General features: G+C 36.4%; 1 protein-coding gene, 1 long non-coding RNA gene and 2 pseudogenes across 8 annotated transcripts; 2 read left to right on the forward strand and 2 right to left on the reverse strand.

Moving 5' to 3' along the window:
• Positions 1 to 1,552: 1,552 nt before the first annotated feature.
• On the reverse strand, positions 1,553 to 125,275 carry G2E3 (G2/M-phase specific E3 ubiquitin protein ligase). Of its 6 annotated transcripts, XM_077127039.1 has the most exons (17): positions 125,144 to 125,268; positions 85,326 to 85,419; positions 84,629 to 84,696; positions 62,391 to 62,431; positions 42,810 to 42,907; positions 40,134 to 40,235; positions 27,799 to 27,923; positions 26,614 to 26,779; positions 24,967 to 25,073; positions 24,203 to 24,319; positions 21,600 to 21,724; positions 21,378 to 21,510; positions 18,961 to 19,268; positions 16,758 to 16,939; positions 12,993 to 13,165; positions 2,584 to 2,774; positions 1,553 to 1,823 (listed from the first exon to the last, which is right to left on the reverse strand). In XM_077127039.1, the coding sequence occupies exons 3-17, from the start codon at positions 84,673 to 84,675 to the stop codon at positions 1,567 to 1,569; spliced, it is 2,172 nt and encodes a 723-aa protein (XP_076983154.1). In that variant the 5' UTR covers positions 84,676 to 84,696; positions 85,326 to 85,419; positions 125,144 to 125,268; the 3' UTR covers positions 1,553 to 1,566. The 6 variants fall into 6 exon arrangements, with proteins under 6 accessions (XP_076983154.1, XP_076983153.1, XP_076983156.1 ...); XM_077127038.1 differs by having other exon boundaries at positions 84,629 to 85,419; XM_077127041.1 differs by lacking the exons at positions 84,629 to 84,696; positions 85,326 to 85,419 and having other exon boundaries at positions 125,144 to 125,275.
• On the forward strand, positions 47,893 to 48,459 carry LOC143656471 (group XIIA secretory phospholipase A2 pseudogene; annotated as a pseudogene).
• A 4,106-nt stretch (positions 125,276 to 129,381) lies between the features above and the next one.
• On the forward strand, positions 129,382 to 186,851 carry LOC143654843 (uncharacterized). 2 transcript variants are annotated; one of them, XR_013161994.1, is made up of 3 exons: positions 129,382 to 129,572; positions 131,292 to 131,381; positions 186,653 to 186,851. It is a non-coding gene; the product is annotated as an uncharacterized LOC143654843 (long non-coding RNA). The 2 variants fall into 2 exon arrangements; XR_013161993.1 differs by lacking the exon at positions 186,653 to 186,851 and adding an exon at positions 145,495 to 145,929.
• On the reverse strand, positions 155,612 to 157,491 carry LOC143656473 (ralA-binding protein 1 pseudogene; annotated as a pseudogene).
• Positions 186,852 to 285,014: the final 98,163 nt, after the last annotated feature.

Genomic DNA, 285,014 nt, shown 5'->3' on the forward strand with positions numbered 1-285,014 from the left:
AACTTGGAAAAGATACAAGGAGACAAGAAGTTTACATTAAGATTAGGTTGTTCAGTTCTCATTTGGTATTAAGTTAATATGACTTATATCAAAACACTCCTGTCTTTTTTCTTTAAAAATATCAATAATATTAGGATGTTTCCTGAGGAAGATGATTAGAATATGATGAAAGCTGATACCTGTTTTGTATGGTTAAAACAAAGCATTTTACCTCCCAAATCTCCAAATTTGATGATTCATTTTGGCATTTTGGTCAAAAACTGTATGTAGCTTCATCTCATTTATTGATAATAGATTAGAGATATTAGATTTTTCCAATTTATTCTTTTGCAAGAGTAAAACATGGGGACATGTAATGGGGGGCTACATATCTTCAAATTGTTATTACAGGATTTTTTTGGTTACTTTTAGGTATTCTTTGACTTTTTGTAGCATTAATAAAGTTAAAAATAAAGGAAATGTAAGTATTTTATTAAAGAATTCAGAGAGGAAATACAAGTATTTTATTAGAGTTTTTAGGAGGATATACACAAACATACTCTGTGTGGTGAGATCAGAGTGTATTTTTCATTATTTGTTTTTTTAACTTCATTTCTATTTTTCTTATATAACAATAGATCTTTCAAGAGCAAACAAAATAACTGTATATTGCCCTGGTGCCAGGTTATCTATCATATAACCACTTAGATGATAAATAACAGATGATAAATAACTGTCAAATAGCCACACCTACAACATGGCAATCTACAGAGATCATTCATATACCTAAAATGATTGGGGGTCAGACATAGTGTAGTTTAATACCACAACTGGGAAACCAAAAAAAAAAAAAAAAAAAAAAAAAATTAAAGCCAAGGCTTTAAAGAAGACACACTTAATTAGGCATTTTCAAATACATTTTATATCCAACTTTAAGCCTATGGAATGCCCATAAATTCCAGAATATTGTGCAATTCTGCTTTGCATATAATAATACTTCCCATTAGGCATAACCTAATTGCAGTGTGGGTCTGTTTTAATATAAACCAGTAATATTTATACATTTTTAACAACTTAGTGGCCATTCCAGAAAAGCATACATAAACATAAATCCCAGAAAATATACACCTCTGATTTATATAAGAGGGATTATCCAATTAGCTTTTTTATATAATGCTTTAAGATAAAGAAAATAAGAAATCATTTGAAAATTGCATAAAAAGAGAAAAACCATTGTGGCATTTTTCAGCTAACAATTTGCAAAAATAGTGAGTAAAACAGCTTTTTTCTTATATATAATACTAGCATACTTGAGGAAGGTATGTAGTCATTGTGTAAGTATTTATATTGAAGTTTGTGAAGGATGTATATTAGACAATGAAAAAAAAATCACCAGTTTTGGTTAATACACTTTAACAAAAATTATTTTTTAGCTTAAACAGCCAAATTTTTATGTTCATAAAAATTTTATTGGGCCAAGAAAAACTGACAAGTTTGTTCAATAGTGATGGACAGATTTCTGAAACAAAAGAAAGGATCAATAGCAGCTTTAAAAGACACATCTTTTCAAATGTTCAAAGAAACATTTTAATGTCCTGCATAATGAGAAATTTCTTCCTTTTCTAGTCTTAGAGTGTTTCTTATGGCAAAGTCCATATTTTCTTGAAATTCTTTATATGTATTAGTTATTGGAAGAGCTAAACAATTACTACACTTGTTTCCAATAGGAAAATCCATATGCAGGCACTCAATTGAAGGAGTGGGCTTAAATCCAGTAGGTGGAATGGAACTGCAACCAGTTGCAAAAATAAGAATGTCTTCCATTGTTGTTGCAGATTTACCATCTGAAAAATTTACCAAAAGAAAAAATAAAAATGAATCCATATTATATATTGCTACACCATAGACTCTACCCCAACTAAACTAATTGGAGGCAGAACCTCCAATATTCATCTTTGGCACTAAGTCAAGTGTAGCAATAGGCCACTGCACACTGATAAATGTTTAATTTCAAAATAAAAGGACCATTAAAATCATTTAGTCCAACTATCTGCATATTTGTAAGCTTTCTCTGATATAAAATTCCCATATAGTCCAAATCATTCAATAGGTTTATAAATTTCACCTTTTGGGAATATGATTATACAAAGAACAATTTAAATCACTTCTAGATTATCGGTATTTGATAAACTTATTCAACAAATGCAGAGAGTAAAACCAAATGGTGTAAAAGAAAAGATTAGCCAAACAAAATAATGCAGAATTGTCACAGCCTGAACCAATGGATGAATAATTCCATTTAACTTAAAATTGAAAGTGATATAACAGATAATTAGATCTAAAACTGTTTTCTGCTGTGGCAGTCACTCATATATTTAAAGTTTTCTAGGAAGAATGCCTTTCACCTCAAACTATCTAGAGGAAAACAAATTACAAAATTTAACTTGAATCTGTAATCTTTCTGATCACTTTCAACTCAGCTACATAAACTTGTTTTGAAATAAGTTTTCTTTTATAAATTTCCAGTTAGTAGGTAAAGTATTTTCTTAAAATTAAAATAAATATCCTGACACAAACACAAATAAAGATTTAATATCCACATACCCTCAATAGTTTGCAAATAACTGTTCCAAAATCCCAAAACTTGTACGTCAGATAATGTGTGGACTGTAAAAAGATCACTAAGAGTTTTTGCAGAAAGATTCTCAGGTTTATGACAGAGGACACTACAAAATGCTTCTGGAGAAGTCTGAATTTTCTCCAAAACACCAAGAGTTTTCAGACCCTGCTTAAAACTTAAGAGAAGAAAAATAATGAGCCAACATTCAAACATGTTTGATTTTACAAGGTGGAATTAACATTTCCAGCTAACATTTTTCAAAATAGCTAGTATTAAAAAACAACACAAAACTAACCAACCAAACTATCATATGTGCTTAGATGCGAGAAAAATATCTCTATAAAGTATATATGACATAATACTTTCAAATCTACAACAAGCAAATATCTTAATATAAAATGAATATTTTATGACCTTGCCTACATTATTTGGTTTTATAGGGTAATTTTAAAATTAAGCTAACAATTTTTTATTGAGAACTAAACATTTGAAACCCTTTGTACTTCAAAGTTAGTTATTATGAAAATGAGGTTTCCTAGAAATTTGTAAAGGAAAGAGAGAGAAATCGTAGCCACATAATAGAGACAAAACAACACAGGAAATTATTTTTACTATATATGACAGAGGACAAATTTCTCTAAAATACAAAGAAGACAAATTCTTTTTCTAAAGTATCAGGAATCCAATAGAAAAAAATGAGCAAAAAAAATACAACTGCCTAATTCACAAAAGAAATAATAGGTTAAGTGCAGGCCACAGTGGCTCAGCAGGCAAGAATGCTTGCCTGCCATGTTAGAGGACCTGGGTTCGATTCCTGGTGCCAGCCCATGTAAAAATAAAAAAAGAAGAATAAAAAAAAAAGAGATAACAGGTAACAAATTGTTTAAAAGTACACATTCTTGCTAATAAGCAATGACCAAATAAACTGTTTTGCCTATCAGACTGCCAAATATGAGAAAAACTAAGAATTTCAACTACTGGCTGTACCCTCATCTGTGCTCAGGATTTCCTACCAATCTTCTTAGTTACCTTGCTACACTGATCTTCTCCCCTTTCCACTCGTTGGTTCTTTTTCATGAGCACTTAGAAGTATTTATCTTTCCCATCCTTGAATAAGAGAAAACAAACTTCACTCAACCCTATCACTATATCCAGCCACCAAATTTATCTCTTTTCCTCTGTAGACAACCACTTGAAAAACTTACCTTCATCCACTAGTCCCATTTCTTTATTTCTTACTAAATTCTCCTCTACTCCTATCCACATCTCAGGAAAAATTGCCCTGAATGCATGAATGATCTATTTATCACTAAATCTAAAAGTCCTTATTTTGCTAGAATTTTCAGTAACATTCCACTGTCTATAATCTCCCTTTTGAAATAATATTGGAATTTCTTGCAGTAGTCTCCTGGTTTCCTTCCTTATTTTTCTGGCCTTTTTCATTCTCTGTTACCGTTTTCTTTTTTATTTACCTTGCCTTCAATGCTGCTGTCTGTCCCTCCTGGATCTGTCCAAGGCCATCTTCTCTTTTTCCTTTATATACATAACTTTGACAATTTCATCCCTTCTCATGGCTTCATTCAGTGCATGCTCATCACTACAAAATCTATCATCTTCAGCCCAGGAACATATCCAACAGACTGCTGGGCACCATATGGAGGATTTCTAAGCACCCAAAGTTATTGAACCTACAGTCACAGTAAATGGATCCATCATCTATCAAACTGCTGTAATGAGAAATCTGAAACTCATCCTTAACTCTTCTCTCCATCATTCATAATTACTATGAATTTCCTTTTCTAAACTCTCCTTTATCTGCTTATTTCTCCCTATATTCCTGCTACTCCCTAAAAGGATGCACATGCAGAGGGATGACTGACCAGAAGCATACATTTCTAAGTCCATTTCCCATGCTACAGCCACAGAGATATGCTGGAAATAAAATCTAATATTGCCATTCACCCTGTAATGGGTTGAACGATGGCCCAAGTCCATGTCGTGTTGACACCCCCAAAAAATGTCCATGGCCTACTCCATGGAAACTGTGAATGTGACCTTATTTTGAAAAAGGATCTTTGTAGATTTATAACTAAGTTATAGATTTTGAGATGAGAACATCCTACCAAAATTATCTTGATAGGCCCTAAATCTAATGATAAGTGTCTTAAAATTGCCCAGAGCTTCTTTCACATATACCCCAAATGGGTTGGCTTAAACAACAGGAATTTATTGGCTCACAGTTCTAAAGCTAGAAGAAGTAAAAAATCAAGATATTGGCAAGACTTGCTTTCTCCCTGAAAACTGTATCCTGGTTCTGGCTGATAGCAAACCTTGGGGTTCCTTCATTTTTATTTCTGCCTCCTGTTACACATCTAGTTTCTGTGACTTCCTGGTTTTCTAAGGCCTCCAGTAATCCACATTAAGACCTACCCTCATTCATTTGGGCCACACCATAATTAAAAATAGTATCTTCAAGATATTACAATAGGTTCACACGCACAGATATGTGGATCAAGAACATGTCCATGTTGGGGTACAAAATTCAATCTACTACAAGAATCCTTATAAGAGATATACATGGCTAAGAAAGACAGAAAAGCCAGATGAAGACAGAGAAAGAGATTGGAGTTATGCAAACACAAGCCAAAGAATGCGGAGTCACCAGAAGCTAGAAAAGGGAGTGCAGCTCTGTTGACATCTTGATTCCAGACTGCTAGTCTCCAGAATTGTGAAACAATACATTTCTGTTGTTTTAAGCCCAGTTTGTAGTGATTTGTTAAGGTAGTCACAGGAAGCTAATGCACATTTCTGTTTAAAATATTCTACTATCATCACAGATTTAACAATTTATTTTATTCTGTTGATTTTTGCTTTATGTAGTATTTTGAGCCCATGTTGTTGGTGACTGTTAATCTTCCTGGAGAATCTGTTTTTTACAAAACTATTAGGGTATTTTTAGGATTATAATCTTAATTACATTACATAATTTTTTTTTTTTTGCTTTCAAGTAATTTTTAAAATCCAATTTAAGTGATACTAGTTCCCACTAAGTCTGGCATCCCTGCAAGATGAAGACAATCTTGCTGGAACAAGAGTGATCATGGGGCATACTGGAACAGTGAGTGAGCCCTAAGGGGACCACGGCTATGCAGGTGGCCAAGGAGGATGTGCCCTCTACCCTCATAGGAAGAAGAGTTCTTTTTTTTTTTTATTTTTTTTTAAACATAACAACAAACAAACACGAACATTCTTACCATATGATCATTCCGTTCTTGGTATATAATCAATAACTCACCATATCATCACAGTTGTATTTTTATCACCATGATCATTTCTTAGAACATTTGCATCAATTCAGAAAAAGAAAAAGAAATAAGAAAAAAATTCATACATACCATATCCCTTACCCCACCTTCCAATTGACTGCTTGTATTTCCATCTACCCAATACATTTTACTAGCATTTCAATCTACTACATTTATTTTAACATTTGCTCCCCCTATTACTTATTTTTAATCCATATGTTTTACTTATCTGTCCATACCATAGATAAAAGGGGCATCAGACACAGGTTTTCACAATCACACAGTCACATTGAGAAAGCTGTATCATTATACAATCATCTTCAAGAAACATGGCTACTGGAACACAGCTCTACATTTTCAGGCACTTCTCTCCAGCCTAGAAGAAGTCTTCTTGGACCTTTCCTAGGGACCATGTAGAGCTAAGCGGCATGAAACATAAGGCAATGAATGTCCTGATGAGGTTTCCAGTCAGAGCCAGGCTCATAGCTGGCAACCTGGAATAAAAATCCATACTGTGGTGTGGCAGTGTGGCCTGTTCCTGAAAACACTGAAATCACTGTCATGCTTTTTAAGGATCCTCAGGCAGAGGAATGTGAAGACAGAGTGGGCATTTGTCATAGTAAATTTCCTATGGAACAGGAATATCAAGTGACAGGTGTATCATCTGGATAAAACCCACAGCATCGTAGTAACTGCACTCTGACTTGAGTGGAAATGGGCCACTGAGACCATAGGAGACCTGAGAAACCAAGTCTTGCAAGACTTGAGGCTGGTCTGAGTTGGATCAGAATGGGCAGAAGATGTCTTCAGGAGCTGAAAGGGGGAAGTGTGGGCCAAAAGGTCTATAAAAGCTGAGTAGCCAAAGGAGGGTCGAGGGTCCTGGTATGCTGTCGTCATGGCTGCTGCGATCCTCAGTAAAGTCAGAACAGATGTCTCCCTGCCAGTGGTGCCTGGAGCTGGTGAGTCAGACCGTAGTCTGAGGACCTCACCAACTTGTCACCCTTAGCTGGAGTCTCCACAGGTACCGAAGGCCATGATCACCCACTTTTACTTTTTCTTCTCTGCAGATGAACAGATTTAAGGCTGTGTTTTGGCCTCTGAATGCAGTTTTGTTATAATTTCATTCCAGATGTTCTGTGTTTAGACTTATGTCACTTTACAGATGTTTAAATACTTATTCCTTAATTAAGCAGGGTTTTTGAAATGTAGAACAGGCTAACTGGTTGGAGTTTCATTTATTGACATTTTCAATATTCAGTTTTATACTCCAAAATTATATTTCATGTCATTTATGGCTTTGTGATTGTATTTGTTTGGCTTCCTTTCCAACTAAAAGTTTAAGTAGTGTTCCACAGGATATTTTAAAAAGTGGTGACTTTGTTCTGGATGTGAGCTGTTTATTCCCCTGAACTCCATCCCAAAATGGTAATCTTAATTTACCTTTAAAAAGGTAGGCATTAAACTGTACATCTCAAAGCTAGTGTTGTCATTTCTGATACCCAGATGCTATCTAATTGTTACATCACTTCTGGTTTCTCCAACTTTTTTTTGTTTTAATGAAAAAATAATGCTGCACCCATTTTCTGGCTGTCCCTTAATCCTTCCCAACCTAGTTATTTGTTGGAACATATAGAATGGAGGTTCTGCTGGGCCTCATGACCCACCCATCCCATTTCCATTGTTTTAGTACCTTGAGTGATAATCAGAAACTTTTCCCCTAAGACTTATCTGGATTCATTTGCCACTGAATTAGTGGAATGGGGCAGGGGTTGTTTCCCACCTCCTTGGTGCTTGGTGAGACACTCTCTTGGTTGAAGTGCAGGGTGGAACTGATTTTCCTTCCTTCTGTGCTTTTTCTCTACCTCTCTTTCCTTCCCCCCCCCCCCCAGTAAACAATTTTTGAATACCAGGATCTCTTGAGAACCTTAAATAAAGTCAAACAGAAATAAGACAGACAAATATAATCAACCAAAGCAAATAACTGTAACAGTTACAGAAGTGTGGTGAGTACAACTGGTGAATATAATTGCTCAAGAGGGATGGGAATGATTAGATTGATATATCTTCTTCTACAAACATCAGTTTCAGGGAGATCGGGTACATGATGTAGGAATATTATTATTTGTATGAGTAACATGACTATGGGTTTGTTGTTACAACATTAGAATAAAAGAAAAATAAACAATAGTTAAGTAAAAAGATACATAATGGGTGATACTATAAAACAGTAAGAAAAGCAGAACAAATTCTTTTGGAAGAAACCTTTTGTACATACAATACAGCTATGATTTGCCACAGTGTTATTTGTCTCAGAAACAACTTTTCATTAAAATTAAATCTCTATACTATTGAAAAAAATCCAATTTAAGATCCTTTGTCTTTTAACTAAAAAGTCTAAGCCATTTACATTTAATATAATTACCAATCTATTTGGATTAGTTTTCTATCTTACTTTGTGCTTTCTACTCAACATGTTTCTCTGCTTGATTTTTTTCTCTCTCTCTTTATCTGCCCAGTATGAGATTAATTATGCTTTATTTCTCTCTCTAAATCCCAAACTGGTTTGGAAGTTGCATATTTTATTCCTGTTATTTTAGCTTTCCCTTTACAGATGTATACATCATTCAACAAAGTCTAAAGTTAATAAGTACTTCCCATTACTACCCCCACTAATATAAGTCCCTTAAAATAAAAATCCATTAACTTCCCTTTCCATCTTATGTATTAGTATTTCTCTAGTATTTTAATGATTTTAACTTCATAAAAATTAGTTGCTTTTTAATAGCCAATGCTTATTTTTATCTACCCAGGTTTTTTTCATTTCTTTGTTCTCTACTACTTCTATGTGTCTTACTTTTTCCTTCTGGGTTCAATTTCCGCCTTCCTTAGGTATACTCTTCAGTAATCTCTTTTAAAAAGGGGTAAACTCTCTGTCCAAAAATGGCTTCATTTCTTCCTTACTGCTGAATGATGTGACAGGTTCCATGAAGTAAACCTCAGCCATCTGTTTCCAATATTGATGTGACTAAAAAATCTGCTTTCAGTCTAACTGATGTGCATTTTTACAATGTCTTTTAGTTCAGGTTGCAGTTTGCTCACAATGTATGCAGATTTCTTTTCATTCATGCTGCTATGGCTCATCAAGCCTTGTGAATTTCTCAATCATTATTTCCTATAATAATGTCCTGTGCACATTTTCTTATTAAATGTATGTGTGCATGTTCTCATTCTAGCTTTCATAACTCTCATGTTTTCAATTTCTTTCTCTCTTTAGGCTAGGCAAATCCTCCTATTTCTCTTTAAGATCACTACTTATCTTTTCAGCTGCTTAGTGTTTGACACATTATCAAAATTTCATTTCCTTAACCATTTTTTGTTGCTGTTCCTTTTCTCCTGTCCCCCTGTGGGTATACACTGAGTATTTTTTAGAATTCCAGTTTTATTTATAGTGTTTGTGACTTTTTGTATATCTTTAAATAGTTTGTTGTTTAGTAGTTGCTCTGGATATTGCATTATACAAATAACTTCTGATTCACTGGTGTCAACATTTTAGCAGTTTGAGTCAAGTACAAAAAGGTTACCTCCATTAAAGTTCCTTTACCTTCCCCTACTTTTAATGTAATTTCCTAAATTTTCCTCTACATACATTGAAAATGATAATGTTATAATTTTGCTTTGATCACCAAACATAATTTAGAAAACTCAGGAGAAGGAAACATTTTTATTCTTTCCATTGTTCTTCTTTCTTTCTGTTCCAAGATTCTATCTTTTATAATTTGGTTTGTTTTTCAAAACTTCTTAAAGCCATTCTTAAGTATAGGTCTGCTGGTGACAAATCTCTTACTTTTCCTTCATATAATGTCTAGATTTCCTCTTCATTCTGCTGTGTTACTTCTTGTGTCCCGGAGTCTCTAGACTATCTGCCCTCTCTCCACCTTTCAAAATGGGTTTTAAAAATAATGTCGAGTTTATATATAACTGTATATAGCATGAAGAATACAGAGAAAAGTGTATCTATTACCCCTTATCCAGAACTGAACTCCATAATCACTTTTCAATTTTTAAATACCATCAGATTCATTTAACATTTTATGTTTTTTTTTTTTTTCATTTTGTTTTGGCTTTTAAATCCTGTAAAATAATATAGCTTCATCTCTTTCAGTTTGTTGTGTTATCTAAATTCTTGTTATGCTATTCCTTCCAATTCGTGCTTTCTCGGATGTTTCTTTGTGTGTTTTGTCATTTTTTACTGGGAACTCATCTTGTTGAGTATTACTCTATCTTTAGCATTCCCATTAAGCTAGGGTTGTAGAAATTTCCCTACAAAGCAGCTAAGTATTTCCTTTTGCCTGACACTCTATACGTATATTCAATCCTAATATCGATTATTTTATTTCCTTGTTTTGGACTGGGGTCCATACAGAACTCCAAGCCTAATACTGGAACAAGCATAGAATTTTGAATTACATGATAGCTAGGACACTTTGGATTCTGGTTTTCTTGTTATTTCTGGCATCTGCAGGACATGTTCAGATTTATATATGTGATTATGTTTTGCAACATAGCTTTTATTTGTTTACATAAGAGGAGATTACTCTTCCGTTGGCCCTCTTCGTTTTGATCTGCTTAATTTCTATTTATTGTTCAGATTTTAATTTAAGCATCACTTCTATAGGAAAGCTTTTCCTGACTTGTAAACTATTTTTATCTACAAAAACAGAAGAATAGAAATCAAAGATGATGAATCCTCACTCTTAGCAATGAGAAAAATCCATTTGTTGATACATGAGTTATTTGAGGGAAAACATTATGTACATATATATCATTAAGACATTCAAATATTTTACACAACTTGCAAATAAAATCAAATTCTAGTTAAACCAATCACTAAAAATAAGATGAAACAAATGACTACTCTGCTTGTTTGAAAGCATGTATGTCCCCTAGAAAAGCCATGTTTTAATCTAAATCCCATTTATAAAAGCAGAATAATCCCTATTCAAAACTGTATGTTTGAAACTAATCAGATCATCTCCCTGGGGATGTGATTTAATCAAGAGTGCTTGTTAAGCTGGATTAGGTGACAACATGTCTCCACCCATTTGGGTGGGTCTTGATAAGTGTCTCGAGTCCTATAAAAGAGGAAACATTTTGGAGAATGAGAGATTCAGAGAGAACAGAGCAGAAAGACATAGCCACAAGAAGCAGAGTCCATCAGCCAGCAACCTCTGGAGATGAAGGAGGAAAATGCCTCCTGGGGAGCTTCATGAAACAGGAAGCCAGGAGAAGAAGCTAGCAGATGACATCGTGTTCTCCATGTGCCCTTCCAGATGAGAGAGAAACTCTGACTGTGTTTGCCATGTGCCCTTCTCACATGAGAGAGAAACCCTGAACTTCATTGGCCTTCTTGAACCAAGATATCTTTCCCTGGATGCCTTTGATTGGATATTCCTATAGACTTTTTTAATTGGGACATTTTCTCGGCCTTAGCCTAGCAACTTAATAAATTTCCCTTTTTAAGAGTCATTCATTTCTGGTTTATTGCATTCTGGCAGCTAGCAAACTAGAACAACTATAAATGTCCAAACAGAAAATAACTATTCCAAGTGAATTTTAAAACACAATAATTTGACTATACAGTCCTATGACAAACAGAAATGCAAAAATAAATTTAAATCTGTTTTCAGTAATATTTTGTTGCTGATGATAATCTTGGTATTGTTATTTTGTGACTATTTATGAAATGTGGAATAAATTACATGAGTAATTGCTTGATACTCTAAATCTCCCATGTGCTGGAGAGAACTAGGATCTCAACATAGAACAAGGTACAAAGACAGAAAAAATAACTGACACATTAAAATTTTCTTAGTGATGAATCTGAATTAAAAATAACTGACACATTAAAATTTTCTTAGTGATGAATTTGAATTAAAAATATAGTATAAAATCATGACACATTTTATCTTAAAAAACTTAACTGAAACCCAAAACAAAAAACCCTGTATTATTTTACTAGTTCTGGTCCACTGAAAAAGCCTAGGAATGACCAACCTGGCTAAAATGAGCATCCCTAGCAATTAGATTATGGTTTTGATACGCAATTTACTGGTAAAAGAAACAAAGGTTTAAGTCACAGTATACAAAATAAGCCTGAAATACCTTGTCATTACAATTAGCAAGAAAGCTATTAAAGACCACTAATGGATTTATCAAATGACCCCAAAAGAACCAACATAAACAGGCTATTAAACTAGCCAAAGACAGTCCATTTGAACTTCAATTAGGATAATAATTACAATGGTTTTAAACACATTAAGTATATTTAAAACTATGGGATACTGATACTGAAATTTAAAAAAGAATGAATTGATCACTTGAATTATCACTTTTGTGATATGATGTCTGGTACCTGCTTGAAATATGAGAGTCACTAATAAAGCGTACAAGGGTAGGGTATAGATGACCAAGATTCACCACAGGTTGATGATTGTTAAATGTAGATGGTAAGTATATGGGTATTTCATTCTGTCTACTTTCATATATATTTGATATTTCCATTAATTAGGGAAAAAAGATGAATGCAATTAGATATATACGCTTTCAAACATCTTTTAAGGAGTACTGAAGCAAAACCTTTGAAGACCACCATTATAAGCTAAAGAGCACAAGAAATGCTCAGTACCTATTATATTACCCAGTGGATAATAGGTGGTCAATAAATAGTTAAGAAATGGGTTGAGCAGAAGTGGAAATAAACAGTTGGCTCACTGTGGTATGAATTAAAATAATTTTTTCATTTCCCAGTGCCTGCCCAAGCAGAAAATAATAATAATACTTTTTTATTTAGAAAAACAATTATCAACTGAAGTAATGATTATTTTCCACTTATGGATCAAACATTTACACAATTCTGTATAGTAATGTCAGAATACTAATCATCCATTATAGGTTAATTTTAAAGCATTATTTTTAAATAGCACTTAAATTTTACCTGATATAAACATTTATATTTATTATCAAATATATACCATGTTATAAGGCAATCACTTTATACATGTAATTTGAAAGCATTTTTCACAACTTACCTTTCAAAGGGTGCTTGAACTCTCTTAATTACATGGTAGAAAAGTATGTCTTTTACCAACATATATTTATCACTTAGTGTTGTTATAAGTCTTAGACATCCAATAAGGTCTAAATAGTTAGAGCTTTCATTTATGGCTGAGTTTAAGTCAGCCATATTTGTTGCAGTATTTATCTGTAATAAAGAGAAAATACATCCACTTACACATCTCCTGTTGAGTGAGAGTATACATTTCAAATGACATATTACTTTATACTCAATTCTTGAGTATACCAGGGTAGAATGAAAAGCATATCAAGAAATATTTTTCTAGAATAAATGGTTGACAATAGTTCAACAAATATTTTCTACTTCTATAATAGTATTATAAATTTTTCCCTTCAAAAAACCTAGAACATAATGTATGCATGCCGCTTTAATAAAGGAAATTATGTACATAAATGATATTAAAAAGTTATATAGCAGATACTTTCATATGCATTAGCTTATGAACAAAGGTATAGAGGGAGAAAGATAAAAATTGGAGGCAGTCAATAGTCTATTTGAATGGCAAATCTACTATTCTTTCTTTCCAAAGCACACTTCTCCCAGAGATTTACAAGTTTCTCACTCATTTAAGATCTCTGCTGAAATCTCACAAGTTTTTCCTCACTACTCTATTCAAAATATGACCTCCAGGGGTGGGCCACGGTGGCACAGCAAGCAAAGCTCTCATCTGCCAGGCCAGAGACCTGGGTTTGATTTCCGGTGCCTACCCATGCGAAAAAAAAAAAAACACCTCCACACTCTCTCAGACACTAACATTTGGGTTATAATGCCTCATCCTTCCAAATACTCCACTCTGAGTTTTAGCACATGGCCACTTTCCTTGAGGCTAGGTATGGCCATAAGACTAAGATGTGTCCAATACCATGTGAGTGAAAATGATGTATCAAACTTCCCTGCTTTCCACTTCTACTTTCTCCCTTAAAAGCCAGCTTCAAGCATCTGGTTAAAGTCAATACCCTGACTGCAAAACCAGAGGAAGGAATCCAATTTCCTAGAATAAATGGGGCCGTGTCTGTAAAAAGCCATACAATATTTTATACTTTGCAAGGCATGTATATATGGCCTCTGTCATAACTACTCAACTCTACCATTGTAATGTGAAAGGAGTCACAGACATAAAACAAATGGACTGTGTTCCAATAAAACTTTATTTGCAGGGCTGTGCAATGGTGACACAATGGGAGAATTCTTGCCTGCCATGCTAGAGAACTGGTTTTGATTCCTGGGGCCTGCCCATGTCAAAAAACAAAAAAAACAAAAACAAACAACAACTTTATTTGCTAAAAGAGGCAGTGGGCTAGTACTGGCCGATAGGCCATAATTTGTCAAGTCCTACTCTAATATCTAGATTCGTATTTTAAAGAAATGTACATGTCTTTTTTGAGCCACTGTATTTTGGGTCTCTTGGTTATTAGAGGCTTACCCCCTAACATATGTACTCTAACCATTCTCTATCTCCTTCTTCTTATTCTGCTGAATTTATCTTTTCAAAACATTTTACTATCTGATAGTACACTACATATTTATCTTCTGTGTTGCCTCTAAAATATAAATTCCAAGAAGACAGGGATTTTGTTTAGTTTACTACTCTATCTTCAATGATAAAATACGGAGTACATAAATAGTATTTCTTGACTAAATGAGCAAGAATTGGATAAAGTACAGAAACTAGAATATATAAAACTAGAGGGAGAGCTGGAAGCCTTGAATGCTATAATGAAAAGCCTGAACTTTGTTCAACAAGCAATGAAAAGCCATTGAATTCCTGAGGAAGAAAGCAATGTGGTCAAAACTGTACTTTTAGAAGAATCATCCTGAAAGGAGTATTAAGAATAATATAATTGTCCAAGCACAGATATAGTGAAAGTCTGATATAGTAGACATACTAGAAATAAGAAGGAAAGGCTGGAGATAAACCATTCTTAGAGAAAGATGACTTCAAACATAACTGGAAAATGGAGTATGGCAGAATGAAAATGACCCGTTTCCCAAGATGGACTGGAAACAAGAACTCTCTTGAAAGGAAAAAGAAAATCAGGAACCAAAGCAAAGTCTGAGGGAAAAAATTAGTTCTATTTTAAACATGTTGGGCTTAAGACACTTAGATCCTATCTGTATATAAAAGTCTGGAAATAAAGCTCAGGAAATCATTCAGTAAGGCTATGAAAGAAGAAAAGGCTTTACAAGGAACAGTATAAAATGAGGACTCTAAAGACAACACTGGAAAATGCCTACACATCAGGTCTAGGAAGAAGAATCATTAAAGAAGACAGTAGTAGTCAAAAATAGGAGATACAATGTTAAAGAAATTACAGGAGAAAATGGTGACTACAGAAGTCAGAGAAGGTGAGGAATTATAAATCTGTATATATGCAGAGATCTAGATCCCCGGACATGAACTAAAATCTAGCTAAAGTAAAAGTGTGATGGTGGGAAGAGAAGCCTGAATACAAGAAATTAAGAAATTAATACAAAATAAGAAGTGGAGATTTGGGCCAAGTAAATAAAATTGTCATAACACATTATAACAAGTCACTTATATAGTACTTACTTTGTGTCAAACACTATTCTTAATACCTCACATGTACTGAATCATTTCATCTTCAATACAACCCTATGGAGAAAGTACTATTTCAAGCATTTTCATTTTACCAAGGCACAGAGGGGTAAAGAACTTGTTCAAGTCATACATGACACATGAGTAAGTGGAAGGGCTTGGATTAAAATAAAAGCAGCTTGGCTTCAGAATCTTTTGCTTTATCCAGAGCCATTAAAGATATAAGAGAAATGGTTACAGTTGATTACATCTGGTACAGAAGATGACTTGGAGAATAATGCATTCAAAATCAAACACAGGAAATTTGGCTGGAATGGATAGAAAACTCTGTCCTTTGAAATAGAAGGAAAGAGGTAGAGAATAGAGTATGCTATATAGGAGGAAAGTTAAGGGAGGAAAAGTTAAATGGCTTCCATTGTCTCAAATACTACAGTTTAATGACTAAAGGCATAGGAATAGAAGTCAGACTTTGGCTTGAATGCCAACTCTAGGAACTACTACAGTTGTGTGACTACAGGCATATTAGTTAATCTTGTTAAACCTTTGTTCCTGAATAAGCAATATATAGATAAAAATACTTATCTCACTCAGTATCATAACTAAATGCATTTGTACATTTAATGTGTATAGTGTGGGGCCTGTTATATAAAGTTCTCAATAAAGGGTAACTACTTTTAGATGGGAACACTGACTCCCTCACATTTGTTTCTACATGGAAGAAATCCATCCTGATCTTCTTCCACCCATCTCTTATATGTCAAGTCCTTCCACTCTTCAAATCTACCTGCCTGCAGAAATGTGTACTTTCATCTGCTCTCTAGCCTGCAGTAAGAAATCTGCCTCATATTGTTTCTGGAATACTAGATAAATCCATCTAGTTTTGGGGACTTGTTAGCAAGCCTTTATGACCACAAACCTAAGTCATCTTGTCCAACTGGCTTTAACACCATTAAACATTTCATTTGGCTCTCCAGCTGTTTAACGTTACATCTCTGACTTTTACATCTATTTCTTAACTGGTTCCGAACTCTATTAGTAAACAGTAATATGTTAACACTCCTAAAAATAAGAGAGTATTATTATTCTATTGCAGATCAGTCATTCATTTTCAAATATACCTAGAATATAGACTATATTTTAATAAACAGATATGTTTCTTACCCTAATTATAATTTGTGCCACATCAAAGTCTGAAACATCGTCTAAAATTGGCTGGGTATTCTCTGGTCCATAAACAAGGCAGTTAAACAAAGTTTTAGAAAAGAAACCAGGCGAAGGACCACCATGAACCAAAGATATGGCAAGCATTTTGCCAGCTTCATAGTAAAGATTCTCTTTCAGAGCTGTAAATACAGATGAAAATAGATTGAAAACACACTTCTTTTATTATTATACATGATCATTTTTAATGAATACATATACAATAAATTTTAGTTCATTAACTTTTAATAATTATTTATTAAATTTTAATTTATTATAAAAGGAAAAAATCTAAACGTTAGCTAAGTGTAAAATAACTTAATTCTCAGATACTGTTATTATGTGTAAGATAAAGAACTCTCCAAAAATATATAAGTTATTTTTTCTGAGCATAAAACATATCCTATTACAGAAAAAGTGGAAATACAGAAAACCTTACCAAAAAATCATCTGTAATCCTACCATCATGACAAACATTGTAAATATTTTGGTGTACTTGTGCCTGCAATGTGTGTGCATATATATAGATATACACACATATAAAAATTTTTTGACTTCTGCTGTTTTCCATGTAATATAATGTAAACTTTTAATTAGATTAGTCAAAATTATCTCATCTACAATTAATGAATGCATTAGCCTAACTTACAGATGTGCTACAATTTAAACTATTCCTCTACTGCTCCCCATCCTGGCTAACATTTTCAACTCTATAAGACACAATGTTGCAAGCAACATCTATTTATGTATTCCTGTTTTTATATATTTAATTATTTGATTAGCATTGATTCCTAAAATATTAGTGAACCAAAGGATATGATCATTTTTACGGCCTTTGACACATATCATGAAATTATCTTCCAAAAAGGCACAAATTTACTGCCAACACTATACACTATTCTGCCACAACCTCACAGCATTAAATATTTTAAAATTGTCACCTAAAAAATTTTTAGCCACTCTGACAGCTGAAAAAGATATTACATATATTTTCCCTTATTGTTTCAAATAATTATTCAAAAGAAATATATTAATGTAACAATAACAATCCCTGGTATTTTAATAAAATCCCTGTAACAATAACCTTCCAAGTGACATTTTGGTAGTCACATTGTATAAATGAAGAAACTGAAATACAGAAAAGTTAAATGTTAATTGATATAAGGCTACAAAAGTAGATGTATACAAACTTGAATTCAGGTCTTGAGATTTAAATTCATGTGCCCTCCGCTGTACCAAAGTTGCTTTGAGTTAATACTGATTAGTAGGAGAGCATTTTTAAGGGAGTTTAGGATTAAAATGTAAATATTGTACATAGCAAAAATGATCCTTAGTAGTTTCTCAGTTATTTCAGTGATATGTCAAGCAATGGTAAGAAAGTTCTAGGGAATATAAATTAAGGAAGAAATCTAAATAGCATGGAATAAGTTTCCTCACTCTGTTTTGAATTTCCTTTTGCACCAAATATAATATAAGAACTAGTAAAAATATGGAATGCTGAATTATCTATTGTTTTGAGATACTTGTTTAATAACAATGCCTCACCAGTAGTAAAGGTAGAGAAGTACCATATATATAATTGCATGAAAACAAAGTTTTTAAAAGGCAAAAGTATGCTGAAAAATCTGTCACAGATAGATAGGAAAACTATGTTATAAAAACTCATTTTGGCTCAGTGGCTCAGTGGCAGAATTCTCGCCTGCCATGCTGGAGACCCAGGTTTGATTCACAGAGCCTGCCCATGCCAAAAAACAAAAACAAACAAACAAACAAAAACTATTTTGTGAAGAAACTTGCCAACAGCAAATTTCAAATATATGAACAAGAGTTGAAATAATCATCCACCCCATTTGGCCACTCTATTCAAATTAAATTAGATAGTGAATATAAAGTACATTTAAATAAAGTTATATTAGATTATGGAATAATTGGATATTGCTATGGAATGATTGGATATTCCTTAAGAATGTTTTACCTCAAAATAAAACATTAAAACACCACTCCCACACCCATTTTCTGTGATTTTTATCAGTATTTTATTAGCAAAGTGAACATACACACACACCCATATCCACAGGAACTGAGTATCAATTCTAAACAGATAGCTGTTTCTTTTTTTACACATGCTATATTCATTATGTATAATAATAAATAAAATAATTACCTTGATCATTAAGAGATAAGTTCTTTGACAAGGATCCTTCAAACAATGATGAGCTCTCAAGATGCTGCATTAAAAGACTTAGGAACTCTTGCTTTGATCCAGGATGCTCTCTTCCAAAAGTATCATTTTCATTAACATATGTTACTTCAATTGAGTATGCAGGATTAAAGTTTTGATTTCTGAATCCATCTAAGGCACTATTCCAAATACTGGCTTTGTTGATATATAATCTTTTACTTTTTTTTTTAATTTGGAATCCTAACTCTATTAATATAGTTGAAATATCTCTTCTAAATTTGCTGCCTTGCCTATAAAACATGAATTTAAACATTGGTTAAGTACTCTAATGTGCTTTATGTGAAAAAAACAGATATATAGCCAATAAAAAGAAGAGAAAATAGGTTAAAAGGAAGTTCTTCCCCAACTCCTACCCCAAAACAAAATAATGCCTGCCACTGGAACCAAAAACAGTTACTGGATAACCTTAGTTTTAAATTATTGATTCCCTTACCCCAGTCTTCTACCAAGTTAGAATTATCTTAATATCATAAGTATTTCATAAAAATGTTGATAGATGGTTATCTCATGTTACATCAACGAAGTGGATTCAGGTTTAAGAGTCAGAAATTCAAACTCGCACCTTCCTGGCCAATCCTTCCTGACCATAACATATGCTTGACTGCATCTTATCTCATTCATGTTCACTACATCATCCTTAAAGAAATAGAGCAAATGTAATCTCTGTTTATTAGGTGGAAGCACTTTGGTTTTAAGAGATTACACAATGTATTTCTAATCATAAAATAAATAGTAGAATATTAAAAACAGTATTTGCAACTCCTAAGTGGCATTTTTTAACTCTAGATTAGGAATTTTCAAGTGTGGTCCCTAGACCAATAGCAGCAGTAGCAGTCACCGGGAAACTTGTTAGAAATGCAAATTCTTCAGCCCCAGTACAGATCTATAGAATCAGAACCTCTGGGTAAGAGGCTCAGCAATCTGTGTTTTAACAAGATGCCAGATGACTGTATGGATAAGTTCACTTGCTCCCTGCTTCAGTTTCTCCATCTCCACAATTAATTGTGCTAAAAAAATTCCTGTTTTCGGCAATGCCCATGGATTATCTTTCTCTTTCAAGTATAATTTTTTTTCCATCCCAAGACATATACTGCCCCAGTCAGACTTTGCCTTTCCTTTCTTTATGCAATCCCCTATTTATGAACCCACATTGAAGGAAAATAAATTCTTAGGAAGACAGATAATCCCTTCAGATAGATACCTTCTTCTACCAAGTTGATTCCTTGCTCCTGCTCAGACCAGTGGGAATTCCAATGGTATTCTAGAATACCGTCATGTGTCAAAACAGAAGCAAGGAGTCAAGCTCCCCTAGAGTAACACCTCTGGAAATTTAAATATTAAAATAATTTCTTTTTGTGATACTAAAAATGTAATTACATCTATAACAAAATTTTCACTTTTCAAGTTGTATTTTAAAACAGCAATTCTTCATTTTCTGAGTAATACTTAATATTCCACCTCTGTCTGCAAATCTTAGTTATCAAACATTTTCACAAAAGTACTCTTTTCCTTCATCTAAGATTTTTAACTTGATATAATTTTTAACAAGAAAATATTTAATCATGCCACAGCTATTAACATTACTGTTGTTCTTTTCTTCCCTGTTGGGTAAAGCAAAGCTCAAAAAATTCTTTTGCAAAGCTATATAAACCTAAAAATCATAGTTTCTGTTGAATGACTTGACAAAGTAGAAACACATAATTAAAGTCTCATTTAAATGTTCAACTACAAATGACCTCAAGAATAACTTATTTGCTGTCTTATGGAAGTAGTGATGAATTAATGTGATACTTAAATTATGCCTTAAACTTTGTAAGGGAAAAACAGAGTTGACATTTAGACCTTTGATGCTAAGAGTAAATATATTAAATAAACAGGAGATTACAACACCAAGAAATAAATGAGCTCATATATTATTCCTCCCATTTAACAAAGTGACATCATATGCTTGATGTTTTAATTTTCTGTTTTACTATATAAGCAAATAATATTTTAAGTGCATTTTCCAGATTAGTATTTTTCAAACTGCCTTAAAAGCGATCTATAATACAAAGTACATTTTACATCATTATTTAGTACACAATAAAACTAAAATAAATTCCACATATGTTCTTCCTATGTGTAATACAATCTGATATATTGTATTCTATCTGATTTCATTTCCTTTTTTAAATGCTGGTTACACTGATTTCATGATCAAACGTTGGGTTCTGCAGTTTGAAAAACACTCTTCCAGACTACTATATAATCAACTAATATTCTAAGTGCATATAGCTATTTCTTGTCATAATTTTCTCCAAAAAGATATTTATATATGTTTTCCAATACAAAATACACACCTCAGCAGATCTTTACTCTGGGGTCCAGGTGATTGTCTGAGTAATTTAGGTGATGACTCTTCTAACAAACACTCAGTAATACCTAAAGTACTACAATTAGGTAAACTGTGTTTTTTGGCTTTTTTGAATTCCCCTGTAGATTTAAATCCCAATATTAGTATGATAGAAATAAAGGTAGAAAATTTAAAATATGCATCTTTATTCAAAATTACAAAATATTACCTGAATTGTAGACGATACCTCTACATTCCAAACATTCCCAGTTTTGTTCCCATGATCGTAGTGAAGAACAGGCTAAATGTGTTCCACTAGAACCACAACACTGACAGCGCTTTATTTCCCATTTGCTGAGGAAATATGGAAAAGCAGTTTACATTTGGCATTAATCTAATTCTAAATTCCAATCACAAGTAGTACCACAATAGGTCCCATTCTCTGCCATATATATATGCAGCCAACCCTTTTATCAAGGGAAGGAAGATTGATCCTGTATTACTTTTTCCTATTTTTTCCATTCCGTTTATTATATCTACCTCCTCTAAAATATCCCCTAATTTGAAAACCTAAACTAACAACATCAACAAGTACACAAACATGCCAAAAAAGTGTCAAAAAGAGTGTTAAGAGGGAGAAAATAATTTTCCTTTGTATTTGAAGATGATTATGCACACAGAGATTGCTGTCAGCGTGTATGCTAGGGAAGAGTGTTCATTAAATATATTATTTTATCTAAAAAATATTTTTCCCATCAAAGTGATGAGTAGTTCCTAAACAGACTTGTTCAAACACCTCAGCTATTACACAGCACAACAGAATCCAGACTTCCTACCGAGCCCATATTCACATTCTCTCTTATCTGTTCCCACTTCTCATGTTTCTCCACAGTCTTGTGTGTGTCAGTCCATATTCACATTCTCTGTAGGGTATGGATATAGGTTGTTGTGTGGGTATAAGTTCACCCCCTCTTTAAAGGAATGGATATAGACCTCTGAGTGTGGATATGTATGCCATGTGTAACTCCAACAGGTATAGGCACATCACCTCTTTGTGCAAGTATGTTAATATAAATAAGTGTAGGCCCTCTGCATTTGTCTCCCGGTCTTCCCTAGATAGTTCTAACCACTGATGATAAGGCGGTGACAGCCAGCATGAGTGCTTATTATATACCAGGTCCAGTTCTCAGGTTTAAGATGAATAGTTTAATCATAATTTTTGAAGGTAAGAAAAAATACTCTTATCACCATTTTGAAGTAGAGAAAATCAAGGTACAGAGGGGTAAATAACTTGCTCAATTAAGTTCACATTGCTAGTAAGTCTCAGTGAGGCTTCCCAAGGCAGTTTACCTGGATTTAGACCCATGCTCCTCACCACTACTCTATGCTGCCTCTCACAGAAATTTTCTTCCTAACATGGGAAGAAAGAAGATTATAAAGAAAACTTTCTAATAGAAGAGGTCCATGCCCCAGGAGAAAAGGCAAGAAGGGTCAGCAATCTCGACAAGAAGCTGTGATAAAGGAAGGGGTGACCACTGGTATACAAACATGTATTTATATATATAGAATAATTAGGAACTGCCTGAAATGAATTTAGAAAATACTGATATTAATGAGTATATTGTTTCTGTGAACTCTAAAGCGCTTTACTATTTACAAAGCACATGTATATACATTATCACTTACGTGCCTCAACACATTATTAGTACTAACAAATGAATAATCAGGTTAATCAGGTCAAATAATGTGGGCAAAGATAAAATTAAATAACTTCAATTATACTGTAATGAACACAATGAAGAGAGCACTGAGCCCAGAGTACGGAATCGGGAGTGGGAAGTGCTGCCTAAGGAAAACTTCCCAAAGCTAGCAAGACCTCAGATGAATCTTCAAAAGTAAGTAGCTGACCTAGCCATATCACTTTCGAAAAAAACAAGGTCCCTGATATTCTGCTCTGCACTCTAAGTTTCAGCTTACCATGTTAAGTAAGATTATATAATAGAAATGAAAAATTATCGAAATTTCTACATAAATTTCTCAATAAAGCTGTTTTTAACTTTTTACCCTAGATCTTAAAAACAAAACAAAACAAAAATGACCCACTTCTGATTCCTAATACTCAACATAGTACAGAGTACAAAGAAGGCACAAAATGACTGTTGATTAAGATTAGAGCCAATAAATACCGACATTACAAGGGTAACCTTTAAATTCCAAATGCCAAACTCTTTTATCTAGTAGTCCAAATGAAACACTGCTACATTTATCTAATTAATTTACTTTCTAGAGCAGTGCTGGTCTGATAGAAATGTAATACAAAATGCATTTGTACAATAAAGTTTTCTAGAAGCCATATTTAATAAAGTAAAAAAAAAGATGAATTTATTTTAATATATTTTATTCATACCAATATTTCCAAATTATTCTTTTGTTTGGCATGTAATTAATATAAAATTTAATGATATAGTTTAAATTTTTTTCATATTATGTCTTTGGTGTATATTCTACATTTATAGCATCTCTCAGTTTGGAATAGCCACATTCCAAGTATTCACTAGCCACATGTCTTTAGTGGCTACAATATAGACAGCATCTATATAGAGAAAGAGATTACAATGATACTGACTGCATCAATTTCTCAAAGGGGAGATGAGAAATACTTTTTTTAAAATAGATGTAAACATACATTTAATATCCTTCATATTTAATTCTCTCAAGTTAAAACTTCAAAAATATTAAGAGTAATAACTATGTTTCACTGCTAGAAAATCTGCTTTCGCAACTGAAGGTGTAAATAAGGAACTATAAAAGAAACAGAATATCCAGAAATACCTATCAGGTTCATTATATTCTCGCCCTTCTTTGCAACGACATCGTCGCACATCACAACGCTCATGGTGCTGCAAAAGCTCTTGATAAGCATTTTCCTCCAGTTCCCAAGATGCATCTCTAAAATTGAACAAATTTTAAAAATATATTTTGACTTAAAATGTTACATAAAAGGATAATGAATCTAAAAATAAAACATTTCACATTTATGAACAAGGATAAAACCTTTCGTTTTAGGATCAATCATTCCTCTCAAGTTATAACTCCACTAGTGTCATTTTTTATCCTATAGTTAATCATTCTCACAGTGAATTTTCAATGCTAAATGAAAAATTAGGAAAATTTTCTAAAACCTATATTTTCCTAATATTTAATTCCATTTAAAAATTTCAAGTTCAGTATCATTATTTCTTGATTCCTCATTATCTGAGAATTACAAAAATTCTTCTCATACATTTTAAACCATATCTTGGTTCTTAGATAATTTACATACCATTTTAAAGCCTTTAATAATTAAATCAATCAAAATTGTACACATCTGAACTATTTATGAAGAGACTATAAATTAACTAATGAGACACTTAATTCACAGTCTCTGATCTTAAAAAAAAAACATATTCTGGTGAGGAGTGGGTTAGAGGCATTACATTTCTCTCTTTGAAATGGTTACCTGACCATGATTCACTTAATCAGACATACATGATTCATTTGCTATTAACTCCTACGTTTAAAAGAGTCTTTTTGTCAAAATCCTAAAAGTTACTCACTTTTCAGGAATATGAATTCCCATTCTCAACATCTCTTTCTGAAATATATCACTATTATTGCACACTGTGCACCTGAAGAAAAACACTCCTGCATTTATTGCTTGAACCTACCGTGGAAAACAGAAAATCCATTTTTAACAATATTAGATTACTAATTAATTGTATAACTACCAGAACATGTGCTATTTTTCACATAATACATGATAACTTAATTTGTAAGTTATTTTTCGTCCCCAAAGAATAGTAGTATAAAACCCATTCCCCATTGTTAATAGGAAATACAAATGCAGAAACAGTAGGCAGAGGGTACTTAGGAGGTAAAACAAATCTATAAGCCTACTAGAAAGAGTAGCGAGGCCCTCGTAAAAAACTAGCAGCACTCTGTTCATTCAACAAATATTTTATGTTATGCAACAAAGATAGAAACACAAAAGTATATTATGCTGACCTGATAGGCTTAGGGAATAATAATTTGTGGATGATGAAGAAAGAGTTGAATGAATAAAAAGGGGATCCAAGCTCAAGCAACTACTAAGTGACATGCCTACAATGCATACAGGAGGGAATCAACAATCACTGAACTCTCTGAATCTAAGAGATCTTTGAGCAACTGCAGACACATAGTGAAATCTTTGCAGACACATAGTGAATTTCTAATATTCATCTATATTGATCCTGTCACTTTTAACTGAATGATCTTAAATATTAAAGTTCAAGACCTATACAAAAAAAAGAATATAATCAATCAAGGTTTCTACTTTGATTACAGTTAATAGTTTTCAGACTTTCTTGACAGAGGATTTACAACATCATGTACCTTTTAGAAATGCTTTTGTGGACAATTTGTAATAAGTAATAAAATTTCTAAACAATAATAAAAGCCAAACTTTTAAAAACAGTATTGAACTGGGTGCACGGGTAGTTTAGTGGTTAGAATGCTCGTCTTCCATGTGGGAGACTCGGGTTCGATTCCTAGACCACGCACCCCCCAAAAAAAAAAAAAAAAGTATTGAACTTAAGTAAATTTTTTGTTATCTGGCACTATATTAATTATAGCTGTCGGTTAGCCGTACTTTCACATATATAAACTACATACTTGATGTTACTAATAACAGGAATCTTTTCACAATTTCCAAGTATTTCCTGAGTCAATGAAATATTAAATTATGTTTAATGTCATGTGTACTTTGGTACATTCTGTTTATTTGAAAACTAGTCAGCAGGTTTAGTATACAAAGTAACTCTCAAAGAACCAATAATTTAAATTCATTAGATAGTAATCAGTCCTCAGTCAAGACATATGACATGTTCACAGTAGGAAAAATGACACTTGGTCTCTTTTAACATTTAAATATCTTAGCTTATAATTAAATAATCATTTCATGCGTCCTAGTTTTCCATATTAAATACACAATTAGAACTCAGAAATTAAAGGGATTAAATGTTTTATTCATTTTGAAATCTAAACAAAATATTCAAGTAAAAACCACAGAATTTTATAAGTATAAATACACATTAAAAGGCTGTTTCTAAAGCATTATTATAATGCTAACTGTACACTTGTAAGAATGAAAATACAGAAATCAGGTTTTAATTAAATATGCAGCAACAAATTTTAAATCAGAGAGAGTTTCTAAAACATCTTACCTGTAAACAGTCTCTATGAAACCACGCATTCTTACAACAAGGACTTCTTAATATACTGTAAGTTGGAATAGGCTCAATAAATTCCAAGCAAATGGTACATGGTAAGGAGTCTCTATAATTATTAGATGTAATTATTTGAGCAGGTCGATGGTTCCAACAAAATGACCTAAAAATACATATTATTTAAAAAGCATCTAATGAATTACAAAGTACAACTAGGCAGAAGAAATGTAATTCACATATATAAGAGAAAATTCATTCACATCTGTCATAATCTACAATAGGCTAAAGCTTCACAATCTATGATCAAGAAGAACTGAGCTTTAAAAATGTGAACTTTTCTAATGCTGAGATTTACTTCAGTAACTAGTATTATATTGAGAAACCAATGTAATATTCTTAGCCATGGAGTGTATATACCATTGTAGTCAACACTGTTGAAAAGTAAAGAAGGTAGGAACTTAAAAACACTTAAAAATAAATATTTTAACCATGTAACAAGCAGAATGCAAATAATAATAACCTATTGCTCACAAATTAAACACATTTCCATTTGTATTTTCTGAAATGCAGTTTTACTTCATGGTAACAGTTATTACAGAGGTCAAGAACATAAAGACTAAAAGACCACATATGATACTCAAATGCCAAAATTCTTAAAACTTTGATGTTTAAGGTTGGACTCAGGAAACAATATTTTCAGAGGCATTCCTGGGGCATAACATTAACTTTTTAACTTTTTGGATGCAACTAAATTCACATGCTTTTCAATTTACCTGGTAGCATGACCATGTGAAAGAAAAGTGGATGATTAATTCTAAAGACTGATATAAAAACCTAGATCATGTAAGGCGAAAATTTTCATTGAACACAAAAAAACTAACAGACCCATGTTATATCATAGAGCTGAAAGCTGCAGGTGAATATGAATCATTAGGCCCATTCCGGACACGGAAATTATCAAGATTTTGCAGGCAGAAATGCCTAAATAAAGGAAGGAGACTATTTATATGTATCTGTCTATATATGTATGCACCCATATATATTTATGTATGTATAGAGTGGATCTGTATAAATTTAGAGCAGATATGAAAAGAAATTTCACAAGGGAATACATCATTGGGATATCCATTTTCCATTCTTCTTTAACATTCATCTTTCATATTTAGGTGTAAAATAACTCACGCAAAATTGCCAGTAAACTGGAAAATACATTCTCTCTGAAGGCCACATGGGAAATGATAACTTCGCTTACATCGGGGTGCAACACATCCAATTGAAGCACCAGTTTTCCTGCAAATACAGCACTTCTAGAAGAAAATAAAAAAATAGGAGCTATAATACAAAACTTGAATAGTATAAAATGACTAAGGTATAAATCATATTCTTTTGGGGGATCTGAAAAATCTATGATGATGTTATATTGAAGAAATTTTTTGAAAAACATTTTGTATACACAATCTAAAGACACCAAAGATTCACGCCTATAATGATTTCTAATAAAGGAGACATCTCTAATCTAATTACATGGATGGGACAGAAGCTCTTTTCCCTTCCCTTCCAGCCAGCTAAAATATTTGAAAAGAAAGGTTTATAAACATAATTGCTATACATGAAAGTCTTATTCAAATCTCAATGCAAAGAAATGTTCTGGAGACAAAAATTATGACTACATATTTTCTGATTAAAATGAAATGTGGGACCCCACCCTTATCAAGATGGTAGAGTGAGATATTCCAGGGATCTGTTCCCCCGCAGAAGCTGTGAACAACCAGCAATAACTAGCAGAAACATTTTTCGCAAAGCTACAGAAAATATTTAAATGTTTACAGTACCAGAGCAAGTACAAACAAAGAAAAGGCAACTTTACACCAGTAAGATATCCTGAAGCCCTTGCTGAACCCACCCCCATACTCTCACCAGCTTGGAATGGAGCTGGAATGCATTCCCAATACAGATCACTGGTTCTGGTACCAAACAGTACAGAATAACCTTTGTGCACACAGTAGGAGCATGTATGTTTGTGGCCAATCTGTCTTGTGGCAGCCTAAAAATTGAGCCAGAAAACTCACTGCAGGTTTGTTGTTCCAGATGTTGTCCTGTGTGTAGGGGCAGCTCGTAATGGACAGAGTAAAGGTTTACTGGCTGTGGACAACATGTGCCCAGGACCACGAGCCAAACACTGTTTCCTGGGGAGGAGAAGACATTCGGATCTGTGTAAATGAGAGAAGAATTGCTAGGGCCTCATATTAATGCCAGGAAAAGACTCATGTGCAGAAAGATCCAAGGAGGACCCTACACTTTTGCCTTGAATTATTCTTCAAATTCAAAGTACGTCTAAGTTCTGAAAGAGAGCGCTCTCACAGACCAATCAGCAAAAGGAGGTAAGTTGTTTTCTTTTCTTTTAAGCACTTAGCATTCAGGGAATTCTCTATCATTAACACCAGCTGTTTAACAAAGATAAGGAATAAATGCCTGAGTCAAAATTTGGGCAATAACACATTAAAATATCAAAATGTTCAGGTTTCAACAAAAGATTACAAAACATACCAATAAATAGGAAGTGACGGCCAGGCAAAGGAGAAGATTACAGATTAGAATCCACCAATGAAAAGGACCAGATCTGGGACACACCAAAGACTATTAAGAATGGTCCTAAATATGCTCAACAAGATAAAGGAAAACATGGACCAAGAACTAAAGTACATTAGAAAAAGGATAGGTGAACACAAAGAGATTATCGAGAAAGAGGCTGAAATGATGCAATGGAACCAAACAGAGCTGAAGACCACAGTAACAGAAATAAAAAATTCCTTTGATTGGAGCTGGCAGAAAAAAGAATCAATGAACTTGAAGACAGGACAACTGAAATCATTCAGTGTGAGAAACAGAAAGAAGAAAAGTGAACAGAGCCTGAGGAAGCAGTGTGACACCATTAAGCATACCAAAATATTTATGTGGGAATCCCAGAAGGAAAAACAAGGGGGAGAAGGGGAGCAGAGAATATTCAAAGAAGTAATAACCGAAAACTTCCCCAATTTTTTTTTTTTATTATTACTTATAAGACATGTAAAGAGACAGTAGATGTGATGTTGTGGTACTGGCATATGGATAAACATATAGGGAATTGAAATTAGGGAATTGAAGTTAGAGAATTGAAATCCAGAAACAAATCCTTACTTTTAAGGTCAACTGATTTCACAAAGGGCACTGAGACCACCCAATAGGAGAAGAGTCTTTTCAACAAATGGTGCTGAGACAACCCTATCTTCATATGTGAAAGAATGAATTTGAACCAGTATCTCAATGATGTACAAAAATTAACTGATACTGTCCTCAATATAGGTGTTAAAATGATACAACTCTTAGAAGAAAACAGGTGTCTATCTTTATGACCTGGGATTCAGCAACAGTTTCTTAGCTACGATACCAAAAGCACAAGAAATGAAAAAAAAAAATAGACACACTGGACCTCATCAAAATTAATTACTTTTATGAGTCAAAGGGTCGTATCAGGAAAATGAAAAGACTGCCTACAGAATGAGTGGGAATATTTGCAAATGATAAATCTGCTAAAAGGGCTAAACTTCCCAAATTTAATGAAAAACATGAAATGTACACATCCAAGATACATAATGAATTCAAAACAGGATAAACCTAAATATATTATAATCAGACTGTCAACTGTAAAGAGAGAATTCTGAAAGCCCCAAGAGAAGTGCATATCACACGCAAGGCAGCTTCAATAAGATTTTAAATGCCAATTTTGCACAGAAAACCACAGAGGTAAAACAGGCAGTGGGATGACATATTTAAATTGCCAGTTAAGAATTCTATGTCCACTTCAAAATATATTAAGTGGAAAAAAAGCAAGACATAGAACACTATATATATGCCACATTTTGAATACAGAGGATAAATAAAACTGATACACACGCATGTCTGTTTGCACAGGCATAAAATATCTCTGGAAGGATACCTAAAAAACATAATCAAGACTGACTTTAAGGATAAGTTTGGATGGCTAGGGGACAGTGAAGAAGTGGTAATACAAAGTGACTTTTTACTATATATTCTTTTGTACTTTATAAATTTGGAATTATGTGCATACATTATGTATACAAAAATAAATACATTAAAAAAAGAAAAAAGAATTCTACGTCCACCAAGACTGTCTCAAAAACGAAGGAGAGTGACTTCCGGAGAAGATGGCGGCTTAGTAAGACGCGCGGGTCTTAGTTCCTCCTCCAGAACAGCTACTAAAGAAATAGAAACAGTACAGAACAGCTCCCAAAGCCACGACACAGAACAGAAAAACAGCGTACCCCATTCTGGAACGGCTGAACCGGCTAAGAGAATTCACTGCGGTGAGGTCCCCAACAGGTGCGCGCTTCCCCAGGCCGTGGCGGCTGGCGGTCGGAGCCCCTCCCTCCCTCCTTCCCGGGCTGGCTGGGAGTTTTGGATCGGCACTCCCCCAAGCCACGGTAGCCAGCGCCCCCCCCACGCCATGCACGGCTTTCCGGGCAGGCTGGGAGATTTGGATCGGCACTCCCCCAAGCCGCGTCGGCTGGCGACCCTTCTCCACAGCAAGAGTCTTCCAAAGTTAAAGGAGCCACAGCATCTTTTTCTGGTAGGACCCGCAGACAGAAGAGCACCACATACTGGGCAGGATAAGAAAAACAGAGCCCAGAGACTTCACAGGAAAGCCTTTCATCCTGCTGGGTCCCACACCCAGGGAAATCTGATTAAATGCCCAGACACCAGCAAAAAATAACGGATCACACCAGGAAAATTGAAGATATGGCCCCAGTCAAAGGAACAAACCAATAGCTCAAATGAGATACAGGAGCTGAGACAACTAATTCTGAATATACGAACAGAAATGGAAAACCTCTTCAAAAACGAAATCAATAAATTGAGGGAGGACATGAAGAAGGCATGGGATCAACAAAAAGAAAAAATGGAAAGTCTGAAAAAACAAATCACAGAACTTATGGGATTGAAGGACAAAGTAGAAAAGATGGAAACAACAATGGAAACCTACAATGGTAGATTTAAAGAGACAGAGGCTAGAATTAGTGAACTGGAGGATGGAACATCTGAATTCCAAAAAGAAACAGAAGCTATAGGGAAAAGAATGGAACAATTTGAGCAGGGTATCATGGAATTGAATGGTAATATGAAGCGCACAAATATACGTGTTGTGGGTGTCCCAGAAGGAGAAGAGAAGGGAAAAGGAGGAGAAAAACTAATGGAAGAAATTATCACTGAAAATTTCCCAACTCTTATGAAAGACCTAAAATTACAGATCCAAGAAGTGCAGTGCACCCCAAAGAGAATAGACCCAAATAGGCGTTCTCCAAGACAATTACTAGTTAGAATGTCAGAGGTCAAAGAGAAAGAGAGGATCTTGAAAGCAGCAAGAGAAAAACAATCCATCACATACAAGGGAAACCCAATCAGACTATGTGTAGATTTATCAGCAGAAACCATGGAAGCTAGAAGACAGTGGGATGATATATTTAAATTACTAAAGGAGAAAAACTGCCAACCAAGACTTTTATATCCAGCAAAATCGTCCTTCAATAATGAGGGAGAAATCAAAACATTTTCAGATAAAAAGTCACTGAGAGAATTTGTGACCAAGAGACCAGCTCTGCAAGAAATACTAAAGGGAGCACTAGAGTCAGATACAAAAAGACAGAAAAGAGAGGTATGGAGAAGAGTGTAGAAAGAAGGAAAGTCAGATATGATATATATAATACAAAAGGCAAAATGGTAGAGGAAAATATTATCCAAACAGTAATAACACTAAATGTTAATGGACTGAATTCCCCAATCAAAAGACATAGACTGGCAGAATGGATTAAAAAACAGGATCCTTCTATATGCTGTCTATAGGAAACACATCTTAGACCCAAAGATAAACATAGGTTGAAAGTGAAAGGTTGGGAAAAGATATTTCATGCAAATAACAACCAGAAAAGAGCAGGAGTAGCTATACTAATATCCAACAAATTAGACTTCAAATGTAAAACAGTTAAAAGAGACAAAGAAGGACACTATCTACTAATAAAAGGAACAATTAAACAAGAAGACATAACAATCATAAATATTTATGCACCGAACCAGAATGCCCCAAAATACGTGAGGAATACACTGCAATCACTGAAAAGGGAAATTGACACATCTACCATAATAGTTGGAGACTTCAATTCGCCACTCTCATCAATGGACAGAACATCTAGACAGAGGATCAGTAAAGAAATAGAGAATTTGAATATTACTATAAATGAGCTTGACTTAACAGACATTTATAGGGCATTACACCCCACAACAGCAGGATAAACCTTTTTCTCAAGTGCTCATGGATCATTCTCAAAGATAGACCATATGCTGGGTCAAAAACCAAGTCTTAACAAATTTAAAAAGATTGAAATCATACACAACACTTTCTCAGATCATAAAGGAATGAAGTTGGAAATGAATAATAGACGGAGTGCCAGAAAATTCACAAATACGTGGAGGCTCAACAACACACTCTTAAACAACGAGTGGGTGAAGGAAGAAATTACAAGAGAAATTAATAAATATCTCGAGGCGAATGAAAACGAAAACACAACATATCAAAACCTATGGGACACAGCAAAGGCAGTGCTAAGAGGGAAATTTATTGCCCTAAATGCCTATATCAGAAAAGAAGAAAAGGCAAAAATTCAGGAATTAACTGTCCACTTGGAAGAACTGGAGAAAGAACAGCAAACTAACCCGAAAGCAAGCAAAAGGAAAGAAATAACAAAGATTAGAGTAGAAATAAATGAAATTGAAAACATGAAAACAATAGAGAAAATCAATAAGACCAGAAGTTGGTTCTATGAGAAAATCAATAAGATTGATGGGTCCTTATCAAGATTGACAAAAAGAAGAAGAGAGAGGACGCAAATAAATAAAATCAGAAATGGAAGAGGAGACATAACCACTGACCTTGCAAAAATAAAGGAGGTACTAACAGGATACTATGAACAACTTTACGCTAATAAATACAACAATTTAGATGAAATGGACGGGTTCCTGGAAAGACATGAATAACCAACTTTGACTCAAGAAGAAATAGATGACCTCAACAAACCAATCACAAGTAAAGAAATTGAATTAGTCATTCAAAAGCTTCCCAAAAAGAAAAGTCCAGAACCAGACGGCTTCACATGTGAATTCTACCAAACATTCCAGAAAGAATTAGTACCAACTCTGCTCAAACTCTTCAAAAAAATCGAACTGGAGGGAAAGCTACCTAATTCATTCTATGAAGCCAACATCACCCTCATACCAAAACCAGGCAAAGATATTACAAAAAAAGAAAACTACAGACCAATCTCTCTAATGAATATAGATGCAAAAATCCTCAACAAAATTCTAGCAAATCGAATCCAGCAACACATTAAAAGAAGTATATACATCATGACCAAGTAGGATTCATCCCAGCTATGCAAGGATGGTTCAACATAAGAAAATCAATTAATGTAATACACCATATCAACAATCAAAGCAGAAAAATCACATGATCATCTCAATTGATGCAGAGAAGGCATTTGACAAGATTCAACATCCTTTCTTGTTGAAAACACTTCAAAAGACAGGAATACAAGGGAACTTCCTTAAAATGATAGAGGGAATATATGAAAAACCCACAGTTAATGTCATCCTCAATGGGGAAAAATTGAAAACTTTCCCTCTAAGATCAGGAACAAGACAAGGATGTCCATTATCACCACTATTATTCAACATCGTGTTGGAGGTTCTAGCCAGAGCAATTAGACAAGAAAAAGAAATACAAGGCATCAAAATTGGAAAGGAAGAAGTAAAACTATCACTGTTTGCAGACGATATGATACTATACATTGAAAACCCGGAAAAATCCACAACAAAACTACTAGAGCTAATAAATGAGTACAGCAAAGTAGCCGGTTACAAGATCAACATTCAAAAATCTGTAGCATTTCTATACACTAGCAATGAACAAGCTGAGGGGGAAATCAAGAAATGAATTCCATTTACAATTGCAACTAAAAGAATAAAATACCTAGGAATAAATTTAACTAAAGAGACAAAAAACCCATACAAAGAAAACTACAAAAAACTGTTAAAAGAAATCACAGAAGACCTAAATAGATGGAAGGGCATACCGTGTTCATGGATTGGAAGACTAAATATAGTTAAGATGTCAATTCTACCTAAATTGATTTACAGATTCAATGCAATACCAATCAAAATCCCAACAACTTATTTTTCAGAAATAGAAAAACCAATAAGCAAATTTATCTGGAAGGGCAGGGTGCCCCGAATTGCTAAAAGTATCTTGAGGAAAAAAAACAAAGCTGGAGGTCTCACACTGCCGGACTTTAAGGCATATTATGAAGCCACAGTGGTCAAAACAGCATGGTATTGGCATAAAGATAGATATATCGACCAATGGAATCAAATAGAGTGCTCAGTTATAGACCCTCTCATCTATGGACATTTGATCTTTGAGAAGGCAGTCAAGCCAACACCTAGGACAGAACAGTCTCTTCAATAAATGGTGCCTAGAGAACTGGATATCCATATGCAAAAGAATGAAAGAGGACCCGTATCTCACACCCTATACAAAAGTTAACTCAAAATGGATCAAAGATCTAAACATTAGGTCTAAGACCATAAAACAGTTAGAGGAAAATGTAGGGAGATATCTTATGAAACTTACAATTAGAGGCGGTTTTATGGACCTTAAACCTAAAGCAAGAGCACTGAAGAAAGAAATAAATAAATGGGAGCTCCTCAAAATTAAACACTTTTGTGCATCAAAGAACTTCATCAAGAAAGTAGAAAGACAGCCTACACAATGGGAGACAATATTTGGAAATGACGTATCAGATAAAGGTCTAGTATCCAGAATTTATAAAGAGATTGTTCAACTCAACAACAAAAAAGACAGCCAACCCAATTACAAAATGGAAAAAAGACTTGAACAGACACCTCTCAGAAGAGGAAATACAAATAGCCAAAAGACACATGAAGAGATGCTCAATGTCCCTGGCCATTAGAGAAATGCAAATCAAAACCACAATGAGATATCATCTCACACCCACCAGAATGGCCATTATCAACAAAACAAAAAATGACAAGTGCTGGAGAGGATGCGGAGAAAGAGGCACACTTATCCACTGTTGGTGGGAATGTCAAAGGGTGCAACCACTCTAGAAGGCAGTTTGGCGGTTCCTCAAAAAGCTGAATATAGAATTGCCATACGACCCAGCAATACCATTGCTGGGTATCTACTCAGAGGACTTAAGCGCAAAGGCACAAGCGGACATTTGCACACCAATGTTTATAGCAGCGTTATTTACAATTGCAAAGAGATGGAAACAGCCAAAATGTCCATCAACAGACGAGTGGCTAAACAAACTGTGGTATATACATACGATGGAATATTATGCAGCTTTAAGACAGAATAAACTTATGATGCATGTAATAACATGGATGGACCTAGAGAACATTATGCTGAGTGCGACTAGCCAAAAACTAAAGGACAAATACTGTATGGTCCCACTGATGTGAACCGACATTAGAGAATAAACTTGGAATATGTCATTGGTAACAGAGACTATCAGGAGTTAGAAACAGGGTAAGACAATGGGTAATTGGAGATGAAGGGTTACAGACTGTGCAACAGAACTAGATACAAAAACTCAAAAATGGACAGCACAATACTATCTAATTGTAATGTAATTATGTTATAACACTGAATGAAGCTGCATCTGAGCTATAGTTTTTTTTGGTTTGTTTGTGTTTTTTGTTTTTTCCTTTTTTTATTGTTATTATTTTTTTTATTTTTTTCTCTATATTATCATGCTATATCTTTTTGTGTTCTTTTGCTAGTTCTTTTCCTAAATTGATGCAAATGTACTAAGAAATGATGATCACACATCTATGTGATGATATTAAGAATTACTGACTGCATATGTAGAATGGAATGATTTCTAAATGTTGTATAAGTTTTTTTTTAATTAATAAAAAAAAAAATGAGGGAGAGATGAAGACACTCTCAGACAAACAAAAGCTGAGGGAGTTCATCACCACCATATTAGTCCTGCAAGAAATGCTAAAGGGAGTTCTACAGGTCGGAAAGAAAAAGGATACTAGATAATAGATCAAAGCAGCATGAAGAAATAAGGATCTCTGGTTAAAGGTACAATAAGGATAAATATAAACATCAGTACTATTTTATTTTTGATCTGTGACTCCACTTTTAATTCCTACAGGTTCTAAAAGGCAAATGCACAAAATGCTACGATAAACCAATGGTTTTAGACTAATATATAAAGGTTATTTGTGACAAGAACTACATAAAAGGTAGGGAGACAGAGGGGTATAGTAACACAGTTTGTATATAATACTAAAATAAAGTTGGTATTAAACCAAACAAGACTGTTATAGATGGAACAATTTTTAAATTTACAGTAATCACAAAGAAAATAGGAAAGAATATGCAAACTCATAGAGACAAAAAGTAGATTGTCTTTTAGGAAGATTAGGAAGGGCAGCAAGATTAGGAAGGGCAGCAAGGAGGGGGAATAAGGAATAAATTCCATAATGGGTATAGGGTTTCTGTTGAGGATGATATGAAAGTTTTAGTAATGGATAATGGTAAAGTACCACAACATCTTGAATATGATTAATCCTATTGAATGGTATACTTGGGAGTAGGTAAAATGGACAAGTTTATATTGTATACATGTTTCCACAATTGAAAAAAAGAGAGAACTAGAGACAATGCAAATTTAATGTAAGATATGACCATGGACTATGATCCTGGACTCGATCTAATAACATAGAAGAGACTCAAAAGGACACTACTGGGACATATGAAAAAGTTGGAATATAGACTATAAGCTTTATATCAATGTTAAATTTCTTGAAGTTGATAAACTGCACTTAATGTGATTGCCAAGTGAATATTCTTGTTCTTAGGAAATATATATGGAAGTATTAAGAATTAAATATTTGAGGAGCATAATATATAGAAAAGGAAGGGAGGAAAGTTGGTTGAAAAATATGGAAAATGTGGCATAATGTTAAAATTGCTGGATCTGGGTGTCTCAGGGAGTGCAGGAATATGCTGGAGTTCTCTGTGTAGTTTATAATATTTCTGTAACTCTCCTGTAAGTTTGAAGTTTAAAGAAAAGAAAATGAGGACTTGGAAGTTTATAAAATCAAATACACAGAGCAATGCAACGGTGGCCCAGTGGCAGAATTTTCGCCTGCCATGCTAGAGACCTGGGTTCAATTTCTGGAGCTTCCCCATGGCAAAAAAAAAAAAAAAAAAAATCAAATGCACATAAGCACATGAATCAAATAGGAAGTATTCAAGGGGAACAACTGGAAAACAATACTTAAAATCTAATTTATTTTTTAATTTGTTAAAAAAATAACTAAGACTGTTCTCTCCAAATCAAATGAAAAGGTAATAGATACTGTGGTGGGTTACATAAGTGATGCCCAGCAGTACCTGTGAATGTGACCTTATTTGGAAACAGGCTCTTTGCAGATGTATTTAAGGATCTTAAAAAAATATCCTGGATTTAGGGTGTTCTTATAAGAGAAAGGAAAGAGAAATCTGAGATACCGAGACTCAGGGAAGATGACCACATTAAGACTGAAGCAGAGATTAGACTCATGCTGTCATAAGCCAGGAATTTCAAAGGTTGCCAGTGCCCACGATAAGCTAGAAGAGATATGGAATGGATTCCCTTACAGCCTCTAGAAGGAAACAACCCTATCAACAGATTGATTTTAGACTTTTGGAATCCAGAATTGAGAGAGAACAAATTCTGTTGTTTTAAGCCATCCAATTTGTGGTAATGTACGACAGCCCTAGCAAACAAACTGAAATATAACAGTTGTTATAAACAGCAGAATGACTTACGAATTAATTCTAAGTAAAATGTTGAACAGTATTTAAAACGTCTTGGAAACTTTGAGATGGCCATTACTGTAGTCAAGATGCAGGGATTCAGTCTTACTGCTGACTCCTCAAGAACCACAAGGTCATGGAGGAATAGCTGGCCACCTGGGCTCTCAAAGTGAAGTGACAAAAAGAATTCTAGTTTAAGGTCACAGATTATATTCAGTATTCAAGATATTTCTAAAGGTTCACAATGCAGATCTAAGAAAAATAGTTTCAAACCTCAAGGGGACCTTTAGAGGCCAACTTTCATCAAATGCTCACTATCATTTGGAGGTTAAGGAATTCTGATGCTAATATCTTAACATGGTCATTAGATTCATGCTACCGCTAACCTTTTTTCCAAGGTTTTCCCTTGTGTCCTAGAGCCTCCATTTCACTGTCACCTCCCCTACATTTCAGTATCTTCAAAAATAATGCCTCAGCTTCAATGCCACAACAGAAATAAAGGCCACTAACATGCTTCCTTTGGAGAACATCTTGAATGAAGCTGCTTATTTTTCCAGACTCAGCAAAGTGTGGGAGTAGGTCATTGACAGGGGCAGAAAGGAAAAAACAGATCATTATTTTAGTTATCTGTTGTAGTTTGTAGGCTACTACTCTATTTTTTTTTATTTTAAAAACCTGGTTCTTTGAGCCTAATGACATCTACCCTCCCATCACCTTTTAACTTCCTGGTCACTCCTCCACCTCAAGACTCTGACAATGTATCTTAAGCTTTCTCAGTATTTTAACTCTTGTTATCATCCTAAACAACTTCAGCAACAAAGACGGCAAACTTTGTTTGACTTCCTCAATGACAATCTGTCAATGGCCTTCATCTCCTTTCTAGTTAGTGTAAGATTAAATCTGCTCATCACCCAAAACTGCTTTATAATGGAAATCATCAATTTCAGTATCACATTCTCTGAACAGCATTCCCTAATTTCCCAACCTCACATTCTCTAACTCATGAAACTCTTGTAACATACAGAGTACAACTACTGCCCTTTGCTGGCACCTAATATAGCAGTTACCATTTAGAAGATTCACAAATGATAACTGAATGAGCAAGGGGTTGGAGTCTAGAATATCTATGTTGGAGAATAGAGAGGGCACTGACTACAAGCCTATAATGTTATCAAAGGGCCACAAGAGTTGTGGAGATCACAAATCAGCAGTCTCAACCTATCCTTCTTTCCCCAGTATTTGAGATATAAGATGAGGGGAAGAAAAAAAAAAAGATAGTTGGGTTGACTCTGGATGAAGGTTTGCAGAACAGCAGAGGTGAAACATGGTCATAATTCTGATGGTAAGAATAAGTTAAGCGATGGATAAACTGTAATATGGATAAGGAAGAAAAGAAAATCAATACTGCTGCATGTATTATCCGGGGCTAGTTAAGCTTGTTTCCATTTGTAAAAATAAAAAATGTTCTAAAACGATTTTTGACAAAAATAAGCATTGGAACATAACAAGATTTCCTGGTTAATAATTATATTTACAATATATAATATAATGAGCAAAATAATTTACTTACCAGTTTAGAAGCTCTATTCACTTCCTTCCTGATGTCTTCTATTAGAAAACCATAAACTCCTTCTTCTTCTTTACCTCTCTGCCAAATTCCACTTGACATCAACTATGAATATATTCTCAATTAGAAAATAAATTCTAAGAAACTAATGTAGAATAAAAAAAAATACCTATAATATTCCAGTGAAAAAAGTGGACATAAAACCATTCAAATTTTAAGCACCTCTTTATCTTAAATAAGCACCTCAAAGTAAGAGGTTACTCACATACTTTGATTTTGGAAGGCATTGTATATGTTCATACAACCATAGTGCTTTCTAAAAGTATTCCAGGAAGTAACCAAAAAAAGAGAAACAGAAACAGAAAAAGAAAGAACACCTATAATTAAACTTAAAAAAAAAAAAAAAGACACTTGTAAATACTGTTATAATGGAAATAATATTTCAGATTATCACTGATATTTCAAGTAAGGTAAAATCTAGTTGGATACTCCATCAAAAAAAGGTACATTTACAAGGAAACTTACTGAATCATATTTAACATAAATGTTACACTTCATGGGAATCTGATTTTATCTTAATAGTTTAAATATGTTAAGGGTGCACAAATCAAGAAAAAGCATGGGACTGTACATATAAAATCTTGACTTGTAAACCAAGCGTTATTCATAATCTTCTGCAGCTCCAGGCAAATAATTTTATCTCTGACCTTACATGTAAAAATAAGAACAGTGAACTGGACTGTCTTATAAATCACTTTCAGCTCTAACATTCCATACGTTCCGTTCATAATGAAACAGAATCGTCAAGTTGAGGCTGGGGTCAGTAGTTTTTAAAAATATTACTTACTAATAAAATAAGTGAGAATATAAAATAAATTTGATAATATCAACTTAAATAGAATAAATAAATAATAATCCAACAGAGCAAATTTGTGATTGGAGTAGAGGTCTAATTTTAGTGATCATGATATATCCTAAAGAAACATAAAAGTGATACATATTGCCTAATAAATAGTTGTGAAACAATAATCTTCTAATAAAACAGGTCTCTAGTTTCTACTACATAAAAAATAACTCATAAAAAGTAAAAGATTTTCTTTTGTATTGCAAAACATAGTAACCTGCATGCATATTTGGAATGTCAACTTCAGGTTTCCTTAAGTCATGTTACAAACTGATTAGGGTCCTAGACCAGTCTATAAGTCTATGGAACCCATAGGTTTGTACCTGAGGCACAAAACTATAGTTTTAGAGTACTACCAAGGAATGCTTTAGATGGTTTCTTAAGGAAGCATTTTAACAGTTTTAATATGGATGCTGTATGCCCACTAATTTGTTGATAATCCTTCAAAACATAGAGTCTAATTCCCTCCCCTTGATTGCAACCCCTTGACTAGATTTAATATTTCCAACAAATAGACTAAAAATGCAAAAATCACAGTGTATGGTTCTAAAGACTAGGTCATAAGGTTCCACCTTGGTGTCAGTGTTTGTATCTCGCTGTATGGTTAGTTACTCTGGGGGAAACCAGATGCCATGCTGTGAGCAGCCCTACATAGAAGTCCATGAGGTGAGGAACTGGGCTCTCCCACCAACAGCTAGGGGAAACTGCGATCAAAAATCATGTGAGTGGGGGGCGGGCCGCGGTGGCTCAGCGGGCAAGAGTGCTTGCCTGCCGTGCCGGAGGACCCCGGTTCGATTCCCGGCCCCAGCCCATGTAAAAAACAAACAAACAAACAAAATATAATAAAAACAAGAAAGTGTTTAAAAATGTTTCCCTTTCTTCCTCCTTTCCTTCCTTCTCTGTCTTTCCTTCCTTTCCTCCCTCTCTCAAAAAAAAAAAAAAAAAAAAAATCATGTGAGTGGGCCATCTTAGAAGTAGATCCTCTAGCCCAGTCAAGTCTTCAGGTGACTGCACCCTGGCTGACATGAATGCAACCTCATGAGAAACCCTAAAACCAATTCTGAATTCCTGAACCTCAGAAAGTGAGATAATAAAAGTTTATTGTTTCAAACTGTTAAGTTTTAGGATCATTTGTAAAGCAGCAATAGATAACTAATACAGAGGTTAAGAAATAGTATTTGGTATTAATATTACCTTGGCAAACTACAGTAGTATTGGTACAGACTCAGGGAGTTGAGAATTTGGTGGAGCGTAAGGAGGAAGAGGGAACCAATGAGAAGCTAATTCTTAGTCCAATATCACTGTTTCTTCTGCATAACCTCCTTAATTAACCTGTTTCCTTTACAAAAATATTTATTACTTTTTCCAGAACTTTTCTTTCTTGGTTCTCTGTGAAACAAAATACTTTCTTCTGCTCCCTTAATCGTAAAACAAGTGTTTTCTGATTTATTACTAGCAACAAAAGAAGCAAAGTGATTAAAAATAACAATAATAAAAAATAAAAATCTTTCTTCTATATCTAACCTTTTCTATTTTTCACTTAGTTCCTGAAGGGTCAAACAAAACAAATAAGTAATGACAACAGGTCTTTATATACTGAATAATTTCAGAATCTTAGAATTTGATATCTGAAAAACCTCATTCTTTAAATACAGGGAAAATGAGATCCAAAGAATCTAAGTGAATTATCCAGTTCTTGGAACACAGTGTCAGGATCTAATTTTTCCTTAAAAAGAATACCAAACTTCTAGAATTTAACTGTAAATTATACTCACCAAACAATAGTAATGTACAGTGAGATTCCACTTCTCATTAGTTTTCCTTTCTCCATACTTATTAGGGCAGTCATCATTTTTTCGACAGAAAACACAAACTAACAGTGAAAAAGAGTAAACACATAAAACATTAAACAATAAATTTCAAAAAACATATACAACTAATGCTTCTCTCAAATGACATGTTAAATTCTTTCTGAGAGAAAAATCACAATATTATTACTATCACTAACTTCAAGTTTCCAATACATACTTCTAAAACATTAATGTGACTATATTTTTTCACCTATCTTTAATGATAAATTCCAGTGTGTAGCTAAAAGTGGCAACCTGTGGGTGACCACTGAAAAATGCAGAAAACTTCCATTCCTACTAAAGCAATGACTAAGCTGACACAAACAGAATTAACTTTTTCAAAACTCCAAAACCTTACCAAATTTACAACCACCAAGGAAATGTTTAATAAAAGCTGCTAAATATTGTTAAGAGAGTCTTGAGTCTGCCTATCATATCCCACTCTCCCCAACTCAGCCATACAGGCAGCAGCCTATATTCCTGATGAAGCTTGCTGGTCCAAAATAGGGCAATATGGATTTTGTAATCAAGAACTGAGATTGTTCTGTCTCACGGCTCCCTGAGTAATCAGCTAAGAACCCTGCCTTTGTTTTGCCTGAATTTCCTCATCGGTTGGGCAGTAAAGGCTGCCTTTTGTCAAAAGTATTTAAAGGCAAATATATTAGCCACAGCAACACAGGGACAAGGGATAACAGATCAGACAAGCAGCAGACATACTGTAAAGCCTAGGAAGGAAGAAGCTGGGAGGTCACCTCTGGTTGACCTTTAGGATGGGGCAAGCAGAAAGATAAAAAGACCAGATAAAGATCTCATGAGCAAAGAAAACTACAGAGCAATATCCCTATGAATGGATGCAAAAATCTGCAACAAAATATAAACAAATATAATCCAGCAATATAGTAAAAGGATTATACTCGATAACCAAGTGGGATTTATCCCAGGTATGCAAGGTGTTTTAAAAAAACAAAAATCAGCGTAATACACCACATTAATAGAGAGAAATGCCATATCATCATTTCAATTGATGATAGAATTTCACAAAAAAAGAATTTCACAAAATCCAAAACCCTTTTATGATTAAAACATTCAACAAACTAGGAATATAAGGTAACTTCCTCAACATGATAAAGGGCATCTATGAAAACCCCATAGCTACTATCACATTCAGTGGTGAAAGACTAAACACATCCCACCTAAGATCACAGATGTATGCTCTCATCACTTCCATCCTGGAAGTTCTAGCCAGAACAATTACCAAAAAAGAAAAGGGCTCCAAATTGAAAATTAAGTAAAATATCTATATCACATATATAAAAACACCACAGAATACACACAAAAAATGATAGAGCTAAGAATTTCAGGGTATAATATGAACACACAAAAATGAACTGTATTTCTTACACTAGCAGTGAAGAATCTGAAAATGAAACTAAGAAAACAGTTTAACTTACAATAATTTCAAAAAGTATAAAATACTTAGGAATAAATTTAAGAAGGTGCAGATTTGTACAATGAAAACCACAAAACCTTTTAAATGACATTAAAGACATAAATAAATGGAAAGACAGCCATATTCATGGATTAGAAAACTTATTATTGTTAAGATGGCAATACTTCAAAGTGCTCTAGATTCCATGCAATCTCTATTAAAATCTAAATCGCCTTTGTTATAGAAATGAAAAAGTTGATTCTAAAGTTCACATGTAATTGCAAGGAACTTGCAAAGGACAAAACAATCTGAAAAACCAACAGCAAAGTTGAAGGACTCACACTTTCCGATATCAAAACTTATTACAAAGTTACAGTAATCAAAACAGTGCTTATAGCAAAAAACATTGATTTCTATATTTTAAACGGGTGAATTATAGATGAATCACATGGAACGTAGATTATATCACAACAAAACTGTTTAAGAAATACAGATAAAATGTGGTACTGGCAAATGGAGAAACACAAATCAATTGGAAGCAAGAATTGAGAGTCCAAAAATAAACCCATATATCTCTTTAATTGATTTTTGACAAGCATGCCCAAATCATTCAACAGGGAATGAACAGTCTCTCCAAAAATGTTTGGACAACTAGATATTCATGTACAAAAGAATGAAGTTGGACCCTTAACACATGCAAATATTAACTCAAAATGGATCAAAGTTTTAAATGTAAGAGCTGAGACTACAAAATTCTTAGAGGAAAACACGGGAGCAGGGTGGATAAATTTTCATAACCTTGGATTTGGCACTGACTTATTAGATACAACACTGAAAGCATAGCAAGAATGAAAAGACAATCCACAGAATGTGAGAAAATACATGCAAGTTATATATCTGGTAATAGATACAACACTGAAAGCATAGCAAGAATGAAAAGACAATCCACAGAATGTGAGAAAATACATGCAAGTTATATATCTGGTAAGTTAAGGGTGTAGTATCCAGAATATAAAAAGAACTCTTACAGCTCATCAACAAAAAGACAAATAAATAACCCCATTAAAAAACTGGCAAAGGCTCTTAATTGGTATTTCTTCAGAGAATATACACAAATAGCCAAAAGTACATAAGAAGATGCTTGACATCATTAGCTATTAGGGAAATGCAAATTGGAACAGAATGAGTTACCAATTCACACTCAAGAGGATGGCTAAAATTGAAAAGAAAAATAAGTGTTGATAGTGATGTAGATAAAATGGATCCCTCATACATTACTAATGGGAATGTAAAATATGCAGATGGCTGTGGGAAAACAGTTTGGAGGTGCCTTCAAAAGTTAAATATAGAATTACCATATGGCCCAACAATTCCACTCCTGGGTGTATACCCAAAAGAACTGAAAGCAAGTGTTCAAAAATGTGTTCGCAAATATTTATGGCAACAGTACTGACAATAGCCAAGAACTATAAAAAATCCAAATATCCACCAACTGATGAATGGATAAACAAAATGTGAGCTATCCACACACTGGAGTATAATTCAGCCATAAAAAGGAATGTCACAACATGGATGAACCTTGAAAACATTATGCTGAGTGAAAGAACCCAGATACAAATGGCCACCTATTCCATTTAAATGAAACATCCAGAATAGGCAAATCCACAGAAACCGAAAACAGATTTGTGTCTTGGGAGAGGGAGAAAGGGCAGTGATTGCTCAATGGGTATAGGGTTTCCTTTTGGAGTGATGAGAATGCTTTGGAAGAAGATAGTGTTGATAGCTGCCCTTATCAATGTACTAAATACCACTGAACTGAACACTTTAAAACTGTTAAAATGGTGAATTATATGTTATATGTAGTTTACCACAATGAAAAGGCAGAAGTCAGGGAGATCTGAGTTAGAAACTTATCTCCACACTCTAGCTATGGTACCTAGACAGGTTAGGTAGGTCACATAACAATTTATGCCTCTATTTCCTCAACTTAAAAATGAGGATAACATATGATATGCCAAACCCCAACCAAAACCATTCCTGCCAACCCTAAAGAACACCTAGGGCTTAATCTGAGATTCTACGAAGATTCCATGCACTATGATTACTTTCCAGAAACCTACAACCTCTAGATGAGTTCCTAGGCCACTTAAGTCCTGAAACCCAGAAGCACCAGCAGCCTTCCAGAACATCAAGTAGTCCTATACCTCTATCCAATATTATCAACAGCCCTTTCCAATATGAAAAAGTTAGAATGGGCATAGCCCAAATACCCATAAAGATTGGGAGAAAGATCAAAGGAGAAGGTGGAACTATAACAGAGAAGACAGGATTTAACAAATGAGTATCACTGCTGAATTATTCATTATATTGATATTTCTTTTAGTCTCCAATGTCTTAGAGCAGCTAGAAGAAAAAAAAATTAGGGAACTGTAACCCATATCACACTGTGAAATCTGCTCTACAATTAATTATTGCGGTGTGCTTTGAAATTTATTGCTTCTTTGTATATATGTTATTTTTCATAATTAAAAAAATAAACGTTCTCGACCAAAAGGTGGAAGAGAGAAATAAGACAAAATAATATGTCAGTGGCTGACAGATTTCAAACATAGTCAAGAGGTTATCCTAGAAGTTATTCTTATGCATTATATACATATCCCCTTTTTAGTTTATGGCGTATTAGAGTGGCTAGAGGGAAGTACCTGAAACAGTAGAGCTGTGTTCCAGTAACCATTGTTTTTTAAAGATGATTGTATATGATATAGCTTTCACAGTGTGACTGTGTGATTGTGAAAACCTTGTGTCTGATGCTCCTTTTATCTACAATATGGACAGATGAATAAAAAATATGGATAAGAAATAATGGGGAAAAAGGTTAAAATAAATCGAGCAGATTGAAATACTAGTGGCCAATAGTGGTAAGGGGTATGGTACGTACGAGTTCTTTTTTCTTTCTTTTGCTGGAGAGATGCAAATGTTCAAAAAAATAATTGTGGTGATGAATACACAACTATGTGATGATATTGTGAGTCACTGACTGCAACCATGTCAAGAACGTTTGTATGTTTGTTCATTGTTTATTATAAAAATATTTTTAAAAACTTAATTAGAATTAATGGTAACACTGTAATATTCTTGCATAATTGTAACAAAGGCATTATACTAAATCTAAATATCAATAATAGGGGGCCTATAAAGGGTATGGGGTTTTTTTCTTTGGAAGAAATGAGAATGTTCTAATATTAACTGTAGTGGTAAATGCATAACTATATGATTATACCAAGAGCCACTGATTGTACACTTAGGATGGGTTGTATGGTGTGTGGATAAAAGTTAAAAACAAAACAAAAAATAGGAATGATAATGGGTATGAGATGTTTTGGGTTTTCCTTCTATTATTTCTTTTTTTAGAGTAATGAAAACGTTCTAAAATTGACTGTGGTGGAGCTCGGAAGGAGGCATGAACATGGAAGCTGTGGCTGCACTGTAGCCACAGCTCACATTGTTGCCCAGGGTGCCCAGGAGGCTCCGTGAAGGCGCCCCCAGCGCCATGGCTCCAGGAACCGGTGGGGCCTAAGGATGGCTGTGCTTCCCTCTCCTGCTCCTCCTCTTGATGGCCGCTCTTAGTTGCCAAGAGGAGGCCCAGACCACCGACTGGAGAGCAACCCTTAAGACCATCCAGAATGGCATTCGTAAGATAGACATGTTACCTGAAAGCCGCCTAGGACCTCCTTGGAAGTGAGGACGGGTTCTGACAGTACAAGTACATTGACGGATCTAAGCCTTTCCCACATTACTATCATAAACCATCCCCACTAAATGGATGTGGCTCCCCACTGATTGGTATTCACCTTAACACTGGCATGCCCTCCCTGACAAAATGTTGCAACTAACATGATAGGTGCTATAGGACTTGTGGCAATGGCAAGAATGACTGTGATGAGGAGTTTCAGTATTGCCTCTCCAAGATGTGCCGAAATGTGCAGAAAACACTAGGACTAACTCAGTATGTTCAGGCATGTGAAACAACAGTGGAACTCTTATTTGCTAGTCTTATACCCAGACAGCCAAAGAGCAGCTTGCTGGTGTCATTATGAAGGTAAAAAACAATCTCTAAAGATACTGATGGCTGGTTACAGCAGATGAGGACAGGAAAACAATCTCGGACAAAGAACCAATATTTTTACAACAAAAAAGCAGCAGTATTTTGTGAAAGGATTATTTTAAGACTTACTAGTCTTTATATTTTGACTTAAATCCTCGAGATAAAAAAAAATCATAAAGTGAGGGATTGGTGGGGAGGTAATGCCTTCCCTTCCACATACCTTTCCGCGTGATGCTGCCCAACTATGCCAAATTCTCTCAACCCATCCCACGAAGAGGTGTGTGTTAAGAAGGGAGACTTTTTGAAAAGACAATGTCTGCAACTTAGTAATTGCAAAACAGGAGGTCAAATATAAAAGTTCACCGTAATATATACGCAACATTATCAGCATTACCTTCTTTAGAAATATGGGAAAATACTCCCTTAGATATTTGTTTACTAGAAATTCTCAAATACTCACACATTTATACATGGAAGGACCTGACTTTTTTCTTTATAACCCTTTTAGTTTATGAATATGACATACTACTATTAATGACAGGGCTAGTTACACAGACAAATTTTCACGTATGTTTCTCTTGTAAACTTGGAACCCATTAGCTGGTAATCTCTCAGGAGCAAAACCAGGGCATATATGTATTATGTAATATGCATAGAAAATGATGTGAATAAGATTCAGAAGTACAACCACTCCCATTTTATGAACCCATATATATGGCATATGTCATATTTTGCTGTAATTGTTGCCATAACTGGATACAAGATAGATTTAATAAGACAAATGAAAAATTGTTTTACATAATACACTTCAGAGCCCTACATATGGTTATGTTTGTTGTTTATTTCTTACCACTTGGTACAGATTCTGAGATATTTTTAAAATATCCATTATTGGTTTTAGTAAACATTGTTCCAAATGACATTATTTTAATTTTTAACTGTGGAGTAAAAAAGGATGGTTACAACAGGGCAAGATGCCAAAAAATACCATTAAAAGTAAATCTGTAATTTAATCTGACAATTAAAAGATTATTAAATATTAAAAGACAATCATTTAAGAGAAAATTCCAGAAAACTTCAGCTACCCCTGAAAATATACATGAATGGTGAAAACTTTCCAATGCCTTAGAACCCTCATCTATGCTCCTGTTCTGGTTTGCTTACCACTGGTTGTTTGATTTTCCGTAGCCCAGTATCACAGGCCATATATATTCTTTGGCCAAGACCAAAGTTATTAAGACATGGCTTGGAAAGTCAGAGAAGGATAGCACAAGGAGAGATGACTCTTTGTTAAGTCACTTCAAGTAGAATGGGGCAGGAGGGAAAATATGTTCTGGGATAAAGGGCCAGATTCCTAACTTTGAATATATGTCATTACAGGGAACATAATTAATTCCCAGACTGAGATGGTAGCAGCTATTCTGCCAAGGGCTGTGTTCCCTAATAAACAGGTCAAGTGTAGCCCTTGTAGCTAAGGGAGCAAACTTTGCTAAAATTTGAATGTTATGCCTAATTGATGCTTTATTTTAAACTTCTGTAAAAGCTCAGTTTGTAAGTTTTTATCAGTATTTAATATTTATCAACTACAATGTTAAATATATACAATCAGGTAACTTTAAATTTGTACTTAATTCTTCAATTTTCTTACAGCCCTGCTACTGGCATTCTCAAGAAAACAGAGCGTTTGCAAAACATTTGATTTGCGTTCATTGATTATGTAGGAAAGTAGAAACAATTTTTATATGTTCAAAGAAGAATTGATTGTGGTGATAAATACACAATTATGTGATGATAATGTGAGCCACTGATTGTATACTTTAGATGGATTATATGGTATGTGAATATACTTCAATAAAATTATATTACCAAAAAAAAAAGAGAATAACTACTACCTCAAACTATGCTGGAATGAGTAGTAAATAAGACAGTATATCAGTGTTGTTATATAGGTAGAATTGAATAAATGTTACTGATTATAAATATTAATCTTTCTGTCTTCTATTTTTATTTATATATATTCCAAATATGCTAATGAAACAAGTAGAAAATCACTAGCTGAAAAGACTCTGAAGATCGCAAGACATATAGATACATGTAAGATGCAAGGAGCTCGAATATCTAAATACTGCATGAAACAGTATCTGCCCCATCTCCCCCAACCAACTCATGCTGATTCTAACACAGCAAGTAATACAGTTTGTTAAACCAACCAAGAGTTCAGGATTTACTTATTATAGCAGCTAGTATACTAACACATGTAATAAGAATAAATATTGATGGGCAGGCCACCGTGGCTCAGCAGGTAAGAGTGCTTGCCTGCCATGCCCGAGGACCCGGGTTCAATTCCCAGTGCCTGCCCATGTAAAAAAAAAAAAGAAAGATTAAATATTGAGTTGAAAAGGTACTGTATTTGTTAACATGCTGCTTACAAAATAAATTCTAGAACTGGAAAGAAACAGCCTGAGCTGATTTTTTAATATGTTTTGAAATATTCTCAATATATTTCCCATTTTCAAGTTAATGAGAGAAACTACTAACTGAAAGCCGAACTCCCAATTCTTTAGTAAGCATTTGGCTCTCCTTCCTTTCCCACACAAAAACACTACTTCCACATTTACTCAGTAATTGTTCATATTGGTCATAATAGGCCCAAAGACCCACTTTAACGTCTTCAGTCTTGGTGCCTATACCTATTAGCTGTAAGTACCCATGTAGCTTCTTGGGAGAAAGGGAGATGTGTGGAATTAAATGAAACTATAGAAGAGAAGTAGTACCCAGGATGTACCCTGGATGGGAAACATAGCTATACGCCGTGAGACTGCAGATTTCAATTTCTTCTACTCTAACCTTGCTTCCTTTCACCCAGTATAGAGGCCCTGGATGAAAAATGGCTAGAGGTCTAAGGCCTTCATTTTCATAAGCAGATTACTTTTGTTTTTATTTTACTTCATTGTTTATAATTTTAATTTTAAAAATTAATAAAAGTGTTCTATTTAATTACATTTATTTTTACTATTACCTTCTCTTTATGGCAAATGATGCTGCTTTCAATTATAATAATGAAATAAAGTTCCCACTTGAACACATTCATAAAGTAAACAGATTAATCAATACTGGGAAAAATACTAAGTAAATTATAGTACAGATGGAATTTATATCAGGAAAGCACAAAAGAAGTCCACAAATTAAAAGTTTCAGCACTATTAGCATACCTGATAGAAGTCCAGAGGTAGTAACAGGAAGTAGAGAGAGGTTAGCAGCACAAATATCCTTATTCAACACAATGCAGAGTTAACAGATACTCTCTAAATGACAGTCAATTTATAGAGTTTTAAGTATGATACTTAAATTTTAGACATAGAGATCTAAAAAAGAGTAGATGAAGGAGAAGTAGTGGCAGAAGAGTATAATGAAACCAAATTTAAATTCTTCATCTACAATGGTATCAAGTCAATAGACACTTTATAACTAATAAATGCAAAGGCCAACTAAAAGCAAAGGTCAAAAGTGACTGTTTTGGGTAGGGCCACGGTGGCTCAGCAGGCAGAGTTCTAGCCTGCCAAGTCAGAGACCGAGGTTTGATTCCTGGTGCCTGCCCATGCAAAAAAAAGGGACTACTTTGGGGCTTCCAGGAAGATGGTGGATGGAGTGGAATGAGTTCACTCCTGCTCCAAGAAACATGATAGAAGACAGGGAGAAAATCTTCAGGACTGCAGGTCCTGGGGTGTGAGTAGTCTAGGAGGGTCTTTAGGCAGTTTTGGGGGGAGGAGGATCAGGGCAGAGTGAGTGGGTTGGGTGACTGGGATCCCCATCGGGTGGGCTGTGGTGCAGTGGGGAGGTGCAATTGGAGGGAACTGACCCTTCTCAGCTCCAGCCAGCACAGTTGCCGGCTGGGAAAACCTCCCCAAATGGTCACAGTGGGCAGCACTTGTAGGGAGCCCAGAGGCTGGCAATCGTCCACTGCAGGGTGGGAACTCTGGGTCGGGGGAGTGATCACCCTGTCTGGTGCAGGAATAGCTGGCACACAGTCGCGGTGTCTGGCAGGCCCACTAATGCTGCATATCAGCTGATCTCCCAAGCACTGGTCAGCTTCGTGGTTCCCTGACAGAGACCCATGTCAGCTGCCCCTGGCAGAGCAGCCCTCCGCCCTGCCCCGGCAGAGAGCCCCTCTAGCAGAAAAGCCCCCCTGCTGAGCACGTGGACCTCAAGGTGCTCGGGCCAGGAGGGACAGGGCTGAGGGAGGAGACTCGAGCCCACCATTTGTTGGCTAGAGACAGTAAGTACAGGTCAGCTGCAATAGACAGGGAGGGTAGAGAGCTTGAGAGAGGAGGAGCCTCATAGTTACCACCAGCCAGTGAGAAGGGATACATGCAGGCAAGTTAACCTCATCTGCCTAGGTCTTTATTTCTATTTTAAAATTTTTTCATCTTAATATTATTTTTTACTTTCCCCCTTTGAAAACATTTTATTTCTATACATTTTTGTTAGTAATATAACTGTCCTTTTCATTATTTAAAAAAAAATTTATAGATATGTTGTACTCATTTTCTATTTTTTATTTCATATATTATTTTTTATTATTCAATTTATTATTTTTCTTTCACATGGGCAGGCACCAGGAATTGAACCCAGGTTTTCGGCATGGCAGGCAATAATTCTGCCACTGAGCACTGCTCCACCCCATTTCATTTATTTATAGTATTGCTATTACTATTCTCTTAAATTTTCTCTCCCTCTGGTGGGCACCAGGCCTGACTTCACTCACAGTATGTCTAGGGCTATCTCCTTTTGATTCTGGTGCCTACTACTGTCAATGAATATTTTGTTGTGTTTCTTGTTTTTGTGTTTCATATTTTTATTATACTATTATGTTATTATTATTATTATTATTATTATTATTATTATTTTGTGTGTATATGCATAAGCTAGGAGTTCAGGTTAGGTCTCTGCCTGGTAGTCATCCATTCTGCCACTGGAGTACCCATGCACCCTGGCCTACCTTGCTTTGGGGTTAGTTTGCTGTTCTATCTCTAGTTCTTCCAAGTGAACAGGTTAATTTCTGAATTTTTTTTTACATGGGCAGGCATCAGGAATCGAACCCGGGTCCTCTGGCATGGCAGGCAAGCATTCTTGCCTGCTGAGCCACCGTGGCCCTCCAATTCCTGAATTTTTGCTCTTTCTTCTTTTTGATATAGGCATTTAAGGCAATAAATTTCCTTCTCAGCACTGCTTTTACTACATCCCATAAATCTTGATATGTTGTGTTTTCATTTGCCTCAAGATATTTACTGATTTCTCTTATAATTTCTTCCTTGACCCACTAGTAGTTTAAGAGTGTGTTGTTGAAAATGTTCTAAGAAATGATCATGATGATGAATATACAACTATGTGATGATATTGTGAATTACTGATTATATATGTAGAATGGAATGATCATATGGTAAGAATGTATGTGTTTTGCTTATGCTTAAAAAAAATTTTAAATTAATAAAAAAAAATAGTGTGTTGTTGAGCCTCCATATATTTGTGAATTTTCTGGCCCTCTGCCTGTTACTAATCTCCAACTTCATTCCTTTATGATCTAAGAAAGTGTTTTGTATGATTTCAATCTTTCAAAATTTATTGAGACTTGCTTTGTAACTATGCTTGTTTGAAAGGATGTATGTACCCTAGAAAAGCCATGTTTTAATCCCAATCCCATTTTGCAAAGGCAACCATTTCTTCTAATCCCTATTTAGTACTATATATTTGATACTTTAATTAGATTATTTCCCTGGAAATGTGACTCAATCAACAGTGATTGTTAAACTGGATTAGGTGGAGACATGTCTCCACCCATTCCAGGTGGTCTTAATTAGTTTACTGGAATCCTATAAAAGAGGAAACATTTTGGAGAAAGGAGGAAATTCAGAGAGAACAGAGAAGAACAGAGCCATGAGAAAGCCACAGCAGAGAACACCGCAGAACCATGAAGCAGAGAGTCTACCAGCCAGTGACTTTTGGAGATGAAGAAGGAAAATGCCTCCCGGAGAGCTGGAGAGGAAGCTAGCAGATGACACTGTGTTTGCCATGTACCCTTCCAGCTGAGAGAGAAACTCTGACCATGTTTGCCATGTGCTTTTCCACTTGAGAAAGAGAGAAACCCTGAACTTCATCGGACGTCTTGAATCAAGGATCTTTTTCTGGATGCCTTAGGTTGGACATTTCTATAGACTTGCTTTAATTTGGACATTTCCATGGCCTAAAAACTGTTAACTTGCAAGTTATTAAATTTCTATTTTTAAAATTAAAGCTGTTCCATTTCTGGCATATTGCATTCTGGCAGCAAGCAAACTAAAACAGTGACCCAGCATATCCTTCAGAAGGATCCATGAGTACTTGAGAAAAAGATGTATCCTGCTGTTGTGGGGTGTAATGTTCTATAAATGTCTGTTAAGTCTAGTTTGTCTATTGTATTATTCAAATCTGTTTTTTTATTGATCCTGTGTCTAGATGTTCTGTCCACTGATGAGACCTGGGAACTGAAATCTCCAACTATTATGGTAGATGTGTCTATTTCTCTTTCAGTGTTTGCCTTATGTATTTTGGAGCACTTTGGCTCAGTGCATAAATATCTATGATTGTTATGTCTTCTTGTTGAATTATCCTTTTATTAACACATAGTGTCCTCTTAGTCTCTTTTAACTGTTTTACATTTGAAGTCTAATTTGTTGGATAATAGTATAGCTATTCCTGCTCTTTTCTGATTATTGTTCGCATGAAATATCTTTTCCCAGCCTTTAACTTTTCTGGCTTATCTTATAATAGATCCTTAAGTTGAACTGTAACCCCTACATGAAATACGGACCTTGATTTGGCAGAGAGTAATCAACAAAGTGTAAAAGTAAACATTCAACAAAAACTAAGTAAATATAAAATTTTAGAAGTGTGACGGAAACCAACTTGCATAATAATCATATCAAGATAAACGAATGCCCAGAACACAACAGAAAATCACAAAGCACATGAAGATTCAAGCAGAAACGGCCCAGCCAGATATCCAAATCAAAATTCCAGTTGGGACACAGAATGTGGAACTAATCAAGGATATTTATAAAGAAATAAAGGCTATCAGAAAAACATAAAAAGCATAAAGAAGAAAAGAACTGGGAGGTTAAATAGAAAAATGGCAGATCTCACAGAAATAAAAGATACAGTAGACCAAATAAAAAATATACTGGAGACACACAATAGCAGATTCAAAGAAGCAGAAGGAAAAATAAGTGAACAAGAAGACAAAACAATAAAACTAAAGCACACAAAAGAACAAGCAGTAAGAAAGATGGGGAAAATGCAGCTGAATCTTAGGGAAATGATGGACAACAAGAGGCACCAAAAGTATAAAATTATTGGGGTCCTAGAAGGAGAAGAGAAGGGCCAAGTGTTGGGAAAGTTAGTTGAAGATAAAATTGGAGAAAACTTTCCAACCCTTATAAAAGACACGAATTGTGGGGAGCCGTTTATGGCACTGGCAGTGTGCCGGCCATCATCTTGGTGTCTGATGCCATCTATTGACCACCTTGTGGTCCAACACCATCTTGGATACTAACTCAAGTTAAGTTTTTATCTCAAGTAAAGTTTCTATTTTCTCATGTCTGCTCTGTTCTGCCCAGAAATCTGCTGACTAGCCTCGGCTGAGCCACCTTTGCTATTTTAGTTTCTTCGGATTGGCCTAGCCACCATGCAATGCCTATCACCTGCTAAACGTCTGATACAAGGCACTTCCCCCATCCCACTGGATAAATACCCTGGATTTGCCCTCAATAAATTGAGACTTGATCAGAATCCTGTCTTGTCTCCATTCTCTGTGTCTTTTGTCCCATTTGTTCTCGCTCCCTCCCTCAGGTCCAGGTTCGACTGTCCCGCGGGTCGGGTCAACGAATATACATACAAAGAGGCCCAGAGAACTCCAAATAGAATAAATCTGAACAAGCCCACTCCAAGACACATACTAATCAGTCTGTCAGGTGTTGAAGAGAAAAGGAAAGTCCTGAAAGCAGCATGAGAAAAACAATCTACTACATACAAGGGAAAACAAATAAGACTGACTTCAGACTACTTAAGAGGCACAATGGAAGCAAGAAGGCAGTGGTATATGTTTAAGATCCTGAATGAGAAAGACTTTCAACCAAGAATTCTTAATCCAGCCAAGTTATCCTTCAAACTGAGGGAGAGTTTAAAATCTTCAAAGATAAAGAAAGATTGAGAACAAGTCAACAAGAGACCAGTCCTACAAAAAATACTAAAGGGAGCTGTGTAAACTAATAAAAAAAAGACAGGAGAAGGAGGTCTGGAGGAGGGCACAGAATTGAGGAATACAAGTAAAGGTAATATAAAGGAAAAGAGAGAGAGAGAAGGAAAATAATACACAGATCTGACAAATAAAAACTAAAGGACAGAATTAAGAACTGCTCTTACAGTAATTATTTTGAATGTTAATGGACTAAACTTACCAATTAAAAGATACAGACTGATAGAATGGATCAAAAACCATAATCCATCTGTATCTGTTTACAAGAGACATATCTTAGACTCAAGGACACAGTAAGACTGAAAGTGAAAGAATGGAAAAAGATCTTCTATACAAGCCGTAGCCAAAAGAAAGCAGGAGTAGCAATACTAATATCAGACAAAATAGACTTTAAATGTAAAGACATTATAAGAGAGAAAGGACAATACATACCAATAAAAAGGACAATTCACCAGGAAGAAATAACAATCATAAATATGTATGGTCCCAATCAAGGAGCTCCTAAGCACATGAGGCACATATTGGAAAAACTGAAGGAAGCTAAAGACATATCAACAGTAATAGTGGGTAACTTCAAAACACCACTCTCTGTATAGACAGAACAACTACACAGAGGATCAACAAGGAAATAGAGAATCTAAACAATAAGATACATGAATTCAATCTAATATACATATATAGATCATTATATCCCCAAATACCAGGAAACACATTCTTTTCTAGTACATATGGAATGTTCTCCAGGATAAATCATACACTAGAACATAAACTGAGTCTCTATAAATTTAATAAGATTGAAATCATCTTAAGCACTTTCTCTGATCACAATGAAATAAAGTTGGCAATTAATAATGACCAAAGAATCAGAGCTTGTCCAAACATATGGAGATTAAAAACACACTCTTAATCAGTGGGTCAACGAAGAAATTGCAAGAGAAATCAGTATCTGGAAACAAATGATAATGAGACTACAACATATCAAAACTTATAGATGCAGCAAAGGCAGTGCTGAGAGGGAAATTTATTGCCTTAAATGCCTATATTAAAAGACAAGAACAAGAAAACTTGAGGATTTAACTGTTCACCTGGAGAATTTAGAGAAAGAACAGCAAACTAATCCCAAAGCAAATAAAAGAAGAGAAATATAAAGACTAAAGCAGAAATAAACCGCAGAAAAATAAAACAATGGCAAGAATCAACAAAACTACAAGTCGGTTCTGTGAAAAAAATTAATAAAATTGATGGTCCCCTAGCTAGACTAACAAAGAAGAAAAGAGAAAGGATGCAAATAAATAAAATCAGAAATGAGAGGGGGGTTGTTACCACAGATCATGAAGAAGTTTAAATAATCATAAGACAATATTATGAACAACTATATGCCAACAAACTAGATAACTTAGATGAAATGGACAAATTCCTAGAAACACACGAATGACTTGAGGAAAAATAGAAGATCTTAACAAACCACTTACAAATAGATACAATCAGTCACCAAAAATTTTCCAATGACAAAAAAAAGCCTAGGACATGATGGCTTCATAGGAGAATTCTATCAAACTTTTCAAAAAGAACTGACACCAATCCTGCTCAAACTCTTCCAAAAAACTGAAGAAAAAGGAATACTACCTAACTCATTTTATGAAGCTAATATCACTCTAATGCCAAAATTGGATAAAGACGATACAAGAAAATAAAATTACAGACCAATCTTCCTAATGAACATAATGTGAAAATTCTTAACAAAATACAAGCAAATTGTATCCAACGCCACATTAAAAGAATTATACAGCATGATCAAGTGGGGTTCTATCAGGAATGCAAGGGTGGTGCAACAAAGAAAATCAATCAATGTAATAATGGCACATTAACAAACCAAAAGGGAAAAAAATCACATGATCATTATCAACTGATGCTGAAAAAGCATTAGACAAAATACAGCATCCTTTCCTGATAGAAACACTTCAAAAGTAAGGAATCGAAGGAAACCTTCTCAATATCATAAAGGGCATATATGAAAAACCCATAGCCAGCATCATACCTAATGGTGAGAAACAAAGTATTCCCCTTGAGATGGAGGATGAGACAAGGATGCCCACTGCCACTACTATTATTCAACATTGTATTAGAAGTACTAATTGTAACAATTAGCAGGAGAAAGAAATAAAAGGCATCCAAATAGGAAGGGAAGAAGTAAAACTTTCATTATTTGCAGATGACTTGATCCTATACTTAAAAAGCTCTGAGAAATCTACAGTTAAACTACTTGAGCTAATAAATGCAGCAAAGTGGCAGAATACAAGATTAATGTACAAAAATTAGTAAATGTTTCTATATATAAGCAGAAAGATAGCTGTCTCCTCCTATCTGAGGAGACAACTAAAGAAAAAAATTCCATTCAGAATAGCAACCAGGAGAATTAGCCATCTAGAATAAGCCTAACCAGGGATGTCAAGGGCTTATACACAGAAAATTACAAAAAAATTGCTTAAAGAAATAAAAATGACCTAAACAGATGGAAAGACAACCCATGTTCATGGATAGGAAGGTTGAATATGGTCAAGATGTCAATTCCTCAAGGTTGAATATGGTCAAGATGTCAATTTCACCCAAACCTGATCTACAGATTCAATGCAATACCATAAAAATCCCAACTACCTACTTTGAAGACTTGAAAAAACTGGTTATCAAATTTATGTGGAAGGGAAAGAGACCTTGAATAGCTAAAAATATCATAAAAACAAAGACCGAACTGGGAGGTCTATCACTTCCTGACTTTAAAGCTTACTTAAAAGCCACAGTTGTCAAAACAGCATGGTACTGCACAAAGACAGAAGGACTGACCAGTGGAATAGAATTGAGAATGCAGAGATTGACCACAAAATTTACAGAAATTTGATCTGCAATTGGCCCCCAAATCCACTGAACTGGGACAGAACAGTCTTTTTCAATAAATGGGCATGGAGAACTGGATTTCAATAGCCAAAAGAATGAAAGAGAACCCCTACCTTATACCCTATACAAAAATTACTTCAAAATGGCTCGAAGACCTAAATATAAGAGACAATACCATAAAACTTCTTGAAAAAACTGTAGGGGAACATCTTCAATGTCTAGTAATAGGAGATAGCTTCTTAAGCTTTATATCTAAAGCACAAGCTGTGAAAGAAAAAATAGACAAACAAGAACTCCTTAAGATCAAGAGCTTTGGTGCCTCAAAGGACTTTATTAAAAAGTGAAGAGACAGCCAACACAATGGGAGAAAATATTTGGAAACCACATATTGGATAAAGGCTTGATATCTTATGTACATTAAGAAATTATACAGCTCAACAAAAGAGCAAACAACCCAATTATAAAATGGGCAGAGGAAGTAAATAGGCACTTTTCTAAAGAGCAAATGTAGATGGCTAAAAAGCATATGAAGAGCTGCTCATCCTCATTGGCTATACGAGAAATGCTAATTAAGATAACATGAGCTATTACCTCACAAGTTTAAGAATGGCTGCTATTAAACAAACAGGAAACTATAAATGTTGGAGAGGATGTGGAGAAATTGGAAGCACTTATTCACTGTTGGTGGGAATGTAAAATGGTGTAGCCACTGTGGAAATCAGTTTGACGATTCCTCAGAAAACTAAATACTGAGTTGCCCTATGAGCCGGCAATACCAATACAGAAGAGTTGAGTGCAATGACACAAACAGACATTTGCACACTGATATTCACAGAGGCACTATTCACAATTGCCAAGAGATGGAAACAATCTAGGTGCCCATCAACAGAGGACTGGATAAACAAAATGTTGGTATAAACATACAATGGAATATTATGCAGCATTTAGACAAAATGACATCCCAAAACACAAGACAATGTCGAATCTTGAGGACATAATGCTGAGTGAAGTAAGTCAGAAACAAAAGGATACATACTGTATGATTTCATTATTATGACTCTGATAAAGTGCCAGTGTTTTGGAGCAGCTAGAAGGAAAAATCTGAGTTGAGGGCATGGTAGTCCATGACAAACTCTGGGAACTGTTCTGCAGCTGCTTGTTGAATGTGCTCTGAAAATTATTGCTTTTTTTCTTTCTTTTCCTTGTATATATGCATTATATTTTACAAGTAAAAACCAGTTAAAAATAAAACTATAGGCAGTTATAGTAATCGTAGATAAAAATAAATTCCTGAAATAAAAAATTTGAAAATATTAAGTAACATAGCTCACTACTATAGCAAAGAGGATATCTGTAATAATTTTTTATTTGATATTTTGAGAATGTACAGTTTTTCCTTTTTTCTCTCTCTCTTTTTATTTTTTTTTTTTGGCAGGGGCAGGCACCAGGAATCAAAGCTGGGTCTCCAGCATGGCAGGTGAGAATTCTGCCACTGAGCCATCATTGCACCGCCCAACACACACACTTTTGATAGTTAATCAAATGGTATTTAAGATGGTGTTTAATATTTAGAATTCAAGTAAACTAACATCTGTATTTATAGATTTTTTCTTCCTTGCTTTAATTTTAAATTGGTTTAGAAACATGTTGTATAAACAAGCTTTACAATGATTATTTACTTTTTTTAATATGTCTATGGATAAGTTAACTAAGATATCCATTTTAGATGGTTAAGATTTGCATATGTTAATTGTAAAAATATTTGTATCTTATATTTTCCTGAAATCAGGAAAGCATTTAGGGTCATTAGTATAGCAATGCAGATATCTGTAAGAGCGTTCTACTTGATATTTTGAAAACATTCACAGTTTTGACAACTGATCAAATGGTATCTCAGTTAGCTTTTAATACTTAGAAATTTAAGAACTCTGCTATCTGAATATGTAGATTTTTTTCCCGGTTGCCTTGATTTTAAATTGGTTTATGAAACTTACTGTGCAAATACAGGCTCTACAATGATTATATTGATACTTTATTTAAATACACTAATGGTTAAGCTACCTAAGATATCCATTGTTCGTGGTTCTAAGTATATTGTTTTCTTAAAGAAAAAATTTGTAAAAAGTAAATATTTTTTTAAAAGTGATGGCTTTCATCCCAACAGGACCTCCAGAAACAAAACAAACAAAAAGTGTTTTAATAGTATGATACCTACAGCAAATGTGGCAGAGGTAAAAAGTTGGTGGATCCAGGCATCTACATTAGAATTCTCTGTATGAGTTTTATATTATTTTTCAACTGTCCTGAACATTTGAAATAATAACAAAACAAAAAGTTAAAAAATAAGGCACTACTTCTATTCAAGAAGAGATCAAGAGCAGTAAGGGGGAAAGTTTTCCCTTTCATGTTAAATTTTTGTGTATTGTTTGAATAGTTCTCAACAGTATTTTTCCTTTCATAAGAAAAAATAATTTAAAATAAGTGAAAATATCGTATTTATTAAATAAATAAGACTGCTTTATTCAGATATAAACCATATCCTATAAATACATATACAGGAGGCAAATAAAATTTGGCCATTAACAGTCCTCTTACAGCAGATTGCTGAATTGAACACCCAATATTATACTCTAGTGCATAGATATAAAAACTGAGCATGAATCAAATAATTCATTCCTATTGTTTGAGTAGTATTCTAAAAATATTTGTCATAATTAAAAAGTAGGAGTAAGATATATCAATATTTTAAATTGTATTAAATTTTATTAAAAATACTTCAAATATACTTACCAAGGTTCTGTGAGCCACCAGACTTATTTTCATTCATTTTACTAGGAAAAATAAAAACATATCAATATAGCCATCTTCATTTTTTAAACTCTTAAATTATCTACTTTAATTTATTCAATGCATGATTACAAATAAGTCACTTAATCATTTCTTTCTCTAGTACTCAAATTTCCTCACTTTTCACATATTTAAGACCAGTTTTCTTTTTACTACAAGGCTGGTAAAATCTGGGACATTTTTAAATTTGAAGGAAGTATTTTATAATTGTCAAAATGATAAGTGGACAACTGGTATTTAGTGGAAAGGGGCCAGGAAGAGTACGGGACATCCCGCAAGACATTGAACAGGTTTACACAACAAACAATCTAGACCTTCAAATTTCCAGCTGGACATTCAAGTAGGTAAAACAACAACAAAAACTTACACATAACATGAACCTAGAAACTAATCCCATTTTAAAGATAAACATCAAGTCTTAACTTGCTAGTTTAGGTTAAAAATTATTGCTCCAGAACTTGTAATTTTTTGTTCAAAACTTTCCCAAGAATTATTCATTGTTTAGGAAAATCACATCACCAATACCAGTGTCATTCATATTTAAGAAGTCTATACAATAATCTTTCATCAGTCTATATTTGTGGCTGTTGTATTCACAGGGATTCTATATAGAGCTGCAAGCATCTAACTGCCTCATTTTATCTTCTAGTACAGTAGTGCTCAAACATTTACATACTGAAAGACATTTTATGAATGTCTTTTAAAAGACATTTTATATTTTATAAATGTCTTTTACGCTATATATCCTTTATATTTATATATCTTTTATATTTATTCTTGATGTACGTAGTTAGGTTATATTAGTAAGTATTCCAAAATAGTTACAAATGGGAGAGACTGTTTGAGAACCACTAATTAGTGATTTGCCCCTCACCTTACACTTCACTACTTAAACAAATAAAATTAAAATTCATCACTGAAATATAACTTTTTTCCTAACTCTTCTCTAGTGCCAAAAGACTAGAGGAAGAATAATATTTTATTACCACAAAAGTTCATTTTACCAAGTGCATATGAATAGCCTATTTGAAAAGCTGTTATATTAAGTTACATCAAAAGTAGGTGCAGGGAGTACTTGGGCCACGTGCATGGGAGTAAATTGCTTCTTATTCATGCCTGAGACTGAGACTGATCACACTTTCAGCTGCATTAAAGGAGAGTCCTCCATGAAAATGTTACCTTTTCTAGACTGATAAAGAACCTGAGTGTGGAATTTGATGAAAGCATCATCAGAACAAAGGCTGAAAACCATTGAGCCCAGAAGCAAGTGACCAGCAGATGCCAGCCATATGATTACCCAGCTGACAGGTGTTTCTAACATATTGGCCTTTCTTGAACAAAGGAGAGAATTCTGCTGTTGGAGTCATTCCAGAGAAGAGGAAACTGTAAGCCAAGAAATCATTCCAGGACTGGTTCCAAGATGGCGGCTTAGTAAGGTACATGCGTCTTAGTTCCTCCTCCTCCAAAGCAACTACTAGGTGAACTGAAACAGTGCAGAACAGCTCCTGGGGCTACAGCAGGAAATGGACACAAAGTGTACCCCAGTCTGGACTGGCTAGTCGGACTGCGAGACTCGGCTGCGGTCAGATCCCCGAGCGGCGCACGATTTCCCGAGCAGTGGCAGCTGCGGCGGTCGGAGCTACTCCCTCCCTCCTTCCCGGGCCGGCTGAGAGTCTCGGAGAGGCAAGTTTCCCAAGCCGAGGTGGTCGGTGCCCCTCTTTTGCGGGCGGCTTCGAGTCTCGGCTTCGAGTCCGCGGCTACGAGTCTCGGATCAGAGGGCTATCCAAGCCGCGGTGGCCCCCCTCCCCGCGGGCAGATTCCTGGTCCGGGGGGGAATTTCCCAGGCCACAGCGTCCTATGACCAACGCCCCTCCCCCGCGGGGGACATCCTGGTCCGGTGGTGAATTCCCCAGGCCCGCTGCGGCCGAAGACCAGCCACAGGGTCCCCTCAAGCCATGGCGGCTGACGCCCCCACTACGCGCGGCCCTGGAACCAACGGAGAGAATTGGATCGGAAAACCCTAGGCCGCGGAGATCGGTAACCGGGGGGATCCATTCCAAACACTTGAGACAAACGTGTGCCACGAGCGCCACCTACTGGGCAGGATAAGAAAAACAGAACCCAGAGATTTAACAGAAAAATCTTACAACCTTGTTGGGTCTGACACCGAGGAAAATCTGACTAAATGTCCAGACGCCAGTAGCAGAAGATAACTGTCCACGCTAAGAGGTTGAGAATATGGCCAAGTCAAAGGAACAAACCAATAGTTCAAATGAGATACAAGAGCTGAGACAACTAATGCTGAATATACGAACAGAAATGGAAAACCTCTTCAAAAATGAAATCGATAAATTGAGGGAGGACATCAAGAGGACGTGGCCTGAACATAAAGAAGAAATAGAAAAACTGAAAAAACAAATCACAGAACTTATGGAAGTGAAGGATAAAGGAGAAAAGATGGAAAAAACAATGGATACCTACAATTATAGATTTAAAGAGAAAGAAGATAGAATTAGTGATTTGGAGGACGGAACATCTGAATTCCAAAAAGAAACAGAATCTATCAGGAAAAGAATAGAAAAATTTGAACAGGGTATCAGGGAACTCAAGGACAATATGAACCGCACAAATATACGTGTTGTGGGTGTCCCAGAAGGAGAAGAGAAGGGAAAAGGAGGAGAAAAACTAATGGAAGAAATTATCACTGAAAATTTCCCAACTCTTATGAAAGACCTGAAATTACAGATCCAAGAAGTGCAGCGCACCCCAAAGAGATTAGACCCAAATAGGCGTTCTCCAAGACACTTACTAGTTAGAATGTCAGAGGTCAAAGAGAAAGAGAGGATCTTGAAAGCAGCAAAAGAAAAACAATCCATCACATACAAGGGAAACCTAATAAGACTATGTGTAGATTTCTCAGCAGAAACCATGGAAGCTAGAAGACAGTGGGATGATATATTTAAATTACTAAAAGAGAAAAACTGCCAACCAAGACTCCTATATCCAGCAAAATTATCCTTCAAAAATAAGGGAGAAATTAAAACATTCTCAGACAAAATGTCACTGAGAGAATTTGTGACCAAGAGACCAGCTCTGCAAGAAATACTAAAGGGAGCACTAGAGTCAGATACAAAAAGACAGAAAAGAGAGGTATGGAGAAGAGTGTAGAAAGAAGGAAAGTCAGATATGATATATATAATACAAAAGGCAAAATGGTAGAGGAAAATATTATCCAAACAGTAATAACACTAAATCTCAATGGACTGAATTCCCCAATCAAAAGACATAGACTGGCAGAATGGATTAAAAAACAGGATCCTTCTATATGCTGTCTACAGGAAACACATGTTAGACCCAAAGATAAACATAGGTTGAAAGTGAAAGGTTGGGAAAAGATATTTCACGCAAATAACAACCAGAAAAGAGCAGGAGTGGCTATACTAATATCCAACAAATTAGACTTCAAATGCAAAACAGTTAAAAGAGACAAAGAAGGACACTATCTACTAATAAAAGGAACAATAAAACAAAAAGACATAACAATCATAAATATTTACGCACCGAACCAGAATGCCCCAAAATACGTGAGGAATACACTGCAAACACTGAAAAGGGAAATAGACTCATATACCATAATAGTTGGAGACTTCAATTCACCACTCTCATCAATGGACAGAACATCTAGACAGAGGATCAATAAAGAAATAGAGAATCTGAATATTACTATAAATGAGCTTGACTTAACAGACATTTATAGGACATTACATCCCACAACAGCAGGATACACCTTTTTCTCAAGTGCTCATGGATCATTCTCAAAGATAGACCATATGCTGGATCACAAAGCAAGTCTTAACAAATTTAAAAAGATTGAAATCAAACACAACACTTTCTCAGATCATAAAGGAATGAAGTTGGAAATCAATAATAGGCGGAGTGCCAGAAAATTCACAAATATGTGGAGACTCAACAACACACTCCTAAACAACAAGTGGGTCAAAGAAAAAATTGCTAGAGAAATTAGCAAATACCTCGAGGCGAATGAAAATGAAAACACAACATATCAAAACTTATGGGATGCAGCAAAAGCAGTGCTAAGAGGGAAATTTATTGCCCTAAATGCCTATATCAGAAAAGAAGAAAAGGCAAAAATTCAGGAATTAACTGTCCATTTGGAAGAACTGGAGAAAGAACAGCAAACTAATCCCAAAGCAAGCAAAAGGAAAGAAATAACAAAGATTAGAGCAGAAATAAATGAAATTGAAAACATGAAAACAATAGAGAAAATCAATAAGGCCAGAAGTTGGTTCTATGAGAAAATCAATAAGATTGATGGGCCATTAGCAAGATTGACAAAAAGAAGAAGAGAGAGGACGCAAATAAATAAGATCAGAAATGGAAGAGGAGACATAACTACTGACCTCACAGAAATAAAGGAGGTAATAACAGGATACTATGAACAACTTTACGCTAATAAATACAACAATTTAGAGGAAATGGACGGGTTCCTGGAAAGACATGAACAACCAACTTTGACTCAAGAAGACAAAGATGACCTCAACAAACCAATCAGAAGTAAAGAAATTGAATCAGTCATTCAAAAGCTTCCTAAAAAGAAAAGTCCAGGACCAGACGGCTTCACATGTGAATTCTATCAAACATTCCAGAAAGAATTAGTAACAACTCTCCTCAAACTCTTCAAAATAATCGAACTGGAGGGAAAACAACCTAATTCATTCTATGAAGCCAACATCACCCTCATACCAAAACCAGGCAAAGATATTACAAAAAAAGAAAACTACAGACCAATCTCTTTAATGAATATAGATGCAAAAATCCTCAATAAAATTCTAGTAAATCGCATCCAACAACACATTAAAAGAATTATATATCATGACCAAGTAGGATTCATCCCAGGTATGCAAGGATGGTTCAACATAAGAAAATCAATTAATGTAATACACCATATCAACAAATCAAAGCAGAAAAATCACATAATCATCTCAATTGATGCAGAGAAGGCATTTGACAAGATTCAACATCCTTTCCTGTTGAAAAAACTTCAAAGGATAGGAATACAAGGGAACTTCCATAAAATGATGGAGGGAATATATGAAAAACCCACAGCTAATATCATCCTCAATGGGGAAAAATTGAAAACTTTCCCCCGAAGATCAGGAACAAGACAAGGATGTCCACTATCACCACTATTATTCAACATCGTGTTGGAGGTTCTAGCCAGAGCAATTAGAAAAGAAAAAGAAATACAAGGCATCAAAATTGGAAAGGAAGAAGTAAAACTATCACTGTTTGCAGACGATATGATACTATACGTCGAAAACCCGGAAAAATCCACAACAAAACTACTAGAGCTAATAAATGAGTACAGCAAAGTAGCAGGTTACAAGATCAACATTCAAAAATCTGTAGCATTTCTATACACTAGCAATGAACAAGCTGAGGGGGAAATAAGAAACGAATCCCATTTACAATTGCAACTAAAAGAATAAAATACCTAGGAATAAATTTAACTAAAGAGACAAAAAACCGTGCTGGAGAGGATGCGGAGCAAGAGGCACACTTATCCACTGTTGGTGGGAATGTCAAATGGTGCAACCACTGTGGAAGGCAGTTTGGTGGTTCCTCAAAAAGCTGAATATAGAATTGTCATACGACCCAGCAATACCATTGCTAGGTATCTACTCAAAGGACTTAAGGGCAAAGACACAAACGGACATTTGCACACCAATGTTTATAGCAGCGTTATTTACAATTGCAAAGAGATGGAAACAGCCAAAATGTCCATCAACAGAAGAATGGCTAAACAAACTGTGGTATATACGTACGATGGAATATTATGCAGCTTTAAGACAGGATAAACTTATGAAACATGTAATAACCTGGATCGACCTAGAGAACATTATGCTGAGTGAGTCCAGCCAAAAACTAAAGGACAAATACTGTATGATCCCACTGATGTGAACGGACATTCGAGAATAAACTTGAAATATGTCATTGGTAACAGAGTTCAGCAGAAGTTAGAAACAGGGTAAGACAATGGGTAATTGAAGCTGAAGGGATACAGACTGTGCAACAGGACTAGATACAAAAACTCAAAAATGGACAGCACAATAATACCTAATTGTAAGTTAATCATGTTAAAACACTGAATGAAGCTGCATCTGAGCTATAGGGTTTTTTTTGTTTTTTATTCATTTGTTTGTTTTACTATTATTACTACTTTTATTTCTTTTCTCTATATTAACATTTTATATCTTTTTCTGTTGTGTTGCTAGTTCCTCTAAACCGATGCAAATGTACTAAGAAACGATGATCATGCATCTATGTGATGATGTTAAGAATTACTGAGTGCATATGTAGAATGGTATGATTTCTAAATGCTGTGTTAATTTCTTTTTTTCTTTCCGTTAATAAAAAAAAAAAAGAGAGAGAGAGAGAGACAAAAAACCTATATAAAGAAAACTACAAAAAACTGCTAAAGGAAATCACAGAAGACCGAAATAGATGGAACGGCATACCGTGTTCATGGATTCGAAGACTAAATATAGTTAAGATGTCAATCCTACCTAAATTGATTTACAGATTCAATGCAATACCAATCAAAATCCCAACAACTTATTTTTCAGAAATAGAAAAACCAACAAGCAAATTTATCTGGAAGGGCAGGGTGCCCCGAATTGCTAAAAACATCTTGAGGAAAAAAAAACGAAGCTGGAGGTCTTGCACTGCCTGACTTTAAGGCATATTATGAAGCCACAGTGGTCAAAACAGCATGGTATTGGCATAAAGATAGATATATCGACCAATGGAATCAAATAGAGTGCTCAGATATAGACCCCCTCATCTATGGACATTTGATCTTTGATAAGGCAGTCAAGCCAACTCACCTGGGACAGAACCGTCTCTTCAATAAATGGTGCCTAGAGAACTGGATATCCATATGCAAAAGAATGAAAGAAGACCCATATCTCACACCCTACACAAAAGTTAACTCAAAATGGATCAAAGATCTAAACATTAGGTCTAAGACCATAAAACAGTTAGAGGAAAATGTAGGGAGATATCTTATGAAACTTACAACTGGAGGCAGTTTTATGGACCTTAAACCTAAAGCAAGAGCACTGAAGAAGGAAATAAATAAATGGGAACTCCTCAAAATTAAACACTTTTGTGCATCAAAGAACTTCATCAAGAAAGTAGAAAGACAGCTTACACAATGGGAGACAATATTTGGAAATGACATATCAGATAAAGGTCTAGTATCCAGAATTTATAATGAGATTGTTCAACTCAACAACAAAAAGACAGCCAACCCAATTACAAAATGGGAAAAAGACTTGAATAGACATCTCTCAGAGGAGGAAATACAAATGGCCAAAAGGCACATGAAGAGATGCTCAATGTCCCTGGCCATTAGAGAAATGCAAATCAAAACCACAATGAGATATCATCTCACACCCACCAGAATGGCCATTATCAACAAAACAGAAAATGACAAGTGCTGGAGAGGATGTGGTGAAAGAGGCACACTTATCCACTGTTGGTGGGAATGTCAAATGGTGCAACCACTGTGGAAGGCAGTTTGGCGGTTCCTCAAAAAGCTGAATACAGAATTGCCATACGACCCAGCAATACCATTGCTGGGAATCTACTCAAAGGAATTAAGGGCAGAAACTCAAACGGACATTTGCACACCAATGTTTATAGCAGCGTTATTTACAATTGCAAAGAGATGGAAACAGCCAAAATGTCCATCAACAGACGAGTGGCTAAACAAACTGTGGTATATACATACGATGGAATGTTATGCAGCTGTAAGACAGAATAAACTTATGAAGCACGTAATAACATGGATGGACCTAGAGAACATTATGCTGAGTGAGTCTAGCCAAAAACTAAAGGACAAATACTGTATGGTCCCAATGATGTGAAACGACACTCGAGAATAAACTTGGAATATGTCATTGGTAACAGAGTTCAGCAGGAGTTAGAAACAGGGTAAGATAATGGGTAATTGGAGCTGATGGGATACAGACTGTGCAATAGGACTAGATACAAAAACTCAAAAATGGACAGCACAATAATACCTAATTGTAAAGTAATCATGTTAAAACACTGAATGAAGCTGCATCTGAGCTATAGTTTTTTTTTACTATTATTATTACTCTTATTTCTTTTCTCTATATTAACATTCTATATCTTTTTCTGTTGTGTTGCTAGTTCTTCTAAACCGATGCAAATGTACTAAGAAACGATGATCATGCATCTATGTGATGATGTTAAGAATTACTGATTGCATATGTAGAATGGTATGATTTCTAAAAAAAAAAAAAAATGGACAGCACAATACTACCTAATTGTAATGTAATTATGTTAAAACACTGAATGAAGCTGCATCTGAGCTATAGTTTTTTTCTTATATATTTTTGTATTTTTTATTTTTATTTTTTCTCTGTATTATCATTTTATTTCTTTTTCTAAATCGATGCATATGTACTAATAAATGATGATCATACATCTATGTGATGATATTAAGAATTACTGATTGCATATGTTTAATGGAATGATTTCTAAATGTTGTGTTAGTTTATTTTTTTAATTAATAAAAAAATTAAAAAAAAAAGTAGGTGCAAACTCTTGGAATTTTAGTGGAAAAAGAAATTTTTTAAAACACAGCGCTTCCAGGTCAATATGATATTTTATAGTTGCAAAAACTGATACTTAGAGATATTAAAGACTTGGCCAAGGTCACAAAACTAGTAAGCAGGAGTAGTTAAATAATTGAATGACTATAAGGCATACCGTTCCATATGAGAATAATGATGGGATGATATAGAATAAGAATATTAAATAAAGTACAAAAAAAAGTTATTATAAAATTTCATCCAACCTAAAATGTCATAGAATGTAGGACATATTATTTATGAAGATTAACCCAATTAAACTGATATAATGATTCTTTACAATTGAGAATTTGTATTTCATACTTACTGCAAGAACACTTCGAGATTTAAACATGAATTTTCTGACGTATCACTTTTGCGCTTTCAAAAAAGGTCATAATCCACTTCTTTCGAATCACTTTGACTCTAAGCCTTCTATATATTCTGATTTTCCCTTCAAAATGATCTTCTGTGCTATCAAGATTAGTATTTCTATGTAGAGCTGTGTTCCAGTAGCCATGTTTCTTGAAGATGATTGTATGATGATACAGCTTTCACAATGTGACTGTGCGATTGTGAAAATCTTGTGTCTCATGCTCCTTTTACCTACCTTATCAACAGACGAGTACAACATATGGAATAAAAATAAATAATAGGGGGAACAAATGTTGAGATGCTAGTGATCAATGAAGGAGAGGGGTAAGGGGTATGGTTATGATGAATTTTTTTCTGTTTTCTTTTATTTCTTTTTCTGAATAGATACACATGTTCTAAGAAATGATCACGATGATGAATATGCAACTATGAGATGATATTGTGAATTACTGATTATATATGTAGAAGAGACAATCAAAAGTTAAGAATGTTTGCGTTTGTTTGGTGTTTTATGGCATTTAAAAAATTAAAACAGTAAAAAAATTAGTATTTTTTAAAAAAGTTAAAAACAGCTCAGTTTTAAATAGGCTTTACAATTAAGTAGGTCTAGCCTACCTTTTCAAGTATGTGCTTAACATAACTGATTCCCCATCTCTCCCCAAGATCATTAAATAAAAGAGTATCCCTTATTTTTTTCGGGGCACTGATACATACCTTGCAGGAATATGATGGTACTTTTATACGATAACAACAGACTGCTCTACCTAGCCAAAAGTGATTGAGGATGAGGCTCACAACCAGAATTTAATGGGGAGAGAGGGGGCATCTTAAATTGATGAAATACAATAAATAAGAAGAAAAATTGTCTCTTTTAGCAGGACTTCTCTGTAATTCAACTTCTGATGAATTCTGTAAATATCAATTCATACAGAAGAGTTTATTACAGAAAAGTCCATGATAAACGCACAATAAACTAGAGTAAACATAAACATTTTCATTTATAAACAATGTTTGCTCAGTATCCAAAAAATAATTACATTTGAGATCTCTTCATCTTATAACCTCTCCCCTCTCCCCTCTGAGGATGAATTACAGCAATCTATTGCTTATTTTTAGGTTTATTGTAACTCAGAGTATCAATTGATTGAGGTTCTCAATGTAGGCAAATTTAATAAACATTTAAAAATCTCTCAATAGCTTTAATGAAAATATTAACCACATATTACTTTAATTTAAGTAATCTAAATTTTGTTAACTCTTCAGATAGATTGGTAAATTCCCTCAAGGTAAAATCCCCATAATATTCAGCACAGGGCTAATAAATATTTGCTGAATATGACTGATATATATGCTAGAGATACTGATATGATTAGATGGTGGTTCCAGAATAAGTTTTCTTCACAAAAAACCACAATTTCTATGTGGTTACAACTTTCCTTTCTCTTCCCTATCCTGGTACCAGGATCAAAAGCATCTCTCTAGGGGGATGGTGTGATGAAGGCCTGTCTAGATTTTTCTAACTCAATGTATAAACAACTTTGTTACATATATGATTCTAGAGCAAAAATGGGCACATGATATTTTCCTATTAATTGTCAGCTTCAGTACCCTGTACTAAGCATTTTCTCAAAGTATATTAATGCACAGTATTCCATACAAAGCAATGGTGCAAAATAAAGAGTCCATAAGAAAAGTCACACTTTTTTAATCATTTTGATTTTTAGCGAAAGCACCAAAGCAATACTTGGGGGTAAGAAAAGTCTTCCTTACTGATAATGCCGGAAAAATTGGATATTCATATGGGAACTGACTCATACATTACACCATAAACAAAAATTCATTTTAAATGGATATCAAACCTAAACATAAAAGCAAAACCACAAAGTTTTCATAAGATAACAAAGAATATCTTCATTACTTAGTATGGATAGGCAGAGATTTTTTAAGTCACAGAAGAAAGGAACTTTTAAAGAAAAACTAATAAATTATACTTCATCAAAATTAAAAATTTCCACTCATCAAAAGGCACAAATAAAAAAAAATTAACAGGGAGATGGAAAGAAAATATTTGTAAAAGATGTATCCAACAAAGATTTATAGCCAGAATAAAGAATTCCCACAACCTAACAATAAAAAGGCAAACGACCCACCAAAAAACATGGGCAAAATTCATGAGCAGACACTTTACAAAGGAAGGTATATGAATGGCCAATAAACACATGAATAGGTGTTCAACTTCATTAGTAGTCAGGAAAATGCAAAAGTAAAACCATTATGAAAGATCACTTCACACACATTAGAAGATCTAAGATCACCATGAAAGTTCACTTCACACACCAGAATGTCTAAGATCAAAGTGCCTATTGATACCAAATATTGATATGAAACAATCTGAGAATTCATAAAACTGCTGTTAATATATAAAATGGAACAATCATTTTGGAAAGTTTTGGCAGTTTCTTATAAAGCTAAACATATACTCCCTGCATCTAACCTTTATTGTGGGAATTTCACATTTAACTACCTATCCAAGAGAAATAAAAATGTCCACAAAAAAACTATCAACAAGAATGTTCCTGGCAGTTTTCTTCATGATACCCTCAAACTAGAAACAAAACCACATATCCCTAACAAGAAAATGGATAAACAAATTGTACCGTATTTCTATAGTGTAATACTACATGGCAATAAAAAGGAACAAACTACTAAATTTGCAACAACATGAATGAATTCCACAGACACAATACTGAGCAAAAGAAAGCATAAACATAATAACATATATATTTATTGTAGAGCAGGATTAACTAATGAAAAACCAGGAGTGCATGTCTCTCAGGTCGGTAAATGGCTGTAAAGGGACATGAGGAAACTTTCTGAAATATCCGATTTTGCTTACAATAAGTAATTTTGATAAAACAGAGAAGCAGTCTTGATTTCCAACCTTCATGTAAACTTACCAATATCAGCTTTCCTGAACACAACATTCCTATCTGCTTTTATGTACTAGTTTCCAAGGAAACATCTGTCCCACTTCATAGACAAGACCTGATACTCCTTTGACACTTAGCCCTGGCTTTGCTTTGAGTCTTTCAAAATACCATGTCATTTAAATTTCACCTAAACACCACCCTACCCCAAAACCCTGAAAGAACTCTATTTTTCTTTTTTTTTTTTTTTCAGGGGGAGGATGCATGGTCCGGAAATTGAACCCGGGTCTCCCGCAAGGAACTTTGTTTCTTGAGAAACCTTGTGGTTACACAAGTGTGCAATGCAGCAAAAACCTTTGTCAGATTACAGGGTTATCTCTGGTGACCTTAGGACACAAGAATGGGCTAGAACAAGAGAAAGAAAAGGTAGATGGCATAAAACACGAATACTGGTGAATTTGAATAAAGGATATTTAAGTGTCTTCTTCTATGTTTGTACCTTTCCTGTAAATTTTAAATTATATCAAAATCAAGTTACCTACAGTTGGAAGTTCTAAAGATATTGTATAAGTCATTGTGCTGGTTTGAAAGGATGTATGTACCCCAGAAAAGCAGCTGTTTCTTCTAATGCCTATTCAGGATTGCAAGTTTGAAACTGTAATCAGATCATCTCCCTGGAGATGTGATTTAATCAAGAATTGGTTGTTAAACTGGATTAGGTGGAGGTGTGTCTCCACACATTTTGGTGGGTCTTGATTAGTTTATACTGGAGTCCTTAAAAGAGGAAAAATTTTGGAGAAAGCGGGAGATTCAGAAAGAGCAGAGAATGCTGCCACACCACAAAGCAGAGTCCACCAGCCAGCAACCTCTGGAGATGAAGAAAGAAGGAAAACGCCTCCCAGGGAGCTTCATGAAACAGGAAGCCAGGAAAGAAAGCTAGCAGATGACACAATGTTTGCATTGTGCCCTTCCAGCTGAGAGAGAAATCCTGACTGTGTTCGCCATGTGCCTTCTCACTTGAAAGCGAAACCCTGAATTTCATCAGCCTTCTTGAACCAAGGTACCTTTCTCTGGATGCCTTTGATTGGACACTTCTATAGACATGTTTTAATTGGGACATTTTCCCACCTTAGAACTGTAAACTAGCAACTCATTAAATTTCCCTTTAAAAGCCATTCCGTTTTTGGTATACTGCACTCTGGCAGCTAGCAAACTAGAACAGTCATCCTCCAACCAGTTCACATAAATCTTCTGCCTAATCCCCAGTATATGAAATAAAAATTTTGTCTCTAAGTCCTGATGATCACTTTACTTCAATATCCCAAACAAAATATCAGCAAAATATATGTATTATATATAATATACATTTGTATACTTACATAGAATATACAATATATTTCTCTGTTGTTATATAATAATATATTATGTATTTATTATATCATAAATTTTTCATTTGGATTTTAGATGTTTTAGATGTTTCCCTACAAGTACATGAATTTTAAGAATTCCTACGTGGAATGAGGAAGAACAATGTTTTTCATGCATGTATATAAATACCTTAACTTAATAACAGACTTAGTCTTAGAAATAATGTCAAAATGTTCCTTTCCTTGTGAAAACAATTCAATGAAGAGTTCCAGGGAGCCACTGTGAAAAGGTGTTCTGAGATTCTTTCACTGATTATCTCCAATTGGATCACTGTCAATCATACTTACAGTATGATACTCTTCCATTCAAAAGGTGAAGCCTAATTCCTCTCTCCTTGAGTGTGGTTGTACTTAGTGACTTGCTTTTACCAAAAAGACTGGCAAAAATGACATTATGATTATGTCATAGAAGGCACTGTGACCTCATCATTGTTCTTTCTCATAGATCACACACTCTGAAAGAATTGTCACGTCATAAGGACTTTCAAAGTGCTCCATGGACACTTACTTGGCAATAAACTGTCATCTCCCACCCACAACCATGCAAGTGAAATATCTTAGAAGTGGATATTCCAACCCCAGCCTTCAGATGACTATTGCTTGATGACAGCTGGACAGTAACCTCAGAGGAAACCCTAGGCCAGAAACACCCTGCTAATTCCTCCCAAATTCCTGACCCACAGAGAACATCAAACAATGTTGTTTTAAGCCACCAAGTTTTAGGGTGATTTGTTACACAGCAATAGATAACTAATACAAGAAAGTAAGCTAAATCCCCTTTCATTCCAGCTGCAGGGCTAACATCTGAATAAATATATAAACAGCAGGGTCTGTCCATCCAGCATTTCCAAAAGCTCCTAATCTTATTGATAACAGCAAAATTAAAATAAAGGGGGATAGCTAATACACAGAAAACATGCTGAAAACAGATACTTGAAAGAAATCGAATGCTCGAATTTTTACCAAACATTTTATTCATTTATTTTTTTTACCAAACATTTTACAAAGCAAATATTCTCACTACAGGGATGATTTGATTTAAATTACTAATCAGAAAGGTTCAACTTAATTATTCTATACAAATTACATTATTGGCTGTGCTCTTAATTCTTTCTCTTCATAACTCAGAAAGACATGGTATTAATTTTGGATCTCCTATAAATATTAAAGCATTAGTTTATTTTTCTGGTTCAGTATTATATAACAAAACTTTATAATGAACTGTATTTTATTTACTAAAAGTGTATAAAGCAACTAGATTGTTTCCTGTCCTTGGGAACAAAACTGCTCTAAAGGACATCTTTGGGACAACTGACAAAAACTGAGTACTATATAAAGTAGTTGAAGGTATCATATCTGAGGTTAAGTTTCCCAAATTTTTTAATTGCACACTGATTATTTAAGTGAATATCTTTGTTCTTAGGAAATATACATTGAAATATTAAGGGGTAGATGGAGAACATGCAAACTATTCTCAAATGATTCAGAAAAAGAAAATTATAAACGCAATACCACAAAAGGATAAACTGGATGTGGAAAAATGCCAAAAACTGGTTAATAAGGGAAAGGGTACAGTTAGCTCTTTTTCCTATTCTTGCTACACTTCTGTAATTTAGAAGTATATAAAAATAAAAAGGGTTTTGAAAATGCAAAAATAAAAAGTAAAATAAAAAAGATTTCAGAAAAAAATCAAGACGAAAATGACGAAGTAATGCACTCTACCTCAGGTAGAAAAATGAGTGCCCCTACATGTATGGAGACAGAAGAAGAGACACTCTTAAAGATTTACTAACTAATTTGGTTCACAGAAACTGCAAAGACAGAAACTAGTTGAGAGACGTTCAATGGCATGGTTTAAAACCTCTTAATATTCTCCCTCTTTCTCCGTCGGCGGCGCTCCCGCCGCCAGCCAGCCCTCCTCTCCCTCTTCCTCCGCCGGCGGCGCTCCAGCCAACAGCCAACCCTCCTCTCCCTGTTTCTCCGCCAGCGGCGCTCCCACCGCCAGCCAGCCCTTCTCTCCCTCTTTCTCCGCCGGTGGCGCTCCACCGCCAGCCAGCCCTCCTCTTCCCCGTTCTGCTCCGGCGGCGCTCCATCCGCCATCTTATCCTTCCCTTTCTCCTGGTGCTCCGGCAGCTCTCCAAGGACCACCATGCCCTCTTCCGCCTTCACCGGCTCCTCCACCACCGTCCTCAACAGCCTTGCCACCCTCACCTTTCCTCCTCCAGAACAGCTACTGGGGGAGTGGAGACGATACAGAGCAGCTCCCGGAGCCACGAGGGAGATCAAAGGGACGGCGTACCCCATCCTGGAACGGCTGACTGTCTGGGAGAACCAGCTGCGGTGAGATCGCGGAGGGGCGCGGGCATTCCCGGGGGGGACAGCAAGCGGCCGGAGTCCCTCCCTTTCTCCTTCTCAGGCCAGCTGGCAGAATTGGGCAGGCGGTCGCCTCGGGCCGTGGCGGCTGGCGCCCCCACCACGCGAGGCCCCCAGACCAAATGAGAGAGTTGGGTCGGAAATCCCAAGACCGCGGAGAACGGTGACTGGGGGGTTCCCTTCCAAACACATGACTCCCCGGTCCGGCTGGGTGCAGTGCACTCTCCCGGGCTGCGGCGGCTGGCGCTCTCCCGCCACGCTTGGCGCCCCAGGACAACTAGGAAATTCGGTCGGGTGCTCTCCCGGGCTGCGGTGGCCGGTGACCCTCCCTGTGTTTGGACCCCCAGGCCGGCTGGCACTCTTCCAAGCCGCTTCGGCTGGCGAACCTCCCCCAAGGCGAGAGTTTTCCTAAGTTAAAGGACCCACAGCACCTTTTTACTGGTGGAACCCGTAGACAAACAGTTGCGACGAGCGCCACCTACTGGGCAGGATAAGAAAAACAGAACCCAGAGATTGCACAGAAAAATCTTTCAACCTGTTGGGTCCAACACCCAGGGAAATCTGACTAAATGCCCAGACGCCAGCAGAAGATAACGGATCACGCTCAGAAAATTGAAAATATGGCCCAGTCAAAGGAACAAATCAATAGTTCAAATAGGATACAGGACCTGAAACAACGAATGCTGAATATACGAACAGAAATGGAAAACCTCTTCAAAAACTAAATCAATAAATTGAGGTAGGACATGAAGAAGACGTGGGCTGAACAAAAAGAAGAAATAGAAAAACTAAAAAACCAAATACAGAGCTTAGGGAAGTGAAGGATAAAGTAGAAAAGATGGAAAAAACTATGGATACCTACAATGATAGATTTAAAGAGACAGAACACAGAATTAGTGATTTGGAGGATGGAATCTGAGTTCCAAAAAGAAACAGAAACTATCGGGAAAGGAATGGAAAAATTTGAACAGGGGATCAGGGAACTCAAGGACAATATGAACCGCACAAATATACGTGTTGTGGGTGTCCCAGAAGGAGAAGAGAAGGGAAAAGGAGGAGAAAAACTAATGGAAGAAATTATCACTGAAAATTTCCCAACTCTTATAAAAGACCTAAAATTACAGATCCAAGAAGTGCAGCACACCCCAAAGAGATTAGACCCAAATAGGCGTTCTCCAAGACACTTACCAGTTAGAATGTCAGAGGTCAAAGAGAAAGAGAGGATCTTGAAAGCAGCAAGAGAAAAACAATCCATCACATACAAGGGAAACCCAATAAGACTATGTGTAGATTTCTCAGCAGAAACCATGGAAGCTAGAAGACAGTGGGATGATATATTTAAATTACTAAAAGAGAAAAACTGCCAACCAAGACTTCTATATCCAGCAAAATTGTCCTTCAAAAATGAGGGAGAAATTAAAACATTCTCAGACAAAAAGTCACTGAGAGAATTTGTAACCAAGAGACCAGCTCTGCAAGAAATACTAAAGGGAGCACTAGAGTCAGATACAAAAAGACAGAAGAGAGAGGTATGGAGAAGAGTGTAGAAAGAAGGAAAGTCAGATATGATATATATAATACAAAAGGCAAAATGGTAGAGGAAAATATTATCCAAACAGTAACACCATTAAATGTTAATGGACTGAATTCCCCAATCAAAAGACATAGACTGGCAGAATGGATTAAAAAACAGGATTCTTCTATATGCTGTCTACAAGAAACACATCTTAGACCCAAAGATAAACATAGGTTGAAAGTGAAAGGTTGAGAAAAGATATTTCATGCAAATAACAACCAGAAAAGAACAGGAGTGGCTATACTAATATCCAACAAATTAGACTTCAAATGCAAAACAGTTAAAAGAGACAAAGAAGGACACTATATACTAATACAAGGAACAATTAAACAAGAAGACACAACAATCATAAATATTTATGCACCGAACCAGAATGCCCCAAAATACGTGAGGAATACACTGCAAACACGGAAAAGGGAAATAGACACATATACCATAATAGTTGGAGAATTCAATTCACCACTCTCATCAATGGACAGAACATCTAGACGGAAGATCAATAAAGAAATAGAGAATCTGAATATTACTATAAATGAGCTAGACTTAACAGACATTTAAAAGACATTACATCCCATAACAGCAGGATAAACCTTTTTCTCAAGTGCTCATGGATCATTCTCAAAGATAGACCATACGCTGGGTCACAAAGCAAGTCTTAACAAATTTAAAAAGATTGAAATCATACACAACACTTTCTCGAATCATAAAGGAATGAAGTGGGAAATCAATAACTGGCGGAGTGCCAGAAAATTCACAAATACGTGGAGGCTCAACAACACACTCTTAAACAACAAGTGGGTGAAGGAAGAAATTGCAAGAGAAATTAATAAATATCTCAAGGCGAATGAAAACGAAACACAACATATCAAAACTTATGAGACGCAGCAAAGGCAGTGCTAAGAGGGAAATTTATTGCCCTAAATGCCTATATCAGAAAAGAAGAAAAGGCAAAAATTCAGGAATTAACTGTCCATTTGGAAGAACTGGAGAAAGAACAGCAAACTAATCCCAAAGCAAGCAAAAGGAAAGAAATAACAAAGAATAGAGCAGAAATAAATGAAATTGAAAACATGAAAACAATAGAGAAAATCATTAAGACCAGAAGTTGGTTCTATGAGAAAATCAATAAGATTGATGGGCCCTTAGCAAGATTGACAAAAAGAAGAAGAGAGAGGCTGCAAATAAATAAGATCAGAAATGGAAGAGGAGACATAACTACTGACCTCACAAAAATAAAGGAGGTAATAACAGGATACTATGAACAACTTTACGCTAATAAATACAACAATTTAGAGGAAATGGACGGGTTCCTGGAAAGACATGAACAACCAACTTTGACTCAAGAAGAAATAGATGACCTCAACAAACCAATCATAAGTAAAGAAATTGAATTAGTCATTCAAAAGCTTCCTAAAAAGAAAAGTCCAGGACCAGACGGCTTCACATGTGAATTCTATCAAACATTCCAGAAAGAATTAGTAACAACTCTCCTCAAACTCTTCAAAATAATCGAACTGGAGGGAAAACAACCTAATTCATTCTATGAAGCCAACATCACCCTCATACCAAAACCAGGCAAAGATATTACAAAAAAAGAAAACTACAGACCAATTTCTTTAATGAATATAGATGCAAAAATCCTCAATAAAATTCTAGCAAATCATATCCAACAACACATTAAAAGAATTATACATCATGACCAAGTAGGATTCATCCCAGGTATGCAAGGATGGTTCAACATAAGAAAATCAATTAATGTAATACACCATATCAACAAATCAAAGCAGAAAAATCACATGATCGTTTCAATTGATGCAGAGAAGGCATTTGACAAGATTCAACATCCTTTCTTGTTGAAAACACTTCAAAAGACAGGAATACAAGGGAACTTCCTTAAAATGATAGAGGGAATATATGAAAAACCCACAGCTAATATCATCCTCAATGGGGAAAAACTGAAAACTTTCCCCCTAAGATCAGGAACAAGACAAGGATGTCCACTATCACCACTATTATTCAACATCGTGTTGGAGGTTCTAGCCAGAGCAATTAGACAAGAAAAAGAATACAAGGCATCAAAATTGGAAAGGAAGAAGTAAAACTATCACTGTTTGCAGACGATATGATACTATACGTCGAAAACCCGGAAAAATCCACAACAAAACTACTAGAGCTAATAAATGAGTACAGCAAAGTAGCAGGTTACAAGATCAACATTCAAAAATCTGTAGCATTTCTACACACTAGTAATGAACAAGCTGAGGGGGAAATCAAGAAACGAATCCCATTTACAATTGCAACTAAAAGAATAAAATACCTAGGAATAAATTTAACTAAAGAGACAAAAACCTATATAAAGAAAACTACAAAAAACTGCTAAAAGAAATCACAGAAGACCTAAATAGATGGAAGGGCATACCGTGTTCATGGATTGGAAGACTAAATATAGTTAAGATGTCAATCCTACCTAAATTCATCTACAGATTCAATGCAATACCAATCAAAATCCCAACAACTTATTTTTCAGAAATAGAAAAACCAACAAGCAAATTTATCTGGAAGGGCAGGGTGCCCTGAACTGCTAAAAACATCTTGAGGAAAAAAAACGAAGCTGGAGGTCTCGCGCTGCCGGACTTTAAGGCATATTATGAAGCCACAGTGGTCAAAACAGCATGGTATTGGCATAAAGATAGATATATCGACCAATGGAATCAAATAGAGTGCTCAGATATAGACCCCCTCATCTATGGACATTTGATCTTTGATAAGGCAGTCAAGCCAACTCACCTGGGACAGAACAGTCTCTTCAATAAATGGTGCCTAGAGAACTGGATATCCATATGCAAAAGAATGAAAGAAGACCCATATCTCACACCCTACACAAAAGTTAACTCAAAATGGATCAAAGATCTAAACATTAGGTCTAAGACCATAAAACAGTTAGAGGAAAATGTAGGGAGATATCTTATGAAACTTACAACTGGAGGCAGTTTTATGGACCTTAAACCTAAAGCAAGAGCACTGAAGAAGGAAATAAATAAATGGGAGCTCCTCAAAATTAAACACTTTTGTGCATCAAAGAACTTCATCAAGAAAGTAGAAAGACAGCCTACACAATGGGAGACAATATTTGGAAATGACGTATCAGATAAAGGTCTAGTATCCAGAATTTATAGAGATTGTTCAACTCAACAACAAAAAGACAGCCAACCCAATTACAAAATGGGAAAAACACTTGAACAGACACCTCTCAGAAGAGGAAATACAAATGGCCAAAAGGCACATGAAGAGATGTTCAATGTCCCTGGCCATTAGAGAAATGCAAATCAAAACCACAGTGAGATATCATCTCACACCCACCAGAATGGCCATTATCAACAAAACAGAAAATGACAAGTGCTGGAGAGGATGCAGAGAAAGAGCCACACTTATCCACTGTTGGTGGGAATGTCAAATGGTGCAACCACTGTGGAAGGCAGTTTGGCGGTTCCTCAAAAAGCTGAATACAGAATTGCCATACGACCCAGCAATACCATTGCTGGGTATCTACTCAAAGGACTTAAGGGCAAAGACACAAACGGACATTTGCACACCAATGTTTATAGCAGCGTTATTTACAATTGCAAAGAGATGGAAACAGCCAAAATGTCCATCAACAGAAGAATGGCTAAACAAACTGTGGTATATACGTACGATGGAATATTATGCAGCTTTAAGACAGGATAAACTTATGAAGCATGTAATAACATGGATGGACCTAGAGAACATTATGCTGAGTGAGTCTAGCCAAAAACTAAAGGACAAATACTGTATGGTCCCACTGATGTGAACGGACATTCGAGAATAAACTTGGAATATGTCATGGGTAACAGAGTCCAGCAAGTTAGAAACTAGGTAAGATAATGGGTAATTGGAGCTGAAGGGATACAGACTGTGCAACAGGACTAGATACAAAAACTCAAAAATGGACAGCACAATAATACCTAATTGTAAAGTGATCATGTTAAAACACTGAATGAAGCTGCATCTGAGCTATAGGTTTTGTCTGTTTGTTTGTTTGTTTTTTACTATTATTACTTTTATCTCTTTTCTCTATATTAACATTCTATATCTTTTTCTGTTGTGTTGCTAGTTCTCTAAACCGATGCAAATGTACTAAGAAACGATGATCATGCATCTATGCGATGATGTTAAGAATTACTGAGTGCATATGTAGAATGGTATGATTTCTAAATGTTGGGTTAATTTCTTTTTTCCATTAATTAATAAAAATAAATAAATAAAAATAAATAAATAAATAAAAAACCTCTTAATATTTTTTTTCTTGACTCAATTACTTACATTCTAAGAAATAATACCCATATCTCAAGAAATAGGTATGTTCTGGATATAAATCCCTTAAATATGAAAAAGCTGATTATATTTCAAACTTAGGGCTTTTCTGACCTCTGAAGGTAGTGCTGAATTGGACTGAGAGATTTTAGGCATATTGATAATCATTTGTGTGTTCTGAGTATATAGATGCCTGGCTGTGTACTAAACCACAGCATAACTTCCTCCTTCCTCCATTATTTTGTAGTATCTCTGTTTCTTCTCCCCTCATGAATACTGTTATTGGAAGTAAGCATGCTGGTTCAAAAGCTTTGCTGATTTTATTTATCATATATTTCAAAAAAGAAAGCTTTTGTGTTAAGCTGGGTATTCACACAAAACCAAAATTTCAGTTTCTCCCTGTTAAAATAATGTGGATTGTTAGTCTGCTCTTAATGTAAAGTTGTAAAAATGTTTTTTTACTCTGTATGCAAACCAAAGATCTTACATCAGAATAATATCCTTGTTAATATTCGTGGCCTTCTCCTCCTTCATTTCAGAAGACAAATCTTCTCACTGTTAAGGGAAAAACTATTTTGTTCTTTCTCCTCGTATAAGGTACTAAAATAGTTTAACCTATTGTATAGGAGGTATTTGGGAAGTATTACAGTGGTTAAAAGGGATTTTCTATCCTGTTACTGGTTAAATTTGTAGAGGTATAATAATATTAAATTCCATATAATTCCTAAACTTTGACAATGTTCTCACTGTCCATGTTAAATCATGATACTAATCTGTTTGATGTTGAGCAGTGGTATGATGTTGTTAATCATGGTTTTAGTTATTCTTACAAAGCTACAGATCATAAAAGTAGTCAAATTATCAACTGTTCTGCTTTGTTCTAATAATTCTCTAAAAGTATATATGGTCAGCTATAGGTCAGAGCTCCATTTGTAACAAGTAAAAAACGTTAAAAGAAAGGTAGGGCAAATATGTATGTAATATTTTATATGTTAATAAACATAACCCTGGTAAATGTAACAGTGAAACAGAATAAAACCTCTGCTATGGTTCTTAATATAAAACTAACTAATGTTTTTATTTCTGAAAGTAGCTTCATTTAAAATTGCTTATAAAATTAAAGCTTAGATTGTAAGTTTTAACTGTTACTTTAAAATTCTGAAATGCTTTGCCCTTCATATAACCTAGTAGTTCCTTGTAACTTTAAGTATCTGCGTGACATCTGAGATGCAGATCTGGTTCTCCAGCTCTGAAAGTCAGCAAAAGTCCATACAGCAACTGTTTAAAAAATAAATAAATAAAATTAAAATAAAAAAACTGAAAATGATCAGACTCTGATTAAACATGTGATGAAACTGATCTGGTTAAATATACTAAGGCAAGTCAATATTCAAGGTAAAGAATAATACTGTCTATTTTTAAAGCTTTAACTTTTGTGTGGGATAAAAAAACATGTTTATTTTGCCCAAAATTTACACTATCTAATTTAACCTATCTAGTCAAACAACCTAATTCAACTTTATTTGATATAGAACCTGGGATAAAGAATAAAATCTTAATGTTTTATGCAAGTTAATGTTGTACAATGATGCATTTCAGAGTATTGGGGGCAGAAAATGAAAACTGTTTGCAAAGTCCCCTGAGGGACTAGGAAAAACAGAAGTATTACACTTTCCCACCCAGGGAATTCCTGACATTTTCTTAAGAAAAAGGGGGCTCCCAATTAATAAGCTAAGACCTCAATTGTGAGGATTGCCCTTATGAAATTTATTTCTGTAATACTAAATTGAACCCCCTTATGATTAGTGCCTGAGAGTCATTTCCAAAAGATCTTTGCTGTTGCTCAAATGTGGTCTTTCTCTAAGCAAAACTCTGAGCTTCCATCCAACATGGAACATAATTTCCAGGGGTGTAAGGCTGGCCCTGGCAGCATGGAACATAACTGGCCCTGGCATCCTGGGACATTAAGTTCCAAGGATGAGTCTGGCTCTGGTATCGTGCATTAATTGACCAAAAGTGGGTAAAGAAATAGAATTTCAATGGCTAAGAGATTTCAAATCAAATCAAGAGGTCATTTTGGAGGTTACTCTTATGCAAGTTTCAGCAAGATACTGAAACATATATTGTCACAATATGGCAAACCCCAACCAAAAGTGCTCCTGGAAACCCTGAAAGAAATCCTGTGCTCTATAAAATTTTACTTATTAAGTTTGTTTTTCAGAGATATGAAACCTCAAGATTATTCCAGTGCCCTGAGACTCTGAAACTCAGAGATACACGACTCTCCAAGAATAGCAACTGGTTTCATCGTTTCAGCCCTTCGCCCTTGAATAACAATGCCCTTTTGGTCTTGAAGCAGTTAGTTGTTGCCCAGATATCCCTCAAGATTGAAAGATGATTATCAAATGAAAGATAGAAATTTTAACTGAGAAATCAGGATTTATGGGATGATTTTGATTACTGAATCATTATATTGATGTTTCTTTGTTGCTTTCTGGTATACTGGAGTGGAAGAGGGAAATTCCCCAAATCTCTATATTGTAATCCAGCTGCCTTGATCTCTAATAATGATTGTATAGCCCTTATCTTCTGCCCCTGTGACTGTAAAAACCTTGTGACTAACCTTCATTTGTACCCAGTTATCCAGTTTTTCAACTTTAGAGTCCGGTAATCACTAAAGACAGCCTCTATGTTTATTAATCAAGGGTACGGGTCAGCCCAGAACTAACCTACCCCAAATCTAAAGTTATTCTAATAACTGAGACTGGATCAAACCAAACTGGGCCTGCCTGACATGTGCAGTAGCTTAGACTTTAACCTACAAGTCATCTATACCTCTCCGCTATAGGCATGCTGTTGGTAGAAATTGGCATGCTGAGATTTAAAAACTTATATGAAAATGTAATGACTCTATGACAGCAACCATGTTTAACAAGAGAAAGTCAGATGACAGACTACCTCATTTCATGACTTCTTATAGAGAGACAATGTGATGGCTAATTTCACGTGGCAACTTGGGTAGGTAATAATCTCCAGATATTTGTCACAAGGTAGCCTGCTTGTTACTGTGAGGCTATTTCATTTATGGGATTTGCAAGTATAATTAACAGTTCCCAGAAGACCCAACTGGGCCTGATCATGTAAGCTAACTGGAATTTGACCAACCATGTGAAGACATAATAAAAACTACAGCAAGTAGTTAGAGAAAGAGAGAGAGGAGAATCTTATGAAGAAGAAGAAAGAAAGAGGAGAAACTTAGGAGAAGAAGGGAGAGAAGAATCTTATAAGAGAGGGAGAGCACCTCATCAGACTCTTATGTTCTGCTATGGATTTTAACTAAGGAGACTCTGAATGCTCTCAAAGATTGCCATGGATTTTTATTAATGAGAGTTGGAATGCTGCTTCTGAAACTCTCCAGCACCTCTCTTCAGGTGCTGGTGCCATCTTATCTGGTGATATAACTATGCCATATTTTTGAAAGCTCTTTTAATTACTATCTTTAATTATTTTCTTTAATTACTTTCTTAATAAAATCTGGTTTTATAGCACTGAAGTCTGTGTTGTCTGCAAATTTGAACCTATAAATTAAGTGGCCACAAATATTACGTTTTCTTTTCTGTGACAAAATTGGCACGATGAGCAGGATTCGCATTTCAGCATGGCTTCATAATGGTGAATGTCAACAAGGCAAACTTTGGAGGATTTGTACAAAACACATGGATCATGCTCTTCTCAATACTTTAATGCTTTATTAGGACCATTTTTGATAGATTTGAAATTGCCGGTCTCTTGTCCTTTTGTATTAGTAAGGCGGTTTCAGATCTGAATGTCTTATCCCCTTGGATTCTGTTTTCTACTGCTATAAGACATTTGGGAGTTTGTAGGTCAGTAACCCCTCTTCAAGATTTATTTGAGATCAGTGAAGGTTAAAATCTCTATAAAAATCAAAAAGTGCCTTCTCTTAATCTTTTTTGATTGTGTGTTCATCACTACAAATATTAGTAAGAAGTTTCTTTAGGAGTTGGCAGAGGCATTTAGCAATATGACGTAAGTGCTGGTGGTCTTCATTCAAGTACTAAGAGATTAACAGTGGGTCATAAGCTTTGGACATCAATTAAGAAATGTCATTTTTAAAGAAGTTCTTTGTAAAACACTTCTTCAAAGCCCAAATTAAAGAACCAAGAAATCCCAGGAAGGGATGAGCTACCTTTCTCCTCGCTTGCAAAGGGAATGGTCAAAATATACAGGACCCAGTCAGTGAAGATTGGGGAAGGAGAATTAAACAGAGAGAATTTACTCAGGTTACTCTTTGTCTAGAAAATATTCCACTAGAAAAAGGGAAAGAAATTATTGGAGTGTGTAGAAAAGGATGAGCTTTATTAACAGCATATAGGAAAATGTGTAAAGAGAGATCAAGTAATCTCTGAAAAAATGAATTATGAAAAGGAATTGGCAGAATTACAGAGAAAACTGTCCATACTGCAGAATCAAAATTTTACTTTGGAAAAATCAAGTTTGTAAATATCCGTCAGTAACTGAAAACGCTGCAATCTGTGTGGCCCAATATAAATATAAGAAGAGAAGAGGTAGAGTGAACAAAAAGAAAGTACATATGGTACTGGCCACTGCCACTGCTGACTGGGATCCTGATAAGTGGAATGGTGATGTGTGGGATGAGACTGATGATGATGATGATGATGATGACGAAAAAGATGGGAATGTTTTAGAACAGTAAGTTTGTCAGAAAGAAAAGAATAAATATCTTCCAGAAATAGGAGCTCACCCAATACAAAGACAAAAAGAAGAGAAACAGGGCAATCTGATGACTTTCAAAACCACTATAAAAGAACAAGAAATAAGTGACATTCTTAGCCATTTTACTCAGAAAATTGATGAGCCATTAATTACCTAAATGATCAGAACTGCTGATGCAGGGGGCTGGAGAAGTGGTGCTGGACTATGCTGATTGCATGAAGTTTACAGGAATTAGCACCAATTCCTTCATACAGACTGCTTTTCAGAAGTTTAGCCAGCAGACCAGAGGAAGTTCTAACTTAAACTGGCATTGGCTGCACAACAGTATAATAAACAATACCCTACTGACACCATGTGGCCACGAAGTGATCGACCCTGGTACACTTGGCGAGATGCTAAGCAGAGATTGAGACAGGAAGCTATGAAGTCAGCAACTGTATTAGGAGAAGCCAACACATACCACCTCCTCCTTGTCAATGCTTTACAAAGAAATGCTATCATTGAGACAGCACCTCCAGTATATAAACATTTGATAATATCTTCATTGTTAAGAGAAACAGGTAATCCACTTAACAAAGACACAGATAAAATGGCAGAGCTGGGAGACATGGGAAACTGGAATACAGGAGAAGGACAGACCAAAAGATAAAATGGGAGTTGGTTCCCCAATATCAGTAACAGGATTTCGCACAGAGACATGTTCCAAGCCCTGCTGGAAGCTGGGGTCAAACAAGAAAGTACTAATGGTTTGCCAAATAATGAAATAAAGAAAATGTATGAAGAAAAATGGAAACCAAGTTATAACCATGAAGTGAATACTGATAAAGCAACTCCAAGCAAGGCAGAGATCTGCGTTCAGCTCCCTCAGCACCTCTGAACCCTAATTTAGCCCCTTTCTTTCAGACAAAGGGATCAGGCCAAATCCCATTATCTGTGACTCCAAATGTGGGGCTCCCCTTTGGTTTTATATTTCATATTTCTGAATTGGGGAAGCTGTTTAATATTAAGAAACTCTTTGCTAGCAAGTTTTATCCTTACAGTTTTTCTTTACTTTTAAGTAGAAAAATCTGTTAACTTTTCATTATATAAACTGGACATCAATGAAAAATAGCCTAAGATTGAAATTTTAAATTTCAATAGCATCTTATAATTAGATTTGTTTATAAATCTAATTTATAAAAGAAATATGATCAAAAAACTCTGAAAAAGTAAAATTTATTGTTAAAAGTTGTATATTGATGTTTCAAACATGCACTGGGTAAAGCATTTTAAATATTTGACATTATTCTGACAAATTTGATTTTGATGGTAACTGTATGTGGTGAAATGTTTGCTTGAAGTAATGACTTAAGTATGAAGGATTTAAAGGATATGTTTTTATTAAAAGGAAAAAGAGAGTAGTTTTGTCCCAAGATAAAATGTAAGACAAATCCTGAATAGATAATAGTAAGTTGATCAAATAATATACTGATTAAATTTATTTTTAGTTTTCTCTGTTAAAATGACAAAGTTTTCTTAAAGTGTTGGCCCATTCTCTAGTGAAAAGTTATAAAAGTCTTTTCTAAATAACCAGTGTAAAAAGGAGAAAGTTTGTGTTTTACTAGAATAAGTTCTTGTACTTTATGTTAAATTTATCATGTCCTCACCTGGGTAAGAAAAATGAATTATCTCATTGTTTAAAAAGGCTGTTTTTTTCTCAGTTTTAGTAAAGTAAGGAACCAAATATTGTTTCAAACAATTTTTTCTCAAAGTCAAACTCTACAGGATATCTTTTTGTTAAAAAATGAAATGACAAAAATAAAGTTTATTTCATATGTTTTAGGTTGCATAAAAATGTTCAAAGAAAGTTATAGAAATTAAAACATGTTCTAACCTTTCAGTAATTGATCTTCTTACATACTATTAGACAACAGTATAATTATTTGTTTAACCAGAGCTTCTCAGTTTATTTAATGATTCATAAAAAGTGGACAATGGATCAACTATTTAAATGGCTATCTAGAAACAGAATAGTTGAGAAATACACGGAAGGGAATTATGAGGAACAATATTACGGGAGGAAATATGGGAAATTGTTCAATGTACTAATGTATCTGTTTTTCCATATAGATGCCCACTCGACCCTAAATTCACCTGAACATGAGTACAATGCTACTGCAGATGCCTTGGCAAAAATTGCTGTGAATACCATTGCTGAAGAAGACTCTGCTCTCACACAATGGGTGCATCAGAAACCTGGACATTTAGGCACACAAGCTATGCATAGGTGGGCACAAGCCACAGGGATTGATCTACCTTTCTCTATTTTAATCCAGATTAAAAATCAATGTGAAATTTGTAAAAAAGATGCTTTACAAATAATACTGAAGATAATAACAGGAGAATTGGCAAGAGGAACACTCCCTGCTCAAATATGGCAAATTGATTCAGTCCATATGCACTTGTGTAGACAATCTACTCTGGGATGCTTGTTGCCTGTGCATACCAATGTGCCACCCAAAGAAATATCTGTAAAATTTTGGATATTATTACAGATCCCCTTTTATAAATCCAAAGTGACAATGGTTCCCATTTTAAGGGCAATTAATAATTACTCCTTATAAAAAAGGAACTAGGAAAAGTTAAATCATGCTCCTAATGTAATAATTTGAGTGACAGAATTTGGCACCACTTATAATTCTGAAGAAAAAAAAACACAACCAAGATAGGCCAAGGGCCGCTGAAATAACAGCAGAGGAAAATAATAATACAATGGTGATGACCTATGTTGAAAAGAATGAACTAAAATATTTGCCTATTAATCAATTTTTTCCTCATAAATAAGTATGTTACAGTGTTCACCATCTTCAACTGAATGGTTGACTGATAGTCTGACATTGTGGACACATACCTATGCCTAAGTGCATAACATCGCTCACTGCTGAATCTGTGCTGAATTCCCAACTGATGTAGCTGAAGTACTTCCATGATGAATAATATCAACCACTGAACCTAATTACTGGACTTGTCTAAATCTAACAATTACTCAGAAAAGAACTTGTGCTGTTATACATGTAAAATGCTGTGTATATATCCCTGATTATCAAGATTCTGTTGAAAATGGCTTCACAAGAAACAGATGAGGAAGTAAAAGTTACAGACACCGTTTCCCAGGACCCTTTACATTCATGGTGGAACTCCCTTACTGGAACTTGGCATTCATTATCTGGTTTAATAGCATCTCTGATTCTAATTTGTTGTTTATTCTCCTGTTGATGTACTCTTTGTCAAACATTTAATGGGAAACTCTACAAAGTGCAGGCCACTACTTGGAGTTCCATGCACTCTGCTTAATATATTGATTTAAGAATACTGATTTGAATATATTGATTTGAAAATACTGATCTGAGAATATTATGCCATGGCAGAAGAATTGAAGAATATTGTACTGGCTGGGTAATGTTTTATGTGTTTGTTTTTGCCCCAGACCAGGGCAGCTAGTATAAAAATAATGTACCAACTGGGTAATGTGTTTGTGTGCCTCCTAACATATTGTACTGTGTGCCTGAGACTATGTGGATCTGGGTAATATTTCTTATGTTTTGTGAATGCTATACTGGCTGGGTGACGTTTCTTTCCTTGCCCCAGACCAGGTGGCTTAATCTATTAATCTGAACATATTAATCTCTGAAGAACTGAAAAGGAATACTGTACTATCTTGGTGATATTTCTTTTCTTATCCCAGACTGGTGGCTTAGTCCATTAATCTAAAGTGGTATTGCTATAAGTGGATCTGTTCTTAATGTATACTCTTGTTGGACTGGCTAAGTGATGTTAAAATAATGTAGATACCTGAATACCTTTATGGCTGTATAAAAATATTTTAATGCTTTGTCCTGTATTTAATGAAAACACATGTATGAGCTAAATTTACCCCCAAAATGACCACAGCTTACATCATGAACAGGTCAGACTCTAAGGGCCAAATGTAAGGGAAAAATAAATTTATAGAATCTGTTCTGTTCAAGTGATGTTGCCATTGCATGCAAATGATGTTGCTATTGCGTGACCCTGGTAAGAAATAGTTGAAATATGCACTCCACTGGGAGGACTGGCTGTCTTCCTGGAAGGAAATGTACTTTGATAAAGATATCTAGGTCCCAGGAAGTTCTTCTCAGTCCCTAGCCAGTTCCCAGAGGACCCAACTGAGCCTGGTTATGTAAGCTAATTGGAATTCGGCCACTACTGTGAGAAGTTACCATAAAAATTGCATGCAAGTAATTAGAAAGAAAGAGAGGAAAATCTTATGAAGAAGAAGAAGAAATCTTAGGAGAAGAAGAAGGGAGAGAATAAATTTAAGGGAGAGGGAGAGCACCTCATTAGAATTTTACACTCTGCTATGGATCTTAACTAAGGAGAGTTGGAATGCTGCTTCTGAAATTCTCCAGCACTTCTCTTCTGGTGTTGGTGCCATCTTATCTGGTGATATAACTATGCCTTATTTTTTAAAGGTCTTTTAACTACTTTCTTTTAATTACTTTCCTAATAAAATCTGTTTTTATATCACCGAAGTCTGTGTTGTCTACAAATCCGAACCTATAAATTAAGTGGCCACAAATATTACACTGCCTTTTGTGCGACAACATCCTCACAGTTACATGAGACACTTTTATAAAATTTCATACCATTTACAGATATCTCTTCTTGGTTCTGTTTCCCTAAAGAATCCTGACTGCTACAGTATGGTATTGGGAGTATTTTTTGAGAAACAGAATCTTACAAATGGGTTACTGCGATTGGTTTTCTACTCTGATTTTATTCAAAGGCACTAATGACTCTATTTCCAAAAATCAAGATGGCACCGAAAGTCCATGGAGTGAGTTGGCAATAGAGATATGCAAAGTATCACCATTTGATTCTGCAAATCATATGCTTATGCAAGGCAAGGCTCTGGATGACAGTATTTTTGTCATCTTAAACTTTTTGTGTGCAATTAAAAGTATAATGATGTTGCCTGATTGTTCCTAGATATGCTGGGTACAGTTATAAAAGAAAGGGATGAGCTGAAGTCTTCAAATTAGCAGCTTAAGCTGCACAATGAAAGATGTAAAAGTTTCTACATGTGTCCTGAAAGAAAATCTTACTTCCTATTGCCAAAGACTTGAGATCTTGGAAAATCAGACTCAGAGTTTCATTGTGAAAGTAGCAGATTTACAATGTAAATGAAAATCTCAACCTTGCAAGGTGTCTGCTGTTAAAGTGAGGGCATTAATTGGAAAGGAATGAGGTTCTGAAAATTGGGGATGGGGACATATGTTTGATGATGGCAGTGGGGACACTGAAAGCCTAGATTCTGTTGAATCTTTGCTACATAAATCTATAATGTTCTGGCCTGAGGAACCTGCCACCTCACCTCTAGCCTGCCCTAAAGAAACAGCCACCCAATCCCCAGCAGGCCTTGAAGAGACAGCTTCCCAACCCCTAGTCTTCCCTAAGGAGTCTACCAACCAACCTCCACTTAAGAGATTAACCCTTCAGTGCCTACTTAACCTGTAACCATCTCCTCCGGGGAAATGGCCTTCACTCCTTGGTCTGGAGAGATTAATCCTGTTTTATCTGATACAGACTGCTCTGAGTAATTGGTTTGAAGGATACTTCTAATTATTTTCACGGCCCACCCCTACTACTACTCTTTTCTTCTGGGCCTATAACTAGACTAAAATCCCTACAGGTACTGAAAGATGAGGTACAAAGACTGACCCATAAGGAGATATACTATACTCCAGAAGAACTGCATGAATTTTTCAATTTACATAGACAGAAATCAGGGGAATGTGGGAATGGATACAAGGGGGCAGGATAATGGTGGAAGGAATAGAAAGCTGGATTGGACTGAATTTATTGATAAGAGCCTGCTAAGCAGAGATTCAAAGTTGTAGCTCGAAGGGCTAGAAAGGGCATCAACAGTTTGCTTGGGTGGTTGGCTGAAACATGGATCAAAAGGTGGCCAACATCGCCTAAGACTGAAATGCTAGAACTGCATTGGTATAGTGTAGATGAATCAGAGAGACTGGAATGTTAGAGTGGATTTACCATGGAAGATCTGCTCACACACTCCAGGAATATCCAGAGCACACACCTTTTACCCAGAGTGTGAGTAATAAATTTGTGAGACTAGCTCCATCATCTCTGAAGAGCTGTGCAGTCACCCTTTTCTGTAGGTAAGATATTACTGTGGGAACTGCTGTCACTGACCTGGAATCCTTAAATACAATGGATAACTAGATCCCAAGTTGGCAGAAGCCATGTGGCAGCACTTAATTGCCAAAGACAAGGTGGATGCTACTATCATAATGGACAACAGAGTCAAAGCAGCAGTCTGATTCGCAGAGACTTATGGCATTGGCTAATAGACTGGCTAATAGATTGGATACCTAGAAGTAAAACAGATGGACAGTGTGGTAGTTAGATTCAGTTGTCAACTTGGCCAGGTGAAGGCACCTAGTTTTGTTGCTGCAGACATGAGCCAATGGTATGTGAACCTCATCTGTTGCTAATTACATCTGTGGTCGGCTAGGAGGCGTGCCTGCTGCAATGAATGATGTTTGACTGAATTGGGTGGTGCTTAAATGAGAGAGCGCAAGGTAGCACAGCCCAAGCAGCTCAGCATACCTGATCTCAGCACTCGCAGCTCAGCCCAGTCCTTTGGAGATGCAGAAAGGAATCACCCCGGGGAAAGTTGTTGGAACCAGAGGCCCAGAGAGAAGGCCAGCAGAGATTACCCTGAGCCTTCCCACGTAAGAAAGAACCTCAGATGAAAGTTAGCTGCCTTTCCTCTCAAGAACTAACAAAATAAATCCCCTTTTATTAAAAGCCAATCCGTCTCTGGTGTATTGCATTCTGGCAGCTAGCAAACTAGAACAGATTTTTACCAGAGAGTGGGGTGCTGCTGAGTTTGCAAATCTCAGATATGTTGGAACGGTTTTTTGGATGGCTAAGGGGAAGATTTTGGAGGAACTGTGAAGAGAATGATGGAGAAGTCCTGGAGTGCTTGAAGAGACTGTTGGTGTAAACGGAACCACTCCCAACCTGGACAAAGGTGGACACAAAAGGGAGAGATTGGAGTTTGCAGAGTGAGAACCATGGAAGCTTGGGTCTGAAGCTAAGAAATCTCGGCCAGGAGAGTGGATCCACCCATATACATAAAGAGGGTGAGTTTGCCCTGAGGGCAGAGGAAGTGTCTCCCATTTTGTTGCAGTGGAAGAGTTGTGCAGCCTCAGGTCTTTGAGAAGGTATAGCTCCTTGGGGACTGGGGAGAGCCTGGTTGCCACACATGGAGGGGTTGAGCGTGTGCCCCGGAAATGACAAAGAGCTCAGGGGTGGCCCTGATGCCTGGAGAGAGGGGAGCCGAGAAAAAGGTGGTCTCCCTCAATGTTCCCCATGGTTGATTTGGAAAGAGGCGGGCCATTGTGTAGGCCCTTGGAAAGGGTGGGACTGCCACCTTCTAAAGACGAAGGATAAATGACTTTCGGACTTTGAAATCCCATGGCACCTGCCCTGCAGGTTTTACATCTGTGTTTCTTCCAATTTCCCCCTATGGATCTTGTGACTGTCACTCCTTTGTATATGGCACCAGACAACTTGTTTTGAGATTCACAGGTCCACAACCAGAAGAGAATTTTTTGTACCTTAATATCGTTTAAGGTGATGCATGTAGTTGCCAAGTTGACAAAGGGAGGACATGTGGTAGTCAGATTCAGTTGTCAACTTGGCCAGGTAAAGGCACCTAGTTTTGTTGCTGCAGACATGAGCCAATGGTACATGAACCTCATCTGTTGCTAATTACATCTGCAGTCGGCTAGGAGGTGTGCCTGCTGCAACGAATGATGCTTGACTTTATTGGCTGGTGCTTAAATGAGACAGCACAACGTAGCACAGTCCAAGCAGTTCAGCATATCTGATCTCAGCACTCACAGCTCAGCCCAGGCCTTTGGAGATGCAGAAAGGAATCACTCCAGGGAAACCTTTTGGAACCAGAAGCCAGGGGAGAAGGCCAGCAGAGATTACCCTGTGCCTTCCCACATAAGACAGAACCTCAGATGAAAGTTAGCCTTTCTTCTGAAGAACTAACAAAATAAATCCCCTTTTATTAAAAGGCAATCTGTCTCTGGTGTGTTACATTCCAGCAGCTAGCAAACTAGAACAGTCTACTAAATTCTTGTTTGATTTGTATAAACAGAAGAGTTCTAGGTCAAGTGCACAAAAGTCTAACTTGAATTACAAAAACAGAGAGGCATGGCCCCTTTATCAATTCCGAGACTTGAAACACTTTACAGACCCACAGTCCATTGAATGAGGAGGGGAAGGCCAAGTTCCCATGAGGAAGGACCTTTTACTATGTCCAAAATTTACACAGTTCTTCCTCCCCACCTTACCAAATGTGACCCACAGCCATTTACTAGGGTAATTGTGCACTGAGGATAAGGAAATAATCAGATTATTTTGGGTGGGGATAAGGGAATAATCGGATATTTTAAGGATTATTATACACTAACTGAGAAGTGATGATATTAGTTCCAGGTGACCCAAAACCTTACTCTGGTCCATGAGTCAGAGTAGTGGGGCTTATGGAGGCCACGTGATCAATGGAATTTTAGCTCAGATTCAACTCACAATGGGTCCAGTGGGTCCCAGGACCCATTCTGTGGTTATCGCCCCAGTTCCAGAATGTATAATTGGAACTGACATATTCAGCAACTGGCAGAATCCCCACATTGGCTCTCTGACTCATACAGTGGAGGCTATTAGGGTAGGAGAGGCCAAGCGGAAGCCACTAGAACTGCCCCTACCTAGCAAATAGTAAATTAGAAGCAATACTGGATTCCTGGAGGAATTGCACATGTTAGTGCCACTCTGAAGGACTTGAAGGATGCAGGGGTGGTAATTTACATCACATCCCCATTCAACTCTTCTATTTGGTCTGTGCAGAAAACGGTTAGGTTTTGGAAGATGAAGTGGATTATTGTAAACTTAACCAGGTGGTGACTCCACTTGTAGCTGCTATTTAAGATGTGGTATCATGTTGAGCAAATCAACATATCTCCAGCTACCTGGTATGGAGCTACTGATCTGGCAAATGCTTTTTTTCTCAATAGATGTTAGTAAGGACCACCAAAAACAGTTCACATTCAGCTGGCAAGGCCAGCAGTATACCTTCACTGTCCTACCTTAGGAGTATATCAACTCTACAGCTTGGTGTTATAACCTTGTCTGCAGGAACTTGATCGTTTCTCCCTTCCATAAGACATCACATTGATCCATTATATTAATGATATCATGTTAACTGGATATAGCGAGCAAGAAGTAGCAATTACTCTAGACTTATTATAAGGGATTTGTGTGTCAGAGAATGGCCAACAAAAATGCAGGGGTCTTCCACTTGAAATTTCTAGGTGTCCAGTGGTATGGGGCATGTCAAGATATCTGTTCCAAGATGAAGGATAAGCTATTGCATCAGGCCCCTCCTACGACCAAAAAAGGCATAACACCTAACTGGCCTCTGGATTTTGGAGACAACATATTCCTCATTTGGGTATGCTAAACTGGCCAATTTACTGAGTGACCCAAAAAGCTGCTAGTTTTGAGTGGGGACCAGAACAAGAAGAGGCTCTGTGACACAAGAGGAGAGCTGTACAAGCTGCTCTGCCACCTGGGCAATATGATCAGCAGATTCAACAGTGCTGGAAGTGTCAGTAGCAAATAGAGATGCTGTTTGGAGTTATGTTAGCCCCTGCTAGGAGAATAACAATGCAGGCCCTTAGAATTTTGGAGTAAAGCCTTACCATCCTCTGGAGACAACAACTCTTCATTTGGCCTGCTACTGGGCCTTAAAAGACTGAACGCTTAACCACAGGTCACCCACCTAGTTATCATGAGACCTGAGTTGCTTATCATGAGGTGGGTAGTCTGTGACCTGTCATGCCATAAAGCTGGGCATGCACAGCAAAATTCCAGCATAAAATGGAAATGGTGTATATTACAGGCTCAAATGGGTCCTGAAGGCACATGTAATTTACATGAGGAAGTGGCCCAAATGCCCATGGCCCACTCCTGCCACATTACCTTCTCTTTAGGAGACCTGAGCTATGGCTTCTTGGGGGAGTTCCTTACAATCAGTTGAAGAGGGAAGGGAAAACTTGGGCCTGGTTTACAAATGCTTTTGTATGATATGCAAATACCACCCAAAAATGGACAGCTGTAGCACAGCAGCCCCTTTCTGGGATGGCCCTGGAAGACAGTGGTAACGGGAAATCCTCCCAGCGGGAAGAACATCAAGCAGTGTAGCAGGTTGGTTCATTTTGTTTGGAAGAATAATTAGCTGGAGGTGCATTTGTATTCTGATTCATGGACTGTTGCTAATGGTTTAGCTGGCTGGCTAGGGATTTGCAGGGACAATGATTTGAAAATTGGTGACAAAGAGGTCTGGGGAGGAGGTATGCAAATAGACCTATCTGAATGGGCAAAACACGCACGAAGCTATTTGTGTCCCAGGTGTATGCTCACCAGAAGGTGACTTCGGCAAAGGAGTTTTTTGTTTTTGTTTTTATTGTATGGAGAACAGTAATTTTAATTCTGTGAAGAAGCAATGTTTCATGACAAAGAAACACCTCAGTCACAGTATAAGATGACAATAAAGTGCACTTACTTACAACATAGCTTTGCAAAATACCTGCTGCATGCTTACTGCATTAACATACATTCACAGCTATAGTGTATGCAGAGATGTGATCACAAACAAGGCATGGCAAAAAAAAAAAAAACAAAAAAAAAAAACAGATTTTAAGAAACAAATTCACTCGAAGTTACATGTACTAACGAATACAGTCCTCTTCTGAAGTGGTCACTTTGAGAGGTTCTCCAAGCCCAAAGACTCACTGCAAGAAATGTCTCAGGAATTTAAAAAAAAAAAAAAAAAATCTAAAATAATGTGACTGGGCGGGCCACAGTGGCTCAGCAGGCACCATGCCAGAAGACCCAGATTCGATTCCCGGTGCCTGCTCATGTAAAAAACAAAATAAAAATAAATAAAATAATGTGACTGACCTTCATTGCCCATCTTTGGTCATTAATCTGAGCTCTGAATGATTTAGGATTATTTCAAAAACTTAAATCCATCCTCAAAGGATGAGGACGTCTCATGCCAGGCCTCCAAGGCCGTTCTAATAGGAGGAGGCCCCCAATTTTTCTACTTGGGGGGCAGTGCAGGAATCAGTGCAGAATCCCTCAAGTAAACACCTTTTTTCCCCCACAATCACACAGTCACACTGTGAAAGCTGTACCATTATACAATCATCTTCAAGAAACATGGCTAAAAAAAAAGAAACATGGCTACTGGAACACAGCTCTACAGTTTCATGCACTTCCCTCTAGCCTCTCTAACACACCTTAAACTAGAAAGGGGATATCTATATAATGCATAAGAATACCCTCCAGGATAACTTCCTGACTCTATTTGAAATCTCTTAGCCACTGACACTCTATTTTATCTCACTTCCTCTTCCCCCTTTCAGTCATGAAGGTTTTCTCAATCTCTTGATGCTGAGTCTCAGTTCATTCTAGGATTTTTGTCCAACATTGCCAGGGAGGTTTACAACCCTGGGAGTCATGTCCCACAGAGCAGGGGAGAAGGACAGTGAGTTTGCTTCTCATGTTGGCTGAGAGATAGGCCACATCCGAACAACAAAAGAGGTTCTCTAGGGGTTGACTCTTAGGCCTAATTTTAAGTGGGATTAGCCTACCCTTTGCGGGGAAAAGCTTCATATGAACAAACACCAAGATTTAGGGTTTGGCCTATTGATTTGGTTGACCCAAGCAGAGGAAGGTTTTAATAATCAGGTGGGTAAGATGACCCATTCTGTGGATACAGCCTCTTTCCCCAGCCACTCCTGTCATTGCCCAATGGGCTCATGAACAAAGTAGTCATGGTAATAGGAATAGGGGTTACATACAAGGGCTCAGCAACATGGACTTCCACTCACCAAGGCTGACCCAGCTAAGCTACTGCTGAGTGCTCAATCTGCCAGCAGCAGAGGCTGACACTCAGTCCCCAATATGTCACCATTCCCTGGAGTGATCAGCTTGCTACCTGGTGGCAGATTCATTACACTGGACCATTTCCACCATGGATGCAGCAGCAATTTGTTCTAACTAGAACAGACACCTTCTTGGGATATGGGTTTGCCTTCCCTATACACCAAAATTACCATACATGGACTTACAGAATTCCTTATCCACCATCATTGTATTCCACACAGCATTATTTCTAATCAAGGAACCCACTTCACAGCAAATGAAGTATGGGAATAGGCACATGCTCATAGAATTCTCTGGTCTTACCATGTTCCCCATCATCCAGAGGCAGCTGCATTGATGAAACAGAGGAATGGTCTTTTGCAGACTCAATTATGGTGCCAACTCAGTGGTAATACATGCAGGGCTGGGACACTGTCTCCAGGATGCTGTGTATGCTCTGAATCAGCATCCACTCTCTGGTACTGTTTCTCCCATAGACAGGATTCACACGTCCAGGAATCAAGGAGTGGTAATGGGAGTAGTACCACTCACTATCACCCCTAGTGATCCACTAGGAAACCTTTTGTTTTCTGTCTCTGAAACCTTAAGCTCTACTGGTCTACAGGTCTTAGTTCCAAAAATGGAGTGCTTCCATCAGAAGACATAATAATGATTCCACTGAACTGGAACTTAAGATTGCCATCTGGCCACTTCAGGCTTCTTATGCCTCTGAATCAAGATGCAAAGAAGTAGATTACTGTACTGGCTGGGGGTGACTGACCCTGACTATCAAGGGGAAATACGACCGCAACTATACAATGGAGATAAAGAATTTTCCTAGAATACAGGAGATCCCCTAGGGTGTCTCTTAGTACTACCGTGCCCTGTGATTAAAGTCCTTGGAAAACTCCAACAACACAATCCTGGCAGGACTACCAATGGCCCAGAAGCTTCAGGAATGAAGGAAGGTCTGGATCCCCCTACCAGGCAAAGAACCACAATCAGCTGAAGTGCTTGCTGATGGTACATGAACATGGAGTGGGTAGTAGAAGAAGGCAGAGTTAAATATGAACTACAACCGCATGACCAGTTACAAAAAGGAGGACTGTAATGTATGACTATTTCTTCTTTTTGTTATGAGTTTGTTTGTAGTTGTATATAAAGCAAATATCTTGTTTTCTCTTCATTTTATCTCCTTATCATATGACATAAGTTGTATTATTCATGTTATAGTGCTTAAGTTATAGGATATCAAGTCTAAGACAGAATATTACCCCAGAACTTGCACCCAATTCCGGAGACACTAAGTGTGTTTCTGGTTATACAGAGAACAATTGAGTATTGTTAGGAGAAAAATACGTTATTGTTTTCTATTTAGAGAGTAAGCACGGTTTAAGGTTGATGTGTAAAGCTGCCAAGTTCACAAGGGTAGATGGTGATGGTTAGGTCCATATTGGACCTTGGCCAAGAGATGTTACCCCACTGTCTAGTCAAGCAAGCCTATATCTGTTGCTGCAAGGACATTAAATGGACTTAAATCATCTGCACACTGACTGCATCTATAGATGATAATATCTGCAGTAAGCCATAGGAAATGTCTTCCACAATGAGAGGTGTTAAGGTAAGGGGGAGGTGGTAGCTTAAGTATTCAGAACAGAGAATTTTCATCTCCACTTCAGCCAGCTTGTCTCTCCTGGGAAATTCATCAAAGACCTTCATCAGAGTGCTAGCTTGTGTAGCCTACCCTATGGTATTTGGACTCATGCATCCTCATAGTTGTGTGAGTCACTTTTATAAAATTTCATACTACTTACAGATATCTCCTGTAAGTTCTGTTTCCCTAGAGAACGCTGAATAATCCAAGGTTGAAAATAAAAGGATGAAGAAAGATATCCCATGCAAATTTTTGTCAAAAGTGAGCAAGATGGCTACACTGACAACAGACAAAACAGACTTAAAGTAAAAAATTATTGTAAAACCCAAAGACATTATATATTGATAACAGGATCACTCCATCAAGAACATATAATAATTATAAACATATCAACACCTAATTTAAATCCCAAAATTTAGGATCAAAAGCTGATGGAAAGACTTCCGGAAAAGATGGCAGCTTAGTAAGACGCGCGGGTCTTAGTTCCTCCTCCAGAAAAGCAACTAAAGAAACAGAAACAATACAAAACAGCTCCCGGAGCCACGACAGAGACCAAAAAGACAGCGTACCCCATTCTGGAATGGCTGAACGGGCAGGGAGAATCCGCTGCGGTGAGATACCCGAGGGGCGCGCGTTTTCCCGGCTGGGGTGGCTGGTGACTGGGGCCCCCTCCATGTACGTGGCTCCCCGGTCTGACTGGGAACGTTGGATAGCGGGGCCCTCCCGCCACGCTTGGCGTCTCGGGCCAGCTGGGCAATTTGGACCGGCACTCCCCCAAGCCGCGGCGGCCGGCAACCCCCCACCCCACGCGCGGTTACCCGGGCCGACTGTGAGATTCGGATTGGCAAGTTAAAGGAGCCACAGCATCTTTTACTGGTGGGCCCCGCAGACAGACGAGCGCCACGAGCGCCACCTACTGGGCAGGAAAAGAAAAACAGAACCCAGAGATTTCACAGAAAAACCTTTCAACCAGCCGGGTGCCACACCCAGGGAAATCTGAACAAATGCCCAGACGCCAGCAGAAAATAATGGATGACGCTCGGAAAATTGAAGATATGGCCCAGTCAAAGGAACAAACCAATAGTTCAAATGAGATACAGGAGCTGAGACAACTAATGCTGAATATATGAACAGAAATGGAAAAACTCTTCAAAAACCAAATCAATAAATTGAGGGAGGACATGAAGAAGACATGGGCTGAACAAAAAGAAGAAATAGAAAATCTGAAAAAACAAATCACAGAACTTATGGGAGTGAAGGAGACGAAGAAGAAATGGAAAAAACAATGGATACCTACAATGGTAGATCTAAAGAAACAGAAGCTACAATTAGTGAACTGGAGGATGGAACATCTGAATTCCAAAAAGAAACAGAAACTATAGGGAAAAGAATGGAAAAACTTGAGCGGGGGATCAGGGAACTGAATGACAATATGAAGCGCACAAATATACGTGTTGTGGGTGTCCCAGAAGGAGAAGAGAAGGGAAAAGGAGGAGAAAAACTAATGGAAGAAATTATCACTGAAAATTTCCCAACTCTTATGAAAGACCTAAATTTGCAGATCCAAGAAGTGCAGTGCACCCCAAAGAGAATAGACCCAAATAGGCGTTCTCCAAGACACTTACTAGTTAGAATGTCAGAGGTCAAAGAGAAAGAGAGGATCTTGAAAGCAGCAAGAGAAAAACAATCTGTCACATACAAGGGAAACCCAATAAGACTATGTGTAGATTTCTCAGCAGAAACCATGGAAGCTAGAAGACAGTGGGATGATATATTTAAATTACTAAAAGAGAAAAACTGCCAACCAAGACTTCTATATCCAGCAAAATTGTCCTTCAAAAATGAAGAAGAAATTAAAACATTTATAGACAAAAAGTCACTGAGGGAATTTGTGACCAAGAGACCAGCTCTGCAAGAAATATTAAAGGGAGCACTAGAGTCAGATACTAAAAGACAGAAGAGAGAGGTATGGAGTAAAGTGTAGAAAGAAGGAAAATCAGATATGATATATATAATACAAAAGCCAAAATGGTAGAGGAAAATATTATCCAAATAGTAATAACACTAAGAGTTAATGGACTGAATTTCCCAATCAAAAGACACAGAATGGCAGAATGGATTACGACCCAGCAATACCACTGCTAGGTATCTACTCAAAGGACTTAAGGGCAAAGACACAGACAGACATTTGCACACCAGTGTTTATAGCAGCATTATCTACAATTGCAAAGAGATGGAAACAGCCAAAATGTCCATCAACAGACGAGTGGCTAAACAAACTGTGGCACATACCTAAGATGGAATATTATGCAGCTTTAAGACAGACTAAACTTATGAAGCATGTAATAACATAGATGGACCTAGAGAACATTATGCTGAGTGAGTCTAGCCAAAAACTAAAGGACAAATACTGTATGGTCCCACTGATGTGAACCGACATTCGAGAATCAGCTTGGAATATATCATTGGTAACAGAGACCAGCAAGAGTTAGAAACAGGGTAAGATAATGGGTAACTGGAGCTGAAGAGATACAGACTGTGCAACAGGACTAGATACAAAAACTCAAAAATGGACAGCACAATAATACCTAAGTGTAATGTAACTATGTTGGAACACTGAATGAAGCTGCACCTGAAATATAGTTTTTTGTTTGTTTGTTTGTATCTTTTGTTTCTGTTTTTTTCTTTTTCCTTTTTTTATATATATATATATTTTTTATTATTATTAGTATTTTAATTCTCTTCTCTATATTAACATTCTATATCTTTTTCTGCTGTTTTGCTAGTTCTTTTCCTAAATCGATACAAATGTACTAAGAAATGATGATCATACATCTATGTGATGATACTAAGAATTACTGAGTGCATGTGTAGAATGGAATGATTTCTAAATGTTGTGTTAATTTCTTTTCTTTTTTTTTGATTAATAAAAAAAATTAAAAAAAAAAAAAAAAGCTGATGGACATAGTTTCGTGGTATAGTGGTTATCATATTAAACTCACACAAGAAAGGTCCCTGGTTCGAAATTGGGCCAGAACAGCTTTGTTTGAGATGCACAGGTAGTTCAGTAGTAGAATTCTCACCTGCCATGTGGAGATCCAGGTTTAACTCCCAGTCCACGCGCTCTCCCGCCCACCAAAAAAAAGAACATTCAATAAATGGTGATGCAATAACAAGTTATTCATATGCAAAAGAATGAAATGGGACCCCCACTGCACAGCACACACACACAAATTGATAGAAATGAACAGTAAAATATAGTTAAAATATAATAGTTGGAGACTTCAATATGCCACTTTCACTAATGGATACAACAACCAGACAAGATCAGTAAACAAACAGAAAACTCAAACAACACCATAAACTAATTAGATCTAATAGACATATACAGAACATTCCACCCAATAACAGTATATTCTCAAGTACACATGCAAAATTCTCTAAGATTGACCATCTATTAGGCCACAAGTCTCAATAAATTGAAAAAGACTAATATTGTCATACAAAGTGCCTTATCTGACCATAGTGATGATTAAAGTAGAAATCAGTAACAAAAGAAAAATTGGAAAATTCATAAATAGGTAGAAATCAAGCAACATACTCTTAAACAACCATTGGGTCAAAGAAAAAATCACTGAAAAATGAGAAAATATGTTGAGATGAAAATGAAATATAACATCCCTAAACTTATTACATACAGTGAGAACAGTGATGAAAGGTAAATTTATGGCTGTAAGCACCTATATTTTAAAAAAAGAAAGATTCCAAGTCAGTAACCTAAGCTTATGCCATGAGGAAATACAAAACCAATTAAATCAAACGATAACAGAAAGAAGGAAGTAATAAAGACTAGAGTAGAGGTAAACAAAATAGAATAGGAAAACATTAGAGAATCAAAAATATTAAACATTGGTTCTTTGAAAAGATCAACAAAATTGATAAACCTTTAGCTAGACTGACCAAAAAAGTGAAATCATCAAAATTAAAATGTAGATGGGGATATTACTACAGACCTTATAGATATAAAAAGATTACAACAGAAGACTACAAACAATTGTATTTCAACAAGTCAGATACCCTAGATGAAAAGGTAAACTCCAAGAGACATATGAACCAACATTGACTTTAGAAGAAGTAGAAAATTTTAACAGACCTACAATATGGATAGAATCAATAACCAAAAGCCTCCTAACAAAGAGAAGACCATGACCACATGGCTTCACTGTAACATTCTGCCAAACATTTAAAGAAGAATCAACTCCTATGCTGGTTTGAAAGGATTACATACCCTAGAAAAGCCCCATTATCCTGATACAATCTTGTGGGAGCAACTGCTTCTTTTAATCCCCATTCAGTACAGTAGTTTGGAAACTTAATTAGATTATTCCCACTGAGGTGTGGCTCCACCCAGTCCAGGTAGTCTTGATTAGTTTACTGGAATCCTTTAAAAGAGGAAACATTTTGGAGAGAGACAGAGCTATAAGAGAACCAGGAGAGCCCACACAGCCAGAGGCCTTTGGAGATGAAGAAGGAAAATGCCCCTGGAGGAGCTTCATGAAACAAGAAACCTAGAGAGAAAGCTGGCAGATGTCACCATATTCGTCATGTGCCTTTCCAGTTGAGACAGAAACCCTGAATGCCACTGGCATCCTTGAACCAAGATATATTTCCCTGGATGCCTTAGATTGGACATTGCTATAGCTTTGCTCTAACTGGGACATTTTTCACAGCCTTAGAATTGCAAACTTGCAACATGGTAAATTCCCCTTTTTAAAAGCCATTCCATTTCTGGTATATCCCACGTTGGCAGCTAGCAAACTACAACAACCCCTATCATTAGGCAAGAAAAAGAAATAAAAGCCATCCAAATTGTAAGGGAAGATGTAAAATTAACTCAATTTGCAGATGACATAATTCTCTATATAGAAAACCTCAAAGAATCCTCAAAATACTGCTAGATAAACAAATAAAGCAAAACTGCAGAGTATAATATCAACACAAAAATCAGCTATATTTCTGTATACCAGCAATGAACAATCCAAACAGAAATTAAAAAAGGAATTCCACTTACAAGAGCACCCAAAATTATAAAATACTTTGGGATAAATTTAACTAAGCAGGTACAAGATTTGTACACTGAAAACTACAAACCATTGTTGAAAGAAATTAAAGACAAGCTAAATAATAGAAAACCACTCATGTTCATGGGTTGGAAGACTTAACATTGCTAAAATGGCAATATTTTCCAAGCAATCTACAGAGTCAATGCAACACTTATCGAAATCCTAACAACTTTTTGTGCACAAAAAAGAAGAGCTAATAAGAAAATTCATATGGAATTGGAAGGGATACTAAAAGACAAAACAATCTTGAAAAACAAAAAGCTGGAGGACTCAGCCTGACGATTTTAAAAACTTACAAAGCTAAAGTCATCAAAACAGAGTGGGACTGGCATAAAAGGATAGATATAAAAACCAATGAAAAAGAATTGAGAGTTCCTAAATAAACCCTAATTTGGGGGAAGGCTACTTACTGTGCCAGTATGAATCTGTGGGGGACCCCAGAAAAGACATGTCCTTTAATCCTCATTCAGTATTGCTGGCTGGGAGCTTTCTGACTGTTCCCATGGAGATGCGACTCATTCAATTGTGGGTATTAACTTTTGAATAGAGGGAGATATGACTCCATCCACTCCAAGTGGGTCTTGATTCGTTTACTGGAATCCTTTAAAAGCGGAAACAATTTAAAGAAAGTTCCTTTTTAGAACAAGAGAGCCATGAGACAGTCTACTAACTAGCAACCTTTGGAGATAAAGAAAGAGAACAACCCTGGGGGAGCTTCATGAAGCAAGTGGCCTGGAGAGGAAGCTAGCAGATATCACCATATTTGCCATGTGCCTTTCCAGTTAAGAAAGAAACCCTGAACTTCATCAGCCTTTGTTGAGTGAAAGCAACCTCTCGTGGGACATTTTCATGGCCTTAGAACTATAAATCAGCAACTTAATAAATTCTCCCTTTTAAAAGCCATTCTGTTTCTGGTATATCACATTCTGGCAGTTAGTAAACTAGAATGGCTACCAAGATCATTAAATAGGGAAAGAACAGTCTTCAACAAATGGTGCAGGGACAATTGGATATCTACATGAAAAGTATATGCAAAAATTAACTCAAAATGAGAATTTTAATTCATTCTCCACGGTAGCTAATAAATAGCCAGGAAGTGTATGGAACAACTGTTTGGGGAGACTTCTCTGGAACGGGTGGAATGGCTGAGAACCTACACAGAACTTTAAGTCTCGATAGTGGTTTGAAGCTATTACGTACCCCAGAAAAGCTATGTCCTTTAATGCTCATTTAATATTGCTAGGTAGGATCTTTCTGATTGTTTCCATGGATATGTGACCCACCCAACTGTGGGTGGTAACTTCTGATTATATGATTTCCATGGAAATGTGTCTCCACACATTCAAGGTGGGGTTGCTTACTTGAGTCCCTTAAGAAGAAACCATTTTGGAAAAAGCTTGAGAGCCACCAGAACCAACAGAGCCAACACAGTCAGAGAACTTTGGAGATGAAGACGCAAAACACCCCCAGCAGAGCATCATAAAACAATAAGCCTGTACAGAAAGCCAGCAGACATTGTCATGTGCCCTTCCAGCTGAGAGAGAAACAATGAACTTCACTGGCCTTTTTTGAATGAAGGTAACTTCTTACTGGTGCCTTAATTTGGACATTTTCATAACCTTAGAACTGTAAATTTGCAACTTAAATTCCCCTTTCTAAAAGCCATTCTTCTTCTGGTATGTCACATTCAGGCAGCTTGCAGACTAGAACACTCTCCCAGCCACAGAAGCTGGCACCCCTCCCCACAGGCACAGCAGGCCGGTACCTGAGGGAAAAAGAAACAGACATTACTAGAGGCGAGGAAGGTAGCTCAACGAAGTTCCAACTGCAGAATTAATTCATAAATTAATTAACCTGAAAACAAGTTCCAAATGCAGATAAACCTGGAATAAATACTAAGGAACTTGGAGTTTTCACCGCGGCAGAGATAGTGTATTAGCTAGGGTTTTCTAGAGAAACAGAATCAGCAGGAGACATCTGTAAATATAAAATTTAAAAAACTCTCAAGCAACTGTGGGGATGTGAAAGTCCAAGACCTGTAGAGCAGGCCACAAGCTGGCAGCTCCAATGAAGGTCCTCAACAAACTCTCAAGAGAGGCTGGCTGGCTGAAGCACAAAGAGCAATTGTTTCTTCTGAATCTTCCTTAAAAGCCTCCTGATTATTAAATTAAGCATCATTCACTGAAGAAGATGCTCACTGGCTGATTGCAAATGCAATCAGTTGTGGAGGCAGCCAACGTGGTCATGATTTAAGTCCACAAAATGTTCTCACAGCAACAGACAGGCCAACACTTGCCAGACCAGACAACTGGGCGCCACCACATGGCCAACGTGACATATGAACCTGACCATCAAAGACAGGGTAGGGCTGATGGAAAAACAAAACAAAAACCAGAAGCTTTTTTGGATAGACAGCACAAGGAAAGGGGGCACACAGAGCTGTATACCAGCTCCAACTCTTCACTGACAAACCTGGTCAGCTGCAGTCCAGCTCTGAAAAGGCTTTTTCCTTTTTTTTTTTTTCCTTTTTAACAGCTCATTATTTAGAACTGTGAGCAATCTCAGGCTTCAGCACCGCCCCAGGCAAGGCTGGAATTAAGGCATGTCTGAGAGACAAAGTAGTCAGGTGAATGGGAATAATTCCCTAATGGGTATTATTATTATTATTATTATTAGGTATATTATTATATATCTAATAAGAAAGGGTATATTATTATTCCTAAGTAAAGGGGGGGAGGGGGCTAGCTCATGTGGCTGCCCTCCTTCAAGGAATTCAAACCCTGGGGCTGGAAAACAGAAGCAACCTAAGTCTACCTTCTACCTCAGCCTCTGACTCAATCATATCACTAGCAGGGAGCAGATGGTGAGAATTAAAGGCATTGTACATCATTTTACAGTGGTGGGAAGCTGCAGGCTGACAAGCACCACAGGCTAGGAAGGATAGGAAAAACACAAAGTCTAGAGGCTTCATAGGGAAGTCTGACAACCTGTTGGGTCACAGCCTCAGCAAAATCTGTTACTGGTTTCACCCTCCTCCTGAGAGGTGAGCCTGTCTGGTCTGGGAAAATCTGACAGAGGTTGACCATATCTGTGGAGAACCTCATCAAAAAAAGGTTCCATACAGGCAGGGCAAGAGGCAGAAAAACAAGAGCTGAAAAATTCTGATCACTAAGTAGAAACTATGCTAGATGTCTAGGATAAATTGAACAAAATGCCAAAGAACAGATAGAACAAAGTCAACCAACAAGAAAACCCTAGGTAAAACAGTAAAAACAACCTCCAGAACAGGCAAGGTAATTAAGGAAGTATGGCCCAAGCAAAGAAACAAACCAACACTTCAAATGGGATAAAGGAGGTAAAACAACTAATTAAGGGTGGTCGAACAGACATACAAAATCACATACAAAAATCAAATCAACAAGTTGAGGAAGGATACGGCAAAGAGAGGAAGAATATAAAGAAGACACTGGACAAATAAAGGGAAGAACACAAAAGTGTTCTTTGGAAAAACACATGGCAGGACTTATGAGAATGAAAGGCACAAAAGAGATGAAAAAACAATGGAGACCTATGACAGCAGATCTGAAGAGGCAGAAGAAAGGACTAGTGAACTTAAGAACAGGATATTTGAAATCTTACCCACAAAGAACAGATAAGGAAAAGAATGGAAAAACATGAGCAGAGTCTCAGGGAACCAAATGTCAACATGAAGCATACAAATACATTTATTATGGTGCCCAGAAAGAGAAGAAAAAGGAAAAGGGGCAAAAGGAATAACGGAGGAAATAATTATTGAAAATTTCCCATCTCTGAAGAAAGACATACGATTACAGATCCAAAAAGCACAGCGAATTCCAAACAGAATATATCTGAATAGACCTACTAGAAGGCACTTACTAATCAGATTCTTAAATATCAAAGACAAGGAGAGAATTCTGTGTGGATTTCTCAGCAGAACCCATGGAGGTGAGAAGGCAAGGATACAATATATTAAAGATTCTGAAAGACAGAAACTGTCACCCAAGAATTCTATACCAATAAAACAGTCCTTCAAAAATGAGGGGGAGGGAGGGGGATGGTGGGCCACGGTGGTTCAGTAGGCAGAGTTCTCACCTGCCAAGCCAGAGACCTGGGTTCAATTCTCAGTGCCTGCCCGTGTAAAAAAAAAAAAAAAAAAATGAGGGGGAGTTTAAAATATTTTCAGACAAACAGTCACTGGGAGAGTCTGTGAACAAGAAACTAACTCTACAATAAATACCAACAGGAGCACTACAGGCAGATAGGAAAAGACAGGAAAGAGAGGTCTGAAGAAGACTGTAGAAATGAAAACTATCAGTAAATGTAAAAAAGAGAAAAAGAAAAGATATGACATAAAATCCAAAAGACAAGATGGTAGAAGAATGTACTACCTTAACAGTAATAACAACAGATGTTAATGGATTAAACTCTCCAATCAAGAGACATATACTGGTAGAATGGATTAAAAAACAGGACCCATCTATATGCTGTCTACAATAGATTCACTTTAGACCCAAGGACAAAAACAGATCAAAAGTGAAAGGCTGGAAAAAGACATTTCATGCAAACAGCCAGAAAACAGCAGGGATAGCTATACTGATATCTGACAAATTAGACTTCAAATGTAAAACCATTTAAAGAGACAAAGAAGGACACTATGTACTAACAAAAGGAACAATTCATAAAGAAGACATAACAATCAAAAATCTTTATGCACCAAGCGAGAGTGTCTCAGAATACATGAGGCAAACACTGGTAATACCAAAGGCAGAAGTAGACACTACTACAATAATTGGAGACTTCAATTCACTGCTCTCATCAATGGAGAGTACACTTAAACAGAGGATCAATAAAGAACGGAGATTATGAATAATATGATAAATGACCTAGACTTAACAAACACTTACAGAACATTACACCCCACAATAGCAGGACACACACTTTTCTCAAGTGCTCACAGAGCATTCTCAAGGATCTCAAGGATATGCTGGGTCACAACACAAGTATCAATAAATTTAAGAAGACTGAAATTTTACAAAACTCTTTCTCGGATCATAATGAAATGAAGTGGGAAATCAATAATAGGAAGAGGGCCAGAAAATTCACAAATATATGGAGGCTAAACCACACACTCTTAAACAACCAGTGGGTCAAGGAAGAAATTACAAGAGAAATCAGTAAATATTGAGGCAAATGAAAATGAAAACACAGCATATCAAAACTTATGAGATGCAGCAAAGGTGGTGCTGAGGGGGAAATTTATTGCCCTAAATGACTATATTAAAAAAAGATGAAGGGGATGCAATGGTGGCTCAGTGGCAGAATTCTTGCCTGCCGTGCAGGAGACCTGGGTTCAATTCCTGGTGCCTGCCTATGCAAAAAAAAAAAGAGAGAGAGAGTTTGCAAATAAAAACAGAAATGGGAGATGCAACAAAACCACTGACACTACAAAAATAAAGGAGTTACACTGAAAGGATACCAAGAACAACTATATGCTAACAAACTAGACAACACAGATGAAACGGACAACTTCCTAGAAAAGCATGAACAACCAACACTGACTAGAGAAGAAATAGACAACTTCAACAAACCAATCACAAGTAAAGAAACTGAATCAGTCATTAAGAACTCCCAAAATAGAAACATCTGGAATCAGATGGCTTCACATGTGAATTCTATGAAGTATTCAAGAAAGTAAGAATACCAATTCTGCTAAAACTCTTCAAAAAATTGAAGAGGAGGGAAAGCTACCTAACTCATTCTATGAAGCCAACATCACCCTAATACCAAAGACAAAGATACTACAAGAAAATTACAGACCAATCTCTTTAATGAATATAGATACAAGAATCCTCAACAAAATATTTTCAAATTGAATCCAGCAGCACATTAAAAGAATTATACACCATGACCAAGGGGGATTTATTCTAGGTATGCAAGGCTGGTTCAACACAAGAAAATCAATTAATGCAATACACCATTTCAATAAATCAAAGCGGAAAAATCAATCAATGCAGAAAAGGCATTCAACAAAATTCAAAATCCTTTCTTGATGAAAACATCCCAAAGGATACGAACAGAAGGGAACTCCCTCAATATGATAAAGAGAATACATGAAAAACCAATAGCTAAATCATGCTCAATAGCGAAAGACTAAAAGCATTCCCTCTAAGATCAGGAATGAGACAAGGATGCCCAATGTCACCAGTTAATTGGACAGTGTGTTAGAAGTTCTAGCCAGAGCAATTAGACAAGAAAAAGAAACAAAAGGCATCCAAATTCAAAAGGAAAAAGTAAAACTCTGTTTGCAGATGACATGATACTAAACATCAAAAATTCAAAAAATCTACAATCCCAAAGCTATTAGAGCTAATAAATGAGTAGAATAAAGTGGCAAGATGGTAGATCAACATCCCAAATCAGTAGTGTTTCTATACACTAGTAATGAGCAATCTGAGGAGGAAATCAACAAAAAAAATTCCATTTATAACAGCAACCAAAAGAATTAGATATTTAAGAATAAATTTAATTAAGGACACAGAACACCTATACACAGAAAACGAGAAGAAGTTGTTAGACCTAAATAAATGGAAGGGCATACTGTGTTCATGGACTGGAAGACTAAATATAGTTAAAATGTCAATTCTACCCAAATTGATTTGTAGATTTAATGCAAAACCAATTAAAATCCCAACAACTTATTTAATAGAAAAACCAATAACCAAATTTATTTGGAAGGGCAGGGTACCCCGAATAGCTAAAAATAAACTTGAGAAAGAAAAATGAATAAATGCTGTTTGGAGAACTGTCTATCCATATGCAAAAGAATGAAAGAGAACCCAAATCTCACACCCTGTACAAAAATCAACTCAAAATTGATCACAGACCCAAATATTGGAGCTAAGACCATAAAACTTTTAGAAGAAAAAGTAGGAAAAGATCTTATAAATTGTGCAATAGGAGGCAGTTTACTAGACCTTACACCCAAAGCACAAAGCAAAGGAAAAAGAAACAGATAAATGGACTCTCCTCAAAATTAAACACTTTCGTGCATCAAGGAACTTGGACACAATATTTGGAAACTACGAATCAGATAAGGGTTTAATATACAGAACATATAAAGAGATTCTACAACTCAAGAAAAAGACAGACAACCCAATTTAAAAATAGGCAAAGTACATGAACAGAAATTTTTCAGAAGACGAAATACAAATGGCTAAAAGATATATGAAAAGATGCTAAACTTCACTGGCTATTAGGGAAATGCAAAGCGAAACTACAATGAGATATCTCACACCCACTACAATGGCCTTTATCAAAAACAAAACAACAACAACAAAAAAATAGAAAACAAGTGCTGGAGAAGACATGGAGAAAGAGGCAAACTTATTCCCTGTTGGTGGGAAAACAGAATGGTGCAACTGCTCTGGAAGGCACTTTGATGACTCCTAAGGAAGGTAAGCACAGAATTACCATATGATCCAGTAATCCCATTACTAGGTATACATACAGAAGGCAAACCACAAATGGACTTTCGCACACTGATGTTTATAGCAGCATTATTCATGTCTGCCAAGAGATGAAAACAGCCCAAATGCCCATCAATGGACAAGTGGCTAAACAAGCTGCAGTATATACATACATACGATGGAATATTACACAGCTGTAAGAGAGAATAAAGTCATGAAGGATTTAACAATGTGGGTGAATCTTGAGGACAAATACTGTATGGTCTTACTGAAATGAACTAACATTAGTGAGTGAACTTTGAGAGTAAAAGAACACAGGTTATCAGGAGTTAGAAAGAGGGTAGATTTGGGGCATTTGGTGCTGAAGGAGTACAAGATGTGCAACAATCTTTACAAGATTGTAAATGAAATGGATAGCACAATATTTTCTAATGGTAGCATAATAAAAATTAAGCTGAATGTGAGTATAGTTGAGAGAGAAGGGCTGGGGGTATGTATGACACCAGAAGGAAAGATAGAGGATTAAGACTGAGATGGTATAACTTAGGAATGCCTAGAGTGGACAATGATGATGATTAAATGTACAACTACAAAACTGTTTTTGCATGAGGGAGAACATATGAATGTCAACATTGGAAGGTGTCGGATATGTGACAGTATACAGGGGAAAATACAATTAATACAAGCTAGGATTTATAGTTACAGTAAAGTTACAGTAACACTGTAATATTCTTCCATTAAATGTAACAAAGGCAATATACCAAAATTAAATGCCAATAAGCGGGGGATATGGCAGAGTGGTACGGAATGTTTGCAGCAGAAAAGGAAATGTCCTCATACAGGTAGCAGTGCAAAGGCATGGCTACATGATTATGCCAGGAACCACTGATTTTTTTTTTACTTAGGTTGGATTGTATGATGCATGAATAAAAATGAACAGAGATGCACAAGTGCTGGAGAAAATGTGGAGAAAGAGATGTACCGAGTCACTTGGGAAACAGAGTGGTGCAGCCTCTCCAGAAGGCAGTGTGATGGTTCCACAGGAGGCTACAGGTGTGGGTGCCATATAATCTGGCAATTCCATTGCTAGGTGTATTATTCAGGATTCTCCAGAGAAACAGAACCAATAGGAGATATCTGTAAATATGGGATTTATTAAGTTGTCTTACAAAACCATGGGAATGTAAGACTCCAAAATCCATAGGGCAAGGTGTGAAACTGACAACTCTGATTAAGGGTCATGAAGAACTCCACAGGAGTGGTTCGCTGGCTGAAGAAGCAGTGAAAAAGTCTCTCTTTTTCCTTAAAAGTCTTCAACTGATCAAATCAAATCCAACTGAGGGATTCTTGTGTTTGCAGGAGACGTGCTCTCAGTTGATGGTAGATGGAATCAACCACAGCTACAATCAAATGACTGATGATTTAATAAACCAGCCTTCTGGTTTATCAACCAATCACAAAATATCCTTGCAGCAATGGTTAGGCCAGTGCTTGCCTGACCAGACAACCTGGCCAAATTGACACCAGAACCTAACCATCACACTAAGTATATACTTGGAGGAACTGAGAGTGAGGACACTTACACACTTGTGTTTATGGCAGTAGTGTTCACAATTTGCAATGGATGGAGGTGGCCTAAGAGGACATCAACCGAGGAATGAAAGGGGGAACTGCAGTGTATACATACAACAGACTTCTGACCAGCTGCAAAAAGGAATGAATTTGTGAGGCATGCAACTAAGTGAATATATCTGAGGAGTGTTATGTTGAAAGAAATGTCAGAAACAAAAAGACATATCATGCCTCACTCATATGGACTAATTATAATATACAAACTCAGAGAACTGAAGTCAAAAGCATAGGTTATCAGGTTGGGGCCTATCGTAAAGGTCTCTAGATTGCAAGCTCTTACAGCAGTCACATCTGTTTCAGAGTTGTCACTGTTTTTTCTAAATTCTGAGATGCTGAGCTCTTTGTGTATGGCGTGGTCATTCTATACATAACTTCGGTTATTTGTGTAACACCTGAATATCAGAGGTAGAGCTCTGAAGTTATGAAAGAGAGCATTACCCCATACAGCAACTGTTAAAAAAGCTGAAAAGTGATCAGATATGAATGAAGCTGATCCAGACAAGACTAAGGTAAATCGGAATACAGGGTAAAGGATGATATGGTCTACATTTTAAAGCTTCAACTTCTCTGTGAGACCAAAGGAAGAGATGTTAATTTGGTGCAAAATTTATATTTTTGGTAGTGCATTATTTAATTTAACTAGTATGGTCAGTTTATTCGAACACCATAATTACACAGACTCTTGAACAGGGAGTGAGATCTTGTTGGTTTGCACAGATTGGTATGATGCACCATTATATTCCAGAGTAATCTGGGCAGAGATAAAAAAGTATTTGAAAAGTCCCTTTGAGGGACTGGGGAGAAAAGAAGAAACATTAAACTTCCCCATTTGGTGAATTTCTGATATTCTCAGAAGCGGTGGGCACAACAAATTCAATAGGCTGAGTCCTTGATCTTGGAGCTTGCCCCTATGAAACTTATTTTTGCAAAGGAGAAGCTAAGCCTACTTAAAACTAACCTTAAGAGTTACCCCCAGAGAACCTCTTTTGTTGCTCGGATGTGGCTTCTCTTTAAGCCAACAAGATAGGTATAAACTCACTGCCCTCCCCTGCTATGTGGGACATGATTCGCAGGGCTGTAAATCTCCCTGGCAACATGCGACTTGACTCCCAGGGATGAGCCAGGAGCCAGCATCATGGAATTAAGAAAACCTTCTTGACCAAAAGGGGGAAGGGAGGAATGAGACAAAATTAAGTTTCAGTTGCTGAGAGATTTCAAACAGTCAAGAGGTTATCGCGGAGGTTATTATACATATTATAATGTATATAATATATGCATTATTATTAATACTATAATATGTATAATATATGCATTATATACATATCCCTTTCTAGTTTATGATGTATTGGAGAGGCTAAAGGGAAGTACCTGAAACTGTTTACCTGTACTTCTGTAGCTTTGATTCTTGAAGACAACTTGTATAACTTTACAGCTTTTACAATGTGACCATGTGATTATGGAACCCTTGTCTGATGTCTGATGCTCCCTTTATTCAGGGTATAGTCAGATGAGTAAAACAATAAGGACAAAAAAAATAAATAAATAATAATGGGGATAAAGGCTTAAAAAACTGGGTAGATTACAATACTAGTAGTTAATGAGAGGAGGGGTAAGAGGTATGGGATGTATGGGTTTTTTCTTTTTCTGGAGTGAATCAAATGTTCTAAACATGATCATGATGATGAATACACAATTAGGTGATGATACTGTTAGCCATGTGAAAGAAGCCAGACACAATAGGCCACATATTCTAAAATTTCATTTACACGAATAAGTAATTCGATAATTGCAAAAAGCAGATTTGTGGTTTCCAGGGTTGGGGATATGGAGGAAGAGGGAGAGACTGCTTAATTGCTATGGGATTTCCTTTTGGGGTTATGAAAATGTTTTGCAACCAGAGAGTGGTGACGGTTGCACATCATTTGAATGAATCAGTGTCACTGAACTGAATGCTTTAAAATGGTTAATTTCATGCTATGTGAATTTTACCTGAATTTTTCAAAACCATATGATGCAGACAAGAAAAATGAACGCATGCCTACTGTATATAAATATCCATAGCAGCTTTATTTCAAACAGCCAAAATATGTAAACAACCTAAATGTCCATCAATAGATAAACTGGGATATCACAAATGTCACTGATAAAGCCATACAATCTAATACCAGCAACCTAGCCAGTGTCAATACAGTATGTTTATACCACATACTGGTTGGCATAAACAACAGGAATTTATTACAAGAAACTGGCTCATGGAATCATGAAGAATGTTAAGTCTGAATTACGTACGGCAGGTTACAAACTGGAAACTCCTATAAAGGTAATTCCGAAGTTCGGCAAGTATAAACTTCACAGGGAATGCTGCAAACTGGAAACTCCGATAAAGGTGATGTTGAAATTGTGTCCAAATTCTTTAGAGAAAGCTGGCTGACAAAAATTGAGGCAGAAAATCTTCTTTCTGACTTCTTGAATCCTGAGTTCTGGCTTTAAACAACTCCAACTGACTGGATCAGGAGACTCCCCATATTGCTGAGTACCATCTCTTTTATTCATTGTAGATACAATCAGCCATAGATGCAAACAACTGAATATAGATGCAAATCCATCAAATAACCTTAGTGTAACAATCAGGCCAGTGCTTGCTTAACCAAACAATTGGACACCATAACCTAAGCAAGGTGACACACGAAATTAACCACCACATAACTGTATTCCTATAATGAGTGAACCTTATTGTATATAAAGTATGTAATAAAGATGTTTAAAAAGTTACAATCTCGGAGGAGCAGGATTGTGAGATTCAGTTCTTCTAACAGAACAATTATTAAACAGGCAGGAATCATCTAAAACAACTACTTAAAATTCTTGAGTCCAGGAGAACGCTGTACAGCATCCAGAGAAGAGCAGGGGAACAGTCTGTTAAGTTATGGTAGACTAGTAAATTGCTTTCTCTGTGAGGAAGCGTAATGATGCCTATCCTTCACTCTCAACACAGCTGCTGTGGGGTTAAGCCCTGGCTAGCTTGCTGATGCCAAAAAGAGACATAAAAACATTCTTTTCCAAGACACAGCCAATCACAGATCAGTTTTTGACAATGACTTCAGATTGCTGGGGACAGGTTCAGAGGATGGCCACTGTTTTCACCTGCCCCAGCAGAAGATAGCTGATGAGACTTTAAAATGCTATGCTTCCTCAGGGTTGCATTTGTTGGGCAGGTCAGGAAAGTGCAGCTGTAGAGCACCATAGATGAAGCTCCTGGTGCCCTTCCTCATCCCCTCCCCGTGGCAGTTTGGTGCCCGTCTGTGTCCCCTTTATGGATCCTGACCTTGTTTCAGCTGGGAAAGACTGACTTGGGAAACTACTCTCAGGCATGTTCATCCACTGAGAATCTGCCCTCCAGGAAAAAGTATCTTGGAACTAGGAAAAGAGTGTAAGAAACTACAGCGGTGGACAGTTGGGGGCAAAGGCTTACCTGCTTTAAACACCCAGGACAGGGAAAGAAAGGGACATTCAAACACCTGTAAACACAGGAACTCCCAAACAACTAATAAACACAAGTCTAGGGCAAAATACAGGCCTAGAAAAGACAGGGGGAACCCTGCATTCTATATTTGCCTTGGGAGAGGTAAAGAATAAGAAAATCTCTAGATTGAGTTACAAACTCAAGAAACAGACATCTCAAGGAATAAATCTCACAGTTAACATCTTAAAATATTAAAATGTGCAGACTGTGTGTCAGTCTGAAAGGATGCATGTATCTTAGAAAAGCCATGTTTTAATCCTGATCCTATTTTGTGAAGGCAGCCATTTCTTCTAATTCCTATTCAGTACTGTATGTTTAAAACTTTAATTAGATCATCTCCTTGGAGATGAACAATCAAGAATGGTTGTTAAACTGGATTAGATGGTGATGTCTCCACCCATTTCAGTGTCAGTTGGGTATTGATTACTGGAATCCTATAAAAGAGGAAACATTTTGGAGAAAGGAGGAGATTCTGAGACAGCAGAGAATGCCACAGCAGCACAAAGCACAGAGTCTACCAAACAACAACTTTTAGAGATGAAGAAGGCAAACACCTCCCAGGGAGCTGGAGAGGAAGATAGCAGATGACACTATGTTTGCTATGTGCCCTTCCAGCTGAGAAAGAAACCCTGACAGTGTTTGCCATGTGCCTTTCCACTTGAGAAACCCTGAACTTCATTGGCCTTCTTGAATCATGGTATCTTTCCCTGAATGATTTAGATTGGACATTTCTATAGACTTGGTTTAACTGGGACATTTCCACAGCCTATAAAACTGTTAACTTGAAACTTACTAAATTCCTCTTTATAAAAGCCACTGAGTTTCTGGTATACTGCATTCTGGCAGCTAGCAAACTAGAACAGTGTGCAACAAGAGTTCAAGACAAACAAGATAAACATGAGGAAAAATACAACCCATCATATATTGGTCACACTGTTGAATGCAAAGGACAAGGAGAAAGTCCTGAAAGCTGCAAGAGAAAAGCAACATGTTATGTTCGAGGGGGGCGCATTAGATTGAGTGCTGATTTCTCATCAGAAACTATGGAGACCAGAAAGCAGTTGGTTGAAATACTTAAAGTGCTGAAAGAAAACAGCTGCCAACCAAGAATTCTATATCCAGCAAGCTTCCTTTAAAAAATGAGGGAGAGATTAAGACATTCCCAGAAAAATAAGAGCTGAGGGAGTTCACCACCACTAGATGTGCCCCAAAAGCAAAGCTAAAGGGAGTTCTTCAGACTGAAAGGAAAGTATTAGAATGGCTGCTGTTTAAAAAAATGGAAAAAAACAAGTGCTGGAGAGGATATAGAGGGATAGGAACACTCATTCATTGCTGGTGGGAATGTAAAATGGTGCAGCCACTGTGGAAGACAGTTTGGTGGCAACTCAGAAAGCTAAGTATAAAACTACCATTTGACCCAGCAATCCCACTACTAGATTCATACCCAAAATAACTCAAAGCAGAGTCTCAAACAGATATTTGCACATCAACGTTCACAGCGGCATTATTCACAATTGCCAAAGGAAGGAAGCAACTCAAGTGCCCATCAAGTGATGACTGAATAAACACAATGTGGTATATACATACAATGGATTATTTTTCAGTCATATAAAGGAATGAATTTCTAATACATGCAAAAACATGGATGAACATTGAAGACACCATGATGAGTAAAATAAGCAAAATACATAAGAGCAAATACTTTATGATTTCAGTCACTTGAAATAATTAGAATAAGCAAACTCACAGCATAGAATCTCAAATATAAATTAACATGGGATGGGTGGGGATAGGGAATAAGAAGCTAAGGCTTAAAATGTACAGAGTTCAAATCTGGAAAGATGGAAATGTTTTGTTAATTAATTGATGGTGATGATGGCAGTGAAACACTGGTAATGTAATCAGCAGCACTGAGATATAAACTGAATGTAATTAAAATGGGAAATGTTAGGTTGTATATATGGTAATAATAAAAAAAAACCATGGAATTGCACTACACAAACACTGAATCCTAATGTAAACTATGGACTGGAGTTTATTAACTCCAGTTTATAAATATAATTTACTATTATAAAAATGGACTTTCACCAATTTTAACAAATGTAGCACATCAATGCAAGGGGTTAATAATAGGGTCCTGCTATATGGGAATCTTGTATTTCATGCATGATTGTTCTATATTCCTACAACTTCTCTAATAATAATAATAAACAACTCATCAAAAATTAAAATATTTATCTGTTTAAGTTAAAAAGAACAATCTATGGAAAGTTACAAGTTTATACTGACTTACTTAAAAATTTAACTAGTCCTCAGGAAATAGTCCCCCTTTCCCTCCCTGCATACTGTCTTCATGTTTCTTTATGATTCAATGTCATCCCCAGTGCATAAAGACCACTTCAGCTTTGCTCCCAGTAGTCTACTGGCATCCCAATTCCAAAATTTAAGAAGAAATAATGTGAATGGTCTAGCCTGCATTAGATATTCAGCTCTGATTCAAATACCTGTACTGTACTGCTGGATAAGGACAGGGGATGGGACTTAGGATCATACGCTCCTTATATTACCCCTACCCATCAATCCTCAGAAAGATGTCCCTAATAATTGGGCAGATTTTTCTAGAAAAGAACCATCAAATGCCAAATGAGGCTAATTCACTATTATAAAGTTAATTTGTTATAACACTTAACTTATGATTACTCATCATTTTTGTTAAAAGCAGCACCAGAAGGAAATTAAAGAAAAATAAAAAATAAATAAATATATATATTATAAAATATAATAATATATACATTCTTTAAAAGGTACTATATCTTTTGATGCCTCAGTTCCTTCATCTTAATATGGGAATAATAATATGTTGTGAAGATTAATTGAGATATGTTCAAAGCATTTAGTTTCATAAATGTTAGCAAACACTGTTCTTGATTTTTTTCCCACTTGAAATGTCTTCTATGCCTATGATATCAATACTTATCATTCCGTATTTGTGAAATTTATAAATCCTATGATATCACTAAATCCTTTCTGGCACAGATTGCTAATAGCTTGCTCAGGATCCCAGGCAATGTGGCTTCAGAGAACCATGCTTTTAGAGGCATTGTATATGCCTCTCTAGAAAAGTACAAATCAGTGTTTTTAAAACTCTGGGCCAATTTTTTTAATTCTAGTAAAATATGTAAATTCCCCAATCCTCCAGAACTGGTATATCAGAATCTCTGAGTTCTGAAGTGCAAAGTCATGCATACACAACAAAGTTTGAAACTCTCTGAAATTAGATGGCTACAGCAAAAGTTCAAATGAGATGAACCTAGACAGGGACAAGGAACAGATAAGGATGTAGAGCTCAAACTCCTTCAAGTATTTTGGAAATACAAAATATATTTAAAATATTTATTTTAAGTGTATCAAAGTGGCAATGAGACAAAAAAATGCGATTTGCTAAAATGAGCTGAACCACTTTCTGCAATTAAAGAAGTACAGCTAATGTTTTCGTTGCAATCTTAAGCAAAATATTTATATTTCAACTATCATAAACACTGACCATTTTAAACTATTCGACTTGACTAATATTGAAAACTAAAGCTCATGAGCTGGAATGGGGATTAGGAATACTCCGCGGTGCATAGTAAGTCCTATTTTTTAAAAGGGCAATACACATTTAAATGGTACGAATACCCTGGTATTCAAACCTTAAAAGGAACACAAAATATCTGTTCATATAAAGCAGAACAAAATTAGTCTAATGGTTTTCAATAAGGCAGGATATGAAATTTTTACACATTTAAAGTACTCATTTATGGTTTCAGTTAAGGGTACACATTTAAACAATTTCAGAAGTCATGGCTTTGCTAAGGAGTTAGAGTCTGATGTTTGGGGTAGTCATTAAAAATAAAACAAAAAACCCATGAAAACAAAAAACCCATGAAAACAAAAACAAAGAAACCGCGACTGTGGAAGCGTTAATAGAGTACTTCCAAAATAACTCCCTAACAACTCATTTGGCCAATGAATGAAGGAAGTGAAAAGGCAGGGCTGTGGAACTAAACCTTATCCCTATTGTTGGCAAACTAAGACCCTTGTGAATCACCGCTGTTACTATAGCCAGTTTAAATGAGCAAGAGTCTCGGATTTTTGCGGTACAAGAAAAATGTCAACCGTGAAAGAAAAATATCCGGGTTTTAAAATACAAAGGATACTCAGATTTCAGTTTAAATCCCCACCAGGCAATTCAAAGGCTGTCACTTCCCTGCGGTCCAGAGTAATAAAGACTGCCACGGGCGTCCTTTTAAGGAGCTCGAAGCCACGTAGAGCATCTCTTCATTCTAAACCTGCCCCTAACCTTCCATCTTTAATAACGGAAGATTCTTTCACCTCGGATAACGCTTTCGCAGTTATATTTAAATAGTGTTGAAGCTTTCGGATTCAAGCCGAATTGGTGGAAACATCAAGCTGCGCTCAAGAGAAAGTCACAAAAAAGACAGCATACAAACAAGGCTTTTCCTCCGGATCCGACAGGGCTGCCGAACCCTCAACACTCCATTTAGAGTTGGCCAGTGGTCACAAATGTCGGGAGCAGTGGCCGGGAAGACGGTCCCCGGCGCCCCGATTTCTCAAAGTCTCCACTCACAACCCCAGCACTAGTCACTCTTAAAGGCACTGAGGCCCCGGCTACGCCTCAGGGAACTTCTGTCCGGCTTCTGGACCCCCGTCATATCCGCCCGTCCCGCTTCTCTCCCTAGAATACCCCGTTTCTTCCCGTTCCCCATCTACTCACCAAGGCGCGCTCAGCAGAACTTCCAGAGCCGTCTGCAGCACTTGGCCCTCTTGCGCAGCACCGCACTCCAACCGCGAGCCGCCCCATCCAACGGCCCTTAGGATTCAAATTCACCCACTTCCGCTCGCAACCCGGAAGGAGCGCTTGGCCCCGCCCCCCGGGGGGCATGGACTGTGCGAACGGTAAGGGTCGCCCCTGGCTCTTCTGCGTGGTGTTTCTGTTGTGTCCTCTTCCTTTCTACTTTTTTTGTCCAGTCTTTTCCTGTTTAGACCCATAGAGAACCGCGGACGCGAGGTCGGTGTTTCTACCCGGTGGCTCTTGAGAGGGTCCTCTTGTTTCTGAAGTGGATAGAGACGTGTTAAAGTTTCATAACCCTGAAGGAATGGGGAAAACAAACATGACTGACGAAATTGGGATATTTTTGCTCTTCCCCCCGTCCTCGCGCAAACGACAACTACAAGAAGGGAAAAACTCTCCAAACAAACCTCAGTACGAGGTCTCCCAGAGCCTCCGTCCTACACCGACAGTCAGAACGTTTAACCTTCCCCCTCCCTGTTTGAGGGAGAGAAGAAGCAAGCGTACCGATCATCTCTCTTCCAGCCGCAAATTGGTCTGAGCAGTTCTTAGTCCCAAATGAAAGATGTGAGGATCGGTTTTAGAAAAGATAAGTGTTTTTCTCCCTTATAAGGGATCATTTTGCGAGACGCCTGTGAGATCTTCCTGTGAGATTCTTTGGGCAGCGGTGTTATTTTCCTTTACCACAGACCATACAATACGCCCTTCATTCAAAACTTCCGCAGATTCTGAGGGATGGATGCATCTGGATAAGTTAGAAAAGGAAGACAGGACATCCTCTTAAGTGAGCAAGGTGTGGGGGGTGGGGGGGAGGGAAGAGGAGAGAGAATGTGAAACAAAAGAAAAACTGAACCCTGATCTTTAGGGCTGCGATTGATGCTGCCACCAGTCCATCTTCACGTTTTCTAACTAAACTGATCAGTTCATGCCAAGCCACTACAGAACATTTTCATTTCTAGGAGTTTATTTTACAGATGATCTGACACAAGAGGGTATAAAGCTATAAGCTAGTCCCTGATGTACTGTTTTTAACAATGGAAAAATAGAAATAACCTAAGTATATACTGACACTAAAAGTAAGTAGATCCGTGAGTACTGAAATGAAACATTGAAAAATGTCTGTTTTAGAAGGGCCATGAATAGTGTGTGTGGGTTGTGTGAAGAGTAATATCCCTTTTTTAAAGTGTGTGTATGTGTGTGTGTATTTGTGTGTGAACAGTATACAAAGTTTCTGGATGGATACTTAAATTAACAGTTATCTCTGGGAGTGAATTGGGGACTGCAGGCAGAGAAGGATTGAGGGCTTTTAACTTTCACTTTATAACTAGTTGACTTTTTTTTTAATAATAAGCATGCTTTACTTTTGTAATTTAATTGTTTTAAAAGGAAGACTGTTAAAAATTGAGCACGTTCTGAACACAGAATGATGGTTTAATAAATATATAAATTTGTGATGTTTGAATAGTCTGTCTATTCATTATATCATCAATTCATTCAACAATGATTTAACCACTCTGTCGTTCGTGATATATTGTATTATTATTTAAATGTTCCACATATCTAATATGGTTCCATTAAATATATTGTCAGTTCTTTGAAAGCAGAAACTATGCCATTTATTTTTCTATATCTTTCATAATTCTGGCCTCTACCGTTAAGTTTTCTCTTTCATAGAAATGAAGTTTCAAGTTGGCCTGTAAACAAGAGTTAAATATACTCAGAGGTTGCTTTTGAGAGGTTCCCAAAATGATCATAAAATAAAATAGATATGATTTTCTTCATACAAATCTTGAGATAAGGTTTTTTGTTTTTTAATGTGAGTCCCCTGAGTTCTTAGACAGTCCTTCTCTAGGGCCCTTAAGACATTCTTCAATTTCTTCCATCAAAATGTTGATAAAGTTATCGCCACCCAGCAGCCTGGCCATCCATCAGATTAATGAACTTCATTACTCGTCAGTAGAGGAGATTAAAATTATTCATGTATTATTTTCATAGGGCTAGCCAGGCATAATTGTATACATTGTGTAGAGTTGGTGTTCGTTGAATGGAATATTGGGTTATTTGTAGTAATTAAACTATTATTTCTTTTTTTTTCTTCCAGAGAATATAGGTGAATTTGAATACAGTAAGTATTCAAGTAAATCTACAGCACTGCATGCACAAAGATGTTTAATTAATATCCACTGATTCAGTCAAGTAGCTTGAGTAAAATAAACTTTTTTAAAGAAAGTATTCACTGGAGGACATACATAAAGTCTAACAAATCTGGCCTTCAAACTGAACATTCTGATAACTGATAAAAAATTTTAATGAAGCAGAATATTGATATAAGTATTCCATTTAGTAAAGGCTGCAAGAACTGAAGAAAAAAAGATATAAAGAATTTTATTTAGTTTCTGATAACCATCAGTATTCTGAACAAGCTGAGAATTGAATTTATAGAAAATATTAATCATAGCTACTGTAACCTCTTTTACCAGCTTTTCTCCTATTCAAATATGCAGCAGAAAACAAGACAAAAACACTTTCAGAACCAATGGTCATCAGCTTACATGCAAGATCCAAAACAAACTGCTTTGGCAGGAGAGTTCCTAGAGCCTTCTATGAAAGGTTCTTACACAACCAGCATGACTGACAAAAAACATAAAATGCCTAGAAAGGTATACAAAATATATTTTTTAGAAAATATAATTTGAGAATATAAGTTCAATTTTCATAAAAGGATATGTAAAAATTGTAAACTTTTGGAAAAAGAAGACTGGCAGAGGCTGGAGGTGAACCATTATATATAAATTTTATCATAAAACTAATACAAGGAATATTAGAATAAAAAAACAAGTAGATCAGACAAAAGAGTATTAGCATAAAAAGGCAAATACATAGAGAATCCAGAAAAATTCAACTATATGTGGAATATTAATATATTATAAAAGTGGAATTGAAGTTTAGTGGGAAGGATGATTTCCCAGAAATGGAGCATGGGTTTATGTGTGTTGGAGAGGTGGACTATTGGTTGATGGGGAAACAAACACATAAAAAAGATACCGCTGTTATGTATTCCCAATCTTGCTTTCACTCTTCTTCCTTCAATACCTTTTATTATTGAATTATAGACTAATATCAACATACTGTCTGTGCTGGCTTGAAACTGTTTTGTGCCCTAGAAAAATCCATGTTCTTCTCATTCAATCTAGTGGGAACAGACCTATTGCTGGGTGGGACCTTTTGATTAAATTGTTTCCATGGAGATGTGACCCCACCCATTCAAGATGGGTCTTAATCCACTTTCTGGAGTCCTTTAAGAGAGCTGAGAGAGTTTAAAGAAGTTGAGAAAGAAAATGCCCCCAGAGAAGCAAAGAGAGGACCCACAGATGCTTAGAGAAGGAAAATGCCCCAGGAGAGGCCAAAAGGATCCACAGGAGCTGACAGAACCATTTTGGAAACCAACCCAGGAGAGAAGGACCAGCAGACATCACCCTGTGCCTTCCCATGTGACTAAGAAACCCCTGATCTGATTGACCTTTCTTGAGTGAAGGTATCCTCTTGTTGATGTCTTGTTTTGGACATTTTGATGACCTTACAATTACCTTAAACTTGTAAACTAATACATCCCCTTTGTAAAAACCAATCCACTTCTGGTGTATTGCATTCTGGCAGCATTAGCAAACTGAAACACTGCCTTACAAAAAAAAGGTACTTCTTTTGGAGATTATCCTAGAGGAGCCAGCCTGGGGGAAGTACCAAATGGTTCTCATCCCCCCTTCCTATCCTGCATCTGCAACCTTCCCTCTGCTCCACCTACTAGTCTACTTTTTGTGAAGATGCCGAAGACAATTAAAAGATGGAGGGGGGTTGGGCAACAGGTAGGCAAGTGGTCTGCCTTTCTTTTCATAAACTCTAGAGTATGTCCCAGTTAGTGTCCCCTTGGCAAGTCTTTAGACCAGCACTGCCCAATACAAATATCATGTAAGCCATAAATACATTTTTAAATTTTCTAGTAGCCACATAAAAAAAAATCAAAATGAATGATTGAGAGTAATTTTAATGATATACTTTAACCTGTCATATCAAAATATCTTAATATGTAATCAATGTTGTTGATGAAATATTTTACATTCCTTTTTTTTTTTTTTGGCATTAAGTCTTTGAAATCCAGTGTGTAGTTTACGCTTAACACTCAGTTCAGACATGCCACATTTTAAGTGATCATTAGCCATGTGTGTCTACTGGCTACCATTTTGGCCAACGCAGCTTTAAAATATGTCACAGTCTTAGAATACAGGCTATTGTGGAACTTTATTTCCAAAATTCTACTTCCCTAACCTCCGACAACATTTGAAAGCATGAAACAGAGGTAATTCTCTTTTACCCAACTTAACTATATCTTAACAGTTTCTACACCTGTTACTGCATCCATTTTTACCTCAATTTTTGTTTTTCCATTCCTCCTCCTTTTGTGCTCTTTTTTTTTCTTACCCTCTCTATGCTCTCTCTCCTGGTCAGGCTTTCTCCTACAATTCTCAGCAATACTGGAATACTTTGGAATATGCAACCCTAATTACAACATTAATGCTAGAGTTTCCATTCCATGGTTTCAAATAAAATTAATTCACATCATTGATTACCTGTAGTATACAAGTCATAATGAGAATATTACACAAAATAGTTAAAAGGTCACTGCCCTCAGGAAACATATGCCCAAAATAGGGCACAAGGAAAATGTTTATTAAAATATTTAATAATAAGCTCTGTTGTTCTACTTCTTGCCTTATCAAGTTTTTTTTGTTTGATTTTTTCCCCTTCAATTTTCTGTTGTGTAGTAGAGTGGGTTCCTATGCTACTATGTTCAGATTTGGAATGGTAGACAGTAAGGCAACTTAACCTCCTATCCCATTGGTTCTCTAGAGGAAGGTTACCAAGTGGGTACAGTGCGGTCAGAAAATACCAACATGGATTTTTCCCAGAAATTTTTAAGTTCAGTACATGCAACTCTCTTGCTGTAATTCTGAATCAAAGTGGAAGAAAAATATGTTGTATTTTCATTTGTATTTATAAATCCTTAATTAGAGAGGAAAGGACATTTGTTCCAGATATTCCATTTATATCAGTATAAAAATGCTATTCAGATTCAGAATTCTCTTAATTAGTCAGCACTAGGATCCAATGACCAGAACTGAAGAAAAATAAATAAAATTTAGTTATCATAATATAAATTCTTTCATGTTAATAACTAAAATGTCAACATAATTATTTACTCTGTATTAATACCATTTTTAGTGTATGACCCATGATCAGTAAGTATTCATCTACTATCTGTCAACAATGGTAATAAATTTCTAAATACATTTTTATTCACATGTTCACACAAGTGTTTCTTATATTAGTTTACCTAAACAGTTTTAGTAAATGAAATTTTGAACTTGAATCAAAATACATTTTAGAAAAAGTAGATTGTTGCTTGCCAACAAATATTCTTTTTCTCAATGTCTCATTTACATGAATGTTTTGATCTAAATTTTTAATGTAACTGAGATTTGGTGTCTTTTAAGTCAAACACAGCACTGCCTGGCAGCGGGAAGCACCTCTCAAAACAGCAATTTCAGGTTTCTTGTTTCAGTGTTGTTTAGATAATAAGTAGGTTCATTAACAGCCATGATTTGGAATGATATCATGCCTGCTTTTAGCACACAGATGGGCTCAAAGTTTGTGCGTAGCCTATATGAGACATGGAATAAGTCAAAGGTACGATAATATAAAGGTAATATAACTCAGAGGTATGTGGTTATGTTAAAATTACTCCTCTTCAAGTTGGTGTTTCAAACAAGTGGTTGTCTGGATTACTTTTCTTAATTGCCATCTTTTGGCCTAAAGTATTTTCCTAGAAATCAGAGCCTCTTTATAGTTAAGAGTGACTCCAAATACAGGCATGCACACTGGTAATGTCATCCCAATTAAATCAAGTAATGAACAACATGCTTGAAATGAATCTTAAAATTTCTGGGATACAATTGCTGTCAATCAAAACTGTTTTCAGTTTATTTTGTGTACTTTGATTTTTTAAAATCCCTTTCAGAATACTCAAGGGAAATGACTTCTCACTGAGTTGATGATAAAGTAATTCAGTTATAAGGAGACTGATTCTCACCTGTGTGTCCGGATGGAGGTAAAAACTAAACTTCAAATTATCACAAAGGTCCATGGCATAGAATTACCCATTTAGGAAACAGGCAGTTGCCTAAATTTAACTTAAACCCTCAGGTGGTTCTTTAGAAAAAATTCTTTAAGGAGACCAAGTAGTACAATATGACGAGTCTGAACTTTAGAACTAAGCTTTGGAATATAGCCCTATCACAACTAAGAATGAAGAACCCAAACCTCTGAGCTTCATTGCTCACTTACAAAATAGAAAGAGTAATAACTATCTCATAGGTTTGTCGTGACCTTTAAATGAGAGGACTTTTATAATGGTAATAACTAATAGGCAAAATGTACATTTAACATCCCTTTCCTTCTCTCAGTGACATGTGGCTTCCCTGCCCAGACCTTTAGGCTGGTGGTTCAGTTAGAGTCACACAGGACTTTTCTGCTGAGGAGATTTTAGCCTCCTGTTCCTTCTTTCTTCCTTTCAGAACCTGTGTTAAAACCTGTTCCCTACTTTTCACTTTGGCAGCTAATCTGAAAAATAAATCCGTGTTAATTTATAGAGCTGATAATTAGTTTTAACAAGCTATTTCAGTAGCTCGAATAGATATTGAAAATTTCATGGGGGTGGGTAGTCAGGTGTTTTGTTTGCTAACACCTTTCCCTCTTTTTGTTAGTGTTTTAGGTTTGCGAGTCTCAGAGGTAGTTCGTTTCTTCTTTGGCATTTATACAGCAATAGATATTAAATTTCACCATGTGTACAGTGATTGTAATAGAACAGTCAATTTTCCTGTAGATGAGGTTAACTATGGAATGGCATGAGATTGAAAAAGAAAATGGGAGCTAACATTTATTTAATACTTTATGCAATTCAAATACTGTGCTAAAACTACCCAGAAATTGATTTACCTAATCCTGACAAAGAAAATAGGTGATGAAACTAGAATTTAGTGGGATTAAATAATTTCCCTAAGGCCAATAGTAGTCAGAACTGGTATTATAACTCCCGCTTTTAGGAATACAAGGCCTGTTTGTTTTCCATTACAATAGTTTAGCTTGCACACAAAGAGAGATATGAACAACTGTAAGAAACCTAACATTAACCTGAAACAATCAGCTAATAGTGTAGTTTGATTTTAATGAGACATCTGTTTACACCTCTGTGGAATTGTAGAATGTTAATTTGGTAAGGGACCTAAGATATTACCTGATTTTAGGTAGCAGCTTTGTCACTATTGATACAGAGAAAATTCCAGTGTTAGTCTGTTGAATTAGATCAGCAATTCTCAAAACGTGATCTGTGAAGTCAGATGATTTTCATAACATTAAGATTTTATTGGCTTTTTTCACTTGTATTCTTGCACAAGAGTATAGCGGAGTTTTCAGGAGGTTACATGAGACATGATTTTGCAACAGATTGAATGCAGAAATGGATATGAGTATCCAGTTGTTTTCTATTAAGTCATACATTAAAGAGATATGCATAAAGGGAAAGTAATGCCACTCTTCTCGCTAAATTATTTTTGTTTTGGGCAATGAAAATATTATGTTAATATGTAACGGGTTCATTATTTTTTTTTTTAAGTGAACTAAATGTATATATTTTTAATTAGTTCCTAATTAAATAAAAATGTCAGTGTCCTCAGTAGTTTTTTTCCCCTTTTTTATTAAAAAATATATAACAACAAACAAGCAAACATTCTTAACATATGGTCATTCCATTCTATGTATATAATCAGTAATTCACAATATCATCACATAGTTGCATATTCATCATCATGATCATTTCTTAGAACATTTGCATCAATTCAGAAAAAGAAATAAAAACACAACAGAAAAAAATTCATACACACCATACCCCTTACCCCCCCTTTCATTGATTACTAGCATTTCAATCTACTAAATTTATTTTAACATTTGGTCCCCCTATTATTTATTTTTATTCCATATGTTTTATTTGTCTGTTGATAAGGTAGATAAAAGGAGCATCAGACACAAGGTTTTCGCAATCACACAGTCACATTGTGAAAGCTATATCATTATACGATCATCTTCAAGAAACATGGCTACTGAAACACAGCTCTACATTTTCAGGCAGTTCCCTCCAGCTGCTCCATTACACCTTAACTAAAAAGGTGCTACCTATATTATGCGTAAGAACAATCTCCAGATAACCTCTTGACACTTGTTTGGAATCTCTGAGCCATTGACACTTTATTTTTCTCATTCCACTCTTCCCCCTTTTGGTCAAGAAGGTTTTCTCAATCCCTTGATATTGAGTCCCAGCTCATTCTAGGATTTCTGTCCCACATTGCCAGGAAGGTCCATACCCCTGGGAGTCATGTCCCACCTAGCCAGGGGGAGGACAGTGAGTTTGCTTGTTGTGTTGGCTGGAGAGAGAGGCCACCTTTGAGCAACAAAAGAGGTTTTCTTGAGGGTGACTCTTAGGCCTAATTTTAAGTGGGCTTGACCTATCCTTTGTGGGGTTAAGTTTCATATGAACAAACCCCAAGACTGGGGACTCAGCCTATTGCTTTGGTTGTCCCCACTGCTTGTGAGAATATCAAGAATTCTCCACTTGGGGAAATTGGATTTTCCCCCTTTCTCATCATTCTCCCAAGGGGACTTTGCAAATACTTTTTTACTCACTGTTCAAATCACTCTGAATTTATTGGGGCATCACACTCTGGACAAACCTACAAAATCTTATGGCCTACTCAAGTTTCCATGTGCTTATGGTGTTCAATTAAGCTGTCCATATAAGTTATATTAGGAACTGCACTAGACAAAATATAAATTTTGTACCACATTAAAAAAACATTTTTTGCTTTAGTCTCACACATAAGTTAAAATTTTAATATATCAATTACCATCTATTTTCAACACCCTGCAGTAATGACATTCCTTTATTCTTCCTCATGCAAAAACATTTTTAAATTTGTACATTTAGTCACTATCATTATACACTCTAGGCATTCCTAGATTATGCCATCTCAGTCTTTATTGTCTTTCTTTCTGATTTCATTTGTGCCCCAGCCCTCCTCCCTCTATCATTCTCACATTCAGCTTCATTCAGTGTTATAACATAATTGTATTACAGTTAGGTGGTATTGTGCTATCCATATCTGAGTTTTTACAATCATTCCTGTTGCACAATCGGTATCCCTTGAGCCCCAATTACCCAATATCTTACCTATTTCTATCTCCTGATGGTCTCTGTTCCCAGCTGAAATTCTCCAAGTTCATTCACTAACGTCAGTTCATATCAGTGAGACCATATAGTATTTGTCCTTTTCTTTCTTGCTAATATCACTCAACATAATGTCCTTAAGGTTCATCCATTTTATTCTGTCTTATAGCTGCTTAATATTCCATCATATGTATATACCACAGCTTGTTTAGCCATTTGTCTATTGATGGACATTTTGGCTGTTTCCATCTCTTCGCAATTGTAAATAATGCTGCTATAAACATTGGTTTGCAAATGTCCATTTGTATCCTTGCTCTCATGTCCTCTGAGGAGATACCTAGCAATGGTATTGCCGGGTCAAACGGCAATTCTATACTTAGCTTCCTGAGGACCCGCCAAACTGCCTTCCACAGCAGTTGTACCATTTGACATTCCCACCAACAATGGATACGTTTACCTCTTTCTCCACATCCTCTCCAGCACTTGTAGGTTTGTTTTATTGATAATGGCCATTCTGGTGGGTGTGAGATAATATCTCATTGTGGTTTTGATTTGCATTTCCCTAATAGCCAGGGAAGTTGAGCATCTTTTCATGTACCTTTTGGCCATTTGTATTTCCTCTCCTCAGTAGTTTTTAAGAGTGTAAAGATGTCCAAAAGTTTGAGAACTACATAATTAGATATTATGTAAAACAGTAGTTTTTAGGTTTTTGATTTTTAAGTGTCAATAAATACAAAGTAAGCCAAAACAAAACAGAAAGTCCTCCTCAAATTTTTGGGAGCCAACACAGTTCATTTTGGCACATAAAAATATTAAAAAGAAAATCTTCTTCCATCTTTATTATGAAAATCATTTTGTGTAGGATATTTTACCAACAAAAAGTTGAAAGAAACTGTACTGGATTGGAAGGACTTATGTACCCTAGAAAAGCCATGTTTTAATCCTAATCATTCTTCTGGGGGCAAAGGTTTCTTCTAATCCCTATTCAGTACTATAGGTTGGAAACTTGATGAGGTTATCTCCACAGAGATGTGACTCAATCAATTGTGGGTATTAAACTTGATTAGATGGAGATGTGTCTCCACCCATTCTCTGTGGGTCTTGATTACTTTTGTGAAATCCTATAAAAGAAGTATTTTGGAGAAAGCTTCAGAACAGTGTAGAACCATGAAGCAGAGAGTCCACCAGCCAGTGATTTTGGAGATGACAAAGGAAAATGCCGCCCAGGGAGCTGGAGATGAAGAAGCTAGGAGATGATGCCATGTTCACCATGTGCCTTTCCACTTGAGAGAGAAACCCTGAATTTCATCAGCCTTCTTGAATCAAGGTATCTTTCCCTAGATGCCTTAGATTGGACATTTCTATAGACTTGCTTTCATTGGGACATTTTCATGGCCTTAGAATCAAAAACTTGTAACTTATTAAATTCCCCTTTTTAAAAAGCCATTCCATTTCTGGTATATTGCATTCTGGTAGCTAGCAAACCAGAACAGGAACTAATTAAGAAGATAGTACTTTAATATATTATCTTTTTGGAAAAATTCAATATTGTGAAGTCTAAATCTTGCAAGGTAATTGGTCTCTAAATTCAGCACAGAAGCATAAGATTAGGCACAGTGAAAATTATTCTCAAAATTTCCCATTATTCCCATGTAAAGCAAACATGAGTGTATAAGCAAATAATGCATATAGCAATTCAGTAAATAATTCTACATTGGGTTCCTATTGAAAAATTAAATAATTCAAAAGTTTCCATGTTCAAACACTTCGAATTTATGAAGATTCCAATTTGCTGATTCTTTCCTCCATCCTATCATCATCCTCTTTAGGAAGTTCCTGAAACTAATTAAAATCATTTGCAAAGATTATCTTTACTGGCAAGAGTTTCCTGAAATAGTAAGTTGAAGTTGAAGACAGTGGAAAAGTTTAGTGTACTGAAAGCACAGAATAGTTAGGTCTTATTAATGTTGAAGGGTAACTGTGCACATGTATATAGAAGGTTCCTGTTCTCATTCTCAGCCTAAGCTGAAATATCCTTCATGTCTGAGGACATGATCAATCCACATCTTCCACTCCTTTATTTTTTAAATTTTTATTTCAAAGTCATTTCAAATTTACAGAACAGTTGTAAAAATAATACAAAACCCATACAGAGAACTCTTACATACCCCTCCCCCCAGATACACAGATCTACCAATTTTTAACATTTTGTCACATTTTCCGCACCTTTCTTTCCTTCTTTCTTTCTTATCTAACTTCCCTCCTTCCCTCCTGTCTAAACATTTGAGAGTAGGTTGTATATGTCATGCTCCTTGAACACTTAATACTGTCATGTATATTTCCTGAGAACAAGGACATTCACATATGTAAACAACTTAAGTATAGTTATCAAGTCAGATAAATTTAACATTGATATATGTTCTAGTTTTTCATGTCCCAAAAATCTCCTTCTGAGTCTTATAACCTACATTTTAGGTCCAGTCCAAGATGATATCTTACATTTAATTGTCATTTTCTCTTTAGTTTCTCTCCCTTTTTTTCTTAATTGTGGAAACATATAGACAATATAAACTTCCCTATCTTTTTTCCCCCAAAATACTATTCAGTGGAATTAATCACATTCACAATATTGTGGTACCCTCACCACAATCCATTACCAAAACTTTCCCAACATCCCAAACAGAAACCCTAATTTCATTATGTTTTACATTATAGTAGTTATATTAATATCCCATTCTCCCTCCCACTCCCCACCCTTTATAGCCTGAAGTTTATTTTACACTTCTATGAATTTGCATATTTTAGTTATTATATCTGTCCCTTTTGTGCCTTACATTTCACTCAACATAATCTCTTCAAGGTTCACTCATGTAGTGGCATACATCCATGTGTCATTTCTTTTTAAGGCTGGGTAATATTCCATCGTTTATAAATACTATATTTTGTGTATCCATTTATCTGCTGACGGCCATTTGGGTTTCTTCCTGTTGGCTATTGTGAATGCTGCTGCTATAAACACTGATGTACAATAATCTGTCTGAGTCTCTGCATGCATATACTTTGGAGTGGGATTACTGAATCAGATGGTAGATTTTTGAGGAACCGCCAAGCTTTTTTCACAGCCGCTGCCACATTTTATGTCCCTAACCACAATGTACTAAGGTTCCTATTTGTCTCCATTCTCACCAGTACTTTGTTATTTTCCATTCTTTTTAATAATAATCATTCTAATGTGTGTGAGGTGGTATCACTTTGTGGTTTTGATTTGCATGTCCCTAATAGTTAATGATATTGAGTATCTTTTCATGTGCTTATTGGCCACTTGTATATCTTCTTTGGAGAAATTTCTAAGTCCTTTATCTGTTTTTTAATTGAGTTGTTTTGTTTTGTTTTTTTGTCATGAGCTTACACTTTTTTTGAGGTGTCATCTTTATGAATCCGTTTGTGGGAGTAGTCTTTCATTCCCTATAAGTATCAGATTTCTGGGTTTGTTTTTTTCATTTAATAAAATCATTTGTTGAATCACTTTGTAGTACAGTGGCTATACAGCTGCATTCGACACACTGCAGACAACACATCTAAACACTGCACCGCATATAAATTGAAAGGAAGGTCTAAGCACAACATTCCACCCTTAAAATGGCATATATTCCCCTGTGACAGGCCAATATTTTTTCTATTTGGCCCCATTTTGAATCACCCTGTGACCAATTTTAATAACCTCGCAGGCAAGGGTTCCATAGCCTAAATGACATTGTCTAATACTTCTACTATTTTCTGAACCATAGCACATAAAATTTTCCCAATTTCCTGGCCTTTTATAAGCCTATATTGAAGGGAATTGAGAAATGAGAAAAGTGGTCCAGAACACTTTTAAAACAGATAAGGTTTGGTTCTTAAATCAACAGCTGTTTCACTGCTCCTTTACTTAAGTTATCTAAATATTTCTTTTTTTAAGAGGAGGAACTGATGCTCCAAAATGAACCCTGAGTGATGCCAGGCATCATTTTACCTAGGAAATAAATCCTTACTGAGTTTGCAGGTAGGAGCCAACTGGCTTTTTTTTTAAGTTTTTTTTTATGGGCACACTATATATAGCATAAAATTTGCCATTTTACACTAACATTTTTTTACATTCATGTTAAGCAGTCATCACTGTGCTCATTTGAAAGGATGTATGTACCCTAGAAAAGCCATGTTTTAATCCTAATCCCATTTTGTAAAGGCAGCCGTTTCTTCTAATCCCTATTCAGTACTGTATGTTTAAAACTGTAATTAGATCATCTGCATGGAGATGTGACTCAATCAAGAGTGGTTGTTAAAGTGGATTAGGTGGAGACGTGTCTCCACCCATTCAGGTGGGTCTTGATTAGTTTACTGGAATCCTATAAAAGAGGAAACATATTGGCGATTTGGAAATGCAGAGAATGCTGCAACACCACAAGAAGCAGAGAGTCCACCAGCCAGAGACCTTTGGAGATGAAGAAGGAAAATGCCTCCTGAGGAGCTTCATGAAACAGGAAGCCAGGAGAGAAAGCTAGCAGATGACGCTGTGTTCACCATGTGCCTTTCCAGATAGAGAAACCCTGACTGTGTTCACCATGTACCTTTTCACTTGAGAGAGAAACCCTGGACTTCATCAGCCTTCTTGAACCAAGGTATCTTTCCCTGGATGCCTTTGATTGGACATTTTCTTGGCCTTAGAACTGTAAACTAGCAACTTATTAAATTCCCATTTTAAAAAGTCATTCTGTTTCTGGTATATTGCATTCCAGCAGCTAGCAAACTAGAAAAAGCACCATTATCTATTTCTAAAACATTACACCAAACATAAACTCTACTCCCATGAAATTAAGCAATAAGTCCCTATACCTCCTTTCCCCCCAGCCCCTGGCAACCTCTAATCTATTTTCTATCCCTATGAATTAGGCTCTAATCTATTATTTCCTTCCTTCTGCTTATGTTGGGATCAGTCTGCTCTTCTTTTCTAGTTATTCAAGGTGAGAAGTTAGGTTTATAATTTAAGATTTTTCTTCTTTTATATTGTAGCCATTTACAGGTATAAATTTCCCTCTGAGCACCACCTTTTCTGCATGCCATAAGTTTTGGTATGCTGTGTTTTCATTTCCATTCATCTCTAAGTATATTCTAATATTATTTGCTATTCTTTGACCCACTGGTTGTTTCAGGGTGTTGTTTAATTTCCACATATCTGTGAATTTTCCAATTTTTCTTCTGTATTGACTCCTAGTTTCATTCCATTGTAGTCAGAGAAGATACTTCGTAAGGTTTCAATCTTTTTAAATTTATTGAGACTTGTCTACTGGCCTAGCATATGATCTATCCTGGAGGATGTTTCATAGGCAAATGAGAAGAATGCTTATTCTGCTGTTATTTGGTGGAGTGTTCTCTATATGCCTGTTAGTTTTAGTTGGTTTATGGTACTAATTATGTACTGTATTTCCTCATCAATCTCTGTCTAGTTGTTCCATCCATTACTTAAGTAATGTCTAGTTGTTATATCCACTACTTAAAGTGGTGTATTGGGGCATTCAACTTTTATTGTAGAACTGTCTATTTCTCTCTTCCATTCTGTCAATTATTGCTTCATATATTTTTGAACTCTGTTGTTAGGTGTCTAAAATTTTACTATTGTTACATCTTCTTGATGAAGTGACTCTTTTATTAATAAATAATATCCTTCTTTATCTCTTTTTAAAACAGCTTCATTCACACACCATACAAGCCAACCAAAATGTGTGATCAATGGCTCTTAGTATAATCACATACTATGCATTTATCACCACAATTAATTTGAGGACATTCTCATTGCTCTGGAAAAAAAAATTCCATGTCCCTTCTGCTCCCTTATTATTGATGCTTAGCTTTGGTATAGTAAATTTGTTACAATTGATGAAAGAATATTACAATGCTACTGTTAACTATAATACTTAATTTGCATTAATTGTATTTTCCCATGTACCACCCTATTATTGATACCTTATAATGTTACAAACATTTGTTCTAGTTCATGCAAGAACTTTTTAATATTTAAACAATGAACCACAGTCATTGTCCACAGCAGGTTTTGTATTGTTATACCATCCATGTTTTATTCTCTAGCTTTCCTTCTAGTAACATATACGATCCTAAACTTTCCCTTTAAACCATAGTCACACTCAGCATTGTGACTTGCAGTACTGTGCTACCATCACCTCTATGCATTTTTGACAATTACAATCAACCTTATTAAACATTCTATACCTTAAGCATTATCTGCCCATTCTCTACCCTCTTTCTATCTCCTGGTAACCTATACTGTAGATTTTAATACCCATTGTTTGCTCATTAAAATTATTTCATATTAGTGAAGTCATACAATATTTGTCCTTTTGTGTCTGGTTTATGTTGCTCAATATAATGTCTTCAAAGTTCATCCATGTTGTTCCATGCATCATGACTTCATTCCTTCCTATAGTTACATAATAATCCATCGTATGTATATGCTAGAGTTACTGTATACACTCATCAGTTGATGGACACTTGGGCTGTTTCCATCTTTTGGTAATCATGAATAATGCTGCTATAAACATCGGTGTGCAAATATCTGTTTGTGTGCCTGCTTTCAGTACTTCTGTGCACATATCTAGCAACAGGACTGCCAGCTCAAATGGCAGTTCTATACTTAGTTTCCAGAAGAACCACCAAACTTCTTTCCGAGGTAGCAGCACCATTCTACATTCCCACCAGCAGTGAATAAGTTTTCCAATTTCTCCACATCCTTTGTAGCACTTGTAGTTTTCTGGTTTTGTTTTGTTTTTTGAAAATGGCCCTTCTAGTAAGGATGAAATGGTATCTCATTGTGGTTTAGATTTATATTTCCCTAATAGTTCATGATGTTAAACTTCTTTTCATGTGCTTTTTAGCATTTGTATTTCCTATTGGGAAAAATGTGTATTCAAATCTTGTACCCATTTTTAAACTGGATTGTTTGTCCTTTCATTGTTGAGTTATAGGGTTTCTTTATATATTCTAGATATTGAACACTTATTGAATATGTGGTTTCCAAAAGTTTTCTCCCATTGAGTAGGTGGTCTTTTTACTTTCTTGATAAAGCCCTTTGAAGCACAATAGTATTCAGTTTTGGGTAGATCACATTTATCTGTTTTATCTTGTGTTTTGGGTATAAGGTCTAAGAAACCACCTCCTACCACAAGATCTTGAAGATGCTTCTCTATATTTTCTTCTAGGAATTTTAATTTCTTTGTCTTATATTTAGGTCTTTGATTCGTTTTGAGTTAATTTTAGTATAAGGTGTGAAACAGTGGTTCTCTTTCATTCTTTTGGATATGGTTATCCAGTTCTCCCAGAACCATTTGTTGAAAAGGCCCCTCAGTCCCAGTTGGATGGATTTGGCAGCCTTGTGACAAATTGATCTGAGGGTCAATATCTGAACTCTCAATTTGATTCCACTGATCAATATTTCTACCTTAAGGCCAGTACCATGCTTTTGTGACCATTGTAGTTTTGTAATATGCTTTAAATTCAGGAGATATGAATCCTCCACCTTCATTGTTTCTCAAGATATTTTTGGCTATTTAGGTAACTAGCCCTTCCAAATAAATTTGGAATTTCATTTTTTTCCAATTCTGAAAGTGGGTTGTTGGAATTTTGATTGGAATTACATTGAATCTATAAATCAATTTGGGTAGAATTGATATCTTAACATATTTAATCTTCCACGGAATGAACTTCCATTTATTTAGGTCTTTGATATCTATCAGCAATGTTTTGTAGTTTTCTGTGCACAGGTTCTTTATATCCACATTTGAGTTTATTCCAAGATATTCAAATTTGTTAGTTGCTATTGTAAATGGAATTTTTTTATTTCCTCCCCAGGTTTCTCAATACTAGTGTATAGAAATTTGCTGTTTTTTATGCATTGGTCTTGTATCCTGCCACTTTACTGAACTTGTTTATTAGGTCTAGTAGCTTTGTTGTAGATTTATAAGGACTTTCTAAATATGGGATAATGTTATCTCTAAACAATGAAAATTTTGCTTCTTCCTTTCCAATTAAGAGGGAATGGAATTGCACAAGCTTAGAACTTCTAGCACCACATTAAATAGCAATGTTACAGTAGGCATCTTTGTCTTGTTCCAAATCTTAGAGGGAATGTTTTCAATCTTTCACCATTGAGTATGATGTTAGCTGTGGGTTTTTCATCTATGCCCTTTATCATGTTGAGGAAGTTTCCTTCTATTCCTATCTTTTGAAGTGCTTTTATCGATAAAAAATGCCGGATTTTGTCAAATGTTTTTCCCACATCAATAGAGATGATCATGTGATTTTTTTCCCCTTTGATTTGTTAACATCATGTATTACATTAGTTGATTTTTATTATGTTAAATCATTCTTGCATACCTGGGATAAAACTCACTAGATCATGGCATATGATTATTTAATGTGCTGTTTGATTTGATTTGCAAGTGTTTTGTTGAGGATTTTTGCATCTATATTCATTAGAAAAATTGGTCTGTAATTTTCATTTCTTATAGTACCTTTGACTGCCCTTGGTGTAAGGGTGATGTTGACTTCATAGAATGAGTTAGGTAGTTTTCTCTCTAAAACTTTTTGGAAGAGTTTGAGCAAGATTGGTAATAATTCTTGAAATACTTGCTAGAATTCACTTGTGAAGCCACCTTATACTGGGCTTTTATTTGTTGTGAGGTTTTTGATGACCACTTCAATCTCTTTGCATGTAATTGGTTTGTTGACATATTCTATTTCTTCTCAAGTCAGTGCATGTTGTTTATGTATTTCTAGGAAGTTGTCCATTTCATCTAAGTTGTCTAGTTTGTTGACATAGAGTTGCTCATAGTATCCTCATGGAATTTTTTATTTCTCTGGTCCAGTTGTAATGTTTCCCCCTTTCCATTTCTGATTTTATTCACTTGCATCTTCTCTCTTTTTCTTCTTTAGCCTAGCTGAGGGTTTTTCAATTTTATTGATTTTCTCAAAGAACCAATTTTTGGTTTTGTTGATTCTATTTTTTTAGTTCTCAATTTCATTTATTTCTGCTCTAATCTTTATTTCTTTCCTTTCACTTACTTTGAGGCAGTTTTTTGTTCTTTTTCTAAGTCTTCCAAGTGTGCAGTTACATCTTTGATTTTAGCTCTTTCTTCTTTCTTAATGTAGACATTTAGGGCTATAAATTTCCCTCTCAGCACTGCCTTTGCTGCATCAATTAAGTTTTTATATATTATGTCCTCATTTTCATTTGTCCTGAGATATTTACTGATGTCTCTTATAATTTCTTCTTTGACCCAATGATTGTTTAAGAGTGTGTTGCTTAACCTCCGTAAATTTGTGAATTTTCTAGTCCTCTGTCTGTTATTGATTTCCAGCTTCATTCTGTTATGGTCAGAGAAAGTGTTTTGTATAATTTCAGTCTTTCAAAATGTATTGGGACCTGTTTTGTGACCAGCATGTGTTTTATCCTGTAGCATAATCATAAGTGCTTAAGAAACATTTATATCCTGCTGTGGTGGGGTATAATGTTCTATAAATGTCTGTTACGTCTAGTTCATTTATCATATTTTTCAAGTTCTGTATTTCTTTTTTGATCCTCTTGTTAGATGTTCTATCTATCAATGAGAGTGGTGTACTGAAATCTCCAACTATTACCATAGAGATGTCTATTTCCTCTTTCAGTGGTGCCTTATGTGTTTGTCTTATGTATTTTGGAGCACCCTGGTCATTACATAGATATTTAGATTGTTATTTCTTCTTGGTATAGTTCTCCTTAATGATTGATTATATAGTGTCCCTTAACTCTTTTAATAGGTTTGTATTTAAGGTCTGTTTTGTCCAATATTAGTATAGCTACCACCACTCTTTTCTGGTTACTGTTTGGGTAGAATATCTTTTTCTCATCTTTCACTTTCAACCTGTTTGTGTCCTTGGATCTAAAGTCAGTTTCTTGTAAACAGCATATAGATGGATCATATATATATTTTTATCCATTTCACCAGTTTATGTCTTTTGATTGGGGAGTTTAATTCATTAACATTCAAAGTTATTACTATAAAAGCAGTACTTAAGTCAACCATTTCATCCTTTGGCTTCTATATGTCATTATCTTATTTTTATTTCTCTTTTACATTTTAATGTTACTAAGAAATGTGAAAGAGAGACAAAAATAAGATAATGCCATTTTTCATTTCTACGCTCTCTTCCAACCCTCTCTCTCCTGTCTTTTCCTATCAGCCTGTAACACTCCTTTTAGTATTTCTTATAGGGCAGATATCTGCCTTCTCGCCATTATGGTTTCTGATGAGAAATCAGAACTTAGTCTTATTGTGCTTCCCTTGCATGTGATAAATAATAGAGAGTATGAGGGATATGGGATGTTTTAGGTGTTTTTTTTTTTCACTTTTACTTTTATTTTCCTTAATTTTATTTTTTTCTGGAATAATGAAAATGTTCAAAAATCGATTGGGATGATGAATGCACAGCTATATGATGATATTGTAAACTACTGATTGTACACTTTGGGTGATTCTATGGTATGTGAATATATAACGTATCTCAAGAAAATTGCATTTAAAAAAAGCAAGCCAACTACTGGGAGAAAATATTTGCAAATTAGAATTCTGCCAAAGAACTTGCATTCAGAGTATATAAAGAATATTCAAAACTCAATAATAATAAAGCAATTAATAAATGGTCAAAGATTCAGATAGAAATAATGTATGTAATGAAATAATACAATAAAAAAAGCTATTTGTATTAGGAAACAGAGTTGACAGGAGATATCTGTACATATTATGAGTTTTTTTTAATAAGAATTGCCTCACATGACTGTGGGGCTGTACAAGTTCATATTTCATAGGGCACACTGCAAGTTGGAAACTTTGATGAATGTTCTTGATGTTTTCTCCAGGAGAAGCTGGCTGGCTGAAGTAGAGATGAATATTCTCTCTTCTGACTGCTGAAATCATCACTACGCCTTTTAAAACCTTCAAGGAGTGGATGAGACGTGACGTCTCGCATTGTTGAAGGCAGTCTCCTCAGTTGCTTGTAATCAGCCATAGATGCAATCAATTTACTGATGATTTAAGACCATGAAATGTCCTCACAATAACAATCAGTCCAGTAGCTTGACCAAACAACTGGACACCATCACCTGGCCAAGTTGACAAATGAACCTAACCACCACACTATTGATGCAAACTACAATTATAAGAATGAATCTCAAGATAATTATGCTGAGTAGAAGAAGCCAGTCATAAAATAATTCCCCATGTATCAGAATTAAAGTCTTCATTTTGATAGACATACCATGATTTTCTAAGGTATTAACATTAATCTGGATGAAATGTTTACAGGGAATCTCTGATTACTTTTTAAAGTATTCATAAATCAAAAATTATTTCAAAATTAAAAATTTTCTAAATGAAAAAACACTCCACATAATGGAATACTATAATAAAAAAGAAATAAGCTATTGATACACGCAATTATTTCAAGAGTGAGTCTTGAAATAATTATTCTGAGTGAAAGCAGTCAAAGAAGACTACATACCATATAATGCCACTTAGAAAATGGAAAATAATTTGTAGTGATAGAAAGCATATAAGTGATCGCTTGAGGATAGGGCAGAAGGTAGAGAGGACCAGGAGAGAGAGGTTACAAAAGGACATTTGAAAAGTTTGGATGGTAATGTATATATTCATTGTCTTGATTGACTTGATTTCCGTCATAGATATATATGACAGAAATTACAAAATTGTTCTAATTATGTATGTATGTCTTATTTTATGTCAATAATACTTCTACAAAGCTGGGACATTATTCTGCCCACCACAATAACATAGTTAAAGGTAAACTTCAAACAACAGAAAAGGAAAGAGGATAGGAAACTGTTAGGGATTGAATCACATTCCCCCCAAAGACAAATTTGAGTTCTAACCACTGTTCTGGTGCATTTGAACCCATTTATAAATAGAATCTTTGAAGATGTTATTATTAGTTAAGGTATGCACTCATTTGTGAATAGGACCTTCAAAGATCTATTTAGATGAGGATAAATTAAATCAGAGTGGGCCTTAATCCATATGACTGGAGACCTTGTAAGCAGAGAAAATTCAGGTGAAGTCAGTCAGTAGAAGCCAGAAATAGGAAAAGTCAGAGAGAGATCAGCATGTAATGGAGGATTGCCATGATCAGAAAGCCACAGACTTTGGAGAAAGCATGGCCTTACCCGCACTTTGGTTTTGGACTTCTAGCCTTTAAAACCATGAGACACTGAATTCCTGTTGTTTAAGCCACCCACCGTGTTGTATTTATCATAGGAACCCTGACAAACTAACAGATAAAGCAAAGAACAAAAGACTATACGTGAAAGTTGCTTGTTTGTGGTTCTTGTATAGAACTTTTCTATACAAGAAATACATTTCATGTATTCATTTTCTTGTGTGTAATTTGTCTTCTTCTGAAGATGGGCTACTTCTGGAGGGTTCCTGAGACTCCTCCGATTGAGGACTCTAGTATGGACTGTCTTTCAGTGACTCAAGAATTGTTGATTCTTTTTGAGTTGAGGAACATGAACCTAACACTCAATCCCTTGAAGTTTCACTGCTGTGCTATTTGTTAACAATAACATATAGGGTCCTTAGCATTAGGGTTTGAGGGTTGTTTTCCTTCAATATCTTTTCCAGAAGGTTAGGTAAATCATACAAAGATTGTTTAAAAGCATACCGAGGGTGGGCCACGGTGGCTCAGTGGCAGAGTTCTCACTTGCCATGCCAGAGGACCTGGGTTCAATTCTTGGTGCCTGTCCATGTGAAGAAAAAGAAAAAGAATATTGAAAAAGGCTGCACGTATCTGCTCATAATAAGATAGGATATTTGTGTGGCTCTTGTGGTAGTGTGGAGTCGAGATTTGGAGGTGATATTCCTAAATGACTGGGCCGGCCTATTACTAATTTATAAATGAAGAATCAGTGAACCACAGATTAATTTGACATCATTGACTCATGATCTTTTTGCTTATTTCATTACTTAGGCCACAGAACTCAATTCTCTGAGAGTTTTAGTAATTTGAGTTTTAGAATTCCATTTGTTTTTCTACTTTTCCTGAAAAGTGAGTGTGATATAGTGAAGTTTCTTTGTACTTTTAAAACTCTTTAATAATAGTCCCAGTAAAATAGGTGCCCTTGGGGGAGTTGTTACATGGTAAGTATAGGGTGTATGTAAATTTAGCAGTGTGTGTGTTTGTGTGTGTGTGTGTGTGTGTGTGTAATAGATGCCTCACCATTAGTGAGATCGGTTAGAATTTCCCAAGTTGAGAGCACAAAATCGAGTTGTTGTTCTTATTGCCACTGTTAAAGTCACCATTCTCTTCACCCTATCCTAAAAATAAGCAAACAGTATCCAGGAAATATTCAAAATGGTTTTCACAGGGACCTTGAATTTGGGGCTCCAGTTTATGTCCCACCTTTAAAGTTTTACAGTTATGCTGGTGACAGATGAGACATGAACAAGAGTCACTCTCAACAATTTTAGTAATGTTTCCCCACCAATGATGAGTGATTTCAGTGGCTGTCTTAGTTTCCTACACTCTCAAACAAATACCATGAAATGGTTCAGCTAAACAATGGGAATTTGTTCACTCATGATTTTGAGGCTGGAAAAATGTCCAAATCAAGGCATAATCAAGGTGAAACCTCCCCCCCTAAGTCTGTGGCATTCTGGACTGGCTACTGGTGATCTTTGACTCCTCTGTTGCATGGCACGGCACATGGCAGCATCTGTTGCTCTCTTTCTTGCTTCCTGTGGCTTTATCTTCCTCTGTCTGAATTTTATTCTCTTATAAAGGATTCTACTAACAGGATCAGAACATCTTGATTGAAGTAGGATACACCTTAACTAAAGTAAACTCATCAAAAGATCCTGCTTACAATAGGTTCACACCCACAGGAACAGGAATGGATTAGATTTAAGAACATTTTCTGGGGTACATACAGCTTCAGCATGTATGTGGCCAATTTGTCTTTTCAGTGATGAATGATTTCATGCAAAATTTTAGCAAAACTCTATTTGAGATCTTCCTGTGCTATGAAGAATACCAGCATGAACTTAAGGTTAGTTTTTCACATTTTTTTCCGGGGACGCTTTTGGTATCTGAAGTCAGTAGCTAATATTTTTCAATTGTCTATTTGAATTTAGCAAAGATTTGGTGTCTTAGGGGTATCCTGAGGGCTAGGCTCTTGGTGAAAGTTGCCTGTCTCACATGATCAGTCAGATTGATTTATAATCTCCATGTTAATCCTGTTTGTTTAAGCCTTTTTTTAAAAAAAAAAATAATAGCCACCTCTTTCAGAAGCCTTAGGGTACTCAAAAATTCTTTACTCTTCTGACAATTCTTTTTTTTTTTTTGCCTGGGCAGGCACCAGGAAATGAATCTTATGACAATTCTTCATAGGGATTTCTGATGAGGTAAAAACTCTCACTGTTTCTAAAGCATTCCTAGGTCCTGGACTACCTCAAAAGCATATGTACTATTAGTATATGTATTAACCCTGTGTGGTAAAGAGAGTAATGGCTCCCTAAAGAGAGAAATCTTAGAAGTTTGTATCTAGTTCCTGCAGATTTGATCCTATGAGCCTTTACTGTTTGCCAGTTTTGGTTCATACCCTTCATTGTAAAAATTTTAGCTGTGAGTAGGACTCTATGCTGAGTCCTGTGAGTCCTTCTAGGAAGTCACTGAACCTGGGGGTCATCTTAGGAAACTCTGATTTACAAGTCAGCAGAAGTCTCCCTTATGTTAAATACTATGGTTATTGTCTTTAGACAAGGTGACTAGGCTTTTGCCACTGGCTGAAGAGAAAGAGTGTAGAAAGGTAAGGTGTTGGTCTCTGATAATTCCCATGAAGTTGAGTCAAAACATCAACAGCTTACCCACATCTCTCTCATATAACTGGGTAGAAATATTTTTGATAATCAGGTATCCCCGGAGGGGGGGAAATTTTAAAGAGTAACTTTTACTTTACAAAAGACCTGTTCATGTTTATCTATCAGGGCAACAGTTCAGTTACCTAGGACTTGATTAAGTCATATAGTGGCATGGCCACTAGCCATAAAAAATAATAAATCCTCTTAATTAACACTTAGACAATAGTCCAGAATTGTTTTGAATGGCTTTTGGTATCTCAAGAGTGAGGGACTACCTCCTTGGAATGAATTGAGCCCTGGAAAACACTTTTTTTTTTTCCGACAAAATTGTAACTTCTCTTTGAATGTATTATTTTATAAGCTAAAAAATTAAATGCATGGAACAGTCTTAGAGCTCACCTCATTTTTATGGCACAACAAAAGAGCACGCACGTATTGGATGAGTAGATTCACAAGGAAATTGCAGGTTCTGGTCCTGTTTGGGGATGTGTGAAAACTAAGAAGATGCCTAGTAAACATTTGGCATAGTATAAGTTGATTTTCCCTAAAAAAGGTAAATAAGTATTGACTATTTCAATTGAAAAGGATTCTAAAGAAAACAGAACACATCTATGACTGTAAACTATGTAGGCTTAGGAGGTACTTTAAGAAAATAGGATTGAGGTTTGTTATTAGAGGGAAGTGGGTAACAACTATTTTTATTTTTATTATTATTATTATTTTTAGGTGCATGGTCCAGGAATCGAACCTGGGTCTCCCATGTGGAAGGCGAGCATTCTACCACTGAACCACCCATGCACCCACAACTATTCTTTGTATGGACTTGAGATCCTGAACAAATTGAAATTCTCACACATTAGGATTTTTCACTGGCTAGCTATGAGTTTTGCAAGGACTGTTACAAGATTGATGAGGTTTTGTTAGGTTTTCATATATTAGTTTTGTTTCTTAACTAGCTTTTTGCTTTAGAGAGTGTTGTGCAAGTTTGGAGGGAGGTATAGATGGGTCACTATGAACCTTACTGGATTCAACCTCAATAATTCTGTCTATACAGTAGAGTTTTTCTTTATAAGAAGTTTGGAATCTCCTTGAGATCTTTATTTTGGACTTGATTTAGGCACAATAATATCTATAAAACGATGCCCAAATTATTAAAGGTGTCATTATGAAAAGGGAGTCCTCAGGAATTTCAAGAAAGATATCACCAGGAGAGCACTTCATTTGGCAGTCCCTATTAAATTAATACTATGAAACCCTCCCTATTAAATTAGTGGGGATGGTGTCATAAAGAAGGAAAAAATGTTCCTCAGTTAAAAATCTGAGGATGATAGTGATGAGTTATAGTAAGGGAAATATCTGAGAATTATTAGACACATCCATCACCTGAGTAGACTCTGAGACAGATTATAAAACAGTTGTAGGGTTTGAGGTTGATATTATGCCAACAAAAATTTTGCAAACTGGACCACCTGGAGGGAGGATCCAAGATGGTTTGCTAGGGAGCGGGTAGGCTCACTTCTCTTCAGAAAAACAGCAGGAAGAAACTGCCCAGAGTGATGGTTCTGGAGCTCTGGAAATTGGGAGGACTGCTGTGCAACACCAAGGAAAGTGTGGAATGCCGCTGTAGCCCTAGCTCCTGCCCCACTCTTGAGACAGAAGACTTCAGGGTCTCTAGTCCCTGGCAGGTAGGCAGTTGTAGACTGAAAGGGCAGTGGAGGTCCATTCTCCCAAGAACAGGGCAGGACGTGGTCTAGCACTGTTCCAGCTTTTGGCTAGCATGTCTGGACTGCTGGGACCAACAATTTCAACCTGCCTGGTCTAACTTGTTGAGGCTATTGTCTAGAGCCTACAACTAAGAATAGCCTACCTCTGAGGGCGGAGGGGAATAGGTTGCCAAAGATCACCATCTGCTGGTAAGTGAGGAATGCACATCTCTGGGAAGATATCTAAAAGGCTTTTGGGTGAAGAGGACCATGTGCTGGGCAGGCCAGGAGCGTGTACTCTTTGGGGAGCAGAAGTAAAGGCTTTCTGGCATCTTTACTAGACCCTCTTCCCAGGCCCTGTGGAACTGGTATGTGTGCCCCCTTTATGGGTGCCTAGCCTAGCCTTTGACTAGGCTATATCTTCCTGTTTCTTGATTTGGCTTGTTATTTTTTGCTGTTGTCTGGGCATCAGATAATCTTGGTGAATTTACTCTGAAAGTCAGAGTATTACCCAACCCAAGTTGGGTAATATTGATGAAACAAATGTCAAAGAAGAGCATTAATACAAACCCAAACTATAACAAAACTTTGGCAATAGAGAGAATCTGACTTTCAGAGTAAATTCACCAAGATTATCTGATGCCCAGACAACAGCAAAAAATAACAAGCCAAATCAAGAAACAGGAAGATATGGTCCAGTCAAAGGAGCAAATTAAAAAGTTGGAGGGAGTACAGAATCTGGAAGAACTAGTCAAAGACATTCAAGCAAATCTAAATCAATTCGTGGAGATGGCTAAAAAATTAAAAGATATTAAAAAGTTACTGGATGAGCATAAAGAAGAATTTGAAAGCATGCAAAGAAAATGACAGATCTTATGGTAATGAAAGACACAGTAGATGAAGTTGAAAAATATACTAGTGGGTGGGCTGTGGTGGCTCAACTGTCAGAGTTCTCGCCTGCCATGCTGGAGACCCAGGTTTGATTCCCGGTGCCTGCCCATGCAAAAAAAAAAAAACAAAAACAAAAGTACACTAGGGCACACAACAGAAGATTTGAAGAAGCAGAAGAAAGGATCACTGAGTTAGAAGACAGAGCATTCAAATTTGAACATACAAAAGAATAGATAGAGAAAAGAATGGGAAAAATTGAGCAGGGTCTCAGAGAATGGATTGATAACACAAAGTGCACAAACATTTGTGTCATGGGCATTCCAGAAGGAGAAGAGAAGGGAAAGGGGACAGAAGAAATATTTGAGGAAATAATGACCAAGAATGTCCTGATTCTAATGAAAGGCATTGATGTCTATGTCCAAGAAGTGCAACATACTCCAAACTAAATAAATCCAAGTAGACAAGACACATACTTATCAGAATGTCAAATGCCAAGGATCAAGAACTCTGAAAGCAACAAAAGTAAAGAGATTCATTCTATACAAAGAATTCTAGATAACAATAAGTTCCAAATGCCCATCAGAAACTATGGAGGTGAAATGGGAAAAAAAAAATGAGCCATTTATAGGTTTATGTATAAGAGATTGACTTTAGATTTAAGGATACAAATAGGTTGAAAGTGAAAGGCTATGAAAAGATATTCAACGGAAAGAAAGGGAAAAAAAAGAAAAAGAAAAGCTGGGGTGGCTACACTAATAACAGACAAAATAGACTTTAAGTGTAAAGCTGTTATAAGAGACAAAGAATAACATTATATATTAATAAAAGGGGCAATCCTCCAAGAAGAAATAATAATTATAAACATATATGCACCTATCCAGGGTGCCCTATAATACATATGCAAACAGAAACAAAACTGAAGGGAGAAATAGATATCTACAATAACAGCTGGAGACTTCAATATAGCACTCACATCAGTAGATAGAACATCTAGACATAAGATCAATAAGGAAATAGAGAAAAATAATTTGATAAGTGAACTAGATCTAACAAACATATGAAGATCAATGCACCCCAAAACAGCAGGATATATATTCTTCTCAAGTGCTCATGGATCATTTTACAGGATAGGTCACATGTTGGGTTACAAAACAGGTCCCAATAAATTTTAAAAGACTGAAATTTTACAAAGCACTTTCTTTGATCATAATGGAATGAAGATGGAAGTCGACAATAGGAGGAAGACTGAAAAATGCAAATTTACGGAAGTCAAACAACACACTCCTAAACACATAATAGGTCAAAGAAGAAATCGCTAGATAAATCAGTAGCTATCTTAACATGAATGAAAATCAGAACACAACATACGAAAAACTATGGGGGTGTGCAGTGCAATGGTGGCTCAGTGGCAGAATTCTCGCCTGCCATGCTGGAGACCTGGGCTTGATTCCCGGAGCCTGCCCATGCCAAAAAAAAAATACAAACAAAAAACCCCACAAACAAACCTATGGGGATACTCACATGGAAAAAGAATGAAATGTGACACCCCGCCATACAGCATATAAAAAAAACTTATGGGATGCAGTGAAGGTAGTGCTGAGAGGGAAATTATAGCTCTAAACGCCCACATTGAAAAGGAAGAAAAAGCTAAAATTTAAGACCTAACTACATACCTAGAGGAACTAGATAAAGAATAACCTAATCCCAAAGTGAACAGAATGAAATAAATTACAAAGATTAGTTGAAAGACATAAAATTGAGAGCAACAACAACAAATAGAATCAACAAATCCAAAAGTTGGTTCTTTGAAAAGATCAACAAAATTTATAAGCCCTTAGGTAGCCTGACAAAGACAAAAAGAGAGAGGATGTAAATAAAATCAGAAATGAGAGGGGGAACATTACTACTGACCCCTTAGAAATAAAAAAGATGATAAGAGGATACTGTGAGCAATTGTATGCCAACAAACTAGACAACTTCCAAAAAATTGGAAAGGAGGGAATACTACGCAGCACAGTCTTTGAATCCAACATCACTCTAATACCAAAGCCAGAAAAAGATACTACAAGAAAGGAATATTACAAACCAAACTCTCTAATGAATATAGATGTAAAAATCCTCAACAAAATACTTTAAATTCAAATCCAACTGCACATTAAAATAATTATACACCATTACTTAGTGAGTTTTATCCCAGGTATTCAAGGATAGTTCAACACAAGGATATCAATTAAGGTAATACATCACTTTAACAAATAGAAGGGGAACAGCCACATGATCATCTCAATTGACAAAGAAAAGGCATTTGACAAAATCCAGCACCACTTCTTGAAAAAACACTTTGAAAGATAGGAATAGAAGGAAACTTTCTCAACATGCTTAAGGACATATATGTAAATGCAGCAGTTAACATCATACACAGTGGTGAAAAACTGAAGGCTTTCCTTCCAAGACTGGGAACAAAACAAGGTTGTCTGGTGTCACCACTGTAATTCAACATTGTGCTAGAAGTTTTAGCTAGAGCAATTAGGCAAGAAAAGAAATAAAAGAAAAAAAAAAACCTAAGTGGGAAAGGAAGAAGTAAAACTTTCCTATCTGCAGGAGATATGATCCTACACCTAGAAAGTCCCAAGAAATCTATACCAAAGCTACCAAACCTAATAAACAAGTTCAGTGAAGCTAGGAATGAGCAATCTGAAGCTCACTCAGGCAGAGGGGCATTTACATTCCAGCCCTAGCGAGCAATACAGGCCATTCTGCTGTCACTGAAGGGTCAGACAGAACAAACAGATCCTCTGTGCGGAAGGATTAGGTTCACTGAACTCAATGGAAAACACCAGCTGATTGCTAGCAGCCAGGAATGGCAAGGGCAGATGCTCTGCAGCGGGCTGCCTGGCACTGTCTCTGTTCGCAGCAGTGAGGCTGCCAGAGATTTGGGCATGTTGCCTGTGGATGAAAGTGTAAAATGGAACTGACAAGGTGGACCAAAGTGACTCCCAGTAAGGGTCTTTCTAGCCAGTGGGAAATCTGAGGCAGCTCCCATTACATAATCTGCACTGAAAAGGTATAAAGGCACAAGCAAGAGTGACTAGGTAAGTAGAAATCTGGACAGAGAGACAATGAATCAACCCACAAGACAGGTACACAGTATTCAACTTTTGTTATTTTCCCCCTTGAATGAGAGAGATCATGAGTCTGCTGTGATTAAAAAAAGCAAAGAAAGATGATTTTTTTTGTTTTAAAATAAGCCACTCGAGGATTAAGAGTTAAAGAAAATATCTTCAAATAAACTAACATTATATGGAAAACTCATCTGTCCCCTCCAAGCCCTAAAATGCTTGCAATGCTTTGCTCCCCATCTAACCTGAGCCTGACGGGTATAAGTACTTAGTATGAGACAGAGCAATCTCTGAGAATAAAAGACATTTTACATAATGTACAGTGCACGGGGATTCTCAGTATTACATTAAGATGCACAGTCTTTTTAATTCTAGAGTATTCGGTGACAATTCTACACGGTTGTTCGGATTGGCGTTTCCTTCTTGTCTTTGCTTGGTGATGGCTTGACTTGCCCCTTGGCTGTCTCTGGCTGCTCTTCAGCTTTTTTGGCTCGAGGACGCTGTCTCGTGGCGGCAGAACCACACCTCCAGTTTTGTCGGGCTTGGCACCTGCTGCTCGGGCTTGGCTTGCTGCATCTGGAGCAGCAGGAGATGCACACGCAGCTTGATGATGGCCTCTCACTCTCCATAAATTGCTTGATTCAAATAGTTTATTATTACCTCTTCATTCTGTCTCTGTAGAGCTTCCGGAATGACTGCAGCTCCTCCTCATCTCCACTTTCACTTTCAGAGGAATAGTCTTTGGTTTCACTTCGACCATGCTGCTGACGACGGTGGACCTCAGCGATCTCTGCTCGCAGACGGGCAGATGGCTTCTGAGAAAGAAGAAGCCATCTGCCCGCGCCGGCACTGCTCCCGGGCGAGGAGTTCCTCCTACTCCGTCAGGATCTCGTCCTCATGGGCAAGGAGACTATCTATAACTTCTCCATTTTCACTCATCTCTTCTTTGGAAACATCCTCTTTTGAAAGGCTGGCTACCTCTTGTGCAGTCTTGGCTTCACATTCTTGTCTTTTAGCTCCTCTCAGTTTTCTTTTAAGGGCTGTCAAAATTCTTTGTACTTCCCACAATCATTCTTTACATAAATCCTTTATATCACCCTGCGAATCTCGATGTAAACAATGCAAGAGAAATTCCTGTCTTCTGATCTCCTTGATGCTCTCGTGGGTACCAGGTAGCACGGACATCGTAGCGGTGTTAGACCAGCGAAAAGGCTTTGTCACCTGCTTTAGAACCACATTTCCAAACAGCCCTCGCACATGTGTGAAGAACACGTGTAGGACACAATTGCTAACCTGCATAGTGGGGCTGAACACTGTAGAAATATTCGGTATGTTCATTTTCGTTTCCAGCTCCTTGGAGACGACATGGTCCACGCGCAGGATCGGCCAGGAGACGAGGATATGGTTGCACTCGGGCAGCTCCTTCAGCAGGCGCTGGACCTCCGGCACCTTCTCGCCCTCCAGGCTCCTCCCATGCGCCTTTTCAAACCTGGGCTTCAGCTCTTTGGTGGACAAGTTCTCTGGAAGGTCTCAGCAGATACTGCTTCAGCAAAGTGGCTATGGTATTCGACTCGTATTCCCCCAAGTTTGGAGATTCTGCTTTTACCTGGTTCACCTTTAATTCCTGATACCCTGTAGATGCCTTCACACTTCATGTGGTACTCCACAAAATCGACACATTCCCGGAAAACTGATGGGAGCCGAATACCGTTGACTTCATGGTCTTCTCCACTGTGGCAGCCAGAGGAATCTAAAAAAATGGTCTGATATTTGGAACATCAATCTGAAGCATCTCTGGCTCCTGAATTGGTTTTTTTTTTTCTTTTTCTTTCCATCGTTTAACAACATTGGCTGCTATCAAGTCTTTTGACATCTCTTTTTCGTGTTTGGGTTTCTCTTTTATTTTAAAATCCTTTTTCTTTTTAGAAAAGCTAGGCTTCTTGAAGACATGGATTACTTTGGACCTCTTTATTTTGGAAGGACTTTTGGCTTCATCTCCAGAGCTATCCTAAGAGGCAGCATAGTCTTCCGTCCTCTTTTCCTTTTTCATAAATTTACCTTTTTTCTTTCCATGATCTTTCTCATCATCAGACACTATGTCAGGAGGCTCCTGGAGGCTGTTGTGAGGAGCTGAGGGCTCACCATCCGGTAAACCCTGGGGACTTCGTCAGTCTGATCTCTTCAGAGCTGGGGGTCCGGGTGAGACCACTGCCGGGCTCCACGCTGGACGCTCCCTGGGGCGGCTGGCGGGAGGCAGGGAGCACTCGGTCATTTTGACCCCCTGCTGAAAAGGCAAAGGTCTTTCTCTGTTACCTGCCCATCACATTTCAGGTAAAGCTAAGGCTGGAACATTTTGTAAAATCTGTTTCATTCTCAAGACAACGGTAAATTTTTAAAAAAATCTTTAAAAAGCTGACCTCAACGCAGAACATTTGGGCACAAGCACACTTAGAAATGAGTCGTGAGAAGCACCTTCAGCTCTGTGCGTTCCCACTGAAACCCGAACTAAGGCCCGCCGCACCCAAAGGAGCCCTAGGGCTTCAATACCAGCGGTGGGAAACAGCAAGCGCCTTTCTCTAGTCCCCGGAGCAAGCGCTGGAGGCAGGTCAATATTCTGGGTAAGAGTTAACAACAAGGATGAAAAAGGCTTGCGTCTGCTCTCCTACGCTCAGTGTACCCCCACCCCCATCCCAAGAGTTCTCCTCCAGCCCTGGGAACCAAGGCAGGGACCCTCCACACCCAGAGAGCATCACGCTGCCGGTCAGTGGGTGGTACCTGTTTCCTTTTCTTGAACGCGCTCGGTTTCTCCACCCACCGCAATGTTCACACGGCTAGCTCCTCTTATCATTCATGAGCCAGGTTCAATATCATCTTTACAGAAAAAGTCTTCTTTGAATACCTAGAGTAGGCACCCATTCACTCTGTTCATATACCATATTTTAATTCTTGCATTAGCAGTGATCATAATCAGATGTGTTTATGATTAATAACTTATTTGTTTTGAAAATTGAACCCATATACATCTACAGGTTACTATCTACATTAATATGACTTCACTATTCTGCTGTCTCCATAGAATTACTTTATTATTCCTCTGTCTTCAACACCATGATTTTAATATTCCAGGAAACTCTTACCCAAAAAAGGTAACAATTGGAACAATCGCCACAATCTAATTTTAGAATATTTTAATTAGCCCAAAAACAAGGCTTGTACCCATTACAGTCAATCTCCATCTGCCTCTGAGGGCAACCACTAAACTACTTACTGTCTCTTTGGATTTGTTTATTCTGGACATGTTATGTAAATGTGATCATATAATATGTAACCTTTTGTGCTTGCCTTCTTTCACTGAGCATAATGTTTAAGAGGTTCATCTATGTTGTACCGTTCATTACCCCTTCTTTTTGTTATAGCCAAATAATATTCCATTATATGAATATATAACATTTCTTTTTTCCATTCACCAGCTGATGGACACTTGTGTTGTCACTTTTTGACTATTATGAAAATATTGTGATGAACATTTGCAAACAAGTCTGTGCAAACATCTATTTTCATTTTTTTGGGGGGGGGATACCTAGGAGTTAAATTGCTGGGTCATATGGTAACTATTTTTAACACTTTAAGAAACTGTGTTGCTACACCACTTTACATTTCCACCACATATGTGTGAGGGTTCCAATTTCTCCACATTCTCGCCAATACTTGCTCTTTCTCTCTTTTTGATATTTATTTCTTAAAGACATATTGACTGATTTGAGGTTGAATTCACTGACAGTGGGCATTTGATTTTTGAGAAGAGAGATGTGTAAGATCCCTGGAAATATTTAAATTCTCTTTCTCTCTCTCTTTGATTACGTCCATTACATACAAGTAAATTAAATGCACAAATGATGTGACTTCTTTTTTTGTGTCCCACCCCCCGCATGGTAGATTGAACTGTCTTTGGTCTTGGCCCACATTCTGGTGGGTATGAACCATCCTAAATAAGAGCCCTTCAAAATATTACTTTAATTAAGGTGCAGCTCAACTGAATTAGATTGAGTGTTAATCCAGATTACTGGAGTCCTTTATAAGCAGAATGAAAGTCAGAAAGACAGAAGCCTCTGGGACAACTAGAAGCAGAAGTCAGTGGAACCCAGAAGAGAAAAGAGGAGATGCCTCCACATGCACTGCCACGTGACAGAAAAGCAAAAGAATGCAAGGGTCGCTGGCAGCCAGCCCCAGAATGCCAGTATTCAGGGAGAAAGCATTCCCTTGCTGATGCCTCGACTTTGGACTTGTAGCCTCAAATCTGTGAGCCAATAAATTCCCATTGTTTAAGTAAGCTCACTGTATATTATTTGTTTAGCTGCCAGGTAACTAAGGTACCTCCTTTTTAATTCTCCTCCTTTCTTTCATCAACAAATGTTGGTGAAAATTTTTTAACTCTTCTGCACTAGCCCACATACCAGATTTGGAAACACTGTTTTACAGCATCTTCCAGCTCTAAGATTTTATGATTTTCTGACTTAACCATTCTTTCTTTGTGCTTTTCTTTCCTTTCTGAACTTCCTGACATATTCTCTGGTTGACAAATGTGTCTTTATTACCTTGGGGAAAATTAAAATTTTTAGAGCAGGCATGAATGTAAATTTTACTGTTTTTACATGTCAGCTAAGTCTCTTAAGAATAAAATATTAGGGCCCTGAAAGGATAGAAGTACATAATTAGTGTCAGGGCAAAGATAAGAAATTTAAACAGATGCAGATGTACCCAATCCCTTCCAATATCTCTCTTCCCACCTTGAGGACACCTACTTCTGCCCTGAGACTATGCTGAACATCCAATTTAATGCACTTTGTGGATACCTTCCTCTTAATACAGAACACTAGTAAGCACCTTCCTCTATTGGAGGATGGGATCCTTTACCTTCTAGAGCTCCTGTAGGCATGGCAGTGTAGAAGGAAAAGCCCTGGTGGCATCCGAGGGAGTCAGAATAATGGGGAAACCTCCTCTGATTATAATCATTTAGTAAATATTTATACCAAGCCCTCAAGTCTCTGACTGTGCTATGAGTTTATGACAGTGAAATTTTAAGCAAATAATGCACTGTAAAGAATTATAATCTGGTAGATTTTGCAATAAATATTCATGAAATTTATTGTTTATTATACTCTTGAATAAAAGTTTCACTTTGCTCTCATCTATTTGAGCAAATTAATGTCAATAGCCCTTGTCAATGTTTTTACACTAAAACTAAGCTCTTTAAAAACTATTAAACATTCCACTAAATAAATTCCATACTTCTTCATTTGCCTTTTGAAATAGTAAAAGCAGCAGGAGGCAAGTACTTGCCAGCATCTATTCAGGATCCCTCCTGTTACCCTTCTTTTGCCTCCAATCAACCCTTGCTAACCCTTTCTAATATTTTGTTTCCAGAGGGAAGACATAAATAAAAAATTTCATTGTAAAGAAATAATAGGCTTATTTTAATAAAAATTCTGATCAAAAACCCAATACTACACATGGTGTTTCTCTAGGCTCCTTACTGTAATGAAAAAAATTTTTTAGCAGGTTCTTCTAGCTGATTAATACATTAGACCTTCTGTAAGAATTTATAATAAAATGTATGCTAGAAAAAGATTTCCTTTATTTTTATCCTACTGTTCTCCATATACTCATTTATACAGTGCATATTTATAAAACAGCTATCCTAAGATAAATATTAGAGGGATACAAAGGTGTAAAACTTGCTGGCATAGCCTGGAGATAATGCCAGACTCCTTTCCTCTCTCCTCCCCATCTCCCTTCCCCACTCCACCTAGGTGTCCCTTTCCTGACATTTAATTTCTATGGCATTTTCTTTTTCTCCACTGTGGGACAGGTGAGATAGGAAGGCTACTCCCAATTGTAAGCTAACCAAGTCTGACGAAATGTACTCTACATCTTTCTTAAAAAACATTATCTTTTATTTTTTCCATTATTTTCTTGAAATATTTTACCTTGGGCTCCCACTTCTTTAACTTCAAGATGTTAAGATACAGACTGAAATTTGGGAGGGTTCAGGGAGATGGAGACAAGAACACTCAGGCTACTTTTAGTGTTACAGGCTATCCAGCTCATATCCAAGCTTGAATTCTCCTAAAATTTGAGTCTGAGTCAACAGGTGGGAAGCAGGTGGTCTATTTGTGGATGTAAACAGAGGGAATAGGAGTTGGGACACTGGAAAGATAAAGCAGGGCAGGAAGGAAATCCATTCAAACCATGCATTTTGTAAATGGTTCCTGCTGTGAGCAATCAGGGGCTGGGATGAGGGGTGGGGGCGGGGGTGGTCGTGGGTTAGGGCTCAACTCTCCTGGGGCCTCTAAGAAACTGTAGAATGTGCCTTAGAATGAAAAAGGGAGTATTTATATACAAGCTCCTGTTTTCCCGTTTTTTGAGAGTTCCTTTAGGTATGCGGGAAGGACTGAGAGGGCTTCCAATGACCTCCCACAGGAATGGTAACGGTTGAAATGCCTGGAGAAAAGCAAGAGAGCCTTGATGCAGCTGAAACAAGTTGCAGCCAGGCTACATCTTCTGGTAGCTTGTTGTGGAACAATTCCGCAATAGAAAAAAAATGGGCCAGGAGGATGAAATATGAAAGATAAAAGGTGTCAGAGACAGCCTGCTTCTAGCCTAGAGAAAGAAGATATTAGTGAGTCATGCCCAGTGTACTGAAGGACTTTGAGTTTGGAGCAAAAGTCTCATGGTAACAAGGACAATACATTTGCCTGGCCTTGTATCCTTTGCATATGCATCTCTTGAGAATCTGGCAGGGAGGTTATAGCAATGGCATGACAAGATTAGAATATTTATTTGGGATCCTGGACTCTTGCCATCTCTCAATCTCATTCTACTTAATAGGCATGTTTGAAGTAAACCATGGTCTTTGACCTCAAACAGCAAAGTTATTTCTGGCATATTATCAGCTGAAATATTTTGTGATTGTGAGATAACTGTTAAATGAATTATAGTACAGTCCCCTACGTTGATGAATATGTCTTCTTTACAACAAAATTTTAAATATATTTCTAAAGCTATGACTTCTGTGTTACTGAAAGTCAGGAAAATATCAAAGGTGACACATTTTTATTAATTTACTTTTATTTTTTACAGAAAACTCAAAAATTTAAATGTATCCTTGCCTGCAATAGACCTTTGCTATTGTAAAGGCAAATACAATTGCTGCACCAGGGAATATTTTAAAAATTATCCTGGTTTTATACTTTACATATATTATTCCATAAAATGCCTTCATTTCAGAAATTCCATCTTCAATAATTTTGGCTTTTTTTGCATGGGCAGGCACCATCTTCAATAATTTTAAAATCGTTTAAAAGGATCCTTCTTTAAGTAATATTCATGCTATTACCTCTCTTGTTAAATCCATTTTTTTATTAAAATTTGTTTTTTATTGGCAAAGTCGTGGGTTTACAGAGCAATCATGTATAAAATACAGGATTCCCATACACCATCCACCACCAACATTTGCATTGGTGTGGAAAATTTGTTGCAATTCATGATAACACTTTTTTTGTAATTCTTTTGGAAAGATTGCTACTTCTTGGTTTCAGGGTTTATCTAGCATAGAAACAATCTGGAGGCCTTAAGTTTCTAAAAAACTAATCTTACTAGGGAAAACTTTTATAGACTCTTTAGATAGAGCCCAGGGGTATTTTTTAGGGTTTTCAAGAGTAATGTTGGTTAGGGTTTGGCATGCTGTGGCAATTTGTAATTTCTTGCTGAAGTTTCTTGCATAAGAGTAACCTCCAGAATGACCTCTTAACTTCTCTTGGCCACTGAAACTTTATTTTGTTTCATTTCTTTTCCCCCTTCTGGTCAAGAAGCACTCTCAATCCCATATTGCCAGTGTTAAACTCATCCCTGGGAATCATGTCTCATGTAGTGGGGAAGGTAGTGAATTAATTTGCGTCGTTCGCCTAGAGAGGCCGCAGCTGAGCAACAAAAAAGGTTCTCTGGGTGTGACTCTTAGGTATAATTATAAGTAGGCTTAGACTTACCATTGCAGAAATAAGTTTCCTAAGGGCAAGTCTCAAGATTGAGAGCTTGGCTTATTAAATTGGGAGTTCCTAATGCTTGAGAGAATACCAGGAATTCCCCAGTAGGTAACTTTAATAGTTTCATATTTTTCTCCCCAGCCCCTCAAGGGGACTTTGCAAATACTTTTTTATTTTCTGTCCAAAATATTCTAGAATGTATCAGGAATTATGTTAACCTGTACAGAATAACAAGATTTCATTCCCTATTCTAGATTCTATGTAAATAGGTTGTTTAAATAAACTGACCAGACAGGTTAAATTAGATAGCGTGCTACAGAAAATTAAAATTTTCGACAAAATAAACATCTCTTGCTTTTATCTCACACCAAAGTTGAAGTTTAAAATACAGACAATATCATCCTTTACCCTGTATTCTGATTTACGTTAGTCTTCACCAGATACACTTCATTCATATCTGTGGTTGAAGCCTGATATCTTTTTCAGTTTCTTTAACAATTGCTGTATGGAATAATGCTGACTGTCAGAGTTGCAGAACTCTAACTCTGATCTCAGGTGTCACACAGATACCTAAAATTTCAGAAAATTACCAGGTTATACACAAAGAGCACAGTATTCCAGTTAAAACTCAGAAATACATGTGACTGTTGTAAGAGCTTACAATCTAGGAACCTTTAGAATGAGCCTTATTGAACATCCTGAATTCCTTAATCATCTATTATCCAATCTCTATTCACTTTCTATCCACTGATGCCCTGTGCTCTCAAATTCAATTTTCAGAGTTTACTCATTATAGTTAGTTCATATTAGTGGGACCATACATATGTGTCCTTTCATTTCTGACTTATTTCACTTAATGTCCTGAAGGTTCATTCACTTAGTTGCAGGCTTTGCAACTTCATTCCTTTCTGCAGCTACTCAATATTCCATAGAATGTATACACCACAGTTCGCCCTTCCATTCACCAGTCAATGTACACTTAAACCACCTCCACCCATTGTCAGTCGTGAATAGTGCTGCCATAAATACCAGTGTGCAAATGTCTGTTAGTGTCCCTGCTTTCAATTAACTCCATTTTCAACAGTTTTGTTGAAGTATAACTGACATGTAATCAACTGCATATATTATGTACACCTTTGAAGCCATTACAACAATCAAAATATGAACATATCATGACTATATCCATCATCACAAAAGTTTCCTCTCCTACCCCTCTGTAATCCCTCCCTCCTGCTTCTCCCTAAACCACCACTTCCTACTCTCCCCTCATCTCCCAGCAAACACTGATCAACTTCCTGTCACTATAGATCTGTTTGCATTTCCCAGAATTTTACAGGAATGAAATAATAGAGTGTGTACTCTGTGTTGTATGGTTTCTTTCTCTCAGCATAAATATTTGGAGATTCTTCTTTGTTGTTTTGTATATTCCATTGTATGAATATCCAATTATTTATTCTGTGGATGGACATTTGCTTTACTTCCAACTTTTGGCTATTACAATTAAAACTGCCACATAACATTTATCTTGGGTAAATACCTAGGGTAGAATGGCTGGGTGCTTGAAATTTAAGAGACATCTGAACAGTTTTCCTAAGTGCTTGTAACATTTTACATTCCACCAGTAATGTGTGAGAGTTCAAGTTCTTCCATATCATTGACAACATTAGGTATGATCAATCTTTTTAATATTAGCTACTATAATAGGTGTGTAGTATTATAAGAGTTCCAGTTATTCCTTTTTAAAAATAAATTTGTGGGGGTACAGGGGTAGTTCAGTGGTGGAATTCTTGCCTGCCATGCAGGAGACCTGGGTTTGATTCCCTCTTCATGCACTTCCTAAAAAACAAACAAAACAAACAAAAATTCAACAATGGTGCTGCAATAATGGGATACTCACATGGAAAAATAATGAAATGTGACCCCGCCGTATAGCATGCAATAAATAAATGTATATATATGTATATTTTTTTTCTTGGAGACCTCTCATGAAGTTGAAGGCAGGCCTGTTTGTGTCCTACCTTCCCACTCATATGTAGATAACCTGATGCTGAGTGACATTTCCTCCTCTTGCATTGATTTTTCCCAGTAGTTAAGGTTCAAGAGACCAATGAGAGAATTATCCACAAACAACTAGGCATCTTACATAGCACCATTTCAAGGTAAATCTGTTTCACTGGTTTCAATAGCCTCTAAAAATAATAGGTCTGGAACTAACTTCCCTTTCTTTGCCCTCAAAGATTATAGCAAATCACTAGAGCAGATTTTTCTCCATTTCTTTCCTCTGACATTCTCTTTTAGCTCCTTTTTAATTTTAGCCATTCTAATAGGTGCATAGTATAATCTCATTGTGGTTTTAAATGAGCACTTCCCTATTAGTTAATGATGTTGGGCATCTTTACATATTTTGCTCTCTTTGGTAAAGTATTTGTTCAAATCTTTCACTCAATTTTGGACAGGCCACGGTGGTTCAGCAGGCAGGAATGCTTGCCTGTGATGCCAGAGGACCCATGTTCAATTCCCGGTGGCTGCCCATGTAAAAAAAAAAAACAAAAAACTTTCACTCATTTTTTACTGAGCTATTTATTTCCATCTTGCTAAGTTTTGAGAGTTACTTCTACATCCTGGACTTAAGATCTTTATCATATGTATAATTTTCAAGTGTTCTCTCCAAGTCTGCAGCTTGCCTTTACATTCTTTTAACACTGTCTTTTCAGAAGAAGAATTTTTACTTTTGATCTTTACCAGTTTTTAAAAATGCATTCCGCTCTTAAGGTTTATCTAAGAAATCTTCGTTTAAACCAAGCTCACTAAGATTTTCTTTTCCTTATATTTTCTCCTAGAAATTTTATAGTTTTAGGTTTTACATTTTGTCTATAATTCATATTAATTTTTTAAACAGTTCACATTTATTATTGATAACAATAAAAAATCTTTTAAAGAAAATCAGTATGCAAGAGTGAGGTAACATGTTTACAAAACATTTACAGAATTTGATAAGCAAATAATGGATTTAGGAAGGAAAGTAATTAGGACACTAGTAAGGGGGGAGGCGAACATCAAAATAATTATTAGTGCTGAAAGAAAGGTGAAATGACAGAATGACAGAAACATTTTAAAAAGAGTGGCAGGACACTAAAAGAAAAGAGACAATGCAAACTGCATAATCAAATCGTATCTGCCCCATAATTTCCTTACAAGGAGAACTAGGTGTTGTTTTACTCATGAGTAAATCCTGTAACCGTTTGTGCAGAAATGTGCTTTGAACTCTTAAAGATGCATTAAATTCTTTGGGAATAAAACAGTGCCACTTTTGAATCAATTTTAAAAAAACAGACCATCAGACTGGGGAATAGGGGAAACGGATGCAATTCAAATAGTTCTACAAACATCTCTGGGTAGATATGGGCTGTTGAGTGAAGCATCTTTGCAGCTGTCAGCAAAGTCGCCATCTGAGACACAGAGAAAGAGAGAAAGAAAAGAAGGGACCACCTTCAGGTACTTATAATTTGGAAACAAGAAGCACTGTCTGGAAGTGGCACTAATGCACTATATAACCTTATTGTGCTTTCGGGTGCCCATGAAGAGCTCATCTTTTCAAAGGAAATACAGAAAGGAAATACGGTCCAGGAAGGTAGGCAATTCATCAGAAGCTGGAGAGCAGTTGAGCGGGTGGGCTGACCTTCAAAGGGCTTAGGTGACTCTGCTGAGCAGCTAGGTTTCTGAGCTGCCCTTTCAGTTTGTCCCCAGCCCTCCGACACCCCCAACGTGGGCACATACACCTCCTCCACACAGCTCCCCTTCGAGACACCCCCAACTGATGGTTTAAGGTGGTTTACAACCATCCGGCCTAGGACCTATTTGCCCATCCCACACATGGGTGATGGCCACCTGGGTCCTGGCACACATCTTTAAAAGCCTCTGGCACACACAAAACACACATCCCATGTCTCGATTATGGAGACTAGTCCCATGCAACTCCAGGACAGATTCACAAATAACCTGCTTTTCCTATACCATGTCAAAAAGAGAGCCCATGGGAGCAGGAAAAATATAAAAGGCAAAAGAATTCTGGCTTGCTTCTTTGGAGAATGCTTTGTTGCTTGAACTAAATTTCTACTTATCCCGTCCTCCTCCAGCACCCGGTGCTGCATACCCGCACACACACAAACACACACACAACCCCCATGCACAAAGAAGGGCCCCAGGAGCACATGCCATTTGGAAGTGACAACACAGTGAGGATGCTGGCTGGCTGCAATGCACACTGTGGGACAGCCTCAAATTGGCACTCAAGTTAATTTTATATATGGAGAGAGGTATGGACCGAAGCTCTGTTTTTTGTTTTTTTTTTTTTTTTTTGCATGGGTTATCCAATTGTTCCAGCATCATTTGTTGAAAACATATCCTTTCTCCTTTGTCAAAAATCAGTTTTCCATATATATGAGGGTCTAACTTTGGACTCCATTCTGTTTCATAGACCTATTTGTCTATCTTGGTGACACTCCCGTATAATCTTGATTAATGTAACTTTATAATAAGTCTTGAAATCCTATAGTCTTGGTCACCCAACTCTGTCCTTGTTTTACAAAGTTGCTTTTGCCATTCTCAGTCTTTTGCATTTCCATACAAATTTTAGAATCAGCTTGTTAATTTCTACAAAAAGCCTGGTGGAATTTTGTCTGACATCACACTTGCCGAGTCCAGCTCGAGGAACTGTCCAAATCAGGTCAGAAGGGGCAGTGGGAGATTGAGAAAAACACATCACAGAGTTAAGAGAAAGCAGGGGCTAGGTGGTTCATTGCCTGACTGAAGGCAACAACCCCGAGAAGCCAGAGCAAGTTTATTTTATATTGTTTAACAATAGAATTTCAGATAAGGCAGTGCAGTACATGACAATATGCTTGACATAATGACTAGGGATATAGAACTTTCTTGAGAACAGAGTAAACATTAATTAGCCTGTCCAGAACTGTAAGTAGCCTGGGACTGTACAAGCAGAGTGTTTCCACAGTGAGGTTGGATTAGATAAGGTGCAGCCCAGGCCAGACCTCATTCCACAGGAGACCGAGGGGCCGTACCTCCAAGGTTATTCTGACGTGGCCTTGCCAGCAGAGGCCTGCTTCATGAAAAAGCTGACCTGGGCCCCAACAACATTGACTCTATAAATCAAACTGGGTAAAGTTAACCTACGGACAATATTGCATCTTCCCACCATGAACACAGTATATCTCCCCAAATATTTAGATTTTGCCTATTATATCTTAGAAATGCTTTGTACTTTTCAGAGTACAAGCATTGCACATCTCTTGTCAGATTTTCCCCCTTAGTATTTAATATTTCTGATGCATTTATAAATGGTATTATTTTAAATTTTAGTTTCAAATTGTTCATTGCTAGTATACAGAAATATACATGATTTTTGTGTATCATCTTGTATCCTACATTGTTATTAAACTCACTTATTAGTTCTAATTGTTTTTGTATGTATTCCATCAGATCCTCTATATAGATGATCATAATATCTGTAAATGAAGACAGATTTATTTCTTTCTTTACAGTGTGGATGTCTTTTTCACCCTTTTTGAAAATTTCTTTAATGCACTGGCTAGAACATCCAGCACCCTGTTGAATAGAAATCTGAGATATTCCTGTCCAATTCCTGAATTTAGGGGGAAAGCGTTCTGTCTTTCACCATTAAATATGTTAGGTGAGTTTTCTTGTAGATGCTCTTTATCAGGTCAAGGATATTCCCCTTTATTCCTAACTTATCAAAAGTTTTGATCAGGATTGGATGTTTGATTTTGTCAAATGATTTTTCATGATTTATTTAGATGATGGAATTATTATTTTTTAAGCTTAATATACTGAATCAAATTGATTGATTTTTAAAAATAAGTTCCCAAATAGATTTATTGGGGAAAAATTTATTCTAGAATTGTATAGCTCTTACTACACCTTGCCACACATACAAGGTTCAATATTATTTAGTAAAAAGAAAATAGTAAAACTTTTATATATTTTTTATTTTGCTTTTCTTTAAGTAAATGAACAATGCACTTACCACCACCAAAAATGGATATCTTAGCTTAAACCTAGGCATATTTAAATAAGTATCCATATAATCATTGTAAAGCTTGTGTTTGTGCATTAAGTTTCATAAACCAATTTAAAATTAAGGCAACAATGAAAAAATCTACAAATTTAGATAGCAAAGATCTTAAATTCTAAGCATTAAACACTGACTTAGATACCATTTGATCAGCTATCAAAACTGTGAATGCTCTCAAAATATCAAGTAGAAAGTTCTTACAAATATCTGCATTACTATAGTAATGACCTATGTTACTAGGTCATTACAGACAAATATTTTGCAATTAATATGCAAGATATGAAAATCTTAGCCACCTGAAATGGATATCTTAGTTAGCTTATCCATAGGCATATTTTAAAAAATAAGTAAGCATCATAAAGCCTGTTTATACAATATGTTTCATAAACCAAATTTAAAATTAAAGCAAGGAAGGGAAAAGATCTATAGATACAGATCTCAGAGTTTCTTAAATCCTAAATATTAAACACTATCTTAATATATGATTAACTATCAAGACTGTGTGTATTCTCAAAATATCAGTGTAAAGTTATTACAAATATCAACTTTGCTATAGTAGTGAGCTATGTTACTAAATATTTCAAATTTTTGATTTCAGGAATTTATTTTATCTACTATTAGTATAACTGCCTATAGTTTTTTTTTACTTTTCTGGTAGTAAAATATGGTGTGTATATATATATATATACATACAAAGAAAAGAAAGAAAAAAAATTTTTAAAGAACACTTCAACAAGCAGCCACAGAACAGTTCCTAGAGTTTGTCATGGGCTACCATGCCCTCAGATTTTTCCTTCTTGCTGCTCCAAAATACCAGCAGTTTTATCAGAAACATAATAATTGAATTATACAGCATCTGTCCTTTTGTATCTGACTTATTTCTCTCAGCATTATGTCTCTCAAGGGTTATCCACATTGTCATATGTTTCTGGACATCATTTGTCTAAATGCTGCATAATATTCCATCATATGTATATACTGCATTTTGTTTATCTACTCATCTGTTGATGGGCACCTGGATTGTTTCCATCTCTTGGCAATTGTGAATAGTGCCTCTGTGAACATCCATGTGCAAATGTAAATTGATTGATTTTTAAAACAAATCAACCTTGCATTCCTAAGAAAATTCCACTTAGTAAAAAATCTTTTATATATATTGTTTAATTTGATTTGCTAAAATTTTGTTTATACTTTTTACAACTATGCTTATGAGTGATATTAGTCTTTAGTTTTATTTTCTTGTAATATCTTCATCATATTTGGCCTCATAGAATGATTTTGGAATATCCTCTCTTCAGTTTTGGGAAGAGGGTTCTTTTTTTGTAGAATTAGTATTAAATCTTCTATAAATTCAACAGTTAGGAACTAATTGGGCTTAGAGGTTTGTTTTTGGGAAGGTTTTTAAACTATGAAAACAATTTCTTTAGTACATACAGCGCTATGCAGGTTATCCATCTTTTTTTGAATGAGTTTTAGTAATTTATATTTTCAATATGTCCATTTTGTTTAATTTGTCACATTTATTTCATTCAGTTTTTCATATATTTTTTTCATTTCTGTAGTACCTGTAGTGATGTCACTTCTCATTATCAATACTGATGATATGTGTCTTTGCTCTTTTTTTTGGTCAGTCTTGCTAGAAGTTTGTGAATTTTATTGCTCTCAAACAATTTTTGGTTTCATTGATATTCTCTATTGTTTTTCTGTTTTGTTGATTTCAGCTCTTTTTAAATTATTTGCTATTTTTCCTAATTTCTTAAGGTAAAAACTGAGGTCATTAATTTGAAATCTTTATTTGTTTGTAAAATATTTGTTTAGTGTTATAAACCTCATCCCCTACACTCTGTTTTAGTGACAGCCCCCAAATTTTGATAGGCATTATTTTTATTTTCATTCTATTCAAAATACTGTCTAGTTTCTCTCTTTTTGTCTCTTTTTGTCTCTTTTTGTCTAATTTCTCTTTTGACTTATTCTTTTAGCATGGGTTATTTAGAAATGTGCTACTAAATTTCTAAATATTTGGGGATTTTACAAAAATATTTCTGTTACTGATTTCTAACTAAATTTCATTACAGTCTGAGAATATAGTTCATATGATTTGAATCATTTAAACTTTGTTGGGACATGTAGCATGGCTCAGAATATGGTAAGTGTTCCATGTGTACTTGGTAAGAATGTACATCCTGTTATTTTTGGTGACATGTCTTGCAAATTCAATTAGGTCAAGTTAACTGATGTTATTGTTGAAACCTTCATTCCTTACTACTTTTCTGTCTACATTTTCCATCAGATTTTGAGACTGAGATATTGAAATCTGAACATTATTGTGGAGTTTTCTAACACATATTTTGAGAATCTGTTATTAGATGCGTACATCTAAATGCATAATAATTACATTGTTAATGTCCTCTTTGTGACTTACCCCTTTGCCTTTGTGAAATGATCTTCTATATCTCTGATAATCCTTGTTCTGAAGTGTATTTTGTGTGATATTAATAGGGCCACTGCAGTTTTTTGTTCTTTGTTTGTTTAGTATAAGCCTGGTATATCTATTTCCAACCTTTTGCTTTTTCACAGAAACTACACAAGCCAAAAGCCAATGGAACATTATTTCAAAGTACTGAAATAAAAGAACAATTGTCAGCCCAAAGTTCTATAGCCCATAAAGATAATTTTCGAAACTAAAAGTGAAATAAAAACTGATTTTAGACATTGACAGACAATCAAAAGTTGAGAGAATTTATTGACAGCAGACCTGGCAGAAAGAACATCATATTAGGTGGAAATTTGGATCTATGCAAAGTAAAGAGTGTTAGAAAAGGACAAAACAGTGTCAAGAATGATTACGGCATTATAAGTTGTTTCCAGGAACTGTATAATATTGTATTCCAAAACCTTACTTAATTGTGCTTTGCTTTATTGTGCTTCATAGATATTGTGTGTTTTGCAAATTAAAAGTTTGTGGTAACCCTGAGCTAGGCCAGTCTATTGGGGCCATTTTTCCAACAGCAAATGCTTACTTTGTGTCTCTGTCAAATTTTGGAAATTCTCAGAATGTTTCAAACTTTTTCATTTTTATTATATTTGTTATGGTAATCTTTAATCAGTGATCTTTGATGTTACTGTTGAGATTGTTTTGGGACACCACAAACTGCACCCATACAAGAGGGTGAATTTAATTGATAAATGTAGTGTATGTTCTGATTGCTTCACTGAACAACTGACTCCCCATCTCTCTGCCTCCCTTCGGGCCTTCATGTTCCCTGAGACATAATATTGAAATTAGACCAATTAATAACCCTATAATGGTCTCTAAATGTGAAAAGAAGAGTCACACATTAACACTTTAAATCAAAGGCTAGAAATGACTAAATTTAGTGAGGAAGGCATGTCAAAAGCCAAGATAGGCCAAAAACTAGGCTTCTTGGGCCAAACAGGAAAGGAACGCAAAGGAAAAGTTCCTGAAGGAAATTACAAATGCTACTCCAATGAACATGTGACTAACAAGAAAGTTAAAAAAAAAAAAAAAGCCTTAGTGCTGAGATGGAGAAAGTTTTTGTGTATGAATAGAAGAGCAAACCAGCCACAATATTCCGTTAAGCCAAAGCCAAATCCAGAGCAAGGCTGTAAATCTCTTCAAATTTATGAAAGCTGAGAGGTGAGAAAGCAAAAGTAGAGTTTGAAGCTAGCAGAGGTTGGTTCATGGGGTTTAAGGAAAGAAACCATTTCCATAACAACAAAATGCAAAGTGAAGCAGCAAATGCTGATGTAGAAGTTGCAGCAAATTATCCAGAAAATAGAGTTAAGATAATTGATGAAGGAGGCTACACAAAACAACAGAAAACAGCCTCCGTTTGGAAGAAGATTCCATGTAGGACTTTCGTAGTTAAAGTGGGGAAGTCAATGCCTGGCTTCAAAGATTCAAGGACAGGTTGACTCTCTTGCTAGGGGCTAATGCAGCTGGTGATTTTAAGTTGAAGCCAATGCTCATTTACCATTTAAAAACTCCTAGGGCCCTTAAAAATTATGCTAAATCTACTCTGCTTGTGTTCTATAAATGGAACAACAAAGCCTGGGTGACAGCACATCTGTTTTCAATATGGTTCTCTGAATATTTGAAACCCACTCTTGAGACCTGCTGCTCAGAATAAAAAAATTACTGCTCTTTGACAATGCGCCTACTCACCCAAGAGCTCTGATGGAGCTGTACAAGATGAATGCTGTTTTCATGCCTGCTAAGATAACATCCATTCTGCAGCCTTTGGATCAAGGAATAATTTCAAGTTTTATTCTCAAAGAAATACATTTCATAAAGCTATAGCTGCTATAGATAATGATTCCTCTGATGCAACTGGGAAAAGTCAGTTGAAAACCTTTTGGAAAGGTTTTACCATTTTAGATGCCATTAAGAATATACAAGATTCATGGGAAGATGTAAATACCATTAATGGGAGTTTGGAAGAAGTTGATTTCAACCCTCTTGGATGACTGTGAGGGGTTGAAGACTTCAGTGGAGGAAGAAGTTATTATGGTGGAAATATCAAGAGAACTAGAATTAGGAGTAGAGCAGAAGATGTGACTGAACTACTACAATCTCATGATAAAACTTTAAAGGATGCGGAGTTGCTTCTTATGGTGAGTACAGAAAGTTTTTTGAGATGGAATCTACTTTTGGTGAAGACTGTCTTGAACATTGTTGAAATGAAAACAAAGGATTTAGAATATTACACAAACTTAGTTGATAAACCAGTGGCCAGATTTGAGAGGATTGATTTCAATTTTGAAAGTTCATTTGTAAGTAAAAACATTGTTTTTTTTTTTAATCAAAAACATTGCATACTGCGTGGTGCAACAGTGGCTCAGTGGTGGAATTTTCGCTTGCCATGATGGAGACCCAGGTTTGATTCCTGGTGCCTACCCATGAACAACAAACAAACAAAGAAACATTGCATGCTATGGAGAAATCTTTTGTAATATGAAGAGTAAACTGATGTGGCAAATTTCACTGTCTTATTTTAAGAAATTGCCACAGCTACCCCAACCATCAGGAACCACCACCCTATTCAATAATCAGCCATCAACCATGAGGCAAGAGCCTTTGCCAGCAAAATGATTATGACTCACTCAAGGCTAGATCATAGTTAGCATTTTTTAACCAATAAAGTATTTTTAAACTAAAAATTGGTTTTTAGACTTAATGCTATTACACACTTAATAGAATACAGTATTAACATAAATTTTATATGCACTGGGAAAGCAAAAAAAAAATTATGTGACACTATTTATCGCAATATTTGTTTTATTCTGGTGGTCTGGAACTGAATCCGCAATTTTTCTGAGGTATGCCTGTACTATGTTTTTTTATTACAGTAGCTTTGTAATAAATTTAAAGATCTAGAAATGTAAACCCTCCAACTTTGTTCCTCTTCAAGATGGTTTTGGCTATTCAATGCCCTCTACCTTTCCATTTGAACATCATGATTGGCTTTTCCATTTCTGCAAAGAAAGCTGTTGGAATTTTTGTTGGGATTGCCTTGATTCTGTAAATTGCTTTTGGTAGAGCTCACATCGTAACAACATTCAGTCTTCTAATCCATGGATATGAAATATAATTTATTTATGCCTTCTTTGATTTTTTCAGCAATAATTTATAGTATTCTTGTACAAATCCTTTATCCCTCATGAAAATAGATGCAAAAAAATCCCCAACAAAATACTAATAAACTGTTATAGGATAGTGAGTCACTCAAATATTACTTTTCTTGTCTGTATTATGGATTAAAGTGGAAACAGGTGCACTGTGACTTGCTCTTTCCAAAGATGAGTGCCCTTTGTGGACAGTACAAATTCTGGCTCTTTAGGGGGTGGCCAGTGGTATAGGATTCTTAGTCCTGGGCCTGGCTGCATAGTCTGTGTCTCTGTTTAGTGGATTTCCCTTTAAGGACCTTTTAAATCTTCATAAAAATTTACCCCTTGCATACCCATCCCCTTGTCCTTCAGATACATCCAGTCTGAAATGCAGAAGGCATTCAGCTTAGGCATTAAGGCCATCGATACTTGGATCAAGAGCTCAAGAGAGTTTAGCGTTGGAGAAAGAAGTTTATAAGTCATTGGTGTGTAAGTGGTAGCCATGAAAATGAAAGCTGTCATTCAGAGAAAAACTATATTGTGAGAAAAGAAGAGATCCAGAGAGCAGTTGCACAGTAACACTAAATATTAAAAAATCAAGGATGCAGCTAAAAAAATAGGAGAGATTTATGATGGAGAAGGGAGATCAGGAAAAAGTGGTGTACCACAGAATATAAAGCTCCAAGGAAGTGAGTGTAAATGGCAAATATTTCAAAAAATGAAAAAGGAAAAGAACTACTGAAATCAATCACTAGACATTTTTGAAATAATATCTGACATTTACCTACCATTAATTATATGCCAGGTAAGTTCCAAATATTTTATAAATAGTGACTCATTCAATCCTCACAACAATCCTGGCAAACATGTGTACTTATCATCCCACTTCATAAATGAGAAAACTGAGTATGTGGAGGTTAAGAAAATTGTCCAAGGCACCATAGGTATAAATTGGTTCTTCCATGATTCCAATATAGACAGTGTAACTACTATGCTTTCAATATAAAACTAGTGAGGCTAATCTACTCCTTCAACAAATTGAAGATGAAAGAGATAAAAGGGCTTAAAGAAATTTCAGTAAAAAGGATACTTTCAAATTTTAATCCCCATAGGCCAGGAAGCCTATAGTACCATTTGATGAAGAGAAATACGAGTTCAGTTTTGTTAAAATTTACTTAAGATAAACACATCCAAGTAAGTCTATCCAGGAAGTAGTTGGATATGTGAGTCTGAAGCTCAGGACAGACATCTGAGTTAGAGATAGAGAAGTTCAAGCTATTAATGGGTATGAGAATATTCTAAGAAAAAGCTTAGATTGAAAGCAAAGCACAAAGATGGAACCCTGTGCAACATCTACACATAAAGTCTTGGCAGATGGATAATTTTGTAAAAAAAAAAAAAAAAAAACCAAGAAAGAAGGGGGAAGAGAGATTGAAAATTTCAAGTGCATAAATTTCCAGAACAAGGAAGGTAACTACTCAAAAGAAACCATGGTTGTCATACGCCTTTTTCCAGTATGTCATCTCTTTCCTTCCTGCTTATGTGGAGGTTTGCTCTTGCCGATCTTCTTGATGTTAGGCATGGCCAAAGTGATGTGCTTCCCTTCGGGTGGAAGCCTTTAAGAACTGTGCGTTAGAACATATGCATATCCCCACTGTTCTGGGGGGTGGAGGCTCATCAGCTTGGGTCTCTCAGTAAGGACGGCACAGAGAAGAACCCTTTGCTTAGATCGATGGATATATAACTTGAAGAAAAATAAAAACATTGTTTTGAGCCACTGAAAGTTTTGGGATTTTTTTGTTACTGCAGCGTAATAAACTAACAATTGTACAATTGAGTCCATTTTACCTTTAGAAGTGTTAGCATGGTAGAACAGAATCTTGTGTCTTGAAGAATGAATGAAAAATTAAGGAGTTTGGCAGTAAGGGAAAGAAAAGAAAGAGGTAATATAGGAACTTTATATAACTTGAGGTATAGTTAAGTGCAGAGGAACAAATGAAGAAAACGAACCAATGCAAGGAACAATGGAAAGATGAAAATGTGGGTATCTGTTTGGCTACGACTAGGGCTTTAAATAAATGTAAGCCATTGCCTTTTGCTTTTGGTAATACCGCATTTGAGGAATGCTCATAATTTACATTTTATCCACTAAATAATACCAGATAAAATGTAAATTACATACCTTTAGGTGCATAGCTATTTGGTATGGAAAGGAGGGAAACTGAGGTTAAAAAAAAAAAAAAAAAGCAAGAATGTATAAATCCAAAAATCAACCCTAGCTATTAAGCCGATGGTTCTCCTGGGTCCTCTGCTAATTCTAGGTGGCATAAAGGTTTTGTTATGATGGGTCATATGTGTAGCCCAGAAGACAAGGCCTAAAGCCTGAGTGAGGGAAGAGATTGGATAAGGACTCCTGAATAAAGATGAGATCCTTGAGGGCAATAACCTCATGGAAAGGATAAGCTAGTTAAAACCCCCACCTATAGCAGAAATCGGTAAGGACACAAACTTGTTTCAGTCGTGGCTGTACGTGAAGGGATGAAAAATTCTCACCGGAGAATTCTTAACCACAAACTGGTGCTTCTGTAGGTTTCAGGCATGAATTCTTACTGTCTGTGTGGTTCCCAAAAATCCAAGGTAAGGATTAATTTTAAAGTGATGCCAGGTTAGTAGTTTGCATACACACGAAAAAGCAAACTCAAATCTTTCTGAAGGAACTCACCTTACACTCATTCTTCAAATGCATTTCATACATAAAATTCCAATAAGCATGAGTTCACAATAAAAAATCACAGATCACATGAAAAAATAAGCCTTTCAATAAGGGGACTCATACTTTCAAATGGAAGAAATAGAGGCTATATATTCCCATACAACACTTCATCCAGAGTAGGTAGTTCAGAACAAAAGCAAGAATTACAGACAATTTAATTATAAAATAAGCAAAAATTCTTTGGATTGCTAGTTCATATAATTATACACAAATATAAGATGCTGGCATTTAGTTTTGTCAAGAGAAAGAATATCTGATATTAAAGAGAAGAAATAAATAACAAAGTTAGTAAATGCTTCAAACCTTGGAAATATTTGGAAAATGTATCCCCCAAGAGCACTTATAGTCTGCAAATGGCACTTTTTAAAATGACTCAATAATATTTCTCTTCTTTTAAAAATGAGTCATTTCATATGAAATGAAAGTCATCATCACTCTGATGACTTTAAAAAATCTAATACCTTTGAGAGTAGTGTAACTAATTAATATAATACTCTGCAAACAAAATAAATTCAGAAGAATTTATGCCACAATTATAACACTGAGATAAACATTTGCATCAAAGCAGTCTGATTTCAGATGTTGTATCAAAAACAAGCTGAACACTTCGCACTATATTTATAGACCTTCTAAGAGCCTAAATTATGCATAATTTATCTAGCTTGGAGCTTGCCACTCATTATGTACTGTTAGGAGCAAATACTGTGGGGCACACAAACCTATCAAAATAAATTATGGAAGGTGGGAGACTATGTCTTTTAAGGCTGAGAAACTCATCAGCTCTCTTTGTATTTTCCACAAAAAAGAGAATTAAAAGGTATTATCCATGAAGTTATTGTGGCAACCTGGGAGTCAGGACCCCCATAACCTTGGGAGAAAAGATGAAGTCTTAAGCGTGTAGCAAACTGCATGACCAGAGCACAGGCCCAACAGGGGCCTCACCCTGACCGGGGACGGGGGTAGGGAAGGATGGCCAAGCCACTTACCCCAGTTATACATTAGACAGACTTTCTAAAACTTCTTTGATGATTGTCCGCCCTGTTTTCCCATGATGTTTTGGTGCTGTTGTAAGCGCTATTATGTTACAATTAAACCCTAAAGATCCTTCCAGGAACATGTTGATTCTAATCTCAAAGCCCCTTGAATCACGAGACCCTTCCATGAAAGCTTTGTCTCCGGCCCCTATACCGGCCCTGTTGATTCCTGCTTCATTGTTGAGCGCTATTCCTACTTTCCGAACTGCCACCAGTGGAGATTCTCCAATCCGTAAGTCTCATTGAACTCAGGTCTAACTCTGTACCCGGTGTGCTTTTTTTGGTCTCAGAGCTGCTCAGTCCCGTAATCTGAAAGAGCTGGTTTGAACCATGACAACAACTAATGGTAACTAAAAATTCTCTCATGATAAATTTCTTCTAGGATTTCTCTCTACAAAGATACTTATTTCTCCAAGCTAACTTGACAAATACTCTGGTAAGCTTGTAATCGTGAAGCTCTTTTTATTTTTCTCTCTTCTATTTCTTCAGTCTGTTCACTCTCTCCAGAAAATTTCTGTTATAGGCTTTGGCTGGAAGCAGCAATGCAATTCTAGATTGTATTATGAGCATTTGGGTATTATATATCACCAGACCTCTTAAGCTACCACCGCTAAGAGCAGGTCCAGTTCAGAGCAGTGTTGAGTCATTCTTTTCAACTGGGGCTAATGTGGGGAGAAAAAGACTTCCTCTGCTAGGAAGTTGGAAAGACTGGCTTGAGGAATTTCTGAGGAGGCAGAGACAGTAGCCTTTCTGGTAGCTGAAGACCACCAACATACTGGGATCCCTTCGGAGATGAAGAAACACAGGATGAAGAAGCACAAAGTGAGGTGAAGGAAATTAGGGCTGTGGGAGTTCCTCGGTACAAATGTTGGGTTTCCTGGTATAAGAGGGCATGGAATCTGTTAACCAGATGGCGCCCACTGTCAATTCAGAATTTGGTGATAAGAATACAGTGACCCAAGAAAAGTGGAAAGAGAACATTTGAAGTTTTAAAAGAGTGGAGAAAGGGGCATCAGAAAAGACTTTAGGGTACCCAAAATACAATTTCTGAAATTGGAGAGCAAGCAAGAATGTTTCAAGGACCCTCCATGAGAAGCACTGCAGCACTGTGCATAGATGATAGGCTCCCCATCTGCTACCCCAGCTCAGGATGTAGAATTCCAGGGTCACAATAAACCTCCTGATGGGATCTTTCTCCCAAATGAGATTTAAGTTCACAGTTGGTGGAAGCAGGACAGCTGTTGGGATCCATTAGCATGCCAGTGAAACTGAAACCAAAGAAGCTTTGTTTTTTTCTTTCTTTCTTTGCCATAGTGTTTGGCTGGTAAGAATCATGTGGGTCTAGTTTGTAATATTTCCTGACTTTTGGGAAATACTATTGAGTAAGTAATCGATGCTTTTATTGTAAGTTGCTGAAACAGTGGGCATATTTATTCCAGAATTTATGTTTCGTTTTGTAATTTTTTTGTGGATTCAAGGTTTGTACTCATATTCTTATACACATGTTGAACATGTAGGAAAAGTGAACGAATGACATGTTTGAGGTCAGAGAAACCCAATTTTATAAGTGCTGAAGTAGCTAAAAAATAGAAGACTGGAGGGAGGGCTATATTTAACATTACAGATTTTTAAAGCCTGCGGTATTGTAACAGCTAGGATTTCCCAAACATGGAACACTGATCTGTAGCACATTAGAAGTTTTATAGTATGAGAGTTCTTGGTCAAATAAGTTTCTAAAAAAATCTGCTTTAAGCAGGACTTCTCAGGCTTTAATCTGTTAAGGTATATTCTTAATCCTCAAGAGGGAACTATACAATGAAGTATTTCCATGATATTTTTGGTCATGGAATATTTTCGTATTTCTCAAAGTTTCTTAGGAAAACAGTCTGGGAAACACCAAGCTATGAAAAGATGTAAACTGGTTCCTGTTTATTCATATACTGGGACTTTGGACAAAAGCTTCATAGAGAAAAGGAAGACATATTTACCTAACTTTGGGCTCTGCGTCTATATCCCTTGGTAAGGGTAGGTTGGACAGAAATAAGGGAAGGGGAGAGAAAGTGTGGTTATGGCTGGATAAGATACTGGCATTCAGAAATATCATATCTTAGCCCATTGCTTTTTCAGTTCCACCTCTGACACATGTCATGGAATTGGACAGATCTGAGTTTAAATACAAGTTGTGCTGGCTGTACATGTTCATGCCGTGTTTTATACCCAGATATATGGGAACATACTTAACCCTTTTAAACTCCAGTTTCCTCGCCCATGAAGGTGGGGAATATAAGCAACTTATTGGATAATTGTTAGAATTACTAACAATTTTCTTGGCACATAGTATTTGTTGAACAAAGGCACCTATGTTAGTGCCTGGCATATCGTCCTCAACAAATGGAAACTTTATGATTACTACTATCATTATGGTTCAGAATTCCAAATAAAATGCAGGCTAAAGAATATTAATGTTAAGGAAGATATATTTACTAAGCCCAAATTTTAGGCATGCTTATGGATTTTTGTTTTGAAGGAGTCACTTATATGGATCTCTAAATTGTCGCAGGTGTTATACTAGCCTTGTAACATCTCATTAGGAAATATTAAGTGCCCAGATAGGGGAGGAAGAAAGTATCATGTAATCAGGACAGCAGATGCCTCAGTATTGCTTGTGTTGGGGAAATATATTAACCCCAAAGTGAATAGTAAGTTTTCTTCCCATATCAGACTATCCTACACACCAATGCCAAAGGAATCATCTCAAGAGTTCAATGTAGCAGCTTGCTGTTCAAAACCTTTAATATTTGCCACTTGGTAGAGTAACCAATCACATTGGGAACTGAATGACAAATATGGACACTCTCTCTAGAGAAATGCCTATATGCTCATGCACATACAACTTTTCCCTACTATTTCAAGGTTTTCTTGGAACCACCAATGCCCATTATGAATCCCATATGGTCTGTGGATGCCACCATGAGAATTCCTGGGGTTGTATAACAAATTTTAACAGTATTTTTATCCTGACATTCAAGACCGTTTAAAGTATGGTCCATATCTATGTTTCCAACTTTATTTTTTACTTACTGCATCTTTTGGCCACTCACATAAAACTCTTTTAAGGGGAAGGGATTTACCCATTGTCTTCCAAAAACATCAGAAGCACTCTTGTCTCCCAATCTTATTTGAATCTATTACTCAATCCTGAAATACCTTGCTTAATCTTCTCTGATTATGTAATTTCTACAGTCTTTTTAAAATATTACTTCAATTCCAGTTATTCTGTGAAGTCTTTTCCAATCAATGGTGACCATCAAAAATCACACCTTCTTCAGAGTTCCTGTGTATTTGTCCTTATCACTCATTTGATAATTAATACGTGTTCTCTTTCATTCATCTTCTTATACATATATGTTATATCTCCCTAACTCGACTGTAGGGCCACAAGGGCAGGGACGGTTTTACGTATTTTGGCTCAGGGGTAAACTATTGCAGATATTATTGCCATGTTGGATAGGCTTTTTTCAGATTGTAATAAAATCATTCAGAAAACGAACAAACTTTAGCTTAATTTCTCATAAATATAATAACCTAACACAAACCTGGATATAAAAACAAACAACCTTTAAAAAAGTTGAGAAGTTATTTGAGAATTTGAGAGGATGACAATCAGTCACCACTAGATGGAGAAAGTGATTTTCTCAGTCTCTGAGTGAATTTGCAGCTTTACATTTGAAGGATTACAAATGATTGCTTAGGCCTCAGATAGCTGTCATTGGCAATTTATCAGATTACCAATATATTTAAGAAAATTGACCTTCATAATTTTATAAAAAATATTCTCTATCTTCTGTTTTCAAACTCCCACTCCTAACAAAGGCAAAACAAAAATAAAGCAACTAGATATAACTACTGTGAAAAGAAATGGAACATATAAGTGATTTAAAATATACCTACAGACTCAGGGTGAAATTTCACATTATTTCATTGCACATTAGTATAATTAATGTATTTTTATAATAAAACACATTTGAGGGCATGTTTATGAACCTTTATAAACCTTTCAAGGTTTTTCAGGTGTTAAGTAACATACTGTTCAACTGTATTTATTGTTATTGTTTAGAACATGACTGCATTTTAGATATCAAACACAAGAGCTTTCACTTAAATTGACTTTTGTTGTGAAAAACCCTTTATCTTTCTTGAAAATAGTAAACTTTCAATTTATTTAGAAAAAATTAAATCTGTATAACTGAAAATTCCCTTTCACTAAGGGCAAAACTGCTATCATTGCAATTGGTTACAACATGAAACGCTCCTTCCTTCTTTCTTTCTTTCCTTCCTTCCTTCCTATCTTCCTTCTTTTCCTTTCTTTTTTCCTTTCTTCTTTTTTTGGTAAATATGGTTACTATTTTATAATTCTAGCAGAAATGTTAGAATTATCATAAATGAGCTTTTGCACATGCTGCTATTTCATCTTCTGTAAAAAATTTCAATCATATTCTTAATGTTTCTGTTTCCAAGCCAACTGTTTAATGCTCAAGGCTTTATTTCAGCTTGCAGCTCAGACTATTCATTTATGCTAACAGTAGAGCTTGAACAATACTGTAAATTAAAGAAAATGTAATTTTGGGATTTGTCTTATAATTTACCATTTTCAAAAAGCACTCTCTGGAGAAATTAATAGCTTAAATATTACTAGAACAATGAGGATCAAGTTTGAGGAAAATATAGCTTGCAAGTCTATTACTGAAAATGATGGAAATAGGCATTTTTGTATTGCTATCTGAGCAAATATAATACCATACCATTTATCTCTAATTATCCCTAAGAAAAAGAACAAGAAGCACTGAAAAAACAAAGCATAAAATTTAAATGGATCTGTTATTCTCTTGCTTTCCCTCACCTACTATTTCTGTTATTATAAATATTAACAAAAATTAGCAAATAGAGCTACAGAGTAAAAACAGAAGGCTGAGATTCTTCGGGTCAACAAAGAGCTTCTACTCAGCACATCGAAAAATCTTGGGCTATTATTCTGGGGAAATATCCTCACATATAATCCAAATGTTCATTTTCAAATCCATTCATGTTCAGTGAAGTGTGTGATTTTTCTATTCAAGCTAAAGAAAGCCAGATTGAGAATTTATCTAAATTCAGCTAATTACATTTGGTCAAGCATTGTCCTTGGCACAATTATTCCCCAGATCTAAAATTTTTTACTTTTAATCATCTATGGCTGGGAGGCCCACTGGTTGCAAGTATAGAAATTTTAATTACACCAAGATACAGTGCTATGGCTAGACCTTTATATATTATGTTGATTCTTCCTGTCCAAATAAATGGTTGGGTTTATGCAACAAACATGTCCTAAAGAGGTAAAATAGGGACAAACAACATGGAACAGTTCGAAGAGATGAATTTGTATCTTCAATTTTTGTAAAGTTTTAAGCTTCATTTCTGAATGGTAGGTAACTTCTGACAGCAAGTTGCACTGTATCCCTTATGGCACAGTCTTCATTTGGGCTGGGTAGTTTCACCCTTGTTCAATTAATTTTTAAATTATACCACAAGGAGTTGACACAGTCTCTTGGTGCCTTTATATCTGTGTTCTTGGAACTCTGATGCCCCACTCACCACCCCTTCCCCCTCCCCCACTTGTGAGAACAGGTTCTCTTCTTTGTAAAGGCAGAAATGAGACAGAAGAGAAGCAGGCAGAATTTTTACACCTCCTCTTGTCAGTCTGGATGATTCACTAAACCTGGTAGGCTGTGTGCCCTGTATCAATAGGATTATATAATCATTACCTGTAAGTTAAATCATTTCACACACCCACTGGCAAAAATATAACAATAAAGCTATTCTTATGATTTTTTCCCTTTACAATAATTATATGTAGCTGAGAAGCTAAACTACACTCAAACTAATGTAACTTCAAACATTACCTTTTCCCTTATAAAACTTTTTGCTCTTCTTGTTTTGTGCCTAATTGAATTTTTAAAAACAACAACAACAACAACCAGAAAACAAAAATTGAAAACCCTCAAATTAGTTAATGGTGCAGAGACAGATAAAATGAATTTCTCAGATACTCAGCAGATATGTTCAGGAGAAAATGTTTTTCACACTGCCTAGCAGATAGTAGGTACTCAAAAAGCACCCGTTGAAACAAATAAATACATAAATTTCTTTCAAAGTGAATTGAAAAATGCCAGGATTTCCAAGAATAAAAAGATGTGTTATCTACAATAAATGCAAGCATTGGTAAATTTTCTATGAATTAAGAGAACTGAGAACAACCTTCTGATTTTATAATTAGCTAGCTTTGAAAATATATTTAGTGCACTTAAATTCTGGGGCATTTAGAGGATTTAGTGATAAGAGAGGAAGCCACGTAATCTCTAAGGGCATGGGTGTGAATCTAACACAGGTTGTCACAGAAAGTTGATACCATTTGACAACTGCTTTGTGAAATGAGCTGGTCTCAATCCAGTGGACAGATGTCCATATAACAAAATACTCTAATTGGCACTCTTAACAGAGGAGCCAAGAATTGAATGGGCCTGGAATCTGAACCCTCTTCTCACTCTCTAGAAGGTCAGACAGAGGTACACTTAGAAAGGAAGCTAAAAATTGCTGGTAGCAATCATATATATACATTTTATGGATAAACAGAGGACTTTTTGTTTTTAAGCTGTCAATCTAATTTTTCAGTATGCTCAAGTACTTTTAATAAGGACTTCCCAAGTTGATGCAAGTATCCATTACTTTCTGCTGCAAATTTATTATTGCAAGCATACATACACTTGTGCCTTTCTCATATGAAATGTGTGCCATTGTTGGATTTAATGACTATCACTAGTCAGCTTAAAAATATCACACATGCCATGAAAACTGGCAAGTAAAATTCAGTAAATACTTGAATTTAGAATATTTTGCCTGTGGCTCAAAAATGTGTTCAATCTGCTATAGCTTTTCTATGTACCACATTGAAGCAGACGTCTCCAAAGCCTGGAAAATCAGATGGACTAAATTATTGGACACATCCTTTTAGAATTAGTGACATAGCAACAGGCTTGATAAGGGCCGTTATGCTGGATAATGACACATGACTGCCTCCCTGATATGATTTCAGCAGTTTTGAGAAGATGTACTGTTCCTACATGCCTAAAATTTCAGGAGTAAAGCTTCTTTTAGCTTTGGCTTGATTTCCTAGGTGTTCCACTAAAAAAAAATCAAACACACACACACACAAGCACACACAAATGGTGTGTGTGGGGATTCTATGGTCATATAAATTTGAGAAGCACTTAGTTAAATAGTGTTAAATAGGTCTATTTTTAGTGGAACACTCATAGGGTCTTTAATATACAAATGTGTCTTTCAACTCTCAAAGATGAGAGTATGTGACATTTCATAGAACAATTATTAACAACGCAAGAAACTTGCAGCGAAAAATGTTTCAAGGAACACAGATTGAGAAATGCTCTCCTCGGTCATTTACAGTTTGGTGTGCATTAATTGCTAATTGTTACCTGATAGCAGGGTTTTCAAAGGAAAGGGAAAAATAAGCAGAATTTGTTATCTGGAATTGCTAGAGACAAATCTAGTTTGTCTAGACAAATCTAGTTAGTTTTGCTGACTAAAAACACTGTTAAGAAAATAAAACATTTCCTCAGAATGGAAAATGGTTTGCTCTTTGAGATGTTTAGAAGAGTCTCAGTAGCGTGCTGACCCTGGTTAACTATGCTCAGTAAATCAGTACTGTACAGTTTCCTGCTATCAATTTTTATTGAACCCCTAATCAGATAAGTAACCATGGTTCCGAATGTCCTTTCTCTTTAAACTTGCAGCATTCCTGTTCTTGGGCTGTCATAGCAGTCTGATCAACTCCGGGGACTGGCATGATTAACTCACCAGATCTGAAAACCTGAAGACTAGGTTTTAGACCAGTGGTTCTCATCCTTGGTTGCACATTGGACTCTTTGAAAAAAACTAAAACGGTGGTGCCTGGCACTTACAAAGATGGCACCCCATTATATATGAGTTTTAGGCCCCACAAAACCTGAGTCTAATAGAATGAATTAAAATAGTATTTTTCCTTGTTTATGCTATATTTATTTAGCATGTTTAACTTAAAAAACAGAAAAAATGATCAATTCTCTCTCTCTTTCACCCACACACGTGCACACACACAACCAGTGAAGCCTCCTCCCCCAATTGTATATGGTGTCACTTAGAAGGAAAGCTCAGCTAATGACAGTGATTATTATTATTTTCAATATTTTGTTAGGTCTTTGAAAAGACCTGTGCCTGAATGGATGAAGAAGGGGAGCAAAGACTAAGAAAAGAATACAAATAAAGAAGAAGAGGGGACGATGAAAGAGGGGCATTGAAGTTGGAAAAAATAGAAGAAAGATAAAGGAAAAGATGAATGAGAAAAGGAAGAACAGAAAAAAATAGAGGACAGTAAAGAAAAAAAAAAGAATGACAAGAGAAGAAAGGGTAGACAATATCAACTTGCTTTGTAAATAGTTACTGACAATTGACTCCTTTTGGCTTACAACGGAGTTGATTGACAAGTTGGAACATCTACCATTTCTTTAGGAATGACTCAGCAAAACCATCTTTAAAGAAGAGTAATTGGTTGGGAGATAGTATAAGGAGAGCAATTCTTGATTTTTTTTACTTCAGTTTTATGTTTTTAATTGGGTTTCACTGCTGTTGTTTGATTATTTATACCTTGGAGCAGACTTCTTGAATAATTTTGTAATACCTGAAGCAGACGTACATAGTCAAAATTTCAGTTTGCTGATGACACTAAGTTCTTCTAGGTAATAAAAGAATAAGTGCTGAAAAGCTAATGAAGCATACATCCTCAGATATTAGTAAAGACTGTCACCTAGATAAAAATTATTCAAACCAATAATCTATTGAATGCTAAATTATCTATAATTTTTCTTTTTGGAAATGAGTGATGGTAGGGTTTCCCTAAGATATTAACCTAATGTGACTCATAGCCCAAAACAAAAATAAAAAGGCATAACTGCCATAGACTAGGAAACAAAAAAGAAATCTTACTTTTCCATAGAAGTACAGTGAATATATGATTGGACTGTTGTGTGCACATCTGGTTGTTGCACCTCAAGAGAGACAAAATGGAGCAATTAAAAATCTAGAGAATGGTAACTAAAGAGACAGAAAGATTTATGTAGGATTTGGAAAGAAAAAAACAACCATCCTATTTAGTAAAATAAAAGCTTAGAAAGGATAAGGATAAAATCTGCAAATAATAAGAGGTATGAATAAAATGAACATGAATTCAATAAGTATAATTACTATCACTTAGGGACATGGTGTAATGATTAATTTCTGGGATTTTCTTTTGGAGTCTCATCTCTGTGTTTCTGCACTAGACACACTCCTCTTTCTCATGATCTGATATTTATTGTTTTTAAAATATTAAAATCATATGTACTTAAAATCATAGGAATTTAGGAATTTTCACATCAGGTAAAGCTTATGGTCCATAAACCCAACGTTCTGTTTAAGCAGGGCTTCCAAAGTGTGGGAGAAAATGTTTTTGCACTGCATTGAGACAGAAATTCCTAGAAGTGTTCTTTATTTCAAGTCTTCCACAAGGAAAAAGCTGGAACAACAGGGTCTCAAGTTTTCTGTTTGCCAAAGGTACCTAAGTAGTACAGGGTTGGTGAGTTGGTTCACTTATAGATTAAGTTAACAGATTCAATTTCCCATAAAAACATGTAAGTTTAGATTCCTTGACTGCTCCAGCAAATACTAGGCAATGAATTGGTTTAAACAATGGGAGTTCATTAGCTCATGGTTTTGAGGTGAGGAAAAAGTCCAAATCAAGGCATCATCAAAAATGCCTGAAGACTGGCATTCTGGGTCTGGCCATTGGTGATCCTGGTCCCTGGCTCTTCTGTCACATGGCAGTGCATGTGGTGGCCTCTCCTGGTCTCTCCCTTCTCATCTGGGTTCTGTTGGTATTCAGCTTCTTGCTTGCCTTGACTTTCTCTCTAAATGTCTGAATTTCATTCCTCTTATATAGGACTTCAGTAATTGGATTAAGACCCATCTTGATTCAGTTCAACCACATCTTAATTGAAGTAACCCATTAAAATGTTCTACTTAAAATGGGTTCATACCCATAGGAGTGGATTACCTTTAAGAATATGTTTTACTGGTGTACATACAGCTCCAAATTACTGCACATACTGTATAGATTAAGTAGACAAATACAATTTTCTATTAAAAATGTATTCATTATACACTTCTTGATTAAAATGACTTAATGTATTGCAGCAAATGAAGAAAGATACTATAATTCCAACTCAGATCTTTGGGAACTGAGCTTCTGATCTGCCAATTATTTTTTCCATCTTTATTGGTGGCAACATGATCGCTCCAGTCTCCAAGCCATGAGCTCTGTAGTCATCCCAAATTTCTCCCCCTTGGCCATAACATACAATTGGTCACCAAGTCCTGCCATTTCTACCTTCTTAATGTTTCTGGAATTGTTTCCTATACATGTTCATGTCCACTGCTCCAATTCAAGCTCTCATTATCACTCACCAGAACTCTTACAATAGCCTCTTAACTAATACTGTTACTTCTAGACAAATGACCTAATACAGAGGTTAACAAACTATAGCTCATGGACCAAATGCAGTCCACTGTCTATTTCTTTTGTATGTAGATTTTTAATGGAACATAGCTATGCCTATTAATTTATATATTATCTATGACTGCTTTCAGGGACAACAGCAGGGTTGACTAGTTGTGGCAGAGATTGTATGGCCCACAAAGCTCAAAACATTTACTACCTGGTCCATTATAGAAAAAGTTTATCAACCTCTAATCCAATCCATTCTTCACTCTGAAGCCAGAATGATATTTCTAAAACTTAAATCTGACTGTTATACTCCTTCTTAGAATTTTGAACCAACTCTTCCTCGTTCACAGAATAAAGTTCAGCTATTTATTTACCAACTATGATTCACAAGGCCATTTTGACCTGATATGTGTCTACTTTCTAGTTTGACATTTTTCCATTTCTCCACTTTCTTACTGTATTTTCTTATAATAAAGTTCTTCCAGAGCCCTGGATTTGTGACGTTTTCCCTCAACTTCTTGCCTCTGGCAAACACAGATATCTTTCAAAAGTATATCAACTGTGTATCCTTAATAGACTTTCCAGATCTCTCTAAGCAGAATTAAATAGTTCCTCTTGGTGAATTCATCATTTCTTCTTCATATCATTCTTATTAATTGCACACATTAAAAAATTTTATTATGGGAAAAATATAAAACATAAAATTTTCCATTTTAACCATTTTTAAGTATACAATTCAATGACAATACTTATATTCATAACATTGTTCAACTGTCAACAATTTTCCTGAACTTTTCATCACCCCAACCAGAAACTCTGTACCTATTAAGTATGAATTTCCCATTTTCACTCCCATCTCTGCCCCTGGTAACCTCTTAGCTATTTCTTGTCACCACGAGTTTGCTTATTCTAATAGTGTTCACTTTTGTTTTTTTTTTTCTCATGGGCAGGCACTGGGAATCGAAGCCGGGTCTCCAGCATGACAGGCGAGAACTCTGCCTGCTGAGCTACCATGGCCCACTCTAATAATGTTCACTTTTATTGTAATTTTTACTTACAGTCTTTCCTAATAGATTAAGAGCCTTTGGAGAAATAAGGATGATGCCTTATTTCTTCTAACTTCCCTTGTGCCTAGCACAGAGCTCTGTATATAATAAACACTTATGAAACATTTACTGAATAAATGAATGAAGAGAGTTTAGCTGAATCTTCTTGAACAAGGTTTAATGTGATCTGTGGACAAGTGAGCTTTGATTCACAAGGACTGTAAAACAAAATATGACAATGCTTTTACACCAAACTTTGTTGAGGACTGGAAAAGTAAGTTAGGAAAATTCAAAACTTCTCTATAAATTTACCTAGTAAAAGAACAAAAGAATCAATTTTTTTTAATGGCGGAATGAGTTTCTTTTTAATGTGAAAAAGCTAGGAAATGGTTTTGTCATGGACCATAACACTATAAACATCGTATTAGTGAATTTAATTATATTGTTAAAAATTTGAATTCATTAAAAGACCCAATTTGGCTTCATAATATAAAATAATGCATATGACTGAATTTTCATCTTTTGGCAATGTTTCACCAGATCTGATGGGCTGAGATGACTACACAGAATAATATTAGGATTTGAGAGGCTGTGCACATAGTTAATGTGCTCAGAATCCAGATAGACAATACATATCCTTGTCTTCCTTATATATTTTTCCGACTACATGAAGAAACATCACAAACTCAATATCCATGGAAAAAGCCAGGTGGTATAATCATAAGTGAAAAAGAATATGAAAAATGTATTTGATTCAGGCTTTGGAAATGGCAGAGTAATTTAATCAGAATAATTCTCATGCAGATAACAATGACAAATATATAGAAAAAATACACATTTAAAAACTCCAAATGTTTGAAGGCACTGGAGAAGAACCAAACTTTCAAATACTAGAGGGAATCTAACATTGAAATAAAGGAACTACAAGGGAGATTTTTTAGTATGTGTCTTTTTTTCCTGAAGGCACTTCCCAATCTGCACCTGTTTTGACTGGCTTGAAGCAAAAGGAACAGAATCATAGGCTTGCAGAGAAGTTTAAAAATTAAGGGTAAAGACTGGAAGGAAGGGAGCTGTAGAGGTTATGAACCTCAAAATCTGTGTATAAATTTTACCCTTGGGTGACCACTATACTACAGATGCTGAAAGAGACCCTAGTGTGTCTGCTGAAAAGGCAGCAGCAGGAAGATGAAAGAATTGGGCAGAGATTTTAGTTGTTGCCCACTATAGGAGAGATAGAGTATGAATTTTGAGTCTAGCCAAGTTAACTACCTGCTAGAACAAAAATCAGTGCTCTTCAAGGGAACATAGCAGAAGCCAGAGTCCATTACCAGGAGAGAAAGAATTTAATGAAATCCAGTCCCAAAATGATTCAGATACTGCAATCAGAAAATAAAGATTTCAAAGTAGCTATTATAAATGTATTAAAAGACTTCACAGAAATACAGTGAAATTAACAGATGAATGTGGGACAATATCAAGAAGTCTAATATATGTGAAATTGGAGTCCCAGCAGGTGAGGAAAGAGTAAGGTAGAAAATATTTGAAAACATAATGGCTGAACATTTACAAAATTTACAAAAACATCAACTCCCAATTGCAAGAAAAAACAACCCCCCAAAAAGTGACTACATGGAAAACTACACCTAGGCACATGATAGCAAAACTTATAGACTCCAAAGGTAAAGAGAAAATCTTGAAAACAGCCAGAAAAAAACAATATACATGAGGAAACAGCTATGAGAATGGCCACTGCCATCTCAACTGAAACAATAGAGGCTAAGTAACAATAGAATAACATATTTAAAATACTGCAGGAAGAAAAAATTCAGCCCCAAATTCTAAAACCAGAGAAACTCCCCTTCAGAAATGAAAGTGAAATAAGGACATCTACAGATACACAAAAATTGAAATAATGTGTTGCTACCATAATACATTACAAGAAATACTTAAGGGATTTTTTTAGGTTGAAGAGAATGTCATGATCATAACTTGTATTTATAGGGATAGATAATGAGCATTATAAATAAAAAGGACTTGAGTAAATATAAAAGGCTTAATATATATATATATATATTTTTTTTTTTTCTTTTTCTCTAAGTTTCTTAAAAGACATATTCTTTAAAGCAAAAAATATATTGCTGTATTGGTGGGCTTTTATAACAATAGCATGAAGAACAATGTTTCAAGATTTCCATCTTTTACATGAAGTAGCACAATATTGACTCTAAGTAGATTGTGATAAGTCAAAGATGCATATCCCTAGATCAACCACTGAAAGTACAGAGGTATAGTTAAAGAGTCAATGGAAGGGGTGCAAGGGTAGTTCAGTGGTAGAATTCTCACCTGCCATGTGGGAGACCAGGATTCAATTCCCGGTCCATGCGCTTCCCAAACAAACAAGCAAGCAAACGAACAAATGAAAAACCAAACAAACCAAACTTCAGCAAATAGCTGCACTAAGGGGATACTCACATGGAAAAAGAATGAAATGTGACATCTGCCAGCAAAAAGAAAAAAGCCAATGGAAGAATTAAAATGAAATTATGAAAATATTAAATTAGCCCAAAAGAAGACAGAATAAGAGTAACAGAGGAACAACAACAGTAAAAAGAGAGTATAAATAGAAAACAAACAGAAAAATGATTTATCCAAATCATGCATATGAATGATTACTCTATATATGATTATATTTAGGTCTACCATTAAATTTCACTGTTGGACTAAATACTCCAATTAAAAAGCAGAGTTTTACAAAAAGAAGACCCAATTATATGCTTTCTACAAGAGATACACTTTTTAAAAAAGATACAACTATGTTGCAAACAAATGATGGAAAACATATGCATTAGGAAAATAGTCAGCATAAAATGCATGTTGGATAAAAGTAGTAAAGAAAATAGCATCCAAAGGAATATTTTACAGCAACGAAAAAGAACAATTTACTATTATGTGTAACAATATGGATGCTCCTTGCAAATAATATTGGGTGAAAAGCCACTCACAAAAAATGTATATTGAATTGTTACATATATATATAAAGTTTTAAAAAAAAGGGCAAAAAGTGGTGTTTTGGTTTGCTAATGCTGCCAGAGTGTAATATATCAGAAATGGATTGACTTTTACAAAGGGAATTTATTAGGTTACAAATTTACAGTTCTAAGGCCATGACAATGTCCTAGTTAAGGCACCCAGAGAAAGATATCTTGAGTCTGAAGAAAGGCCGATGCATCCAGGATTCCTCTGTTACACGGGAATGCACATGGTGACATCTGCTGGATCTTCTCTCCAAAATATCTCTGCTTTTTATTCTCTCATAAAGGACTCCAGTAAAGACAATTAAGACCCATCTTGAATTGGGTGGATAACATCTCCATGACAACAATCTAATCAAAAGTTCCCACCCAACAATAGGTCTGCATTCCAAGAATGAATTAGAAAAATATGAGTTTTATGAGGTACATAACAGTTTCAAACAAGCATATTCCACTCTCTGGACCCCCAAAAGACACATTATTTTCATATACAAAATACATTAATTCCATCACAATATCACAACCTTAAACCTACCATTTTAGTAAAATACAAAGTTAAAAACAGAGCAAAGTCTCATTAAAATCATCTACAGGTATAGTCTTTCTAAGGGTTTTCCTTTGGCTGTAGACCATCAAAACACTGAACAAGTTATCTGCTTCCAATATACAATGGAGGGACAGTAATAAGAACAATGTCCCTATTGTCATAGGGATAAATTGGAAGGAAAATATGAGTTGAAGTTTCCAAGGCATTCCCCAAACCTTCAGAACAAAGTCCATTAGATTTCAAAGTCTGAGAGTCATTTATAGAGTGACGTTTTATCTTGGGGCTTGAGAGAGCAGCAGTCTCACCCTCTCCAAGGGCTTATGCAATGGCCTTTCCTTTCTAAACACTGGAGTGAGGGTTTTAACATTTCTAAGCATTGGGTAGATAACCTTGTTCTTGGCTCCATCCTCTCTAAGAATCTGGGTGGCAACTGGACTCTCTGCCATCACCTGGACTCATGCTTAATCCCTTCAGGACAAAGGGGTGGTGGCCAAGCTCTACCCAATCCCTGAGGAATATGCCCTACCCTCTCTGAGGCCTGGGGCAGAAAACTTTTCCTGAACAACAGGGTGCCCAGGCTTCCCTCTGTGAACTCCAGGGTAAACTCACCCTTTCCATGTGCATGGGTGGGTCTGCTCTCTGGCCCAAAGGTCTTAGCTCCAGTCATTGGCTTCCATCATTTTGCCTTTAGAATAAATTTTCCTTCCATCTGTCACTTTCAGTCCACATTGGCAATGGTTCTATTTATACAGATCCTGCAACAAACTTGCTGGTTTTCCATGCAGCATACTGGGACCCCAGCCCATCAGCAGTAGAACTTTCCACAAATCTGTCCTGGATAACTGCATTTCCAATCCTGGCTCTTTCTGAAATGGTTGATTGCTTCCACATTTGGTTAACTCCTCATGAAAGGCACTGTTCTATGGGGACTGATTTTCTGAAAGCTCAGAATTTTCCAAATTATCAATTTTTTGTTTCTTTGTACTCAAGAGTTCAGTTCTTAGCGTACCTATTTTCTCTTGCCTTTTATTATAAGGTTCAAGGAGAAGTCAGGCTGCATTTTCCACATTTAGTTTGGAAATTTCCTCAGCTAGATGTCCCAACTCATTGCTTTCAAATTCTCCCTTCCATCCAACACCAGCCCTCAATTTTGGCAAATTCTGCCACTTTAAAACAGTCAGCATAGGTCACTCTCTGGAAGAAGGTGTCTGCTGTTGTCTCGAACCCCAGAATGTTCCAAAGAGAGTGAGGTGGTCTAGGTCCTCATGATCAGGGCTGTATTATAAAGTGATACTGTGAGAAAATATTTGTGTCTAAAATTTTGCAACAATTGGAACTGACTATGGAGTCACAAAAAATGGCAAAGCTAATCATGAAATTCACATGGAATTATAAAGGGCCCCAAATAGCCAAGACAATTTTGAAAATGAAGAACAAAGTTGAAGAACTCACACTTCTAGATTTCAAAATTTATTACAAAGCTACAGTAGTCAAGTCAGTGTGGTACTGGTATAAGGATAGACATATAGACTAATGGAATAGAACTGAGAGTCCAGAGATAAACCCTCACATTTATGGCCAGTTGATTTTGAAAAAGAGTGCCAACATCACGAAATGGAAAAAAGAATAGTCTTCTCAACAAATGGAGTTGAGAATGTCTGATAACCACATGCAAAAAAATGAAATTGGACTCTACCTCACACTATATAAAAATTAACTCAAATTGGATTAATGATCTAAATAGAAGAGCTAAAACCATAAAACTCTTGGGAGAAAACCCAAGGGCAGATCTTCATGACCTTGGACTTGGCAATCAATTTTTACATATGACACCAAAAACATCAGCAACAAAAGAAAAAATAAATAACTTGGGCTTTATAAAAATTAAAAACTTTTGTGCATCAAAGGGTATTATTAAGAAATTGAAAAGACAACCTACAGAATGGAAGAAAATATTTGGAGATCATATATCTGATAAGACTTTAACATCCAGAATATATAAAGAACTCTGTAACTCAGCAACAAAGAGACAAACAACCCAATTTAAAAATGGGCAGAGGATTTGAATAGCTATTTCTCTAAATAAGATAACAAATGGCCAATAATTACATAAAAAGATGCTCAAGAGCTTTATTCATTAGGAAAATGCAAATCAAAACCACAGTGAGATACCACTTCACACCCTCTAGAATGGCCACTATTTAGAAAATGGAAAATATCAAGTGTTGGTAAGGATGTAGAGGTTGGAACCCTTGTGTATTGCAGGTGGAAAAGTAAAATAGTGTCACTGTGGAAAACAATTTGGCATTCCTCAAAAAGTTAAATATAGAATTACCATATGACCTGGCAGTTTCACTCCTAGGTATATACCCAAAAGAACTGAAAGCAGAGACTTGAGCAGATACTTGATGTTCATAGCAGCGTTGTTCACAATTGTCAAAAGGTGGAAACAATCCAGTGTCCATCATTAGGTGAAAGTAGAAACAAAATGTGTGTTTGTACACACACACACACACACACACACACACACACAATGGAATATTATTAAGCCATAAAAAGGAGTGAAGTTCTGATACATGCAACAACATGGGTGAATCTTGAAAACATTATGTTAAATGAAATAAGCCAGATACAAAAGGACAAATACTGTGTGATTCCATGCATATGAAATATTTAGAATAAGTAAATTAGATTAGAGTTTGTTTGTAGTGATAAAAAAAGTTTTGATAATAGACAGTGGTAATGGCAGCACAACATTGTGAATGTAATTAATGCCACTGATTTGTATGCTTAAAAATGATTAAAATGACAAATTTTGCATTGTATATAATATGTTGACCTAAAAAAAAACAGTCAGCATAAAATGCATGTTAGATAAAAGTAGTAAAGAAAATAGCATCCAAAGGAATATTTTACAGCAATGAAAAAGAACAATTTACTATTATGTATAAAAATATAGATGCTCCTTGCAGATAATATTGGGTGAAAAGCCACTCACAAAAAATGTATATTGAATTATTTCATATATATGTAAAGTTAATAAATGGCAAAAAGTGGTGTTTTGGTTTGCTAAAGCTGCTAGAATGCAATATACCAGAAGTGGATTGGCTTTTACAAAGGGAATTTATTAGATTACAAATTTATAGTTCTAATGCCATGAAGATGTCCAAATTAAGGCATTTAGATAAAGATACCTTGACTCTGAAGAAAGGCGAATGGCATCTGGGGTTTCTCTGTCTTATGAGAAGGCACATGGAGACATCTCTACAAAATGTCTCTGCGCTTCTGTGTGTACTTGTTTGTTCCTCCTGGGACATTTCTTTTTCTGAGCTCTCTCCAAACTGTATCTGCCTTTTATGTTCTCATAAGAGACTCCAGTAAAGCTGATTAATACCCACTTTGGATTGAGTGTGTCACATCTTCACGGAAACAACCTAATCAAAAGATCTCACTCAACAATGGGTCTACACCCAGAAGAATGGATTACAAGAACATTGCTTTTAAGGGATATATAACGGTTTTAAACCAGCAGAAGTGGGTTGTCATGATGGTGGTTGTCTTCTGGAAGGAGGGTGACAGTAGGAGTGGGATGAGGGGATGAGGGGACCTTTGAGATGTTTAATAATCTATTTCTTGATCTGGGTTCTGATTATGTGAGTGTGTTTACTTAATATCAATTAATTGAACTGGTCACTTGCGTAGAGATTTCTCCATTTATGTTATGTATCAATTAGAATGTTTATTTACAAAAATGGAACTAGGATGAGGCCATATAAAATCTAGAAAGAAACTATGCAATTAATGAATTATTCCACTAACAAAAGAAGATCTAACTAACTCTGTGCAAAAACAGAGTTAAGGCAAATAGGTAAAAGAAATGCTCAGTGATAAAAATTAAGGTTTTGAAAACCTCGAGAATTATGGATGACTCTATGGAATTCTCTGTGAATGTTTTGAAGTACATTTTTTAAAATATGAAGACAATGTTGTAAATAAGGAGAACTGCAATGCCATTTTACATATCTTGAATTTGTAATAATGTTTTTATTCCCCTTCCTGCTCTTTCCGTTCTCCTTCCTCTTATAGTCTTTTAAACAAAATACTTATAAATTTGTTTTGCTAAGTTGCAGATAATGTGTATAATAAGAAGCACTGTAGTTTTCTGTGTTTAAAGCATTTGTGATACTATGACTTCGAATTATTGACTCTCCATTCTAGGATCATATTTTTGGTGTTGGAGATCCATGGCTATATGGATATTTGAGCTGGAAAAGTCCTTGGCCAATCATTATTTAATTATTTAATATACCAGCTGGGCTGGCATTTTTCAAAACTCCTCCTCACTTTGCAAGATTATCTTATCCTTGCTTTGGTACTGTCTTGCCAAAGCACATGCCTTCAGCACCTCCTTCACCTTCAGTTTCCTTGAGCTAACAGATGCAAGAATACAGTTCTCATTTCTGAGCTTTATTTTCCCTCAGCTTTACCTGTTTAGTCCAAAAATTCATTGATAGATTCTCAGCCATTTTTTTTTTTACTTTCCTTTTGAGTCCCAAATCCTTCTTTTGCTGATATTTCCATTACAAATGACTCCAATTTGAGCATAATTTGAAATTTCTATGATTACCAGAAAGGCATAGGGAAATAAATCCAGATATATTAGAATTTCACATAAGGGTAACTTGTGGTGGGGCACTAGTTGCATATACCAGAATAATATGGTTGTCTCTGGCTTTTAGAACTTTAGGCTATTTTTTCCTCTTCTTTTTACTTTAAATTATTTTGCCAGTTGTGTGTGGGTTTTGGTTTTTTTTTTGCCCCAGCTTTTTAAAAAAATGTTTTATTGTGAAATATGACATATATACAAAAAAGTTATACATTTCAAAGTACATTATGACAAGTTGTTACAGAACAGATTTCAAAGTTGTGTGGTTTGCAGTTGCACAATTTTAGGTTTTTGCTTCTAGCTGCTTCGAGACACTGGAGACTAAAAGAAATATCAATATAATGATTCAGCAGTCGTACTCATTTGTTAAATCCTATATTCTCTGATATAACTCCTCTTTCTCCTTGATCTTTCTCCCAATCTTCAGGGGTATTTGGGATATGCCCATTCTAACTTTTTCAGGTTGGAAAGGGCTGTTGATAATATGGGATAAGGGAATGAAACTAGTTGATGTTCTGGAGAGAACTAGTTGATCCCTCTGGGTTTTAGGACTTACCTGGCCTCGGAACCCACTTGGAGGTTGTAGGTTTCTGGAAAGTAATCTTAATGCATGGAATCTTTGTAGAATCTCAGATCTAGCCCTAGGTGTTCTTTAGGGTTAGCATGAGTGTTGTTGGTTGCTGTGATCGTCAGTGTGCTGGTTTGAAAGGATGTATGCCCCCTAGAAAAGACATGTTTTAATCAAAATCCCATTTCATAAAGGTGGAATATTCCTATTCAATACCGTATGTTTGAAACTGTAATCAGATCATCTCCCTGAATGATGTGATTTAGTCAAGAGTGGTTGTTAACCTGGATTAGGTTATGACATGTCTCCACCCATTTGGGTGGGTCTTGATTGGTTTATTGGAGTCCTATAAAAGAGGAAACATTTTGGTGAATGAGAGATTCAGAGGGAGATTCAGAGAGAGCAGAGAAAGCTGCAGCATCATGAAGCAGAGAGTCCACCAGTCAGAGACCTTTGGAGATGAAGAAGGAAAACGCCTCTTGGGGAGTTCATGAAACCAGAAGCCAGGAGAGAAAGCTAGCAAATGATGCCATGTTTGCCATGCGCCCTTCCAGCGGAGAGAGAAGCCCTGACTGTGTTCGCCATGTGCCTTCTCACTTGGGAGAGAAGCCCTGAACTTCATTAGCCTTCTTGAACCAAGGTATCTTTCCCTGGATGGATGCCTTAGATTGGACATTTCTATAGACTTGTTTTAATTGGGACATTTTCTCAGCCTTAGAACTGCAAACTAGCAACTCATTAAATTCCCCCTTTTAAAAGCCATTCCGTTCCTGGTATATTGCATTCCGTCAGCTAGCAAACTAGAACAGTCAGGTTTATGTGTCAAGTTGCCCAGGTGGTAGTGCCAGGTTGCCTGGTTGGGGAAGTACTGGCCTGTCTGTTGCTGTGAAGACATTTCATAGACTTAAATCATGACCATGTTGGCTGCATACATGGCTGACTGCATTTGCAATTAGCTAAAGGGAGTGTCTTCTGCAACGAGTGATGCTTAATCTCGTCACTGGAAGAGGATTCAGAAGAAACAATCACTCTGCTTCAGCCAGCCAGTCTCTCCTGAGAGTTCGTCGAGGCCCTTCTTTGGAGCTGCCAGCTTGTGGCCTGCCCTACAGATCTTGGGGTCTTACATCCCCACGGTTGTGTGAGACACTTTTATAAATTTTGTATTTACAGATATCTCCTGTCGATTCTGTTTCTTTAGAGAACCCTAGCTAATACAGCCTGGTACCAGGAGTGGAGTTATCCAGGAAGGATTTGTGGAAACTACTTCTGTCTGATGGGTAAGATACGAGCCTGCTGCATAGAAAACCAATGAGAGTGTTGCAGGATCTGTATAATCAGAACCACTGCCAGTCTGGACTGAGAGGGACTGAAAAGGGATACATTGGAGGAAAAATAACTTCACAGGCAGCACCATGGAGGCTGGGGTCTGAAGTCAAGGAGCCTCCGGCCAGGAGAGTGGACCCACCCAAGCATGTGCAGAGAGTGAGTTTGCCCCAAAGGCAGAGGATTGGCCTTCCATCTCCTTGCAGTGGAAGAGTTGTTCCACCTCAGGCTTTGGAGGCAGTGGAGCACATTCCTTGGGGATTGAGGAGAACCTGGTTGCCACCACGTGAGAGAAGTTGAGCATGTGCCCCGGAGATGGGAGAAGACAGAGAGACTGGGTACAGCCCTGATGCTTGGAGAGGGTGGAGCCAAGAAAAAGGTGGTCTCCCCAATGTCCCCCAAGGTTGCATTCAGAGAGAGGCAGGCCTGTGGGTAGGCCTTTGGAAAAGGTGGGACTGCTGCTTTCTAAAGCCCTGAAGATAAATGACTCTCAGACTTTGAAATCTGATGGACTTTGCCCTGTAGGTTTTTGGAACTGTTGTATCCCTTGATCCCTGTGTTCCTTCCAATTTCTCCCTATGGAAATAGAAATATATATCCTACAACTGTCCCTCCTTTGTATGTTGGTAGCAAATAACTTGTTCTGAGTTTTGCAGATCCAGAGCCAGAGGAGAATTTTGCCTTAGGACAGACCATGCCTGCAGATGACTTTGATGGGATTTTGTACTGTTTCTGAGTTTGTATTGCATACGTATTGTTACTGAAATGCTTTAAAGCTTTCTGATATTGTGATGGAATGAATGCAGTTGGTATATGGAAGAATATGTCTTTTTTAGGGTCCAGAGGGTGAAATGTGATGGTTTGAAAGGATTATGTGCCCTAGAAAAGCCATGTTTTAATCCTGATCTATCTGTGGAGGCAGCCCTTTCTTTTAATCCCTATTTATTACTGTAGGTTGGAAGCTTGATTAGATTATCTCTAGGAGATGTGAGTCACCCAATTGTGGGTATTAACCTTTGATTAGAGGTAGATGTGACTCCATCCATTCCACGTGGGTCTTGATTAGTTTACTAGAGTTCTTTAAAAGAGGAAACATTTTTTGCAAAGAGCAGCAGATCCATGAGATCCATGAGAGCCAAGAGCTGACACATCCAGAGATGTTTGGAGATAAAGAAGGAAAATGCCCCCTGGGAGCATCATGAAACAAGAAGCCTGGATAGAAAATTAGCAGATGTCACCATGTTTACCATGTGCCTTTTGAGATGAGAGAGTAATCCTGAACTTCATTGGCCTCTCTTGAGTGAAGGTAACCTCTTGTTGATGCCTTAATTTGGACATTTTTATAGACATGCTTTAATTGGGATATTTTTATGGCCTTAGAACAGTAAAATTGCAACTTAATAAATTCCTCTTTTTAAAAGCCATTCCATTTCTGGCATATTGCCTTCTGGGAGCTAGCAAACTAGAACAGTCAGAGTTTGGCAAAACGTGGTAAATAGCAATATCTAGCTGAAGCTTGCATGAGAGAAGCCTCCAGAATAGCCTTTCAACTCTACTTGAACTCTTTCAGCCACTGATACCTTATTTTGTTACATTTCCTCCCCCTGGGATTCATATCCCACATTGCCAGGGAGACCTTCACCCCTAGATGTCATGTCCCATGTAGGGGGGAAGATAATGATTTTACTTGAAGAGTTGCTCTTAGTGAGAGAGAGGTCACATCTGACCAACAAAAGAAGTCCTCTGGAAGTAACTCTTAAGCATAACTATAGGTAGGTTTAGCCTCTCTGCTACTTAAATAAGCTTCACAGGAGCAAGCTTCAAGACTTAGGGTAATTGACTTGGGAGACCCTAATGTTTGAGACAACATCAGGGGTTTCCCCAGTAGTAAAGATAAAAGTTCCATATTTTTTCTCCAGTCCCTCAAGGGACTTTACCAAACTTTAAAATTATCTGCCCACTATACTCTGGGATTTATCTGGGCATTACATTAAGCTAAACAGAACTACAAGCCCTCATTTGCATTCTAGGCTCCATGCGTTTGGGTTGTTTAAATGAGCTATCCAGACTGGTTGAGTTCATTATGTAACACAGAAAATTTAGGTTTTGGACAAAACGAACCTCTCTTCCTTTGGTTTCACTGGGTAGGTGATGTTCTAAAATACAGACAATGTCCTCCTTACCCCTGTGTTCTGATTTATCTTAGTTCTGATCAGATCTGTTTCATTTTTATCTCTAATGGAAGCCTGATCTCTCTTTTCAGTTTCTTTGACACTGCATGTGGCAATGTTAGTTTTAGAACTGCAGAACTCCTACTCTGAGTCTTAGGTGTCACACAGGTTTCCAAAGTTCCTGGAAAATACCAGGTTATACGTATATAGCACAGCCTCTCAAAATCTAGAAGTAACAATTACAGCTCCAGACTAAATGTGCCTGCTATAAGAGCTTACAATCTAGGGCCCAATTTTCTTATAAGTATTTTCTAAAAGAGACTGTACAATATTTCCTCTTTCATTTCTGGCTTCTTTTGCATCACATTATGCCCCCTTCTTTGCATGCCTCACAACATTGTTCCTTTCTGGAGCCGCACAATATTTGGTCATATGTATACACCACAGTTTGCCATTCCACTTCTCCATCAGTATATCCTTCAGTCAAGTCCATTCACTGGGTTTTATTTATAATGTCCAAAGCCAACAGTTCACGTCTCATGTCATCCTCACTTAGTTGTATAATCATCAACAGTCTCAATTTTAGACAATTTTCATTGCTCCCAAGAGAAAAATAACCAATAAACACACCCTCACTAAACAGAAACTCCAAATCTCCCCTTAACTCATGTTTTTCCCCCCAAATTACTTACCTCTAGCATTTCTGTGGTACTGTTGGTGTTAGCTTGTTAAACATAGACCACAGCATGCAATAGCAATTTCCCCTTATACCCTTTGTACAAGATTCATACCCTTGAAGTAGTTCATGGAAGAACTTATTCATGTTTGAAGTGTTATTTGGTGGGACACATGGCTCTATACAACACCTTTCAATCATGTTTACGTTCAATATGGTAATATTACTTGTAGACCCAAAGCGAACTGCCTTCACTTCCATCCATTCCCTTACACTTAAGTTCAACCTCATTAGCTAACCGTTCACCCATCTCTAGCTTCTGTGTAGGTCTAGGTCCCCATATTTTATGTTATAAGCTTCTGAGTTTACCTTTACCAAGGTCATAAAAGTGAAATCATATGGTATCTATCCTTTAGTGTCTGGCTTATTTCACTCAGCATTTTAGAAATGATAGAAATTATCCCTGAAAGTGTAGTCTTCCAACTGTGCTTGTTTTTTGGGCGGCGGGATGGTGCATGGTCTGGCAATCGAACTCAGCTCTCCTGCATGGCAGGTGAGAATTCTACCACTGAACTACCCTTGCACTGCCCACAATTGTGCTTTTAGTCAGAAAAAAAAATTCCCTGGAGAATAAGTCACAGGCCAGTAGTGGTTGGCTGGAGCTGGCTTTTATAGGCTCAGGGGAACAGATAATGTGGTCAGTTGGTTCTATACACAACAACTAGAAAGTTCACAGGATACAGGGGTTGGGGCAAGCCTGCCTTTATACATCACTCATTGGGCAAAACCAACCCTGGGTAAGTGTGGTGAATGTTCACTGGAAACGAAAACATTAACCTGCCCACTGACTGGGATGGGAACAGCAGTTGCGGTTCTTAATTCATTGGCTTGCTGTAAACAAGTCCACAAAGGACCTGAGAATTATTTATTCTTTACATAAGAAGACTTCTTACTAGCTTTATTAAGAACTAAACTAGAAATAGTACATTTCAGCTGTATTTGCAATTTGGGTTATGTATAAATTCTGTGTCTCACTAGAACATGACAAAGTTAAGCACTAAACGTCTCCTTTGGAGACTTTTCAGAGGATAGATTCAGTCTTTTTGGGTTTTGGCTTTAATTTGCCTGAAGTTAGAAGAGAAATTGCAAGGTATTTTCATAATTTCTTCCTGATTTTTGCACCTGTGACAACTTATTTTGGTGGATATTTTTGTAAGAATTACATTCACATAAAAGCGGCGAAGGCAATGCTAATTTTCTTCTTGATCTGGAGTTACTGGGTCTCACTATAGAGCTTTTCTCACCATGGTAGTGTTAGGAGGAAAGCCTACTGCTGTAGATGCATTATTACTATTCATGGCAATTTTTAAAGATCTCAAAATAGAAATATTGATACTTAGGTGTAATGCACAAAGAAAAGCGACTGGAAACTGCTTAAGGGGACCAATTTTTAAATATTCTAAATGCAGGATATTTCTAACTTAATACCAAGTAAGAAATGTGGTAGACATTAGAATGTTGTGTTTGAAAGTGACTTTACTTGGAATTCAGTTTGCTTCAATTAAATAGACACCCGTGAAACATTTTTTTACATGGGGTCTCTGTCTTAGAAATTAGAGGACATTAGGAAGAAGCTCCGTGCTGGCTTTTTAAGAAGGTCAGAGAGTAGTTGGAGAGCTGTCGTGTAAACAAAAGAGGCACCATTGTTAGAGACCTATTCAAATCCCAACAGCACTGTACGCATGATGTTTTATAAAGTATGCTTCTTTGCTTTCAGAACTCTGAAAGAGCAGGTTGCCTGGTTGTCTGTTATTGTCATGTGATAATTACCACACTTGAAAGCGTTTTTGCATGCCAAAATAACCAGTCAATTCAGGAAAAACAATCCAGTTATATTGTACAGTAAAAATGTTACTTAAACGGGTTGTTTTGTAAAATTAAAAAAAAAGACAATGATTTATTTATGTATTTTAATAAAATTTTTGTTAGACTTTGTTACAGTGACTGCATTCTTGCTTCTCTAGATTTTGCACGGGCTGTTTGATATAATGAGTAGAGTGATCCTGGGGATCCCCAAAAAGACTGCCATTGTGGTAGAGAAGACAGCAAAATAGAGATCTCATCCTGCGCAGGTAAAGGCAAAGTAGTAGCTTGTGGATCTGACAGGCACAATGCATTTGGAATTATCTAGGCAGGAGGTTTTATGTCTACATTATTTTAGTTTGGGGAAGCTGAGACTATAGTGTTAGGGAAATTACTGATATAATAAAAATAATTCAATTTTTATCTGGAACAAAATGCTAGTTTAGAAAAAAAAAAGAATTTATCTTATGACTTGGATTTATGAAGTAAAAGGATTTTTCAGCTATTTTCTTCCAATAAAGATTATTATATTCAAAAGATTTTTTTCCCAAATCTATTAAGTGTTATGTGATCAGTATAGTAATTAACGGCCCCTTAAAAAGTAGGTACCAGAGTTAAGAAATAGTTTTAAAAAGGAACCAGAGACATGAAAAGAGAAATAATTGTCATAGGAGAGTAGGGCATCCCCTCAAAAGTAAGTCATGATCAAGCCCTTCAATGAGCAGAGTTTTGTGAACATTAGTTTCTCTAATTTTTAAGACATTTCCCTTTTGGTGGTTTTCTGATTTATATAGAATCTAGACTGACAGTTTGGAAACAGCAAGGTTCTAGGCAGCAAATCAGTTTGTTCCTCTTCAGAAATGAGATATGATAAACCAAAGCAGCGGAGACTCTCCAATTTCACTTTAGATACTTTCATCTTCCCTACTTTTCTTTCAACCCAGCACCTTTAAATAAAGTGGACAGGGAAAACCACCCTCTGAAAGTTTCAGATCTTCTCTTTCAATTCCCCTGATCTATTCTTTTTTTTTTTCAAAATAAACTAAATTAGACTAATTTTCAAACTATGTAGTAAGGGTTACAAATTTTTTGTTGTTGTAAATGCTTCATAGTTTTTTTTGTGAATAGTTTATACTAACTGGAAGCATGTAATATTTTTAATAGAATGGAAGGAATGTTTAAATTTTTTTTCTAGCATCAGATTTATCTATTAATTATAGAATACTAAATAAGAAAAATAAGGTTGTATTTTATTTAGAAGCCTTTTAAAAATTCCCCGTTTACCTGAATTTTTTAAAGCCATTACAACCACAAGATTATTTTATAGCATTATGTTGTCTACATAGCTTAATTTTATGTCTATTAAATTTTCATTAAAAGTCTTAGAAATAAATGAAAAGAGATGTATAGTATTTAAGTTATAAACAAAGGTTTAAGGTTATAGTTTCTAATTAAGTACTCATATACTTACATAATTTTGCATCTAAATATTTTAAAATGTTTGATTAGAGATTAAACATAGATTATGAGCTAACGCTTCTTTGGCTGTTGCTATAATTGAGTGATGTTTTCTTTATGTTTCAATGTGGCCAAACAGTCTACATGTTTAGATTTTTTTTTTAAATACAAAAGTGGGTTTTTAAAAAATATTTCTTCTTAGCTAATGTTATCTTTACAAGAGACTCCATTTTCCTTTGGCTCTTAAATTTCATTTTTCTCTCTTTTGAACATTTTTTTATTGTGAAATATATCATATATACAAAAACAGCAATAAAATTCAAAGTATATTTAACAAATAGTTATAGAACAGATTTCAAAGTTTGGCATGGGTTACAGTTCCACAATTTCAATTTTTTGCTTTTAGCTTCTTCAAGATACTGGAGACTAAAAGAAATATCAATATAATGATTCAGCAGTCATATCATTTGCTAAATCCTATATTCTTTTTTATAACTCCTCCTTCTCCTTTGATCTTTCTCCCAATCTTAAGGGATATTTGGGATATGCCCATTCTAACTTTTTTCATGTTGGAAAGGGCTGTTAATAATATGGGATAGGGGGATGGAACTAGTTGATGCTCTTGGAGAGGCTGGCCTCTCTGGGTTTCAGGACTTATCTGGCCTAGGAACCCATCTGGAGGTTGTAGGTTTCTGGAAATTTGTCATAGCACATGGAACATTTGTAGGATCTCGCATAAAGCCCTAGGTTTTCTTTAGGGTTAATAGGTGTGACATTGGTTGGGGTTTGGCAAACCATGGTAAACAGCAATATTTAGGTGAAGCTTGCATGAGAGTAGCCTCTGGAATAGGCTCTCAACTCTATTTGAACTCTCTCAGCCACTGACTGATACCTTATTTTTTTATATTTCTTTTCCCCCTTTAGGTCAGGAAGTCGTTGCCAATCCCGTGGTGCTGGGGCCAGGCTCATCCCTGGAAGTCATCGTCCACACTGCCAGGGAGACTTTCACCCCTGGATGTCATGTCCCATGTAGGGGGGAGGGTAATGATTTTACTTGAAGAATTGGGCTTAGAGAGAGAGAGGCCACATCTGAGCTACAAAAGACATTCTCTGGAAGTAACACTTAAGCATAATTGTAGGTAGGCTCAGCTTCTCTGCTACATAAATTTCATTTGAACGAACCTCAAGATCAAGGGCTTGGCCTATTAACTTGGAGCCCCTAGTATTTGAGAGAGTATCTGGGGTTTCCTGAGTGGTAAAGTTTAATAGTTCCATATTTTTTCTCCAGTCCCTCATGGGATTTTGCCAATACTTTTTAATAATCTGCCTGACATACACTGAGATGTATCCAGGTATTATATTAAGCTGTACAGAATTACAGACCCTCGTTCCCATTCTGGGCTCCATGTATTTGGGTTATTTAAATGAACTATCCAAACAGGTTGAGTTAGATTATGTATTGTAGAAAGTTTAGGTTTCAGACAAAATAATTCTCTCTTCCTTTGGTCTCATACTCTTTCTCATTTTTTTTTTAAATTAAAAAAATTTTTTTAAACATAACAACATACAAATGCGAACATTCTTACCATATGATCATCCCATTCTTGGTATAAACAGTAACTCACAATATCATCACATAGTTGTATATTCACCACCATGATCACCTCTCAAAACATTTGCATCAATCCAGAAAAAGAAATAAAAAGAAAAATGAAAAAAATTCGTACATTCCATACCCCTCCCCTCACCAATCACCAGCATTTCAGTCTACTAAATGTATTTTAACATTTGTTCCCCTATTATTTATTTATTTTTAATCCATGTGTTTTACTCATCTGCTGATAAGGTAGATAAGAGGAGCATCAGACACAAAGTTTTCACGCAGTCACACTGAGAAAGTTATATCATCATACAATCACACAGTCACACTGCGAAACTTGTATCATCACACAAACATCTTTAAGAAACATGGGTACTGGAACACAGCTCTACATTTTCAGGCAGTTCCCTCTAGGTTCTCCATTAGACAACTAAAAAGGTGATAGCTATATAATGCGTAAGAATAACTTCCAGGATAACCTCTTGACTCTGTTTGGTATCTCTCAGCTATTGATACTTTATTTTGTCTCATTTTGCTCTTCCCCCTTTTGGTCAAGAAGATTTTCTCAATTCCTTGTTGCTGAGTCTCAGCTCATTCTAGGATTTCTGCCCCATGTTGCAGGAAGGTCCATACCCCTGGGAGTCATGTCCCACGTTGAGACGGGGAGGGCAGTGAGTTTGCTTGCTGTAATGGCTTAGAGAGAGAGGCCACACCTTAGCAACAGAGGAGGTTCTCTGGGGGTGACTCTTAGACCTAATTTTCAGTAGGCTTACCATATCCTTTGTGGGGATAAGTTTCATATGAACAAACCCCAAGATTGAGGGCTCAGCCTATTGCTTTGGTTGTCTCCACTGCTTATGAGAATACCAGTAATTCTCCACTTGGGAAAGTTGAATTTCCCCCCCTTCTCACCATTCTCCCAAAGGGGCTTTGCAAATACTTTTTTATTCACTGTTCAAATCACTCTGGGATTTATTGGGGCATCTGGACAAACCTACAAAATCTCATGGCCTACTCAAAGTTCCATGTACTTATGGTGTTCAATTAAGCTGTCTGCATAAGTTATATCAGGAAATACACTAGTCAAAATACAAATTTTGTACCAAACAAACATTTTTTTGCTTTAGTCTCACACATAAGTTAAAGTTTTAATATATGAATTACCATCTATTTTCAACACCCGGTATTATTGATATTCTTTTGTTCTTCCTCATGCAAAAACATTTTTTAATTTGTACATTTAGTCACTACCATTATACACTCGAGGCATTCCTAGATTATACCATCTCAGTCTTTATCATCTATCTTTCCTTCTGATTTCTTTTGTGTCCCCAGCCCTCCTCCCTCTATCATTCTCATATTCCTCTTCATTCAGTGTTCTGACATTATTGTATTACATTAGGTGGTATCGCGCTATCCATTTCAGAATTTTTACAATCAGTCCTGTTGCACAATCTGTATCCCTTCAGCTCCAATTACATAATATCTATCCTATTTCTATCTCCTGAGGGTCTTTGCCCCAACTGAAATTCTCCAAGTTCATTTACTAATGTCAGTTCATATCAGTGAGACCATACAGTATTTGTCCTTTTGTTTCTGGCTAATCTCACTCAGTATAATGTCCTCAAGGTCCATCCATGTTGTTATATGCTTCATAACTTTCTTCTATCTTACAGCTGTATAATATTCCATTGTATATATATATCACAATTTGTATGACCACTCATCTGTTGATGGACATTTGGGCTGTTTCCATCTCTTTGCAATTATAAATAATGCTGCTATAAACATTGGTGTGCAAATGTCTGTTGTGTCTTTGCCTTCATGTCCTCTGAGTAGATACCTAGTGTCATGGTCAGGTTGCGTCAACTTGGCCAGGTGGTGGTACCTGTTTGTCTGGTTGGGCAAGTGCTGGCCTGTCTTTTGCTATGAGGACATTTCATAGCATTAAATCATGATCACGTCAGCTACATTCACAGCTGATTCCATTTGTAATCAGCCAAGGAGCGTGTCTTCTTTAATGAGTGATGCTTAATCTAATCACTGGAAGCCTTTTAAGGAGGATTCAGAAGAGACAGGGTCTCTTCCTGCTTTGGCCAGTGAGCCTTTCCTGTGGAGTTTGTCCAGACCTGCTGTCAGAGTCATCAGTTTCACAGCCTACCCTGCAGATTTTGGACTCTATGTTCCCACGGTTATATGAGACAGTTTTATAAATTTTATATTTACGAATATTTCCTGTTGATTCTGTTTCCCTAGAGAACCCTAACTAATACACCTAGCAATGGTATTGCTGGGTCATATGGCAATTGTATACTTAGCTTCCTGAGGAACCATCAAACTGCCCTCCACAACAGTTGTACCATTTGACATTCCCACCAAAAGTAGATAAGCATGCCTCTTTCTCCACATCCTCTCCAGCACTTGCCTGTCTAGATGTTCTGTCCATTGATGAGGGTGGGGAATTGAAGTCTCCAACTATTATGGTAGATGTGTCTATTTCTCTTTTCAGTGTTTGCCTCATATATTTTGAGGTGTATAAATATTTATGATTGTTATGTCTTCTTATTGAATTGTTCCTTTCATCAATGCATAGTGTCCTTCTTTGTCTCAAATGTTTTACATTTGAAGTTTAATTTGTTGGATATTAGTATAGCTGCTCCTGTTCTTTTCTAATTGTTATTTGCAAGAAGTATCTTTTCCCAACCTTTCACTTTCAACCTATGTTTATCCTTGGGTCTAAAATGCATTCCTTGTAGACAGCATATAGATGAATCCTGTTTTTAAATCCATTCTGCTAGTCTGTCTTTTGATTGGGGAATTTAATCCATTAACATTTAGTGTTATTACTTTAAGGGCAGTACTTTCTTCTACCATTTTGCCTTTCGGATTTTATACATCATATCTAATTTTTCTTTTTACCTTTACTGATAGTCTTCATTTCTACACTCTTCTCTACACCTCTCTCTCTTGTCTTTTCCTATCTGTCTCTAGTGCTCCCATTAGTATTTCTTGCAGAGGCAGTTTCTTGGTCACGAATTCTCTCAGTGATTTTTTGTCTGAAAATGTTTTAATTTCCCCCTCATTTTTGAAGGACAATTTTGCTGGATATAGAATTCCTGGTTGGCAGTTTTTCTCTTTTAATAACTTAAACATATCACCCCCACTGTCTTCTCACCTCCATGGTTTCTGCTGAGAAATCTATGCACAGTCTTATTGGGCTTCCCTTGTATGTGATGGATTGCTTTTCTCTTGCTGCTTTCAAGATTCTCTCTTTCTCTTTGACATCTGACATTCTGATTAGTAAGTGTTTTGGAGTACGTCTATTTGGATCTATTCTGTTTGGGGAACACTGCACTTCTTGGATCTGTAATTAAGTCTTTCATAAGAGTTGTGAAATTTTCAGTGATAATTTCCTCCATTATTTTTTCTCCTCCTTTTCTCTTCTCTTCTCCTTCTGGGACACCCACAACACATATATTCACATGTTTCATGTTGTCATTCAATTCCCTGGGTCTCTGCTCATGTTTTTCCATTCTTTTTCCTATATTTTCTTTTGCTTTTCAGATTTCAGATGTCCTGTCCTCCAGTTTGCTAATCCTATCTTCTACCTCTTGAAATCTAACATTGTAGTTTTCCATTGTTTTTTTCATCTCTTCTACTGCGCCTTTCATTCCCATAAGTTCTGTTATTTGTTTTATCAGACTTTCGATTTCTTCATTTTGTTCATTCCTTGCTTTCTTTATAGCCTCCCTCAATTCATTAATTTGATTTTTGATGAGGTTTTCCATGTATGTTTGAAAATTTTGAAGTATTTGTTTCAACTCCTGTATCTCATTTGAATTGTTGGTTTGTTCCTTTGACTGGGCCATATCTTCAATTTTCCTAGTATGATTTGTTATTTTTTACTGGTGTCTATGCATTTAATTACCTTAATTAGTTTATTCTGGAGATTGTTTTCACTTTTTTTACCTAGGATTTTCTTGCTGGATGACTTTGTTGTCTATCTGTTCTTTGGCAGTCAGTCCAACTTATTCTAGATCTCTAGCTTGGGTTTTGTTTAACAGTTCAGAATTTTTCAGTTCTTTTTTCCTTGTTTTTTGCCCTGCCTTGTATGGTGCCTTTCTGCCCTCCCACTTAGGAGGGTCTACTTAGGTATTATAGACCCCAACCAGATTTTCCCAGACCAAACTGGCCTCCTGTCATGAGGAAAGAGTCACCTGTGTCAGTTTTCCCTGAGGGTGAGACCCAGCAGCTTGAAAGGCTTTCCTATGAAGGACTCTGCATTTTCTTATCTTGCCCAGTATGTGGTACTTTTCTGCCTGCAGGTCCCACCAGCATAAAGTGATGTGGTACCTTTAACTTCAGCAGTCTCTCCCTGCTGGGGGCATGGTTGAAACAGAGGAGAGGTTGTAGGCTGACTTTAATCACTTCACTTTTCCTGACCCTGGGGCCTGAATTCCTTGAGGGAGAGATTCCACCTGAGCTGGGCCCCACCCTCTCCCGGGGAAAGCACAGGCTCCAGACAAACACTCAAACAAGCTTAATTCTGCCTATGTCTGGGGCAGTTGGAGCCTGAGAAGCCCTGCAGCTGGATCTAAAGGGCAGTCAAGATGTAGAAACACAGTCACAAAAAAAAAAAAGAAAAATCCTTTTTGGAGCAGGACCGCCATTCCTAGGGTTTGCCAATCAAGAGCTTAAGTTGGTACATTGCTTTGTGTATCTCCACGTCCTATGTGCCCCCTCCTTTCCTTCAGGGCCCAGACCCTTTCAAGTATTATGTGTTACCTGATCCAAAAAACCTCTGTTGTTTTCTTTTTGTCAGTCCTGCCCCCTCTGTGCTGGGGTAAAACCCAGCAACCTCAGCTTTTACTCAGGGTTCATGAGCTGGGGCCTATTTTCAGTAGCCAGAATTTGTGAATTAATTCTACAATTGGAGGTTGGTTGTGCTCAGCCCCTGCTGCTGGTAAAGTCTCTTTCCTTTCCCCTCTGGGAAGGAGCCTGTGGGGGAGGGGCACCGGCTGCCACGACATGGGTGACTCATGGTTCTGGGGGTGCTCACAGCCGTTCCAGCTGGTTCAGACTGGGGTAGGCTATGTGTCTGGTCACTGATGTGGCCCCAGCAGTTGTTCTGTAGTGTTTGTAGCTATTTACTAGCTGTTCTGGAGGATGAGTGAAATCCCACACCTCACTGAGCCACCATCTTGGCCCCCCATTCACCTGGTATCATAAGCTCTCTTTTTAAAAAAACATTTTATTTTTGTCTTTCACTTGTTATATATTCTCTTGTTATTTTATGGGGTAAACGAAGTGAATGTCTCCTATATTTGGCAATATCTCACACAATGAAAACACTATTTTTTCCCAGTACACTAGAAGGTTGGATACAATTCTCTCTCCATTTCACCCTCTGTCCCTGCCTGCCAACATTTACTTTTTGTCATTTTGCACTCCTGTCCCCTCCCCTGCCACACACATTTGTAGTGTTTCTATAGCTTGCTTGGGAAGATGAATTCATGCTCACAGTTTTAAAATTTTTCCTTATTTTTTTCATGTACCTCAACCAATATTTTGACATTATGGTCTCTTTCTTATTATAAGCATATCTTTTTTAAAATGCTTTTTAAATTCAATTTCCTGTGTTATTAAATGAATAAAGGAAAAAAATGGCATAGTGGAAAGATCATAGACTGTGGAGTCAAATCGTCTTGGATTCAAGTTCCAAAGTTGTATGATCATTTCATGCATTTCCATACTTCATACCTAATTATTATTTCTCTGTTATTTTTTAGAGTGGTTTAAATAGTGAAAAAAAACCATTTACTGATGACTTGTTACATTTAAGTTGTTAAGGATTCAAAATAATACTCTCTAGACATTCAAGGAATTTTTAGCCTAATTGATATCTTAACTTGTGAACTCCAAGTTTCAACCTTTCTAAATTTACCTTTTACACAAAAGATCTTTTACTAAGTCATGAAGAGATGTTTTTTAGGAATAGTTCAATACATTCAGCATTACTGCCTAATTCATCAAAATAGTTAATTTTATAAAGTTCATTACTTCATGGCTGGCTAGCATTATCAAATTAGTACCCTACATTTAGAAATTTTGGTTTCTAAATTCACTAGAGCAAGTGATGGTTTAATTTAACTATGATGTAATCCAGATACAGTCTTTATTTTATAATAGGTATGTATTTGTTGGAGGATGATTAATAAAATATAAATACATAATTAATTTCAAATTCTTTGATACCTATTTTAATGATATAGTTTATAATTGCTTTAAAAATAAAATCTAATTTGATGACATACTAAAGGCATTCAAAATTGTTTTCTAGTTTGTAAACTTATGTTATCAAGGAATCTTCATAGATACTTGTTATTACTTTTGATCTAGATGAAACTGTTTAGTGTTGTATTAATAATAGGTGTTAGCCACTGTTATGACCCTAAGGAATGTTAAAGTAAAAACGAGAGAGAAACTGGGATCAGGGGGTCTGGAGCCTTAGCAGTAAAGACAACAGACAACTTTATTCTTAACTAGTTCTTGCTTATATACTGCAGGGTTTACGTGACTAAAAGCATGCATACATTTCGTGATAAAACAGAGTGCCTACTTTTCAGTATATTACTCCCCACATACAAGAGATAGCTAACAAGACCTTGGGGTTTAAGAAAATACAAACATTCTGTCCCTCCCAGGCTGTCCTTCAGCTAAGCAGATAACGGTCTCCACAGTTTACTGTCGACACCACTCTGAAGCCAATCACTCCCAATAATTCTGTAGGTTTTCTATTAACCCTTGGCTCCTATATTTCCCCCTTTTTATTTTTTAAGTTGAGGTGACTGTGCTTGTCTTAGGTTGCCCTTAAGCTCTGAAGGAAGGGTCTTGCCCATCATTGGCCACCAGTCAAGCGCTATAGTTTATTTAGGGGAGGAGTTCAAAGCCTTTACAAACAATACATTGAGAGCTTGTGTTTGTTTATGATTAGAAGATATGACAGATAGCAAACGGTGCTTCAGGACACTAAAGAGGAAAAGAAATAGTAAGAAAAGTAAAATTCCTATTCCCAATGTTGTCAAAAAATGAGAAGATTTCCACCAATAAACAGGATTAAGATTTTTTAGCTCTTGGGTAAGTGATTGCATAACATCATCTCCATCAGTTATATGTCAATTACTCTGAGGTATTTTTAATACCCGCTTTTGTAATTTTAAAATATTGAGACTTAAACTATCTGAATGCCCCCAAAGATGCCTTTTTACCTTTTCCCATTCTATTTCAGAATGATTATATCTTAAAGGGGTAATACAAAAATTGCTTTCATTCCAGTCACATTTTAAACTTCCTAAAAAATTTAAATTATACATTTGATCTCCAATATGAACCAATGCTGTCTCTATTATTAATTTGTTCATCAATGTGAGATAGACTATGCCATAGTTCACTGGCATTTTTATCCCACTCTCTAACATAATACTGTGTGTGTATAGCAACCGCAGCCACTGTGATAATTCCAATGATTCCAATGACAGCTGCAATAATGAGTCCAATTAGTCTCTTAGTCCTTTTCAGATATTCTTTTGCCAAATGGATCAGGACTTATGTTTCTGGAGAGGATTACCAGGATCTTGATATCTGCACTGGCAGCATACCTCTTCTTCTCCTTGCTGCTATAATCATCTCATTTTCCTGCAACATAAATGCTTGGAGACAAGTGAATAGAGAACAATTCTCACAATTAAAAGTTTGATTTCTTATATGCATATGACTTTTAACAAATACATATGGATCTCTAGTACATATTTGCATCTAATGTTTATGGCTGCTATTTAAAAGGAAGTTATAGTTACTAGAATTTGCTATAAAAATTGATCTCAGTCCTAGGAAAATTTTCCATAAATTCTCTGATTTTTGTTATATTTATCATCCCATGGATTTGGCACAAATCATCCTCTTATGTATTAAACTCTGATTTAGCTTGCCTTTCCATATAGTCTCAGTTATCTTTGACCCCACAGGGGCCACATCTCTTACTATTCCATAGGAATCATTAGTTATGATAACTGCTCGATCCATATGACATAACTGCCATCCATTCCAACTTTATTTCCCATCTAACAGGCAAGTAGCATTTGATTCCACAGAGTTAAAAGAAGGATATACATGTAAGTAATCATGAGAATCATTCTTTATCTTAATCCATGTAGTTCAATTATTTATTATCATACATGGTAATTCATTATTTATGGATATGGGTCTTTTTTTTAAAAATGAAAGAGTTAAATTTGATACCATTTTTCTTCTTCCTTAAGTAGTTTAGGAAGCCTAGAATCTACTGGACCTGGGAATCCTAAACTAGTATTCAGATATTTTGGTAAAGTTGGATTGGCCCAGGTTAGGGCCCACAGCAGAGGTGGGTTAGGGATATAAATCCAATAAGTATAAATATGTCCCTGTCCTTTAGCAATTAAAGTTATATGTCCTATAATATGCATTGCCCATTTAGTTATTTCCATCTGGGTTGACATGTCTGGGTTTTATTCTTTTCGAGGGAATCCAAACCGAGGTTCTGTCATCTGCAATGACAAGAACCAATCCCTTACCCCACACCTTTATCATGCTTGGTTTCCATAACTCATCTTTAACATCTTTCCAATAGATTGGCTACAGCTGTAGTTCTGTTTGGGTTGTATCATTTTTCTTTTCCAAATTATTAAAATGTTGTTCTGCAGGAGTCTGTGATGAATTATTATAAAAGTTTAAAAAATTTAAAATAAACAATGCTTTTGCTAATTGATCTTTAGATGTACTTATTTTCACAACATCATCCTCTTGATCTCCCCGTTTTTGTTTTATGAGCATAAACTTTAGCGTCCGGTTTGTTCATCCAATAATTCATTGCCCAGAAGGATTATGTGGAATTCCTGTGATATGAGTAATATGAAAAGTAGTATAAAATTTATGAAATTGCTTTCCTGTATAAGCAGGACCATTGTCCGTTTTAATAGATTGAGGGCATCCCATAACAGCAAAAGCATTAAGTAAATGTGATTGAACATGGCAGAAACATTTTCCAGATTGTGCGGCGGCCCAGATGAAATGAGAAAAGGTGTTTATGATATGTACATATTGCATTTTACCAAAATGTGAAATATGAGTAACATTCATTTGCCATAATTTATTTGCTTTTTGACCTTGAGGATTAATCCCTGATTCAAATTGGAGTGCATTTAAAGGTTCACTGTTGGACAAGTTCTAATAATGTCCTGAGCTTGCTGTTTAGATAAAGACAGAATTTTTTTTTTGCAGCCCTTTGCTATTAATATGAGTTAATTTGTGAAATGTTGTGGGATTCTGAATTACCCCCACAAGAGTATCTGTTTGCTGATTTTGTAATGACAAACACCTTTAAGATTAGTATGAGCTCTTATATGCATGATAAAAAGAGGATTTAATTCGACTTCTGACTAATGTTTGTAAATGTAAAAACATTCAGGACAGTTCATCTCCTTCAAACAAAGAAGCTTTCTCAATGTGAGTAACTATTTGGCAGACATACTTAGAATTAGAAACAATATTAAGAGATTGTGGAAAATTTTGCAATACCTGAATTACAGCTGCTAATTCAGTATATTGGGCTGAGGTATAAGGTGTTTTTTAACTTTTGTTTTTCCCTGGGGTGACATATGCAGCCTGCCCATTATTACCATTAGTAAAGACGGTAATGGCTCTTTCTAGCAGGGAAGCCTGAACTACTTTAGGCAAAATCCATTGTGTTCTTTTTAGAAATTGTAAAAGTTTGTTTATTTATTTATTTATTTTTTAAAAATTTAACAACAAACGAACAAAAACATTTCCAACATATTATTATTCCGTTCTATATATATATAATCAGTAACTCATAATATCATCATATAGTTGTATATTCATCATCATGATTAAGAAATTATAAAAGTTTTGACATAGTTAAATGATTATTAATTTGTCCTTTAAAATTACTTAATGCTGTTTGCCAAGAGGTATTGAAGATAAATAGACTTTGAACCATCTTCCTTTGTGAGATCACACACTATGCGATTAGGATTGTGACCTTTTAATTGATAACATTTTTAGCAACCTTTGGCTAGTAAAGAAATGATTTTTTTTTTGCAAATATGTATTTAAATGTTTTGTCAATTATTTGGTAAAAAATCTATTTTAAAATATCATCTTGCCAAAATAGGCTTGTGGGAGATTACAAGGTAAAGAAAATAATAAAATTAACAGGTTTTTCTAAATCTATTTGAACAAGCTGTCCTTTTTGAATGCGTTGTTCAGTTAATTGTAATTCTTGTCCAGCCACAGTTGTTAATTGCCTTTTGCTTAATAAATTAGAATTTCCTTGTAAAATATCAAGCAGGTTTTGTAACATAAAGTATCAATAGTGACATATACCCATAGCAAATGACCAGATTCCTTTGAATGAATTCATTGGATTGATTGAAAAGGAATGCAGGAATGAGGATTTTTTAGAATTGGCTGTGTGTTTTTGGTTATTTTAAACTTATTGCATGCAGTTTTTATGATATTTTCCCAAAATAGTGGCCAAATTCCAATTTGCTTACATGACCGGGCCCAGTTCGGTCCTCTGGGAACTGGCTAGGGACCAAGAAGAGCTTCCTGGGACGTAGATATCTTTATTAAAGTACACCTCCTTCTGGGAGGATAGCCAGTCCTCCCAGCTAGAATGCACATTTTAACTGTTTCTTACCAAGGTCATGTGATAGCAACATCAGGTGAACAGAACAGACTCCGCAAGTATATTTTTTCCTTGCATTCAGCCCTCAAATTTGATCTGCTCCCAATATAAGTCATGGTTATTTTGAGATAAATTTAGTTTATGCATATGTAGTTTATATAAATGCTGGACAAAACATTGAAATATTTTGGCTTAAAAGAATTTAGGTATTTATATGATTAGAATATTACTTAGTCAGTAATAGATTCATTCACAGCAATATTACTTAGATTGATAGATTAAGCCACCTGGTTTGGGCCAAGAAAAGAAACAGTTTTTGCCAGTATAATGATACCTAGGAGAAAATCAATATTTTTTATATAGCTAATGACATGATAAAAGTTAACATCAGTTATTTTGATAAAACACAGACTCTTTACCTTTTACACTGATTATCTAGAAAATTTTTTTTATATCTTTTCATTAGAACAGGCTAAGAGTACAAGAAAACATTGTCATTTTAGACTCATTAAATCTTTCTTGATTTTGACTATCATTTCTATTTTTATAAACCCTCAGCAATTATTATATTAGTTCAGGCTTTGTCCTACATTTTTCTCCTTTTGTAACAGTTACTCATTTTATCTTAAGATAAAATTATTCTCTTTTTCCTATTATTAAAAATACATCTTTTATATTTTTAATACTTAAATCATTATTTTAAACAAATATTTTACCACATATAATTACCATTAAAATTAAATTTGTTAAAATAATGTTAAATGCTTAAAATATTTTAGTTAATGCATATTTGAAACATCAATATATAGTTTTTAACAAGAATTTTCAGTTTTAAAGTTCTGAAAATATATTTCTTTTTCAAATATGAATAGGAGCTAAACTCATGGCCAGTTTCCAAATTGCTATTTGTTGAGGACCTAAGTTAACAAAAGGAGATGGGGCTGCCATTCCCATTCCTTGTTGCAAGATTTTATTTGTAGCATTGGTATAAATTTCAGTAGAATAATTATTTAGATTAAACCAAGGTAACTTAACAGAACACTTTAAGTCAGAACTACAATCCTGAATTGCATACACATTAGGGGACCAATGTGTTACAATTCCATAGGAACCATTAATGAGTACTGTCTCTTGTTCTGCATTGTTCCTATTGAATAATTTTTGACTCAGGTGTATGTGAATTTTTATATAAAGGCAGCTCATTACAAACAAGCTCAGAAATTAATTTTTTTTTCTTGCTCTGCTAAAGCTATGGTAAAGCAGCAATCTTTTAAATCTATCATAATAATAGGAAACATTGTGGTCTTGAGGCTGAAACCAATAACAATACTTCTGTATTAAAGAAAAGAGCTCTAGTGACTCTGAAGTCTTCATTGAGACCCCTGCAGTTTCTAACAATGTTTTCCACACACAAATATACTCCTCCATTCGCCCACTATGATATCTCATTACCCTGATGCTACAAGGAAATTAAAATTACTTCAAACTTCAAAAAGACTTACAACAATGACCTAGATCTGCTCCTGTAGAGAATCCTCAGGGTCCAGAGACACTCCATTTCCTTGGATATTTTAACACGAAAGCGGAGTAGTCCCTTCTTAGGGTCCCTTCGTGGTTGCCATCTGTTATGACCCTAAGGAATGTTAAAGTAAAACGAGAGAGAGACTGGGATCAGGGGGTCTGAAGCCTTAGCAGTAAAGACAACAGACAACTTTATTCTTAACTAGTTCCTGCTTATATACTGCAGGGTTTACGTGACTAAAAGCATGCATACATTTCATGATAAAACAGAGTGCCTACTTTTCAGTATATTACTCCCCACATACAAGAGATAGCTAACAAGACCTTGGGGTTTAAGAAAAAACAAACATTCTGTCCCTCCCAGGCTGTCCTTCAGCTAAGCAGATAACAGTCTCCACAGTTTACTGTCGACCCCACTCTGAAGCCAGTCACTCCCAATAGATTCCGCAGTTTTCTATCAACCCTTGGCTCCTACAAATAGGAAGACAGCTAGAGAATCTGAAGAATACTTTTAATTGCGTTTAGCTTCCTGATCTAGTCTTGACTGTAAAAACCAGCAAAGTGAACAAAAGCTGTGTCCCAAAGGAGAAGTCAAAACCTGAATAATCAACAATCCTGTCAGTATTACCCCTCAAATGAGGGAATTGTCTATAATTATTAAGAGAATAATCATAACATCCTAGGACTGTAGCAACATATTTCCCCCATGGAATATTAGCAATAACTAGGTCTAAAGGAAGTTATACTTACCACAAGAAAGTATTATTGATGCAACACCCAAAAGTGTTTTTTTGGGTAGTGTCTCTATAGCATTTCGAATTGAAGAAGGTATCAGTTTCAACGATTATTTCAGAGAGTGTTTGGTGGTATATTGTGCTGGTGTGCTATAGGTGTAAAGATATAAATTAAGGTCCTTTTGAGTTCAATTAATAAGTTTTATAAGGAGAACTCAGAGTTATTTAAAAGGAAGTATTTTTTGGTGTACAGTGCAGATGATATTTATTAACAAGTAGACTGTGTGCATAAAGAATATGTTTGTATGCATGCAAAGTGGTATTTTATTGAAGAATGCAAAGTAGGTTGTCATGGAGATTAAAAGCCTTGAAGTGCTATTCATTGGTGCTAGTTATGCTGCTGGGCACTAGGATATTAGGTTCTGGCACCCTGAATCTTTCATTGTTGTAAAAATAATTATACTTTTATCTTCACTGTAAGGGCTATTCAAGTAGGATAAATAAATACAGACACATGAACAAATCTAACTTAAAGGTAAATATAGCAACCCTATGTCCCATCCTGGTGCAAAATTATGTAGCTACAGTTGCTATACCATCAAAATGCTTGATTTTCATTGCAGGGTCATTGAAGCTGTTTATAAGATGAAATTACAAAATGCACAAAATCTGTACTTACATTAAAAGGCAAAAGAAGAATGAAAGCTATTGACTGTTAGTATGGTCAGTGGTAAATATAAAGGTTTCTTTAGAAGCAGGGGAAGTAAATGAAATGCTTGTTATATGTTTTGCTAGCATTTTCTTGAAATACTGTATTTATATGAGATTTCCAGCATCACTTTGAGTTCTATGTAAAGCACAAAGCGATTTTTCTGGTGTTCTTTTCTCTTCAACGATTAGATGAAATGACCTTGACAAGTTTACCACAGTGAGAAACTATGTATTTTATGTTTAAAGGGAACAGTTATTCCTGGCAGAATCAGTATGGACATTTTCTTAACCAATAAATCAATAGAGAGTTGCAATGTAACAAACTTACACAATATACACAATGTAACATTGAAATTTGCAGCAGTAAGTAATGTGGTTTTCGAAACTGCCTTAAGTGATGATTAACCAGAATTATATATATTTATATTTAAACTGACACCACAGAATTCTTTTAAATCTTGACAGATATGTGGAATATTTAAATGTAGTAATTGCAGTTGCTAAACCTCCTGGGATTAACCTGCTGGAGAGATAGTGACATCTTAAACAGAGAAAAATGATTTATACTGTGGGAGAAAATGCTGAAAATGAAGTAATACCATGTGTTTTAGATAAATCCTCGGAAAAAAAGTTTATTGTAATTAATGAATTGGTAAGATTCTGTAATAATCCACCATGTGAACAATTATGTAATTTATATAAATGTAGGTATGTAATTTAGGTTTTTCAACATTGATCTTTAGGTTTTATACTACCAATCATTCACAAAGTAAAGTAGAATGAGAGGTAGAACAGCACTGTATTATTAGTGGTAGGAATTTTGTTTAAAAGTAGGCTCCATACTACTTTATTTCCCATTAGTGGAGAATGATGGAACATAATACTTCTCAGTTCCCAACAAATATTAGGAAATACTTGTTGAGTGCCTTTATGCTCCAAGCACACAGTCTCATTGAATTCAATTGTAGCCAATGAACAAAAACAATAAAAAAGGATATAATATTGGTATATTTTCATCAAATTAAATTATTTAATAAAAAGATCAGAATAGTGCCACTTTCTCTTTGAAGAGCAGACGTATTAATCATAGAGATAGTTTGTTGTTCCTTATATTTATGACTTCTGGGAAGTTCTTTGAATTGTATCTATACACATAATCAACATTCCACAATCTGAACATCAAGTCATTTAACCATATTAACTGTTGATTTCTTCAGAATTAATTGTAATGATCTGGACAAGATATAAATCTCTGTGAATAAGAGTAGAGGCATAAAGGATTGGCAAATCTCTTTTTGGGTGTATATTCTCAGGGTCCCAGCCTTTCTGTGCTTCTAATTATCAAATTGTATCTCAAAAGCTTTAAAGCATTTTTGAAGATGAGGAGTTTACATTTGGACTATTCCTGAGAGGATAGGCTAATCTATTTCACATTAGAGTAGATTGGATAGATATTTAGTAGAATTGTTCATTGCAGTTGTACATCAGAGAGGGAAGTGCTTGGAATGAGAACTACAAATTTTAGTTTTAACTGCGATACTAGCTCATTGAAGATTAAAGTTATTTGTTCACTGAAGAGATGGAACAATGCTAGGCCACTGTACAGAACCCAGGAATTTCTCTAGGGTGGCTGTTATCACTGCCATTGGAGAAAAGAGACATTTCTTTATTGAACAACCTAAGGTCTCGTTTTCTTGACTACACTTTTCCCGATGTAGGAAGACTAAATGTTTCTTTCCAAAAGATAAAGCAGTACTTTCATCATGGAACTTATAATTCAGTGGGAAAAGACCAATTTTGAACATGTTATTATAAGGGTGAGAAGTTTTACAAAAGGTAAGTCTCAGATGCACTGGGAATATATACACTCTCGAAAAAGCCATAAAAGGAGTATTTAACACCATTAAAATGACCCCACAATGACTTTATCTCTAACCTTAGTCTCTTTTCAGCATTATAGACCTACATTCCCAATTGCATGCTTGCAGTTGCAACCTAAATGTAGTTGGCTCCTCTAACTCAATACATTCAAATCTAAATTCAGCTTCCACCCCAAATAGCAGCTCTTTCTAATTTTTCCTCCTTATTTTAGTGGCACTGCCCTTTTCCCAGACACTTAGATCTGAATCATCGTCAGACCTAAGATTCATCTTTACTTTGTCTTCCACATCTGTTCTGTTGCCATATATTAAAGATTCTATTTTGATAAAGCTTTCCTCTCTGCCTATTCTCTTCCATTTCTACACCCACAAGGAATTGGGCTTTCAAGCAAATCAAACATCATCATTCTTTTATCCAATGCCTATTATATACTCCAGTATACTCTGTATACTGGAGATACAGAGGTAAGCAAAACAGTATTGTCCTACTTTTGTGGATTTTACAGAGTTGTATATGAAGTATATATTAAATAAATAATTCTATAAGATATATTATCTACAAAATATAAACGCTATGAAGGAAAAGTATGGGGTGCTTTGATGTGTCATGAAAGAAGATAATAGGGGGACTTGATAAACTTTGTGTCTTGCTTGATTCCTAAGGGATGAGTAGGAGTTAGCCAGGGAAGGAGTGGCAGGAAGAGTATTCCAAGTAGAGGGAAGAAGTCTTGCAGAGGTTCTCTTTCTAGAGAGAATATTGGGCCTCTGAAGCTGGAGAGCAAGAAGAAGACAGACAATCTTCTTCTTAAGGAGTTCAGATTTTATTCAAGTGGGATGGGAAACCACAGAAGTGTTTTCAGTAAGAGAGAGGAGATAGATTTGTATTTGAGCTACATGTAGGAAGAGAATGGGCAGGACTTTTTTGTAAGATGGATATGAAGAAGTAGAGAAGAGGCTGGATTTCTGGCATAGGCAACTGGGTAGATGGAAGTGCTATTTCATGAAAGAGGAATGATCAGTTCAGTATTGGACATGTGAAGTTTGAGGAAAATATGGTCTATCTAAATGCAGCTGTTCAGAGGGTAACCAGAATATGAGGACACCTCTCAGCTGTCCAGGAGAGTACTTACCTAATAGAAGCTAAGAAGATACATTAATAACCACACAAAAAGATAGAAAATAGTTAATGCCATGTTAAGTTGGTGACTCAAGAAAAACCTCATGAAGAAAGTGATGTTTGGGAAAGATGGGTGGAATTTTGATAAATGACGGTGGCCCAAATTTAAGAGTGATGCAATATAATGTTGATAGGGTCCTCAAAATTTAAAGCTGATGTTTATTGATTGCTAAAGGATGGTAGGGGGTGTGTTGACCCTTTCCTTGAAGCTGAGATCTTAAGAATGTTGAGTTAACTAAGCTAAAGGGGTAGGAGTAGGTGGGTGGTAGGAACAGTATTTATCCACGTGGAAAGAGGAGACACAAGGTATTGGAGGAACAGAAACAAGATGAGGCCTTGTTGGAAGGGCTTAAAGAGAATCACATTGCAAACTTGGGTTGGAGAGGCAAAGAGGGATCAGATCATAGAGGAAGGGGAGGTCAGGAATATTGGAGGTGGGAAGGAAGGGATGTGTAAAAGGAAAATTTTCCCTAAATAGCACTACTTGCATGGGAGATATTAAAACTGATGTGTTTTATCACAGCTTGTTCTAAGCAGCTGAAACTGAAAAAGGATCATGAACTTTAGAAGACACCTCCCCACACACACCACGACATCAGTCCTTAATAGAACTAACTGAAGACTCTTTCCTGACCAATGAACAATGGGATTCATTTGTTTTAACCAACTATGTAAAGACCTACAGACTCATTTTATCCAATCCAGAGTGCTAGTTTTCAATGCTTAGTATCACCATTGTGAATTCTCCCTATCTGTCACTTAAACAACTATGGCACAAGTAGATGACCTGGTAATATCTTAACTTGCAGGTGTTTCTTTGATGAGGAAACATTTAGCTTTTAATTTTTTAGCTTAAATAGTGTTTGTTTTATTTTTTGACAGTGATGTAGGGAGAGGTGGGCCATATCAGATTAGAACTGGGAAAAGTCCTCTCTGGTTGCAGTTTGGAGAATGATTGAAGAATGAATCAGTGGACTCTAGGAGATCAATTAGAAGATTCCTGGAGAGATGATAATAGCTTGCTCTTGTTAAAATAAAATAGAGGAGGCTGTTAGACTGGGGTGACTAGCCTGAGCCAGTTCACGACTGACAAACCCGAGAAACATGATCAAAAATTGGGAGAGGCAGCCTTTCTGTATAGGTCTGTTGAACTAGGTGGTGGAGCTTTAATGCCAGACAATCAGAAATAGGTATCTTTGGAAGGGGCTTTGCACTGGAAACAGTCCAAGAAATGCAAAGCAGCCTAGCTATCTAATCACAAAACTTTTCTCACTTGCTTCTGCATTTGCCCTGTCCTTTCCACTTCTTAGAGTGGCCCCACCACTATCAGCTTGGTACTGCCCTATTTGTGAGTCATATGTTGTCCAAGTACACATTAACAGAACATTTTAAGTGCCTCAGCTTATCTTTTACAGAATTTGGCATCAGAAGTGGGATTTGAAGGAGACACTTGATTGGTCTCCCCCGCAAACCCCACCCCATTCCCCTCCCCCCACAAAACAAAAGTTAGGAGAACAACAACAAAAAATACCTGGGAGTCATTTAGTGCTTACTGCTTTCTCTCTGCACGTGGAGTTGTGATTAAGTTTTCTCCAATTTGCACTCAAATATGGCTTTGTGCTGAGCACCCCAAAGTTTATTTGGGCATCTAGAACTGTACTAGGCAGTGTCGAGGCCTCAGGTGAGACACCCACTCTTTGGAAGGAACAGAAAGTGAATGCTCAGTGCACGAAAGACCCAGTTAAAATGGGTTTTTCCTGATCTTAGGAGTTGGATGATACTTAATCATCCTAAACTCCTGCTAATTACATGTTTAAGAATTATGGACTTGGATCATGTGCTTTCTTAGAAAACTGGGTGTTTTATACTAAAGATAGGTTGGAGCTACCAACGGACATGATGGGGAAGCTTTGGTTAAGAAAATGTTATTCATTTAAGAGGTGCCCTAGAAAAGAGAGGATCCCAAACACCCCATAAGCAAGGGGAATGCATTTTTAAAATTGATATATGGAGATAAAAAATAGAATCAGTGATTCAGAATAGCCTCATTAAAAGACTCCTTACAAAAAGCCAATGAAAGACGTAAGAAATGAGAAGCCAAGACAACCAAGGAGGACTGTGCTTTCAGCCCCTTTTCTTTATCCTCTTTTGCTTAATTACTCTGAATCTATTAACCCTCTCTCTCACTTACTCTTTTACTTAGAAGATGAGGAAGAAAAGGAAGTTGGACAGATCAGACAGATGCCCTTTAATATTAGACCCTCACAGACTGCTGTCCTCCTGTCACCTCTATCTTTAACCTGTGCCCCATCCCCCATGCACTAACCTCCTGTGCCCCGTGCACCTGCACAGTCCCCCCAATCCATCTTCCACCCCACCCTGCCTCCATGTCCCCCATGCCACACCATACTCTTGTGCTTTGAGGCCTGCCTGAGTGGTACCCCACCCTCACAACCCTGTGCCCCACACCCCACCATCCCAGTCACCAGCATAGCCCCCCACCCCCTGCCTAGCCCTGCACCACGCTGCTGTGCCCCACCCATGCCCCACGTCCTGCCTCCCGCCTGTCCCAGAAATACAAAACCTTAGACTATTGAGGGAAATCAGCTTCAAAAGTAACCCTATCAAGATAATTAAATGTCTTGAAGACAACAGAAAATCATAAAGCATATGAAGATTCAGACCGCTATAGCCCAGCCTAATGAACAAATTAAAATGCTGGAGGAGTCACAGATGTTGGAAACAACTAATCAAAGATGTTCATACAACTCTACTAAATAAATTCAGTGGGTTGGCTGATGACATAAAAGAGTTCAAGAAGACATTAGAAGTGCATAAAAAAGAATTTGAAATAATAAATAAAAAATAGCAGATATCATGGAGATGAAAGATACTATAGACAAAATAAAAAATATGCTAGAGACACACAACAGCAGAATTAGAGTCAGAAGAAAGAATAAGCAAATTGGAGGACAGGACAATTTATATCAAACATACAAAGGAACAAATGGTGAAAAAGATGGAAAAATCTGAATAGGATCACAGAGAAATGATGGACAGCAAGGTTGTGTGAATCCAGGCACACCCGCCCCAGCTCATGCAGGTGCAATCCCTCCCCACTGCCCCTGAGCTCTGCACATGTGCACACCAGGGCCCCACCCCCCAGACCCATGCACACCAGGGCCCTGTCCCCCCAGTTCCACACACCAGCACAGTCACATCCTCCCTGTTGGGCATCCACCTATCTGTGCACGGACCTCTTTACCCCTGCACACCACCTCCCCTGCCCTGCACACATACATACCCTAGCCGCAACCAACGGCACAAATGCCCTACCCCCAAACCTGGTTGGTGCTCTCAGGCACATCTGTGCCATATAGCCTCCACCCTGCACAAGAGGCCACCCCTAACCATCCCACCCCTGCACCTGCAAGCCAGTGCCAGGGCTCTACCCACCCATCATCACCCACCCCTAACACGTGTCCCACAGCCTCCGTGACCTGTGCCTCCTCCCTACAAAACTCGTGCATCTACATCTTGGCTGCCCTGGACCCCTTCCCCTGTGCAAGGACATACCTGTACCCCAACCTCCCTGTGCCCCGACTTCTGTGCCCTGTATCCCACACCCTGACATCCACAACCCACATGCGTCACACGTCCACCCACATCCCGCCCACATACCTGCCCCAGCACATCAGCTCAGCACCCCCATCCACCTCCTGCTGCGCCCGACGTCTGTGTTCCCCATGCCACACCCTGCTCCTGAGCTCCAAGGCCTGCTTGAGATGCACCCTAACCCCCATGGTCCCCAAACCACACATCCACAACCATGTGACCTGCTCCCCACACTCACAGGCACCAGTGTAGAGTTCCCGACCCATGTATATACCTGCACCACAACCTGTCACTGCACTGTTGTGCCCCTCCGTATGCCCCACATCCTGCTCCATACTCATCCCACAAGTACAAAGCTTTAGACTACTGAAGGAAATCAATATTCAAAGTAATGCCATCAAGATATTTACATACCACAAAAGTAAAGAAGATCACTAACCATATGAAGATGCAGGCAGATACAGCCCAGTCTAATGACCAAGTTAAAACACTGGAGGAGACACAGACTTTGAAACAACTAATCAAAGATATTCATATAACTCTACTAAATAAAATCAGTGGACGGCTAATGACATAAAGGAGACTGTGCAGACACTAGAAGAACAAAAAGAGGAATTTGAAAGAATAAATAGAAAAATAGCAGATATCATAGAGATTAAAGATGCTGTAGACTAAAGAAAAAATATACTAGAGACACATAACAGCAGATTTGAAGAGGAAGTTGAAAGAGTAAACAAACTAGAGGACAGGACAGCTGCTTTTGAACATACAAAAGAGTAAATGACAAAAAAGATGGAAATATTTGAATTGGATCTCAAGGAAATGATGGACAAAACAAAGCACACAAATATAAGAAATATTGGTGTCCCAGAAGGAGAAGAGAATAGTAAAGAGCTAAGAAGATTAGTGGAGGATATAATGGGAGAAAACTTCCCAACCTTTATAAAAGACATAAATATGCAAATTAAAGAAACCCAATGAACTCCAAATAAAATAAACCCAAATAGGTCTACCCCAAGACACATACTAAAATCCATCTGTCAAATGTTGAAGAGAAGCAGAAAATCCTGACAGCAGCAAGAAAAAACAATCTACTATACACAACGGAAACCACATAAGACTGAGTTCAGACTACTCAACTGGCACTATGGAGGCAAAAAGGCAGTGGCATGATATATTTAAGATCCTGAAAGGGAAAGGCTTTCAGCCAAGAATTCTGTACACAGCCAAATTGTCCTTGAAAAGTGAGGGACAGATTAAAATTTTCACAGACAAACAAAGACTGAGAAAGAAGAGACTAGCTCTACAAGAAATACTGAAAGGAGTTCTGCCAGCTGAAAAAAAGACAGGAGAGGGAAGTCTGGAGGAGGGCAAAGAACTGAAGAGTACCAGTAAGGTTAACCTAAAGGATAAAAAGATAAAGAGGAAAAAGAACATATAGATTTGACAAATACAGTCCAAGGGATAAGATGGTGGATTCAAGAAATGCTTTTACAGTAATAACTTTGAATGTTAACAGACTAAACCTACCAATTAAAAATAAATATTGGCAGAATGGATTAAGAAATATGACCCATCTATATGCTGCTTACAAGAGACTCATCTTAGAACAAGGATAAAATAGATGGAAAGTGAAAGGATGGAAAAAGATTTTCCACACAAGCTGTAACCAAAAGAAAGCAGGAGTAGCTATACTAGTATCAGACAAATTAGACTTTTAAATGTCAAGTAGTCAAAACAGACAAAGAAAAGCATTACATATTAATAAAAGGAAAAATTAACCAAGAAGAAATAGCAATCCTAAATGTTTATGCTCCCAATAAAGGAACTCCATTGTATGAGAGAAACATTGGCAAAACTGAAGGGAGTGATAGTTGTTTCAAGAATAATAGTGGGAAACTTCCATATACAACTCTCCTCTACAGATAGAACAACCAGACAGAGGATCAACAAGTAAATAGAGAACTTAAATAATTTGATAAGTGAATTAGATCTAACAGACAAATATAGATTGTTACATTTCAAACACCAGGATATAAATTCTTCTTCAGTGCTCATAGAACATTCTCTAGGAAAGATCGTATGCTGGGGTACAAAACAGGTCTTTATAAATTTAGAAAGATTGAAATTATTCAAAGCATTTTCTCTAACCAAAATGGAATGAAGTTGGAAATCAATAACCACCAAAGAACCAGAACTTTCACAAATATATGAAGATTAAATAACGCACCGCTAAAGCAATCAATGGGTCATAGAAGAAACTGTTAGAGAAATTGTTAACTATCTGGAGATGAATGGAAATAAGAATACAATATATCAGCACTTATGGAATGTGGCAAAGGCTGTGCTGAGAGGGAAATTTATTGCCCTAAATGCCTATATTAAAAAAGAAAAAAGCACAGAAATTGAGGACTAAACTGCTTACCTGCAGGAACTAGAGAAAGAACAGTAAACTAACCCCAAAGCAAATAGAAGAAGAGAAATAACAAAGATTATAGCAGAATTAAATGAATTGGAGAACAATAGAACAATAAAAAGAATCAATAAAAACAAAATCAATGGACCCCTAGCTAGGCTGAAAAAGAAAAAAAGAGAGAGAATGCAAATAAACACAATCAGAAATGAGAGGGGGGTCATTATCATGGACCCTGAAGAAATACAAATAAACATAAAAGGATACTATGAGCAACTAACACCAACACACTACACAATTTAGCTGAAATGGACAAATTCTTAGAAACACATGAACAGCCTATACTGACTCAAGAAGAAATAGAAGATCTCAACAAATCAATCAGTCATCAAAAATCTTCCTACAAAGAAAAACCCAAGGCTAGATGGCTTCACAGGAGATTTTATCAAACCTTCCAAAAAGAACTAACACCAATCCTGCCTAAGCTCTTCCAAAAAACTTGAGGAAGAAGAAACACTTCCTAACTCATTTTATGAAGCTAATATCCCTCTAATACCAAGACCAGATAAAGATGCTAAAAGAAAGGAAAACTACAGGCTAATCTCCCTAATAAACATAGATGCAAAAGTTCTCACAAAATACTAGCAAATCGAATCCAATGACACATTAAAAGAATTATATACCACAACCAAGTGGAGTTTATACCAGAATGCAAGGGTGGTTCAACGTAACAGAATCAATCATTGCAACACAGCACATTAACAAATTGAAAGGGAAAAATCACAAGATCATCTCGATTGTTGCTGAAAAACCATTCAACAAAATTCAACATCTTTTTCTGATAAAAACAGTTCAAAAGGCAAGAATCAAAGGAAACTTCCTCAATATGTAAAGGGCATATATGAAAATCCATAGCCAGCCTCATACTCAGTGATGTGAGACTGAAAGCCTTTCCCCTAAGATCAGGAAGGAGACAAGGATGCCCTCTATAATCATTATTCAATATCGTGCTAAAAGGTCTAGCTAGAGCAATTGGGCAGGAAAAAGATAAAAGGCATCCAAATCAGAAAGGAAACAGTAAAACTTTCATTATTCACAGATGACTTGAAACCATACTTGGAAAATCTTGAGAAATCTGTGACAGAGCTTCTTGAGCTAATACACAAATTCAGTAAAGTTGTGGGAGAATAAGATTAATGTGCAAAAATCAGTAATGTTTCTATACACAAGAAATGATCTAACTGAGGAGATAATTAAGTAAAAAAATCCATTCAAAACAGCAACTAAAAGAATAAAGTATTTAGGAATAAACTTAACTAGGCATGTAGAGGAGATGTACATAGAAGACTACATAACATTGCTAAAAGAAATCAAAGAAGATCTAAATAGGTGGGAAGACATTCTGTGCTCATGGACAGGAAGGTTAAATGTAGTTACGATGTTAGTTCTAAAGTGATATACAAATTCAATGTAATACCAATCAAAATTCCATCAATCTACCTTGAAGACTTGGAAAAGCTAGTTATCAAATTCATTTGGAAGGGAAAGAGATCTTGAATAGCTAAAAATATTCTGAAAAAGAAGAACGAAATGGGAGGATTAACACTTCCTGATTTTAGAGCTTATTATAAAGCCATAGTGGTTAAAACAGCATGGTACTGGCACATAGATAGAAGTATTGACCAATGGAATAGAATCAAAAGTGTAGAAATAGACCACCAAATCTATGGTTAACTGATTTTTGACAAGGTGCCAAAATCACTGAAATGGGACAAAATAGTCTTTTCAATAAAAGGGCATGAGAGAACTGGATATCAATAGCCAAAAGAATGAAAAAGGACCCTTACCTTATACCCTATACAAAAATTAACTCAAGATACATCAAAGGCCTATGAAAACTCTTAGAGGAAAATATAGGGGAACATCTTTAAGACCTAGTAATAGGAGGTAGTTTACTAAACTTTACATCCAAAGAACAAGCAATGAAAAAGAAAGTGGGAATTCCTTAAGATCAAGAGCTTCTGGGTCTTAAAGAACTTTGTCAAAAAGGTAAAGAGACAGCCAACTCAATGGGAGAAAATATTTGGAAATCACATATCAGATAAAGGTTTGATATCCTGTGTATAAAAAGAAATAAAGGGTGGTGCAATGGTGGCTCAGTGGCAGAATTCTCGCCTTCCATGCAGGAGACCTGGGTTTGATTCCTGGATCATGCAACACCCCCCCCCCCCAAAAAAAAATCCAGAGAAAAAGAAATCATACAACTCACCAAGAAAAGAACAAACAGCCCAATTATAAAATGGGCTAAAGATGTGAATAGACATTTTTCCTAAGAGCAAATACAGACAGCTAAAAAGCATATGAAGAGATGCTCATTTTCATTAGCTATAAGGGAAATGCAAATCAAGACTACAATGAGATACGACCTTACACCTATAAGAATGACTGCTATTAAACAAACATGAAGCTACAAATGTTGGAGAGAACGTGGAGAAATTGGGACACTTATGCACTGCTTGTGGGAATGTATAGCTGCTATGAAAGACAGTCTGGTGTTTCCTCAGAAAACTAAACATTTTGTCCTATGACCTGGCAATAAAACTACTCAGTATATACCCAGAAGAGCTAAAAGCAGTCACAAAAGCAGACATTTGCACACTGATGTTTGTAGCAGCATTATTAAAATTGCCAAAAGTAGAAAACAATTGATGTGCCCATCAACAGATGATTTGGTATGTACATAGGATGAAATATTATGCAGCATTAAGACAAATTTCATCTGAAGCATATGACAACATGGATGAACCTTGAGGACATAATGCTGAGTGAAATAAGCCAGATACAAAAGGATAGAGAGTGTATGATTTTGTTTTCATGACCCTGGTAAAAGTAAACTCAGAGGCTTATAGGGGACCTAGAGCCACATGGAAGTTAGAGATAGGTGAACAGTTAGCTAATGAGGTTGAACTTAAATGTAAGGAAGTAGATAGACATGAAGGCAGTTCATTAGTGGATCTATAAATAATATTGTCATACTGAAAGTGGATATGATTGAAGGGGTGTGTAGAGCCATGTATATCACACTACAAGTATAAGTAGCATGAACTACTTCAAAGGTATTAATCTTGTACAAAGTTTATAATGTTGGGGTATAGGAGAAAACTACAATTGTATGCTATGGGCTGTATTTAATAGAAGGACATCAAGAGTACCACAGCAATACCAGGGGTAAATAATTGGGGGTGGGTGAATGAACAAGAGTTAAGGGGAGATTTGGATTTTCTATTTGGTGAGGGTGTGTATATTGGTTATTTTTCTCTTGGGGGCAGTAAAAATTGTCTAAAATTAAGAGTGTTGATGATTATACAACTATGTGAGGATATGTCAGGCAAGGACTGCTGACTTTGGACATTATACATGATGCCAAGTGGCTGGAGATGGCTGAAGGATACACTGACTGAAAGTAGAATGGTGAACTGTAGTGTATACATATGTGTACTAGTTTGCAAGCTGCCAGAATGTGATATACCAGAAACAGAAAGGCTTTTAAAAAGGGGGATTTAGTAAGTTGAAAATTTAAAGTTCTGAGTCTGTGAAAATGTCCAAATCAAGGCACCCATAAGAGGTTACCTTCACTCAAGAAAGGCCAATGAAGTTCAGGGTTTCTCTCAGCTGGGAGGGCACATTGCAATGTTTGCTAGCTTTCTCTCCCAGCTCCTTGTTTCATGAAGCACCCCCAGGGGAATTTTCCTTCTTTATCTCCAAAGACCTCTGGCTATGTGGGCTCTATGGCTCTTTCCAAAACAGATCCCTCTTAAAGGGCTCCACTAAGGAAACCCCACATTGATTGGGTGGAGACACATCTCCATGGAAACCATCTAATCAAAAGTTATCATCCACAATTGGGTGGGTCACATCTTCATAAAAGCAATCAAAAAGGTACCACATAGCAATATTGAATGAGGATTAAAGGACATAGCTTTTCTGGGGTACACAACAGATTCAAACCAGCACAATGTGATTGAATATTGTGTGGCTACAGAAAGGAAGTAAGTCATGAAGCATGCAATGTTGTGAATAAGACTGTGGAATATTGTGTGATGCAAAATAAGCCAGAAACAAATGAGCAAATATTGTGCAGTCTCTTTTAGAAAATACTTATGACTAAATTGGGACCTAGATTGCAAGCTCTTATAGCAGGCACATTTAGTTTGGAGTTGTAATTGTTACTAGATTTGGAGAGGCTGTGCTATATATGTACAACCTGGTATTTTCCTGGAACTTTTGGTGCCTATGTGACACCTAAGACTCAGAGCAGGAGTTCTGCAGATCTGAAAGTAAGAGTTGCTGCATATAACAACTGTTAAAGAAATTGACAAAGAAGTCAAACTTAAATTGGAGATAAGAATGAAGTTGATTGGGTCTGGACTAAGGTAAATTAGAATATTTTACCTCCTTATCGAGAGGTAAGGAGGACATTGTCTGTATTTTAGAACTTCACCTACTCCAGAGACCAAAGGAAGAGAGATTTAATTTCTGTAGCATATAATCTAACTCAACAAGTCTGGATAGATAATTTAAACAACCCAAATACATGGAACCCAGAATGGGCATGAAGGGCTTGTAATTCTGAGTAGCTTACTGTAATACCTGGATACATCCCAGAGTATTTTGAGCAGAAGTTTGAAAGTATTGGTAAAGTCCTTTGAGGGACTGGAGAAAAAATATGGAACTATTAAACTTTACCACCAAGGAAACCTCCAATACTGTCTCAAACATTAGGGAATCCCAAGTCAATAAGCCAAGCCCTTGATCTTGAGGCTTGCTCTTGTGAAGCTTATTTATGTAGCAGAGAACTGAAGCCTACTTTTATGCCTAATAGTTACTTCTGGAGGACCTCTTTTGTTGCTCAGATGTGGCCTCTCTCTCTTTAAATCCAACTCTGCAAGTAAAATCATTACCCTTCCCCTACATGGGACATGACATGTAGAGTTGAAAGTCTCCCTGGCAATGTGGGAGATGAGTCCCAGGGCTGAGCCTGGTCCTGGCACCAAGGGATTGACAATGCCCTCCTGACCAAAAGGGGGAAATAAATGTATCAAAATAAGGTATCAGTGGCTGTGAAGTTTCAAACAAGGTGGAGAGGTTATCCTGGAGGCTACTCTTATGCAAGATTCATTTAGATATTGCTATTTACCATGGTTTGCCAAACCCCAACCAAATCATTCCTGGCAAGCATAAAGAATGCCTTTAGCTCTTTTTGAGATTCTACAAAGGTACCATGAACTATGATTACTTTCCATAAACCTACAACTTCCAGATGCGTTCCTAGGCCTGAAATCCAGAGGGACCAGCCTCCCCAGACATCAACTAGTTCCATTCCCCATCCCATATTATCATCAGCCCTTTCCAACATGAAAAAGTTAGAATGGGCATAGTCCAAAGCTCAAAAGTCTAATAAATTGATGTTGCAGCAGTTGAAGCAACTGCAGGAACCAAGGTAACTCCCAGGACAATCTTACTGACCTAGATTCAGGGGTCCAAATCAGAAAAATCCAGTACCTAGAAATGTCTGTTTGCATCATAAACAGCCTAGACATTGGAAGAGAGAATGTCCACTTTTAAACCCCCAGTGAATCCAGTTGGCCCTACAAACTGCCCCAGCAACTTTATTAGAGGAAGCCTTCAGAAGTTTGATGCTTGAGATCAAAGCCAATACTGACAGTGGCTATGAGGGATCTTCTAGTAAACTGCTTCCTTAATATGGCCGAATCAGCAAGGAGAGGGCAACATCAAGATTAATGGAGAACTCTGTAGTCTCTTAGTGAATACTAGAGAGACTGTTTTTACTATGAATCGCCACACCCCACATTAAACAAAAATAACAAAAATATCTCAGTGGTGGGGGTTTCCAACCAAGTCGAGAAGGTTCCTTTATCAGAGCCTGTACAGATGACTTTTGAGCCTATTACATGCTTTCCTTTTATGTGACACAGCTCCAAAAAACATCCTGGGATGAGAATTACTGTCTAAGCTATGGGGCTGTATAAAACTCTCCTTGTGGAAATAGATAATCCTAGACTGTAGGGAACCTGAGTTGTTTTGTGCCTTACAGGAAAAATTGATCAAAATGAGTTAGTCTTCAAATATCCCCAAACCCAGACTTCTCCAAAGTGCTCAGTAACCTATGGGCCTCCTCCTCAACAAATACAGGGAAAATTAAAAGTGCTGACCCTGTAAAAGTTCAAATAGGCCCCTAAAAACTGTTGCCAAAATTGCCCCAATACCCTTTGAAACCAGAAGCTATTCAGAGCTTTACTCTGATAATTGAACACTTGATTAAATAAGGCCTTTTGATTTCTTATTCAAATTCCTGTAACGCCCATATCCTTCAGATTAAGAAACCAACCAGATGAGGTTGTGGGTAGAATAAAGAAGTGTATAATATTAAGGTTTCCAGTATATCTAAGCCCTAATACTTTGCTATTAAATGTGCCTTTGGGGTCAAAATGGTTCACAGTAATATATCTTTGCTTAACCTATTTCAGTATAACAGTTAATGGGGTAGCCAAGATTATTTGCCCTTACTTGGAAAAACTGGCAGTATACTTGGAAAGTGATGCTACACGGGTTCCCAGTTTCTTTCCTGTTTTTCCCAAATCTTATATCAAGACTTGACAACTGTGTAGTTTTTTGTTTTTTTTTTTCCTTTTTTTTCTTTTTTTTGCATGGGCAGGCACTGGGAATCGAACCCAGGTCTCCGGCATGGCAGGCGAGAACTCTGCCACTGAGTCACCATGGCCCACCTGACAACAGTATAGTTTCTTAAAGCTCAACTCTAATTCAATATGTAGACAAGTTGCTACTTTGCTCCATTACTAAAGAGGTTTCAGAGGCCTATTCTATTAATTTCTTACAGCAATTGGCTTACAAAGGACATAAAGCCTCTAAAGAAAAACTTCAGTTTTCAAAATAAAAAGTATTTGACCTAATTCAGGAAGGCATGTTTTTCTCCTCAGATAGAATAAAAACTATCCAAAACTTCCCTAGACTGACCACCAAAAGACAACTTAGAGATTTCCTTGGACTTTCTGGATTCTGTTGGTCCTGGGTTCCAAATTTTCCCTAATGGCCTCTCTCCTTCATGAACTTACTAAAAATTATACCCCTACCTTGGGAGAACAGCCATGAACAGGTTTTTCTTCAACTTAAATTGGTACAACAGCCCCCAGCTTGGGGCTTCCAATTCTACTTTGTTAATAAAAAGAGTTCTTATACAAGATCATGGAGGGAAACCAGACTCACTGATAACTATAGTCTAGAGCTAGACCCAGTACCTAACCAAATTGTTTAGAGGAAGTCATGGCTGTAGCTAAATTGGTAGATGTGCCTTTGGGTAGTGTTAGGCAATGGCATATCTGCAGTTCCCCACTTGAGAAAGTTTGTTGAATTCTGAACAAACTCATCATTCTCTGCCAGTAGACTAACCTCCCATGAGATTCTAGTCCTTTCTCCATTTTATCTTCACTTCCAAAGCTATAACCTTTTAAACTCTGCTATCTTTTTTCCTTTGTCGGAAAATGGAGAAGCCTCCTACTGTGTTTATGTAATTTCTCCTTGGTTGACTTAAAGGCCATTCCAATGAAAAACGCTGAGTTAGTGTTTTATGTTGATGGATCATTTGCAAAAGACTTCAAGGAAATTATCAGGTAGAATACACTCTAACAACTCAATATGAAATAATAGAAAAAGGGAGCCTCCCTCAATTTAAGTCTGCTTGGCTAGCAGAGCTATATACCTTGATCCAAGCATGTCAGATTGCCAATAACAAAACTGTAAATATTTATATTGATAGTAGATATGTGTTTGGAGTGGTCAATGATTTAGGTATGCTCTGGAAAGAGAGGGGTGTTCCTAACCTCTAGCAGAACTCCTTTCAAAAATGGGCCTCAAGTAGATGAATTGGTGGCTGATATTCTACCTTATAAATGATCATAAAATTGGAGACCCATACCCAATAAAACTGAACCTGAATATCAAGGAAAGACATTAGTTGATTTCTGTGCGAAATCAGCTACCTAACAAGTTGCTGAACCAGTTAGGGTGTGCAACTCTTTGTTTTCCCCATGCCACAGACCCATGGTTACAATGGACAAATGATAGTTTTCCCAGCAATGGAACTATAAACAACACTACCCTGGCTGGAATTGGATGCACTCCACTGGGATACGTTTTTATTTGTGAAGGTTCTGAGAGAACAAGTAATCTCTTTGCCTGGGCACTGAATTGCCTTAATGGTTGGCAAATAACTGGACAATGTGTACTTATTCTCCTCACTGTCCCTTTATCCATATAAAATAAATAAGAAACTGAGCCCTGGACTACTCTTAAGGGGCTTCTATGGGAAATAGCTCAAATAAGGCAATGCAGCTTAGAAATTCGATTAGAAAATTTTCTTTACTTCCATATTTGTCCTGCCTAAATTTTCTCTTTCCACTCCTTTGCAAAGCTCCTTACAACTTTTGATTTGGTGTCTTCTAATTTGCAAATCGTTTGTTGCCCAAATAAACTTTAACAACATGTTAAAATTGCCTCAGTGTATCTTTTACACTCTAACATGGTGGCAGTGGACACAGGGAGTTATGGACAGATTTGAGAGCTATCCAGGAGGCAAAATCCACAGGACTTGGGGATGTACTGGATGTGAGAGTTTGAGAGAGGTTATAGATGACATCAAGGTTTTCACAACTGGGGGCATGGCGACATCAGTCCTGAGATAGGGAACCCGGAAAGAGACCCAAGTTGGAGGGTAGGTAGGAAAGATAGGGAATCATGTTGCTTTGTTATCATCATCCATGTTATTTATATCAGAAGCTTTTAAAGGAAAAATGCTGAAATGAATTTTTTTATGTGTATCATATTTCAGAATTTTTAGACCTATAGTTTTTCCTACAGAACACTTTTGGTTATTTGTTACTAATTTCTCTAGATTTTCCTTGGGATAGCCTATTGGCATTTTCTGTTGATAACAATTACAGTAATTTCAAATCACATTTTAAAGGAAGTTATGTATAAAGGTGTTGTATGGCCTTGCTATGGATCATTTATGCAGAGTGAAGCACATACTGAGAGCTCAATTCAAAAATAAAACAAAAAAACCCAGATGCTTCCTTATATTGGTGCATTGCAATGTGTGAATTTTGATTTGGATGAATGTAATTGTGGAAATCAAATACAGGCCTGGGGAAACATTACCTATTGCTTACTTAGCATTGATTCTTAGTGGTAGCAGGTTTAGATAACATCTATGATCAATGGAATGTTACAACTAAATGATCTTTCTCACTTTCAAGGGAGGAGAAGAAACTCCTCTTTTCTAGGAATAAAATTCTTTTCTTAAGCAGTGTACTTTCAATACAGAAAATGTGGAAAGCAGGAGTTTTTATTTTGAACTCTTATCTTTTTCAGATATATGCTAGCAAAGCTTTTGGATTGAGACTGTTTTTTTTCATATACAGGGGTAGGGAGTCACAAAAGAAATTTTAAGCAGGATATCTCACTTTTAGCCGTGATCCGCAATCCCAGTTGTTTAAAAAATTTTAAACACACAACTAAAATTTCCTTAACACCACAACATAGTTAGATTAGAAGTAGAATAACATGTTTAATTCTGCTCTTCCTCCCAGCACGTCAACTTCAAATGTATATTTCTAAGGAACTGACCCAGCTCTTTATTAAAAAAAACAACTTCTTGTTCCTGTTTTATACTGTTTATCACCTCATCTTTTTAAGTACGCTTATTATACTTATTTCATACTCTAGTTTTAATATTTCTACTTCAGTAGATTTATGTTGTTCAAGCTGTTGACTTTTATAATGGTTGACCTCCTTAGGTGACTAGGTAGTCTGGCCTCTGAGCCTATTCCTTTGTAGGGGCTGAGGATGGGCTACTTTGTTTGGGGAAGGGGCAAAGTTCAGTCTAGAATCACCTAAGAGAGTTTGAGGTATATGGTGAAAAGCCCTTGGAACCACAGGAATCTTGCTGACCATTTCCAATGCTGCTTCACCATCTGGCAACACCTTAGGTTTTTAGGTAGAAGCCAGTCTCCACCTGCCCTGAGACTTGGTAGAGATGGAGGTAGAGGAATGAAAGTGTGAGTCTATGCCCATTTTCATTTTCTTCCCTAGAAGAAACCCAGAAGTGTTTTTACATTACCCTGATATTTGCTGCTGACCCTGGCAAGCTGAGTTGTTGCTGCATTGGAAGAACAGGCAAGGAATCTCCCAAAGTAAGGTAAGGAGAACCAAAAGCAGAACTAAAAAGGTTTTGAAAGGAAAGTTTCTTAATGCAAGAGTTGTCTAGGAGGTATAACTGATGGTCATGTTTCATCACAGCTGATAAAGGACCATGAACTTTGAGTGACATTGGGATTCCAGATCTTTAGTGGACCTGACAGAACATTCTTTCTTGACTAATGAACAATGGGACATGTTTTAACCAATTGTGTATAGACCTCAGGACTCTTTTCAAGCCTTAATTAGCTTAGTCACTATAAATGCACAACCTTCCCCGCCCCTAATTCCTAGCATTTGAAATCCCTGGCTTTGCAAGTTTCTTCATGGCTGTGTGTTCCCTTGCCTGGCTGAGTTTGTTTGATACTTAATTCCAAACTTTCCTTTCAGGCCCCCCTTGTCACTCTCCTTTCCTTGTTGTAAACAAGTTTCTCCACCCTATGATTTCTCATGGTTTCCTCTTCTGCCTTTTATTTTTGATACTTCTAGCCTTCTTGCTTGATTTTGGGGTAGGGAGCTAATAGCCTTAGGATAGTTCACTCTTTTGGGTGGAACTCGAAACCCTTGACCCAGTTATCATAGAAAATATTTCCTCCTTATATCCCAAAACTTTTGTAAATAGTATCTTTAAAGAAAAATGGGCAGCAGAGAAGTAAATGTCTATTTAGATCTATACAGTATTACCTTTATGGTACTTGCAGTGCTTGGCTCATTATCGCTATTTATTCATTCATTCACTTTCCTGTAATAATTACATGAGCTGGTTTATGAGTAAGGAACTGTTACATCCCATTTAAAAATAATTTTTCTCAGTATCTAAAATTATGACTTCTAGGATATAATATTCATATCATTTGGGAGCCACTTGGCAAGCGTGTTGATTCAATTTTGCTGGGAACTTTTTTTTTTTTTTTAATGAGAAATGCTCCATTCTAGCTTTAGATTGAATTACACCTATTTTGCTTACGTATAAACATTAGAAATACAATGCCCAGTCTTGGATTAGGGTCTGCTCCTGCTGTGCCATCATATACTATTTGGCTAATAGCATACAAATTTTAAAGTATTATTGAATGCTGGCTCTCTGAAAATACCACCAAAATAGTCTGTTGATAAAGCACAGCTGAATTTATTGCTTATTGTGTTAAAGGAGATCACCTTGACAGTCTTAGAAGTGTCTTGGAGCAGAAGAGAAAAAGCAGGATATTTATGAGGTTTGGGGGATCTGGTTTATACAAGTTTTTCAATATAGGAGAGTTGGTTAGGGAATTGGGGAAATTTTGATATAATAGTTTTAGATAGGAAAATACATTGAGTAAGTCTTGAAGTAAGTCTTGAGAAGTAAATAATTTTGATGAGCTGGTTGAGTGATTTATTGTCCTGAAAGGGAGTATGTATTCTAATGAGGGTATGTTGAGTAGTCTAGTGTTTGAAAATGTTTTTTGCAATTTCATCTTCCCAGGCAAGAGTTTCCTGGAATAATAGTCATCTTAATGCAGACAGTAAAAGCTCCATGTATACACATGGTTTCAGTTATTAGTGTCCCCACCTTGTAGTTATTCTTCAGACTTGGTTGACATATAGACTATTAACATCTGTGACCAATTCAGATTTTACTCCCATCTGAGGTGGTGTGACCAATTACCTAATTTCTAAGGGTGGCTGTTTCCATTTGTGAAGATTCATATTTTCCTGTTCTTTTTGTTGGATGATTATTTGTTAGATCATTTGATGGCATAGCTGCTGCACAGCAGCCTTTAAGGGTACGGGTATCATAGAGCTAAACGTTGCAACACAGACAAATAGCAAGGGAAGGATATGATGAGAGTTTGTATCTACTTCATTCAAGAGAGAGGGGCCAAATTAAATCAAGGGAATAGATCCCATCTCCATACCAGATATGAGGTTGTTAGACATATTATTCGATTTTATATTTCTTTGTTGAACTCCTGGGTTTTTCAGTACTATTAAAGATCCCAGAGAACATAAACACAGCATTATTCTCTTAAAGCAGCACTTATGTTCTCATTGAGTGGCCAGAATATCTAAGGTGGCTCTATTTTGAACCATTTCCTGACCAATTTCATGAATGGCTCAGGGGGAGATTCTAAAGCCTTGCCTAAGCCCTTGCTATTCTCTGAACCATAACAACCCTTTCTGGGTTTCTTGTAAAGGATCAAGTAAAGAGGGTTAGGGACAAAAAAGAGCAATCCAAGAATCCATCGAGTGATCAGCATTTTGGTCCTCATACGGAAGCCTACTTTCTCCACTATTTGAATAACTTTATAATCCCTTCATCTGCCTTTTCTATCTTTTTGCATCTGTAGTTCACTTGATATAGAACATACAAATCAATTGATATAGATCTAGGAACTATGACATTTATGTTCCTAATACTGACCTAAATTTCTCTTTTTCTTGTATAGACTTTGGGAAGTCTTTGACAATAGCTCTCCAGTTAGAAGGGGAACAGAACTTATAATTAACCATATGGGGTGTGTTTGTTCCGAGGGATGTTTAAGAGGTAATTGAGCATTGGGGGTTTCCAGCTGATCAGAAGTGAAGAGAAGCAAGTCAGAAGGAGAACTACGGAACAGAAGGAGATGCAGGAGGAAGGATAGTCGGATAAACATCATTCATTTCAGGTTGAGATTTGGGGGATCTTGAAGAGGGCTAGCTTTATTGTTTTTCACACACACCCCCTCCCCCCCGCCTTGGCCAAGGAGTCTCTTAACAAAACAATTGTGGAATCTGAATTTCTTTAGTATGCTTTCTTATACCAATAAGAACATGCAGACTAATGACTCTTGGGTATTTTGTTCCCTTTGTGTTCTATCATGACTTTCAAATGAACTCCTGGGGATAGAAAGGTTTGGAGAGTTCGCTTGCCAAACCAGAATCTTATGGACAAAGACTGAGGAAAGGTTTTACAACATATTCTTTTAGAAAAAGCAGTTTTATTGAGATATATTCACACACATTTCTTACAACTGATGAAAGAATCTTAAAAGATTACTGTTAACTGTGGTCCATAGTTTGCATTAGGTGTATTTTTTCCCCACATACTACCCTATTGTTAACACTGTTATAAAGTGATATATATTTGTTCTAGTTTATGAAAGAATAGCCTTATATTCGTAGTAATAATCAATCATTGATAACAAAGTTCACTGCGTTATGCAGTCCCATGTTTTATCCTCTAGCTTTCCTTCTAGTGACATACATGACCCTAAACTTCCCCTTTCAATCACAATCACACCCATAATTCACTACTGTTGAGTACACTTACAATAATGTGCTATCATCACCTCTACCCATCTCCAAACATTTGCAATCTACTTAATTAAAAATTCTGCCACAAATTAAGCATCAACTCCCCATTCTTTACCCTTATTCTATCTCCTGGTAACCTATACTCTAGATTTTTAACTCTATGAGTTTGCTAACTATAATTAGATATTAGTGAGATCATACAAGATGGGTCTTTTCTAGTTTGCAAGCTGCTGGAATGTGATATACCAGAAACAGAAGAGCATTTAAAAAGGGGAATTTATGAAATTGCAAGTTTATAGGTCTAAGGTTGTGAAAACATCCAAATTAAGGCAAAGATAAGAAAATGTCCAAATCTAATGCATCCAGGGAAATGTTCAGGAAGTGTTAATGGACAAAGGCCGTGGATTCTTCTCCCCGATGCGCTCAATAACCAATTCCTGAGACACCAGAGTTTCAAGGACACAAAGAATTTATTACTAGGCACATAGTAGGAGAGCAGATGTTCTAGCAGCCCCAAATTTCTTCCCAAACTGCAGTAATTCAGATAGTCTTATTAGAGAAAAGGTGAGCAGGGTTCAAGATAATGAATACAGTGGTCCCAGATGATGTAATTATAGGTGATCTGATTATTGAGCATGCGCAGATTGATGACAAACTTAGTCACAGAATGTATGAAGGAAAATGATGAAATAAGGTATAGATGACTTGCAGGTTAAAATCTAAACTACTGTGCATGCCAGATGGGCCCACGTAGGTTAAATCTGGTCTTAGTCATCAAGATAATTTTGGGACTTGGGGTGGGTTAGTTTCAGGCAGACACAAGACCCTTTGTTAACAAACATTAGGGGCTATCTTTAGTGATTGCAAGACTCTAAAGTTGAAAAACTGGGTTACTAGGTACAGATGAAGGTTAGTCACAAGGTTTTTACGATCACAGGGACAGAAGATAACGGCTATTCAATCGTTATCAGAGATCAAGGCAGCTGGATTAAAATTCAGAGATTTTAGGTATTTCCCTGTCTACCACAATAGACCAGAAAGCAAAAAAGGAATATTTATATAACGATTCAGTAATCAAAATCATCCCTTAAATCATGATTTCTCTGTTACAGAAGGCCAATGAAGTTCAGAGATTTTCTTTCAGTTGAAAGGGCACATGGCAAAGTCTGCTAACTTTCTCTCCCAGCTTCTTGTTTCATGAAGCTCCCCCAGGGGCGTTTTCCTTCTTCATCTCCAAAGTTCTCTTGCTGCGTGGGCTCTCGTGGCTCTAAAGCTTTTTCCAAAATGGTTCCCTCTTAAAAGGCTCCAGTAAGCAACCCTACTTGAAAGGGTGGAGACATATCTCCATGGAAATCATCTATCAAAAGTTACCACCCACAATTGTATGGGTCACATCTCCAAGGAAACAATCAAAACACTCCTACCTAGCAACACTGAATGAGGATTAGAGAACTTGACTTTTCTGGGTTTCATAACAGATTCAAACCAGCACACTGTCCTTTTGTAACTGGTTTATTTTACTCAACGTAATGTCCTGAAGTTTCATCCATGTTGTAGCATATATCAAGACTTCATTCCTTCTTACAGCTGAATAATATTCCATCATATGTGTATACCAATTTTTTTATTTATTCACTGGTTGATGACCACTTACATTGTTCTATCTTTTGGCAATTGTGAATATCACTATGAACATTGGTGTGCAAATGTCTCTTTGTGTTCCTGTTTTCAGTTCTTCTGGGCATATACCTAGTAGCAGGATTGCTATTGCTGGATCATATGGCAATTCTATACCAAGCTTCCTGAGGAACGGCCAAACTGTTTTCCACAGAGGCTGCACCATTTTACATTCCCACCAGCAGTGAATGATTGTTCCTATTTCTCCAAATGTTCTCCAAACTTGTACTTTTCTGTTTTTTAAATAGTGGCCATTCTAGTAGGTGTGAAATGATATTTCATTGTGGTTTTCATTTGCATTTCCCTTATAGCTAACGATGTTGAGCATCTTTTCATGTGCTTTTTAGCCATTTGTATTTTTTCTTTGGAAAAGTGTCTGTTCAAGTTTTTTACTCCTTTTTAAATTGAGTTGTTTGTCTTTTTAATGTTGAGTGGTAGGATTTCCTTTTATATCCTGGATATTAAACCTTTATTTGATATGTGGTAGCCAAATACTTTATCCTATTGACTAGGTTACCTTTTCATCCTCTTGCCAAAGTGTTTTTAATTTTGAGGGGGTCTGATTTACCTTTTTTTTTCTTTCATTGATTTTGCTTTGGTAGTAAAATTGAAGAAACTACTTCCTATCATAAGATCTTAAAGACACTTCCCTACATTTTCTACTAGAAGTTTATGGTCCTAGCTCTTATATTTTGGTCTTTTATCCATTTTGAATTATGTTTTGTATAAAGTGTGAGATAGGGGTCCTCTTTCATTCTTTTGGATATGGATATCCCATTCTCCCAGCACCATCTGTTGAAGGGACTGTTCTATCCCAGTGGAGTGGACACAGCAGCCTTGAGAAAAATCAATTGACCAGGGATGTGAGGGTCTATTACTGGACTCTCAGTCTGATTCCTTTGTTAAATATATCTACCTTCATGCCTGAACCACACTGTTTTTACCATTGTAGCTTTGTAATATGCTTTAAAGACAAAAAGTGTGAGCCCTTCAACTTTGTTCTTTTTGCTCAAGATGTTTCTGGCTATTTGGAACTCCTTGCCCTTCCAAATAAATTTGATGATTGGCTTTTCCATTTCTGCAAAGTAAACCATTGGAATTTTGATTGGTATTGCATTGAACCTGTAAATCAATTTGAGTTTAATTGTCATCTAAACTATGTTTAGTCTTCCAATCCATGATCAGAGAATGTCTTTCCATTTATGTAGGTCTTCTTTTATTTCTTTTAGCGATATTTTGTAGTTTCCTCTGTACAGGTCCTTTACATCCTTGGTTAAACTTATTCGTAGATATTAGTTTCTTTTATTTGCTATTGTGAATGGATTTTCCCCCTAGATTTCCTATTCAGATTGCTCATTACTAGCGTATAGAAACACTATTGATTTTTGCTGGTTGAGCTTGTATTCTGCAACTCTGTTGAATTCATTTATTAGCTCTTGTAGCTTCATTGTAGATTTTTCGGGATTTTCTAAATGTGGGGTGAGTCATCTGCAAATAAAAGTTTTACTTCTTCCTTTTACATTTGGATGCCTTCTATTTCCTTTTCTTGCCTTGTCTAGTTAGAACTTCTAACATAATGTTGTTGGTGACAGTAGGCATCCTTGTTTTGTTCCTGGTCTTAGAAGGAAAGCTTTCAGTCTTTCACCCCTGAGTATGTTAGTAGTGGGTTTTTTATCATTTTGAGAAAGTTTCCTCTATCATTTATGCCCTTTATCATTTTGAGAAAGTTTCCTCTATGCCTATCTTTCAAAGGGTTTTTACCAAGAAGGGATGCTGGATTTGTTAAGTGCCTTTTCTGCATCAATTGAGATGATCATGTGTTTTTCTTCCTTCGATTTGTTAATGTGGTGTATTACATTAATTGTAATCCTTGTGTTGAACCACTCTTGCACACTTGGAATAAAGCCCATTTGGTCATGGTGTATAATTCTTTTAATGTGCAGTTGGATTCTATTTGAAAGTATTTTGTTAAGGATTTTTGCATCTATAATCATTAGAGTGAGTGACTTGTAATTTTCTTTTCTTGTATATCTTTATTTGGCTTTGGTATTAGGGTGACGTTGGATTCGTAGAATATGTTAGGAAGCATCCCCTCTTCAGTTTTTTGGACAATTTTCAGCAGGATTGGTATTAAGTTTTCTTGGAATGATTGTAGAATTCACCTATGAAGCCATCTGGTCCTGAGCTTTTCTTTGATGGGAAGATTTTGAAGATCAATTCAATGTCTTTACTTGTAATTGGTCTGCTGAGGTCTTCTATTTCTTCTAGAGTCAGTGCAGGTTTTCCTGTGTGTTTATGGGAAGTTGTCCATTTCATCTAAGTTGTCTAATTTGTTTGTATACAGTTGTTCATAGTATCCTCTTTTGATACTTTTTATTTCAGTAGTAATGTCCTCCCTCTCGTTTCTTATTTTATTTATTTGCGTTTTCACTCTTTTCTTTGACAGTCAAGTTAAGGGTTTGTCAATTTTATTGATCTTTTCAATGAACCAACTTTTGCTTTTGCTGTCTTGATTATTTTTTATTCTTAATTTCATTTATTTCTGCTCAGTCTTTTTTATTTACTTTCTGCTTGCTTTGGGCTTTGTCTGCTGTTCTTTTTTCTAGTTTCACCAGCTGTGTGGCTAGATCTTTGATTTTAGTTCTTTCTTCTTTTTAAATGTAGGTTTTTAGTGCTATAAATTTCTATCTCACCACTGCCTTCACTGCATCCCATAAGTTTTGATATCTTTTGTTCTCATATTCACTCAGCTCAACATATCTACTGATTTCTCTTGCAATTTCTTCTTTGACCCACTCATTGTTTGAGGGTGTATTGTTTAGCCTCTATATATTTGTGAATTTTCTGGGTTTCTACCTACTATTGATTCCCAGTTTAATTTCATTATGGTCAGAGACAGTATTTTGTGTAATTTCAATCTTTTAAAATTAATTGAGACCTGTTTTGTGTTCCAACATGTGGTCTATCCTGTAGATGAGCACTTGAGAAAATGTGTTCATATATTGGTATATATCTATTAGTTCTAGTTCATTTATCATGTTATTCAAGTCCTCTGTTTCCTTATGGATTCTCTGTCTAAATGTTCTAGCTATTAATGAGAGTGGTGTATAGAAGTCTCTAATTATTATTGTAGATATATCTATTTCTTCCTTCAGTTTTGCCAGCGTTTGCCTTGTGTATTTTGGGGCATCCTGGTTAGATGCATAAATATTTATGATTGCTGTTTCTACTTGGTGGATTCCCCCTTCTATTAATATATAGTGTCCTTCTTTGTCTCTTACAACAATTTAAAGTCTATTTTGTCTGATATTAGTATAACTGCCCCAGCATTTTTTGTTTGTTTATTTAGTTTACACGGAATACCTTTTTCCATCCTTTCGCTTTCATCCTATTTGTGTTCTTGGTTTTAAGGTGGTCTTGTAGATAGCATATAGATGGATCATACTTCTTATAATTCATTCTACCAACTGTGTCTTTTAATTGGGGAGTTTAACCCATTAACATTCAATATTCCTCTACAGGCAGTACTTCAACCTTTGATTTTTGTATGTCATATTTTTGTCTCTATTTTTACCCTTGTAGTTAATCTTACTGATAATCTTCATTTCTACGCTCCTCGAAATCTCTCTCCTTTTCTTTCAGCCTGCCAACTCCCCCACCACCCCCACCCCACTTTGGCATGTCTTGTAGGGCAGGTGTCTTGATGAATGCTCTCAATTTTTGTTTATCTGTGAATATTTTAAACTCTCCTTTATTTTTGAAGGACAGTTTTAATTGATAAAGAATTCTTAACTGGCATTTTTTTCTCTTTCAGTACCTTAAATATATCATATCACTGTCTTTTTCCTTCCATGGTTTCTGATGAGAAATTGACATGTGACTTTATCGCATTTCCTCGTATGTTATGAATCACTTTTCTCTTGTTGATTTTAGGATTCTCTATGTTTGGCTTTTGACATTTTTATTGGTATTTGTCTAGAGTAGCTCTATTAAGATTTATTTTGTTTGGAATATATTGCACTTGTTGAACATTTATATTTATGTACTTCTTAAGAGTTGGGAAATTTTCAGCCTTTATTCCCTCAAATAGTCTTTCTGCCCCTTTTCCTTCTCTGCTCTTTCCGGGATACCCATGATCCCAATGTTTGTGTATTTTGTGCTGTCATTCAGATTCCTAAGACCCTGCTCAACTTTTCACATTCTTTTCTCTATCTCTTCTTGTCTTAAGATTTCAACTGTCCAGTCTTGTAGCTTACTGATTTCTTCTTCTGTCCATTCAAATCTGCTGTTGTATTCCTCTAGTGTATTTTTAATCTCTTCTGTTGTGTCTTTCATTTCCATAATTTCTGTTATGTTCTTTTATGTTTTCAAATTCTTCTTTGCATTCACACATTGTCTTCTTAATATTCTTTATCACTTTAAGCATATTTTTCTTCATCCCTTTGAATTGACTTAGGTGAGTTGTTTGAACATCTTTCATTGGTCATTTCAAATTCTGTGTCTTCTCTGAAGTTTTCATTTGTTCCTTTGACAGGGCCATATCTTCCTGTTTCTTAGTATTGATTGTAGTTTTTTGTTGGTGTCTAAATGATTAACTTAATGAGTTTACTCTGGAAGTCAGTTTCTCTCTCTTGCCTAGGGTTCTCCTGTTGATTGGCTTTGTGCTAAGGCACTTCTTTGACACTTGGTTCAACTTATTCTAGACCTTTAGAATGCTCTTGTTTAACTGATCAGATATTTTTCAGCTCTTATCCATCTGATTCTTGCCCTGTATATATGATACAATTTTTAAGACTGCATTATTTGTACAAATGTTTTACTCCAGGAAAAAGCTTCCTTTACCCTATTCCAAAGTGCCCTGGGAAGGAGATCCAGAAGGACCCCAAGCTTCTCTCTGATGACTCCCTGAATCTGTGCTTTCCTGGCTTGCCCAGCAGATGGTGCTTTCATCCAACTGTTCCCCACAGTCCTAAGGTGGTACTTGCCTTTAAATTTCAACTGACTCTACCCCTGTTGGGGGCAGGGTTGAAACAGAGGCTGCCAGCTACTTTTATCCTGGGCTGATTAAAACCCGAGCATAGAGCTGAGACCTAATGATCTGAATTCACTAATCCAAAGCTGTGAACAGTACTGGGCTGTGCTCCCACCACCTTTGTTGGGAAAAAACTACCCTTCAGCAAACTTTTCCCCACAAACCTAACAGGCATCATGACTTTAAATTCCCCAGTTTCCACCCTTATCAGGGTGGGGTTGAAACAGAAGCTGCCAGCTGATTTTTGTCCTGCGCTGGTAGAAACTGTAGCTGCCCTCAGAGCCAGCACCCAGTGTTCCAAATTCTCTAATCAAAAGTTGGGGTAGGTGCTCAGTTGTACCCCCATGCCCCCATTCTTGAGGTAGTGCTACCCTTCAACAGACTGTTCCCCACAACCCCAAGAAAGCACTGTGCTTCTAAATTGCCTCCATATCCTCGACCCCGACACCACCACCGGAGACAGGGTTGAAATAGGGGCTGCTGGCAGATTTTTGTCCTGGACTGGTTGAAACTGTAGCTGCTCCCAGAGTCAGTGTTCCGAATTCCCTAAGCAAAAGCTGCAGTTGGTGCTTGGCTGTGCCCCATTCCTGTTTTTGGGGAAGAGGACTTTTCTAGGCAGGAACTAGATCCCACTGCAGCCAGCCGTGAGAGTGGAGGATGGGCACTAGCCTCCGTGAAGAGTTTTATTTACAATTCTTCACCCCAGTTTCCTAGACATTTCCTTCTGCTCTTCCCTGAAAGGTGCATAGTGTCCTTCCGGTCTGTTAGGAATTAGTCAGGTCTCTACTAAAGATAAAAGTTTTGCAAATCTTATTGGATAAGCAAAGAATTCCTAAAAGGTGTTTCATATTCCTAGAAGCCAAAATATGCCACCATTTGGGGAGATTTAAAAAAATAAATTGAACCTAACACCCAACATGGACTTTCCTTATTCCTATGGACAAGGAGTCTTCTCTGCAAGGGTTCTTCAAGAAGCACTGTTTCCTAATCCAGGATCTTGAGCTACTGTGACAAGAAGATCTCTGTTGGATCTTGGTGCAATCTTCAAGACTGTTGACTACTGAAAACACCACTGAAATAGCCTGTTGATAAAACAAAACCAAGTTTATTGCTTACTGCAGTATGAGAGATCGTTATCTTTACAGAATTATAGTCATATCTCTGAGAGGGATAGATAACCATGGCGTATTTAGTAAGTTTTATGGGTTTGAAATAAGATAGGTTTTTTCAAGGCTTGATAAGAATTGGGCAAAATTCATGATATCATGGTTTCAAATTAGTGGATACAGCAAGATGGGAGTTTCAAATCGAACCTTGAAGAGTAGACAGTAATTTGGGGAGCTTAGTTAGCTATCCATTGTCTTGAGAAGGGCATATTTACTCTAATAACAGTACATTGAGTAGTCTAGTGTTCAGATAAAGGTAGTTTGGGCAAGTTCCTGCAGTAAACAACATTTATTGCAATTTTCATCTTCCTGGACAAGAGTTTTCTAGAATAGTAAATTTGTGTTAATTCAAAGCATTGAACAGTAAAGTCATATTGTAGACAATAAGTTGTGTAGATGGTTCCAATTGCCAGTATTTCCTCCATCACCAACTCCCATGCTTTTTTCCCCTGTTATGGCTTTCAAAATTTAGGTTCAGGAGACATATGAAATATTACATCAGTTTGCAAAGTTCTTTCTGTTTGCGGTGACACTTTTTTGCTTAGTTGACTTAGAATTTGCTTTATTCTGTTGTCAGTTGGGATTTATTTTGTGAAACGGAATTAAAATGCCAAGAGAGAATTTAAAATGCATAATGGCCTCTAAAAATGAGAACATTTAGCCACAATCAACATAACTTTTTCCATTTTAAGTCATGGTCAAAATTGGAAAGGAACATTTAAAAGTATGATTTCCTTTTCTCTCTCAGCAGGCATTATTAAATATAGAAAGCTTAAAATTTTAGAAACAGTTTAACATGACTTAAACAAAAATCTTCTGTTAAAATCATTTTTAAAATCCAGAAATCTGGAGTAATCTTACTGCTATATTTTCATTGTACATTTTTAAAATATTCTTTTACAAAATTCAAAATCAGCTAAAATATTTCAGAGCATAGTTATGTACCACCTCTGGTTAATTATTCACCATTTTTGTTTATAGATGATTTGTTAAAAATAGTATTTTATGATTTTAAAAGTAATTAAATCTTATTGTGGAAATTTAGAAAATTTAAAAATATACAAATAAGAAAGAAAATTGGTAAAAAATTCTGCTTTCTAGAGACAGCCACTATATTAGTCTTCTATGCTGTGTGATAAATTACCATAAACTTAGCAGCTTAAAACAATACTCATGTATTATCTTACAGTTTCTGTAGGACACAAGGCCAGGCACAGCATAGGTGTATTCTCTGCTTCAGTGTCTCATGAGGCTGCAATAAAGGCGTTGGCTGGGTTGCATTCTTATCTGGAAGCTCGTGGAGGGAAAAATCTGCTTCCAATCTCATTCATGTATGCAGAAAGCACTTCCTTGTGGTTATGTGACTGAGGGTGCCAGCTTCTCACTGGCTGTTGGCCGGAAGCTGCCCACAATTCCTAGAGGTTACCCACAGTTTATTGCCACATAGCAGCATGCATTTTCCAAGACAGCAGGATAATCTTTCTCTTTCTAGTCTGCTAAGGTAGAGTTTTACATAATGTAACATAATTATGGGAACTACATCCCATCACCTTTGCCATATTCCATTGGTTGGAAGCAAAATAGCATTTCTACCTACACTCAAGGGTAGGGGATTATGCAAGGGCATCCCTCATTGGGCAGTAAGCTCAGGTTGTATTCACCATGATTTTGCAGGGATATTCCTTCCATGATTTTTTTCTGTGCATACGTATAGTACAATACAGATGCAATGTAAACTAATTTTTTTCCAGTCTGTCAATATTCTTTAAAAGTCTGTTTTCATTTAATATATGTGCTTGTACTATGATTTTTAAAATTTTTATTAAAACCAATCAACATTCAATATGAACATTCTTTTTTTTTAATCACATAGTTGTGTATTCATCATCATGATCATTTCTTAGAACATTTGCATCAATTCAGAAAAAGAAATAAAAAGAAAACAGAAAAAAATTCGTACATACCATACCTCTTACCCTTCCCTTTCATTGATCACTAGCATTTCAATCTATTAAATTTATTTTAAGATTTGTTCCCCCTATTATTTATTTATTTTTAATCCATATATTTTACTCATCTCCCCATAAGGTAGATAAAAGAAGCATCACACACAAGGTTTTCACAATCACACAGTCACATTGTGAAAGCTATATCATTATACAATCATTTGTACTATAATTTATAATATTTCTGTCTTAGTTTGCTGAGCTGCTATAACAAAATCTCACAAACTAGAGGGTTTAAAACCACAAAAGTTTATTGTCTCACAGTTTTGGAGCCTAGAAGTCTAAAATCAAGGTGATAGAAGGGCAATGCTTCCTCTCAAAGGGGAAAATCCATTCCATGTCTTTCTTCTGGCTTCTTAAGGGTGCCTGGCAATCTATAGCATTTTTGGCCTAATTCAGTCTCTGCTTCCATCATATGGTTGGAACTCTCTTTGTGTACTAATTTCTTTTCCTTATGAGGACATCAGTCATATGGGATGAGGGTCCACCCTAATCCATTTGGTCTCATCTTAACAACATTTTCAGAGTCTATTTCCAAACAGGGCCTATTTCCAAACTCTCATGGGACTGGGTTTAAGACTTGGACATATCTTTTTGGGGGATACAATTCAATCCATAACCAAATCCATAATTTATAATAACAAAAATGTATCATAGGTTTTAAACAGTAAAACAGCAGCTCCAATCTAAATGCCCAACACAAGGAGATTAGTTACATACATTTTAATTTTGTATCTCCTCTTATTGTGTATTAAGATTATTTTAAGGGGTGCAAGGGTAGTTCAGTGGTAGAATTCTCATTTGTCATGCGGGAGACCTGGGTTCAATTCCCGGTCCATGCACTTCCCAAGAAAACAAACAAACAAACAAATAAATAAAGGTTCAACAAATGTTCAGTGGCAGAGTTCTCCCCTGCCATGCCGGAGACCTGGTTTTGATTCCTGGTGCCTGCCCATGCAAAAAAGAAAAGAAAAGAAAAAATTCAACAAATGGTGCTGCAATGTGCGTGTGGGATACTCACATGGAAAGATAATGATATGTGACCCCACCATACAGCATACCAAAAAAATAAGAGATTATTTTCAATTTATAACTATTATAAATAATTCCTTTACAGAAATTATTGCATAGAAATATTTGTGTATTTAAAAGAATAAATCATTTGAAAATATCCATAGCAGTGAAATTACTAGGCCAAATGGCAAGAGATGTAAAAGACTTTGAATTTATATTCCCAAATTGCATGCCAGAATAACAGTACAATTTAAACTCCTACCACTTCTTCAATACTTCACCACTTTCATCAGTGAAGAAATAGTATCTAACTTTAATTTTCCTTTTTTCCCTATAAGTGAGCAGGACGTTTTCACTATGGTTTGCTCTCTGTTTACATTTATTCCTTTAGGATTACCTGTTAATTCACTAATTTTTCTATAAGGTTGAAGTTATGATTTTTTTGTAATGAAGAAAAGGTAATCAAATGCATGCGAAACATAAAGGATTTTATTTGCAAATGACTGACCAATGTGTCAAAATAAGCTTTCAAATATATAGATAATATCAACGAATACCAGCACCTTTTAACACTGCCCACTGAAACACTAAAAAGTACAAAAGTTCATAACATATTGTAAGGGAAATTCATCAAGAATCTGCTCTGATATCTTGGAGGTACCAGACATACCATATGCTGTGTCTAGAAGTTGCTATGGCAACTACTTAAAAAATTTAAGAACAGGGTAAATTGTTGCTTAAAATCTCCATAACTTAGTGAGTCAGTTAAGAGCTTGTCAGAGCACTGCATTCCTTTTACTACCTGGTGATGCGTTATTTCTTTTAGTTCTAAGGCATGTAACGTCTTTGGGGTAGGGAAGAAATGTGTTCCTCTCTGGCTATTTAAGATACTGGAGAAGAAGCTGTTCATTTGGTATTTCTCTGATAAGCCAATAAATCATTGTCAAGAGAGACACAAGAAATCGTGTCACTGAAAATGGGCAGATTTGAGCATGTAATCGTAAAGCTGAGAGAAAGTGTTGAAGCCGTGACCTCATATTTGGAAACTGAAGTAGGGAAACTTGGCCCACAGCCTTTCAGAGTTGCCAGGGCTGGAATAGAACTAGGATAGAACTAAAAAATTAAATATATTTCAGTGGTTTGGTATGCTATTTTCTGTTGTAATGTTAAATAAGGATAGAATAGATGAGGTCAAACCTCATAATTCTATATATTTTCAGGAAGATGAGTTGAATTTTCATAGTGTTTAGAGTTGTATGTGACTATTTTTTAAATTTTTAATAAATGTGTGACCAAAAGATAATAGTGATGGGTACATGGAAAAATTAGAAAAATTTCTCCAGTTGCCTCCCATTGTACCACCATATTGGAGTATTTTCACAATTTAATCACTTTTTATGAAATTAAATTATGTTTTTACCAAGGCTATACATTAGCCTATTTACTAATGTCTCTAAAGTATACTAAAAAATATATAATAAAATTATTGGTTTCTGACCCTTCTTCACCTCCTGTTAACCTTAATTTATCAATTTTTGGCACTATCTACTGATTTCTTACAGTGGTAATGGAGGTTTTTAAAAAGCTATCTAGTAATCTCTTCTGTCCTCTTTTCTTCACTCTCATCCTCTTAAAATAGTAATATCAGAGTGTTTAGTTAAATTATGAAACAAACTCCTTTCTCATGCAACTTTTTGTTTTTCCCAGAAGTATTAACTGTCTCTTTTAAATTTTTCTAAATTTTCCATGTTTCCGTCACTATTTTTTTTTGGTCACACACTTATTAAAAAGTAAAAAAATATTCACATACAATTCTAAACACTATGAAAATTCAACTCATCTTTCTGAAAATATATAGAATTATGAGGTTTGAACTCATCTATTCTATCCTTATTTAACATTATGACAGAAAATAGCATACCAAACCACTGAAATATATTTAAGAAACATCTATATTAAGAGAGTTACTAGATGGCAGTGATTGTGTATTTTACTTTTTTTTGTATGCTGTATGGTAGGGTCACATTTCATTACTTGTCCACATGAGTTTCCCAATATTGCAGCACCATTTCCTGAATTTTTTGTTTTGTTTTTTGTTTGTTTGTTTGTTTGATTATTTTGCTTGTTTGTTTTTTGGGAAGTACATGGACTGGGATTGTGGATTTTACTTTAATTTTCCATAGTACATACATGTAACTTTTAAAGTGCTTGTAGGTTCAACACACTTTGGCAGATGCCTTACAGAAGTAGAAAGCTTTTGCATCAGAAATTGCTTAGTCAGCTTTCTAGCAACTTACAACCGCCCCCCGCCCCCACCCCCGCCCCAATGGTATGCTCTTTTCCCCACGTCTGGTTTCTTTTATTTTCACTTCCTACCTCTTTCTAAAGCCTCCTGTTCAAAGTTTGTGCTGAGAATTTTTACTGCTTTTTTCCCCTCCTTTTTCATCTTCCATAGTAATTTCCAGCCTAACCTCTTTTTCCAACATATTATATCTAATGAAAAGGTCAAGGCAAGCCAGTTACAAATCTTCATATAATTGAATGCGAAATGAAATGTTTCCTATAGGAGTCATTATAATAAAACACTATTAAGGCACTCAAATATAAAAATGAATGCTTCCAGTAAGTCTGGGGAACGAATAGATTAATTGTGGCTTATATTACACAAAAAGGGGGAAATATACTCTAATCTATACTGCAAATTTTATTCTTTTTGGCTCAGTAAAATCCTGGAAAAATACATTTTAAAATAATATGTTCTTATACAGGTAATCAAAGAAATAATAGATTTATAGTTGTGGCAATCACTTCTGATTTTTTCTAGAGCTTGGAGTTAAAACTTCTAATCCCATCTTTAAAAGGATTAGCTTTAACAACAAATATTTTGAAACTATTTAGTCCTCTGATCTTTATTTTTGGACTTTTAGAAAGTAAAGACCAATTTTCCTTTCTTTCATTGGTTGTTTTGGTGGGACTTCTGTTGGCTCCCTTGTAAATGCGTGGTGTTGAGTTGTTCTTCTTTTGAATTCTATTTAAAAATTGAACCAAATTAGTCCTTACTGCTTCTCTTTGATTTGATCAGTGCAAAAGATGCATCTTCCCTATTGTGAGCTGTGATCCATTGCTTCTCCTCACTCTTTCCCTTACGCGTCTGTTATGCATTTCCTGTATAAAGTTCCTGCATATTTTCGTTATGATGAATGGGCGAAAAGAAATGGAGGAGGGGAAAAATAGGAAGTGATAAACCTGAAAGAGGAAATGGCCAAAGCAGAGGCGAAAGGTAGGTGAGTGTATATGCAGTGTACAGTTCATGTATATACAGATAGATTCTGAGGCGAAAGGTAGGTGAGTGTATATGCAGTGTACAGTTCATGTATATGCAGATAGATTCTGAGGCGAAAGGTAGGTGAGTGTATATGCAGTGTACAGTTCATGTATATGCAGATAGATTCTGAGGCGAAAGGTAGGTGAGTGTATATGCAGTGTACAGTTCATGTATATGCAGATAGATTCTGAGGCGAAAGGTAGGTGAGTGTATATGCAGTGTACAGTTCATGTGTATGCAGATAGATTCTGAGGCGAAAGGTAGGTGAGTGTATATGCAGTGTACAGTTCATGTGTATGCAGATAGATTCTGAGGCGAAAGGTAGGCGAGTGTATATGCAGTGTACAGTTCATGTATATGCAGATAGATTCTGAGGCGAAAGGTAGGCGAGTGTATATGCAGTGTACAGTTCATGTATATGCAGATAGATTCTGAGGCGAAAGGTAGGCGAGTGTATATGCAGTGTACAGTTCATGTATATGCAGATAGATTCTGAGGCGAAAGGTAGGCGAGTGTATATGCAGTGTACAGTTCATGTATATGCAGATAGATTCTGAGGCGAAAGGTAGGCGAGTGTATATGCAGTGTACAGTTCATGTATATGCAGATAGATTCTGAGGCGAAAGGTAGGCGAGTGTATATGCAGTGTACAGTTCATGTATATGCAGTGTACAGTTCATGTGTATGCAGATAGATTCTGAGGCGAAAGGTAGGTGAGTGTATATGCAGTGTACAGTTCATGTATATGCAGATAGATTCTGAGGCGAAAGGTAGGTGAGTGTATATGCAGTGTACAGTTCATGTGTATGCAGATAGATTCTGGCTTTTGGAAAGCCTTTGGCTGAGCATGTTGACAGTGGGTCAGGGAATGGGTTTCTTTTGAGAAAACAATCTCAGGCTGTGGACTACTCTTAGTGTAGTTAGTTGGGTTATTTTAAGCAAATGTTTTCACCTTCTCCATGTACCTTGCACTTGTCATTTGTCAAACAGGGTTAATACCTACCTTAGAGCACTGTTTTGAAGATCACAATTAGCTAATGGAATTGGAAGTACTGTAGGAAATTTAAAATATTCTGTGAACACAAGGCATTTAACATATTCTTCAAGCACTCTGTGCTGTTCTAAAAGGTAGGAGGGGAGTCTGCTCGGGCCTCCTGTGGGACCCAAATCTGTCACTGTTCCCCACAGAGATTACTGGGTGTTGTTGACCAGGTGATGTGAAATTGCATGTGCTTTAACCCGGGCTGGGACTACTAAACGCTAGGCCAGGTTCTGAGCATCTGATAATATAATTCTTATCTTTTAAAAGGGTGGGGAAGGGGGAACAGGCCAAATGATTAAGCAGGAAGAGTCATCTTACACCCTCAACCACCTCTTCCTTGTCCTCTTCCCTTTTAACACCTTTTGAAGCTGTATTTTCTTCCTCATAGTCAAACCTATAAACATGCTCCGAGTCTAGGATGGTATGCTTGGATTAAACATTGTGTTGAGATATTATTAGCAGCAAGTTATAAAGACACACACACATACATACACAGAAAACAAAAAACAAAAGTAAAATTTAACTCAGACAAGTCATATTAAGACCAGCAACTCACAAAGGTCACGTAAGACCCAGGCCTTTTGTATCTGCTCTAAAATCTTCAGCAGTGGCGTCTCATGGAGGCAGGTTTCTTTCATATGTACAAGACGGTGGCAGCAGTTCCAAGCTTCTGATAACTTCCAGAGGAAGGTGAGGAACTGTCTCTTTTTTTATATTCTTTTTTTTTTCTTCCTTTTTTTTCTAGAGTAAGAAATGCTTTTCCAGAAGCTCCCAGCAGACTTCTCATATTTCAATGGCTAGATCAGGTCATCTGTACATTTCAAGCTAAGCACTGAAATGAGAAATGAGTTGCCATGACTGATGTAGACATATGTTCTTGTTAAGCCAACTGAAAATGGTCACCACTAGAAGCATGAATACTGTCTAACTTTGAATTATGCATTTTAGAACTTTTCTATGCTGATTTCAAAATTCTCTTTTTTGATTGCTAACTACTATAAAATTCTGCAACAGCACATTCGATGATAATGTAAATTCATATACAAGACAACTAGAAATTGACTCCTGTTTACACAGCTCCCATTCTCAAATTAGGTGGGCTAGTCTTATCCTCTGAGAATGGAGGAGGGATTTAGGATATGGAAGAGGGCAAGGCTGGGAACAGAGGCAAAGATAGATCCCTGTATCTCCAGTATTCTTGGTATCTAATTTCTTTAGATCCGGCTGAAGAAATGAATGCCAACCAACCAGAGTATTCCTGGCATCATTGCCACATTTTTATCACCTCCAGCTAGCCAGAGAACTCAAAATGGTCTCCATTGAAATTTAAGATGGAGCAGAAAACCAGAACCAGTTGGTGACAAAATATAGCCAGGACCAGGATGGATTTGGAATGCCCAGCCAGATTACTGTTGACTTCTGGTCAGCTGCCTAGGCTATAGCCACTCCTAGTCATTTCATTGATCTTGCAATAATGCAAAGTGCATTTTACATTATTAAAGTTTTGCTTATTTCGTTGATTTCCATAATGAAGAATTTTACTGCTTTTGGTCCCTGGTCTTCAAACAAGTACTGTAGCACGGTGAAAAGAAACCTAAGACATAGTTGTTTCCTCAACTTGGGGATATGAGTGATTCTTCCTATATCTCCCTCAGAATTTCAAACTGGATGAGGGAAGAGGGGTTAGCAGGGTAGAAAAAAGAAAATTAAGAGCAAGACGAAAGGGCACGGAGGCTATGGAATATGACAGCTATAAGAGATTATCAGAGAGAGAAAGAGACTTTGTTTTAGACAAAGTTATCAAGACAGAAATAATTGACTAAGGCAAAAATATTAACAGAAAACAAAAATATTTTCTACCAATAGGTGGAGAGGTGCTTAGGTTTAGACATAAATAAAATATCTTACATGAGCAGTTAAGCAGAAAAGTAACTGGGTAATGATGGCATTGATTGAATGCCATCATTGGTTGATTTTTAACATGGTGTTCTTAAATTCCTCCATATTCATTTAGTTTTAATGAAATATGTACTTTTTTGCATTTTGCAGAAATATGTTACAGAATAAGCAAAACAGAAATTTAGGATTTTAAAATTAATTTAAAAAGTAGGTTTATCAAGTTATACTTCACATATCATAAATTTACCCATTGTAAGTATACAATTCAATGATTTTTGATAAATTATAGAAATTTTGGTAAATTACACCATGACCCAGTTCTAAAACATTTCCATTATCACAAAAAGTTTCCTGTGTCCATTTGTGATTGATTCTCCCTCAATCCCAGCCCCAGCTAGCCAATGATCCATTCTCTGTCTCTATAATTTTGACTTTTCAGAAAATTTCATATAAATAGAGTCATATAATATGTAGTCTTTTGTCTCTGGCTTCTTTCACATAGTATACCGTCTTGGGGATTTATCCAAGTTGCAGTGTAGATCAGAAGTTTTTCATTGCTCAATTACTTTTCATTGTATGGCTATACCATGTTTGGTTTTTCCATTCAGCAATTGGACATTTGGATTGCTTCTAGTTTGGGGCTATTAAGAATAATGCTTCTGTGAACATTTATATACAAGTTTTTGTGGAGACATAGGTTTTAATTTTATATATATATGCCTAAGAGTTATTAGGTGTTATGGTAATTCTAGGTTTAAGAAATTGCCAGTCTGTTTTCCAAAATGGCTGTACCATGTCATATTGTTACCAGCAATGTATGAGGATTCCAGTTTCTCAACATCCTTGCTAATATCTGGGGTTGTCACTCTTTTTTATTACAGTCATTCTCATGTGTGGGAGTGGTGCTTTGCTATGGTTTTAATTTGTATTTTTCTAATGACTAATGATGCTGAGAATATTTTCATATGCTTATTAGACAGTTATATATTTTCTTTGGAGAAATGTTTATTCACATCTTTTGACCATTTTTATTTATTTATTTTTATTTTTTTCTTTTGACCATTTTTAATTGGGTTACTTTACTTCTATCTACTGAGTTCTAAGAGTTCTTTATATATACTGGATGCAATCCTTTTTCAGACATAGCATCTGTATATATACTTCTCCCAGTCTGTAGCTTGTGTTATCATTTTCGTATTGGTGCCTTTTGAAAGCCAAAGTTTTAAATTTTTATGAAGTCCAATTTATCCTTTTTTTAGATTTTATGGATCATGCTTTTGATGTCATATCTAAGAAATCTTTCCTAATCCAGGATTTATTTCTATGTTTTTTCCTAGAAAATTTATAGTTTTAGCTCTTACAATTAGGTTTATGACCACTAGGGTTAATGTTCATTTTGTTGCATGTGGCCATCCAATTGTTCCAGCACCACTTATTGAAGAAAACCACAAAACTCTAACTGAAACAATTGATCATAATTGAAAGGGTTTATTTTGAAACTCTGAATTCTTCTCCATATGTATATGGAAAATATATATATCTTTACAACCACCACATTGTCTTCATTATTGTTATTTTAGTTTAAAATTTGAAATTAAGTAATGTAAGTTCTCCATGTTTGTTTTTCTTTTAAAAAGTTTTGGCTATTCTAGGTCTTTTGCCTTTCCATATAAATTTTAGCACTGGCTTGTCAATTCGTGAAAAAATGCCAGCTGGAATCTTGATCGGGATTGCATTGACTCTAAACTCACTTTGGGAAAAAATGTCATCCTTAACAATATTGATGTTTTCAATCTGTGGACATGGATTATAATCCCATTTATTTAGCTCTTTAATTTCCCTAAGCAATGTAGTTTTCAGAGCATAAGTCTTGTACTTCTTTTGTTAAATTTATTCCTACATATTTTATTTTTACTGATTCTATTGAGAATAGAATTATCTCTTAAATTTATTTTTGGATTATTTATTGCTAGTATATCAATCAGGGTTCTTCAGAGAAACAGAACCAATAGGAAATTATATATGTGCATTAAGGAACTGGCTCATGTCTAAGCTTCCTGGTTGCTATGGCAAGTACTACACAATGGGTTGGCTTAAACAAAGGGAAATTTGCTTCTTCCAGGGGTTGGAAGCATTCTGGCTGGTCAGCAATCCTTGGGTTCCTTGACTTCATCACATGGAAATGTTTCCTTCTTTCTCTGACAGGTTCTGTTGACTTCTGGTTTCTGGCTCTTCCCTATGGCTATTTCTGAATTCCTTCTGCTAATAAAAGATGCCTATAATCTGTATTAAGAACCTACTTCATCAGTTGGGCCACATCTTCACTAAAAATAACATCTTTAAGAGATCCTATTTCATTGGGTTCACACCCACCAGAATATAGATTAAGATTAAATGATAACATCTAAATTTGGGATACATAATCCAAGCTACCACAGTTCATAAGGCTGTGGCGACTGTGAATCTGAAATCTGTAGGGCAGTCCAGCAAACTGGAAACTCAAGTAAGAATTTATTTATGCTGCAGTCTTAAGGCACATTTTTTTTTCTTCTCTGGGTTTTGTTCTTAAGTTTTTGTTCTTAAGGACTTGAACTGGTTGGGCAGGCTAACTATCAAGGGTAACTTCTTTTACTTTAAGTCAACTGACTTTTCCGGGTGCATGGTTGGTTCAGTGGTAGAATGCTTGCCTTCCATGCAGGAGACCCAGTTTAGATTCCTGGACCATGCACATCCCCCCACACAAAAAAATAAAAGTAAACTGATTGTAGATGTAAACCACATATATAAAATACCTCCAGAGCAACATCTAGATTCTTGATAAATTTATTTATTAGTTCTTATAGTTGTAGTTTTTAAAGGCGCGTATCTGTGATTAAAGGCAGTTTGCTTCTTCTTTTCAATCTGTATTCCTCAAATAACCTGTACTGGATACAGCCTCCAGTATGATGAATTGGAACGGTGAGAGTGGACATCTTACCCAGTTTCTCATCTTGTGGAGAAAACGTTCAGTATGATGCTATGGGGTTAGCTGTCAGTTTCTCCTAACTGTAGGTTTCGTGTAGATACCCTTTGTCAAGATGAGGAAGTTCCCTTCTATTCCTAGGTTGTTGATTGTTTTTATCATAAATTGGTATTTGATTCTGTCAAATATGCTTTTAGCATCTATTGAGATAATCATGTGGTTTTTGTTCTTTATTGTATTATATTGTATTATATTGTATTATATTGTATTATATATTGTGTATCGATTAATTGATTTTTGGATATTAACCGATCTTGCATTCTTGTGATACATCCTACTTGGTCATGGTATATAGTCCTATTATATATGCTACATTCAGATTGCTAATATTTTGTTAAGGACTTTTGTTTCAATGTCCACTAGGGATATTAGTCTGTAATTTGTTTTTTTTGTGGTGACATTGTCTCTGGCTTTGGTATGCTTGATGTTTTCCTACAGGTTTCCGATGCTTTGTTTATTCTTCTTTAATATTTTTCTCTGTTCTTTGGATTGGCTGCATTATATTGATATAACTTCTGGGTCATGGATTTCTTTTTTTCTTGAGTAGATATTATTACAGCCTCAAATAAAAGACCTAGTGTCTTTTTTCCCCCTGTCATCCAAGCCATATTATCCTGTGTAAATGTACAGTTTCCCTTTTTAAAAAATGTTAAATAGTACAAAGGGCCACCTTGCTTTTTTTTGTATCTATCACTGTCTATGGAAAACCATGAGTTTGCATCAATATTCTGATTCTAAGCCATGCCACTGGTTTGTTCCAGCCCCTATGCCTTTCTTCTTATGTATGTATTTATTTATATGTGTATTTTAATTACTTTACTTTTTTTCTTACAAACACCTCTCCTTCCTCCTTCCCCCATCCTTTCTTCTCCCTAGTAATCACTAATTTGCTTTCTATTTGCGATTTTACTATTTCTACTGATTTAAGTGATACCATACAATGTTTGTCCTTTTGTGTCTTGTTTGTTTCATTGAATATAATGTTTTCAAGGTTCTTCCATGTTGCAGTATGTCTCAGAACTTAATTTTTTCTTATGCATAACAATATTCCGTTATATATATACCAAATTTTGTTTACCCATTCATTTGTTGATGGACACTTAGATTGTTTTCAGCTTTTGGCTTGTTGTAAATAATCCCTCTTTAAACACTGATGTTCAAGTATCCTGTTGAGATCTTCTTTCTACTCTCTATGGATGTGTACCTAGAAGTGGAATTTCCAAGTCAGATGACCTCATAGAATGAATTATGAAGTGTTCCTTCCTCTTGAACTCTTTGAAGTGTTTGAGAAGGATTAGTATTAATTCTTTAAATGTTTGGTAGAATTTACCAGTGAAGCCATCCTGTCCTGGACTTTTTTTTGTTGGAAGGTATTTGATTATTGATTCCATCTCTGTATTTTTTATAGATTTGTTGAGGTTTCTGCTTCTGAGTCAATTTGGCTAATTGATGTATTTTTAAGAAATTTTTTCCATTTTTTCTAGATGATCTAGTTTGTTGGCATACAATTGTTCATAATATTCTCCTACAATCTTTTTGTTTCTATAAGGTCAATAGTGATACCAGCATTTTCCTTTCTGATTTTAGTTATTTATATATTTTCTCTTTGTCAGTCTAGCTAATGGTTTGTCAATTTTATTGATTTTGTCAACGAACCATCTTTTCGTTTTGTTTATTCTCTGAATTGTTTTTCTATTCTTTATTTCATTTATCTCTTCTCTAATGTTAATTATTTCCTTTCTTCCACTAATTTTACTTTTATGTTGTTTTTCTAGTTCCTTAATACATAAAATCAGATTATTAATATTAATTTTTGATTTCTTCTTTTAATATAAATATTCATAGCTATAAGTTTTCTTCTGAGCACTGCTTTTGTTGCATCCCATAAGTTTTGGTATGTTGTATCTTTGTTTTCATTTGTATCTAAGTATTTTCTAATTTCTCTTGTAATTTCTTCTTTAACCCATTGGTTACTTAAGTGTGTAAGGTTTAATTTCCACACATTTGTAAATTTTCCAGTTTTCCTTCTGTTATTGTTTTCTGGCTTCATCCCATTATGGTCAGAGAGGTTACTTTTTATGATTTTAATATTCAAAAGTTTATTTCCACTCCTCTTGTGCCCTAACATATGATCTGTTGTAGAGAATGATTCACATGCAAGTAAAAAAAATGTGTATTATACCATTGTTGGGTATAGTATTTTATTTATGTTAGTTAGAACTAGTTGGTTTAGATCCTTTATTTCCTTAGTGATCTTCTGTTTAGATCTTCTATCCAGTGTTGAAAATGGTATATTGAAATCTTCAATTATTATTGTAAAAACTCTCTATTTCTCACTTCAAATCTTTCAATATTTGCTTCATATATTTATGTACCCTGCTGTTAGGTGCATATATAATTATTAAATCTTCTTGTTGAATTGACCATTTTATTACTATATAATGTCCTTCTACATCTCTTGTAACAGTTTTTGACTTAAACTCTATTTTGACTGATAAGATAGCCATCCCTGGTCTCTTTTGATTTCCATTTGCATGAAAAAAAATTTCCCATCCTTTCTCTTTCAAATTATTTGTCTGAGATGGGTCTTATTTAACAAAATATAGTTGGGACATGGTACTTTATCCAATCTGCCAATCTCTGTCTTTTGACTGAAGAGTTTAATCCATTTATATTTAAAGAAGTTATTGATAAGGCAAGATTTGCTTCTGCCATTTTGCTAATTGGTTTTTGTAAGGCTTATACTTTTTATGTCTTTTTTCCCCACTACTTTCTTTTGTTTAAATGATGCTTTATAATGAGTCATTTTGAATCAATTATCCTTTGCAGCTTTAATTTTTATTTATAAAGATATTTTCTTCCTGGTTACCATGGAGATTACATTTAGCATACCTAATACATTATAACTTAGTTTGTATTGGTTCCATCTTGACTTCAATAGCTTACACATATACAATACCTATATCCCTCAGTGTTGTTTATATCACAAATGAACAAAATACATCTTTATGTACTATATGTCCAATAACAAAGATTTATTCTTGTTTTTATGCATTTTAATTTCAGTCTTATGAGAAGTAAAAGACAGCATTACAATGAAAAAAGAAACAATGCTGGCATATATACTTGCACATATTTTTACTTATTCCTGAGATCTTTATTTCTTCACCAAGCATTGTAATATTGTCTACTGTCCTTTCCTTTTAACATGGAGGACTCCCTTTAGAAATTCATATAAGGCCGGTCTAGTGGTAATGAACTCCCAGAGTTTTTGTTTGTCTGCAAGTGTCTTAATTTCTCCCTTAATTTTTTTTAACTTTTTATTTTGAAAGAGTTTCAAACTTACAGGATAGTTGTAAAAATAATCCAAAACCCATACAGAGAACTCCAACTCCAACTTCAACTCCAACTCCACCCAGTTACCCAAGTCCAACTTTTAACATTTTGCCCATTTGCCATATCATTTTATCTATCAGTCCATCTCCCGTCTGCCCTTCTGTCTATCTATTTTCTAAACATTTGAGAGTAGTTGATACATTATGCTCTTTGAACACTTAATATTTCTATGTGTATTCCCTGAGAACAAGGATATTCACTAATGGAACACCTTAAGTACAACTATCAAGTTCATGAAATTTAACTTTGATAAAAAGCTTACTATATTCATTTTCTCTCCATTATTAGATCCAGTCCAGGATCATGTATTGCTTTTAATTGTTATTGTTTCTTTTTTTTTTTTCATGCTGTGTGGCTGGGGTCCCATTACATTCTTTTTCCATGTGAGTATCCCATTATTGCAGCACCATTTATTGAAATTTTGTTTGTTTTTCTTTCTTTTGTTTGCTTGTTTGTTTGTTTTTGGGAAGTACATGGTCCAGGAATCAAACCCGAGTCTCCTGCATGGCAGGCGAGAATTCTACCACTGAACTACCCTTGCACCCCATTGTTTCTTTTTATAAAAGATCTTTTATTGTGAAATATAACATATATACAAAGAAAAGAAAGCAAAGCAATGATTTTCAAAGCACAGTTCAACAAGTAGTTACAGAATAGATTTCAGAGTTTGTTATGGGCTACCATTCCAGTATTTCAGATTTTTCCTTCTAGTTGTTCTAAAACACTGGGGGTTGGAAGAAACATCCATAGAGTGATTCAGCAGTCATACTCATTTGTTAAATCCCATTTTCTCTGTTATACTTCACTGTCTCCTCTGATCCTTCTCCCAACCTATAGTCTCCTTTATTTTTTGAAGGACAATTTTGCCAGTTACATTATTCTCAAGTAACAATTTTTTCTTTCAACACTTTAAATGTGCCCTCCTACTTTTTCCATTCCTTTTGATTAGGTTTTCTCCATGGAGATGTGGCACACCCAACTGTGGGTGTGACCTTTTGATTAGATGGAGATGTGACTCTGCCCATTCAAGGCGGGTCTTGATCAATTTGTTGGAATCCTTTAAAAGAAAAGCAACAGAGCTGACAGAAACGACAGAAGCCTCAGAGCCAACAGAGAGAGCAGACATAGATGCTTGGAGAACATTTGCTTCAGAGAACACAAGCATGGATGTTTGGAGATGCTTGGATCCATGCAGATGTCACCATGAGATGTTAAGCAAGCCAGAACCCAGAGAGAGCCAAGGGAAGCCAAGAGATGAAAGCCAGCCCCAGAGAAGCAAACTGAGGAACCTACCCCCCGCCCCCGCCCCACAGGAACAGAGGCTGAAAGCAATGGAACTCAGGAGCAAGGGACCAGCAGATGCCAGCCATGTGACTACCCAGCTGACAGACATGTTCTGACCCAGAGGCCTTCCTTAAGTTAAAGTATCTTTCCCTGGATGCCTTAGTTGGGCATTTTTATAGGCTTTGCACTGTAAACTTGTAACTTATTAAAACCCCCTTTTTAAAAAGCCGTTCCAGTCCTGGTATATCGCATTCCCGCAGCTTGCAAACTAATACAACCAACCAAAAAAAAAAAAAAGAAAAGAAAAGAAAAATGAAAAGAGAAAGAAGTTCACTCACTGGCTTTCACTTATGAAGCTGAACTCTCTTGGCAGCCTCTGGTACTCCTCTAGTTGTTTGGGTTCCAGAGTTATTACCTAGTTAATTTCAGTCTCTTTTTTCCAGCGCTCTCATTTTTCTAGTTGAGGGAGTGATCTGTAAAACTTCCTACTCACCATTTTGAGCCTACCCTCTCCCCAAAGTCAGTAATATCAAAACTGCTGTAGAGTTATGTAGGAATTTTTCGTTTGTTTTATTGTATTTTCAACATAATTTCTATGTGGTTCTTTTAAATAAATTATATTTATTGATATTCCCTCTTTGTTGAGTCATGTCATCATTCTCCTTTAGTTTTTTAAAAATGGTTTGCTTCAGTTCTTTGAACATAGTTGAAATAACTATTGAAGTCTTTGTCTGCTAAATATAACATCTGGTCCAATCAGACAGTTTTCAGTGGCTGCTTTTTTTTTCCTGGCCATTGCTCATACTTTTCCATTTTTTTGGTGTCTTATAATTTAAAAAACTGATGGCAGAAACTGGATAGCTTATATAACACATTGTAGCAACTAAATTTTGATTTTCTTTTCTTTTTTAAAGGATTTTATTATTGTTGGTGTTTTTGTTTTGCTTTTATTTTTTGTTTCATTTTATTTTATTTTTTTATATGCCATGTGGTGGGGGTCATATTTCATTCTTTTTTCCATGTGAGTATCCCTTTATTGCAGTACCATTTGCTAAATTTCTGTTTATTTGTTTGGTTGTTTGGGAAGTGCATGGTTGTTTTGCTTTTATAAGAAACTTTCTTGGACTTTATCTGTGGAGTCTGTCACCTGTTTGGTTTTTGGATGATGATGTCTTCATTCGGTTTTTTTTTTATTCTCATTTTTAGTTTTTAGCCTGATTTCTTAGGTGTTGCTTCTTGCCTGCATAAATTTGTGGCCAGTAATAATTGGTCGGAGGTTGTGCTCAAACACCTTAAGTCCTTAAGACTTCCACCCTCTACCTTGTGGATCTGTGTTTGGTTTGGGGAGGGCACTGTCAGTCCAAGCAGTTTTCAAGTCTGCTCTGGAACCAGAATGGTTATTAAATAAATTGATAAAACATGTTATGGATGGCAACTTGATAATTCCCATAGAATTTGACTTGTCACCTCTAGGATTCTACATAAAAGCTCACACAAGAAAGGAAGGACACATGTCATTATAACATGATTTGTAGTGACAACAATTTCAGGTAAAATATATATGCCTTTAAAATGAGAATGTGTAAATAAATTACATTGTGTCCATTTATGAAATAAAACCAAATGTTTAAAACAATGAGACACTATAAAAGCTCTCATCCAAAACAATAAGGACTTATAGAACACTAGTTACTAAAAAAAAAGTCCAAGTATAGGATCATTAAAATTGATACATATGCTTTGTTTTAACTTAAAACATATAAATGTACATTCATCCATAGATTTTGATGAATGCCTTTTCTTTAGATATCCAATGTATCAGCAATATCAGAACTACCTGCTATAAATTTATTTTATAGTCATTAGTTTATAAGAGTGCCCTCATATCAACCTTTGCAATCAGATTCTTAAATGAGAAATACATGAGGTTGGTGGGAATCTGGTTACCAAATGCAAATGCAACAAGGTAAGAAGTTTACATGATATTAGAGAGAGGTCAAGATGCTAGAACCACAAGAAACCTATACATGGAGAGGTATGAAACTGGAGTGAGAGAATGGGGACCAGAGAAATTTCCTTGGTGGACTGATACGCAGCTACAATGGCTTTCTATGTGGTTCTCAAAGTTAAGGAAAAGGGTGTGCCCTGGTAGACGCGTTTATGCTACATGGTACATACAGGGAATATAAATGCATTTTGGGTGTGGGGATGGGTAATAGTAAAAATAGGCTGGAAACCTATTTTGGAACTGAATCTGCTGTTGACACTAGAAGCCCTATTGATGGTCATGGCTTTCCCATGGCATTAAAGAGAATAAAGAGTCCATCCTGGTTCACAGAATCTTTGAAGACTTTTTTTGTCTTTTCTGTTGGCAATGTTAGTGCAAGCAAGGGGACTTCCCAAGCTTAGCCAAAGGAAGACTATATATAAATAAACAGACTTGCAGAAAAATCATGCCAAAGATAGAGTTCTCATGTTCCTCCCCGCCTGTACACATAGATTTCTCTATTATTAACAGCTGTGTTAGTTTGATACCTTTGTTACAATTGGTGAACCAATATTATTATGATTGTATTATTAAGTATACTGTATAGTTTACATTAGGACTCATACTTTTTGTTGGACAGTTCTATGATTTAAAATTTTTTTTCATTATGGTAACATACATATATACAACATGACATTTCCCATTCAAACTACTTTCAAGTATACATTTCAGTGGTGTTATTTACATTCAAAATGTTGTGCTACCATCACCACCATCCAATATGAAACCTTTTTCATAACCTAAACAGAAACTCTGTAATAAATAAGTGTTAACTCTCCATTCCCCTCCCCTATTCCTGCCCCTGATAACCTGTATTCTATTTTTGACTCTGTGAATTTGCATATTATAATTATTTCGTATAAGTGAAATTATACAATATTCTTTTGTATTTGACTTATTTCATTAAACATGTTGTTTTCAAGGTTCATCCATGTTGTAGCAGTTATCAGAACTTTATTCCTTTTTATGGCTGAATAATATTCCATGTACATTGTGCTACTTGAACACTATACAACCAAAGAAATAAAACAAAGGCTTATTTCACAATCTCTTCCTGGTTCAATACTCTCACCAATGACAATTCCACATATCCTATGACAAATGACATATTTGAAGCAATCAAAAGAGAAAGTCTATATCTGCCATCATCGCTCCTAATTTGGTGCTAGCTCCCGTTGGTAGTCTTATCTAATAATCTTAAATTTATATGCATTGCTGATAAATTGAGACAGACATAAACCCTGTAAGACAAAAGTTTTTCACGTGGATTTTTATCCCTATCACTAAGATTAGCCTTAGGTGTCATAAGAATCATCTCAATGACTAAGAAGAATGGAAGAGATGACTACCCACGTATGGATTTTACTCAGTTGTTCTCTTTAACAGATATGAAATTGGAGGGGTGGGAGGATCCTAATAGGAGCTGAGCAAATGTAGATGTGACTTTAGAACTGCTTAAGGTGAATGTTTGATATCGTATACTTCACTTCTGTAATAATGTGGGGAGAGGTTTTGGGGGTGGGGAGGGGAGAACAGTGGGGCCACGAGAGAGACTGGAGGCAGAGAGACCAAATGAAGGTCAACTGCAATAATCTGGTCAGATGGTTCTCAAATTTTAGTGCACATCAGAAGGATTGTAAAGATGATTGGCCTTACCCACCCAATTTCTCATTATATAGGACTGAGGGCCTGAGAATGTGTATTTCTAGCATGTTTCCTGGTGATTCTGTTGCTATCGGTTCACATTGAGAACTACTCAAAAGCAAAGGAAATAAATGCTTGAGTCAGAATCATAAGAAAGGGATTGGAAAGCTATCAGAGTGGAAGAATCCACAAATCCCAAGGTCGAAAGGAAGAGGAAGATTCAACAAAAATCCACCGCATCTAATCCTGCAGAAAAAGATGAATGCCCTGGAATGTCATTAAATTCTGTGATGAGGAGCTTGTTGGTGACCTTTAAGAGAGAAATTTCACCAAAGTGGGGGGGGGGGAGGAGGGAGAAACAATATTAAGGAGGATATAAATGGTTACAAAGTGGAGATGGTTAGGGTAACCAACAAAGATTTTGAAACCAATGGGAACTTGGAAAACAGTATGTTAAAACAACAACGATAACAACTCTGAAAGCTCAGTGGAGAGTTTAGATATGCCACTTCTAAAAACTCCACATTTTTATGGAGTTCGAAAAGCAATTATCTTGGAGTGTGGTGAAACCAGAGATGAGTTATGTATGCAGCAAAATAAGAACCAATGAATAACAAGCAACAAAGGGAGCAGTAGATCAGTAATGAATCCCCATTGAGTGTGCAGAAAGAAGAACAATATGGATAGAAAAATAGAAAAAGACATAAGAAAAGGGACCAAAATGTACATTGAGGGGTATTTTTTTAAAAACATTTTTTATTGTATAGTGTAATATATACAAAGCAAAGAAGTAAAAAAGCAATAGTTTTCAAAGCACTCTTCAACAAGTGGTTACAGGACAGATCCTGGAGTTTGTCATGGGCTACCATGCAATCCATTGAGGGGTATTTTAGAAATGTTCTAGCAGGGGCAGCACTATCCAACCTGGTTACTTTATCACCTAGTGATAGGAAGGTGGAAATGTTCATATTGCTAGAATTTACTCGTATGTACCTGATTATTTCTTAGCACTAAGAACTAATGGCTCTTTCCCATACCTTCAATAGCGGTTCAGAAGAGTTTAGAAATCATTGCAAGTGTGCAACAAGATAATTATTATTGAGATACTTTGTATTTTCTCGGTATCATAAGTATAGTAATGTGATCTGACTTTGCAAGTGCAACTGCTATTTTCTGAAAGGGCTGAGGGGTTGGGACACATGAGAACTGTGAGGAACACCAGTGAAAAATGAGTCCACATTCAATTCCTATAAAAAATAAACAACACGGAAGAGTGCTTTTGTCATCATTTACACCCCCTTCTCTCTTTTAGGTCATTTGAAGCAGTAGTTGGAAACAGATGTGATTTCACACACAAACTCGTGGGTTTTTTTTTTTTTTTTTGTCAGAAACAAAGGATAAATTTCTTTAGCTGAACCGCTTGCTCAGTGGTACATTAAAGAACTGATGTTCACAGTATAGCTGATAGCTAGTGGAAATGAAATAATCTGTATTGACACATTTGGAAGTTTCACATCTTTTTCCACTTAACATGTTAACGTGATAATTGCTAGACTGATGATTTTTCCAGTGACACATCTCCCTTTGTCAATATTTAGACCTGTGTATAGAAAGCTTATCTAACACACCTGGCTAATTTTCACTTCATTTAAAAATAAATGGAACATGTTTGACTTGCAGGGTTAGAACGGCAACAGCAAAAAAGCTTTCATAAATAATTTTCTCAAAACACCTTTAATAGAATGAGGAAACTCTAAAAAAGTATCATTTTTCATTATATGTATTTGATCAGAACCAAAAATCTTAGCTGAGTAATGTTTTAAGGTCATCTTATGAACTTGCAGGCTTGTTTTTGTAGCCTTTGGGGATTGAAAAATTCTTTGGGAACTCTAAAAACATTAGTTGGAATATTCAGGTTGAATCTCTGATCTGGATTTTGCAGCTTTGAAAGGCTATCCCAGAGTTTGGTTTACTTGTTATTGTTTTGAAATGTTCTGCTTGTCATTAGTAGCCAACACATGACTCGTCTGATAACTCAGAAGAATCTTTGTCTTAATTTAGTATTTTGGAAGATTAAAACTTCCTGTAGGGAAGCTCTCCTAGGGTGAACTCAAAGTGACGCACCTGGCTAAGACTCCTGGTGAGTCACCTAAGAAGAGAAGGGCATAAAAGAACCTTAACTCAAACAACATTGTCTTAACTCAAACGACATTGTTTCCTGACTGGGTGGGTGGTCCTTGTTTTCCTCTTTCTTTGGTTTGGAAAGCAGGAGTTTAATTTTGCATATGAACTCCTTTGGCAGCGACTGCTGCTACTCGCCAGGCTCTGGCCCCGTCTGTAAAGCGGAGGGTGCTGAGGACTGGAAATGCTCATTTCACACAGTTGAGGTGAATGGAGATGTAAACTGTTTCTGATTGGTTTGCCATCATTATGCTTTTGGGGGTCCTGCCGTCCCTCTCACTCACTCTTCTTTCCTTTTCATAAAATATAATTGCTTTCTCAAATGGTAGCCTCGCTTTCTTTTGAAAGTAGAATTGCACCGACGTAGCTGGATTAAGCTAAATTTTTCTAATTCCAAAGAATGCTCCAAAATTGTGGAAATAAAGCCCCCACACACACCCCATGCTTTTTCCCCCTATTTTTGTGTGGGTTAACCACTTCCTGGGCATCTAAATTTGCTATCCTGTTGCATTAAAGTTCATTATCTTTGTATTACAGTTTAGTCATTGAGTTTGAGTTTCTATCCCTTATTTCTCCTCTGAATTCTTGCTGAAAATGGCAATAAAAATAACAGCTGAAGCTTGCACACAGACTGGAGACATAATGAGAACAGCATTTTTAAAGGACTTCAGTCCTACATCACGGGTTTCCTTTGCAAATATTCATAATGCAAAGCATAGAGTATATTGAGATCTTCCCCCTTTTCTTTCTCTCCATCCAGAATTGATTATAAAATAAAAGACATAATTTTATCTTTACCTGCCTGTGGAGGAAACAAGATTATTTAAGGCTTATGAAGAGGCTTTTGAAGCTTTCAAATCAATGCCCAAGAAATCATGAAATATGGCTAGTTTTGTTGTGCCAAAGAGCAAGCTATTGCAACACCAACATTTCAAATTAAAAAATAAAGTTGGAATTTTAAATTAATGCTGAATAGCTAGACTTCAGTAGTTATTCTGGAATGTCTACTTACAAAATGGCAAGTGTGGCTCATTTTTTTCCTGCACTATTAATTGAAAACTTACGGCAGATACAATAACTAAGGGAAGCGCATAGAATGAAGACCATGAAGTAAAATCTCACCAGCTATTTGGTTCAAATTATCCTATGAGAAGAGACTGTTGTAAATATTCTTCTAAAATATTGCTTACCAATTTTGTTCTTACCTCATGTCAATAATACCAGACAATGAAGAATTATGTACATTTTAAGGCATTAGTTCTATTCTCTTAATTAACTATGTGAGCTTACATTCTTTAATAGAAATAGAAAAATTCTGGCATTTCTAATTAACCAGACTTGGTTTTCTACTGAATATTTTGGTAAAATAAGATTGGAAATGAAGCGACAAGCAAGAACTTCCTAGAGTTGATTTTTTATCGGAATATCGCACATCAAGAAATTTAGGGAGAATGAAAATGAAGTAAATAGAAGCATTCTTAGAAATGGACAGTGAATAAAAAGAATGGCACAATTTCAATGGACTAATTTGTGGGTCAAATGCAGTATTTTTCATACTCTTATAGAGTATCATAAAACTCTTTTGATTTCCTTAGAAATTATCAGTCTTTTCCTTCAGGCACAACTATGTGGGATCCAAATTTCCATCACGGAGTCACTTGGTGGGGAGAGAATCAAGCAAATGGAGTGAGTTAATTAAATGTTTAATGGCAGCAGGACTGCAACCTGATCCATCCTTCTTGGGAGAGGGATAGTCTTATTAATGGGACCATAATATTTGAAGTCCTTTGACTATTGTTCTTTCTGTCCCGGACAAAACTTAGAAAAGTTCTGGTTGTGTGCTCCTTTTTTCTCATTTTTTTCACTATTCTGTATATTCTTTCTTTAGATTAGTTAACATCATTTAATCAATCAATAAGTATGATGGACATTCTGGTTCCTTCAGTTCACTTGATATGTTTATATTTTGGCCCAGTTCATATTCATCTAATAGTTTAATCCTCTAGTCCTTGAACTATGTGGTTTAGTATCACCTTTAAAATGCAGATTTCTGGTCCCCCAACAAATGTACCTTTTCATTGGTTTGAGGGGTGGGACAGATGATTCTGTGCCAGGAGATACCTGGATCACAGTTTTGAAAAACATTGCTAAAGAGTATTTTTAATTTAATGTTTGAATTATATAATAGATTTATGTGTATAAAAATAGCAAAACATTAAAAGGCATAAAGTAAAAAGTCTTTCACCCCCATTGGTTCCGCATCTGCCTTGTCTTTTACCCCCTCAAAAGTTAACCATGATCCACTGAGAAGCAGATACCAAAATAGGAGGAGAGTACAGGTCTCACACCTGCGGAAGGAGAGAAAGAAGGGGGACTGGGTAGGAGGAGCTGTGGATTGCAGCACAGTTCCAAGAAAGTATGGAAGGCTAAAGCGGAGTCCTTGTGCCAACGTCTCTTCTAAGAAGAGTCCCCTACTTGGCACAGTCACTGTCTGGAAGCACCCTGTGTGTGTGTGTGTGTGTGTGTGGTGTGGGTGTGAGCACGGTGACACAGGGACAGAGCCGGGGCCATAACCCAGTTAAGATCTGAGTGACAAGTTTGCTATTTCTTGTGAATCCTTTCAAAATATCTTTTTGTGTATATAATCAAATAAAGTGTCATCTTATTTTTCCATTTTTTACACAAAAGTTAGGATTTTATACTTTATTTTTTTGTCACTTGCTTTTTTTTGTTTGTTTTTTACTTCTGAATCTTGGAGATCTGTCCATATGAGCACATGCAATGTTCCCTCACTTTTCCTTTCCAGTTGCCTAACGTTTTGTTGTACCAGTGTACCAATAGTAGTGTTTTCTGGCCAATCTTCACTCGTGGACATTTAAGTTGTTTTCATTCCAAACAATGCTGTTATGACTAATTTGTACAGATACCATTTTTCACATATGCAAGTGTATCTGAGGATAAATCCCAGAAAAGGAACTGCTGGGTCAAGGGATACATAAAAGCATTTGTCAAATTTCTCTCCCATAGGGCTTATATCTATTTATACTTCTCACGTTTGAGAGTGCCTGTTCTCCACAGCACTGCCAATTGAATTTGTTATCAAATGTCTGGATATTTGAAGACATGTCAAAATTTTATTCATCTATAAGTTACTGAGGAGGGAACCATTAGGATATTAAATTAGTCCAAAGAACTTTGAGAAGCTAGGTACATATAGGACATTTAATAGATTATTGAGTTAGATATGAAATTTGTTAATGTCCAACAGGGCCATAAACCTTTGTGGTCATGTGTTCTACTGGATAGAATTTATTTGCGTGTTTGCTGAACACAGTACTTGCGTGTTAGCTTCTTCCCCTACTGAAGACTGAAGAATAATGTAAAGTGAAGCCCAGTACTACACTCTTGCCTATCTCCAAATTTTAGATAATTTTCTGATAAACGTCATTAAATAAGATTGTTGGAATTTTAAATTTCAAAATGCATTTGGTTAAACTTATTATTATTGTTTATTTTATGGTCAGCATGGGTGGTCCCTTCTCTTTGATAATCTGGTTTTCTTATGATGAAAGTCTAGTAACGTTTGGACAAACACATTAAGAAAGATTACAACATTCAATGAATATTTACTGCACTGGGCACTGTTTTAGGTTCTTAGGATTTATCTCTGAACCAAACAGAGAGCACTCTCTGCTTCATTGGCCTAACTATTTATCTGGGTGAGACAAATAATAAACAATAAACAAAATAGTTACAGAGGAATTAATTAAAGGCTTTATTACGTAGACTCTCATATCCCATGTTAGATCTTTGCATTTTACTTGAAGTGAGGTAAGAAGAGATGAATGACATGATCTGACATATTTTAAATCTCTTTGGCTGTTGCAGTGCAAATAAACTTAGGGGGTGGGTCAAAGTAGGAACAGGGAAAACAGTTGAAAGGGGTCCAGAGTTAGCCAACTTCAAAGTTTAGAGTAAACTTTCACATTTCGAGGGTGCACAAGACTTCTCTTCTGACATCAACTGCAAGTTCAGGGTGTTCCCCAAACTATACATGTTTAATGACTCACTAGAAGGATCAAAAGAACTCACTGAAAACTATTGTATTTATGGTTTGCTTTATTACAGAGATGGGATACAGATAAAAATCAACTAAAGGAATAAATACATGGGGCAGAGTCTGGGAGTGTTCCACACTTGAAGTTTCTGTTGTCCTCTCCTGTGGAGTTAGAAAGCATTACTCTCCTGGTGTCAATATGTGATAGTATGCACAGAGTACCGACAACTAGAGAAGCTTGCCCAAGCTTCAGTGTCCAGAGTTTTTAGTGGGGCTTAATTACATAGGCCTGATTGATTGATTGCCCACTTGGGTAAACTCAGTCTCCAGGTTGACTATTGTATGACCCAAAACTCCCATCCTAAATCACATGGTTGGTCTTTCTGGCATGGCCAGCCCCAATTCTAAGACAGTCTATCAACTATGACCAGCCTCACCCTAAAATCTGGAGTGGCCACTCCTGCCCTAAACAAAGACACTCCTATATAGAGTACCTTACCTAGGGCAAAGGCCAGAACTCTCTTTGGGCAAGGACAAATTCTTTACTGCACAAAAGTCTATTAAACCAATCCAGGCAAGAGATTATCATAGCTTCGATGAGGGTGGTAACAGTAGAGAGGGTAAGAAAAGGCTCGGTTCTGGATTTCTTTTGAAGGTAGAAGCAATATGATGTGCTGATGATGGGACGTGATGAGGGAAAGGAAGGAGTTAAGGATGCGTGCTGGTCTGAATCTGTGGTGGACCCAAAAAAAGCCATGCCCTTTGATCCTCATTCAATGTTGCTGGGTGGGAGCATTTTGATTGTTTCTATGAAGATGTGACCCACCCAATTGTGGGTGGTAACTTTTGATTAGATGATTTTCATGGAGGTGTGTCTCCACCCACTGAAGATGGAGTTGCTTACTGGAATCCTTTAAAAGAGGAAACATTTTGGAGAGAGTCCCTTTTTTGGTAGAGCCACGAGAAAGCTAGCAGACACCGCCATGTTCGCCATGTGCCCTTCCAGCTGAGAGAGACACATTGAACATCGTCGGCCTTCTTGAACCAAGGTATCTTTCCTCGGATGCCTTAAATTGAGCATTTCTATAGACTCGTTTTAATTGGGACATTTTCTCAGTCTTAGAACTGTAAACTAGCAACTTATTACATTCCCCTTTTTAAAAGCCATTCTGTTTCTGGTATATTACATTCTGGCAGCTAGCAAACTAGAACAGGATGACTCAAAGATTTTTGGATTGAGCCACTAGAAATACGCGGTTGCCATCAACTGAGATAGGGAAGGCTGTGGGTGGAACAGGTTTGGGTGGAAAGATGAGAAATGCTGTAACCTGTGACCTTGACATGACTATTAGACTTTCAAAAGGAGTTTATAAGTAGACAATTGAATATACGAATCTTAAGTTCAGGAGTGAGGGCTGTGTTGAAGATGTAAGCTTGAGAGTTATTGGACTACAGATAGGATTTAAAGTCAAGGAAGAAATATTGAGAAATCAGATACCATAAAGTCAAGGATGAAAAAAATGTAGTTAGAGAACCAGGGATTGTCCTTGGGGCCCTCCAACATTAAAGAGGTTATTTCTTGATATGGCCAAGCAGCATGTTATTGAGTAGCATCAACTGAGGTTTAATCTTACTGTCAAGAGCAGAAACATCATTTAAACACCCACTATTGACTAAAAGTTAAATTAGGTGCATGCTGAATCAAATCCTTCTGCAATTTTAATAAGTAAGATTACAAATAAACAACTGATACAAAATTCTTTCAAAATAAATATTTTGGTATTTGATAATAGCTAAAGAAGTTAATATCTCTTACAGGGAAACATATATTCTCAGTTTCATTTCACATCATATAAATTTCTTAGGCTCATCAGAGAAATGTATTGGATGTGTATAATGTACCTTAACCTTTGAAACTCATCCTCTAAATGTTACACAGGTTCATAGATGCAATTACAGCATTATATTGTCTCTGATATTTGATAGGCTTTGCAGAAAGAGCTGGTAGTTAACAAAAAAAACTCTATTATTTGTACCATATAATTATACTGAAGGCATGGACTGCTTTATTTTTTAAATTTTTTTTATGTGTGGTCTATATACAGCTCACTGATTTGGTCAGGTTGAGCAGCATTTGAAGGAGAGCCAAGCATGTTCTGGAAAGAGAAGGCTGCCCCTGGAAACAGCTTAGCAATTAACATGGGAATTTTTCCTCTTCTAAAAGATCAGTGTTCTTGGAAGCCCATCAGTCCCCAGCATGGCAACTTTGAAGGCCCTCTGTCCTCCCATGGGATGGCTCATGGTTTCCACACCACAGCTTTAACTTATTCCTTCTGTTTAGGATCATGCCTTCTTCTGAAATCAACTACCGACTACGTATACAAGGAGCTTTATTTTTTAGGAGCATAGCTACATGATAAAAACAAATCCTATAGATTAAAATGGGTGAGAAAACATTTGTACTCATATAATTACTTCGAAGCCTTGATCAGAAAAATGTATCATGTTAAAATTCACAATGAAGAGCGTAGTCACCTGCTGCACAGCCACAGCAGCAGTTACCAAATCAATATTACGGCTTAAGTCCTCACTGGTTTGGAAAGCATAAGTTCAATGTCTGTGATTGCCATACAGCCCTTTAGCCTGCTTTATTATTTTCTTTCTTTGCAACATTTATTAGCACATGACTTAAGAGGAAGTATATATACTAGATGTAAGCTGGGACTTTTTGGTATGTTGCCGTCAATGCCTGGCCTGTGGGAGGCATGCAATAAATATTGTTGAGTAAATGGGTTCTATGGGCTTGCTAGGGACAAGATATCCTAAACAAAGAAGCAAAACACATTTATGAGCATATGGTATCTCTGACCAACATAGTATTTTTTACCCTGCCATTATCTAGCCTCTTCTCCTCCTCTCCTCTCCGTTTCCCTCCCCTCCCCATCTCATTTCCTTCATCAGATTGTGTGGTCTTTGAGGGGGCACCTTGTCTTCACTTGGGTTCCTCCAGAAGTGGACTCTGAGACAAGGATTCCAGATGCAGGAAATACCTGTCAAGGAATAGGGAAGTGATATAAAGAAGGAAAGATTGCCAAAAAAGGGATATGCTTTTAAGCCAGTTACTGCTGTGGGCATCTGGAACTTGATCCTGTGGGGAAACTTGGGAAAAGGGTATAAAATACCCTTTTGTGCTACAAAATATCCCACCTGAGGAGTGAGGAAGCTGGGGTAGTTCTTCACTAACTCCTGAGAGTCACTGGTTGCAGGCTGCAGGAGCGGGGCTAGGGTGGGAAAGTGGGAGTGTTGATTCCTTGGCTCTCTGGCCTCCGAAGTAGCCTTTCGCAATCCCAAAGAAAGCCCTCAGCTTTTTGGAGAGGTGCTGACATTGGCAGCTGGCAGTCTGCCGTTGAAATGGTGAGGTCCCCAAACTGTGGGTGGGGTCCTGAGATGTCTGCTACAGCCCTCATTCAGCTGCTGCATACGGGACCCCAAGCACTTAAAAGCATCCAAAAATTTACTGGCACAATATGACATATCAGATCTTTCCTTCCCTTCAAATTATTGGGAGAATGCAGCTCTCTGGCTTGTCTATGGTTGTAGAAAAATGGAGATTTATCATTACAGACCAGTGGAAATAGACCTAAAACTTTCCCAATCCCAATGCATTCAAAACTGCTAATTTTTATATGTTTATCCATATAGGGAAAATGTACCACAATACCTACAAATATCCATGGAATAGCTGGGATGTGCTGATCTCCAGGTTAATGGTGATGAAATCAAGCCTTCTGGGCTGCACGGCCCTGGTCTGACCCCTATTTAAGCATTGCTATTTTCTTCTAAACTCAGTACTGGCACTGTACCAACCCTGGATGTTATTCAATACGAGGGTTTACAAAAAACTCCACCTCCTATTTATTTTTTCTTGGATGGAGCTTTAAAAAAAAGTTAATCTATAGAGCCTCCTCCCCCATAATTACAATTGCCAGAGGTGTAGGAGCCAAACAATTAAATTCCCCATAGGTATTGGGTGTAATAATTCCTCGTGAATCAGAAGATTAAGCATGGCAACAACAAATGGAACAAGATGGTCTAAGCTCTGTTTTTCCTGCAGAACAGCAAATAGTTGCAAATCAAAGAGCAGTTCTCCTTAATTACCCCTGTATGAGGTTGTGGACTAAAAGCAGGCTCATTTGGTCATGTTTTCTATGCGGTTATGGTATGCGCACATAGCGCAGGCCTTTATGCGCTGTCTAATAGACAATATTATATACTCGGGTGTCACTGACATTCATTTGAAGTGGAGATACAACTGGTATGCCCAGAACACCAGCCTCCAAGCTGCATGTGCGCTCAACTAAAGGAACAGTTTTGCTCGCTCAAGCCAGGCAAGACTGTTTATACCTAAACACATTTCTTCACGGTTTACGGCACGCTGTCCTAGGTGACAGTCTGCAAGCGGGACGGGCTGCAAGTATGTGCTGCGCTCACAGGGAGGCCTGCAAGCTGCAGCTTGCGGCGAGCGTCACCAAGTTGACACATTTTCTCTCTCCCTTTACCCTGGCATCAGCTACCCTGCTGACCAGGGGACCTTTGAGGACATGGACTCTCATATGTCCATGTTCCCAAAGGAAAGAAGAACACATTCCTTTCTTCATATTACGGTAGGAATTGAAGAACTCGTGTAGGAAAATGAATAGCAGAGTGATAGGGTGTACCCCCTTTCTTCTCTCCCCAAATTAAACCGGCTTGTTTATTGAAATTGGCCAAACAGTTTCATTAGCATTCCCGGGTTTCTTAGTTCTTCAGCTGAAGTTTCAAACAGGACAAGGCAACAAGCCAGCCCAGTAATGACTCTCCTCCATCTACTCTTCAGTTAAACACTTGCTGAGATTCCTGCTGGTGTCCTAGGGAGGTCTCCTCGCTGATGCACTTTCACTTCTCCTCAGGGTTGTTGGGCACTGTTCATAAAGGCATACTAATTGGCAGCGAACAATGTATGTATTTTTGTAAATTTATAGTTGTATATACATATGTACCCGTAAAACACATTTTTTTTCTTTTTAAGTAAGAAGTATTAAATGTTTTTCTGATGGAATTTGTGAGATTGTGGGACCATCCATGAAGAAAAATGATTTACAAGATTCACTGACTCATGTTTGAAAACCCATGAATTAACCTTCCAGCTTTTATAAAGTTCACTTGAGACGTAATAAGCAAGGATATAAAAAATATTCTCTGGAAAGTTGTTCAAATACCTAATTACTTGGGCTCCCATAGCACGTTGAGGTGCTTAAAAGAAATGTCAAAAAAAAAAAAAAAAAGAAAAGAAATGTCAATTGTCAGGGCTAGCTAGGCAAATGGATTTTGTTTTGTTTCATCCAAAATACTGCCCTACTTTTAGCTGCAAATGTAGATAACTTAAGCAGCGTTAAAGAAATTATGCAAATCCTAATTGCAAACAGTTTTCCTTTTA

Source organism: Tamandua tetradactyla, chromosome 14 (genome assembly GCF_023851605.1).
Source record: "Tamandua tetradactyla isolate mTamTet1 chromosome 14, mTamTet1.pri, whole genome shotgun sequence".
Lineage (NCBI taxonomy): Eukaryota > Metazoa > Chordata > Mammalia > Pilosa > Myrmecophagidae > Tamandua > Tamandua tetradactyla.

What these genes read in the sequence shown, in the direction of transcription:
- G2E3 (XM_077127039.1), bottom strand. Translation starts at nt 84,675, where the DNA reads ATGAAGGAGGAGAAGGCCACGAATATTAACAAGGATATTATTCTGAT. An exon ending in CAGAGTAAAGATCTGCTGAG is followed by an intron (nt 19,269 to 21,377) that starts GTGTGTATTTTG and finishes CATGTTTTATAG; the next exon opens with GCAAGGCAGCAAATTTAGAA. An exon ending in TGGCACAAATTATAATTAGG is followed by an intron (nt 13,166 to 16,757) that starts GTAAGAAACATA and finishes TCTTTATTACAG; the next exon opens with ATAAATACTGCAACAAATAT.